Source organism: Squalius cephalus, assembly GCF_949319135.1.
Source record: "Squalius cephalus genome assembly, chromosome: 22".
Classification (NCBI taxonomy): domain Eukaryota; kingdom Metazoa; phylum Chordata; class Actinopteri; order Cypriniformes; family Leuciscidae; genus Squalius; species Squalius cephalus.
The window spans coordinates 27,072,068-27,360,425 of NC_137143.1; the positions used below are offsets into that span (position 1 = coordinate 27,072,068).

Below are 288,358 nucleotides of genomic sequence, written 5' to 3' on the forward strand. Positions count from 1 at the left end.
AACCAACAACCTTTTTTCTTTTTCTTTTTGACCCCCCCCCCCAAAAAAAAACAGTAAAACTGCACATTTTAGAGAGGCCTTTTATTATGGCCAGCCTAAGGCACACCTGTGCAATAATCATGCTGTCTAATCAGCATCTTGATATGCCACACCTGTGAGGTGGATGGATTATCTCGGCAAAGGAGAAGTGCTCACTAACACAGATTTAGACAGATTTTTGAACAATATTTGAGAGAAATAGTCCTTTTGTGTACATAGAAGAAGTCTTCGATTTTTGAGTTCATCTCATGAAAAATGGGGGCAAAAACAAAAGTGTTGCGTTTATAATTTTGGGATTTGCAAAGTGTGGAACAAAGTCACCAAAAAGATTTCAATTAGTTTTTAGAACTTCTAAACACATTTCTGTCAAATGCCTTCCAGTAAAGCATACTACCCTCACAAAATTGTGTCACTCCCTCCAGCTTCTTACAACTGTGCAGTTGCGTCATGAGACATCGACCCTCACTGTATCCCAAGGGCAGATGCAGCAGAAACATCTTGTCAGTGGATCCAAGCACCTGCCAGCAATTAATGACTAATAGCTTTGGCTTACAGCATTACAGGGTTGTTTGAACTAGACAGATGAGATCTCAGATGAGATCTCTAGAGCATTGGGTCTTCAAAACAGAAAAGTTCTCATTTTGTGATCCAGAATCAGGTCCGATTTGTCCCCCAAGTGATTGAGGTCATTGTTAAGCTTCAGATGAAAGAAATTTCTGATTAAATGATGCACATCTGGGACTTTCAAATGTCAACATAGCAAGAAACTATGCCAGTATCAAGAAGAAAAGCTGAGTTTCAAAGTAGGGCCAGAAAACAACTTAAACTTTGTATGCTTTACATTCAATTCACACCCACTAGAATTGTTAACCATGCTGAATAATACAAAATTGTACAATATTTAAGGGAAAAATGTGTTTTGTATTAAATCCATATGGGACACAGCTGTTTTAGTAAATACAGGATGTGGGATCCAAATGCAGTGTAAAGTTTATTTAAATAAAACAAGAGAAGTATATTCAGAGGCCCGTTTCAGAAAGAAAGTTAAGTGAAAACTCTGAGTATGTTAACCCTGAAATGAGGAAAATCTGAGTTTTTTCCGTTTCAGAATGGGAGGAATGTAAAACCTGAGAAAGCAGGGTAAGTCAAGTCCGTTTCTGAAAGAGAGGTAACATATACTCAGAGTCAGTTACCATGGTAACTTACTCTGTGACCTTAACCTGGAGCAGGTTTTCTCCCTCTTTTTAAAGTTTAAGTGATGTTTAAATACTTCATTCCTTATGTAATAACTTTGGCTTTTTATCTCATAATTTTGACTTTTTGTCATAATTTCAACTTTTAATGTCAGTGACTTTTTTTGTTATAATTGTTTTGTCATAATTTTGACTTTTATATCATATTTATCACTTTTTATCTCATAATTATTGACTTTGTATGTCAAAATTATGACTTAGTATTCGATCATTTTGACTTTCTATGTCATAATTATGATTTAAATCATGATATTATTTCTTATGTGGCAAAAATTGGCTTCCATACTCTTGCATCAAGTGTCATTACTGTTAAAAAAATTGCTAAGGAAAAAACAAATCTAAAACTAGATCAGACAACAGAATAAGTCATGGGTTCGATTCAGAGGGAATGCATGAGCTGATAAAAAGTATGAAATGCAATGTAAGTTGCTCTGGACAAAAACAACTGTCGAATGTGATTAAAATGAGGGCCCTAATGTTAGTTGTCTTACACAGATGCTACACTTGACATGGGGGTGGTTAGCTCACTTTCATCTGCTGACTTTTTGATTGTACTGTTCATTGAATCAATCCGCCCCAATTGATCTGTGGAACTTTTGCACGTAAACGTCCTCCTCTTCCAGTCATTCCATTCTTTTACACCCCTCATCTGCCCTTCTTGCCTTTATTCCGCAGGCGGTTGTGGGTGTCACGCCTGTTTGAGTGTGACTCCTATTTTGCAGTAATGAAAGCAACATGTGCTTCTAACTTTAGCTGCTCATGATACCCAGATGTTGGTTTTGGAGAGCAGAGGTAGGCCCCCAGCTTCTCAGTGTCACATTGCTAAAGAGTCATGGAAGAATATGAAGCTTCTATTAGTCTGATCTGTGTTTTTAGACCACTGGACTCTGTTTTATATCAGTTAGCAAGCACATCAAAGATTACAAAAAGTGTCTTTACTGTACTTGGTATAGAAGGTATTTGTTCCACAGTAGAATATGTGGAACAGCTGTTATAATGTTAAACACATACTACCATACACATGTCTACCATAACAACAGAGTCTTAGCAGCTAATGTTCCATTTTGCCATACGCTAACTGGTTAAACGTGGTATCTAATATAGTTTTAAAATGTAAGTTCAACAGCTCTGCATGACCGTCATCTGTTCTATTTAATGGGTGAAATGTATACACCATCAGGTCAGTAAGTGTCACATTGTAGTACTCCAAGTCTGTGTGTTTTACGAGAGAATAAAAAAGAGCTGTGGCCTAAAATGACTTTTCTGCCAGACCAGACAGGCTTAGTGGCTTTAATAGTGACCTGCATGACCTTTAAATGGCCAGTAGGGGTCAGCTGAGATCACGGGTGGATACCTGGAGCATATGCGGTCATAAAAAAGAAAGGTTTTAATTGGTGGTGGTGGACATTAGACTAGCTTTTGGTTCTTAATGCACACCTGGTCACAATTCAGGGATCACAGTTACTATTTAAGTATTCTACTTGTAACACAAAAACGTATTTTAAAAAAATGAAAGAAAACCTAGACTTACATGGAAGAAGGGAGCCATAACCAGAATATCATAGAGATTTGGAGGTGGGTACTTTTTAATAAAATAAATAAATAAAATGCTAAATTCTAGAAAAATACACAATATTTATTATAATATTTATTGTAATAAAAATGTATGATAAAATTATAATATTATATAGTTTTACATTTCAATTTAAATAAATCAAATAAAAACTTGCTGATTCATTGATGTAATAATATTTATTATAATAAAAATATGTTAAAATTATAATATTAAGCTATACTAAAATTATAATATTCTATATTCTATAATAAAAAATATAGAAATATGTATAATCAAATATGTATTATAATATTTATTTTAATAAAAAAAATACTAAAAGTATATCAAATTATACTAAAATGATCATATTAAATATTCTATAATTTAAAAATTATAATTTAATAAATCAAATAAAAATATAAAATAACTGACTGATTCTTTGATGGATGATAAAACATATATATGTAATAAAATTATAATAATAAAAAATAACTTTCATATTCTTTTAAACCTTTTACAGGTTTTACTATAATAAATAAATAATTAAATAATAATATAAATGTTTATATCATTTAACATTTATAATGAAATAAAAAAATACACTAGCTTGCTGCAAAACACATGTATAAAGCATAAAGGGCTTATATTATTTATTAATATCACTCTAGTCCACCATGACCCCTTTCTTTTTAAAGCGCCCCATGGGGTGCTATGAAATGTATACTTCACTGTTGCACATTTCCCCCATTCAGCTCACGTTATTTACAGTCTAGACCTTTCATATAGCCTACATTAATATCTTGCAGAGACAATCCATATAAGTATAGCTTGCTGTAGCATCTCAGTGATACAGCTTGAAAATTGCTAAATCTCTCGGTAAGCACTTGTCTTATTTACTTACCGAACCCCTATGAAGGATGTGGGGTGTGTGTCTGTGCGTGTTTATACAGACCTCCATATGTGTGGGAAGCTTTACTCCACTCGAATAAAATGTGGTTTCAGCTGCGTCAGTGCAGCGGGGCACTACCAATCAGGCACAAACCTCTTCAATCAAAACCACCCCTCTTAAAATTCCTCTCATTCCTGCTTCTTAAGACCTAATAATGTTGAAATTAAATGGATTTGGAACACTGGCACATCTGCGAGTGTTTATGTGCAACAAATCTCGTCATACACAAATATACACTTGCGTGCGCTCTCATTCACATGTAAACGCTGACATGAGCTACTGCACGGAAAGGTTGTCTATATGCACAATAGACTCAAACGTTAGCTAGCCTGGAGACATGCACGCATGCATGTAATCACACAATTGCTTTGGCAATCTTCCTACATGTTCCACAGGGGCTCCGGACTGTCATAGCCGTTCATCTGGCCTCTATCAGAGCCCGGCCTGACAACTTAATCTCAGTCATTCATTCTCACAGATCAAAGCAACACGCTGCAATTTAAATCTATTACCTGTGTATAAAGACATTCACATGTTGTGACACTCTCTCACACACATACACAAACACACGCGCAAATGTTTGCGAGATGCATATACAAAAACACACATGCTCACAAAGATATTTTATTCTTCATTCTGACTTCACACAATAACATTTATGACATAGTTATGACTTTTTTTATCTAATAATTTTGACTTTTTATCTTATAATTTTGACATATCATCATTTATTTATTTTTTCTCTGGTGGAAATGGACTTTCATAGTTTTGCAACAAGTGTCAATGTTAAAAATTTGGTGTAGAAACAATTTTCACTCAAAAATAGTTAGTAAGTTTCACAAATAATTACTCACCAACCAGTAAGTAACACATTGAATTAAACATGAATTAAACAAGACTGAAACAGTGCTTTCTTGAAAAATTTACTCTTTTATAAAATCTTTTTTTTTTTTTTTTTTGAACTTTGAAAAATAATTTTTCATGGGTTCAATTTGACTTTAAAGAGGCTAAGGCTTAAAAAAACATGCACACAACCAACATGACACAAAGCAGATTCTGTCTATTAAAATTCCTCTTTCAACCTCAATGAATACAACTGTGGGATACACACAGATGTTCTGATGTGCCTAATTTCAAACATCCCTTATTACAAAGTGTTTTTAATTATCCGGTACTAGTGCTGGAGAAACAATCATCTAAGCTAAGTGCTTGAACGTGCCAAATTCTCTTAGCCATCTTGGATCTGATGGTCGTTGGTCGGATGATTGAAATTGCTGTAATGAATATGGTATCTGTCATTTATGGCAGGGTTGCCATGATTACATTAACATACGGTGGGAAACAACAACCTATGATTCACCTTTGACCTTTATACTGACATGTGCACTACACAAATAAGCCTGCAACCTTAGCCGGTATGCAGGAACGGCGACAATGGCTGTTGGCAATGAGAAAATGGAAAGGCTGTATTTTTAATGGATGTCAATGGAGGAGAGGCTTCACTATCGAAAATGTTCTTTCTTTCATAGCATCTGAACGCCAACTATGTGTCATTATTTATTTCAAGGTGGGAATGGTTGTATCTAATTCCAGGCATAGACCATCTCTTCCTGTTTTTGGCATGCACTCAGCCAGTGGATATAAGGTGTGCTACACTGATAGCCTAAGGGTCATCCAGTAGACCAGACATCCCCGACACGCTTACAAAATGCAAGCTAGACACTGAAGTTGCTGTTTTATCCCCAATTTGTAATGGCCACAAAAAAGACCATGGGAACAGCCAGAGGAACCCCACACACTTAACTTTTGAATTATGCAATGACATCTGGTTAGATTTGACCATGTATGAAGTCAGCAAAAACAGCAAGTGGGATATTAGAACGAGGTTTCTCTGTCTGCACAATATCAATTATGTATCAGAACGCTGCTGACAAACATAAGAGAAAATAATTAAGTTGAATGTTTTCAGCTGTAATTTTCTCCTCCATTAAACTGCAAGACTTAAAACACAAGTTTAAAGGCAGACACACAATATATGATGTCAAATCATGCTTTGATTCTGTCAGAATAGTTAAATCAGCCCTTAAATCAAACCTTCTTAAAAAGAACAGATTCATCCATGTTTCACATCTGCAAGTAATAAATATTAATAGCTCACAGCTAATTCACCATCAATAGGATTAACGTGATCCCCAATAAAGATAGTTATTGCTCATGCAGTCTGCAGGGCGACAGAAAGGCCCACAGCCGGAATAATATGAGGTTTGGAGATGAAGGTCTGCTTTCTGAGCTTTTTTATGACCTGGAGTGCAGCCAGCCGCTGTAGTGACTGTCAGGAAGGGGAATGAAAGCATGAAGAGATATACTGTATGTAGGATATGAGAATGGGGGAGGAAAATTAATATAGAGCAGATATATAGGAATGGAAGATGTAAAATTAAACTCAAAGATGAGAGGATTCAAAAAGCAAGAATTAATGTGCAGTGAGTGTTCATGCATGTTTAAATGATGTTTTATTAACAAAGTTCGGGAGGAGCACGTTCAAATAATCAAGCAATCAATCAATCAACTCATCAAACAATTACCATGTCTACCCTATCAGCATGAGAGGAAGCATATATATATATTCACTCTGTCAACTCACCTAACTTCCTTGACAGTTTTCAGCATTTGACCTCGCCCTACCTTCCTATCATTTCCGAAATGAGCTCTCCAGTCCAATGAAGAATCTTTCGTCCTTCAGGAATCTTTGCCGCAATCCTCTGGTGTTATCTCGCGGGCGTCAGGCCAAACAAACGGGTCCTCACCACCATGGGCGAAACATCCGCGATCTCCTTCCGCGCATTGCTCTAAACCGGACCATTCAATAATTCCTGCAATAGAGAAATGGACTATAAGGCCCGCCGAGCACCACGCTCGCGTCTCGGGCAATGCCGCCCTCTTCACACGAACAAACGGGTCTTCCTCCAAGACCAGGCCGCCGCAGCAGGCCCTCAGTAAGCCGCGCCGCAGATTCAGTCCCGGCCGGCCAGCTCACACTCTAGACCCACTGGCTCGACTCCGTGAGTGCTCAGCTCAAAACCTTCTCATTTTTGTCCCTGGTTAAATTTCGCATCGCTTCAGTAGAGTCTCAAGCACAGTTATGCCATCTGGATATTCATTTTGATCGGGGGAATACACGTTTTAAACGGTTTCTGTTCAAATTATTTGACGTCATTAACGCGCTGCTTCCTTGTGGCTTAAACTATCACGTACAAACAGTAGCTCGCACATTAGATTGCAAGCACACAGAATCATTAAGAACCTATCGTTAACGTTGTCTTGCAAATTATCTACAAAATCGCTTCGAAACTTCGTTATAGCACAGCTGTATTTTATTTTAAAGTAATTTAAAACCACAGCTTCACCATTGAAAAAAAAAAAAAAAAAAAAAAAAAAAAAAAAAAACAATCTGATTAAGAACGAACAAAATCGGCAGGTAATGTGACCCATAGAAATGAAGAGAAATTTTTAGATAAAATACACACAAGCAGTGTGTTTCCACGGCAAAGTTTGAAGTCCTTAGTGATTTTAAAACACAATTGGATAAATTCAAGGCGCAAAATTTTATGAAAGCTCTTTGTCTTTTACAATAAGTGAGTCTATTTTGAACTTGACTAAATAAATGAACCAGCAACAGATAAAGGAACAAACGATCATCTAAATCAGATTGTACTTTGCTGTTTGATTATCAAACAACAACTACAGTATCAAATCGATGCGTTATCAAATCAGGTTATAAACCATTTAGGCTTCTAATGTATTCATTCAAAATAAATAAAATAAAAATAATTTAGCAATCGATCTCTCAGCCCCACACGGTTCTGGTGAGCTTTGGATTCCAGTCACCCAGGATAAACCATGGGTCTAGCCATATCCATTGAATTCTGGGCATTAACTTGGATACAGTTAATTTCCAGGCTGCACTGCACTGCAAAGGATATTTCTGGTTTCATCCACCTTCTCAGACATTTTAAACTGTCCTAAACGCGAACTACTATCTTCGCTCGGCCACTTAAACTTCAGATGTGCATAATCCTGCAAGGCTGCCCTCTAAACTCTAAACCTACAAGCTCACCATATCCACCTTTCCCGTAGGATCCCATTTGCTTCTCACATTGCCACAGCAGTGTCATCTCCTCCGCTCCCACAGCAGCTCCGTCTCTGCCGTTCCTCTGGTTAAACTTCTTCACTGTCACAGCAGTCCATTCTGCTCCCACTGGAGTCCAGTTTCTCTGGCTAACATTGATTTCACTGCCGCAGCAGTGATGTCTCCTCACGCTCCTGCAGGAGCTCAGTTTCTCTAGCTAATGTTCTCCACTGCCGCAGCAGTGATGTGACCATTGGCTCCCGCAGGAGCTTAGTTTCTGTCTAACCTTCCTTAAATAATTGAATGGCCTGTCCTTTTTCTATAAAAAATCTGATTTCTCTCCCTGTGGATATCCAACTGTACACCGACGCAGCTCCCTCTATCGGTTTCGGGGGATTCTACCAAAGCCGTTGGTTCAAGTTTACATGGCCCGCCCAGCTGTTAGACTCACCGCAGTCATTAACATCCTCAGCGCTGTTCGAGTTGTATCCTTTAGTGGAAGCAGCTTTCCTGTGGGGTAAAGAATGGTCCTCTAACAGCATCATAGTACACTGCAACAACGAAGCATCCGTGCATTGCATCAATAAGGCCGCTCAAATTTCCCCTGCAGTAATGCCTCTCCTAAGATGCCTCATTTGGATTGCAGCCTGCGATCAGTTCATCATAACTGCAAAACATGTTCCCGGGTCACGTTTTGCTTTCCAGAAATTCAGGTTGCTGGCACCAGACACGGACCCATTCCCAACCTCAGTACCTCACTTCAGAGCTGATATCCACATTAACCACCCATTGAAACCACTTCTTGACGCCTCTCTTAATTCCATTCTTCAAGCCGTTTCACCCAGCACCCTACAATCCTACTTAACCGCATGGAAGCTTTATAAGTCTTTCCACTTCCCATACAACCTGCCTTTTCCCAATTTCTCTGCTCGCCATCACTTCATTCATATCCTATCTCAACAGCATCAAGAACTGCAATGCTCTTCTAGCTGGACCTCCATCATGTGCAACTAAACATCTACAAAGGATTCAGAACGCTGCAGCTCGTCTTGTCTTCAACGAGCCCAAAGGGCCCACGTCACTCCTCTGTTCATCTCTCTGCACTGGCTACCTCTCGCATCAAGTTCAAGGCATTGACGCTTGCTCACAGATCTATCACAGGCTCAGCTCCCTCCTACTTTTACTCACTCCTACAAGCCTACATCCCTACCAGAAGCCTACGGTCGATCAACGAGGGACGTCTCGTGGTTCCATCACAGAGAGACACAAAATCACTTTCCAGAACATTATCATTCACAGTTCCATGCTGGTGGAATGCTCTCCCCACCCTCATCCGGAATGCAGAATCCCTGGCTACATTCAAAGACAAATGAAAACCCATCTCTTCCATGAGCAATTAACCTCATAACCCAACCTACTCGCCCAGATGCCAGACAACCAATAACGTTAGACATACTTACTATATGCATCTCCACCCTCCGCCAAGGCTACCACTCTACCAACACTGCCCGCACACTGGACGCAATGTTCATAGTGGCTTTTTTCAGTTTCCTCAGATGCTCAGAACTCACCATCACTTCCAGCTTTAACCCAAAAGTCCACCCCACAATCACAGATCTATCAGTGCTAGACAATGAAACCATCTCCTACTCCATAAAGCAAAGTAAGACAGATCAAATTTTGCTCCATTCAGGCATCCCAGAAGACCACTTTTCCAGCCATTCATTTTGCATAGGTGCAGCAACAGCTGCCCCAAAAAAAAAAAAAAAAAAAAAAAAAGGCCTCTCTCAGCAGCAGATCCAAGCACTTGGCCACTGGTCAGCGGAGGCTTTCGAGTTACATCTGCTCAAATCGCTTCCATATCAAAGAAGCCCAACGAACCCTCATTAATTCTTTGACAACTTCTCATACACCCAACCCTACAGACCACCACTCCTGCAGGAGCCACGTTCCCCATCCTAACTCGCTTTACTGCAACAGCAGTGCTATTTTCCGCTCCAGCAGGAGCTCAGATCTCTGTCCCACTCACCTTTTGGATCACAGTTTGAAAGCAAGTTGTTTCCAACACCACAACAGCAGCATCATCTCTTTCAACAGGAGCCCATTCTCCACCCAACTGGCTCATCGGACAGTTAAAAGCAAGTCAACCAAGTCTACTACAGCTAACCTACTCCACTCCCGCAGAAGTTCCGTCACTCCATCCAAACTTGCTCTACTGCCGCAGCAGACTCCGCTCCCGCAGCCAGCTCCGTTACTCCGTCCAAAATAGATTGGATATTTAAGAAAGCAAGTTTGGTCCACTGCCGCAGCAGTGTCATCTAGTCCGCTCCCGCAGCCAGCTCCGTTACTCCATCCAAAATAGTTTGGATATTTAAGAAAGCAAGTTTGGTCCACTGCCGCAGCAGTGTCAGCTACTCCGCTCCCTCTGGAACTTCGTTACTCCATCCAAACTTGCTCCACTGCCGCAGCAGTGTCATCTACTCCGCTCCTGCAGGAGCTCAGTTCTATATCCAAAATTGTTTTGGATATTTAAAAGCAAGCTTTGGTCCACTGCCACAGCAGTGTCAGCTACTCCGCTCCCGCAGGAGCTCCGTTACTCCATCCAAACTTGCTCCACTGCCGCAGCAGTGTCATCTACTCCGCTCCTGCAGGAGCTCAGTTCTATATCCAAAATTGTTTTGGATATTTAAAAGCAAGCTTTGGTCCACTGCCACAGCAGTGTCAGCTACTCCGCTCCCGCAGGAGCTCCGTTACTCCGTCCAAACTTGCTCCACTGCCGCAGCAGTGTCATCTACTCCGCTCCTGCAGGAGCTCAGTTCTATGTCCAAAATTGTTTTGGATATTTAAAAGCAAGTTGAAAGCAAGTTTGGTCCACTGCCGCAGCAGTGTCATCTACTCCGCTCCCTCAGGAGCTCTGTTACTCCGTCCAAACTTGCTCCACTGCGGCAGCAGTGTCATCTACTCCACTCCACCAGGAGCTCAGTTCTATGTCCAAATTGTTTTGGATATTTAAAAGCAAGTTGAAAAGCAAGTTTGGTCCACTGCCGCAGCAGTGTCATCTACTCCGCTCCCGCAGGAGCTCCGTTTCTCCATCCAACTCGCTTTCACTGCCGCAGCAGTGTTTCCTCTTCCGTTCCCACAAGTACTCAATTCTCCATCCTTCTGCATCAGATAGTTGGAAAGCAAGTCGAAATCAAGTTTGATCCACTGCCGCAGCAGTGTCATCTCCTCCGCTCCTGCAGGAACTAATTCTCATCACACTTGCTCCATCACACTGCAGCGGTTATACCATTCTCTTCCGCAAAAGTACATTACGTACCATCCCTAGCCTACTACCGGAGAGGCACAACCATCCAACGTCATGACAACCAACTCCCATCCGATGTTACAAGAAGCCTTCCAGCGACTAACCCTTTCCCACTTCTGATACCTTAAGCTTTGCACTCTGCAAGTTTTTGGGGGGTCATCAACATCAACATCATTCTGGTGGCTGTCCGGCATTTATTTGCAGCTTTTGGGGGGAGTACTCTGGGTTCGGGCCAAATACCGAGCCCGGAGCCCTCTCCTCGGACAGCACGCCAAATACGCATTTATTCTATCTGACTTATTTGTAAGTGTGAACTCGTGAAATGATGTTTTATTAACAAAGTTCGGGAGGAGCACGTTCAAATAATCAAGCAATCAATCAATCAACTCATCAAACAATTACCATGTCTACCCTATCAGCATGAGAGGAAGCATATATATATATTCACTCTGTCAACTCACCTAACTTCCTTGACAGTTTTCAGCATCCCTCCACCACCCCGACTCCTCACTCTTGGCTTGTTCTTTCACAGCCAGGAATACGGGGGGAGTACTCTGGGTTCGGGCCAAATACCGAGCCCGGAGCCCTCTCCTCGGACAGCACGCCAAATACGCATTTATTCTATCTGACTTATTTGTAAGTGTGAACTCGTGAAACTCCACCAGCAGTCTAGACACAACTACTCATTCTATATTATTTAAAACACATATGTAAAATTGAATGTATAAACATTAAACAAAATTAAATGAAAGGGATAGTTCATCCAAACATGAAAATGTTGTCATTAATTACTCCCTCATGTCGTTCCAAACATATAAGACTTTCGTTCATCTTCGGAACACAAATTAAGATCTTTTTGAAGAAATCTGAAATCTCTTTATGAACTTTTTGAAGTGATTTACGTAGCTGTCAACTGAGGGGAAAATACTCTCAGATTTCATCAAAAAGATCTTAATTTGCGTTTAGAAGATGAACAAAAGTCTTACGGTTTTGGAACTATGGGGTGTGAGTAAATGATGACAGAATTTTCATTTTTGGGTGATCTAACCCAACAAAATGGAACTTTTTTAAAAATTATTATTTTTATTTAAATGATCGAGACATCTTCAATTCTTCATCCAAAACGTGTTTTTGTCTTACCCTGACTCACTATGGTAAGCCTATTATAAGTGTTACTATTTTAGTCCTATCGGGATTGTTTTCCCTGGAAATTGCGTACACTGTTTACATCCGTAAACAGAGAAAAGTTGTTCCGGCTACTTTGACGCATGTATGGTGTGGGAGTAGCATTAGTTAGTTATCATCACAACGAGCTAGAAAGTTTGACATGGAGCAGCTAAATCTTGAGCATCCGGGGAATCGCCCGTTATAAAAAACACAGAACAGAGGAAAGTCTGTTGGCAAAAAGAGAATGCAACAGAGCTTGTAATAAAACGAGAGTAAAGGGTCATATTCATCCGCAGTCATGCAGAGCTGAAGCACAACCAAAATAATGTTCTTCCGCAAAATGCATGCAGTTTTGTTTTTTAACTGCTAGAAACCCAAAAGTAAGTGTACCTTTAAATTAAAATTTGCATATTTTTTCTTTGTCTTTCTAATTTTTATTCAATACTAAAAAGGCTATGTTTATTTGTTTTAGTTGCCTATTGCTTCCAATTGATCCCTTCTGCAATAACTGAACATGATGTGTTGGGAAATTTATTTTCAATTACATTTGAACAGATTTGGTGTTTATGTGTGTTAGGTGGGATTTTTTTTTTTTTTTTTTTTTTTTCATTCATTTATTTATTCATGTAGACAGCTGAAGGTGACTCTAAGGGCTTAAGTTCAAAAGAACCAAGCATAGATGCTAGAGGACTTGCTGTAATTTGCACATATTGTAAACAGCTTTTACGTAACTAACTACAATTAAACTTTGCCTCAAAATGCTCTACCATAAAACCAAAGACTTAATTTGAACGTATTTTGTGTAAATGCATGTATGGCTTTGAAATACATTTCCCCCATTAGCACAATACATTCCCTTTCAGCTGGCATGACTCTTTATTTTCAATTTATGAATACATATGCCCATTAACCTCTGATGTAGCCTGTATGTTGTGGAAAACATAATAAGATCATTGTATTTTTTTCCAAATAATTTGTGAACAACAGTTTTATTGGTTTTTACAACAATGATGTAGAAAATTTAATTGAGGCTTAATGAGTTTTTATTTTTGTCTTTGAGAATTTTTATGTATAGTTTATGAGTGTAAAGTGAACCCAACATCTGTTTTAATGTAAACTGGGGAAGAAACAGGCAGGACAAGTTGGCAAAGTGACACATTCAGCCATGATGACACCACTAGGGGGATTTTTATCCTTTGTTCATGGTGAAACTCTTGAAAGGAAAGGTTAACTGATATTTTACATTTTCACTATAACTCCATGAATATTTAATGGGAGAATATAATTTGTTACTAGACTGTGCCATCTGATTATGTCAAAGGCTGAAGGTTATCCTGATCTTTAACCAAATTCATTTCCATTACGTTTGCGTCTTAACACTCAAAGCTCAAACTCTGAAACGGTTCAGTTCTGTGAACTACATGTAATATTTTGTTAAAATATACATAACCTCCTCCTTTAAATGCATAAATGTCAGTTGTTTTATGTGCATGAGTTATGATTTCATTAACCACAATGCAGACATAAACATTCATAGTGCTGTATCTCTTCATGTCACATCCTTCTATAGTAGTCCACATATATATTTTTATATGTATTTAAATTTTCCTTGAATGAAACATCAAAGTGCCCACACTACTATAGTTCAAAACCAGGAGGAAAAGGCAGATAAAGTAACATCTCTCACCCCATTAAGGAGAGCAGGTTTTGGTGATGGCATATATATATAGCGTTTCTGGAATTCTCCATGTGGCTGGATCACATTAACTTTGCTCTCCAGCCTCAGGAATCTTTCATACTCCAACCTTCAGAATCACCAAGCAAAAGACCCAGAAAAAAACGTGAAAAAGAAATATATCAAAAGTTTCAGCAAATGAATTTTCGCTGTATGGAAAAGATAGGTGTGGACTAAGGGTGAGTATACTGTCATCATTTTCATTTCTGGTTAAACTATATCCCTTTCCTTTTCTGTTATCATTTGGTATCACAGAAAAGCCCAGGATGCCTCTTTCCGATATAGGACGTTCAATGGCATGAATCACAAAGGTACTGAGAAAACATGTCTGGGACAGTGAACAAAAATGTCATCAAGATCACTTGTTTGAAGTAGGCAGGGAACTGCACTAGTGGTTAGCGTTCCACAGTGGGGCAGTAGAGTGCTCCTTTTCAACCCGTTCAATGCTTCAGATTCAGGCCAGTGGATCACAGTCATTCATCTGTGCTCTTGGGAAGCTGGAACAACGCTGCCCATTACGCAGAGACGCGACACACTGCTATTACCAAAGTGATCTGCGTGTCAGTTTTACCTTCAGTTTGAAAGGACTGTCATGTCCGAACACAGAAAAGACAACAGTTCACTCGTCATCTGATTGCGCAAAAACAACAATATTAAAGGAATGAGCCGCTTGCCGTTTGAACAGGTGCATCCCAGATCACCACCACCATCAGAAAAGTTTTTCTACTGACTCACTGTGGAAATGGATTACCCGCGGCTGGTTTTCATACAACTTTTCATGCAAACTCTGTTTCCAAACGGACAGTGAAGGGGATCTCTCCAAACTCAATTGACCATGCACTGGGACATGCATCTTCTAACTATGGATAACTAACCTGCCTTTACACACACTGCTAAACATGAAACCCCTTTGGAATCCTCAGTTTGTGATGGTGATATTGAAGTGCGCAATGGTCTTGTTTCCTGGATTCCTGCAGGGCTTCACAGGTGAGTGAAAGAAATCTGGTGGAACATATGTTCTATCTATCTATCTATCTATCTATCTATCTATCTATCTATCCATCTATCCATCTATCCATCTATCCATCTATCCATCTATCCATCTATCCATCTATCCATCTATCTATCTATCTATCTATCTATCTATCTATCTATCTATCTATCTATCTATCTATCTATCTATCAGCCTATCTTTTTCTTGTCTGTCCTTAAACTTTGATTAATATATTTTATTTTCATATATATTCATACTTGAATATACATGAGCCACTGATTAAGGATTATATAATGATGTGTACATTTAAATTTTAAATGATTTTAAACAGATGTCGAAAGAGAATTATGATAAACTTACCAAATATTGCTTTTTCATTTCGTGGGAAGAAAGATCCATTAAATTAACTAGACTTCTCCTTGTAATAATTATCAAATTGTCAGATGTATAAACTTAGTGTGGTTTTCATTTGTATGCATTTAGTGTTTATTTAAAGCTTAAGCTGTGTAATATTTCATATTTTCATGACATGATAACATCCATTTTTATACTGACACTTTTAAGGTATTCTTATTTATAACTTTCTTAAATGATATTAAACTTTTCTTTCACTTTTCTTGTCACGCCTAACTATTGTTGCAGTGCTGCAATCTTTGCAGGAGAAATGGCACAGCTTTTGTGAAAGCCCAACTGTGAGGTTCATTAAAGGCTCAGGTTGTCAAACATTGGTTTGTGACATGCCAGAACCTGACTGTAGTGTTTACAGAAGTTCAGTGTTCAAAAATGGTGCATTTCAGTTCATCAAGATGAAAGTTTGCAATGCATGATTCAGTTGTGAATGGATGTGCAATGCATGTTGTCTCTTTTACACAGAGTCCAGATGTGTTGGTCGTGCTTGCAGCCCTCCTATGGGTAACTTGGCCAGTGGCAGGACCCTTCTCACGCTGACTAGCTGCTGCACTAATAGCTCTTCCTGCCTGCCAAACCAGCCACGCTGTCTAGCAGAGCTTCATCCTCCTGCCCTCATGGCTGATGACCCGTTTATTCATCCAGATACCTGGTGGGGCTCAGCGGCGGCCACTGGAGAACAGGAAGAAATCCGTCTTGACTTGGAGACACGGTTCTGCATGAGTCACGTTGTGATGTTGTTCCGTTCTCCACGTCCTGCTGCTATGAGGTTGGAAAGCTCACAGGACTTCGGCCAGACCTGGGTGACACTAAAGCTGTTTGCCAGGAACTGCACTGAGATGTTCGGGCTTCCTGATGATGTAAGTCAAGCAGGAGCTGTCTGCACTTCCAGATATTCCAACGCGGTCCCGTGCAGCCGAGGAGAGGTGAGGAAGGAAATAAGGTCTCCAAAGCACCACAAAACATCATTTTTAAATGCTTCAGCAGGTTTAAATGTGAAGGATTTTCAATGCTTAGGTCAGCTCTTCAAAACTCTTTACACAGTGAGCACAAAAGCAGTTTACATGGGCAAAACTGTGGAAAATGTTCAATTGCTTTGGCACAAAATGCATTCAGTGACTACTTTTTTTCAAATTAAAAGTAACACCTCCAAAACTGTACCTACAGGCCAATTTGTACATGTTTACATACTCTTTTCAAAACTTAAGTTCAAATTCTAACATAATACAATACTGAATATGATCGCAATTTGCTATATTTCTGCAGTCATACCATATTTAAATATATTCTAAATCTAAAAAAGGAAATACTATGAAAAATATTAGATGTAGACGAACATCTACACAGGTGTTAGTCTTTCAATTTCATTGCTATCTATACCAAAGGGGACAACTTGGGAATAATTTTGGACTGTAATGTAAACTAGAACAATGTAACACACACTGCAGTGAATTTAGTAGAAGAGAGGTGTCATTCTTGTTTTGTAAAGATATTTTACTAAAGAAATCATTGTGTAATGTTTAGGTCATTGTTTTATGAGTGACAACCTTTGCTAGTTATGAAAGAATGAGTTGATTCGAGACGTGTGATATGTTTTGGTAGTTTTAGTGCATTTTGAATGTAAAATTAACTGCTGTGCCAAGCTGAAAGTTGGTAAGAAGAACTGTGTGAAGAGTTTAGAAAAAGTGACCTAAGTACTGAGAAATGCTAGATAGTAAAAATAAAAAAAACCTGTAACAATATAAATGTTATTCTTACGTTTACTTAAAACAAAATCATTAAACATTTCACAGCAAAAAGACATATGTACCATGACCTGAAGACAGACATTTTTAAACACTAAAAGCCCTTTTACTTGCTAAAAAGTATATACCTTCAATAAGACGTCAAAAGGCATGTAGTAGATTGTGTACAACAGCTTTTTCAGTAAAGTTTTGATTATGTTAATATTTTAGAGGCCTATATCAAATATGATAGGCTTTATAAGGTTAACCAGCATTTAAACCAAATATTCCCCCATTCGAGTACAACTATGGTGAATTTAAATCTCAGTTCTGTCTGATGCTTTTTGAAATATGACAATGCATCATCATTTGTTTCTAATTCTTTTATAGATCATATTCCGATCCATAGGATTGGGAAGTGGGATTGTCGATCCCTACAGTCCTGAGGCGCTATCCCGTCTGACAGTAACTAACTTACGAATACAGCTTTTAAAATCTCAACAGTGTCCCGTCTCGAAGGGGCAGCGGAGCGTCCCGCCCTTTTTACCCACAATTCACAGCAGGATGCTGACTTCTCCCACACCCAGTTCTGATCCCCTGGATTCAAGCCCATTTGCTGTGTACTCTCTTTTGGCTAAAGGGACGTGTTTGTGTCATGGCCATGCTGAACATTGCCTTCTTGAAAATGAAGGACAGGACAGCCTGCAACCCAGTAATGTGGTAAGTGTGTCTGTTTTGGTAGTGAATTTTGGGACAAAGAACATCGCACCCACTTTTCATGGTGGGGTTGATATAAGCATGTTATGGGCATGAGGTATGGGCCCTAAATGGGTTTTTTCCATTGGTTCCATGTCGGCCCTACCTGAATTTGTCTTTGTAGGGCCCATATCTCAAGCTAATATCGTTCTTACATTCGCCCCACCATGAAATATTGTCTGGATGCATACTTGAGGGTGTATGCGCACTCACCCGGTAGTTAGGAGAATAGGAAGTGGCCTGTTAAATGTATTTTTATAAGGTTTTGTGGGGCTTGAATGGGCAGCAACTGAAAGTGATTCATTTCTCTGGAGCGCAGGTGTCTGGCAAGTGTGTGTGTACCCACCACACAGCGGGCGATCACTGCGAGAGGTGTGCCCCGCTCTACAACGACCAGCCCTGGAGAGCAGCCAATGGAAGCAGCGGGGAGAGCAACCCATGCCAGAGTGAGTGCATTTACTGTACCGGCTGATTTAGCCTTAAATTCCTTTAATCCTTGAAAATGGAAAGGAAATTGTGCTATGAAAGGTCTTTTTTTTAATATATTTTTTCTAGGGCTGTCAAATGATTAATCGCGATTAATCGCATCCAAAATAAAAGTTTGTGTTTACATAATATATGTGTGTGTATGGAGTATAATTATTTTCTATATATAAATACACACACATGCATATATATTTAAGAACAATGTGTTATTTATATATACAATATTTATATATAATATAAATTATATATAATATAAATATATATACATGCAAATATTTCTTAAATATATACATGCATGTGTGTGTATTTATATATAGAAAATAATTATACACCGTACACACATATATTATGTAAAAATATTACTATTGAGAATTATTATTATTATTTTTATTTGCTTAAATAAGAGTTTAGAAGGGATTTTCATTTGATAATTGAAATGTCAAGGATTGTGTCTCAGGTCTTGGATGATTCTTTCTTCAATAATGCCTCTTTCTCTCCCTCTAACGTTTTCTCGTTGCTCTCGTTCTCTGTGTCTCAAGAGTGTGAATGTCACGGCCACGCAGAGAGCTGCCACTTCTCCCAGCGAGTGTGGCTGTCCACAGGGGGCAGTAGTGGGGGCGTCTGCGACAACTGCCAGCATAACACTGCGGGCCGCCGGTGCCAGCGCTGTCGCCCTGGATACCACCGCCACCCTGCCAGACCCCTCAACTCCCCGCATGCTTGCACACGTAAGACAGTTAGAGAGAAGAGAAGGAACAAACAGACAGAACAAAGGGTTCTGCACTCAAATAATTAGTTTTAATTGAAATCAAATTTGACTTTGTATATTTTTATTAATGCACATTCCTCTTATGGTCTTATTTTGTAAGAAAAAAAGAGAAATTTGTAATCTTTAATCAATGATAACTTGCTCTTCCTCTGAAATGACTTTTCATTAACACTTTATAATAAGGTGTCATTTGTTAAAGGTACACTATGAAACTTTTGACCCTCTAGCGGTTAAAAAACATAACTGCATGCAATTTGTTAATCGAATTGCAATTTTTTTGGTTGTGCTTCAGTTCTTTGCAGATGAATATGATTATCCAACTGCTCATAAAGCATACACTACTGGGCTTAAGAGATACAACCAGTTTATATGGAAAGGATTAGCTGACTAGCTGAAGACGTTACTGTAGCTTTACCCATTAATAGACACAGTGCTTCCTTGAAAAACAATTCCAGCACAGCGCTACAACAACCATAATGAACTGAGCCTTCACAATAGATAATGCTTTACAGTGAACTCTGTTAGAGCTACATATGGTAATATATCTGTTCAATAAAATACCTTACTCACCTGCCATCTCTGAAAAACAAGCCAATGTTGATTCTTGTTTTATTACGAGCTCTATCGCGTTCTCTTTTTGCAAGCAGAAGCTCCTCTGTTCAGCGGGTTTTTTTTAAACGGGCGGATTCTCAGAGGTTTGAGATTTAGCTGCTCCATGTCATACTTTCTCGCTTGTTGCGACAACTAACCTATGCCACTCAGTAGCTCAGTACAAAAAAAAAAAAAAAAAGTCCTTTAAAAAAAATAAACAACCATTAACAATTCACAAAAAAACAAAAGAACACCTTTTTTTCCCCAAAAATGGTTATCTTTGCAATCACTTAGTCTTTCATTGCCTCCTAGTGGCGACGGTATGACACAGACCACTAAAGTGACTCTAAAGCAGTAGAACGAGCTAGTGAACGAAAAGTTGATTAACATTCTTTTCTGTGGCAGGATGCTGGTGTGACCCAGTTGGTTCGGTGCCAATATATTTTGGCGACGAGACTCCATGGTGCCATCCTAGAAGTGGACAGTGCCACTGTAAACCTGGTGCGGGGGGCACCACCTGCAGCCACTGTCTAACAGGGTACTGGGGCTTTGGAGAGGAGGGCTGCAAACCTTGTGTGTGCCCCTCGACCTGTGACCCCATCACAGGGCATTGCCTAGACAGGTCAGGCTTATGCATACACAAACTAAATTTTCAATTCTTTCTGTTCTAAATTATAACAAGTCTTACTTATTTGTGATTTGAAATCACAACATTGAGCATTAAGAATCTCAAAACCCAAAATCTCAATCTCAAAACCAAGTAGAATTTCAATTGTATATCTGCGGGGAATTGTCAAGTATCATAGATTTTTGTTATCATATCATTTTCCTTTAACAGCAAAGGCAGTGTGAAGCTTTACAATGTACCAATTGGTGGGAAAATTCCCGAACTGTCCCACTTTAAACCTCAAGAGGACGAGAGGGTGTGGCCTAAAGAACTTGCTATCTCTGCACTGTACTATACAGGTGAGCTGACTACAGTAACAAAACACTGTTGTGAAACATGGTAAACCACAGCAGGAAATGTGACTTCAAGATGTGGCTTTTCAAAAACGTGGTTCATTCAAATGTAAGGCTGAAATGGTTATGTATTGCAATGTAAATGGGTGAATCTCACAAACTTATCTAGAAAATGTCCATATTTCATCCAAAAATCTAAATAAAACTGTACTTAAGGAAAATGAAGCATATTTTAGCATTATTAAGATTCTTTTTTTCATTGTGGCATTATGTTTATAACAATATTCTAGTTATCATACTGCAAAATGAATGAATGAATTAATTAATTTTAAAAATTCTTTATGTAACGCAAAATGATTATACAGTACCATTCAGAGAAGTCTCTTATGCTCACCAAGGCTGCATATGTCATGTTGTGAAATAATTTTAAATAACTCTTTTCTATTTTAATGTATTTTGTGCTGCTTAATATTTTTGTGGAAACCGTGATACATTTTTACAGAATTCCTTAATGAATAGAAAGTTCAAAATAACAGCATTTATTTGAAACAGAAATCTTTTGTAACATTATAATGGTATTGTATATATTATATTATTTGACATATATTATTTAAATGATCATGTTAATCATGGTAGAATTTGTTTTTGTTATTACTTTCGTTAATTTCTATTAACAAAACAAATTCTGTTATAGTCATTATTTTTACTCCAATAGAGTAAAAATAAAAAGTTGAATTATCATAAAACAATTGTGCTTGTTAAATCTTGTTAAATCTTAAATGGTCCTAAAATAGGCTTCGTTTCATCTGTGGAAAATATCATTTCTTTGAGCTGAGCGTGTTTTTGTGAGGATAAATATGTCAATATGTACAGAACTTGTGACATATTAAATGTGAATTCTCCGCAGGGAAGTGCAGCTGTAGAGAAAAGAAGCTGAAAAGTGTGGCTGATCTTTGCAAGATAAAATATGCATACGGTGAGGCTTTTTCATGATATTAAATAATTCGATTAATCAATTCTGATGGCATTTGCTGTCTAAACAGACATTTGAATCTAATGAGTGAACTGACTGTTTGTGTTGGCCGTAGTGATCAAAGCCAGTGTGCTGTCAGCTCATGATAAAGGCACACACGCTGTTGTCTTGGTGAAGGTGAGGAAGGTCTTCCGTTCTGGAAAACTGCCCCTCTCCCAGGGCACACACAGTCTGTACCCACTCTCTTGGACCAGCCGTGGCTGCACCTGTCCCATCCTCAACCCAGGTACACCAAATGTACTGTTATCTGGGCCACAGCTTGGGTTCAGTCAAGTTTGCCATTAGAATAGTCACTGTTTTGTCTCCATCTTTAGGTGGGAACTATCTGCTGGCAGGTCCTGAGGAAGTGGACTCAGGGAGGCTACTGGTCACCATGCAGAGTCTGGTAGTCCCTTGGACCCCTATCCTGGGCTTTCAGGTCACAGAAGCACTGCATCAGGGTTGCCTATGAGCACAACTTTACCCAAATGTACAGTTGCACAACATCATGGAAGTTTGTTTCCGACACAGAATAAAAAAGGTAATTGTGACACATCTCACAATTCTGACTATTTTCCATCAGAATTCCAACTCTCGTTTTGAAATTCTGATTTTATAACTCGCGATTGCTATTTTATGATTCTCAATTTTGAGAAAAAAGTCAGAATTGTGAGAAATAAACTTTTTCCTCTCAATTCAGAGTTTATTACGACTTTCACAATTGCAAGTTTATACAGTATCTCACAAATCTGAATTTTAGCTCACAATTGTGAGTTTATCTCCCACAATTAAGAGAAAAAGTCAGAATTGTGAGATATAAACTCGCAATTGCGCATTAAATTCAGAATCTGGAAATAAAGTCGCAATTACCTCTTTTTTCTTTTTTCTGGCGGTAACAAGCTTCCATACATCACTGCCCAAACTTGAAAGCCCTCACTTGAAATGATGCCATTGTACCAAAGCAGGCAGCTAGATACTTAATGTACCATGACCACCGGATGCAACTGAAATAGAATGTGGGTAATTACCAGAAGCAAGATTCATGAAGCAGTCGCATGGCAAAGTGTACTTAATAGTCAGTTAAAATAAATATAATTGTCATACAGAACAAGTTGGTCAAGGCTCTTCAAAAACAACTGTTCATTTTGGTGTCTGTCTTGTGGACATGAATATCATAAATGCATTAACTCAGAACATGGATATGGCATTCATGAGCCTGATTGGACTGTTTTTGTACTTATTTCTCTGTGATTATTAGATTATGGTCATTAAAGGACACTGTAAACTAGTTTCTTGAATATAAGAATGGACAAATGATAAATATGAGCCAGTGGATCCATAGGCTCACAAGGACTGCAGGGCATTTTTGTGATTAATTCATTCACACTTTTGTATTTTATTAGCTTCTTTGCTTACAACATTTCAGTTTCAAAAATACATTTAAACATTTCACAATTGAAAAACAAAAGGTATGATGGACTGATTCAAATTCTTCCAGTGCTTATGCATGATTTGGCTCTGTATCTTATTAAATCATTTTACAGAAACATATACATCACAGATGAAAAGATGAGATTTATTGTTTAATCAAAACAAGAATTATCACATTAAGGCTTTGAATGACAAATTTCAATCCAAGCACAGTCGCTCTTGGTGACAAAACAGACAGATTCGTAAATGTCACTAAGTAACACTTTACATTAAGGTCTCATTTGTTAACAGTTAATTACTCGAACAATTACCAATATATTTTTTACAGCATTTATTAACCTTTGTTCAGTTCACAGTGCTAACAGATACAACTTTTGATTTTAATAATGTAAATGTTGAGATTAACATTAACCAAGATTAATAAATGCTGTAGAAGTATTGTACATTGTTATTAGTTCATGCTAACTAATGTAGTTAACTAATGTTCACAAATTAAACCTTATTGTGAAGTTTTATGACACTGATTGAATGCATCAATAAGCCACACGAGTTTAAACATATTTTAAGGTTACAAAAAGGATCTGATATCAGAACAATTCTTAAACACTGTTTAATGTTAGCAATAGCATGTGTTGAGAACGGATCTAGAATTATCCCTCGATGTTAGATACTCAATTTAAACAAAACCTACTAGTTTCTGGAACAACAGATATTTGCACGTTCTTACAGAACAGAATATCTTAATTTTGATGTTGATGTTTCCCCATTATAATTGTTTTAACGTCAAAATTCTGTATCATCGGTTGACAGGTGAGTTTACTCACTCACGCCCTCTACTGTTTGTACTTGCAACTTTAGGCTACACGCTTTCAAACCTCAACAACAAAACATTTCTTCATCATAAAATTGTTTAATCATGTTCAACAACAAAAATCAGCACAGGAAATGTATATAGGACTCATTATTTTTTCATCCGAAAACTACATAGTCGTCAAAGTACAACCACCAAACGACCTTTGATCTTTAGTAGTACACAAGTCAAACTAGCTGAGCTTTGGTTGTGGAGCAAATAATAACCAGAAAATACAAAGCTGGATGATTCATAGGGGGTCATACTCACCATATAATCCCCAAAACTCACTATTTATAGGTCCCTCAAGTGCATGTTAATGTCATTTGAATATTTTAATCAAAAAACCTGAAGTTTAAGGGCTTCCCCCATCTCTGTGCATCATGCATCCAGGTGGAGAGCATCGTAGTTATCCAGTGGCGTATTTAGATGTGATCTCTGCATACACGAAAGTGGAGCTGTCTCTGCTGTGAGGTGCGGTGGGAATGTAGCCAGGATAATATTAGCTAGCAGCTGGGTTTTCTGTGGCTGCTGGTGCAGAATCAGGAGAGGATGTAGGGAGAGAGTCAGTGGAAGTGGATTCGCTGGGTATAGTATCAGCCCCACCAGAGGGGGCGCTGTCATTGTCATCTTCCTGGGGGTAGAGCTCGGGGTATTTCTGCATACACTCCTGCATACCCCGGAAGTTTTCCACACAATCGGACCCCTTCATCTCCTCTTTGCTATAGTGGAAACAAGAAAAGGCTTCCTTGAACTGCTGTCCACAAGGGCCACTGGCCATACCGCCCAGACACGGGCAGTTCCAGTTTATGTCACCATTAGGTAGAATAAGGCCTGTAGGGTCAAATGAAATGAGTGTCAAATTAGTATTCTGGAGGTAAGACATTATCATATTTAGGCTAAACTATGCAAAATGGTAATTATTATTTTGTATTTTCTAAGTAAATCAAACTTACCGTGATCTTCATACGGATCATTAGGGTCATCTTCGATTAGCTCAGCGTTACTGGGTGCTTCATGATCCTCTTTGGTGACAAATATGATGCGATCTTTACCTATTGTGAGAAAAGAACGAAATTACACACAATGATAAAATTAGAAGAATATTTTCTATTTAAAAACATACTGCTAATTGACTTCTATACCAGTGTTATTAACTTAAAACACATTTTTTTGTGATTAAAAAAATACATACACATATACAATGAATTTCCTGAAAGGGATGAATAAAGTATTCATCATCTTACACACACACTAAAAATGAGAAAAGCACATGACAACTAAAATGAAAATGAAAAGATAAAATAAGTAAATTCTAAATATTAATAAATACTATAATAGTACACACATTATATATTTATATGTGCACTGTAAACATCCCCTCTAATTCCTTACAGTCATGATCAAACATCACAGACACATTGGACTGCAAATTCTGAGTAATCAAAATATTACACTTTATAAAATGATCCACAAACAGTTAAACACAATCTGTACACATGGAATAAATGAACCACTGAAGCACACATACTGTCATGAACTGAGTGAAGAACATTACATCTCCTCTTGTTTATAAATCGATGTGCCAATGTGTGATATTGTGTGTTGAAGTTCATATTGTTAAAATATTTATATCACTCTGTTCATAATGAAAAAAAAATAGCCATTATGTATAACCATAAAAATAACCATAACCATTAAATTAACAAATAACCATTTGGTGTACTTTAAGTTATGATGACCTTGCAGGCAGCTGGTATATGTAAGTTAGGGTGACACAACACACAACGTTAGTCATTCAGTCATCATAGCCTCAAGTTCATCAATAATTCCACCAGTAATACTTCACCAAACTTGTACACACATAATATAGGATAGTTTAGCACGACACATTGGAACACATCTGAAAAGATTACTTGCAGCCGATCAATATTTAAATAACTCATTGATATTAAGCATGGCTGGGGAGAGTGACTTTTGCTGGCATGAGCACTAGCCGCACAGCTAAACAGTAAAACATGGGTATAAAATGGGTTTAAACAGTCCAGTTTAGTTCAATCATACCTTCCTGTTTGCAGTACGACATATCTGCTGACAGACCCGTCTGATTGCCGTTTATCCGATCAATGAAACTCAAACACCGGTACAATGATCAATCCACACGCTTGTTACATCAACCCCAGCATGGAGGCAGGCAGCGAGCTACAGTAACCACGTGACGCCACAGCCGGATTGTGTCAAAGTAAAAGTCATCATGACATTTCAAAATAAAGGTGAAGGAAATAACGCTTCCCTTGACGAGGGAGTAATATTAAATTGTTAATTTTCAAATGCATTATATCATATGTACAGATTATATTGTTTTATCATTGTACAATATAATTATTTGATAATCAATTCCGAGAAAATAATTAAATAAACACAAACTGCTGTTTACTTTATTCAATTAATTTAAAAAAGAAATCCCCCCCCCCCCAAAAAAAAATTAATAAAATACGACTGTCCCTCAGTTATGTTGTGGTATAATTTTCACCAAAGTCAAAACTTTTTTTTTTTCAAAAGTTTGGGTATCTGTTGTGTACCAAGGGGGCAACATTGTCACTGAAGAGCATGCCTGAAATGGTGTATGAAGAAGACGAAGGAAAAGCGAGGTAAAGGTCACTTGTCAACTGGATATCTTTCTTGTGAGTCATTTAAAATCAAGTTTTATTTGTTAAATTAAGAAAATATTGTGTCTTTGTGTTTTTAGGACAAATATACTGCTAGCTATGACTGTATGACATTAATAGCAAGAGAAAGGAGTAGGCCGTTTTATATTTAAAAAAAAACAAAAAAACGTGGAAATACCATTTATTCGTGACCTTCACAGGGGGGGGAATTATTAATGTATTCTTTTGGACATTGTAGTAACCATGTAGTGACCAACTAACCATGTGAGAGTGTGAAAAGTGTGTGGGAGTTTATTTGGTCCCTGAGTTCAAGAAAGAACTCAGTTTAAGAAACAACTAAATCTGTCAAATGATTGTTTGGTTTTAAGACAGCAATAATAATAGTAAAAATAATAAATAAAAATGTACTTTTCTGCTGTTTTTGTGTGCCGGCTGCCCAGATTCTTCTTTATTACCTTGGGAATCCCAGTCTCAGGAGACTGAGCAGTTGCAGCTATTTTACTGTCATGCCCTCAGACTCCACTGACAGCTTGTCAGGAAACAGTGTGCAGTCTGTGTTTGACTAATTAACTGAGGTACCTGAGGTGAACTAGATCCCTGTGTTTTTCAGATGGCATACCTCATTACAGAGGACAGGGATGAGTGCTAACATACTGAGGAAAACAAACATTTTTATTGGTATATCTTGTGTGTGTGTGTATGTACATTGCCGTTAAAAAGTTTGGGATCGGTAAGATCTTTAAAAGAAGTCTCTTATGCTCACCAAGGCTGCATTTATTTGATTTAAAAAAAAAATGGTAGTGTATAATGTTTCAAAAGCTCTCTATTTCAAATAAATGCTGTTATTTTGAACTTTCTATTCATCAAAGAATCAAAAAACTGTTTTCAACATTGATAATAATATATTGATAAAAAGAAACGTTTCTTGAGCAGCAAGTCAATATATTAGAATGATTTCTGAAGAATCATGTGACACTGAAGACTGGAGTAATGATGCTGAAAATTCAGCTTTGCATCACGGGAATAAATTACATTTAAAAATATATTAAAATAGAAACAGTTTTTTTTTTTTTTTATCAAATAAATGCAGCCTTGGTGAGCATAAATTACCTATTTTGTAAAACATAAAAAATCGTAACAATCCTAAACTTTTGAACGACACACACACACACACACGCACGCACGCACGCACACACACACACACACACACACATGTCTGGTTCACTATCTTTGTGGGGACTCTCCATAGACGTAATGGTTTTTATAGCGTACAAACTGTATATTCTGTCCCCTTACACTAACCCGACCCCTAAACCTACCCATCACAGGAAACATTCTGCATTTTTACTTTCTCAAAACAACTCATCCTGTGTGATTTATAAGCCTTTTGAAAAGTGGGGACCGCTGGCTGGTCCCCACAATGTAGGTGATCTCAGGTTTTACTATTCTTATGGGGACATTTGGTCCCCACAATGTAATATAAACAAGGGCACACATACACACACACACACACACACACACACACACACACACACACACACACACACACACACATAGTTTATAATAAATACTTTGAATATTCCATAAAAATATACCATAAACATACCACAAGGTGGCAGCATCTCTTTTAAGCACAGTTTTGTAGCTTGGTGACAGTGTTTCTTTAGTAGAGAAACATCCACATTCTTATCCCGGATAAAGCATACTGAAAACACCTTCCATGCACTTTATGCACCTTCTCCCTTGCCTTTTATTCAATGTATTTTGGAGTTTGCCCTCTGGTGGCAGCTGTCAGTATTCTTGGGGTTGTGTACAGTATGTGTGGGTGACCTTCAGTCACTTTTTTGTCTAGAGCCTTGAAGATGTTGAGATGTAGGGCTGCTACATTGAATCTGCATGGGGGAGGATATTATGTCACACCAATCATCTTTACAGGCTCTCTTATCATTGAGTGCTGCTGGTGGGTGTGGTGTGACCTGTGAATGACGCAGCTTCTGTTAACCTTGAAAAATGTTCATGTCAGGGAACTGTATCGATCTACCTATGAGATAGAGAGCAGCTGGAAGGATTAGTTCACAACACAAATTTAAATATCATTTGAAATTATCAATGAAATATAATGTAATCAATGAAATATAATTTAAATAGGCTATAATAAGTATGTATATATATATATATATATATATATAATCCACACACACACACACACACACACACACACACAAACAAACACGTATATATGTCTGTGGTCACTGTATGCCACTATTATGGAAAATAGCAACATAAAAGTTCTTCAGAACATCTAATTTTGTGCTACACGGAAAATTAAAATGACGTGGGTTTGGAACGGCATCAGAAGTTTTCATTTTCATTTTTGGCTGAACTATTCCTTTAAAACTTTTTTTGTGAGTCTGTGTGGCCGGCTTAGCTATAATTGTTCTCTGTCTGATCAAATAAAGGAGCTTTTAGGATATGATGAATATGAGAGATAATTATAGCGTTCTAATGCTAGAAATCCCTTGCTTTCGTTTACAAAACAGCTATATTGTGAGTGTAAAATAAATAGAGCATTCTTGAATTTATTGAAGCCGTAGGCGGTCTGTTGCTCGTTGACTGGCTATCCGAAAGCTTATATAATTGCTTCAGTCTGGGCATAGCATGTTGGTTTTACTTGTGTTCGAGTCGCTGAACAAACAACCTCTTTTTGTTATTTGCTATGTGTGGGTGCAGGCTGTGTGTAGATGTTAATTCATAAAAACGTTCAAATCATGTAATATTAAATTCAATCTAAGGCAGATTTTCACAGATTGGTGGGTGGCTGCCTGGCAATCTCACACTTTGCCTTTCTTCATACAGCCTGAATCAGACGTTGCCTCATGCACTGTCTGTTTGTTCTTCTTCATGATCTGTCCACAGTGTCATCCAAACCCTGACGGGCAGAGAACCAGCGTAAACCAGGTCGTTGTGGATGGACAATTGTGTTTGTCACAAGAGAAAAAATTCCCTACTGTTTTTGCATTGATTAATGCTCTGTTGTTTTTGGGGAAATGCATTAAAATTCACTATAGACTCTTAAAAATAAAGGCCCGTTCACATCAAGAACGATAACAATAAAGAGAACTATGGACGATGTCGTTCTGTTTATTCTAAGCGCGTGCTTGTCTGTCACTTTAAAAGGCTTGAGCTCGTTACAGCAGGATGGATTGTGATTGGCTGTCAGTGTTTTCCTTTATCAGCTGGATAAAATCGTTCTGAAAGGGATTCCAACGAAATCGTTTCTCTGTGCCTTACACTGTGGTGTGAACTCTGCTATTCTTTAATATTGAGAACGATTTTTAGAACTATATCTTTATCGTTATCTTTATAGTTGTTGTCCTTGGTGTGAACGGGCCTTAAAGGGATAGTTCAGCCAAAAATGAAAATTAGCCCATGATTTACGCACCCTTAAGTCATCCTAGGTGTATATGACATTCTTATTTCAGATGAATACAAGCTGAGTTGTATACAAAAATGCCCTGGCTCTTCCAAGCTTTATGATGGCAGTGAATGGATGTTTCTGTTTTGAAGTCCATCAAAGTGCATCTATCCATCATAAAAGTGCTCCACACGGCTCCGGGGGGTTAATAAAGGCCTTCTGAAGCAAAGCAATGAGTTTGTGTAAGAAAAATATTGGTAACACTTTAGAATACTGTTCCTTCATTAATGAATAACTACACAGGAACAAATGAGTAATGCATTAGTAACACTCTAGTAACTACTATTAACTAACAAGAAACTCTGATTAACGAATTAGTAAGTAATAGCGCTCAGTCGGATGTGGTAGACTCTCTCTGCTCACGCATGTAAATGGGTTATTACGAATGTTTCAGAAACCCAAATAGTGACCTTAACCCGACCATAACCCGGATATTGACAGCTTGTAAACGTAGTCACTGTAAGCTTTTAAGGCTTTTGTAAGGTTTTGGATAGTAATGACTCAAGTGTTACTACATCTTTCTAAAGGAACTACTAATTATTTGGATCAGTATTCTAAAGTGAAGATCATGGGAACACACTAGTAATGACTAAAGTGTTACCAAATCCATTGGAAGGAATTGCTATTCAAAATCAATGACTTCAGTCAATATTAGGTAGTTATCATGTTTTTCACTTTAGAATACTGATCCAAATAATTAGTAGTTCCTTTAGAATGATGTAGTAATACTTGAGTCATTACTAGTGGGTTACCATTACCTTTTATTATAAATTATGCATTATGCATGTTAATTATGAACCTGTAGATAGTAGTTCTCTGGGAGGTATGAAAAAAATAGTAGTTCTTGATTAGCTAATAATGAACTACTACATTCATCTGAGCGCTATTACTTACTAATTTGTTAATCAGAGTTTCTTGTTAGTTAATAGTAGTTACTAGAATGTTAATAATTCGTTACTCGTTTGTTCCTGTGTAATTATTCATTAATGAAGGAACAGTATTCTAAAGTGTTACCAAAATATTAATATTTAACACGTTACAAAGTAAAATTCTAGCTTCTAGCCAAACGGCCATACGCAGTCTTGCGCCTGAAAGCGCAACTTGTGTAACTTGTGACGTCGGAAGTAGAGTAGTGCGTCATGGCGTTGCGTAAATATCTGCAGTACGTCGCTTAAGTGGAATCCTTATGTTTGTTTACCCGAAAGCTATTATTTTACTTTGTAACGTGTTAAAAATGGATATTTTTAAATATGGACCAGGTCTGAAAATGACTTTAATACCCTGTAGAGGTTGATTTTGGCAGGGCCTTTATTTTCATTATCTTGCCCACTGAAATTTTACCACAGTTACGAATATAATTATGAAGTCTCCTTTTCCGTAACCTTTACAAGAAAAATGAAATTGCTGGGTCTTGCCAACAGATTAGTCTGGGCTTGGAAGCCTATCAATTTTCTTTATATTTTTTTAAGCCAACCCAGGCCTTCATTCGATCTATTCTTAAAGTAGTTTCAGTAGTAGCAGTTTTTATGCTTTCAGAGGCTGTTGAGGAATTTATTAAAAATGAACCTGAAACAAATAACTCAGGGAATCAATGCACCCCATGACCTGTATTCAGTTCTCTCTCGTCTTGAAGCAGCATGGGGTCAGCTAATATTTTATAGATTACACCCGAGTCGTAGCGCCTGTGGCATTCCATGTTCTTTCCTTCAGTCTGCACCAATAGTCTGATGGAAGTCTGAAAGAGAAAATATTCTGTTTATTCCTAAAAGCAGGACATAATGCTGTGACAAATCCAAAAGATATCCAGGTGGCAGACATAAATATTAGCAGAGACCACTAGCCATTATCTAGAGTTATTGATTGTGGTTTTGTGGCTTTACAACAACTGCCTGTTCTCATTGTGTTTATGATGAATGGTTAAAACATTTCTCCACAACAGCCTATTTGAGAGTAAAATGTGATCGTAAATAACACTTTTAGGCTGTACTTTTGACATGATAAATGCAAGAACACTTGATTAATAGTCTGTTTTGTGACATTTTATCTATAGCACACCGTTTACTCTCACATACCAATTATCTAATCCTCGTTCTGTCCTCAAGCATCATAATTTTCTCTGTGCTAAGCTGCATCTGGCAACTGATGACATCTTTGTCAGGAAGACACGTCTGTCATAACCTGATAAATCATTCACATCTTTCTAGACTTCACAGCTGCCTAAGCTTTGATGAAATCAGCGTCACAGGTCAACTTCAGATAACCTCTTTTTGGCTCCTTCTCTCATTGGTTGGTAACAGTTGTGAGTTTTGGTCCAGTTTGTCCCTATTACTTAAATGTGCCATTATATTTAGGCCTGGGTGGTTCATAATTCATGTTTTGTGGTTCAAATCTGCACTGCCTAAATTTTCAGGGAGAAAAAAAAAGAATAAAGTGTGTCTAACATGCAGACAAGGAATAAATAAAATGTGAAATGTGGGTCAGACAATCAAACATTAAACTAAAAAGAAGATATTTTGAAAAATGTTGGTAACCAGACAGTTGATGGTAGCCACTGACTTCCATAGTAGGAAAATAAAATACTGTGGAAGTCAGTGACTACCGTCAACTGTCTGCTAGGTGGTTGCAATGGTGTTTTGGGTGGTTGCTATGATGTAGCTATGTGGATACTATCATAGTTCCAGGGCCTTTGCTATGTGTGATATGTGTTACTGTGGTGTTCTGGGTGGTTGCTAGGGTATTGCTATGGTGTTCTGGGTGGTTCCAAAACTTTGCTCTGTGGTTGCTAGGGTGTTGCTATGGTGTTTGCTATCGTAGTTCCAGGGCTTGGCTATGTGATTGTTATTGTGATTCCATGGCTTTTTATGTGGTTGCAGTGGTGTTTTGGGTGATTGCTAGGGTGTTACTATGTGGTAGCTATGGTGTTCTGGGTGGTTGCTAGGGTGTTGCTGTGTGGTTGCTATCATAATACCAGGGCTTTTCTATGTAAATGTTATTGAGGTTCCAGGGCTTTGCAATGTGGTTGATATTGTGGTTCCAGGGTTTTGCTAATGTTTGTGGTTACTATGGTTTTCTGTATGGTTGCTATGATGTTCTGTGGGTGGATACTAGGGTGTTGCTATGTGGTTGCTATGGTGTTCTGGGTGGTTTCTAGGTTGTTGCTATCATAGTTCCAGGGCTTTGCTATGTGTTTGTTATTGTGGTTTCAGTGTTTTGCTATGCGGTTGCTATGGTGTTTTTGGTGGTTGCTAGGGTGTTGCTATGGGGTTCTGGGTGGTTCCAGGGCTTTGCTATGTGGTTGCTATGGTGTTATGATTACAAACAAATAACACACTTCATCAAAGTTGATGGTTTGAGTTAACATTCATGTATGTCACACAAATGCAGAGTGACTTAAGTTATGAGCAATAGTAGTAATGATTCTTGCCTTAGCAAACACCACTAATAATAATTGATAATGAACATAATAATAAAGTGTGATCCAGACTTGAAAAAAAACGATCCAATAGAGTTTGAATAACAGTTAACATTTAAGTTTAATGACACAGAAGAATGAGCTGAATTCTGAGTTTTATTTCCCTCTCCCACTTACAAACTAGACAGCCATCAGTCCAAGACAAAGAGGAACGCTGAGCTCATCAAACTTTGTGTTAGTGCTGTTCACCTCTAGCCTGAGAACCGGCTGATTCATTCTCATAGAATGGAAAGGTTAAGGTCTTTTTAAGGGGAACAGTTCTCAAATGAATGTATGCCAATGTCCCTCTGAGGCCACCAAATCCCTTGAGAAAGTGGGACACTGTTGTGGAACAGAGATAGTCACATGAAGGCATTTGATCCTCACCGCTTCCAAAGAGATTGATTTACCAGAAAGCGATCATTAGTTACAATGGGTTGCAAGCAGAGACTTCACTACTGGACACCTGTATCTCTTTCAGGGATCCCTGAATATTTGACAACAGATGAAAAAAGCATCACATTAGTTTATTCTTTTCATTTTTATAATCTTAATGAAATCTAAACAAAATGTTTGTTACTTTTACTTCATGTCTGTCATAGCTTTAAGGCTGTTGGTCAAATAATACTAAAAAAAGGACTAGCACTTCAATGTGTTCCACCCCAATTTCTGTTTCAGTATGTCAGCTCAGGAAAAGCCATGCACCTTTAACACTCGCACTTACCTTTGGCCTAATTGAAATCGCTTGGACTGGTTTAATTTATTGTGCAAGACAAATCTAGACACACTACACAGACATACTTCTCACTTCCCCTCCCCGTTGACCCTTTGGAACAGTCTGTCCCCGAGTGGCTCGGTTCTGTAGTTTTAGTGCCCTGGCTTCAGTTCAGTGGGAACTTGAAGAGGATTTGGATTTCTCAGCAGAGGGTGTTGAGCCACCGGGGTTCACTGTAACTTTCTCTGTCTGTGTTCTGTGTGTTCTGACCCAGGAAAGTAGTGTTTTGTGCGTTACCATTAAACAACGAAAAGTGTACATTTTGATTATAGACTGACCTCATTCCACCATTGCTTTAAAATAGGGCATTTTGGATAATAACATGCATGGTTAATTGGGGTGCACTTACAGTGTTGGTGAAGGCTTTTACATGAAAAAATGTAAATATACACTAACATTCAATGGTTTGGGGTCAGTAAGATTTTTTTATGTATTTGAAAGAAATCTCTTGTGCTCACCAAGGCTAGATTGATTTGATATAGGCTCTTTTGTGGTTATATGTGTAATGTGGGTTGTTACTGTATGTGTTAGCATATCTGTTTGAAATCGGTAAGTTGCAAAACTAAAAGTCTGGAAGTTCTGATATAGTGTAAAGGTATATTTCACCCAAAAATGAAAATTCTGTCATTAATTACTCACCCTCATATCGTTCCAAACCCGTAAGACTTTCGTTCATCTTCTGAACACAAGTGAAGATCTTTTTGATGAAATCTGAGAGCTTTCTGTCCATTTTTCTCCATTAATAGCTCCGCAACTATCACTTTGACGCTACAAAAAGTTCATAAAGAGATCATAAAACGAACTCATTTGATTTTTCTGAAGAGACTCGATCCCTATTTAGCGATTCAATTTAGGTTTTTATTCACATGTAAACATTGATCAGCGGACATAAACAGTAGCTCAACCGAATCTGCTTGACGCGCGAGAACAAACCTCATTGGTTCCTGCTGAAGCTCAAACTTGCTGCGTAACACAAGAATGAACCTCATTGGTTATCGCATGTCAAGCAAACATGCTTGAGCTTCCATTTACCACAACTGATGTGTGCGTTGATGAATGCTAATGTGAATGAAAGCCTAAATTCAATCGGTGCATCATATAAAGCGATCGAGACTCTTCAGAAATGTGGTGGGACAGAAAGCAATGTATGTGGAGGGACAGAAAGCTCTCAGATTTCATCAAAAAGATCTTCATTTGTGTTCCGAAGATGAACGATCTCTTAAAGGTTTGGAACGACATGAGGGTGAGTAATTAATGATAGAATTTCCATTTGATGGTGAACTATCCCTTTAAACTCTTTTATTTCAGAAGATCAAGGAAAATTTTATGATCCATTTAAACATTCCATTTCTGTGCATGAGTTTATTGGTGTTTGATTTGTTTTGGCTTCGTTTGCATGTCCCCAATAACCCTGAAACAGATGAGACGCAAAGAAAAAATGTAATACTGTATGTAAAATGCCATGTAGGAGTGATTCAAGCCGATAGTTCATCTCATACGGCTCTTGCAGCTGTCTAAATGGACAACATCTGAACCCAATAAACTCTATAAAGCGCAGACACAGACTTCATTTGTGGAAGATAACTTTTTTATTATTTTTTTAATCAGGTTTTACCTGTGGGACTCTGTGGGGTTGCATTTTATCCACCTTAGCTAAATAAACCAACTGTGAATTGACTTTTTCCTTAGATCTTGCATCTCACTAGACAGCTACGTTTTGGAGACTTGAGGCTGTTTGCCCTAAAACGACTTGACCTGATTTTTCCTCAGTAACCAAATCCACTGGATAAACTCCAGGCTTAGCATTCATTTTGTGTAAATGGAATTTTTTTATATTAAATATATCAGATCACCATAACAGGATGTTCATTTGTGTACAATTGGAGTATTATAGTTCAGAGACCAATTGTTTTCACCTGCATTTGTTGCTACAATCACAGTGTTTGAACAAAACAAAAAAGTCTGAATTGAAAGGAAAACAAATGTTTTTACATGAGCGCACAGGGTAATTACAAAGCTTTTATATAACCTCTCATTTCAGAAATACTATTTTGGGTATAGAAAAACAAAAAAGTGCTTTGAGCTTTGGACAAACTGATGAGACGGGCAATTTGTCATGCCGATACTTGTTTTCAAAACACTGAGGTTACTATTGCTCATGTTTCCCACAGTTTTACTCCTTCAGATTCTTGATTCTCCCACTAAACTTTCCCCACATGTGATGCTATGACTCTGGCTGGAAAAGCCTCTTTTGTATAGCTTTCTCAGTGGGAGTAACTCTGGGTTTTGGTTGTTTTAGGTCTGTCTAAGAGGCAGTTTGTGATTTTTGGCTCTCACATTCTTCTCATCTGTGTGCGTGATATTTGGCTGAAATAGTCATCGTACGCTTTTAGACAACTTATTTTTTTATTGCATCTGATTGTAATGTATCAAACCAAGTGGCATTTTTTTCTGAGCTTACTTTCTGAGCCATTTATGCAATTATTTCTAACTAGCACATGAACGTGATCCTCTCATGTTTGACAACCAGAAACTGCATCTCCGAATACTTTTGAATCTTTATTTGAATGGTAATCTGAATGGTATAGCTATTGTTTTATCATTTAAAACAGGGTTCACCAATCTCGGTCCTGGAGGGCCGCTGTCCTGCAGAGTTTAGCTCCAACCCCAATTAAACACACCTGAACCAGCTAATCAAGGTCTCACTAGGCATACTAGAACTTTCAAACAGGTGTGTTGGAGCTGGTTGGAGCTAAACTCTGCAGGACAGCGGCCCTCCAGGACCGAGATTGGTGAACCCTGATTTAAAACTTATTTTCTGTGAACTATGTGAAATGTGTCATTCTTTTTAAATAAAATTAAAAATTGTAATATTTTGTTATATAATGCAATGACATTTTGACATGGGCCCAAATACTTTTTAGGGCTGATAAATATCACAGTAAACATTTTTATCTGTCTGTGTGACGTTTGGTTAGTGTAACCACAAAAGACGATATGGATTTGTGCGAGGTGCACCGTTGCTGAACTGAAGGCCTGAAACAGAATCAATCACCTGACAGCTCCTGAACTTCTGTTCAGAATATCTCTAGCACTTGAATATGGTTAAAAGAAAAAATGTGTGTGTATATATATATATATATATTAGGGCTGGGTATTGACACAAATTTCACAATTTGATTCAATTCTGATTCACAAGCTTGCAATTCGATTCGATTCCGATTCGATTCAATATTGATTATTTTGAATATCAGGTACAATACATGGCAAATTTTCTCAAGGAAAACAAATCTCTTAAAGGGATAGTTCACTTTGAAATTAAATTTTGGTATGTTTTAGCTTACCTCAAGGGCATCCAAGATGTAGGTGTCTTTTTTCCGCAGTACTTTCAATTTTGATATTTTTAGGTCAAACCGTTCTTGTCTGACAGTCATATCATGCAGGTCTGTGGTCACTGTCTCAAAGAGCATGCACAGAGTCCAAATTAAAACAATTCCCCATCGTCCAAATTAATGCATAGATATATATACACTAGATTCCACCTCGTTCCAATGAACTGCCGTAGCCAAGGTGGAATCTATTGTATATATCTATGCACCAGTCTGCGCACACGTCACACAATCGGAAGCGCCTGCGCCTTCAGATCACTTGGACGTGGCTGTGTACAAAAGGTAAAAACGATATAAATACTGTTCGTTTTCTCACACAAACCGCTCGTTTCGTGTCTTAGGCCATCAATGTGTACTTACGATGGGGAATTGTTTAATTTGGACGATGGGGAATTGTTTTAATTTGGACTTTAATTTGGAAATTGAAAGTACTGCGGAAAAAAAGACACCTACATCTTGGATGCCCTTGAGGTAAGCTAAAACATACCAAAATTTAATTTCAAAGTGAACTATCCCTTTAACTAATGCTGTAAACTATGGGAGTCAGTTGTAGCCTACAAGCTTCATTAGCCTACTATAATATTGAAGCTAAAAATTAACTGATTTGTATCCAAACACTTAAATGATATACATATATATAAAAAATATATAATTACAATCAAATAACGTTCCCTTTGCGCAGTTTGCACACTAATTTATAAATATGTACATTTAGTTTATTGCTTTTCAAAATTTGTTCTAGACATCTAATAGCCTTGATTCTTGTAAATTATTTCTGAATGGCTTTGAACAAATTGTATAGTGGGTGGTGTATTTCTCCTCACTGAGGTCATATTTACCATAGAATGAACTATGTCACCTTCACCTCACTGAACTTCTATTTACAGCAGTGTCAACATCAGCAGGTTCATTTCACAAGCACCTTCACTTTTGTTGTTTCGTACAATTCCAACCGTCCCTGGTTTAAATATAGTATGTTTTATGTCTCTGTTTATGTTGTTAGACTGCCGTAATCTTTCAAATCTGGACTTGTTCAGGTTTTCATTTGTGCTTCACTTTCAATCGAATTCCATCCGCACTCTCTGGCCCCCCCGGGGTCTCCTCATCATGTCCGAGGCCTAATGGAGGTGCACCTGGCCTGCTTGCGGAATTCCGCACACGGGGTGGAACAATGCTCAGCGGTTCTTTGTTCCCAGTGGAGCATCCGAGCACCGCGGCGCGGGCCGTGTGAAGACCTGAGGGGGGAGCGAGGGGGTTTGAGTGGGTGGGCGGGGGGGTCTGCTCTCTGAACTTACTCTGTGAAAGTGATCTCTGACCTTTGATATCCAGAGAAGAACAACAAACATGACGTTCGTGGTATGACAGATGTCTAATGTTGATAAACCGTTCAAAGACTGATTGTGCTGCTGCTGTACATGGAATTATGCAATGTTTAGAAATGCTGCACCTTCTTTTGTCTCATTTCTTCGCACTAGATCTGAGAGCTTTTATAGTCTCTCATGTTCTGTGTGTATTATAGTAACCTAAAATAACGTGTGAACGGTTTGCTATTAAAATTTACACATTTTTTATAGTTATTTACTGTTATTTGAGCTATTGAGCTACAACTATTGTTTTAAAAATGACAAATGCATATATATATGAATATATTTACTGTTATTTGTTACATATACCTGTTATTTGTTTGCGTAAAAATGACAAAATGTGTGTGTGTGTGTGTGTGTGTGTGTGTATACACACTATATACTTTTTTTTCCTCATTAACATTAATTTGAATTAATTTTTTCTGTGAAATACAAAAGATGTTATTTTGAAAATATCTCTTATTTTTGTAAAATGAAAGTCAATGGGGTCCACTGGATGATTGAAAAAAATCTTATATTGAATTCTGTAGAAGAAATTAAGTCGTGCAGGTTTGGAATGACATGAAGCTCCCTTGTCAAAATGCAGCGACTATAATTTCTGCATTAACATAATATTATACTAAAAATACAAAATGCTAATGACATTTATTGCCATGATGACCTCCTGGCCAATTTAGATTTGCTGTATAATATGCATTGCATTCATGTCTCTCTTAATTTTAAGGCATAATGCCAGAGATCCAAATAAAGTTGTCACTGTCAGACATGATTAGTGTTTTCTGTAGTGTTTGGTAGTAAAGCCGGCTTCTGTGCAACAAGCCACATGGCAAGTGTATTTCCATAACTACAGTATGAAAGAATAGTCTAGTTGAAAATCTCTGCAATATTATAACCTACACGTAAAACAGTAACCCGGCCATATGGCCACATAATCCTGATGTTTATGATGGTTTCTGATTAAAATAACAATCACAGAGTAGACATTCGGTTTCATTTCATTGTTCAACAAACTGAGCATGAGGTTATGCAATCTAAAAGATGTGATTAAAAATCTGTATTATACATTGTAACGGTTTCCGAGAGGTTTTTCTCTCTCCAGAACAGTGTAAAAAAGGCCCTCCGCCATCAGAACTCATGTTGCCATCAGAAAAACATGACCTTGATTGAGTTTGATCGTTGTGTGCAACAACAGGAGTAGCACAACATGTTCAATGGAGTTAATTATCTGTGCTGGAATCTCCTCATTAGGGGTGCTGGGCCAGGCCAGAGCAATGACGTTACTGTACGTCCCTACTGGACGTACTGGATGTTCCGATCCCTTAGACATTTCTGTTAACCAGTGGCGTGACTCTTTTTGATGCAATCGTCAACAAGGTAAAAATTTAAGGAAAAAAGTAAGGCTAAATTGGAGGAATAAATACAGTACGTCCAGTAGGTTCTGATCCGTTAGACATTTCCATTAACCCTGAAAAGAGTCACGCCACTGGTTAACGGAAATGTGTGACGGATCGGAATTTACATGAGTAGTTTTGTGGGTGGGATATGTAGCCTACTTGTGTCTAAATGAATTATCTCACTCTGTCAGTGGCCTGGCCCTGTTGAAAACATGAATCAGAGAGAGAGAGAGAGAGAGAGAGAGAGAGAGAGAGAGAGAGAGAGAGAGAGAGAGAGAGAGAGTGAGAGAGAGAGAGAGAGAGAGAGAGAGAGAGAGAGAGAGAGAGAGAGAGAGAGAGAGAGAGAGAGAGAGAGAGAGAGAGAGAGAGAGAGAGAGAGAGAGAGAGAGAGAGAGAGAGAGAGAGAGGCCTATGGTGCTTCCACATTTGAACAAGTGAAAAAACATTAAAACTTACAACAGAATCATTTTAATCTCTTTGGAAACTCTTATTTAACAAATAATTTATTTTAAGACCTGATTTTACTATAGGATTCTAAGGCATTTGTATTTAATGGGATAGAAGTTTTTTTTTTTTTTTTTTTTTTATCAGAAAACTGAATCAAATTAATGAAATTCCTTTGGAATCTTCCATCTCTGGCTGAATTTGAAATGGGATACTAGGCTAGCACAAAAAAAAAGTTCAGTGGGGTTCTAGAACTCTAGGGTTCTTGACTCAATTAAAAAAAAAAAAAAAAAATCACCGCAAAAAAGCTTCTATATAACTATAAGGATAATTTTTTTTTAATGATTGCATAATACTTTCATGGTTAACAGGTTATTTCTAAGTTTCTACTGATAAAGTATGTTTATGACCTGTTTAATTCATAAAATTTAATAAAAATACAACATTTTATTAAAACAAATTAATTAAAACTAAATCCATAAAATTATCCCATTATGGGAGCCCCTATATAGTATATAATAAATGTGTATATAAACTTCAAAGTACATATTGAAACGTTAAACGTCCCCTCATAAAAGGGTGAATATGAATTCCCATAATTCCTAGTAGTGAGGTTGTTTGGGATATCAGTATTTCGGTCTCTGGCTGTGCAGAGATACCCAGTGGCCCCATAAACTTTCCCCCAAAGGCTGTCCGGAGATCCTCACTGCTGTGCTACATGCGTGATCTGCATGCAGCTGTACTGACGCACCTGGGACCAGTACAGCAGGGCACAGTGGTCGGGATATGCCTTTGCCTTTAAGATCCAGCTCCCCATAGCCACAGCACTGTGTGACATCCACACTCAATATTAAACCGGTCTTTGAAGTCATCGAATTGTTGGGGATTTGTCGTTATTGTATATCCTTGCTATGCGGCCACATGCCGGATGTATGGCTTGAGTCTATTTCCTTTATGTATCGGGCCATACATTGCACGCATGCTGTTGCCCCTTCTATAGTCCCTCTAAAACATGCAAACATGCAGAGTTAGGTGCTGCTTACCTCTCCAATAGCTTGCAGGCTTAATGGATCCCATAATGATCTGTATCTCAATCCAAATTAAGCACAGTTTTTCCTAATAAACAGAATGCTCTTGGCAATAGAAAATTCGAGCCAGATTTATAAAAACAACAACAAAAAAGAAAGAGGCATTTTCTGTACATCTCATCCAACTCATTGCAGGACGAATTTTGTGGCAAACACATTCAGAGATTTTTTCAGATTATATAGAGAGTATGAACGTTGATATGAAATTATTAAAATTATGTTGGCCTAACATAATGTTAATCCCATTTATAACTGAAAATACAGTGAAGTTTTGCCAAAACAGAGATATTCTAGCAAACGTATAATGATCATATTTATGTATTTTAATGATATTTAATAAAACGTGGCATATGCAGCGAAACAGGTGCAGTTTTTCTTTTCTACAATCTTTCAACCATGTTATAGATAGATAGATAGAATTCAGCTGCAGCATTAGCATGATGATAAACGGATCATGTCTCTTTTCTTGCGTCCATCAACACTCCATCAGCAGCACAGCAAGCGATAAGTCGTAAATATCATACACAACGTATTATTGAATTATGACGTTTCCCCTCCATTATACCTAGTCGACCAATCAAATGTGAGCGGCGCCCCACAATCTGAACCATAGACTGTAAAAAAAGATGTGAACGGAGTACGGACCCAATATTCAGCGCACGCGCCTACAGGCTACTCGGCTACTTTGATTAGAACGACAGCGTTGCGTCCAGTGTGTGACGAAAATTCAATGGAGTGATTTGATTGGTCGCGGCTGGGTCTAGACAATCGGAGGCGGGGAACTGAAGAGTCGTTACAGCCCACTTTAAAACCCCGTCAAAACCGACTCACGGGCTCCAAGTCAATGAGAATAACGGCAGTAATTCATAACGGACGGTCCTCCCATCCCCGTCCTCAAGTTTTGTGGTGTTGTATGTTTTATCTGAGGTAACGTTAACCTACGGGGAGAGCTTCATCTGAAGGACATTTCTCAATAATCTGCCATCACAGAAAATCTGTCCGGTAAGACTGAACGTTTGTAATATTGTGATTATTGTTCATCATACAATAACGTTACATCTCTCATAGACACGACACATGGTGTCGTTTTCCATATTTTTTTGTCCGTTGTGACCCACATTTTAGTCGTAGTCTTTTAACAATGACATTACTATTCCTCACTGGATATATGTAAAACTATTGACCGATGAACACCTTGATGTTTTTCTAAATATAATAATTTGTCATACGTCCGTTAATTCTTTGTGTGGGTTATTTGAATATCAGTGTGTGAATACTTTATGTCGCCTAGAAACAGAAGAAACTTTCCTGTTTGGTAATGGCTGTCTCAAATTCTGGTGCGGTTCCCACCAAGACAGCATTTTTGGCATCCTATGTGCGCGTGCAGATGTCAAAACTGAATCATAATTAGGTGAACTTAGCGAGTGCTTAAAGAGGAAGGCGTCTGTGAAGCCCACTCTGCACGCGCCCGAGTAACCAAAAAAAATGTTGTTTAGTTAGGAAGCCCACTACGGTTTGAGACATAGCCTATGGCAAATTATGATGTCAAGGTGTAACTGTTTGCTTGTTGTATGAAAGAAAGAAAGAAAGAAAAAGTCTCATTAAATATTATATGATATTTTTTTAGGCAATTTTTTTTGTTTCTTTGGTAAAATCTTTAATATAAATGATCTAAAATATATAGAACCAACAGAAAAATAAACTTGTGTAACACCAAAAACAACTGAAGGAAAACTAAGACCATAACCCTGAAGAACAGTGAAATAGCTTGCATTGGCCACATGCAATAACATAAAGCATCTATTCATGGTGGTATCGTTTTAAAGTAACATTTAAAATGTGTAATAATAGAAATGAGGATGATGATTTCTCCTATACACATACATATTTACGTGTCAAGGACAGTAGATTGTTAAAAAGCAGACTTTTTTTTTTTGCCATTTTTATGAAAATACACTTTTTTTCAGCTCAAATAAAAAACTGATCTTCCTGACTTAAAATATTATGTTTAATTATATTATATTATGTTATTAGTCAAGGTGCAAGGAAATTTCTTACTTTACACCACTTTTTTTTTTTTTTTTTTTACACAAGTTAATAAATAAATATATACAGATATATATATATATTTTTTAGAAGATAGTATAAATGCTTTTTGTGGACACAAAGATTACCTTTCTAAGTTGCTTTGTGTTTATAACTTGCCTTTCATCAGGTTTTTTTTAGGCTTCATGTTTAGACTTAAATGTTATGGCTTCAGTAGGGTTATCGGGATATGACTGCACTTGTGTTCCTGTGTGCACCTGTGCCTTAGTGAAGCATCAGCCCAGAGCGTCTGGGTAACAGATGAGACCCAGCAGAACTGACCTAGGTGAAGCTGAGATATTCAGTATCATGAGTTCACTCTATAGAGCACGTCAGGTGGTTGAGGTGGCAGAGTAAAGCACAGAAGGTGCTGTGCTCTAACCAGTGATTAGGTGAGGAAGAGTGAAAACACGATTTCCCTGTCTCTCTTTCTCTTCCTTTCTTTTTATCCGATACACAGGGGCTGTTAGACAGAGCATAATAATCACATCTTGACTTCAAAAGAATTGATTTCTTTCTAATCCTCTCACTTTTAACCGTACATCCTCTTAGATGTCTCAGGCTTGTTCTCCTTCAACATGTTATCTGAAGTGGCATTTCACAGGTCAAGATAACAGGTGAATACATGAAATGTGCGCATTGATATTACTCTTATTATTATTTTATGCCCTTTGAAATTCACTGAAATCTCATTGGGACATGCCCTTAGGACATTTGACAAAATAATTAAGTTTAGAGTTGTTTAAAAGGTGGTTCAATAGAGAATGCCTCAACAAAGGTTATTTATTCTTATCCTAAGGCATTTTGGGGTCATGGCTATTTTTTATTTGATTCAGAATTCGATTTCAGTGTGATGTTCAGTCACACAGGATGGGTGGCCCGATCTGAACTATGTTAGCTTTAGTAGATTAGTCTGATGTTTGTCTGTTTGGGATATCATTTTTTAATTCCTCATAAATGAAAGCAAACATGAAATATTTTCTTAATATGCATGAAATGTGAATTACACTGTGCTGCAAGAGAGTTTGAATCTGTAAAGAAGCATAGCTTCATGACTCAAGGTGACTTTGTTCTTTTTTTCATTTATTGATAGACATAATTTTGGGCCGATCATTTATTTGAAACTTACAGAACTCTTTATGTGTGTTAAAAATGGATGCATGTGCGCTGTTCCTGTAATTGCTGGATTGAATAACACAAGCCAAAGAAAAATAGAGGACGGTATTTATCACAGATACAGCGCAGCTGGTCCGCTATCACTGGTTCTGTTGAAAGCACTTCACATCCCAAGCAGATTGTGTGTGTTGATGTGACAGCTCTCAGTAGGGTCAATTGTGTGCTTGAAGTGGGATGAAAACACAGAAAGGACCTCCATTACTCCACAGTATAAGGCGTCTATTGTATGAAGCCCCACTTATGGATATTTATGTTTTGTTTTTTAATTAGTGGTTGTAAATTATTGAGTAGGGAAGACCGGGCGGGGAGTGACACGTGGTGAGTTGTAACACAACCTGTTTAACCAATTAGATATGTGCTACACGGTGACATCACTATCATACTTGACCACTGACCAACACCATCCTGAAGTAGCAGAAGTTGTAAAACTCTTCATTTGTAAAATGATTGATCCACTTTTAAAATATCTTCTATATGTTTAATATTTTGAATTAAAATGTTTGGTGGATGGCATAACAATTATTTTGAACAAGTAAATTCTTAAATACCACTAAATCCATGCACACAATTTAAAATGTGCGTGCATGGGGTAAGTTTTAACAACAGCCCTTGACTCTGATTTACACAGTTTATGGATTAAGTACTGTAGTAGATTCCAGACAAAAACAGACAAATATAAGTTTGATACACAAAAACACACAGTTACACATTTAAACAAAATTAAAATAAAATAAAATAACAAAATGTGTGCACTCCCTAAGATGTCTTACTGGTGTATTTTGTGTAATGGTCCAGTTTGCATGAATCTGATTAAATGTGTTGGAAAAGGTCGTGTCTGTGTCATATTGTGCATGTAATTTGTCCAATTTTATGTTTCATCTCCATCTTTGGCAGTTGTGTTTCAGCATTGCTTGCAAACTGGCCATTGAGGTTTGCTTGTAGATCAGTATCGACACTTTAGTGTTGGCAGAGCATCATTGTCATCCAGCAGCAGTTTTTGGAGTCTAGCCAATCTCATTAGCTGGATTACTGGTTGTTAATGCATTGATACTGAGTACATGATTCATATTTCACAGGAAACCTATAGTTCCAATGCCATTTTTGATCTATTGAATTTGAATCGTCTGGCCATGTTCAAAATAGCGGCTATGGATAGTTTTGGCATCAAGTTGCATGTGTAGTAATGCTTTCGACCACTAGGGATGGGTATCGTTTGAATTTTAGCGATTCTGAATCTGATTCTTATCGATTGAAGTTTCGATTACAATAAGGTAAAAAAAAAAAAAAAAGTCAAACATTTAGATATCAAACTATTTATTCTGTGTCTTTTTGCAAAACATTTTGCAAAGTCCATAGATATCGCCAGCAGTTCATACGGCCTTTAAAACTTTGTCTGACAAGCAGATGCAATGAGACCTGTTTTCCTGTTTGTTCATGTGACGTTCGGCATAAAGCCTATGTACTGTTACACGTGTTTTCTTTTTCAACTGTTCACGTTCACAATTTTCTGTGTATTTGTCCGTTCAAGTGCAAGAAGACGTGAAAAAGAACTCAATTCAGTATTTGCACACTATATGTGTGCGCAGCGCAGAAAACAGCGTGCTGTTTGTCAATATGAATTACTTAAAATTGTGTAATAAATCTAAGTACAAGTTCAGAGTTATGTACTGTAAATATCATACAGAGATTGATAAGAGAACAGCAGCGTGATGTCAAATGTCGTGTTATAGGCCTACACTGTTTCTGTCAGACTTCGCAGCATTTAAACGATAGAATGAGGATGTTTGTGTGAAAATGTGTCATACAATACACCGAAAGGAAAATATAAATTAAAAAAAGTATAAATGACAGAAATTTCATTTTTCGTAAACTATCCCTTCAACCCTATAAAGTTTACTTTATCATATTTGATACGCAAAAATCTAAGGTCTCTAAATGATCAGCATGATCAAAACTTTGCTGAAAAACCATGTTGTACACAATCTACTACATTCCTTCTGACGTCTGATTGACAGTTTATACTATTTTAGCAAGTAAAAAGCCTTTTACTATAATTTTAAAAACATCCAACTTCAGGTCTTGTACACATGTCTTTTTGCTGTGAAATTTTTACTGATTTGTATTAAGTAAATGTAAGAATATCTTTTACATTGTTAGTAATATTTCAAGATTAACAGACACTTACTGGACTGAGGCCACTTAGGTTTTCTTAATTATACATATTTTTTTTAAAAGAAAGATCATGTTAAAATGTGAGTATTATGATACATCAGGCTTTTTAGGAACATTTATTTGTACATCTCTTAGTCATCTTTGCATTGAATATCAAATGTTTTGCTCCCACAATAAAAAGCTTTAACCAAAAAAGCATTAAAATATCATCTTACTAAGACATTATTGGGAGATATTGTAACGTGCTCGGTTGTAGCAATGACTCGCAAGACGAAGGAATATAAAGGAACACACTTTAATGGAAATTTTCACAGGAAACATGTAGAGAGCAACCAAACATCAATGAACATATGTAGACCGACAGCCAGAAGGAAACTAATGGTACGTTTACGCGTCAACGATATGCTTAAAACGGAGAAGTGTTTCCTTTGAGTTCCCCATTCACACGGATCCGCGAAAACGACTAAAAACGCTGTATTCTGCTGCCAGGCCATTAGATGGCGATGAAACATATAGACTGAACACGTAATACGCATGTAAATGACGTCATCATCTTCAGATATTTGTGTTTTTGTTGTTTACACAGAGACCGTTTTCAAAAACTTGCACTTTGAAACCCGTTTTCAAAACTTTGCATTTTCAGACACCCAAAACGCCGTTATCGTGTAAACAAACGGCTAAAACGCATAAAAAGTTGTTACATTTTTAATTGAAAACGGTGTCGTGTAAACAGCCCCTAAGGGTATTTAAACACTGGGACTAATGGGATAATTAACAAGACAACAGGTGGGAATAATGAACTAGAACACAGCAAAACTAGGTCACAGGGTACCAGACATGCGCACACTGTACGAATATACAGAGTTTCCTGCTGTTTGCGCATAATAACTATTCTCCTACCTTGGTTCTTTATTTGTTTTAAACAGCAGACTTAAAGGTCCCATTTTTCCTGTGTTTTTGAAGCTTTGATTGTGTTTACAGTGTGCAATATAACATGTGTTCATGTTTCGCGTGTAAAAAAACACAGTATTTTTCACACAATTTACTTATCTGTATACCGCTCTTTTCACTGTCCTAAGAACGGGCTGATGACTTCCTTGTTCTATGAAGTCCCTCCTTCAGAAATACGTAACGAGTTCTGATTGTGCCAGCGGTTCCTGTGTTGTGATTCGACAGCAGCTTAGCGCACGTTGCCCGGAAAGGTCACGCCTCTTACCATAACGTGGAGATGCATGCGCTCAGTGTTATTGTAAACATGTCTTTAATATTACCTTATTAATTTGAGCCGGAATCAGACCCGGAGAACATAGATGAAGAGGATCGATTAGAACCTGTTCAAGCACGACTTTTGCAGGATGTTTCACAATGGTAAGCTGTTTATTTAGTAGTTGTCATACTTTTACGTTTGGCTGTTACCTTGAATTGGTTAAATTGTAATGTTAAATGTTACAAACTGTTATAAAAGCTTGTGGTATATGGCTTTGTCCGTCTGTCGAATTAACAATGGTGTTGTTGAATTTTTAAAATAAGTGCATTGTTTATTCCTACCTTAGTTACACGTGAGCACGAGTTTTGATTAGTAATATGTTTTATAGGTGTACATGTGGTAACTGTGACAAAATGCCAACGGAGGTTGAAAACATCTGCTGCAAAGAAATACAAAAAGTACTGTAACACCTCCTAATTAAATCATTTTTTGTTGTGTATAGTTCTTTTGAAACACACTCTACAAACGCAACTCTTCCTCTTCTCCATGGGAGCGCAACAAGACCACGCCCCCTTTTTTGTGTATTCCTGTGGGCGGAGGTTAGTCAAAAAAACGTTCTAGTGACGTCATTAAAGCAGGAAGTAGAGGGATGTAGTCCAAACCGGCCGTTCGCTGTAGGCTTTGAAAGGGGACTTCTGTTAAATAAAATGTCTTGCTTTGGCATTGAACTTTGAGCTTTATAATTTTACAGGTATTATTTATGCTCTAACAGCAACATTACACACTGACTAAAGTTTGAAAAATGGGATCACGAAGAACAGGACCTTTAATATTTATCCATTTCTGGTCATAATTTGGAGACAATGAGCATATGAACCGTTGTGCTGTGCTGCTTATATTTAAGCTGCTTAAATAGCAGTGCTGCGTGATAAGCAGTGCTGTGCTGCTTATCACGCAGTAAAAATGCCCCTTCCCGTGCCTGAAAGCGTTGTCTGTGGATGAGAATCCGAAACAAGGACTGGTGGGACGTTGACGAATTTTAGAATGACGGGACACTCATTCATTGCAACAGATCATTGCAGATGTGCAGTTTCGGTTTTCAATACGATCAATGTTTACATGTTCTCTCGATCGGATTAGAAAAGGAATAAACCACCCCTTTCAATCCGATTGAAATTTCGTTTACATGAAGGCTCAATCGGATTACTAACGGATTATTTGGTTGCATGTAAACGTAGCCATTGAAAATGCATGCTTTTAATTCACTGATTTGATAAAGGATTTGACTGAATGTGACTCCAATTACAATACCGTTAATTCTCGCCAAGAATGCAACAAGTCAATGAAACATTATCTCTCTCTACTCAGCCAATAGTGTTATTGTTAAAGAGGAAATGAATGCCTAGTATCCTTTGTCTTAAGAGCTTGAAAGTGATTAGGGGTCTCTTGATGTCTTTACCTGAACTTTGGCTTCTGATTGGTTGCCCGGGTTCATCAGAGGTGTCAGCAGCAGTATATAGATTTGCCATCTGGTCACGGTGACATCCCCTCACGATGTTCTGCTCTCACCACGTGACTCAGGAGAAGAACATCGGGGAAGACAGGAGAGGGTGTCCCTTTGTTTAGGACTGGTGTGTGGACACTGGCACAGAATGGCTTTTGATGGGCCGACCTGAAACGATATGCCCTATTTGGACCACTGTTATGCTCTTCTATTGTTGCAGATGACATGCCAACATGTGGAGGCTTCCCTCATCTGCTGAGCGCCTGACCGATCCAACACTGCCTCAGTGTTCTCCACTACGCTCTGAATCACACAATAACTTCCTAACAGAGAAACATGCCCCTACACACCGGAAATGGCAGTTGTGTGGAGAGAGTGAAAACAAATACGGTCACTGAACCAAGAGAACTCAAGTAGAGTAAGGTACATTCTTATTGAAGATGTACTGTAGCATTTTTTCAGTGAGCAGGATATAATTACTCTAGAACTTGATTGTTCTAGATATGGGGCTCAGAGTGAGTACTTTTACATGCTATTACTCTCTCAATTCTTATAGCTAATATGGTTACAGGTGCCTCTTGGTTTTTTTTTTTATATATATTATTTTTTAATGCAATGGAAATCATATTTTTAATTTTTTTTTATTTTTAAATAATGATTAATAACCTGACATTCTTTGTAACCAGGCCCGGAGTGGGTAATCGGGAGAATCGGGAGTATTCCCGGTGGGCCGCTTCACTTTTGGGCCGGGCGAGGATTTTTTTTTTTTTTTTTTTTTTTTTTTTTTTACATTTCAATGTCACATTAGTTACATTAGGATACACACGCTCCGCATTCTGCCACCACAGCGCGCAACTCAGCATGGGTTGTACCATGTGAGGGAGTTCTCCCCTCCCCTCCTATAGAAATGGTTGGGTCCATAGCCCGTCTTTTCAAAACGTTTTCTCAGGGAGGCTACCGCGGCTCCGCCGGCGCCTACTGATAGCTGGGCCGGCCGTAACGGTACGCGTCAGGGAGGATGGATGGGAGGAAGAGGCCAGGAGGTATGCAGCTTTGTTTCCGCCACAGAATAAAACATTTTAAAAGATAATTGCGACTTTTTATCTCGAGTTTACATCTCGCAATTCTGACTTTTTTTCTCAGAATTGCGAGATTTAAAGTCAGAATTGCCTGAAATAAAGTCGCAATTGCGTGTTAAAAAGTCAGAATTGTGAGATATAAAGTCAGAATTGCCTGAAATAAAGTTGCAATTGCGTGTTATAAAGAATTGTGAGATATAGAGTCAGAATTGCGTGATATAAAGTCGCAATTGCTTCTTATAAAGTCAGAATTGCAAGATATAAAATCAGAACTGCCTGAAATAAAGTCGCAATTGCTTATAAAGTCAGAACTGCAGATATAGAGTCAGAATTGTGTGATATAAAGTCATAAAACGTGTTATAAAGTCAGAATTGCGAAATATAAAGTCAGAATTGTGTGATATAAAGTCGCAATTGCTTATAAAGTCAGAACTGCCAGATATAGAGTCAGAATTGTGTGATATAAAATCATAAAACGTGTTATAAAGTCAGAATTGCAAATTATAAAGTCAGAATTGTGTGAAATAAAGTCGCAATTGCTTATAAAGTCAGAACTGCAAGATATAAAGTCAGAATTGTGTGATATAAAGTAGCAATTGCGTGTTATAAAGTCAGAATTGCGAAATATAAAGTCAGAATTGCGAAATATAACGTCAGAATTGTGTGAAAAAGTTGCAGTTGCTTCTTATGCTTCTTGTAAAGTCTAAGTGAATTATTATTTAACCTTTACATTATTTGTTAACCCATGGTATTAATACTAACTACACAATAGTACGAGCTGAACTGTTGCTTCATTTATCCAATTTTAAAAAAGTGCTAATTTGGAATTCCACCATGGAAAAAGTGGGCCGGTCTTGGGCCTGAAACTCCCGGGCTGAAAAGTGGCCCCACTCCGGCCCTGTTTGTAACTTTGTAAACATTTTTAAGTAGTGAAATTAGTAACTTGCAAAACAGTCTTAAAAGCCAACATGAAAAGAATTGTGATAAAATCGTGGATCGTGATCCTGTCTGAAAAAAAATGTGATATGATCATGTCGACCACCCTTAGGTACACATGTTGTCACTAATAGCGCCTCTGTGGCCCTTTCCGACCGAACACAGCGGGAACCATCACCCGAATATTAGTTCCGCCCGGACTCTTTTCTCACACGGACCCAGTACTTTTCCGTCTCAGCTGTGGCTCATCATCCAATTAGTTATTGCCTTTATAAGGCACAGACTTTCTCTTGTTCATTGCGAAGTCTTATCGTTCCCTATGGTCGTAATTCTGAGCGTTTATCTCTGTGTTGGATTTTCTGTGTATGACTCTGGACTGTGTACCCCGTTGACGATTCCTGCTACCTGCCATTGCGACCATTGCCTGTCTATTGAACTGTGTCCCGGATTACCTACGTTGGTCCTGTTTTCTGGTGATTATTCCTGCCTGTTGACGATTCTTAATAAAGCCTTGCAGATGGATTCGAATGTCTCTGACTCCGTGTTACACATGTGTAATAAATGTGAAAGGAAGGTTTTTTTTTTTTTGGTTCTTCTTGGTTACACCAAATGTTTCTACACATGTTTTTCATTTATTAACATTTTTTAGAAAATGGTACAAACACGGTTTGGGCTGACATCACCTTTTTAAGAACTTGTTGCCTACTGTTATTTAAAAAAATATATTTTTAAATATTTTTTTAGTTTTTTATAACTAGCTTAGTAATATCACCTCCCTCAGCAAACTTATTATTTATTTTCATATATATGAAATTCTTATTTTTTAAATTCTTATAGTCCACTTTATGCACTATCCAGATCTTATCATGTTAGGGTCAGCTACCCATAATGCAACATGTGAATGATTCTCGATTTCTTTTCCAACTGTTTTTTCTTCTTTCTTTTTTTTTCAGTGATTTATCAGCTTCAGTGCAGTCAGGCAGTAGCATCTAATCACTGTGTTTGTGTCTTCATGCCATCATCTTATACAATCAGGATTAATGTGACAGCTTGCCAGCTCATCACTTTTTCTTTCTTTTGTGGCATTTATTTATTTATTTATTTATTTACAGCTTAGTAAAGTAATGAGATCTCTCATGCTAGTCACACTTTTTAATCTGTCCTTTCTCGCTGGATAATGTTTGTTTCTTCACACAACGTTTTCATCCAAAACTTGCATTCACACTGTATCTCAGGATTGACACATTTAGTAACTATTAATGGATAAGAAAAGTGTGAAACAAGAGATGATTGGCTACTGAAGACAAAGAGCTATAGTGGGACAATTTCACAGTATTTTTCTTAATTCTGTTTTAGAATATCAATTTGTTCAAAATCGTTCTTTTTAGTAAACTCTGTGTACACAAACAATGTTCTCAGTGCTGGAGTTCATGTGTAGAGCCCCTGGTGATACTTTTAGCAAAGTTTCATGTTGTATCGAGCCTCCTTAGTGTTTTAAAAATAGTGATTTTGATGCTATCATAAAAGTGCCCCATTCACTCCCATTCACAAGGCATTTTAACCTAAAACGAAAATACGGTCAAACTAAACAGAGGCATTTCCATTCTAAGTTACCCTTTAAAGGTGCCCTAGAATTTGAAATTGAATTTATCTTGGCATAGTTAAATAACAAGTTCAGTACATGGACATGACATACAGTGAGTCTCAAACACCATTGTTTTCTCCTTCTTATTTAAATCTCGTTTTCGAAAAACACCCCTGAAAAATAGGCGAATCTCCACATAACACCGACTGTGACGCAACAGTCAGGATCATTAATATGTACGCCTCCAAAAATTTGCATATGCCAGCCCATGTTCAATGGCAGGCGGAACTGCGCAGCCGAATCATCGTCCGAATCGTTTTTCTTCGAGAGACATCATGGCTTGCAAACGAGCGAAGCATGGCAGTTACTCAGTGTTTGGATGTACAAATGAACACAAAGGTATTTTTTTAGTTCTTTCATCCGAGCCTCTGAAGAACCAGTGGGTTATGTGAATTTCTGATGTGTAATTGTTCAAGTTCAGACAGATAATCTTTCTCTCAAAGTCGTTCAATACTGTTTATGCATCAGTAAATCAAGCCAGTGACTAAACGATCAATTTCACGTCGTTTCTCTTGGTAGGATGAAAATAATCTTACTTAAACTGTGATTAATATACAGATAGCGATCAAAGAAGAGTCCCTTTACAGTCGCCCAAGCTGTCAATCACACAGCGCGAGTTTATCTGGACACTTGCCAAAACTCGTTATGAAATCAATGACGCTGTTACACTGCACAACGAAGCTCTTATTGTACGTACATCATGTTTGCATTGGTGAAATCTTTAGTGAGAGTGCAGAAACTGCATTGCAATGATACGATCTTCATTCACGTAATCAACAGGCTTACACTGAAGTCTCACAGCAGCCAATCACAGCAGTGGGCGTTTACACTGAAGTCTCACACAGACACGCCCCTTCAAACAGAGTGTTCAAATCAGAGGCTAAAATCAGGCTAGAAAAAATGCCTTTTATTTCTAAATTATAACAAATTTTGATCTAAAAAACATACTAACATTATAAGGGCACCCCAGGAAACATTCTAAAATAATAAAATAATCCATGCAATGGCACCTTTAAAAGGCAGTATCCCAACTGAATTTAAACCTCATAATTAACAGACTGTAAACTTTATTCATATGCTATCAAAATAAACTATAAGAGGAATATAAAAATATAAACAAATGAAGACTTTTAAAAAAGTTTTTTGATATCATTAAAAAAATAGAGATTTGACCTTTTAATTTCTATCTTTTCACTGACACAGATGTGCTGTGGTTTAATGATAATATGAATAAAGGAGCATAATCACTGTAATGGAACATATATCACATAATTTAAACAGATGATTTGATTTACTACTACATCTTGTTTCCATGGCATGTCAATGTGAGCCCTATATTCAATGTGGATCAAGCCATTTTAGGTCTACACTGATCTGTGCTTTACCTGTGCTTGGTTTGTGCACGTGTGATGTTAACTCCACTACCTGTGGCGATCTCAGTGTGGGAACCTGAGCAGCCCCGACAGGATGTGGAGCACAGGCCTATAAATAAATCACATTTGCAATGAGTCACTCTCCACGCTGCCTCCGGGGAAAGAGACACAGAAAGCGTTGGGGGTGGAAAGAGGGAGTGAAGGAGAGTAGGGGAGGGACAAAGAGGCCAGGCAAAGCTCATCATATATGATGGGCAATGCCTGATGCCTGTGACGTCTCCAAACCCCTCCACTGTGGCAGATGAGAAAAAAACAACAACTCTTCATCAGGATCTGACAGCTTCATTCTGAGCCTGAAGCCTCTTTTTGAGATGAGAGTGAGAGAATTTGCCTGGATGAAAGAGATTTGCTAAATCTCCCTTTTAGGAAGCTGCTCTCGAAGCATGTGACGTACCTCCATATGACGATCGTCCTCTCCCATACGAGATGCACCTGCCTGCATTTTTTTCTTCATTTGCATCATTTAATAATAGTATGGCCCATACTATTTTTTTTTTATTTAACACTACCCACAAATTTTGGATTTAGTGCTGTTTTTTATTTCTATTTAAAAATGCTGTTCTTTTGAACTTTCGATTCATCAAAGAACATTGAAAAATATTTTCCGTAAAAATATTAAGACATTGATATAAGAAGAATTGTTTCACCAAAATCAGCATATTAGAATGATTTCTGAAGGATCATGTGACACTGAAGACTGACACTGGAGTAATGATGCTGAAAAGTCAGCTTTGCCATCACAGGAGTCAATTACATTTGAAAATATATTAACATAGAAAACATTTATTTTAAATTGTAATGATATTTCACAATATTACCGTTTTTACTGTATTTTTGATCAGATAAATGCAGCCTTGGTGAGAATAAGAGACTCCTTTCAAAACACCCCAAACTTTTGATATGTAGTGTGTATATATTCATGTAATTTAGGAGAAAAGTTAAGGGTTGACATTTGACATTTAAATTGGTGTGTTTGGTATTAATCTCTGTCACACAGATCTCACTAATCACAAATCCTCTCTAGATGGAGGGGGAAAAGAGGAGGGAAGTGCAGTACAGATGAAGACAAGCACTAGATTGTGATAATCTTTAGAATGATGAAAAAGTGATGACAAAGGACACTTGAGCAACAGCACCAGTTCACTCTGATGTTTCACTTTGATGTTTTTGATTTGTGATGCAGTTTCACATCCAGTATCATACTGTTCAGATTGATGTTCACTTGTAGACTCTTTGTGAGGGCTGGCCAAGAGAAAAACTGACATTGCAAAATTTTGTTTTCAAATGTTTTGAATAGCTATAGAAGGAATAAATCATTCTTGAATGATTGGGCTGATTTTGTTGGGAAGTGCTTTGTGCGAACCATCCTTTTAGTGTTGTACGATTTGGGAAAGACTAGAAAACTTAGATGTTCACACTTGGGTATATTCTTTACAAGACCCAACGTAAACCGGGTTCACACTGTACGATTTTGGCCACAATTTGGCCATTTGAGACAAATGTTGAGAATCCTAAAAGATTCCTTGAATTCTAGGCAAAAATCTGAAGTCTTTGATCGTTAGTTTTACGTTCACCGACAGCTGATTAATGACCGCAACGATCAACCTTTTTACCTCCGATGAAATTCAGAAGAAACAATAGTTGCGCACAACCTTTTGATGCAACCAGTGAGACAACAAACCACCACTTGCTCTACACACAGTCTTCATTTTTTTCTTTTCTTTTCAAGACAAGCCATGATCAAAATTAACCCTAGAGATTGTTTTTGTCTGCTAGCCACCATTTCAATCCCTCATGTAAATGCAGCTCACAGTCTGATTTCTTACAGTGGGGATCATGTTCAGAATTTTGCATTGGAAAACAAGGTGTTTTTATCATGGCAGTCAGAAAATATATTTTCAGCCTTGACACACTTGTTTATGTCTTGTTTATGTATCCGGTCCTTGCACAGTTGACTGTTATCCATCCACTTCAAAAGCAACCTTGACAGAACGTCTGCTCTTTACATCACAGGATGCACAGTTTGATGCTAGCGCTATACATCTCTGCTTGTCACATGACTGATTGTGAATGTTCTGTGCTATTTTTGACCGCAAATGTAGAGTCTGGTGTTTATCCTGCAGTCAGGCGGGCATGTGATCCAGTTTTAATCCAGTTTAGCCCATGTGTGACGGCTTTGAAAAATCCAACAGATTCTGCACTTGTGTGAATAAGTGTTGGATTGTGGCATATGACTCAATGAAAACATTGCTGTATTAGCTGCTCATCTAAAGTGGGAGAGAATTGTCATTGTCAATCTCTTAGTCTGTTTAATCTCCACCATTTCTCTTGTGGAGGGAAGTTGTGATTATACCAACCTACAGAGATAATTCACTCGAAATAAACATTCTGTCATCATTTACTCACTCTTATGTCGTTGATCCCAAACCTGTATAATATTTTCTTCAGTGGAATTAGGCAGGATGTTTGCTGCGGTTTTTAATAGAATGAAAATGAATTGAGACTGTCAAGCTCCAAAAATGAGCACCTAAAAGTTAAAAAATTGTTTATTATGTTCCCTTTCAGCACAACTCTAATTTACTTTTTTACGAGCATATGGAGCATCAAGGTGTGGAAAACGTGTGCTCGGGGATTCTTAAAATATTACTTCTTTTGTGTTTTCTCGCTGAAGAAAATCATTTGGGTTTAAAATGACATGATGATGAGTAAATGATGACATAATTGTACATAATTTACATAATCACACACACACACACACACACACACACACGTGTGTTATACACATATATTTATATGTGTTTTATATATTTCTAATAGTGTTTTTTCCATATAATTTATCAAATGCTTTTTTTTGGGGAGAATATACTTTGTGTTTTTAATGGCGTTCTGCAAGGGAAGAGTGCCTTCAATTTCTCAAATATATAAAGCTAAAGACAAATCTCCCATAATGTTGCTTTATTAATAACCTGAATCATTTTTCTTGGAATATGATGAATTTGACGGAATATCCTACATAATCTGAGATTATAATCCAGATGGTAGGCCGGACAGAGGGTTGTTCACAGCAGTTCCAAATCCTTCATTGGTTAATTAAAGACCTGGGGCTTTTGACTGAGCAATTAGCCTGGATATTACAGTGCAGGTTTAATGAAGTGAATAGCAGAGGTGTGTGAGTGTGTGCCAGGTATACAGAGCTGGTATGTCTGTAAGTAATCTGACAGCAGGGATCATTTAAAAGAGCAGAACACCAAACCACGTATACAGCTCACTCACATCTGAAAGCTGAGGGCAAAAATTCCAGTGCTGTGTGTAAACCCCTGGAACGAGTGACGTCCCGATATAGCTTTGCCCACGTCACTGATGCTGTGGAGTTGCATCAGCTGTGTTGTGGGGGTGCGAGATTTCTCTGTCTGCATCTGGCTTTCTTTTACATTTTTCTCACCTCATCTAATTTTATCTTTCATTTAATTTTTGTAAATAAGATTCTGTGGTTTTTTGACAGAGAGATGATTATGCTCACGTTGCTTGGGTAAGTTTAAGCCTGTTTCACCCTAGAAAATCATGTGGTGCTCACATTAAACACTGTCCTAATGTACCCAAGACAGATGTACTGCATTTATGTGTTATTAGTATTAAACTTAGGTGCAAAACTTACTTTACTAATCAAACAATTTGTAATAGTGGTGTTAAAATCCTAGAGACCTCGACTACCATTCAAATATTATTGCTTTTACTATAATTTTTATCCAATAAATGCAGACTTCAGAAAGAGACATCTTTCAAAACCATTAAAGTCATGGGTGTGCTCTTTTGACATAGACTAGTAAGCAGCCACATAGCGACCTTCCAGAACACCCTAGCAACCACCTAGAAATGGCCTAGCAACCACTATTTTTAACCTCTTTCTCCACCATTTGCTGTAATCCATTCTTAGTCGATTTCTTCCTCTTGCACTCACGTTTTTGTTGGTGTTGAATCCCGTGACAGAGAGGGATGAATCAGTCTTAATAGCAGTAATTTATGGACACTTTAAACACATTCGTAGGCTGTTTTTAATGAACATTGATGTGTCGTTGCAGCACTTCTAATAAGTGCTTTTCACAGACACCGTGCTAAATCAGCTCCTGACAACACCAATCATGTCGCAACAAATTCATGCTCTTTAGCATGTGACTGCTTGATGTCATGCAGACATAATGAGTACAAATTAGCATGTCCACTCCTCTTTTTGAGTACGTGGGACATTGTTACATAAGCAGGGAGGCAATGTTACGACTCTTTGGAAGCGTGTGTCTGTACTAGCGGGTTTAGTCTAGATGAGCAATTGAAAGCAGGCTGCATAGAGTATTTAATCCATGAATAAACTTCTCATTATTCAAGAAACTTAAGCTATGACCTAGTTGGCAAAGCAGTTTCATCCCCAGTGTGTTTAGGAGTTGCCAGACGTCGGCGTAGAATGAAAACAAATTCTGTTTGTGTTTTTCAGACCCGGTTGAAAGTCGTCACATATTCTGGCGCAGAGCGAACGCCGCAGCTATTATGTGTTTAAATATGCAACAACGGGACCTGTTGCAGTTAGCTCAATTGACTCCGCCCAAAGCCTTGAACTCCTCCGGCCAATCACTTGTAACCACTGTCTGTCTGATTAGTGGAGTGCATGAAGGACAGACTGGTTCTCCATTCAGCATCTTGGCACAAACCTCTGCCCCCATCATAGGTCCGCTTCCCATTCCCAAATTTAAGGTTCACCATTTTTTTTCAGTTTGGGGGTCCGTTGAATTACCTTTTCAGCCCTTCGAGTGCCCTGGCGAGTTTGAGCCAAGGAGGCCCCACTGGTATAATGACGCTTGGCACAATCACCCTTCTGTTCCTCCAGCCCTGTTCCCAGGAAACAGCACAGCATGCACAATTGCGTACCGTGCTTTGCTGCCCAACCACATTTCTCTCGCCGTGGCTGCGTAGCAAGCCGGGTAACGTGGCATCTCACTGGATAACTGGAGATTATCTTCTCAGAGTTCAGTTCACACCGATTCGTTTTCTGCTTGGTTATTAATTCACATTTCCAGGGCGTAGCGGGGAAGTGCGAGGGGGAAGAAGGGAGAAAAGGAGCTGGGGGAACTTGAGGTAATGCCAGCCCAGAGTTTTAAGCATGAAGAGAGCATGACTGTTATGTTAAGCTTCTCCTAATTAAAAGCAAAGGAATGGGAAGAAAGAAAAAAAAAGCGAGATGAATAGACAAAGAGGGCCAGAACTGGTTCTGAGCTGGTCATAGCTGGTTCTGCTGGCTTTCATTGCTTTCCTCTATGGGCCCACTGGTTTGGAGTGTAGGTTCCCTCCCCTACTCTTTCCCCCTACTTCTGTTTATGCTTTGTAGCTAATGTGATACTAGGGCTCTGTCCTTTCAGACCAGGATTGGGAATACCAGGGGGCCAAATGGGAGCCTGGAGACACATGTCAGCTTGTGCTTTCAAGACTCAGCACCCCAACAGGTCCATCATAAACAGCCACAGGGAGTCAGGCACCAAAGAAGACAGGAAGAGACCACAAAAACAGCTATAGAGACATCAGGAGCCGTATAGTGAAAGGAGAGAAGCGAGAACAACACCTCAGTAGAGTCAGGAAAGTGACGACTTATTCAGTTTTACGGTAACGGTGCAAAAGGTTACCGACTGTTTTGCAAAGTTAATTTGGCAGTGGCAGAGATTTGATGGAGCTGTTTTGTCATGCAAGAAGGAAAAAAAAAAACATGAGAGAAATACAGAGAACCAAAGTAATAGAGGAAGTTCTGTCTGTCCATAAGGCCTATTAAAGCCTTTTTAAAGACCCCCTGTGGTGAAAATCAAGATTTGAATGTTTTTTATATTTCTATGTGGTGTTACTAATATGCTTAAAGACGTGCAAAGTCATAAGTCAACACCATTGCTGAGTATTTTCTCCTTAAAACTGCAAAAATGTCACAAACTACCTTGTAACCAATCATGTCGACGTGCCGGCAGGCTTTAGTATATTTTATTTACTATGCTGCGAAGCAGGGGAGTCTCAAGAGAAGCCAGCTATCCCGATTTTTATATTTAGCAACATAGCGGGTGAATTATGTATATTACGATGTTATGATGAACTATTTGCCTTTCTCCACTGATGTTCTAAATTGTTCAAAGTGTTTCTAGGAATACTGATTTTCTGTTTCACCCCTAGTGGCAACGCTGAGAAGAATGCAACTAATCCTTGAGCTTAAAGTCAGCATGAAATTCAAATTGACATTTCTTATTTTTTTTCAAAGAATATTGCGGTGTTTATTATAAATAATTTATCTATGTACATCATAAATTGTTTTAATTCATGTGCCTTCATAATCTTTAATAAAAAATGTTAACTTCTTCCCCTCGCAACGACATTTCTTCTCTGATGACGTGAGGACGGGACAATAACCTCTCCATTACCAGCAGCAACCTGTCACTCACATGAGATCGTAGCAATTAGCAAACAACCGCAATCCACTGATCCAATCAATTACTGATCGACAAAATCAAGTGCTGGCTTACATTTTTTTTCTCATTTGAGAAGTTGTTTCCCTTGGATATATTATATGTTACAATAGAGGGAAAAATGATCTCAATGTCCGTTTCATGCAGACTTTAAATTCTCAAACATTTCGGAAAGCATCAGCATGTGAAATTGAGTTTGTGTAGACTTACCTATGAGTGTGATTCGGGCCTTGAGGATCACGTTACTATCCTATTTCAATGCCTTACATAATACGTACCTTCACTGCTCCATTTTAGAGAGATGAACACATCTCCTTTAAGCTAGGATTAACATATACTGTTTTTTTTTACATCCTTCTCTTATAGGGAAACAAGGGACAGACACAGTTTCTCTATAGATCTGTCTCTCTCACACACGCACACTTGAAGACCGAGAATAATCGTTCTGAAAGCATGGAGCCTGCCGAGATGAACACTATCCCCAATGGGAAGGGGCACGAAGCTGGTGAGGAGACAACTGTGACTGCAATAAAAAGCCAATCAGAAGATGCTGCTCAGTAAGTATGCGCTCAAGGGTGCACTATAATGTCTGTCTAGTTCAGGATGATTTATTGTCAGTCATACAATGTGTTCAGTTTTAGTAATACAGTTTCGGTTGGTTTAATGGATTATGGATTATGGAATAAAATGTGTTTATGGGGTGCCTTATATTAGTGCATATATCCAGTATTTATGAACATTAGTGTGTGTTTTTGCAGTATCATCCAGTCATGTCATCCTAATAAGGTGAAGCTTGTCTGTCATCACAGTCCTAAATGTCACTGAACAGCACAGTTCAGACATCACTGGGCACATTCAGTAGCACTGATGTTATGCTCTTTCTCTATAACTATGTTCAAAGCTCCAATGTGTTTGTGATTGTGTAGATGTTTATGTGTAGATGTTTATGCAATGTATATACTAATGTATATAGGTGTTTCTTAAACTACAGGAACTTTTTATGTGACGACTTTAGATTTCTTCTAAGACCCAGACATTCAATCTACAAACTACTGAAAAACAACTAGTGATGCACTGAAATTATTCCAAAATCGATAAAAATATTTTGTTGCTGAATAAAAAGCAGATTCGGAGGGTCAAAATCATTGAGCTAAACGGTGACGTTTAATCAGCACTTCTCCGATGGCACGTTTTGAACAGGTAGATGTGAGCTGTGTGGATGGTAGGTCTGGATTGACAATATCGATTTTTCATTTTTAATGGATCTTCATTTTAATGAACTGATTATTTTATTTTTTTAGTCTATGCTGTTTTGAGTTGACGCATGAACAAAACTTCACTGAACATTATTTTTTAGCGTGCCTATCATCCAATACATTTTTGGTATATAAAAAAAATGGTGCATCACTATTAACTGATCTACAGATTAAAATACTTACTTTTATTGACAGTTTTTTGTTTACATAAAGCAAATCTGTCCCTCAGTTGTGGCATTGTTTCAAATACAGCTACATTTTTTGCCACTAATAAAGTTGCATTAGTTAATGTACTTGTTCACAAAGAAGAGCATGCCTGAGATGGTAAATCAAGGTAAACATCACTTGTAAAAAGAAGGTTTCACAATTGTGTCATTTCCAGTTAAGTTGTAATTGTGTCAGATTATGAAAAATGTGTGAAAAAATAATTTAATTGTGTGCATTTAAGATACATAAAATGCTATGAAATCTGCCTATTAAATGAAAATTTTATATCATAAATGTTTCAAAAATGCATCAAAAATAATTTCCACCACTGAATGTTGTCAAATGCAAAACATAGTAGTGTGAGATATGGTGGAACTTAAATGGTTTGTTTTAGAAAAAAATGACAGAACACATTGCTAGTAGTAATAAATGATTAGTGACAATGCAAAAAGTGTCTTTTAAGGTAATACTTTTTTTCTCCACATGGCCAAAAGGGCCCATAGTTGAAGAAACACCTATATATAATTTTATATGCAAAATAAAATCACCCTGCATGTAGAAGAACTGCCTACCTTCACCCTAAGGAAATGAAAAGTTTCTCAGCTAGACATCACTTCCCCCTAACTGGCCACATACCTTCATCAGTGTGTTTAACTAAGGATGTGTTCATCAATGATTTCCTTGTCTCTTGTGCTTTCGTGGATGCGGCTCCTACTCTGCTCCTTAGGGAACTTGTACCAAATAGCACAGAAAATGTCAGGTACGTCATGGAGAGAGCAGAACTGTTGCAGACAAAAGTTTTTTTTTTTTTTTTGTCTGCTGCTACAAATCATGCATCTATAATTAAAGCACCCACCCTCAGTTACTGTTTTGGTGGTGTTAACCCTATCTGTTGATGCACTGCCAAACAAGGCAATCCCTCATGGCTGTTGTATGTGTTTTTAGTACTGACAGAACTCCAGGTAATGCAGAGGCAACCCTGCCAGAAAGCTCAGAGTTCCTGTCCAATGTAGATGACAAAAAAAACCCTCGCTTCACGGATGTAAGTTGAACTTTTGGTAAGATTTCATGTATAGCAATATGTGACGGTGTGTATCCTTCAGATGAGACCATAATGTTGTGAAGTTTTTCAAATTTGAATGTGTGGATTAACTGCTCTGTTTTTCTTCTTGCTTAGTTTGAGGGAAAGACTTCTTTTGGGATGTCTGTCTTCAACTTGGGAAACGCCATCATGGGAAGTGGAATTCTGGGATTAGCGTATGCAATGGCTAACACGGGCATTGTCCTCTTTATGTAAGTTACAGTTTTAGGTCAAACTCTGTGTTCAGATTTTTGGGGTAATTCCTTAAAGTGCTTTTTTTAAAGGTTCCTTGTTTTGTTTTGGGGGTCTTTTACAATTGGTTTACATGCATCCAAGGTCAAAAAACACTTTAAATCTCTCATAATATTCTTTGCAGAATCGCCCCTTTTCTCACAGTGTCCGAAACGGTTCTGTAAAGGATTCAGCTTTTCTAAACCCCTCCTTTCTGAGAGTCTGCTCTGCTCTGATTGGTCAGATGGCCCAGTCTGTTGTGATTTCCAGTAAGACTGGAATGACTGATGACTCTGAAAAAGCATAATAGGGGGGCACTTTAATGGAGAACAGATAATTCATTTTGAGCTAGAATTAATATGATCATTGTGCATTTGATACATCATAAATCACTTTGTGGGGAATAAAGTCATAATAAATTATCCTTTATTATTGTTAAGTTTTTTTTTATACTATTAAAAATAAAGGTTCCTAAAGGAGTTTTTCACAGCGATGCAGTAGAAGAGAGCTTTACTGAAAAGTTCCTCAAAAGACACATTTTCTAAGTGTAAAAAACATAACTTAAAGAACATTTTTCCACTATAAAAAAAAACTTTTGTGCACTGGAAACGTTCCATGAATGTTTAATGTTCTTCATGGAAACATAGATGACAATAAAGATTTCCATTTCAAATAAATTATGTTCTTTTGAACTTTCTATCAAAGAATCCTGACAATTTTGTATCACTGCACAAAAATATTAAGTAGTACAACTGTTTTCAGTATTGATAATAATAAGAAATGTTTCTTGCACACCAAATCAGATATTAGAATGAAGACACTAAAGACTGGAGTCATGTGACACTAAAGACTGGAGTAATGATGCGGAAAATTCAGCTTTGCCAGCACAGAAATAATTCAATTTTAAGTATTAAAATTAGGGCTGTCAAACGATTAATCGCGATTAATCGCATCCAAAATAAAAGTTTGTTTTTACATAATACATGTGTGTGTACGGTGTATAATTATTTTCTATATATAAATACACACACATGCATGTATATATTTAAGAAATATTTGCATGTATATACTGTGTATATATATTTATATTATATATAATTTATATATAGAAAATAATTATACTCCGTACACAGACATAAATTATGTAAACACAAACTTTTATTTTGGATGCAATTAATCGCGATTAATCGTTTGACAGCCCTAATTAAAATAGAAAGAAATTATTTCAAATTGTAATTATATTTCACAATATTACTGTTTTAATGTATTTTTGATCAAATAAATGCAGCCTTGTTGAGCTCAAGAGATTTCTTTCAAGGCCATAAAAACTTACCGACCCCAAGCATTTGAACAGTTCTCGTAAGTCGATGGGATTTTCTATAGAAGTTATTAGGTATAATGTTATGGACATGTAAGAGGCTATAGGTTTAGACTCTTATGAGGCAGTGGAAGCAGATATTTAACACTTTATAGTTCCTGGATCACTCTTGAACATTCGCTAACAATAGTTCATGTAATATAAACATAATGTTCAAGCTCATTGGCTAATCTCTTTAGCTTTTCATAGGGTTTTTCTCAAATCTTGCTTCGGTTCTTATGCAGTGTAAACATCACAGCTTCCCTAAAGTTTGTTAGTTGTCATGATCTGGGTTAAGTCCCGTTCTCTGCACTGGTTCCCCTGCTTTATTAATCCTCCAGTAAAGCAGCCTTTATTAGTAAAGTCAGATTGCCGGAGAGATTTGTGTCCTGACTGACCTTCAGTATAGAGCTGAGCGGGCTGCACCAGGAAACTTATGTTGCACGGGAGTTCCACATTCACTCCAGGCACGCTACATTACTTTTGTTAACAAAGAGAATGATCTAATGATCTGTGCTACTTAACATGGGCTGTGCATGCTTTATGAAAACCAGTCTGGCCTTTTAATCTGGGTTAAGCAATGTACAGAGGATTTATTTTCTTTTTTCTGAAAGGGCTTTGGGTTTGAGCTGTTTGGTGTGACTGGGGTTCTGTGATATTTGGCACACTTAAACTTTCCGTACTCTTGATTTCTGTGTGTGTGGTACCTGTCTGATCTGAGAACTGTGTTTCTCCAGTGTGATTGTGGCTTTAGGCTACACATAAATCAATCTCAGACACAATTTAATTAAACGGCACTAATATTCCTTTCAGCAATACTGCAGCTCTTGTGGATGAATTCATAAGGTTTATGGGAGTTAATATAGACCTTGCTATGGAGATATCTGTGTAGAGTCTCATACTGTAATACATTGTCGTTAGGTGTATATAGAGGAAGGACAGATTCTGAAATGTTTATGTTGGGTTTTGCCTGTATGAGTTGTGGTTTGACTTAAGGCTTGATTTTTCTCTGTCACTTTGAATCTTGGCAGCAGTTCCCTAGAGGCGAGAGTAGGTCCACATCTCCCAGAAATGCACAACATCACAAAACACAGAATATCCAGCATCACATAACACAGTGTGTGGAGTTCCTTTCCTTCTTTTCTTCTAGATATGAGTGACTCATGCTCAGATTTTTCTCCTGAGAAAAAGAGCATAGTAAATTTGTCTCCTCTGGAGTTTCGCAAAAGATTTCATCATATTATCATCAGAAACCAAGTCAGAGATTTCAGTATATTAATTAATTTCTTGTGTGATAACATAAGACCATCCACTTTACTTTTATAGTTCTATTTTTTAAATATGATCTCAATATCTAATTTGCTTCTTTTTTTATTTTTATTTTATTTTAGGAGAAACATTTAGGACTATGTTATTACATAAATGAAACGTAAAGTCCTTCACGGGTCTTGTTTGGTAAACCTCTCCCGCAGTATTTAACAGAACACCCGACCCGTTATTCGACAGCAGCACTAATTTAATTCCGTATCCGACCCGACCCGCTTGACATAAAGACCGTGACCCGAACTGCACCCGCATTAAATCTACATCAGGTAGACAAAAAATATTTATTTTCTTATGTAACACAAGCAATCAAACTAAAATTATGTTTTTAAGAAAAATAGACACACAGCCCAACATGTTAATAATTAAATGTAAAAAATTTGAGAATGTGCATCCGTCGTGTAAACAATACAAAACTTTTGCTACATCATGTGAACAATCTGCCCATACAGGGTATTGCAGGCTATTTTTAACACATCTATGCACACTTGTTTAAATCATACCATAGGCTATACAGACACTTAGAGGTCTCTGTACATTAAAAAAACATATAGCCAAATATGAGCCTTTACTGTCATATAATATCAGTGATATTTTAGCAGATTCACTCTGCATTTAAATGCGGTTGTCTCCTGAAACTCTGCGGTGTATATGTGCAGCATGAAAGATAAAACTTTTATTGAAATTGCGAATAGATTATATACAGAAAGAAATTAAGCGCTCCCTTAATGACTGAAGCTGTCAATCACTTGAGTTGCAGTGCAAACGCTGTGCTCAACGCTGCAAATCGTGTTGTAATTAGAAAGCAAATAAGCACGGGACCATTTGAAAGCAGCCGCCTATCAGTGGGTACCGAATTGAGTCGAAATAGTATTGGCTATTAGACCCTCAGTCTAACCATGCCTATTGATTCCCAACCCGCACCCGCAAATGACCACGTAAATATTATTCCACATGTTACATCAAATATTAGCGGTTATGATTTAATGTTTCTGGAATAAAAGACATGTTCATGAGAGACAGTGGGAGCAAGAATTGTGTCATACGAAGTAGTTATGGGGTCAAAAAAAATCATATCTGATATGATCATTTGCTGTAGGACCATGCTGGATTAAATGTTCATATATTCTTTCTCCATTAAAATATTTTTTAATAGCCTCAGTGACACAGCGCTGCTGGAGTCTCAATTAACAGTGCTTGGATTTCATCCACTTCTTCCTCCATTTGCTGAAGAGGTGTTTTTACATTGATTGAAAAACTGATGAAGCCACTTGGATGAAAGTTCTTCAATAAATGGAGAAACACGTACAGATGCTCCAAAGTAAATTGTGTAATTTGTCTTCAGGTTCTAATAAGGCGTTCTAGCAAAGTATCACTCGAAACCGGTCTCAATCTCAGATTTATAACTCTCTTGTGGTGAGCTCACTGACAAAAAAATCAAGGTGATAAAATCACCTAATATGGCAGATAGGTAGAGAGAAATGCTGATTATCAATACATTTCATTCTGTGCTGAAATTAATCAACAGAAAATGTTAATTTAATAATAAAAAAAATGATATGATCATTTTATATTAATATATGTTTTAACTACACTAATGTTCAAAACTTTGGGGCCAGTAAGATTTTTATTTTTGAAAGTAATTCATATTTTTAATTTATCTATCAAGGACCCATTAAATTGATCAAAACTGACAGTAATTACTTTTATAATGTTATAAAATATTTCTATTTCAAAATAAACACTGTTCTTTTCTATTTATCAAAGAATCCAGAAAAAAAATGTATCCCGGTTTTCATTATTCCATTTATTTTATTATCCATTGATAATGATAAGAAATGTTTCTTAAGCACATTATTATAATTATATACTGTTATTAGCATATTAGAATGATTTCTGAAGGATCATGTGACACTGAAGACTGGAAATTAATTTTTGCATAACAGGAATAAATAATAAACGGAGCAATTCGAAGATTTCAATTCTAATTACATTTTAAACTATATTAAAATAGAAAACGGTTATTTAAAAAAATATATATATGTTGGTGTTTTTAGGGTATTTTTGATCAAATAAATGCAGCCTGGGCAGGCAAAAGGAACTTTTTCAAAAACAAATTGTACCAACCCCAAACTTTTGAACGTTATATTGTATATAAATATTAACATAGATTTGAGATATTTTCAATAAACATAAGAATACATAGAAGTCACAAATATTGTAGATAGATAGATAGATAGATAGATAGATTCCATTCTTCTGTGCACATAATAGGCTAAATTAAGAAGTTTTTTGCATCTTTTGGAGCTTGGATAATATCAAATATTTCATCACAATCAGCTGCTAAAGAAGTTGATTAGATGCTGAACTGATTGCATGCTGTCTTCATTCAAGCCAGCTGCATCTATTAACACACTGCAGCTGGTGAACAAATCACACGTTCTGTCTCAGTTTCAGCAGAATTTTCAAAGCTTTTTAATCTCGTAATGCTCCCTACTCCTGCGTAATTTGTTATTAAACGCGAGCGATTAGCTATACCAATTGTTCTCTACTTATATATGACTGGAATGTTAGTCAGAGATGGGAGTTTTGATGCTGAATATCTGTTTCAGAGCTCGTGTGAGTCAAGGCAACAGCGTTTTCAGCAGAACTGCACTCGTTGACTTCTGCAGTTCAGCCACGTCATTTGGAAAAAAGAAGGACAAGGGAAAACGTGAGAAAGTGCAGGGTTGAAACTGAGTGCTTGGCAGAGAGTGGTTAGGCCTGGTCCGTAGAGATGCCAAGACATTCTGGAACTAGGAAAAGGGACTAAACAGGGCATTTTTATGCAAGAAAAAGAGTCAGTAGAGCGTGTTTCAGTTTCACAGCTTGAGATGTTTGTCCAGATGTTGACAGCTGGAGGGTGCCGTTGCATTTATGGGCTATCTTGCCTGTGATTACGCTGTCTAGTATTTTTCCACCTTATTGAGGCTAGAACCTCTTTTCAAGTCTTAGCATTAGGCCTGTAACTATTTAATGTTCTATATTCTATATATTAATATTCATAAATGTAACATATTTATAAATGATTTAGATATACAATGAAAATTGTTTAATTATTCAATTAAAAATTAAAAATATGTGACATGCTGTCAAGAATTTATATACAGTTCTATCTATCTATCTATATTGATATCTATCTATCTATCTATCTATCTATCTATCTATCTATCTATCTATCTATCTATCTATCTATCTATCTATCTATCTATCTATCTGTCTATCTGTCTGTCTGTCTGTCTGTCTGTCTGTCTATCTATCTGTATATTGTCACTGATATGTTTAATTTCTTGTATATACAATATTTGTGATTTGAGTTGGATTACCACATGTATGGTTTGATCCTACTACCTTTCAGTTGAACACAGAATGTTTTTGAACCATTGGTCATTTAAGTATTATATAAATATAACACATAGTCACAACGGGTCATGAAAGTGACATTTGGGTCCAATTGCATTTATTTAATCTTTTCTGTCTTTCAGAATTCTTCTCACTGCTGTTGCTGGTCTGTCTTCGTACTCCATTCACCTGCTGCTAAAATCTTCAGGCATTGTGGGTGAGTATTTCATTACACTGACCTGAGACCAGTTTAAACTCTCTTCTCTAGTTAAGATGGTTAAATGGAAAACTGTTCCTGAGTTAAAATGAAGAGCCGGTTTAGATAGAGGCGTTAACTGATGTGACATTGGTTTCTCTGTTGGCTCAGTGACCATCTGCCTCATTGCTCTGTGAGAGATTTTAATTGGCAAGAATATTTCTGGTGTGCATTAGGCTAAAAATAGCCAAGCGTCTGCTGTGCTTGATCAATTGTGGCTGTCATTGTCAATGCTATATCAACTATATGCCCATGGTTACATTGATGCCCCAAACCCATGTCAATCACATGGTTACCTTGAAAACTGACAAACCTTACAAATACCATGATATACATATTACTTGGTGATAGTGTAAGGTTTTGTCCAAGGATGACGAATAGAAAATCCAAAAGGGTACTACTACTAATAACAAAAAGGTATTTATTTAAACAAAACAAACACAGGTTATCCAAAGATGAGTAAGTAATATGACAGCATGCGCATAACAACACGACAATACCCAACAATGAACTGAAAATCAAGAGGAACTTAAATATACAATCATAACAAACTCCAAGACTAACAGGTGTGATCGTTAAATGAATAAAATGAATATCCATCGCAATTAATGAATGGCAGGAAACTAGAACAAAAGAAACGGACGACTGAAGAGAAACAAACTGAAAGTCTATGAAAATTAAACTAAACACAAACAAAACATGACAGATATTTATTATTATTATTATTACTAATATATACGTTTTTAAATGTATTAGTATATTAAAATAAATTCATATACAATGATTATTATTGTTATTATTTGAGGTGGGAGATTAATGTTTTTTACTATATAGTTGTATATTAATAGCAATCGGGCGATGTGTGAATTTAATTTCTTTTTGATTTGTTGTCAGGCATTAGAGCTTATGAACAACTGGGCTTCCGAGCCTTCGGCACACCAGGCAAGATGGCTGCCGGCATTGCAATCACCCTGCAGAACATTGGAGGTGAGACGTTGACAAAAGTTACGTCTCGGGAGACACAATGTACTGCTTTGTGACCCTGTCAAGGACACAGCACAGTTCTGCAGAGAAAGTGACTGGACGTAGATAGATAGCATTGTCATTCATTTCTCATTTACAGTCCAGGGGCCTCATTTATAAAGCTTGCGTACGCACAAAACGGGGCTGAAAACATGCGTATGCCAGTTCCTGCGCAAAAGGTGGGATTTATAAAGAAAAACTTGACGGGAAAATTTGCGCACCTGCACGCAAACTCTGACCCATGCGTACGAACGTTTTGGAGATGGAGCACTTTGGCGACACCGATGGTGAGCTGGAGTTAAATGTATTTTTGGTCACTTTTATACAGAAAATCTAAAGAAAATTAAACATATACAGAAAGATTATACAAATACAATTTCAATCACCAAGCCTGTCACTTGAAGCAAATATCCATTCCTTCTTAAATGTCCGCGCCAGCGAGCGTGTTGAGCCGTTTAGTGAAACTGACGCAAATAACAGTTTAAATAAATAAAATACTTCTGATATAAACATTTATATTAAATATGCCATTCAAATTAATGGAGTTAAACACTTAAACATAAAATCATTACTGAAGTTACAACATTTTTTTAAATTCAATCATTAGAAATATTTGTTGTGGATGCGATTGTTTTTGAACACTTTTCCTGTGGCGTGCTTTAATGTTTTAACCACAGAGATAATTGCTTATCATGATAATACCAGATTGTCTGAGAAAATAGTTTCGTGCAAATAATGCCCAAGGCCTATCTGTTTCCATTAAAAATATAAATCAATTAAAAATACAATTCGGCAAGTGGAAAAGATTGAGAAAAACTTTCTCTGAAATGTATTTTACACTATTTGATTTATGTAGGCTATTCAAAAACAAGGCAAGGATAGACAACTACTTGATTTGTATTAATGTAATGTTTCTTGTACCGTTTATATAATTTGCATATGATTATTCATCCACGTGATAACCTTTAAGTTATCACGTGGATGAATAATCATATGCAAATGATATGTAGATGAGGATCTGCATAGTAAAACTAGGCGTTGTAAGCTCCATATATGGTTATTTCGGGTGGAGACGCATGTGCGCACAATCTTCCGCTGACTGGGATTTATAAAGTGAATTCTGCGCAGGTTCTGGCGTACGCACGGTTTTATAAGTCTGAATATTTTTTTGCGTACACCATTTTTGTCTTTCGGGCGCACGTACACTTTTAGTAAGGTTCCTACGCACAGTTTTATAAATGAGGCCCCAGGTCATCGCTTTGTTATTTTTTTATTCCTTCAATCTCATTGTAACCTTTCCTCCCTTTCCTTCATGTTGTCCTCATTTTCGAAAGCTGTAGCCTATTTCAACTATATATTATTATGATGGTCCATCTGCTAGGGCACACCGATTATTTTCAGCATAATTTTTTCTTAAAATGTTTATAGCAGTATCCTGCCTATTGTATAACATTATCATTTCTTCTTTTTTTATGTATTTTTCGTTTAATATTGCTTTGCATTTCCGTCAATAGTTTTTAGAGATCTTTGTCATTTTAACTGTGATTTGATCTACAGTAGTGGAAAAAGACCCTGAGCTGGTTGCTGTTTGGTGCATGTTTATAGTAACTAAATATAGAACTGATTCTCTTCTTTACTGTGACATTTGCTTCCAGGATAATAACCACAATCCCCTGGAGTAGACAAATACGTCCTGGATTAGGGTGTTTACTGTATGTGTGTGTTTGTGTATGAATCTCACTCTCTCTTTCTCTCCTCTCATAGCCATGTCCAGCTACTTGTACATAGTGAAGTACGAGTTTCCACTGGTTATCCAGGCTTTTCTCAAGGTGGACAGTACATCAGGGTGAGTACACATGTCTGTGTGTGTTTAAAGTTGTTTTTTAGTTCTCAGAAAGCAACACAAATACATCTTGTTTTTTTCCCCACTGTTTATTGGCCACATCAGGACTCTAGATTACCACGCGACCCGTTTCAAGCATGTTAGGGTATCAGCACACGGAAGCACTGGCTAGAAAGTCAAATGAAACATGAGATCTGTTTAATGTCTCTAATTGTAGACAAAAGGGGAAACCAAAAGTAGTTTCCTGCTTCAAATGTTTCTCCTAAGAAAAAGACCCAGTAACTTATCCAAAGATTCAAAAAAGGTCTTACAGTCTCAACAATGTCTCAAACTGTGTATGTGTTTAAAAGTCAGATATTTCAAGACAAGAGATCAGACTTTTCTTTATTTTATAACCCTATACACTTGTCATCGATGGTTCAATAAAGACCTTTTAACATCCATGAACCTTTCCACTTTATAGTGGAAAAAAGTTCTTTATATGATTAAAATGTTCTTCAAACTAAGAAAAAAAGAGAGGTTCTTTTAAGAACTTTTCACTGAAAGGTTCTCTGGGAAAACCTGCTTTTGGATTCTTAATTTTTAAGAGGCCATATTATGCCTTTTACAATGTTGATATTGTTTTAAGAGATGATGCAAAATATATATATTTAAAGAGTGTACTGTATGCCAACAATTCTCATTTGTGTCTGTTTTTTTTTAATATTTAGCTATTTTATTACGAACACCTTAGATAAAGTTGACAACACGACAGCAAAAACGTCATAAAAAATAAAAAAAAATGTCCTTTGGAATAAGATAGTAAGAGAAAGAATGAAAGAAACCAGTGTGTGGGAAGGTCTACACTAAAGGCCAAAAGGAAAAGTGTTGTTCATTAGTCGAGTCTGTAAAAGCTCCTCTTTCAATGGCATTTCTTTTGCTTTTTGTCAAATACCAGCCTGTCATTGTGGACATGAGGCCGTTAACACTAGCAACCACATCAGTTTTGACCCTCGTAATGATTACTGCCAATTTGTGAATGTGTGTGAGCTGCGCAGTTTCTGTCAGATCAATAGGTCCCTTAGGATTTTTGAGTCACATAGTTAAATCCTTTGGCATAATTGTGTGTGTGTGTGTGTAAGAGAAGAACTGTGATAGATGGACTAGATTTGGTGAGAACAGGTTTGTATGCATGTATGCATGTGAAGGTCAGATCTTTCCTGACTAACACTCACTTGCCCAGCCAAGGAAATGTGTGTGTATGAGTGTGTGACGGTCGGTGACGCAAGCCGGCTGCAGATGCGATGACTGGAGTTCGGCCTGACAGAAGGCCTGTGCACACACTCTGGAGGACACCTCAAAAACTCCACGGAAACGACCTTTGGATGCCTCATTTGAATTCCTCACCTCTCCAGGCGAGCGAGGAGGATCACAGCGCTGTAAACAGTGACTATTCTTTTCAGTTTTAGCTGGCAGTGCACATGAATTTAAGTGCATGACATTTTTTTGTAAATTAAAACTAGCAGGAAAGTGTTATGAAAGGACCTTAGTCATTGCATACATATTTCATTTGACACAAATGAAAACAAGGGTGAGAATAGACAGTCCGTTAAGTAGGATGTACTTATGTGTATCTTGGTGTCACTCGTTATCCCAGCAAGACAAACTAGGTCAAAAAACTTAGTTATATGCACAACCTTTATTTTTTTTATTTTTTTTAAAGAAGTCTGTTATGCTCACCTATGCTGTTCAAAATTACAGTTAAAACAATAATATTGTGAAATATTATTACAATTTAAAATATTTTCTATTTTAATATATTTTAAAATGTGATTTATTCCTGTGATGGTAAAGCTGAATTTTCCTCAGTCATTACTGTCACATGATCCTTCAGAAATTATTCCAATATGCTGATTTGATGCTCAAGAAACATTTCATATTATTATTAATGTTGAAAACAGTTGATATTTTTGTGTAAACCTTAATAAACAAAATGTAGTATTTTTTTGATGAATGGAAAGTATAGAAATCTTTTGTAACATTACACTGTAAAAAAATGATCAGTTGACTTAACTTAAAAAAGTGAGGAAACCCATTGCCTTAAAATTATTAAGTTAAGTCAACTGATCACTTTTTACAATGTTTTTACTGTCACTTAAGATCAATTTAATGCATCCTTGCTGAATAAAAAAAATCGTATTCTCACCCTAAAATGTATAATGGTATATGGTGTAGAAAGAAATGTAATCAAATTAGATGCTGAAATAAATTAGCTTCTTTTCATCCAAGCAAATTAGTCAACATGATGCTGGAACGGTTAGATATTCAAGTCAGAGATTGCAACACATTTTTAACAGTAGTTTGGTTCTGAAATGTGAATGATAGCAATGCAGATACAATATGGAAATCTGTTGCATTTGTGAAAGTGGCTATTTTCTTCTTTTCCTGTCTTGCTATTTGGAAATACCACGATTTGTACACTGTATTTTAATTCACTTTGGCTAATGTGCCCCATTCATTCTACACCCAGACATGTCCTCATCCAGACTAGACATGGAGGGGTGGGTGGGGAGAAAACTGTTGAGAGGAAGTAACTCACAGTTTGTTCAGACGAGTGTTGGCATGCCTTTCAATCGCTGACTCACACTATTGCTCATGTGAAACATCACACACACACACACACACACACACATGGATCCTAAGCCAATCAGTACAAGAGTCAAGCACCATCACCTCCAATGTAGCTCGACCTCTCGAGATAACTTTGTTTTAGCGCTGTTGACCAGCTCTCAGCTCTTAATGTACCTGGTACCATTCACCTCATTGAGATTGCAACGTCTCCACTTGATAAAATTCACGGCCCATCGAACATCCTTGGCTTTATAGAGTCGCTCTATTGTCTTAAATCAAGCTGAATTTCCGGGCAGGGTACAGGCCGTCCATGAGAAGTCTCTCAGTCTTTGTCGTTCAAAGCTTCTTTGAGAGATGCCATGATTTTGGTCTTAATGACGGGCAGAATAACAAGATTAGTAGCTTTAGGGATGAGGTAGAGAGGGAGAGGATTTCCCCTCTAAATTGGCCTGGGATAGTCGGAGCACAAGGTTCCGGATCTAAATAGCAGCTCAGTCACACATCACAACACATTTAAAAGAAAGGGCACTGGTCACACCCCAAAATAAACACCACCTCCCTGTCCTGGTGTGGTCCAGTAATGTGATTTATGCACTTTAGTTTAAGCCATTTAAAGAACATACTGCAGTAAGCACTCTTTTACTGTAATAGCATGGAAATGTAATGCATTAGGTTCATAAGAGAACTGCTGTGCATTTGCAAATGCACAAGGGGAATGTTAAATGGGTCAATATTTATTATGAATGGCCACTTGAAGCCATACAAATTTTATTACAATTTATTGGTGTTGGTCTGAAACCACTTTAAACATAGTAAAATCACACAGCATTGATGTGTTTATAAAACCACAGTAATAGCTATATGATTTAAAAAATGGATTCAGTGGATAAATGCATGGGCGTCAGACGGGGGTCCTCCCCCAGAAAAATGTTACTGGAGTAAATGCCATTTCCTGTATTCTGGTGCCTTTTAGGCTACGTCTACATTAATCCGGAGCTCTCCGTCCACACTAGCGTTTTCAGGCGTTTTCGGACGTTTCAGTGTAGATGAGAAACTTTTTAAAAACGCCTGAAAACGCTAAATTCACCTTTACTGCGCAAGCGTAAAACCCCACAAAAGATCACTGACATGATTCAGATGGAAAAATAAATAATGAAGTTATCGCGCAATTCTTCTGACAGGATAATTTTATTTAGTAAAATATCCCAGCATTCACTGATGCGGTCCAGGTCGCACGCAGTCACCATAGGTTTGGTCTAAAACGCTAAAACTGCTCTCATGTATTGCCACAGGACAGCAAATGTGAGTAAATTCTGTCATCTTTGCAGGACTGTGATATGAAGAGTGTGCAATGTAGAATATTTTTAGCAACAGTGTGAAAGTGAATAGCACATAACAGGCACAATACTGGTATGAACATGAATATCTATTGGTACAATATGCGTCACATGACTAAATTTACGTCATCGTTTTTAAACACCACCGGTTTCTCAGTCCACACTACAACGCGAAAACGGCGTTTTCAAATGTATCCGCTTTGGAGTGCGTCTTCAAAAAGCGTAGTTTTCATTAATAAAAACGCCGTCTCAGTGTGGACGGAAGGCCAAAACGGAGAGAAAAATATACGTTTTCAAACGAAAACGTATTAGTGTGGACATGGCCTTAATTAAACAAGTAAATTAAACTCTGCTTCATCTCAGGCAGTTCTTTGCCTCCACGTTGTGCATTCAATTGTTTAATGCACAGCTATCCGTAGATTATCCCGCTTATACCATGGTCATTTGCCAGCATTGACAACTTAAAGTTGTTATTGATGTTTGCAGCACAAAATTTGACTGGAAGGGTAAAACTGGCGGTTATTTTTGTCAGTTACGACTCGTTGAGAAATATAATGTAGCAATTTAGTAGCAAAGCTATTTTATTACTTAAAGTTGCGGGGCAGCGTTGATAAGTTTCTGTGCTCCTGTTTCTGTGTGCGCAACACGATCTCTGCCCTCTGTGTGTGAGTGACGTATGTGTGTGCGCGCTTCAATGAAAACAGTGCATTAATATAGAACGGTGATTAAACTGACTTGGAACTACCTGGACTCTGAATGAACCAAGTGGAATGGATTTGAGGGGTAGCAGAGTGGAAGTCAAGGCTTTAGTTTAAACGCGGAATGGAGTTTATTTTATTAGGGCATTCCTCAAGTGGAATGGATTTGACTGACGGCGCTCTGAAAAGTGAACAGACATATGCGCTGAATTAGAGACGGTAAAAGTGAGTGGGTCCAATATCATTGGTCTTAAAAAGCGAGTGGGTCTTGCTCCACCCATATACAGTACAATGGTTCCAACACCCATGGAGAAATGTATCAGTATTAATAATTAAATTTAACAATTCTTGCATAAAATAAGCTAGTTCCTTAGCCTAATTGACTTATCCAATTGAATTTTAGTGCCAGAATCAATATTGAACTGGCTTCAATGAAACTGACAATATTGAGGTTGACAGTCTTAAAACAATAGTTTGAATTCAGAATTATTTATAGAATTATAGTATTTATCATTTTTTTTCCAGTTTTCATTTTAATATTTGTTAAAGTTTTGAGTAATTTGTTTTTGCTAATATTTTTATTTAGCTTTAATTTTTAATTTATTTAAGTTTTAGGTTTAGTCATTTTAGTATTTCAACTTGAACTTTAAGTTTAAGTTTTTTATTTTATTTTTATTTAAGCTTTATTTAAATTAATGAAAACAGTTTTTAAGTTTAGTTTACATTAATAACACTGGTAAGAATGATATCCGACCCACATTTTTATCTGACATAAACTTAAAATATAATATAATTTTGATTTATGTAATAAATCAAATAAAAAAGATACAGATGGAAATGAAAAGCTCTGTGACTGTCACAACTTCTATCAGTGGGAAAGAAAATCTAAACATGGTATAAATCTTTATATTTATTGCTGTAACATTCCATTGTCAATGAGGTAAAATGACAGTCCTTATTGTCTTTTTTATTATTTTTAAGGAAATGTGAATTCACAAGAAGTTATCAAGTTTGGAAGAAAGTTAACTGTGATCCATATTATAATTCTTTTTTTGTGTTTGCCTTTCTTCTTTGATTTGTTTGACAGGGAGTGGTATGTAAACGGAAACTACCTGGTCGTCATTGTATCATGCAGTGTCATCTTGCCGCTAGCTTTAATGAAGCAGCTTGGTAAGTTTTCTCAAACTTTTAATTCTAATGTCTGATTGCACACACCCCTTGTTCTGCTCACAACTTCCTTTCTGCACAACCACATAATGTACAATGCTTATATTCCTGTTTTATTTAATTGTAAAAGTATTGAATCTTAATAAAGGGTTAGATGTGATCTGCTCAGACTGCTCATAGAAGTGTTGTGGGTAAATGCTGTATATGATCACTGGCTCTCCTCCATCATCACACTGTGTGTTTCAGGGTACCTGGGCTACACCAGCGGTTTCTCTCTCAGTTGTATGGTCTTCTTCCTTATTTCGGTATGTTTGCTGACCTTGTCAAAAAAAAAAATTCACCTAAAATGAAAATTTGGTTTTTTTTGCTTCTCATCTCATCCCTCTATTTTTTTATCATTATTAAAAAAATTCTCTGGGCATTTTGCATCATACAACAGTTAGTTATGGTCTTTGATATTATTATAAGATATAATATTATAATTTATATATTTGATATATTATAATTTATATATTATTATAAATAATATTATTTATATTATATAATAGTATTTTATTAATTTATGAATTTGTGTTATTTTTATATTTTAATTTTAAATTACATTCTTAGTAATTTTGTTATGTGGTTTTGTCATTTGTATTAGTTTTTTGGTTTTGAAAAATGTCAATTTAGTTAGCTTTCATTTATTTTTATTTCAATTTTATTTTCATTGATTTAAGTTCTTCAGCTTAACTTATTCAACTTAACGTAACTTTATTTTATGTTGGTTAGTTACCAAGGCAACATTTCTAATTTTTGTTTAAGTTTTTTTAAGTTTAAGTTTTTCTAATGTAATGTATTTTATTTGAATTTTTTTTATTATTTATTATTATGATTTTTTTTAATGGAAATTATTCTCTTTTATTATTTCAATTAACAAAAACAAATTTTAATAGTTTTAGATTTATTTTTAGTTAACAACAACAACAACTGCCTTGAATTTGATTTGTCGAGTAGCGTTCTGAAAGTCCTGATACACAATCCAACAAAACTGACTTTTCACTGTTTTCACTGCCTCCGGTGTCATTCACTTCCAGTTATTTTTAGCTGTACTTTTTGTACAGCTTGTTATGCTGCTTGATATTTCAAACTGATATGTCTTACTATTTTATTTTAATATTAATTATAAACTATGAAGGTAATATGATGCCATAAAGAATCGCATGCGCAGGGTAAGATTTGTGAAAGTATACATAACATTGCAAGCGTAAAAAAAAAAAGCGTAAAAAAGCGCATTTTACTGTTATTCGTCCAATTCATGTGTTGTGAAACTGCAGTTTCATGCTAACACAAAATAAATATGATCTGTATTCTTCTGACTTCCATTTTTGCGCGCTTACACATTTTTTTTTCGCACAAATACGGCCAAAAGCACTGTCAGCCTGTAAACAGCAATTTGCAAGCGAAAACAACAGAGTCAGGAACTGTAAAACAGATTGATCGCGCAAATGTCTAAATGGGCTTGAAATTAAGTATGAATGTCACTATGTCAGTCAACCTTAGTCAGCATAATGGTGCACAGCTGATTAAGCAACCTTTATTTATTTATTTATTTATTTATTTAACATGTATGTGCACATTAAAAGTACCATTTCGGCAACGAGAACTATGCTGAGCCAAATGAAGATAAAGATGTGTTCAGGCGACTGGCGTGTTTATTGAACCAATCAGATAAGAGTAAAACAAGAGTCAGCGAGAAGCTCATTTGATTGGCTACATAATGAAGGTGGACCCGCCCTCCTCTTCGCACTTGCAAAACTCAGTGAGAGAGAGAATCGTGCCAAAACTGTAAGTGCAGCTAAAAGAAAGATGCAACTGTAAAAATCAGGTTATTTCAGGAACTTTTTTGCTCCATGTACACAACAAGTCATTTAGACATTTGCAACAGTTTATTTTTTTACACAAAGGTTGGTTTTACGTGATAAATCTGTTTTGTAGTTCCTGACTCTGTTGTTTTCACTTGCAAATTGCTGTTCACAGGCTTGCAGTGCTTTTGGCTGTATTTGTGCAAAAAAAAAAACTTGACAAAAGTGTAAGCATGGAAAAATGGAAGACAGAAGAATACAGATCATATTTATTTTGCGTAGCATGAAGCTGCAGTTTCACAATATATGAATTACACTTAAGAATAACAGTAAAATGCTGCAAACATTTTTTTCTTACACTTGAAAGGCGATTTATGAATCTTCTCTTGCACATGCACATTTTATTTACGCTTGCAATCTTATGTACACGATTACAAATCCTACCCTGCGCATGCGATTTTTTTATGGCATCATATTACCTTCATAATAAACACACTGGTTTGTAGCACAAACAGTTTTACCCTTTAATGTACTTTGATATTCTTCTTATTTCCCTATAGCGTCTAATGAATTTATAAGTCTTGCACATTCACAGAAAACAGCTTACTGTACTTCCATGTTGAAAAATAAGGTGGATAAGTCAGCTTTTTTGTTCGCTCCAGACAGACTCTCAGTCTGTGTTTTAGATGTTACATCGATACGTCAGTAGACAAAAAGTCTTTCTTTTTGAGTGAGTCATTAAACAATTCATTCCGTCCATTTGAATCGATTCGTTCAATACACTGATTCATTTGAAACTCCACTACTATGTGTTGCTCGGAGACGCACTATGTTTAATTCTATTAAGCTTAGTTTGGAACTGTTTTCATTGGCAGATCAAAAAAAAGACAAATTATCTGGCTATATTGTGTCTAAAATATAAGTTACTCACTATTTACTACTAACAACATGTGCAAGTAAATGATGAGTGTAATTTTCATTTTTGGGTGAACTATCCCTTTAAATCTGTTTCATTCAGATGCCATGTGCTGCTTAGTATTCTCATCATGAAGCAGTACTCTGCTATTTTGACATTTCTTCTTGAATAATGTGCTGAGGGCATGAAAATTTATATTTAATCTTGATACAGTTCCAATTAGCAGTTTATAAATCTTATAGTAAGCTGGGGGATTTTATGATGTGCTCATCTTTTCCACCAGCAGAATGAGTGTGTGATGTTGTGTGAGAGTGTTTAGTATTTTTAGAGTGGGGTTGTGTTCAGTGCACCTCACTGACCTAGTTTCGGAGGGGAGCTTTAATCTGTGCACACGGCTCTCTCTCTCTCTCTCTCTCTCTGTCCTCATGCTAGTGTGTGTGTGTGGCATTGGCTGTGCCACATCTTCACACTGGATTCATGAAACCGTCTGGTCTTTACACCATGGTCCTGTCTGAATACGATAACATTGCCTCTCTCTTCTTCACTCGATTCATCATCCCTGCTGTGATCTGAACAAGCACCAAATGACATAATCGCGCCAGAGCCACCCCAATATTCTCTCGCTCTCATTCGACTGGTCATGTGACACAGATGAATAACATTACAGTATAAAGCAGTGTACCTTTCAGGATTAAAGGGGTCATATCATGAGAAACCATGCGAAACCAAGCTAAAATGTAATAGAACAATATGATTTATGAATATGTAACTTGTAAATGTCATTTTCAGAACTCAAAACACCATCTTTTGAAACTAAGCAGTAAACACAATTCATCGTTGGATTTCTGGCATCGGAAAAACAAATAAATCAGCCAATGACAACCCACAATTACATGTCAACATGTTTTAAGTCTGAACCCTGTAAAGCCTGATATATGTCTAATACATTTTGTTTAATGGAGCAGTTTATTGAAACCTTTAGACAAAATTACAAAAAAATTGCATATGTATAATATTTGATACATCAGGCGTTTGTGGCTTATATAGTATGATATAGGTCAATATGGAGCTCATACTTGGGGAGGGAAAAAAACTTGAGCACAAATGTGCAATTTGGTGCAGTTACTGATATTTATATGTCCAAAAAAGTAAGATAAAATTTAAATATCAATGAGATCAATGTCAATGAGATCTTTATTACAGTATAGATGCTTACATAAAATCCATTTAAATATCAGTTGTCACTTTATATCTCCCAATAATGTCTTTGATACTCTAAAATGATTTTTCTAAAAACGTTTACGTTCATTTTATAAAAATCAGATTTCACAGCAAAAAGACACGTGAGCCACGACCTGAAAAGGGACGTTTTTAAAATTATACTAAAAGCCCTTTTACTTGCTATAAAAGCATGCAAATGCAATCCATAGCTGAACAAAATGTCCTGGCTAATTATAAGGGACAGAAAGCGGGTTTGAAATGGTCATGAAAAACATTATAACTTATGATAAGTGGACCCTAAGGGAATAATGATTAAAAGATATGAACCCTTAAAAACTCACTGTGAGATTAGCACAACCTATGCAAGACTTGTTTAATTACTGAATCTCTTGTCTCCCTCCAGGTGATCTATAAGAAGTTCCAGGTGAAATGTCCTTTTGAGGACTTTACCCATAACATGACGGTGATGGGATTTAACACAAGTATCGCGTCTGACCACAGAGGAGTAGAGATGACCCCTGAGGGTGACCCTGCCTGCACCCCTCACCTCTTTAACATGAACTCGCAGGTATGTCACTGCGTAACTTACAATGCGAATGCACTGAAATCATGCTGTGACATTCATTCAAATCATGATGAGTCATGTGACATAAGACTTTAAGCGAAATCAAATGACACACACTGTAGTTCCCAATAATCCGTTGCACGACTTGTATATATGTGGGCTTATATACGCATCAGTCTGGATTTTCAGCTTATGTTATGATAATATATGAAATTATGTAGTCATTATAATATCATGTCATTATAATATATTCACATTTCTAAAGCACAGGAAGTTTGGAACCTTTGACGGGCTGTGGTTTTAAAGATTATTGCTGAGTGGTTTGCTAAATTGGGAAGATATGGAAAGAACTGGCATTTTACAACCTCTATTTTGCTCTCTAATTGCATGAAAAATGAAACCTTCCCATATGAAAATTCTGTCAATGTAGTCTTAGCTCAGTACAGGCTTTGTAAGACGTTAACCAAACAGGTCCATATTTATTCCAGTCTGTGGCCTATGGTGCTTTATTATTCATGTCTCGAGCATTAATGCATCTCCTGCACATACATAAGTGTCAACTCGCACATCGCCGTGTGCACTTTTCCCACACATGTCCTTTACTGTCAGAGTGTTACGTGTAAAAGTCTGTAGTCAGGAGTGTTAAGTTCAGTCTTTCTCGGTGTGCACAGGACTAGCATTTTTAATGAATCCAGGCCTGAACTCTGTCCAAGTCTGACTTAATCACAGCTACAATTAGCTCTCTGAAATGCTCTACAGTGTTTAATGGGCTTTAAAGTGTGGACTTTGGGTTTTATGGTTGCTGCTGTTGTATCCATGGTGACGTGACGTGGTCTGGTTTGTGTTTTTTTAATTTTTTTAGACGGCCTACACGGTTCCCATCCTGGCATTTGCGTTCGTGTGCCACCCCGAGGTGCTGCCAATTTACACGGAGCTGCGCAAGTAGGTGGCAAGATCTTTCAAAGTTCTGGAATCAGAGATGAGTCACAGTGTGCATATGGAGGCTATTGCGCTGCGCACAACTACCCATCTTCTCTGTTCGGAGAGCTGTGGTTTACCAGTCTGGAATTAGCATATTTAAACAGACATTACAGGAATATTATGGGTTCAGTACAAGTTAAGCCCAAGCGACAACACTAGTGGCATACTTTTTTCCATCATTTTCTTATAAAAAAGCAAAAATCTGGATTACAGTGAGGCACTTAGTGAAAAGGGCCAATCTGTAAAAATTAAAATACTGACTTTACTAGAAATCAAGAAATTATTTTCTTGTGGTAATCAACATTATGCCACAGTATTCCTTTAAGTACATACAAGTACATACTTGTTCAACATTCTATTATAATAGACATCAAAGTGGCAGAAATAGACCATTAGTATGAATATTTATGCTTTACGACCACTTCAGAGATTGAGACTGAAATGTGTCTGAAGTGTGTGTTGCCTATATAAACTTTATGAACTGATATTTTGAGTTGGAATGTGCTTAGTCTATCTGTGTCTTTTTTGTCACATCCTTATATTTTTCTGATTTCAGCCCCACAAAGACAAAGATGCAACACGTCTCCAACATCTCCATTGCGGTCATGTACATCATGTACCTCCTGGCTGCTCTGTTTGGATATCTGACCTTCATCGGTGAGGCCTATTACCATCATTCCCTTTACTCAAGATAGTTGAAACTGAGTACTAAAGAGTGAAAATGTGTACCGCAATGACAAAAAAGAAGTGACAATAAAAATATTAATCATATTCTAGTGGGAATTGGGGACAAGCTATATCATCAGTGAGTGTTATACAGAGTTTAGGCCCATTCTCACCAAGGATGATAACTATTAATGATAATGATAATTATATAGTTCTAAAAATCATTATAAATATAAAAGAATAGCAGAGTCCACACCACAACTATAACAATTACATCTTTTTTTTTTTGTTCTAGCTGATGAACGATAAAAACATTGACAGCCATTCAGAATCTTTCCTGCTTTAAAGAGCTTGAGCATTTAAAGCGACAGACGAAAACGGCAGTGCGCTCTTATAATAAACAGAACAATATCGTCCGTTGGTGTGGACGCTAATATAGTTATCGTTATAGTTATCTTTATAGTTATCGTTCTTGGTGTGAAGGGCCTTTATTCTGTTGACAGAAATGAAGGGAACAGAATGCATTGGACTATTTATTACCAGACAGAGTATCTTAAATTGTTTAAAAATAGTCAGAGGCATGTACACACAAACCAAAAATGTAAAAAACGCTGCAGATGGATGTAAAAACATGTCCTATGTGAATGTCCTCTAAAGGCCCGTTCACACCAAGGACGATAACTATAAAGATATTGATAAAGATATAATTCTAAAAATCGTTCTCCATATTAAAGAATAACAGAGTTCACACCACAACTATAACGATAAAGATATGAGGAACGATATCGTTGGGATCACTTTCAGAACGATTTTTTTCCAGCTGTCGAACGATAAAACACTGACAGCCAATCAGAATCCATTCTAATTTAAAGGTCTCGCGCATTTAAAATGGATCTGGATCATCTGGGCGCGCGCGTGCTTAGAATAAAAAGACCGTTATCGGTCGTTGGTGTGGACGCATATATAGTTATCTTTATCGTTATCTTTATAGTTATCGTGCTTGGTGTGAACGGGCCTTAAGAATAGCAATAGAAATGCAGATACTGTGCCAGTAAAGAGGCATTAAGCCTCTAACTGTTTCCAAGTCTCCAAAAGTTAGATAACAGAAGCCGCTGTCGACTGTATTGTAGATAACATCAGAGTTGGTTGTGCTTGGATGACTAATACAGAATGAATCAAACATCTAGGGGTAGAGGTGAAGAGCAAGGCAAAATTGTCATATGTTACAGAGCATGAAGCAGCAGGGATGGGTAGTTGCCGCAATTATTAAAGGTCATTTGGTCATCCAGGACTGCTCCCTACCTTTTTACACATCAGGAGACAACAGTGTGACTCAGATGAGATGGAGAGAGTGGAGGAGGTTTTTTTAGTTTCGTTAAGACCTGTCAAGATGGATGTGCTGAGTGGTCATTCAAGTTGAGATGTCAGAGTCTGGGTGAGATCAGTGTGACTGCAGTGGGAAAGAGGAAGAGTGTATTTTCTTATTTTAGGCACAAAATATTCACCCTCATGTTCCAGAGCTTTTGAAGTACAAGAGAAGATTGAGACCTGCTCAGCTACAGGATCAGCATGTGCTGATGTCACAGATCTAATCATCTGATTCAATAAATCTGTGTTGGATGCATTTTCATGTTGGTAAAGTGTTAGCACTCCATCTAGTGGCCATTGTGCATTAATGAAAACTATTACCAATGTGAGCTGGGAAAGAGTAGCCTGGTTAAAACCAGACCATTCTCAGTAGTAACTGAGTTATGGTCTGGCAAAGCTTCTTTAATAACTCATTTCCAAAGGGGCGTCACCAACGGACGTCGCTCAAATGCCTCTGGGTGCAATTGGATAGACCTAAAACCAATCAGAGCGATCGGCATCGTGTAAAGCCATATGCTGCGTCCCAATTCAAGTTACACTACGCCATAAAAGTATGTACTCTTTGAGAAGAAAATGTATTTACTTTTGAATGTGTAGCAAAAAAGTAGGCAAGCTTTGGGACATACTACTTCGTCATCTTTATCGGACGGATCTGTCGCGTGCAACCTGTCATGTAAACTGCCCTGTCAATCATCTTGTCACAGTTAAAATCCTCTATTAAATCTAATTTAATTTCCTACCGTTTCGGAGAGAAATGTAGTAGCACGTTCATCTGTCAGTGGGTCTTTCATGGAGACTGTCCTCATGTGTTTGCAATTTGAATATAATAATGCATTTAAAAGTTGGTGCGCTTCACCAACGGAGTGGACTTCGCTTAAATGCCTCTGGGCGCAATTGGATAGACCTAAAACCAATCAGAGCGATCGTCATCGTGGAAAGCCCGCCTCAACGTTTCTGATTGGTGCCGCGATTTCGACGGCATGGAAATGGGCTTGAATGAGCTCTTTGCCAGACTACTTGCAGAGCAAATCTAAATTTGCCGGAAGTTGTCTGGGTTTTCCCAGGCTAGGGAAAGAGTGCAGTGGTTCTCAAACTGTGGTCAGTAGGTCTGAGAGTTGATTTAGTGATTAAAACAATTATATACAAAACCATTAAAAAATTTAGGGTTGTTATGATTTTTTTTGTTGAAAAAAGTCTCATACTCACCAAGGCTGCATTTTTTTCAATCAAAAATACTGTAAAATTGTAATATTGTGTTACAATTTAAAATAACTGTTTTAATATATTTTATAATCGAATGTATTCCTGTGATGATAAAGCTGAATTCTCAGCATCATTACCCCAGTCGTCAGTGTCACATGATTGCTGCCAGAGAAACATTTCAATATTTTTGTGGAAACCGTAATACATTTTCCCCAGCATTTATTTAAAAAAATATTTGTACAATCTCAAAGTCTTTTGATCAATTTAATGTATGCTTGCTGAATATAGTATTATTATATAAATGTAACTATTAATTTCTGTCAAAAAAAGAAGCTTTCTGACATACTGAAAATATATAAAATAATTTTAGATGGCAAAAATCCCTAGATTGAATAAATCAACTAATTACTCAACAAATAATGAATTAACTCATTGTATTAATATTCATTTGTGATTAAATGTTTCTGTTTTTTAATTCAGTAAGTGATTCAATTCATTCAAAAGTTCTTAGCTAGCAAATATTTGGCTCATTTAGGTTCAATACCTAAAAGTAGCAGTCTATTGAATCTCAGTATTTATTAAAGGAATAGTTCAAAATGAAAATTCTGTCATCATTTACTCACCCTCAAGTTGTTTCAAACCTGTATGAATTTCTTTCTTCTGCTGAACACAAAGGAAGATATTACGAAGAATGTCGGTAACCAGACAGCTGATGGGCCCCAATGACCATAGTACTTAAACAACTGTCTGGTTACCGACATTCTTCGTAATATCTTCCTTTGTGTTCAGCAGAAGAAAGAAATTCATACAGGTTTGAAATAACTTGAGGGTGAGTAAATGATGACAGAATTTTCATTTTGAAGTTTTTTAGTTTTTAGTCCACAAAGTTTGTTTTACTTTTGAAATGGTCCGCCACCTGAAAAAGTTTGAGAACTATTGATCTAAAGCAGCATAATTTGAATTATTGTTGAATAAACCTTTTTTTAATTTTTCTGTTTAAATACAAATGATTTTATTTGTGTGTAGATAAGGTGGAAGCCGAGCTGTTGCACACCTACAGTCGAATTGACCCGTATGACACACTCATCCTGTGCGTTCGTCTAGCTGTGCTGACTGCCGTCACACTCACTGTACCCATCGTGCTGTTTCCTGTGAGTATTACACACTTACACACACACAAACTTTACCATTTTAAATAAACTTCATCTTATCCAGTTACAACTTTGTTGAGGAGTCAGGATTGGATGACAGGCAGTATTTCAGTATGCTTTGTTATTTCATGTCTTTTCTCAGGTAAGGAGAGCAATTCAGCAGCTGTTCTTCGCAAATAAAACCTTCTGGTGGCCACGTCACATTGCCATAGCTGTCTGCCTCCTCACCCTCATCAACTTACTGGTCATCTTCGCCCCAAACATCCTGGGCATCTTCGGGATCATCGGTAGGTTTGGTGCTCTCGGCTATTGAGTGATGTTGGATTCTCGATGGATTCTTTCATTCTTTTGAAGTTCCATTAGTGTGAAAAGAGCGTGAGAGCAGCGTACTTTTCCATGGCAACCTCAAGGACCTCACATTCGCTTTCATCAGCACATGCATTAAAGTTTCAGACTATAATACTGTACGCACAGTGCCAGTCGTGCATAAATCCCCACCAGCATTATTAATCGCCTTTGGAATGTGTATATAATTATCAACAAAGTCCCATTATGCTTTCCATTTATTACAGTACATGATAGTTTCTCCTGATCTCATACTTAACTCGTTAACACCAATTGTTTCTCCACTTCATGTGAGTTTTACCTACCTCAGAGAAGAATGGACACTATTGTTCTATAAGGGCCCGACCACCCTATAACCTGAGAAATCTCCTTAAATGACTGATACTTATGTAACTTGAACTGCTTTAACTAAAGAATTTCTGACACAGTTATGACTTATTCCTGAGGGATGAATCATGTTAGTGAAGGTTTAGGTTTACATTTAGTAAGTAAGTGTCTACATGTGTTTATTTGTTCCACAGGTGCCACGTCCGCGCCGTGCCTCATCTTTATATTTCCTGCTGTGTTTTACATCCGCATTGTTCCAGAGGAAGATGAACCCATGCGCTCACCGCCGAAAATCCTTGTAAGTACTTGCACACATACTGTATTCGGTTTCCTCCCATTCATCCACAGTGGGATCTGGTTTCTTGCCTCTCTTAGGAATGTAGATGCTTTGAAACCTTTCACACTTTTAGACTGAGATTCTCTGAAAACAAATCATTCTAAGTGCTTTGTAAATCCCTCGGGTAAATCTTTGGTGTGACCCAAACTATTGAAAACTAGTGAACTAGTTCACCTCAAGTTACAGCAAACTGCAGGAATCTGGAGAAGTTCCTGGAGAAATTCTAAGAAATGTCCAGGTTATTTTATGTCCAGCCTTTTTTAGGGCCATTAAGAATTATATATATTTTTTGCATTGTGAGATAGTTTTTCATTACAATCAAGCACATTTCCCCCCTCATTTCTCATTGTTGTGTTTTTTTGTTTTATTTAAAAAAAGTATGCACATTTTTATTTATGGAAACACAAATGAGTCAATGCTTGTCCCTTGTGATTTCTTGCTCTGCACATAAAGAGAGAAAAATTTCTGATAAACTTTTAAATACATCATTAACAAGTTTGTTCAGTTCGGGTCCATAAAGAAGAATTTTTGTAGAATGCGATTGTCACTCGCGTAAATGATTGAACTGTGTCTGTACAGAACAGGATTAAGCCCTAAAAGATGAATGACTAGTGAAAGTGGCACAATACAAAAGAAAATCTTAATGTTCTAAAAATTAGCTTTGTTTGTATGCTAAACAAAATATATATTTTATTTTATTTATGTCTAATTAGTTTAGACATTTCTTCAGAATATGCACCCAATCAAATTTTTCAATTGCATATTTAGATTACATCGCAGTGTTAATAATCTTGCCTCTCTTCTTTTTTTATAGGCTGCTTGCTTTGCCATTTTAGGAGTCTTATTTATGATAATGAGCCTGAGCTTCATCATCATTGATTGGACGTCAGGGAACAGCAAAGGAAACAGTGGTCATTAGACCACATCCTCTAATGGTTTATGCTTTTTCATTTTATTTCCGGGTCAGTAGTTGGGGAGGATGCAGAATCTCTCACTAGATCAGTCAGTGATCAGTCACTAGATTCCTAGATTTCAATCAATGCATTATTTGGCCTTGTGACCTGCATGTGCTGTAAATGGGGTGTTGACCCATCTCAGGCCGGCATTAATTCCATTTAAAGTCATGAAAGGGCATGGAAATATTCATTTTAAAGCTTGATATGTGGGGAGAAGATGACAAGAACTAGAAAATCAAAAGCCCATAATAGTCAGTATGTGCCATAGTAACAGCACATGCAGTATGCAGGGTTTGCAAACAAAAGGGATTTTGCATTCTAACCAAACGGACTCATCAGCTGGTCCAACCTCCCATCCATCCCTCAATATCATGACCTTTCACCTTTACCCCTCGGCCACATTCACAAGAGATTAGAATCACAGTAAGTGCTCAGTTCTGATGGGAGGATTGGTGGTTATTAAAGTGTTTATTTGATCATATCTCATTTTAGATATAGCAATACTCTGTGCAATAGCTGTGCGATATCTGACACTGAAGGCTGTTGAGAGGCAACACACGACCTCGTCCAGAATCCAGACTTGATTTGGCTGCAGTCTATTACACAATTTCAAATTTATGCAAATTGTACGTATAGAACAGATGTACATGTCACATTTTTATATGGATTTATAATGTTTATCCTTTCTACAATATTTAGAGATAAATCTATTAGCAGGTATATGAGCATACATATATATATGATATAGAAAATAGAAGAGTATTCCAATTCATCTGGTCCTCTCAAGGATATCTATCACATCCCTTTACAATATTTAACTGTTCAGCTTAAATGCCATCTTTAAAAGATTCAGATCTAAATAATTACGGTGAAAGGCACGTTTTGAATATTTTAATAAATACTGCTGGTTGCAATGGGAAAGCACAGATTGGAAAGCAGTTAATCGTAGGGTCAGTTTGTAATGGTCTCATGAGTCCTACTGACAGACTGATTCGAAAGACTCTCTGGATTTATAAGCAGAGAAAACCAAAAAAGAAAAAGAAAAAAAACATTCACAGGGTCTTCTCCTTGATTGGAGAAACAAATATTGTGCATTGGTGCACATAAACGTTTTAGTTCCAGGGCAAATGGCGTACGTGTGGTAAATGTTGCTCAGTGGAAAGCTGATCGTATTAAAATGTTGCTTCTAGTTATGCTAGTAACCGAACCAGACGGATGATTTCGGAGGGTCATTTGGCGATTATTGAAACCTTAAACTGTAGCACTTTCATTTGAAGCACAACTTCCGCTCAATCTCTTGACCTAGTGACCCAGTTACGACTTATGACATAATCATAGATTAATAATATATTTTGTAGACAGATATATGAACAAAGCATATGTACTACTAACTGTAAATTGTTTGAAGGAAAAAAAAAAGAAAAAGTAATGTGTGGATGTTTAACATGGTACATCATGAATATTTTAATCTTTGTAATTGAAACTCGTCATCCTAAAATACTATAAATCAAGCACTTACTGGCCCATAATGATCTAAGTGGTAACACTGTGGTGTTTTATTGTGTGTGAATGTGTGCGTTCTCTCCTCTTTATGCTTACGGAGAAAGAATATTTCAGTCAGTGAATGTACTGTAATGGACTGTCTAAATGAGATGTGCATTTAAATTGTGGTACTTTTTAATTCATTTTGTCTGTTTAATTAATGTTTAATGGATAGGCCAGCCACACATATAAATAAATCATCATATCTGTGAACCAGTATCAGCATAATTACATATCTTGATATCTTCTTTCAGTGTTTAAATGTCTCTGGTGCTGCATCAAGGGCCTGTCTGACAGCAAAGGCACTGTAATATATTCCAAATTACAATCTGTACTTCTTTTTCCAGGTTGTTAAAAACAAAAACAAAAAAACATCCTTGTTTATCATGGCCAGATGCTTAATTTCCCTCTTTGTGGTTTTTTGGATATACAAAGAGAAATTAGTGATAAATATGTGTATGATTTCTGAAGTGCATCAGTGAAATAACCCATTGAGATCATGGTTAATTTTTGGTAAAGAAGCCTTTATTTGTGTGTTTTGGTGATGGTCTGTAGTGGTTTAATGCCTCACACACCAATGTGGTTTCTCAAGCACAAAAGTGTCCCATTGTTTTAGCAGTGTATGTTAATGTGTGTTTACAAGCCTGAGAACTAAATGTGCCAGTTGTTAAAGAATTGCCAGTATCTGTCCTTATCTAATGGCTCAAAATGATTCCTGATTGCTGAAGATGAGTTTGAAACAAAGGATCATTTCCCTCCAAAATCATATATATATATAAATAGAGAGAGAGAGAGAGAGAGAGAGAGAGAGAGAATTTCTTCTGAATTTGGAGTGAAATTTCATAGTGTAACATTGATTTCATGATGATGCTGAGTATTTGACTCCTCTCTGATGTATCCACTTCATAAATGATTGATTTAATGATGAAGGTAGTTAACCAGTTAGATCTTATTAACTTACTATCATATAGCACAAAGTAGAAATGTTTAGCATCGATGATGAATCATGCATACATACTTTTCCCTTTAGAAGTACAATCCGTGATTGCTGCAACTATAACATTAGCAGCGGTGCAGCAGAAACTGCCCTGACCAACAAGATCCCCCATAATGCTGTGCTTCCATCCCCAGACTTTCACACGCACCGCTTTTGTAGCTTCCGAGCTGACGCCTGGGCTGACGGCAGCACTTTTTAAGCACCTGCAGATTGTATGATCTCCAAATCTGCAATGGTTCACAAAGTAGCAGAAGGGGGAAGCATTTAATTGTCTTTTTAGCAGTTGTGTACTTGTGTCCAGTCAGCGTGATGTTTCCCTTGTGATGTAATGAAAGTGTCATCTGTTTGTAACAGTTTATATGAATTCATTACTTACATGGCAGCATTTATAAATAATGTACATAAATGTAAACCCTTTATATTATAAGCACATCTATAGTTTATATATTGTAAATAGTCAGATGATGTTTAGTCGATGATTAAAACGTAATAATTTTTAAAAATGCTTTTTAAAAAGCCAGTTTATGTCTTTATTTTCTTTATTCTCAGTATCGAGTACATTGCTGGCATTTAATGTACTGTAAACAATGTTAAAATAAAAAAAGAATAAATAATATTCATTCTTTCTTGGTTCAGTCTTCACAGGTGTGTTTCTTATACTCATGTGAGTGTTTATATGATGTCTCTGTGGCTCATTGAACGTGTACAATATGAATAAATGCTCTTTTGTTTAGCAGATCTATATCTAAAACAACCTACATACACTAATTGGAGGTTGAGTCACAGTTCTCTGAAAGCAGATCTGACATCTCAAGTTCCTGGGATCAAACCTGCAGATTTTTTTTCTTCCACCGCCACTCTTTTGTCTCTTTTCCTTCTTGCTGATTGTCCTCTGTTGATGTCAAAACAGAATCTTGCCTTGAAGCAGCAGTTTCCTGAAAACGTTCACACAACTCTCATGTGAGAAAATGGGCAGTACATTTGTTACAAAAACCCATCCAATCTGACACAGAATTTCAAAAAGATAGTTCGTTTTAATGTGTAATGTAATCACCTCAATAGTTTTGATCTAATTAGCCTATTCCAATTTTGTTTCCAAAAGCTGTTTACCTAAATGTGCTAACTGAATCCATAAAGACACCAAGAAAATTTAATTTGGTAATTTTCCCACAAGGAAATGATGCCATTGTACTTTTAACTGTTTTGTTTACATGCTGAAGTTTAGCCGTAACACAAGCTAGGAGAAGCTAACATTAGCTTGGAGGAGAAACGAGCAGTTTCAGCTTTAAAACTCAACAATCAAATAATCAATCGATCAATAATATACTTTAACGTTTTAATTAAAGAAATGACTTTGATAATTAGATGTTGGGCTGGTGTACAATACAGTGTCAATTTATATAATTTCAGACACATGAGGGCGGTATGAAACACAGAGACGGCTCTATCTCTCTGTCGAGATGCTGTTTGCTTTAGCCAAACGATGGAAACACACTCCATATGGAAAAATCAGTGCGAGCATTTACTTCGAAAAGGTTTCATCTCCTGCCTAAGCACAAATCATACAGAACACATACTGCAATCAGTGCGTCAATATTGACATAGTCTCAACAAAAGAGATTTCTTACAGAGGCTTTAAAGAATGTCAATTGTTATTGAACGGCAAACAAGAGAAAGCCAGCTACCATAGCCTACCCATCACACAGGCACTTTTGTCAAAAGAAACATCCAATAAATAGTTACTCGTAAATAATAATTTTGCTTATTTATTTAAAATTTGCACATTTGGCAGATGCCTTTATCCAAGCAGCTTAGCATATACTTTATCAGTTCATTTATTCCCTGAATCAAACCCCAGCTTTGGCATTGCTAGCACCATGCTCTACTGCTTGAGCTAAATAAATAAACAAACAAATACAATTATTATTTACATTTACGCTTTTGGCAGATGCTATTATCCTAACTTTGCATAAACTTGATCAGTTCATGTATTTAATAAATAAATACCACATTTAAAAAGAAAGTTTAAAAGAATGAAAAATCATTTCAATTTTGGTTTGGTTAATATATTTCTGACTTTCTGACGGATTTAAAATCCACGCCATTGAATGAAATATGAATAGGCTATTCAATGTTTTTTTTTTCCTTCAAGTTATTCAAGTTCATTTGAATGTAAACTGGCCTCTGTAAAAATATTTTTCAAAGCTGTTATTGTTATTGTAGTACATTTTACAAGAAAATGCTATTTCAGTCTTTATTCTGCAAGAACCAATGAGGTTCATTCTCGTGTTACGCAGCACGTTTGAGCTTCTGCAAGAACCAATGAGGTTCATTCTCATTTTACGCAGCACGTTTGAGCTTCTGCACAATGAGGTTTGTTCTCCCACATCAAGCAGATTTGGTTCAGCTTCTGTTTATGTTTGCTGACCAATGTTTATATGTTAAATAATAAAAGCCTATCCATTCATCATATAAAGTGATCAAGTCTCTTCAGAAAATTTGGACTAAACCGCTCAGTTCATATGGGTTAGTTTTACAATCTCTTTATGGACCTTTTTAAGCATCAAAGTGGAAGTTTTCATAGCTGTCAATGGAAGGACAGAAAGCTTTCCGTTCATCAAAAAGATCTTCATTTGTGTTCAGAAGATGAACGAAAGTCTGACAGGTTTGTAACGACATGAAGGTGAATAATTAATGACAGAATTTTCATTTTTGGGTGAACTATCCTTTTAATTGTGAAATTTACAAGCTGATTTTTCAGTGTACTACGGGAAAACTACATTTCCCATGAGCACCCGCGGTGGGCGTATCCGCGAGGGGCTGGCTGGCAGTGCGCGAGGAACCCAACAGTTCTAAACTGTCTTCTGCTGTGTGGCAGAGAGCAACTTCTCAGCAGACTGGGGTGTGGCGGCTTTGAAAACACTGAAAGAAATCAGAGACCGTTCAACGTTAGCTGTCTAACGGCGCATATTATTCAAAACCATCGGCAGTCACTGAAAGGACTAACCGAGGAAAACACCGGGATTTTTGCATTTTCTGATTCATTCAGTTTCGCCGAGTTGTCTCATCGATCCGCTTGCTTTTTTTATACATGAGCACAAGGGGTTGATCTCAACTTTCTCTGCTAACTTTTTTTTTTTTTTTTGGATATGTGGATGTAAGTTTTTTTCCCCCTCCCTATTCGCGTGATGTAAAACTCCAGCGTCTGGCTAACGTTACTTGGTTTCTCCTGGGAGCCTTAAACGTCTAATTCCAGGTGGTGTTCTGATCTCAGTTAAATATATCCATTTAAATCTTTCTCCCAACCCCCCAGACGTCTTTTGAAAGATTATTCGGGCGCATAAAAACATCAGTTTTGGATCTACTAGTGTCTTAAGGACATTTCCTTTCCCTGGCAGTTATTTTTTTTTCAAAGCCAAAAGAGGAAGTTGGTCACGGAAGACTATTAAAAAAAAAAAAAAAACATACAGTCGCTTTAAAAGGGTAATACCTTTTATTTTTTTCACCTAAATCTATACTCATAAATCCGTAGCCCTGAAGCGCGCATTCGGAACCATGGGCTGTACCGTGAGCCAGGAAGATAAAGCCGCGGCCGAGCGATCCAAAATGATTGACAGGAATCTGCGCGAGGACGGCGAGAAAGCCGCCAAAGAAGTGAAGCTGCTGCTGTTGGGTGAGTGAATAATCACAGATAACGGTCAGCGACTCGTTGCTGTAACATCACATTTTAAGCACTTTGCCATATTAGTAAGTGGCAATGAGATTCAAGAACTTATTTTAAACGTGTTTGAGACAGAAAGGGAGATATTCTTGCAGAGTTTAAGGGCAGGTTTCTAGGTAATGTGTGTGTGTGTGTGTGTGTGTGTGTGAGGTTTCCTCCTCAGGTGTGGCCTGCAAGAAACTGTCAACGGATTTGAAGAAAATGTAAACTACGATAGAGCAAGCGTTTACCTGTTTAGCCATTTAAATGTTACATTCTTGTATAATTCTTGTATTTAAGTTATTATTGTTTTTTATTTTCTTTAACCGAAATTATGACATGAGGCATGTACAAAATTTGAGGCAAACTTGTCATTTGAAAAGCTTAAGTTAGTTACCTAAGAAACTGTGATGAAGAAATGATCACGTTCGTTTTTGGCACTCAACAAAAAAATTGGCATTATTTCCTCACAAAATTACTCTACCAGTTAAAAGTGTATACACACACCTACTCTTTTTGTAGTTATGATTATCTCCCAAACTTTAGAGTAATAGTAAAAGGCATCAAAACGATTTACTCACCCTTGAGCCACCCTAGGTGTATATCAATTTCTTATTTCAGCCAAACACAATCAGAGATATATTAAAAATATCCTGGCTCTTCTAAGCTTTATAATGGGAGTGAATGGTAACTTGGATTTTGAAGCCCTAAAAAGCATAATCATAAATGTAATCCATACGGTTCCAGGGGGGTTAATAAAGGCCTTCTGAAGCAAAGCAATGCGTTTTCGTAAGAAAAATATCCATATTTATAGATTACAGGATTGTGTTTGACTGAAAAAAGAAAGTCATATACACCTAGGATAGCTTGAGAGTGAGTAAATTATGGTATAACTATACTAACCCTTTAAATGCCACAAATTTTTCAATATCTGACCCAAATCATCCATTGTAAGGATGAAATTTAGATCAAAAAGTTGTAAAAGACCATGAGAAACAAATTCACTGTAGTGTTTCCACATTTCTTTGACTGGTAGTGTATGTATGAAAGTTTCTCAATCACAGAAAAACATAAGTACGTCAAAGATTTGGAAACTGGTTGTTTCAGTGTGACTGAGGGGAGAGGTTGAGGGAATGTTTTGACAGTGCCTGTGATCACTCTCAACATCCCTTGTGGTGCAGCATGGCCACACACACTCACACTCAGCATGCACTTTGGCCTGGTCCGAACTGTGTTTTGACAGAAATGCAGGAATTCTGTGGGGGGATGTTTTTGGAAGGCTTCAAGCCCAAACAGAAGCCTGGAACATGCACCCTGAACCAAAGAAAGTGTTGAAAGTACATTTTTGGCAGGGGTTGTGTGTTGTACTGCTTTGCGTGTTTGCTAAGGACTCTTGCTGGGAAATGAAATACTTGGTGTGGAGCTTTTTATTGTATGTTCTAAAGCCTTTTGAATTTTACTTTATGAACTCAGAAAATTGCTTTGGCATACCACTGCGTTGACTTAAAAAATATATGCGAGGGAGACAACGTTGTGAACAGCAGTCATTTTGTACGTTTTCTTCTCTCTCACATTTCATATGTCAAACAAAACCTGTTAGTTATCTTTCATGATGGTGTTTGTCTCTCAAACACAAGCAAGTTGGATTTCAAACACTAGTGTCCAAAATTAACTCTTTAGTGGAGGGTGAATTTAAAAAGCACGAAATACGAATATTTCTTACAGGCATTAAGCTTGCCAATTGTCTGAATCATTTTAGTGTATTTTTATCCCATCAAAAATTTTGTTATTCCTTTCATATGTATGATAAACACTTCCAGCATCATACACAAGATGAGCCATTTTCCATGCCAGTCACAAAAACCTGAAAACTCATTTTGATTCTGCTCCTTAATTTTGTTTTGTTTTGTATCTTTATGTGAGAAATATTCCTCAAATGTGCTATGGAGAATCTTTAGGTATCATAGAAATGTATGATGGTAACGTTCCCGCTGAGTTTTTCCAATTCAACTTTTAATTTGAGTAATAAATTTAGACCCTAATTTTAAGCTTTCTATTCTAGTTTTCTTGTCAGTCTGCAGGACACCTACCTACCTACTCCGTTAAGTAACCATGAACGATCCTAATAATGTTTCCCTTGTCAGTTACAACATTTAATTGTAGTTCTCAGTGGGCTGTGTTTTAATAGCAGATCTGGAGAGTAAACACTAGGTTAGGGATTTGAGTCACTGTCTGACTCTGAGGAGGTTTAAATGACGCACATATAGACAAGTCACTTCCCACTTTTATAAGTAACGAGTTACAACATTGAACAGAATTTTACATACTAGGTTTTTAGGGCACACATACAATCTTATTCCCTAGAATCACCACCAGTTTCTCAAAATGATTGCGTTTTAATCCCAAAACTACTTCTAATGCCAGGAAAAGACCTCTGGTTTGGAAAAGTTGGTTGAGTTTGGAAAAGACGTGGTCAGTCTCTCACGGGCCGATGTCTCAACCTCTGTTCCACCCCTCTGGTCTTTCCAAAGTCAAACTTTTGGTTCAGAGGGGAGTGTTGCATGGCTTGGATGAATGATGGACTATTTTTAGCTTGAGGCAGATGTAGGGAAAAGTTGTATTTCCAGGCTCCCTGAGCTCTGAGTTTAGGCTTTTAACTTTGAACGTCTTTCTGAAACTCCGTTAACAATAAAATTGTGCAGACTTTTCTTTGTTTTTGTTCCTCTTAATTCCAGGAATGATTCTTTAGCTGGGCTTACCCTTTAAGTTTTCTGAACTTTGATCAAATTTAATCTTTCACAGCAATGTTGTTTTCGTCAATGATGACGATAACGAAATGATTTCGTTGACGCACCTTTTTTTTATGACGATAACGCGACGATGACTAGCTAAAAATGGCTCTAAGGTGACTAAAACATGACGAGACGTTTTCGAGTTTTCGTTGACGAGACGAGACGGAACGAAAATGATTATAAGTCTGACATTCACAATGCATGTCATTTCTGCCTATTTTGCGTGAAATCTGTCTGTTTTTAGCTAAAAAAGTATCAGCAATGCTGCCACTTCCTATCCTTGTTTTGGGTACGCCCACCACCCGGCTGCCGCCATGCCGCGCACCAGATTCCACACAACAACAACACACCTGCGGCTGCGGCTGCAGCGAGTCACTCACCACACATCTTCGATATGAGGCGCCGGACTGGACAAAAGCGAAACGAACTGCGCGAGCGAGCGAAAGTGCGCGAGAGAGACCGAAAGTGCGCGAGAGAGACCGAGTGTGTCTGCGCACGAGAGAAACCGAGTGTACGCGAGAGAGACCGAGTGGGTCTGCGCGCGAGAGAGAGTTTAGTAGGCTAATTGGCACAAAGTAATATAGAATTATATATAACTTAGATTATAACATAAATTATAACATAAATTATTATTTAACTAATTATAGCCTATAATAAAGCCACAATTGCCAAAGTAAGAATGCTTGTATTCCTGATTTTTTTTGGAGTAAAACAGTGATTCCACTGTTACCCCTTTATCTGTGTGTAATTTTGTAGTAGCTCAAAGTTTTTTGCGGTTTAAACTGTAAACCATTCCTTTATTACTGTGATTACTGGTGAAAATAGCCAATGTGCTGAAATTTTTGAAGAGCATCAATTCATGGAAAAAATATAACTTGAAATATGGGGATAAAAGGTTTCTGCCCAATGCGACAATGAAGTACAGCTTGGCAGCACTGCATCTCCATCATTGAGAAAGTCTAGTTTATTATGCAAAGGTTTTAAGGTTAACTGTTGTTTTATGAATTGCAACACTTGCTACAACCTGTCAAACCTAAGCCCATTTCCAATACTTTTTAACCTAAATTAATTTGTTAAAGACTACTTTTTTTTTTTTTTTTTTTTACTAAAATTGACTAAAACTTGACTAAAACCTTTTTGCGTTTTCGTCGACTAAAACTTGACTAAAACTATCAAGTTTATAAGTGACTAAAATGTGACTATAACTAAAATGCATTTTCGTCCAAAAGACTAAAACTAAGACTAAAACTAAAAGGGCTGCCAAAAACAACACTGTTTCACAGTGAATTCCAGCACATGGCTCTGTTTATTTATTTTAGACCTGTATTGTTCTAACTGCCTTTGTTTTCCTCTTTTACTGGCTGAGGGAAATATTCATTTGTGCCATTGCACTCATCATCCTTGATGCACAGACAAGTCTGAACATCTCCAGACCTTTGCTTGCAGCATGAGTGTACAAGAAATTTGTACTTTCGTTCTTATTGGGTTAAATGCATGAAAAGTCATGTAAAAGGAGTAATGTTTCATGTTTAAATTAATTTGTTGAATTATTTCTGGAGTCACTGCGCTGTAATTTTACTCTTGTCAAATTGCAAAAGAACATAGTCAAGCATGCTTTTGCATCTGTGATGCTTCCCTGATCCCATTTAATAGGTTTGAACAGAACCTGTTTAACTGATGCATGCTTTCGCCTCTTTGCTTTAGCCACCGGGCTTAATAGCGTTGATGGTGATAAATAGAGCGAGGATAACTCCCAGAACACAATCGCTCATCCTGTGTGCTGTTTTGTTTTCACACTCTTACTGTACTGACATATAAATGCCGACAGGCTTTTGGCAAAAGGCCCCAAAACAAACAAACAGACACAAAAACCCATTAAGCCCTTTTGGGCTGGAAAGATGACTGCAAACTGGAACTGTTACTGTCTCCTGTCAGCATGGCTGTAATGGTCCTTCACCACATGGAAATCACGCTGTGCATTTACACACCTTATTTGCCTTCAATGTTGATCGCTTAGTGGAAAAAGCCGGCCGGTCTGTTTAAGGTTCCGCTGTCACGGGTCTAAAGGCAGGTTAAATGCATCTGGCCCCAGATGATTATGCTTATAATTAGTTGCAAGAATGAGCTGATTTATTATGTTTGGTGGTGTATAGTTATAATGTAGGTTTGAAGGCCTCCACTGTATGATTATAGTAATAGCAGGCTGGGTGGATATGTGTGTGTGTGATCTCTTGTACTGCTACTGACAAGGCTGTGTCTGGTTCTTATTCTGCATTTTTAGTAATGGAGATGGAATGCCCTGCTTTTCCTCTGGGCAGAAGATATTGTGAGGGGTATTGGGTTTTGTTTATATTTACTTTGGTCTCTAGCATTTGCGTTCATGGTTTATATCTGTCTTTTGGCAGGTCTCTTCTCTGGTCTGCTGATAGGGTGACCTGATGATTATGATTAAAAAAAAATCATGACACATAGGGGGCGTGGCCTGGTCAGTAGAGCGCACACTCTTCTGGCAGCAGACCTGATTTTGAATCCTGCCTGGTGTGATTCAAGCTAAAGAACAGAAAGTAAATTTAAAGAAACATCATTTTTAGAAAATGGCTTGATAGATCTGATCTTTGGACGTTGCAGTGAGTTGATACGCATGACGAAATTAAAGTTTTGTTGTTCTGAAATCATCTTAAGATTTTTTCATCAAAGATTGAGTAGCTTGTTATAATAAAATTTGTGCAAATATGCACATGCACACCAAGCAACAGATGTAGTTCTTTGGGTATTTTATGTACAGTAAGTAGGCTTTCATGTATTTTATCCAGGTCTGATATTTAATATTTATTGGTCTGGTCACTATCCACCAAAGACATGGAAGGACCACAGTTAGCTCAAATCACTAGATTGAACTTAGACTCAAAACAAACCATTTACAGAATTTGGAAAACTTTCCCTAACTTTTGTGCTCTTGTTAATTTTGGGTTTGGAAGTAGTTGATTATTAAGCTATTCTAATGTGAAAAATGGCCTTATAATGCCCTTCTCGCCAGTTTGCATGCTCTGATGAGCAGTGCATATCAGACTGATGAAATCAAACTGCATCTGTCCTCAAAAGATTTTTTATGTCAGGCAAGCTCAATGGTCCGTCACAATGTTCTCAAGTATTTCCTCAAAGCAAGGTCAGAATGCTCATTGAGTCCTTTGGCTCCAGAATTGTTTTTGCTCCGACACAGTGGCTATGTTTACATGCACAACTTTTGTCTCAATCGGACTGAATTCATTCCAATTGATGAATCTGAATGTAGTGTTTACATGAACGCTAAACATGCGATCAGGTTGATGTGCACGTTTATATGTCAAAAATTCAAATAGGAATAGATTTTTTGACATGCGCACACTCCACGAATATACAGTTTGCACATAATAACAATTCTCCTACATTGGTTCTTTATTTGTTTTAAACAGCAGACTTAATATTTATCCATTTCTGGTCATAATTTGGAGCATAATGAGCATATGAACTGTTGTGCCGTGTCGTCTGTGGATGAGAATCCGAAACAAGGTCTGGTGGGACGTTGTCCAGCTCCACTTCACAGATGATTTTAGAATGACGTATTTATGTGACACTTTATTCAACAGGAAGAGCAGCCCGTTCCACACGTCATACGTCATTACGCTATTTCTACGTCATTGCATATGCGCAGTTTCGGTTTTCAGTCCGATCAATTGTTTACATGTTCTCTGGATCGGATTAGAAAAGGAATAAACCACCCCTTTCAATCCGATAGAAATTTCTTTTTGATCGATTAAGGTGTTTACATGATGGCTTTTCAGTCCGATTGAGCCGTCAATCTGATTACTAATGGATTATTTGGTTGCATGTAAACGTAGCCATTGTTTTTGCTGCTTTTGCATTATTTTTGCTTTCAAAATAATCCTTTCAGTAACCTGGCTAGAGGACCAGCGCATTGTTGAACTTATTCAACATTAACTGTGGGGCAGTGAAGTATGACACTTACTTAGAAAGTCTTCTGGATTCCTAGAAGTTGCTTGTTGGTGAGGTCAAGGGTTGTTTAATAGGCTATATTCCATAAAAAGTGGCTTAACTTTTTAAGTGATCCGTTTCGTACCAAAGTATAAACAGTGTATCTTCACAGAAAAACCTTGACCAGTTTTCTATCACTAAGATATAGTGATATATGAGTTAAAGGGGCTTTCATCAGTGTTTTTACTTGGCGCTTGTGAATGTATAATTAATCTGTTAGTCTATGCTTATGCATATACCTCGATATGCTTTAAATAGTTTTTGCTTTCTATCAGTTTGATTAATCTCAGCCACTAAATTACTGAATCTCATAGTGGTTATTAAAATTTGCAAGTGCAAAAAGGGTAACTGCTCTTTTTCTCTGTAGGCTAATCTGCTGAATGCTTCATGGGATTTTATCATGCATTAACAGCTTTTATCATTTGTAACAGCTTTGTATGAAGATCAGACTGAAATTAAATGTATTCACTGAAAGTCTTCCTTTCCGCCCTAGCTCTCAAATCTCACTCACATTTGAGTCCAGTCCATTCAAATATAGCGGCAAGTTTGACATCAGTGACTATAAAATAGCCTTTGCTTTCTAAAGAAAATTAGTTTAATGGTAATATGGCATTGGTGTCAAACTTTATTTGCTGCTATATTTAAATGGACTCAAAGTGAGATTTCAGAGTCATTGACATCAAACCAAAGATGTACTATATATTGTAATAATTAGATCATTGTTGCATAAATGAATACATGAATATTAGCTACCTTCATGGTTTGTATTATCTTAGAACTTTAGATTTTTGAAATATGGACATTACTTTGACACAGTCACCTCTGATAACAGATCACTCTAAATTGTAATGTAGAAACATGCAGTTTCTGTGAAGCTGCTTTGAAATAGGCCTATGTATTGTGAAAAATTGAATTGAAACCTGGTGAACCATCTTGACATGCTCTATTTGAATGGATGTGATCACAAATGGCATGAGAGTGCGTAAGCAATGACAGAATTTGTGGTGTTTTGTAGAAAAACACTCAGGAATAGATGTTGATCAAACCCATTGTGTGCATGTAGCCTATCATCTGTGTGTTCAGATTTTATTCCCTCACGAGTCACGCCCCAAAACCAGACACATTCTTTTCACATCCATGATGGAAAACAATAGTGTTGATGATAATGACAAGTTTTACAGACAAGCAGTCTCTCGCAAACCCAACTTTCCTTTCTGACCTTTTCTGTTCTCCTCTGAACCGATTTGATTAAAGTCTTTCTATTTGGTCTTTAGCAGCTTTCCTTGTAGGGTTTGAGAAGTGAAAACTGTCCCTCGTTGGATAATAATGTCCATCTGGCTCCATTTTACACCAGGACCAGAGCTTGCTCGCTTTGCTCACCTCTAAGTGGGAACACAGCACTCTGTCACACTGCTGTAAGAGCAAAGAGAACGTTGGCATAGATGTGCGAGGTGCCCGGAAATTAGGAGTTGGATCATGGACACTGGCCCGGCCATCTGTTTGTGTGGGACAAGGTGGTGTTGATGACATTGTGCAGACCTGCTCTTTGCTGGTTTGCTGACATGAAAAATGGCAAATGGTTGTGCAGCATATTTTACTATCCTTTGAATGCATGAAGTTAAAGCTGCATAAGATGGAACTTGTTGTATATGTGATGGAATATATTGTATTTTTATTGTATATATTGTAATATGGAATATATTGTATTTTTAAACAGACCAGATACGTGCCTGCCATTCTGTAAACGAACGTCTGCATGAGTGCATCACTGAGCGCTTCAGAGAAAACTCTCTTTGTTTACTTCAATCTGACCCATAAGAACCAGTAACGACATGCAGCTATTGTAAACGGCGATGACTGAGAAAGCACATGGTGGAAAAAGCGACTTATCTAAAGTCTTTACCGGAGGTTACTGAAATGCACTGAACAGAAGTTCATAACCTCTAACGTCATCAGGAAGGTGAAAGGTCATCTCTATAGTGGGTTTACATTTGTTTTACCTCGGGAAATGGCCGACAGATTGCATTTCATCTTATGTATCCAACTTAATTTATTCATTGAACATTGGGGTTATGATGTGTATAACTAAGGTAGGCTGCTCATGTGCCTTGTGGCAGAAACCTCTCATTCGTGGATTGTTACGCTGACAAGATGTCTCCTTGGGCTAGAACAAACATGATCTTTACAGAAGCATGAGCAGGGGTGATTATTATCTTGTGGATCTGGAGTAATAGCCTATATTGTATTTGTAACATGAAATGAAAATTGACACCATTTACTTACTAAAATACATGTATTTAGCCTTATTATAAATGAATCATCAGGCCATAGAGAAAACATCTTACTCTACTTGCCATCAAAACAATGGATAAAATCAAGCTGCTATATATATACTACCATTTAAAAAAAAATAAAAAAAGAAGTATTTTATGCTCACCAAGACTGCATTTATTTGATAAAATAAGTAATATTGTGATTTTTTTTTTTCTATTTGGTATAACTGTTATCTAACTGTCATTACTCCAGTCTTCAGTGTCACATGACATGATCATTCAAATATACTGATTTGGTGCTCAAGAAACATTTCTTATTATCATTGCTGAAAACAGTTGTGCTGCTTAATTTTTTGTGATTTAATTTTTTTTTTTTGATGAATAGAAAGTTTAAAAGAACAGCATGTATTTGAAATTATTTTTTGTAACAATTTACGTCTTTACTGTCACTTTTGATCAGTTCAATGCAACACATCCCTGAAACAAAATCTTTAAAAAATGTTTACTTTTCCCAAAACTCATTTTCTCATTAGGCTATATATCCTTTTTTATCCAGAAATACATTGCATTACAGAAGTAAAATAGGTTGCGAATGTAATTTCATGTTGACTTCAAGCTATTTTCCCTCATATTTGATGTTGCTGCCTTTTCTAAAAGTCAGACTGTAAAATCACAAGACTGATTGACGTCTACATTTTTCAGTTTATTGAAAGAACAAGTTTTAATTTAATTTAAAAGTCAATCTAATACCGGAGATTTGATAAAGTAGCCTGTGATCTTTCATTTCTAATACTGAATTGGGATGGCAAAGTATGAGATCATTTGATGTTTGCTTTTGTGCCAATTTCCATTAAATGTTAACATCAACATACATTGAACTACACTTAAAGGGGGGGGTACAATGGTGTTTCATGTAGCCTATTCAGAGTTGTTTAAGTCAAGTATATTTGTATAGCGCTTTTCACAATACAGATTGTATCAAAGCAGCTTTACAGTATTAAATTAAAATAATACAACAAGGTTTGTTTCTAGTGGAATTTATTGATTGATAAAATAAAATTAAATATCCCCAAAATATCCCCAGTGTTTACAGTGTTAAAGAGATGGATTCTCATGCTAAACATGGCCAAAGTTTAAAAAAAATATTTTGGACGAATAACAGAGAATTTCTGTGCCGAAAATCTTACTTCCGTGCTGGTTTCTTTCGATCGTGGATCTAATGACGTAGACGAGAGTGGAACTCCTTATATGAGCATTTCTCTCGGAAAAGCGCGCCCGCGCACATGCCCGACCAGAGGAGAGCGAGACCGCGCACATCAACGCGCTGCCTTCAACAGTCAATCATCGGCAGCGCTGCATAGGTTTTATAAACAAGGTCCAGCTTAAGGGTGGAGCAGTCCCAACAATAAAGGTTCACGGTCGTGCGTTGGAACCGCAGGCGGTGAGTAAAACTGCTTCAAATGCCTGTGTGTTGTTAGCTATCGGCGCTCCGCCCACACGGCATGCCTCCAGCCACTCGTTTTTTTCCGGAAAGACTCGATACAGCCTATCTTTCTTTTATAAATATAATAAAACTAAAGACTTTTTAGAGAAATGAAGGATGCAATACTACTCTATAGGTACTCAAGATTAACATGAGATTGACTGAAACTGAGTGTTTCACCCCCCCTTTAAACCACGTTTCCACCGAAATTACCCGGAACAATTTGTGCCATGAACTTTTTTTCCTCAGACCTGTTGCTAGCCGCATTTCCACCATGGTCTAAAGTACCGTGAAGATTAGGCAAATAGTCTGGTGACGTAGGACTGCGCGCGACTTTACAGTTCCCACTGGATTTCATCTTCTGAATTTAAGCTTAATAAAGCCTGAACCTCGTTGTCGGTACATCGGTCGTATTTTTTAAACTCCATTGTTGATTCGAATAGCAGGTCGACTGTTACTGCAGGCACCGCAACAGATAGTGGTTGAATAAAATGATGCGTGGAGTCAACCAATCAAAATGCGGCATGAACTCAACCAATCAGCATGTTCAGTGCCCAAGTCCCACCCCTGAAAGTTCACGAACTTTGAAAAAGTACTACCTCGCGAGTAGGTACTTTCGGAGGGGGAATTATTTACCCGGAACTTCATTTAGACCCTGGTTCCTGCAGTGTAAACGAGTACCACCCCAAAGTTCCTAGTTCCTGGGGAAAGTTCCTGCGGTGGAAATGCGGCTATAGAAGCTTGTTAGGAACTGCTCTGTTTATTACATCTTGTAATTAGCCACAGATTCTCTTATTTTCGTAAGAGGCAGGTTTGTTAAACCTTGACAAGAGAGTGAGACGGTGAGGTGATGCAGCACAGATCTTTGTTCTTGGGACTGTGGGGCATGAAGAGATGGTGCCAGCCGCTTGGGAGAAGAAAGATCAGCCAACTCTGTCTCAGAGGTGCAGGGTGGAGGGAGTGAAAATGAAAAACACCGAAACTCCCATTTCCTTTTTAGTCTATTGCTCGTTCATGCTGGCCCACTATTCTCTGTGTCTGTTTGCAGTGCAATGCACAAAAGCAAAACGTTCATTAGGGAAAACACTTATGCTGTAGTCTTCAACGAATGCTCTCCCTCATTCCTGTGTTAGCATACACTCTAGAATGACTAGTCTAGAGGCTTATCTAGATTTTTTTTATTCTATTTTGCGTACTTTTGTCCTATTCTGTCACTGTCTTTATGTAAACACTCCCTAAGCACGTGACGAATCTGTTTATGAATATGACCAGCATAATAACACAGGGCTATGTAAGGCTGACAAACACCTACCAGCTAGTCGATTATGAAATGTAGTTTTGCACATCCCTACTTTAGATGTATTTTGTGGCCACTGGCGTTCTGGTTTAGCATTGTGGTGGGATCCAGTTTCCAGGTCCATGCTGTGCCTGATTTCTTTTACACATTCAGTCCTCTCCCCATAGCTGATGTTCAGCCTTAATTGGTATAATGTCTTCCTTTCACTTTTGATTTAATGGCTGCTCAACAGGCACAACTTCTGCTTGTGCCTCTCGCTTGGCCCTTTTCCCTGATTTGGTCAATTCAGCTGTTCAAGTCACATTGATTTTAATTATCATGGGGAGTCTGGAGAATGTAAATGTCCACAAGGGCAACTAACAGTAGCCCGGGCTTCCAAAATGGTTATTTTTGGTGGCATGGCAAAGTCAACGTTTGTTGTATTTATGTTATGCTGTTATACTACACAAAACCAGCAGCCATATATATATATATATATATATATGTGAGTGTGAGTGTGAGTGTGAGTGTGAGTGTGAGTGTGAGTGTGAGTGTGAGTGTGAGAGAGAGTGAGTGAGTGAGTGAGTGTCTTTATGGCATTCTCAACCACAGAAGCTGTTACTTTGCTGTCTCTCAATCCCTGTTTTAAAAAGCTGGTGCTGGAGGAATGATGTCCTTTCCTGCTCTGTCCCCCAAACCACTTCCTCTTTTGGCTTGTCTCAGTCAATGCTGAGACTGAGGTTGGTGCTATCCCTTTGTTCATTTGCCACAGGAAGCTTACACGCCCATCCTGTTTTAGTAATTCAGGGGCAAATTGTCAAGCTCTTCCTTGCAAGTGGCCCGATTTTGAGTAAAACCCCCCACAATTTAAAGCCATTATGACAAATCCACAGCAAAAATCATCAATTATTTGAACAAGTTTTTGAACACTCACTTACCATCTAGATCATTTACCATAAAGCATTGACCATAGCTTGGTAACTTGCCATGTAATTAGATCCAGATTAAGGCTCTCACGGTTCCTCACGTTTCGACCAGTGGATATGAGCAGCTCTGTACACAGGAAATGCTGCTTCACACAAACTCAGTCTCTGCATGTGCTGTTTGTTTGGGTTTCCAATAATGTGCATTTCGGGAATGCATTTAAAGTCTGACGCGCTTTGTGTTTCAAAGCGTAGTGTTGCACTGCTATCATTTACATGCATGGAGCGCGTCTCAGAAGCTCGGTTAACAAACTCCATCTCTGCATATGCTGTAAGTTTCGGTTGCTTATGACGTTCATCTGGGAATGCAACGTGCACCATTTCCAATATTCATCGTACGTCATCGTAATAAAAGTTTAAACATTCACTCTGAGTTTGCATGTTTTGATGTCCACATGTTCTTTTTTTTTTTTTTTTTTTTTAATTACATTGGCTGTAGCATTTCTATTGTAAAGTGGCCAAATATTAAAGATTAAATTCAGTGTTGTTTGGCCAATTTCAAACAAGGATTTGATCATGCTGTAAAGTTTAACAACAATCACCAGGCCTATATTCAGATTATTCTGTCTTCACTTTGTAGTGAGGTAATGTTTATCCAATAGAGCTAGATATTGGCAACTTCTTCACAATGCAATGATCCTTATTATGCAAATGTGACGATTTACCACACGTTAATTGAAAGTCGGCCAAATGCCAAGAGAGACTTGACGTGTCCGCAAAAAAAGAGTGAAACTGCGTTAACAGTTTCAATCTCTATCGTGTGCCTCGTTTCACTTGTCATGTTTTAGAGTTTGAGCTTAATAATTTCATATAGAAGGAAGATGTCTCAATGGTGTATACTTCTTAAAATAAGGTTAATGATGTGTTCATGGACTACAGCTTTGTTTGAACTCTACTCAGTCATATATTCATGCTCTGGTATAAGATGATGGTTTTGCAAGCAGACAAGAAAAGAGGAAGTACATTTATTATGTGACTGTCATGTGCAGTCTTTTTTGCATGTGAAAAACCTTTCACTTCCATCATGTTTCTCGTATCTGAATACACACACACACAAAATCAAGTAGTGTTAATAATAGTATGCCAAGATTAGGGTCGTTTCTGACACATCTGTAATCATAACTGTGATTGTAACTGTCTTTTGGCTCTGTGATGGAGCTCTGCTGACGTACTGCTCGCGTAGATCCGTTCTGCCAGAGGATTAGATGAGCTTCAGGAAGCCTTTCATAAAAGCTGGCAATTCTGTGTCTCTACAGCTGATAAGATGGAGCGGGCAGGGCATGGTGCCCGGAAATGCCCTATAGAACCGTTGCACACACATTTACATGTGCCACGCTGCACTCCCGGGAATTGTGATGTGCTACAAATGTGCAGTCCCTGCTTCTGCTCTCATGCGAGAGTCTCAGCAGAAGCTGGAAGATGTTTGTGTGTGTGTGTGTGTGTGTGTGTGTGTGTGTCGGTTGTAAGTCATAAACACTCTTGACCTTTTCTGGACTTTCCCAAACATCCATGTGATTATCTGAGATGAATCTGAGCTGGTCATTGGCAAATAACATTAGCTATAAACACTCTGAGCCTTATTGTTGTTAATTAGTTTGATAAGCTATGTTATTACTGTTGCTCATAGTTGGGGTTAGTGATTTGTCCAATTTAAAGTATTGCATAACCCAAACTGATTGTGCTACGAACTTGAATGATATCTCAAAGCATATGGCTTGTTTAGGAAAGGTTTGCAATTACTTTCCTTAAACACAATTAGATGGACAAAAACATGTATTCATTTTATATTTGTTTTATTTTAAGTTATTTTAGTACATATTTTTTCGGTTACCGTCTATTTTATTTCAAGGAACAGAATGTTTTTAGACATTAATAACCTTGCATTGTAGTTTTACACTGGCAAGCATGACTCACATTTTCTTAAGTAAATGTAGAAATAGTTGCCACTAGGGATGTGACTGACCAGTTAACCAACGTGCGACAACACTGGTAATACCCGTATCACTGGGGGGAGGACGTTGAAGTTTTTCCCTCTTTTTCACCTCGCTTTTAAATTGCTCATGGCACGGAGCTGAGCGAGCCTTTTCAGTTCATTCCGCTCAACTTTCATAGGAATTAACTAAAAACGTTCGCTCTGCTCCGCGCCAGTGAACACGCACCGTTATGAATGCCTGTGTGGCCGTGCACATTTTACTTTTCGGGGGTAGCATTTACTTGAATGGTGGGTTCATTATTCTTAATAAAAAAACACAACAACAAAACAATACAATGACAAACTCGTTTGTATTAAACATAGAACTTTTATTAACAAAATAAATAAGCACGGCTTTATTAACAAAACGAATTTCTGAACTGATTACGAAGAACTGATTCCTGCTGCTTTTTTGGCTCTCTTGTTTGGCTCTCGCTGCATTGAGCAGACGCGTTCAGTTTTTAATTGTAGTGTCTGTTCTCTAACTGAACTAAATTATTTTTATTAGGCTACTATAAAAAATCAAAACAACGGTGGGGAGCGTAGCCGCAGTGGGCAAGTGATGTAACCAGTGTTGCGGCTGAACACAGTGTAACACCAACTATCGCAGCAAGCCTAGTTGCTACTATTGTTGCTTGCATAATCCACTTTAATTATGCGGTGGAATTTAAAATTCATTCTTGATAATGATACAGCTGTCATGATTCCAATCCAAGCATGTGAAATGAACGTAGAACTCGCTCTTTAACAAGGATGATTGAAAGACTCGCTTTTAAAAGTGCTCTTGGATTGGTATGAATGCTGCTATAACAGCCACTGTAGTGCCCGACCTGGGGTAATTAAGCATTGAATGTGAAATTAAGTGTACACCACTGATCTGCTCTGTCTGGGTGGGAGAGCTTGCGTATATATCCGTCCCGACATTTATTTTCAAGATGCTGGAATAGAATTGGCTTTTTCCACAATTAGCCTGTGTCTTCTCTGTCATACCTGTCCTCTTTTAACCCAAGGCATGAGGAAACAGCCAATCATTTTACTGGGGAAAACACCGTTTGAAGACCTGACTTGCAATCCCGCCTCAGGCCTCTTAACCAGTTCAGAATGCTGAGAAGGCACTTCATTGACATTTTTCCCAAAACGGTCACTCCAAAATGATGTATAACGAAGAAGTTGCATTAGAGAGGTTGCAGTTATACCTTATTTGTTTCAAAATTGCACCACTTCCTGCTTTCAACTTCCTGCTTTAATCCAAGACGTGTGGCAGGTGCAACATCAGTCTGACTCACACTGCTACAAGTTCTGACGGTCAATTTTTTTTTTCAAGATAACCCAATGTTTTTTCAGTATGTGTGTAGGTGGTGGATAGTGTGCATGTACGGAGCCACAGCTGCCTGAATCTGTGCCCTCTTATCTCGGACAACCACGGCTGTCATCAGTCTGCTGCTGAGAGGATGATTAGAAGTTGGATTAAGTAAGACCTTCATCTCAATGAAGAAAAAAAATCCCTCGATGTTTGATTAGACAGGGACTCATGAGGAAGGATGATAAAACAGCGCTAAGTACTTATAACAAATGACTCATGCAGGGGAATGAATTGCAAAATTTGGAAAGTTTGAGAATGGAGTGATTTGAGTCTTCTTTTTGACTGCCGCTTATAGATGGACTTATCTCATCATAATAAGGCCGTTTTCACAGAGCATTTTTTGTGGACTAGATTCGAGATTGGCATATCAGGTTGTTTTTTTTATATCGATATTTGAAATAAGTTGATATTTAATTGTGCATGCTTGTTTCCCCTATTTTTACATGAAGATTACCTTTGCCGTTAATATTTAAACAATAATAATTTAATAATTTAATTGATACTATTATATAGCCTATTTAATTAGATTTAATAAAAATATCTAATAATTTAATAACACTGTTAAATGTAATCTTAAGCAAATCTTAAAACTAATCCATTTTTCATGCTACACATTGTAATGCTGTGATGCCTATTGATTTGAGTTTTGTTTTGAATTTATTTACACAATTTTTTTTTAACGGATTATCTGTATTATCCAGACTTTTAATATGGGTGCATCCCTATGCAGCAGTTCAGAGCCAAATAATATAATGTAAAAAAGAGACCCATAGGGGGCTCTGGTTCTGACTAAGCAATCGAAACAAGTGTTGAAACGTGTGTTGTTTGTTTGGCCCTAACTGATCCTTGAAGTCTTTCATGCATGATTTAGGAAGATAGTGAGACCTGGGTTTTACTGGGAAGGGAAAGCGTGTAGTAAAACAGAAAATAGGAGGGATTTCAGTCAGTCAAGAGAGGAATGGCAGGAGAGTGTGTTTGGGGTTTGGAAAGGGTGCAGAATGCAGCTGGGGCTGGCCTGCAGTACTGAGGGCTTTGTGATTTGTAATTATGTCGTTCTCCGCAGGCCTGTAGTTTTGTGCCCTGCCACAGAAAGACTCTTTGTGGGGCAGCATAACGTGAGCAGACTGTGAAAAACCTCAGAGAGAGAGAGAGGAATACGTTTACAGCCCTCAAAGATCCACCCACATAATGAAAGAGAAAGTGAGTGAAAGGTAATTCAGTGGAGAGCTTCCCCCTCAAGTTTTTACGACCATTTCAACCCGGTTGTGTGACTCTTCAACCTTAACATTTTGATCTTGTTTCATGCTCTTCAGTTCCCGTGAATTCTGCCATTCTGCCACACAATATTTATGACATTGTTTATAAAGGTTTTCCTAAGTATAGTGCCTCTTAGTTATCCTGTACCTTTGAACAGTCGGTGTCAGGGCTGTTTCCCCACCACTGGGCTAATCATTAGCTTGGGGCAGCTGTGTTTCACACCACTCCTGTAGCAGGAGATGGGACACTGAGATCAATAATGGCAGGATACACAGCTACCTGATTGTGAGAAGTGTCTATAGAGAAGAAAGTGGTTAGAAGGGAAAAATATAGTGTATATAAAACCATTTTTGGGGGTTTCTAAATGCTTTGATTAAGTTGACAAACACTGTGACAGTGAGCCACAATTATAGAGTTGCATACATTTAAAGTAAGAGAATCTCATCACGGAAAGCATCTTGAAGGAATAGTTCAGTTCGCTTATTCCTTTAGGATCTTGCATCCATTGAATTCCAAGCCTTGAGTGCAAAGGTTCTTTAAACATGAAAGAAATGCAGGAAACAGTGAGCAAGGGCAAGAAAACCATGTGATTACACACAGTACGTAAGAGGAGAGCTGTATATGTTCCAGAGGGAAAACTTGTTGGGGCTGTCTGGAATAAAAGACCCATTTTATAGTCGGCACGAGCGCTGGAAACCTGAGCTATTCAAGGTTAAAGTGTTGTGATTCCAACTACACGAGACACTATGAGTGCCAAAATTCAGCCATTAACATGACCCAGTGCCCCATTCTTTTTCTCATCCACACTCACAGATGTAAGTTGCGTATATTTCTTAAATGACAATCAAATAATCAGATTGCAAAACAGTCAGGTTCCGGAAGTAAATATCCCATTCATTTTCTCCATAACGGGACTGATTTTCAACAGTAATTTATAAACTTTTAAAGACAGACCTACTAAGAGCTACAATGTTGTTAATTTGTTGTATGTTGTTGAAGCCATCAGTTTTCTTTATTTCAACTTATTTTTAAATAATCAAGTTTTATCAGTGGAATTCTTGTTGAAAAACTAAATGAATTCTTCTACATTAATAATGAAAAACCCATGATTCTGCAAAGAAATCTCCAACAATCAGAGAATCGTGACTAGAAAATCCCGCTAAAAGATCACTTTAGTGCCTTCCCGATCCCATTAAGCGCTGCGAATGACGTAGAGTCAATCTCTACACTCTCAAACTACTGAAATATTTATGTGCATGTTTTGCAATAAACTGAAAATATTTTGCTTCTGTATCTATTATCAACATTTTTAAATCAATAGTTTTATATTTTTCTGTCATTTTTAGTTTCGATTGTCATTCGCAATGCTTCATGACATTGTAGTCCTGTAACGGTCCGATTTTCAATACTTTTTTGCTTCAAATCAAAGTTTGTAATGTTTTGATTCACCTTGTGGCTGGTTAGTTTGGTTCATGGCTTATAATTCTTTAACAAAGATGTTTTTAAAAGCCCTATGAGAAAAAAACGAATGGGAGAAATACTTCCAGAACAAAGGCCATTGAAAAGTGGCCGAGCACTCTTGTACTCTAAAGGGTTTTTTAGATGGAGGTTTCTAGGTGGTTGCTTAGTCCTCTGTTCCCTCATACATATTTGTCATCTGTCGCTGTATTACTGTAATTTATTTGATACCCTTGTACAACTTTGCCACCCTGAATGACACCCCCCTACACCCCACCCCCCTTAAGCTCCTTTTAGTCTTTCCCTTTGAAGACTGGAATCTCAATCTGGCTCACACACAGAGACTCACACCTCAAATTCACAGAACTCCCTCCTGAAATGACTTTTCCTTGCTTTGCTTTAGTAACCATGGATACTGCTACTGGAAAGCCGGCTTGAAGGGCCTGTCGATACAGAACTTCCATGAAGTGAAATTAATGAACAGCTGGAAATTTAGAGATTGCTTATGTTAATAAAACGTGCTTCTGATTCAGAAAACATGGCTTTTTATTTTATTTTATTTTTTTACTTCAACTGTCAAAGTCATTATCATCTGTAAGTTATGCTGTGAATTCTTCAGGATGTTAATAGGAAGCTACATTGCAAGGGAATTCTGCTGTCATCATTTTCTCTATCCCTTAGGTCATAGAGGTAGTGGCCTGACCATATTTCCTGTCACTTTTTTGCTTATTTTGATGCAGTTTTTGTGATGTTGCATGTACACCCTCAGTATGAATGCTATTTTCTATGGAGGACTAGGAGTGCCAGTAAAGCAACTTTAAATGTCTATTTGTCCATTTGAAAAGTGATGTACACATTTTCATTTAATTTTTACATTTATTATTTAATAAATTGATAATTGTTTCCTTCATTTTATGTGGCACTCTAGTCCTAGTTGAGATTCTGTTACTAACCCAAGTGCAATGATTATAAAACTTGCTTGTATGCAATATATTCACATTCTTAAAAGTCCCTTTGCAAGAATGCCTCTGTAAAAGCAATAAATATGTATTTTCCTGTAGCGTTTTGAGCATTCTTGGAGTGAAGGGCTGAGGAGACTGTTTTATTTTCAGCATTGCCTTGTTTAAATTACAGAAATCTGGGCGCTTTGCCTCAAACTCCTTGAAACAATGGAAAGTCGAATGTCTGTCTGTTTCTCTTCGTCGTCTTCACTCTTTGTCCTTCAGTCAGGCGCTCTCAGGTTGCTCAATGTTTTGCTTGAGGTTGAGTAAAGGTGGCCGTCCACATTAATCATGGCACTGTGCTTGAGGCAATCGCTTCTCTGAAGTGAGTTTGCCAAAGCTGACTGAAAGATGTGGTCCAATTGTATTCTGTAAGAGCAGAGAAAGCAGCCATGACCTATGTTCAAGTTTTCTGTTGAGTCAGGGGTGCTTAAAACGCCAACTTGTGTTGCAATGAGGTACAATAGGGTGCAGAGGTGACCGTTTTTATGGTTATCTGTGGAAAGTGCTGTGGAAACACTAATGTAGGGCGGATATTCTGTGCTACGCTAACTGGCATCCAGAACAGGAAGGGTTGGGGCGGAACCTTCACGCTAGCTTCCTGTTAGGCAGGAAGTATCTTTGAGTAGTGACACGGTTTCCCCCTAGCAGTGATCCAAAGCAAATAGCTCTCCAAAAGCATCAACTATGATGAATGAATAACAGACACCAAACCACATGCTCAGTATTTTCCCCTATCCTTTCAGAGAACTCTGTTGGCTAACTGTGGAAAGATAGTTCCTTCTTTTAGTTTATACCCCAAGAAGATTTGTCTTCTGCCTTTCAAACACATTGTAATTTATTGTATAATAAGACTATGCAGCCCTCCAAAAAGTTTAACACAAAACCAACACTGTGCCTGATGGAAAAACAACCTGAATCTCACTTCAATTTTTGAGGAACTTTACTGCAAAGTCATGACACCATCTTTCACCCTGAAAAGCGGCAATGAAACATGCAAGTCTGGAGTTTTGGCTCTGTATAAATCAGTGTTGCACTTGTCGACAGGAAGTGATTTAGTTTTGCAATGTTTTAGGAAGTCTGCAAGATTTGGAAATCATATTTGGAAACATTAGGACCAGAATGGAGAAAAATGATCATAAAAAGTGCATGGGATTGAAACTTAATGGAAATTATATATAATAAAGTGGTTTGCTTCATTGGAATTCATTGCCAAATAGTCGTGAGAGGAATATTTATATTTATTTTAGTATTTTGGTTAGGACCTTGGTTATACTCTTCCTTTAATGACTACAGAAACATTTATCACTGAGGCTCAGGCCAAAGTGTCGTCTCTCAGATGTAATTAAAGATGGAAAAGTCATTGTTTTTGTTTTGCGGATCTTTTTCTGCACTCTCTAATTTATTAACTATTCTATAATTCTGGAAATTGTCTTCCTTTCATTGAGCTTGTTTCGTCCAATTAATAAATGTGCAATTTGTTGAGGAGGGCCGTGTGAAGATGGATAGGGTGGCATTTAAAAGCGCTTTGCTGGTCACAGTGTATGACTCTGTAAAGGTTATCAATGTCTGTAGCTGACCCTCATGATGGAAGAGGACAACGCAAAGGAGTCTTTTGTCATTGATGCCAATTTCCTGTTGACTCGGCCGGAGAGGGATTTGAAGTTTGCAAGTAGGAGAATTTGCGTATTGCAGCCTTCCCTTTCTTCTCTTCCTAAAATTAAAAATACTTCTTTTAAAATAATTTTCTGGTAGGCTTGTGATCTTGTCTCCTAAGTGGAGAGTTTACACAAAGATGAAGGCGTCATTACTCACTCTGTTGTTCCAAACATGTAGGCTATGTCTTTATTTCTACTGTGGAGCACTGAAGATCTTTAATAAAAGGTCTTTTCTTTTTCTTTTTTTCCATGCAGTGAGTCAACGGGGTCCAGTTCACTGTTATTTTAGTATTATTTAAATATGATTATAATATTTATTATTAGTTTGATTCAACTTTTATTTTTAAAACTTAAATTATGGGTTATACTTTATTTTAAGCAACTACATATACTTACTATAGGGTTAGAGTAGGATTAGGATTTGGTTGAGGGTTAGTTGCATGTAATTATGCATAATTTAATGTTATTACTATGGTAAGCACATGTAACATATGTAACAAGGACACTATAAAATAAAGTTTTACCAAATTATGTTATGGTCTTCTGTCATACTATTCATTTAACTATTTATTTTTCTATTTTTTTATTTTAGCACTTCAAATTAAACTTGTATCATTTATTTGCCAAGGCAACATAGTTTAAGTTTAAGATTTTCATCTAATATTTTTTTATTTTATTTCACCTTTATTTCAGTTCAGTTAGCCTAGATATTCGATTTTTTTTAAATAGTTTAGTTACTATTAACAACACTGGTCCAATGGTGTTTGACTCATTGTGTGGATATAAAGAGTCAAATCATAATTCAAAATATCTTCTTTTGTGTTCCACAGAAGAAAGTAACATTGTGTCTACAGTTTACGCGACAAAGCAAACGCTCCATTTGTTCTTTGTGTCAGAAATAGCACGAGTGCTTGGAATACATCCAAAACAGAACTGGCATAAGTTTACTGTTGGGGATTTGTCGTGTCGTGCCGAATTGCGCCGCATCCATTGTAGATAGCGTCACTGATTATAATGGCTTCTGTTGTCTTTTGTCATTTCGAGCAGCTTGCGTCCAGTGAAGACACTTAAGTCGTCATACAGGTCGGATGTTCTTTGACTCAATCTTAACTTCACTTCATCTCCCGCTCACTTTGAAACGCACCTCTTCCTCTTCCTGTGCGGACTTTCCTCAATCCATATCGTAGATCTTTAATGCTAAGTCACTTCAGTTTTTTTGTTGCTCAACAAGCTCGATGTCCTCCATCACTCTTATATCATGTCAGAGATTTAACTTGATAGCTCAGTAAATGACCGTATCCATCCCTCTGTTTGTTGTGCCCTCAGACAAAGGCACGTAGATGTGTTTTCACAACGAAGGAGGACAGCGATAGCGATCGTACAATGCAGTAACCGCTGAAGACTGTGAGACCCTGAGAACTTATCTGCAATCTCGACTCATTGTGCATATTATATTTCACATGCAGGGCATCTTTCTCAAGGAATGGAACTCCATTGCTGATCATGTTGTTAACACATAATTTATGCTACATCAAGGTTGGTTGGAAATGACACTTTTGTGATGCCACTTGGCCACTGTCAGATAAGAGTTTCACTAAATTCATCAGAGGATGCATCAGAGTTTATGCATCAAGCTTCATTAATTTAGCTTTTGACGTATGTTTTAAAATGTAATTGTTACTGTAATTGTTTTTGTACACATGACTCGGGCAGGGCAAGCTAGGCCAAGCTGCAGTGTTTGTTTCCATGAAACCGCAATGACGTTTGTTTTAAAAGCAAACAGGCCTGTTTAGGCGGGTGAAAGAGAGGGAGAAAGGCAGAAAATTGAAGTGCAAAGCATGGAGTGCTGGAAAAAAGGGAGTTTGCAATAATACAGCCATTCACTAAAGTGTTGACTGCGGCCAGCTGTTTGCACATTCAGCGAGGTGAAACTCTTTCAGACTTCAAGCAGTGTTGTGTTTTGTGGAGTTTTTGAACCACTTTGTGCCTTTTTTGCAAGCTGTTATTTCACTGCACAAGAAACAAGACCACACAATCCTTCCCAGACGCATTCTTTGTATTATTAATAGCCCGTGTATGATGTAATTTACAGCTGTGCTTCTTTTTAATAGAGGTTGCTTGCAACCAAAATCTGTTTTACATTTCTGTAGCATGACAGAACTTCTAAAGAATGATTGCAAGAGAGATAGTTTAACCTATGAGACCAAGTTTGTTTTTTGTACCCCCCCCCACCCCCCAATAATTTCTCTTTCTTTATTTTTTTCCATCCATCCATCTCCCTTGTTTCTCAAGAGTCCAGTAATCAGCTGGATTTGAGAGACAGGGAGAAACCTTGAAAGGAAACAGAATAAATAAAAGAAGAGGAAAGAAAATAAAGCAGTAGCAGGGTTGAGGGCCGTGTGAGGTTCAGGGGAAGGTGGTCTCGAACAGTGCCATCTCTGTTAGAGCAGCGGGAGGAAATCTCTCCGTATTCCTGTTGCATACTGCCTGCCCTCTCCACCAAACCATTCAGCAGGTGCTGCTGCATCTGAGCAGATCATCACTGATCTGAGCTCAGTTATATCGTTTTGTTTCATAGCAGGAAGTAGCAGTTCCAAGATTAAGGGTGCATGTGCCACTAAATATATATGTGGCTTGAAAGTAGGCATGGGCCGGTTACCGGTTTCAGTAACTAAAATTTCTGTTATACCTTTCCTGTGGTATGGGCTGTTTTTTTATGTCTTGTCAAAGACGGAAAGTGCAGGAATCCCTCAGGGTAAGAGTAACACGACCCCTCCCTCTGTAGTTGGTGTGAGCAGTCAGTCACCAAGTATTCAGGTAAATACAGTCAGTTTTGGAACGTAAATAGTTGAGAGAAAACGCATGTGATGTAACAGTATATTGGATCTGTGCATAAACTCTTATAGTGACAGCAGCCTAATAAACCAGCTGCGGTCTGTCATGTTAATCAAAGAACAAAAGACAAAGAGACTGAATAACTTTTGTAACTTTAATTGTAAGCATTTAATTAAAAGCATTAATCTGTATTTAATTTATTTTTACAATGAAAACAATCCAGTGTTATTTTACATTTGATTACTTTCATTTCAGTAGTTTTTCTTACCTGAATATACTACTATTAGACCCACCTGAAAAAATTAAAGCCATGTTTATTTAATTTGTCTCTTTATTTTATTGTATTCATTTGTGCTATCGTTTGCAATTTGTTTTTGTTCTTATTTTAGAATCCAATTATTTAATTTATTTAACCCGACATACATGTTTACTACTGATCCAAATATTCTGTATGTTGCTAGAGCATTTTAGAGCTGTAATCGCGATACCATGAAATCATGATATTTTTGCTTTGGTTATCATAACGTCAAAATCCCATAACGTCCCATGACTACTTGAAAGTCTTGGGAATGTAGTGATTTTGAAGACTGTAGGCCAGCAGCCATATCACCCTGTAGCCTAAGACTGGTTGCCCACTGAAGCTAAGCAGGGTTGAGCCTGGTCAGTACCTGGATGGGAGACCTCCTGGGAAAACTACGTTACTGCTGGAAGAGGTGTTAGTGAGGCCAGCAGGGGGCGCTCACCCTGTGGTTTGTGTGGGTCCTAACGCCCCAGTATAGTGACGGGGACCCCATACGTCAAAGAGCATCGTCCTTTGGATGAGATGTTAAACCGAGGCCCTGACTCTCTGTGGTCACAAAAAATCAAAGGATGTCTTTCAAAGAGTAGTGGTGTAACCCCAGTCTCCTAGCCAAATTTGCCCAGTGGCCTCTGTCCATCATGGCCTCCTAATCATCCCCATAGATATACTGATAGGCTTCATCACTCTCTGCCTCCTCTCCACCAATAAGCTGGTGTGTGGTGGGCGTTCTGGCTTTTTATTCTATTGAGTTTTATCACATCTAAAGGTACTTTTATGCAGTTAAAGTAATTGGCTGAGCCTCTCATGGTGGTAAGAGAAGACGTCAAATGGATAATTAAATGTATAAATGCAGTACCGAATAGTACGTGACATTAGATTGCTCAGCCACAGATGAGAGTTGATTTTGGATGGGTAAAACCATCAGTTTTCCCTTAAGGCTCCATCATTTTTATTTTATTATCTTATTGTATTGTAGGATGGCTGATCAATCAAATATCAATCGTATAGTGCCGCCTCTAGCATCAGTGACTACCTTTCATGATCATTGTGTATGAGTCCTTGCTTTGTCTCGCTGTTCTTGAAAAATTAAATCCTCCTGGTACAATCCAGCTTTTGTTTTCAGGACTGTACATTTCTCTTCAACCCCCTAGACCCGATTCACATGCTATCCATCCTAAATAGTATTATTAAAATAGAAGTAGTAATAGTAATTGAATGTGGTTCATTTGAACTGTGACAAGATAATTGACAGGGCAGTTCAAACAGTGACAGGATGCATGTAACTAAGCGAGAGAGCGTCCGTTAAAGACGCAATTATGGCGTGGTATGTCCCAAATCTTGCCTACTATTCTGCTACACACTCAAAGTATGTACTTTTTCTACACAAAAAGGGACATACTTTTAGGGCATAGTATAAGTAGGCGAATTGGGACGCCACGCTGGTCTAAAACAGGTTTCTGAAAAACTAATAAATCTCTTCTTCAGGGGTGGCTTATCTCACTCCCTTCATGGCCTGAGGGATCCTATGATGGATAATGATCCTGATTTGTCAGTGCTCTTGGCTTCTGAACACGGCCCAAACAACGGCTTTCAAAGCCGGTGGGAGAAAAGGTCTTTCAGTTGGCTTGTCATGGTAGGGTCGCTCACAGGTTACGCCTGGTCTTAACTTATAAGCCGGATTTAATATCATGAGCCTTTTAGCTATACTTTTAAAGGTAGATGGTGTATTAGTTGCCATGTGATATGGCATCTGAGTCAAAGCTTAGTCTATATTTAAAAGTTAATAAATGTAATGATGCCTCAAGAGTACGCCACAAGGAATAAATGAACACCGTAGGTCTGGCATAAGACCTTTAGCCCTTATATAAATATTTTAACTGTAACCACACCTCTTTCCTCCTGTTCTCTTTACATTTCCTGTTTTTTGTGAATTTTGCTGGGTAGTAATTACAATAGCAATGCAAATGGGACTAAACTTCCTGTATAAGTCCTGTGGTCAGACATGTTTTCTTTCTGAGAATCCTGCTCTAATCTAAAACCGTTAGTCCAGCAAAGCATCAATACATGTTTACCATTCTCACTAAGGAAATTAAAACTTGAATGACAGGAACAATCAAGAAATATTGACGGGCTGGCCTTTGCTTGTTTGTCACAACATATTGTTCCTGTAAGGCTGCAAACTTGCGTGTGCTTCTGGGAACGTGGCAAATTAGGCTGTTTTGAGAAGCTAGCTTGATGCTATTTGAGATACCAACATTTCTCCTCAAAGCCCCTGGTTCCCAGTACCCATCGAGTAGACATTTGAGAGACGGTAGACCTGTTCCCAAATCATTGCTTTCCAATTTTCAGTGTGACGCAGGAGCCATTAGCGTGGATTTCTAGGCAGAATGTTTTCAAAAGCATCACTGAGGACTGGGCCTAATGCGTAACTCGTCTGTCAATATTGAGCTGGTTGTTTAAACCTGAGGCATAAATAATTAATCATATGAGGCAGATAACAGGTGCTGGAGTTTTTAAATTGCTCATGGTTGCATTGCATTTGAAACGGGATGTCTGAAATTGTAGCGTATGGATGTTTCAATAGCGGCTGCTGTTAACTAGAAGGTGGGTTGGCAGATGGCCTAGGTAGGCGGTAGTTAGTTTAGTGACTAATTTGGAACTTGGGTAGAATACAAATTGCGGTCACATGGGACACTACACTCATTATGTATTGCAATTAATTATCATTTTTATATTTATAATAAACATTTCTCTCATTTTGTTGCATTAGAAGATTATTGTGTAGAAAGTGTACCTGCTGGAAGACCGTTAATTCCTTCAGATGCTTGTACTTTTGCTTTTAAACGCATCGTGTTTGGCGACAGGACAAATTACATTAATGAATTTAAAGCTTGATTTCTGGAGCAGTTACACTTCATATTCGATGTGAGAGGTGAAAACCGATGCAGTAGTGTTATGATATTTTAAGTATCAATGTTTAATTATAGTAATAATTTAGTTTTTAAAGTTTGTGTTTTAATCTTATTTTAATTATCTGCATTAGTTTGGCACAAATACACAATTAATTCAGATTGACTGTGGATCAATGTTGGACTTCACAGCATTGCAGAGGAAAACAAGTTTGATATGATTCATGGTACTTCCAAGTGATTTCATGTGAAGTCAATCTTGGTGCTTTTTCATTAATGAAATATGCTGTGCTTCAATATTTTGCAACACACATTGTGTATTGCGTTAACATCAGTCACAAGCTTATAACACAGATTGCTGATATTAATCACTTTTCAGTTGACCTACATTTGTGAAAACGGAACATTGATCTTATGTTTTGTTTTGTTTTGGAAAGATGGCCTTTAACATTGATTCAACACATTAATATATTCCGTCCATCAGTGTAATTTTGATATTACTTGCATAGTTGCTTGAATAGCTCTTGATAAATGTAGATCAGACTAGGGCTGGGTACCGAGTTCGATACTTTTTAGGTACCGACCGAATTGCCTCGATACTATCGAGTATCGAAAAATGACAAATTGATCGGTACCAGATTTCGATACCTAAGGGGTTAACTCGTCAATGTCAGTGCTCAAACAAATACATATGAAATGCACAACGACACACACAAAGTCGCTCACGCACATACACGCAAACTCTACACACACGAGACGCGTGGAACTCTCTGCGCACATACTCATATGAGACGCGCGCGCACGCACAAACTCTCCACGCGCATACTTATACGAGACGCGAACACACACACAAAACTCGCGCACATACGCACATACATCAATGAGATCGCGCATCAATGAGATGCGAGCACACACACACAAACTCTCCGCGCACATATTCATGAGACGCGAGCACACACACATAATACCTTAAAGATGTGGAAAAGTCGATCAAAAGTGTGGGTACATTTCTCCAGGCTCGATACCAACAGCGCGCGATGCAGTATTTGCGGTAAAATAATTGCTGCAAAGACCGGTACCACGACAAATATGATGAAGACCTTGACTGTGCACGGCCACTGAGTAAAAATAATAGCAGAAAGTTGCTTCGCCTTCGACTGGTAAATGAAGAAATACCTTGTTGATCACTCTGACAGTGTTTATATTGCAATAATGACCTACTGAATGTACACAGCCGTTCAAAAATGTGTTGGTTAGTCAGAATTTTTTTTTCAGTAAGGATGCATTAAAGTTATCAAAAGTGACATTAAAACGTGTAATGTTACAAAATATTTCGTTTTTAAATAAATGCTTTTCTTTTGAATTTTTTATTCATCAAAGAATCATGAATTTTTTTTATCATAGTTTCCAAAATATTAAGCAGCAAACTGTTTTCATATTTCTGAAGGATCATGTGACACTGAAGTAATGATTTAAAAAATTCAGCTTTGACATCACAGGAATACATTACATTTTGAAATATATTCAAATAAGATTTTAAATTGTAATACTATTTCACAATATTACAAGTTTTACTGTATTTTCTATTAAAAAAAAATCAGCTTTGGTGAGCATGAGCTCTTTATAAAACATTTTTTGTTCCTTTGTGCACTGGCTAAGGAGCATGAGTCAAACTGAAAAAATAAAACCAAAGTTTTTCTGAGGTAATGTGTTATGTAATCTTGCTAAAATGGATTTCATAAAATTGGTATTGAAAAAAAGTATCGTTCAAAACTGAGTTATCGAAATTGGCACCAGATCGAAAGATTTTGAACAATACCCAGCCCTAGATCAGACAAAACCCTCCTTTCCACTTTGACCTAATCTCACCTTTAAATAATTGAGAGAAATATACCAGTTTCCTCAGAAACACACCTGAACCTTTGCTCTTTCATCTTTAATCCAGCTTCCTGCTTCCACACATCTGTGCCATGTTACATCCAATGCTGCATGGTTTAATATACCATCATTTTTTTTTTTTTTGGTAGCTGCTAACTTAAATAGAAGAAAGGTGTAAGTACTAACAAGTGACTGTCGATAAAAATGTGTTATTAGCATCCTTTTTTAAGGGACATTGAATTTGCATGAGTAGAAAACTGGCTATTGAGAAAAAGACACAGTATTAACTCAAGTTTACAAAGGACTTGTTCTTACCTGAAAATCAAAAAATGAAAAGTACTCATGAAATTTTTGTCAGGATTTGGCCTTCAGTATATTATAGTTGTATGACAGTTTGTCTTCAGGAAATTGAATGTGTTTCCCTACAGTGCCCAGGCCTTGTGAGTGACTGGCCACCATCCATCTGTATCTTAACTCTGACAAGCCTCAGCCTGCTCTTAGGGTCTGGAGATCATCAGCTTTGAGCCACACATTTCTTTTGAACTTTGATTTCATTTGAAGAGATGAAAAGCTGATATTTCACCCCTGCTTTGCTCCCTGTTTCAGATGTAAAAGAGCAGCATTGGTACTTTTCTACAAAGAGAATTGGACCAAAGGTTAGAGGCAACAGTGCCTAATTTCTTCTCCCCCGTAGCTGGAAGATGATATGGGGTCGTTTGTCGGTCGTAGTTTTATATGATGAAAGCTACCAGGTTGGCTTTGGAACAGGTTCAGTTGAATGTCACTTTTGAATAAAATTGGCTCCAATCGGGATCATTAAGGGCATTTTGGTTTGTGTGTGGCTGTCTGGAGTCTTCCTCTCTTCTCTTTGGGCTTCAAGGCAACCTAGAGCGTTAGACAGACTTCTTCCTTTGAAGGCCTTTCTGCCAGAATTAATTATCAAGCATGTCGCTTGGGTGTGCCGTCCATTGCGCAAGTGTGTGAATGAACAGGCATCTGTCAACACACCTCCTCGGTTGCTTTCTTCCTCGCCTCTGCCAAAACAGCACAATAGCAAGTCTGGCGTGCTACACTTTATGTGAAAAATGTTCCTTCTATCTCCTCTTAAGCGTCTGTCTCCGTCTGTGGTGCCTTTGTTTACAAAATCCACAATTTTTTGGTCTAACTTTGAGCTGAACCAATTTTAGGGCTGTTCATTGTTGAAGGGCATATCTGTGCCCCCTGCCAAGCATTAATGATATTTTAGTAATGCATTGCCTGGCAGTGGGTAGTGGCGTGGCTTTATTAAAGTCTGATCTGTGCCTAGAGGAGGAATCAAACACAGGACTGTCAGAGTGCTGGAGACTTCACAAATGTGGCTGTGTAATAAAAGCTAGAATTAATATGAGTATGTCATTGAATTCTCTAAGAAATATCTAATTTTGTCACCTTTTACAGACTCTGGATTGTCAAATGGATACGTATTGTACTCTCACTGATAAGATCATCTTTGGAAGTGCCCATTGTAGAAACCTGATACCTTGTAGATAGGGGTGGGGGCGGTATGACCAAAATTCTGTTTCACGGTATGACTAATTTTATTTCACGGTAACGATATATTTCACGATATAGTTATTTATATCTGTAGTTATTCTCGAAAAATCGACAAAAAGGGCTTTGTATAATAAATAAACCCAAATATTTTAGAAATGAAAAGTACTTCACTTTGTTTGAATTTTCTTTTTCTTTCATTTGGTAAATTATTTCTTTGGTAAACTTTTTAATAGCTAAATATAGTAAACAAAACACTCTCATCAACTTTTAGATGAACTGCCCCCAACTGTTTGATATTAAATACAACTCATAGGTGCAATTCAACTTTAAATTAAGTGTTGTCTGAATAATTTTTCAATCTCATGTTATTGCTTACTTAAACAATCAGTTTATAATATCTGAATATTTTATATTGAACTATTCTATCTATTCATAATAAATTAGTTACTTCATTTTAATTTGGTAGGATATTAGTAGATACTAGTTATGTTTAAATGTTTTCCTGGTACATTTTTGCCATGTCTGCTTTTAAAGGGCTTGTTTTGTTCTTTTTGTGATATCTGGCAACCCGTCACCTAAAGCTTTAATCAAGAGAGGTTCAGAAGTGTCAAGTTCATCAAGTTCATAAGTAACTAGAGAACAGCAGTATGAAAACCGAACAGCAGCTACTGTTAGTGTTGACTAAGTAGTGTCAATTATACACACCTTGTAACTGCATCATTATTTTGCATAGCTCGGTGAACACCGACACACCGCGCTCCCTCTCAGTGTGTGCGCACCAAGCGGCAACCTCCCCGTCTCTCTCTTGAAACCAACACGGAAGTGAGTTAAACTGTAATTCGTTGACTGGCCGCTTGAGGCTGTTGTCAGAAGTGAGTCAAATCTGTATCTCCCCCATGTTAAAATGACCAACTTTACAGCAGAAAAAAACGTGTTTAAAGCCTGGTGTCTGTATGTGGATTTGGTCTATACAGCTAATTTTGCCCTTCATAACAACTGTGAGGGGGGTGAATTATTTTATAACTCGTCCGTTTAGTTGATTAATATTTAAATTTAAGGGTGTGGCCAAGCCACTTGAGTGACAGATGGATTGCCGCTGTCAGTGCTAGCCGTTTGTCTGCTGTTACTAGCCGTCACTTCACCTCAGCAATGTTAGCTGCTGAACTTGCCATCTCTGCAGTGTTTGTGCTTTTTTTTCGGGATTATCATTTCATACAATTTTAATACTTGGGTAACGTTACAAAGCTCACGTCTTTGGATTACGTCGTTATCGTTCGAGAGAACAACCAGCGCTGTATTTCAGTTGTTTTCCTCTGTGAACATGCACTAATGGATGTCTGACAATTTCGTTGCTTTTTGGGGTTTTCAAATTTAAAACGTCAATAAATGCTCGTTCGTTCTGCTCCCATGGAACAGATGGATTATAATATGCTTACCGGTATGTAGGTTACCGTCAGATGAAATCATGCGGGCGTCGGTGCTTTCTCCGTCCGTGAATGAGCGCGGATTTTCTAGCGCATTTACTTGCACTTCAAAGGCAATATATCTATGGTTTAACGGTTAAACCATAACCCATTTGAGAGACGGCAACATCAGAATTTAAAATGGACTGAATAAGCTCTCTACGAACTTGAGCGATGCCGCGCTGACGGACCATGAAAGAGTGACGGACATGTATGCACATAAATCACTGTCACACACAAACACTCTCGAAGTAATACACAGTCTCACTTGTAGCCATGTCTTTTAACTATTATAATATTTCGAAGGGCAAAAATAGGAACGTTTAATTGGCTTTACATCATCAGCTAACTCGATCACGTCGAGCTAGGTGATTTCAGATAGCCAGGCCAGGCTCCTCAGCAGCTCCACTCACGCCCCGCCTGTTTGTCCATTTTCTGTTATCCGGGAGTGACGCAAAGCCAAGATGGCGACGGCCGGCTCCGCCCACTTTAGGCTTCAAAAATGCTCTTCAGAAACCTACGGGTGACGTCACGGACACTACGTCCATATTTTTTTACAGTCTATGGTGCGCACACGCGCGTGTCTTTTGCATCAGTAAAATGCGATCGGTTAACGTAATTTGAGTGACAAGTTGTAATCATGCAAAGCAAGATTTTATCAGCTGGTTCAGTGGCCAATTGTTTGGAGTTAGAAATATATAACTCGCACTGCATATTTAGTAATTTTGCCTCAGATACAGGATTATACATTCGCTTTAACAAGCAGGGTGTTCATTACCACGGCAACCGCTCGCGTGTCATGCTGAATGCGAGTTTCGTGTTTAAAAAGTAACTATACATAAGAGACAGAAAGATGCAGATAACTATACATTATTTAAGGTTATTTCTATTCGTTACGATATTGATATATGAACTGTTGTTGTCAAGTAAGCTTCATGCTTTCCCCGTTGCGATCGTGCACTCCTCTAAACTGTAGCCTACGGGTGCTGCACTGCTCTAGTTTACTGCTGCGCCTTTCCCCCCGAAAATATCACGTTAACAACAACCCTTTAGAAAATGTTATTCCTTTGTTGGATCCTCTTCATCTGCTTTCTCCATGTTTCTTTGACAAATCTCACTAGTGTCTCAGTCTCACGCACACTGCATGCGAGTTAACCACGCCCACTTATTTACATGTCGCGGTATACACGAAATGAAAAAATCTGTTACGGTTGACATTTTCTACCGCGGTAGCGATATATACCATCATACCGCCCAGCCCTACTTGTAGAAATTGGGCATGGGTCACAATGGTCAAATAGTCAAAAAGGTTTTATTATTTTATACATATATTGCCAATTGCTAACCTGTTCTTTGTATCTCTGTTTTTCTTGCCTAACATCAGTACCAGCCAGATTTGCAGGATGAAAATCAGACTCCCTTTTTCTCATTCTCTTTCCTTCTCTTGTTCTGTCTCTCCCGCATTTCTTTTTTTCTTACGTATGCTTTGTCGAAATTATCCATAATTTATATGTGTGTGTTCAGGAAGCCAGCTCCCTAATGGAGGTATGCATAATGTATTCGTCATGCTTTTATTGGAGCCTCTGGTGGCCCATTCCGAAATTGAGGCGAGTACTGCGTCTGTTCCATGATATACTAAAGTCTGGGAATAACCATGGATTCCACAATTTGACATATCAATATCTTTGAATCATGATATGATGAATATTGTGAAACAAGGTTGTCCCCCCCCCCCCCAATGCTCTTTTAAGTCTCACAAATCTTCTTTCATAATGTGATCAATCAATGTCAAAATTCATAATTATCATAAAAATAACATTTTTGCAAAGCCAGAAATAAAAATTAAATGCACTACCATTCAAAAGTTTGGGGCCAATAAGATTTTTTTTTACATTTGAAAGAAGCCTCTTCTCACCGAGGCTGCATTTATTTGATTAAAAATACAGTAAAAACAGTAATATTGTCAAATATTACAATTTAAAATGACTTCTTTCACTTTGAATATATTTTAAGTATAATTAGCGTTGTGCTATATCACGATTTTAGAACGTGAAATATTAAAATGTCTCAACGTGTAAACCCAAAGCGCGTCTTGCGCACATTAAAAGCCTGTCATACAGCGATAGTACTGTGAGAACCAATTGCGGTTAAACTGTCTAATACACTCACACAAGGTTTTCATAAACAGTTGTTTATATCTTAAGTGAATGTAAACAGGTGGCATGAGTGTCAGTGTGATATGCATGTGTATCAGTATATTAGATCTGTGCATTAGGTCTTAAAGTGATAGCAGCCTAATATTCCTGCTGCCGTCTGTTGCAGGAATATTGTAATGTAATATCTGTAATGTCAAACTACAAAGTAAGTTTAGTAGCTTTAATAAGAAACAATGTATATTTAATTCATACACTGTAAAAAAATTCTAACCTCCCCAACTCAAAATGTTTTGACTCAATGTTTTTACCTAAACTAAAAATGTATATTGGTAAATTTATATTAGTAAAACAACTTTACTGTATTGTCTATTCCCCGTTGCCCCCCCCCCCCCCCAAAAAAATAAAAAAGTATTACATCATTATATATTAAACACTCAAGCCATTCTGCCAGTTTATTTAATAATATAATAGTTTAATACATTTTATTAAATCTACAACAGTATTTTGAAAATACCTTAAAATGGTAAATACATTGAAATTTTCTGCACAGTAGACCTTAAAAATCATGCATTTAAATTCAGGATTCTAATAAGATACACAAAGCTGATGAATTGCACCTTACATTAACAAAATCACAATTATTTGAAAAAACATCAATTATCTGCAAAAACATCAAAAAATACCATAAAATGTAAGTAACTGGGGAGTGTACTCACCCAGCGTTTAGAGAAACTTCACTTACATTTTAGTATTTAGGAACTTAGAGTTCATGAAACATTAAACATCTACAAATATTTGCTAAAGTGCAAAAACGCCATAAAATGCAAGTAACTGGAGAGGGTTACTTCAAATGTTCAGTGTAACTTCACTTGAATTTTTGTATTCTCACAAGAGGTACTTTGTGCTCATGAAACTGCATCTTAACAATTTATAAACATTAATCACCTAAAACATTTACAAGTGTTTTGTAAGACTGCAAAAGTCACACACACACACACACACACACAAAAAAAGGAGAAATGGGAAGTACTTCAGGGTTACTTCACTCGGTGTTTAGTGTAATTTCATGTGAATTTAAGTATTCTCACAGGAGGTACTTTGACCTCATGATGTCCTCTTAAATGGTGAAGAAATGCTGATTGAGAGCAGATTGAGAGCCTTAAAATCACAGTTGTCACAAGAAAATGTGACATTCTCCTTAATGCCAGTCTTTGGATGTACCCCTCCACAGATGTGTTTTTAAAGCCCCAATTCTTTTGAAAATACAAAAACATTCTGGGTGTAAACAGTGAAAGGAAGTTGCATTAACTTGACCAATGGCCAATTCTGTATTGCTTGAAAGGGATGTCTTGGTGACGTGATGAAAACTTGCAGAAGCGGCACTGCATGGACTTCTTATGCTGAAAGCCTGCAAAATAAATAAATGACAAAGCCTCCTTGCATCAAATAGCTGGCGACAAGTGACAGAACAGAAGTTTTTTACATAACACTGCCAAATTTAATTAATTTATGTCTTTAAATCACATGCAGCAATATTTTTAACCTTCAAACATCTTAATGAATTTTAAATTCATGAGGATGTCTAGTGGCGCATCCTGGCAGTAACACTCTGGGCAGCAAAATGAAGTCTTGCATATTCATGTAAAATAACTTACTTCTGCATTGATAATAAGGTGGATACATTAGTGGATTACAGCAAACAAATTTGGCCCCCGTTCATTAAATTCTTTAAATTAGTCAATTAATTAATAATGTCAATGTAATATCATCAAATAATACTAAGTTTTGAAGTTGATTTTTGGTTGAAAAGAAAGTTCTAAAGAACAGCTTTTATTATTTTAAACAATGTGAAAGTCTTTACTATCACATTTGCTCAATAAAATTATTGATTTTAATTTGTATTAATAATTCATGTATGTAATATAAATAAATGAATAAGTAAATATACATATGACATGCACAGTTTATGAAAGAGTTTTGCTGTAATGTATTGATTAGCTTTACATCACCAGTAGCTTGTATACATCCACTATTCAGTGTCAAAGGACGTCCAGCTGTACAGATTTTCATATTAAGCTTTGTTTCAGCATCTTTCTGTTCTGAAGTGGATGTCTGGTTTCCCCCTCTAAAACAATAGCAGCTTAAGTGTCAGGAAGTACCTTAAGTGTCTTTTCATGTTCCTGCCTTTCTTGTCTCATAAAAGCAAGACATTCTGAGTGTGTATGTTGATGTCTATAGTTGGTGTATTCTATGTGTGTGTGCATGACATTGTTTATAACTATATTGTCTCCGGACAGTCACATGCTCTAATTCGTTTGTCTGCTGTTTGTTGCAACTGTGGAATTAAAGAGGATTTTCTGTTTGTAGAGTTAATCAAAGCACTCTTCTTAATCTGTGCGTCAGCCCGATCTCAGATGGAAGAAACCGTCTCCTCGGAAAAGAGTTCACATTGCTAATTGATTTTTAGATGCTTAAAACATCAGCCGTGCACATACTGTTCTTTCTCTGTCTCTCTCTTGAATAAATGCACGCACACTCTCAAACTGGCCCATCGCCAGGTTCTGCTCAGTCAGATCTGCAGCAAGATTGTGCCGAACGCTCAGACTCTCCTCACGCATACACTTTATTTCTAGCTAATTCATCCCGGCCGGGACTGTAAAACTCTGGGATGAGAGTCTGTGAAAATAGGATGGGCTGGTTTTGAAAAGTCACATGACTATAAGAACTACTTTTGAAACTGAGATCTGCATACTCAGAAGAGAGACCTAAAACATTTTTTCTACACTGATCTGACACCTATGCCTATTCTAACGTCAAGTCTTTCTGACCCCTCTGCCAGTGCACGGGATGCAGTCTCCAACCTTTTACTGTCATTTACGTATCGATCAGCACAAACAGCACTGCTGCTTATATGGTTGCTAAGCGGATGAGAGCTGACACTGAGGGTAGTGTCGCGTAACCAGCCTTTTAACAGGAACAACTGATCAACCAACATATAAAGTGACAGTTTGACAACCACAGTTTTTTTTTTCTTTCTTTTTATAGGCCATTTACGGGCCATCCATCCAATTTTTTATATAATCTCAGTATGATTTTGAAATTTCATTGCAACTATGGTAGTTTTTAATTTTATGCTTTATTTGTAGTTTCTGAATGTTTTTACCCGTATTACTTTTCATACCCAATACCATAGTTTTGAGGAAGCACTTTCTTTTTGATGCAGTGAACACTCTGAACTAGGGGTGTGCACGAATATTTGATCTGTAATTATTATTCTTACATAAAAAAATAAAATACTATTTGAATTTTACTACGTTGCTTTGCTGGCTGAAAATGCAGTGAATCCATGATTAATCCCAATATCTAACTCGCAGTTATAATTAAATGCAATTGGTGGCGCTGTGCGGCATGTTTGTTAACTTAAGTTGTTTTTATGTGATCACATAATTTCGTCCGAAGTTTGGAATTAGGCTACTTAGATGAAAATTATCTTACTAAATAATCTTACAAAATGGAATTACTTTTGATCAAATTAATTAATGAATCTGAGTTATCATAATATCACCACCACAATGAGAAATCACATGAAATCCAAACAGCAGTCGAATGAGGAAAGACAGCTGTCCATCACTGCATACACGACAGGTAAGCGCAGCTGTACCCCGACTGATGCTTTTGTTCTTTATATTTTTTGTTTACTCATATTGTTTAATCTTTTCATCTTAAAGAAAACCTTATTGTAAGCTTGTTGTGTATATTGCCTAATCATAAGCTTGTTCAGAAATGGTGCCTTAAACTTAACTTAAACTTAAAAAATAAAAAAAATTCGTTAACCGTCATTTAAATAAACGAATATTTGAATATTCGATTTTTATGAGCCCGAATATTCGAATGCAATGTTTTTGAAAAATGTCTGAATGATTTGTGGGCATGTGGCTGAGCCTTTAGGTAACAAAAGTGGGAGGAGAACACAGCATGTGCTTGTTTGTGATAGAGTTTCGTTGTCAGTAAGTTTTGCTCCTCGCTGATGGATATAAAGCTTTTAGATGCGTCTGATGTGTTTTTGTATGTGATAAGAGGGTTTCTTAGATGAGTTCGACTGGAGAGCTCAGGGGAGATCTGCCGTCTGCCAGGAGACTTCAAGGCCTCTGGGCTACTGCTTGCTTGCTTTGAGACTGACACACACACACATAAACACAAACACAATGCTCCGTCCTTCTGCTGCCTGCCTAGATTAATGAGACCAGTGTCATGCTTTGCCCAGACAAACACACATACACACTTATTCACAAGGGCCCAAAGGCAGGTGTTTAATAGATATTACTCCGCGCGTAACCTCTAACCAAGCACTTTATTTACATCAACACGCCTCTCAGTGGACCTGTTAGAGTCATTAGACACACTGCGGTTCTTTAATTAAACATCTCATGGGCTGGAAGAAAATGCAGATGTTCCAGCTGGAGAATAATCTGATTTTTTCAGTTCTCTTTAGTGTTTATCCCTCATTATTTTGATTTGATTGTCAAGGGCACATGTGATGTGGGTTTCTGAAAGTGCATGTGGTGAAGTGTACACATGGTCACAGGTCATGAGAATGACCGTCATGCTTCTAAATGAAACCGATCTAAGGTCATTGCTGTTGTGTAACTCGCACACATGGTAGTTCGAGCTTTTCTTTCTTTAGTTGTCTCTTGAAGTCTGTGTGAGGCCTCAGTTTGAACTCCTACCTCACTGCTCATGCTAGACACTGCCTGGGGTCTTATTGATTTCTCGCTGATTTATCGACTTGAGCTTTAGTACTGTATTTTTAACAAATTTGTGTTGAGCAAACCATTAACTCCCATTCAGCTTTGGCCAAATAACTTGTTTTGCACCATTTTTTGCTATGGGCATGATACCTCAAATCATGTGGTTTGTTTGAGGAGAGGTATGCTAGCCTATTACTTTTCTAAGTACCTACAATTTTCACCTTGTGGACACGCACATAAAAATTCTTTCATTGAAGGCTTGCATAGACTTTCATGGAAGGAGGAACATGAGACCAGAATCTGTCTTAGTGTTTCTTTAACAAAGACAGCCTCATTATGCTAGTGTTTTCATGTAGCAGCCATTTCTTCTTGATTTCTCTATGGCATCTCCATCCAGCGGTGTAAGCTGTATTCTTAGTAAATGAGTCTTGAAAAGATGCCATGTGTTTTCATCTCTTTGTCTCTCTCTTGTGTTACCTCTGTGTGCTTGAAGAATGGAAAATGAATTCATCCATCATCTTTTCTTTAAATGTCAAACTTCTGGACATTGATTTTACATTCTGGATGAATCTCTGAATTATTAAGAATAATAAAATGACATTTTAGTTCTACTTTCCGAGTATGAATTATCATATGCAGTAAAAGACAACAATACTCAAGCACTGTAAAAGGTTTTGCCACTAACTCAACTGTCTGGCTTCTCTCCTGTACATGATTTATGAGCTTCTACAACTTTTGATCTCCTAAATGAACTCCTTTCCACAAATTGATCATAGAAATAAAAACGGTATATGAATAAAAATGAATAGCACAGTTTTCTCAAAGCCAATAATCAAAGTACTCTCTCAATATTCAAAGTGCAATTAGAGACCAAATTTTTCTTCAAGCATGATACCGAGCTAAGAGATGTTTACAACTACACAGCCCAGCCTAAGATAGCTTTCATATTGGCAGATATGCGCATGCATCAGACAGCCGCTTTCAAAATGTGGTTTATTGAAATCGTGTTTGAAATCGAAAGTAAGACGCGTTCGCATTCAAACTAGATTTCTATATGCTGAGTGCTCATTCTACAAGATAAGACTTTTTACAGATGCTTAGGCCTCTGCCATGGTCTTGTCAGTTATTTCATCATTTACTCTCGTCACGTGATCAGTGAACTCTGATTCCTGCTGCACTACGTACAAATCTGCAGCTTGTGTTGGATGGAATTGAAGCAACCGTTATCCAAATTAATTAAATGGTTTTTATTTCTATAAATAGCAAAACCACATTGGAGGTGTAATGTAAATGTAGCGGTGCCATATTCTATCCCAATTTCACCCTCACACTCAATATCGTGAGACAGCTTTTCACCTCGACTAGAAATTTCATCACATTTTAATCTCGTCACACCTCTAATCAATAATTATTATTTCTTCCTTGGGAAATTTGTTCAGTGTTTGGACCTCCTGCATCCTGGCTCTGTTCGACCACAGACGTGGAAGTGCTAGAGGCAGGAGGGACTCTTGGCAATATCTCTCTTTCTCTCTCTCTCTCTGTGTCCTTATGGGATTTGGAGGAAATGCTTTCTGCTCAGACCCTTTGTTCCGTTATTCCCTAAACTAGGACCTGCTTCCTCCCCACCCACATCTAACCTTAACTGTTTAACCGTCTCACCACAAAGAATCAAAACACGTCATCTTTTGGTATATCTCTGCTCTGGGAAAAAAATTAATTTCGGCTCTTCCCCACAAGGGTGAATCTCAAGAAACCGATCAAGAACAAAAGAGGCATTATTAAAAAATACATTTTGTATGAATAAAATAAAGCTTATTTTTAGGACTATTGGGATATATTTATTGATGTATATATTTGACAGTTTTTATTACATTTTTCTCGTTACTGTAAAAAGAATTAAAAAAACTCATTCTCTGTACTAATATGAAAAGGTTATAGAAATGTTAACGTTTATACATCATGTATTTGTTTTACTGAATTTAATTTTAGCAGCTTTTCATTTAAAAATAATGATTTTCATTATTACAGTATTAAGAATTTAGTTTTAATTGCCCTAAAAATATAATTTGAATGAGTAATTTGGTGAATTTAATGATTTTGTTAATTATTAAAATTCAATTATTCTGTTGATTTTGTAGTCAAGTATGACCTGGTCATTTCTTCATGAGATTCACCCTCTAACCATTGCAGGTATTATAATATTTGTGGTCATGGCAGCTTTGGCGAGATGCCACAGGCTAAACTTCTTCATTCCTGTGGTTTTGACATCGCTTGGTCATGTAAGGTAATACTGTTCACCTCACAAACAGAAAACGAGACTGGAGAAAGTCAGTCAGTACAAAAGCCTGTAGAAAAAACAATTGGAATATTAAAACATCACACCATCTGAACAGCTTGTCATATCAGACCAGACCAGACTGGTTGGTGCAGCCCAAGATAGCCAAGACCGACCGCAGGCTTGGAATAAAGAACCAACCACCCTAAATTATAGATCAACTCAATGGCGATTATCTCAGTCTCATGAAAACAGCCCGATTAGGAGTTCATTACTGCTGCTGCTGAGCTTGTAAAATCTGACACAGCACTTTGTTGAACTTTCAGAGCTGTACTTTTTAAAGGACCCAAACTGATTGATGCAGCTGTGGACTAGAGGCTGTTAACGCCTCTGTTTGATGGCAATCACGATAAGCCTAATAGTGCAGTGGGCTCATGCAAGCACTATTATATTTTGTCCATGTTTGCTGCTTCATTTCTGTTTGAATGAAGAGTTTTGCGGTGGTGATGGAGGCCTGGGGTGTTGAGGCTCTAAGAGGGGTGTGTGTGTGTTTGTGAGGCTGGTTCAGCTGTAATTGTTGTGACCTAAATGATGGTAAACAGTGGCATTGCTGTCCACACAACCAGAGCCACATTGACACTGGCCTCTTTGTCCTTCTCTTTCCACCCCCTCCGATATACATACACACACACACACACACACACACACATACGGGCCATTTGTAGCTCCATAAGGGCTATAGGGAGCAGGATGGCCCCAAGCAGACTGGACTGGCATGGATTTCCCTCCCTGGGTGGAAACTGTAAGAAACAGGGGACTCTGGGACAATGGCTACGTGACTCTCTTTGGCATCTTAGGAGCCAAGCGTGGAAAGAGTCTTTTGTTTCTAGTCTGCGTTTTCCAACGTGTTACATCATACTTCCACTAATACACACGTGTGAGATGTTGTGGAAGCTGTTTAGATGTGATTTAGGTGCACGCTAATGTGGTTTCCAGAGCTCCTTAGTTATTTTTCCTTCTGGATTTCCTTTCTTTGGGGGCTTTCACACTGGACACGAAGTCTTTGTTTTTCAGAACAGCTCTGTCATTGCCGATTCATTATCCAGTGGTTGTTTTAGCGATGAAACAGCGAGTCATTTTTAGTAAGACATTGTTCAGTTGCCATTACTCTTCTCAGTACTCAGTAGCCAGTCTCTGTTAAAAAACAGCATTTATTTGAAATAGGTCTTACTGTCTTTTTGTTAAAAAAAATCGACTTGAACAGTATTATATATTGACAAGTATCAGTAACAATTTTCAAAATTCCAATGTTTGAGTGCTATATATTTTTACCCTTATTATCCTACTTAAGAGTATTATGTTCTATGCAACATATTCACATCAAACTCCACTGAAATCAGCCGCATGTGTAGAAGATTCCAATTTAGTCTCTATTTAAGGGTGCTGTCTTCCTTCTAAGTAGCACACTAGGTTTTTGACAGAGCTAGTGTGTGTTACCGTTGACCAGCAGGTGCAGCCGTTTTGAAGGTGTCTCACCCACAGACCAATAAAAGCTTGTTTACTGAACACACAAATTTCCCACTACGTCACCAAAGAATGGTGTTTGTTGGAGTTTCAGGTATTACAAATGTGTGTAATAGGCTGTGAAACCACCAAACAAATGTGCGACACATTTGAACTTTTGTCTCAGTCTTGTTAAGAACAACATTTCCTAACTCTATTGATATGACCACTGGGCAATAAACCAACCTTGGGGAAAAATTAACGCTATCAAATAAGCAGGCAAATAAATTTTTCAGACAGCCCAATAAACAGCTGACAGTTTTATCCATTTAGTAGATATAAACGGGGGCATAAAAACAATCAGACTCGCCCATCTGCGGGGCATCATCAGTCTGCGGTCTAGTCTCCGGTGCATTGATCAGGGTGAACCACACCAGAAGTGTTTGACTGGTTTCAGAACAGCTCTGTCATTGCCGATTCATTATCCAGCGGGTTGTTTTAGCAGGCGTGTAACATTTCAGATGGCCCAAGAGACACTTCAATGATGTTCAGCTCTTATTAAACCATCGCTTCATTAGTCCAAAGTATTCGGTTTGTGAGCGTGTATGTGCATTTGTCAGTGTGTTCTTATATTTTGTCAAATATTTTTTTTTTGATAATCACAGGCCTCCTACATTGAAACGGTTAACTAACATCGAGTGCAAGCAGTGTTGTTTTTGTGAGAGCAGTGAGACTTTTTGTTCATTTAACATGCTCAGAGAAACCTAATGGAAATGGCTTGTTTTGTGTTTCAGCTCTCAAGCTTTTAGTTCAGTCATTCAAGTCTTGTTTAATGGATCCTCAGACTACAAAGGGAACTGCATGTGACTTCAATATGGTAAAAGTAAAATGTGGCTAATTGGCATTTAATTGTTGAGGGCAAGTTGGCCTCCTGCGGAATGACATGCTATAATTTTATATATTTTTTTAATAATATTATTTTCCAGAGCACGTGCACAGTCCATTGCACCACAGCTCTGACACATTCATATTTATTAAAACCTAATTTCTTGATGCTTGTTTATTTGGAAAAAAAAGCTCATGGACAGGTTTTTTAACTACCCATGTATATTTAATTTTTTTTAATGTATTTTGTATAAAGGCTCCCTTCAGATTATTAGTCCAGCATTGTTATTAGTCTAGTACCAGAGAGCAGAAGAGTGAGATGAATTTATTAAGTGAACAGTCAGAGAGATCACGCTCTGCTTGTGAAGGCCTGGAGATTCCCAGAATTTGAGCAGAAAGGAGCTAATGCCTAGCAACCGTGCCACAAAGAGCGGAGAACTGTGAGCTTCTAGAGCATTCAATGCAAAAACCCAAAGGACGAATGAAGTAAGAGCGAGAGAGCAAGAACTTAAGTCTGTTTGATCACACACATGATCTTAGCATTTTAAATAAGTAAATTACTTGCTTATGAAGTTGAGAGCTGCAGCTGAGAGACCGTAAAACTGGTTAGGCGAAGACCAACCTAAAAAAATAAGACGAGCAGAGTGGACAGACGGAGGACCTGGGTCGCAGCTGCAGCAACAAAACCAAATTATTCTTGTCTTCACTGTGAACCTGTGTGCCTCAGACCATAATAGCCATAAAAACTCAGCCGGACACACTGGCCCCAGATCAGTAGACACCTGAGCTCACTGGCACATTGCTGTACTGTATTGGTGCACCTCTCATTAGCGTAGCTCATGCTGTCATTCACACGCCCACGCTTTCCCTCAGATCCGAGGTACCGCAACCATGTGATGCGTTGAGGTGTTTGAACAGCATAAACAACACCTGATACCAGGCCATTTGCGCACATCTGGAGGTCTTGAGTCAACATGAAATGGCCAATATTTTTGGTAGAGTTTTATTATTATTATTATTTTTATTATTAATTTATTTAATTGTGCCTCTCATTTCCTCTCTTTTTGCATCTTTGTTTTCATCTGATTCTCACTTAAAGTTCAACTTTAAAAGCACTAATAATTTGATAATTGTTTTATGCTGTACATTATGATGTTGTGATGCCTGAATTCACTTGTAGCCTTTAAAATAATAGATTTTTGCTTTTTGATTAATTTAGTTATTTAAAAATATATATTTTTTAATCATTTATTGGAATCACCTAAATGTGAAATTATTTTCGTGCATCCCTGAAAAATGCAAATCCCGCTGTTTTTTCCTGATAATTATTTTAAAGTTATGTTGATACTGATCAATTGTGGATATTAATCTTCTTTACCACTTTGGATTTGTTATTATTATTATTATTATTATTATTATTATTATTATTATTATTAAGGAGAAACTACTGCAAGTGAATATTCTGGCCAAGATGTGCATATTGCTTTGGATGTTAGCTCATAAAGTGAAAACAGGTTTGGTTTAAATGATGGTGTGCATGAAAATCCAGGCCATATAATAAATACTTTTAGAAACAGGATAAACACTATTACTGTCCCAGTGGAATCGCTGGTAATGTTTAAAATGACCCTACAAAGGATCTATAACCATAATTGGACAAATCGGAGAGATGTAGCATGCTTCAGTTTGTAGCTCATTTAAGATCCTTTAAAAGAGAGTTTTGCAGGTAATCCATCACACAACTTCTGTTCGGTTGAGTGTTGCTCATGCAATGACCTTTGTCTTTTGTTATGGCTTAAAACATATTCCGTGGAAGTGTCGCCAATGTTTTATTCACAGACAATAACTAAAACATACACGGCCACATCCTGCAGGTGCGCAACACTAGTTGTATGAATACTAATACACAATAGATGGGGTGATTCATACAGGCATTAATTTTCCCATGTGGGCCATCCCGTCTCCTGTCTGTCCTCTAAGGGATTGAGCACAATAGGAGTTCACAGCTTGCGTTTGTGTTCGATTTGTTTGTTAAAACTTTTTAAATATACATGATTAAATACTCATCAAAAGTCAGAGGAAGAAAGTAGGATTTTTTTTTTTTTGAAAAAAGTTAACGAGAATCATAACTATTTAGATAATTATAACTATATCCATCCACACCAATGCATGATCACTGCAGTTGGCATGTATAATAAATAAAGTCATGTTGTCTGCCTCTTTAAATGCTTGAGCTCTGTAAGCCATGGATTCTGATTGGTTGTCTGTTGTTATTTGTCGATATCATTCCTGATGTCATTATCGTTACAGCTGTGGTGTGATGTTCCCTATTGTTATAGAATTAGAACAATTATTAAATCTTTATAGTTATTGTTATAGTAGGGACCTATCTAAAATATTACTATTATACAGTAGGATATCTACAGGGAATATCACAATTTCTGTTGTGCATCAGATTGTTTGGAATCATTTGAATTCTCTCCTGTAATGCGATCTCATGAGTAATACAGCACTGTGATTGGACTGAAAGAGTTCATTCTCATGTATTTGTACATGTATATCTCGTATAATTCGTAGAAAGGCTCAGAAACTGATAAGTACTCTCCACTCCATCACCAAGTCACAACTCCGAAACCAATAGCTTAAATTTTGTGACGCTGGTTCAATTTTGCTTTTTAAACCAGAAAAGTGGTTTCAAAAAACAACAAAAATAATCAACGTAATGAGTGATGTGATATTATATTCAGTGATGTGCAAAACTGTACATATATGTGATAAAAAAAAAAACATTTTAGGGTTACATGACCCTTCAATGCTAACATTCTAAACGTGCAGTAGCAGCAAAAATCTTTCAAATGAAAGCCACAAACTGACGCATGACTAAAGTTTGAACGGCTGCTGTCTCCGTAAGGTGTGAGAGATCTGATTTTGCATTTTTTAGGTGTTGACACCAGCTGCTCAAGTGTGAAGTTGTCTCTTCACATAAAAAAAGTGGGCGTGAGAGTGTGGCATGTTGGCAGGTGTGCTAACACCAGGATTTTGAACTCTGTATCTTTTGAGATCTTACAACACACTAGTGATGAGTCACGATTTTCGAATATTCGATTATAAATGTCATGTATAGCAAGGGGACATTTTAATTGTTTATTAATAAACTAGCATTTTTTGTGTCAATGTTGGACTTGGCTGCAAAGAAGTTGACGATGCTGACTCGCCATCTTTGCAGTAGTGAACGCGCCTATAGGAGAAATGCACATTTCATTCGGATTACATAAGCAGAGAGTAGTCTGTTTATTTTCGTTTTGAATTGTTTTGTTTAAAAGTAGGCCTAGAGATTTCAAACTTTCTGCATATTTCTACGCTGAGTTTCGGTTCATTCATGAGACGTGCTCCAGTTCACGTGCAGTGCAAGTTATCGCGCCGGCGCCTCCATGTCCTGATTATAGTGTCTGCTATATTTGCTTCTTATTAAATCCAGGCAAATGGTTGATGAAACATTGATTAAAATTAAGATACAATCTATACAAAACGAAATTCACTTTAAAGAAAGGCTTTCTACAAAACAAAATTGAAGTGGTCGAAATCATGTCTGACCCACTCCATCCAGATACATTGCTTATCTTATGATCCTATCTCTCATGCTGTTCACTTTTCATATAATCAACATAGATGAAATAAAAAAAAACTAACATTTATATTATTTAAACATAAATATGATACTAAATATGTTTTCTTTAATGGATACAACACATAGGCCTACAGTAGTCTACAGAGAAATTTAATGTTGGAGTGGGATTTGAGTGAACACTGTTTTACCGGTGAGCATGTGGGGGAGGGGTGTGAATTTTTTTTTTTTGAATAATTCCCAGCGATCTTCGAATATTATTTTTGCTTGAAATGCCCATCCCTACCACTCACACTCATCTCTTTATTATCTTCTGATACTTTTTCATTGGAGTTTGAGGGCAGCATTTTATGGTTTCTGCTCAGTTTAGAGCGTAAGCTGGGTTTAGAGTTGTGTAAGAGGGTCTCAGACTGACGGCCGGGGGCAGCGCTCTATCTCGGAGCTGCATGTCATGTGACACAAACATGTTTCCCTGAGTGCAAATGTGCCAGTCTGCATCTGATGCGTCGGTCTGACGTGTGCATGTTTGTTTTTGAGATGTTAATAGGTGCTTGTCGGAGCTTTTTGATTCTTGTCAATCTTGTGTATGGCCGTTATGTTTTGTGTGTTTATTTAATGTTCAAATGAGGGAGTTAGATGCCAAATGAGTAGCATGCCCCCACAGGCCTGTGGAAATTACATTGATAAGACCTCGTTTCCTGTTTGTGAAGCACTCAGACATCTCCATTAAAGGCCAAACTTGATAAACACCAGGTCTGGCAGAGAATGGAATGCTGAAGATCGACAGCTAAGTCAGCAAGACTTGAGTTACTGAAAGTATAGACTGCGCACACACACACGCACACACACACTGCAGGGTGGGCATTAGCACTAAGACTCTGACTAGACGGAGGAAAAAACATTGACTGTGTGCTTGCTTTCCTGTCTGAAGATGAAATGAGTGCATGAGTGTGTTTTTTAACCCCGTTTGTTTTGTGTTTCTCTCACAGGTGCTGGAGAATCGGGGAAGAGCACCATCGTAAAACAGATGAAGTGAGTGAATCGACAATTTTCTCTCCACTCTTTCAGACAGTTGTTAATGCTGGTGTGGATGATATGAGAGGGAGCAGCTGCAACTCTACAATTAGAAAATGTTGAAAAAGAAAATAACTCAAATACGCACACACATTCGTTCACATGGCACATTGGGAGGTTTTTTTTTGCCCCTGATAAATGAACTCAACGTGCACATACTCATACACAAACCCCTGAGATCCAAGTCTAGTTTAGATTCATTCATTTCATTTTCACAGCTTCAATGAATCAGTTCTAAGGCCGCTAGCTAGTCAATTGAATAAAAAAGAAAATAAATTCAACATACATCACCAGAGAGAACTCTGTTGTTTAACTGAAGGATTGAGTTGTGACTTTTTTTTTTTTGTTTGTTTTTTGTGTTTTTTTTTTAAATGCAGGCATGGATGAATCACTAACAGTAAGATCAATAACATGCCTTTTGAGAATATATGGGGTGAATTTCTTTTTCATGCCGACTTTAATTAGTGCAAATTGTTCAGCAAGTTTATTTCACCATAACAGAAAAGCAATCATGGAAGACAGTTTACATAAATTCTTGCTCTGGCACCCCTTGTGACAATAATAATAATACATGTGTTTGCCTTGTTGGCGTACTTGAGAAGAGTGTTTTCAGGTCTTACAAATAGATGGTATGTCTCAAAACCGAGCAAGTTGCCTACCTAGATAGAATTTTTTAACATTAGGATTGTTGCAACCATAACACTAAAGGCTAAAAATGCTGTTAACTTGCATGTCATCTTAGCTCACGCTCCCATAAACAGCTGTGGATGTGGGAGTGTGTGTGTAGTCAGGCCCCTGGAAGCAGATAATACTGTTTATCTGACCTTGACCTCTGCTGCTCTTCTTGCGCCTCTGTTTCCCAAAGTAGTTTTACACTAATCACTCTGATGGAAAATGTTTACTACTCCATCTCATTACTGAATGCACCCCGACACACACGCACTTATAATAGCAACATTTATTCTGTTATAATAGAATTACATTATTAAAAAATTACTCTAGAAACTAGTTGTGCTTAGTTATACCCGAGAGAATCCCCTCAGGTGATTTGTATGCCATCTGATTGCCAAGAGTGACAGAGTGAACTGGCTCGCTTGCATCTCCATGAGCCAGAGCTGACTATATTAGCTTCATATTTTTGTGTAAACCATGATGCATTTTTTTCAGAATTATTTTATAAATAGAAATTTCAAAAGAACAGCATTTATTTTGAATAGTTTCTTTTTTGTAACACATTTTTACTGTCACTTTTTATAAAATGAATGTGTTCATTATATATAATGTATAACGTCACATCAAAACAATGATGGCTAAATATCCTGTACAACACTGATCGATTGACCGTCTGGGTGTCCGTTTTGCAGGATTATCCATGAGGATGGCTACTCGGAGGAAGAGTGCAAGCAGTATCGAGCGGTGGTCTACAGTAACACCATCCAGTCCATCATGGCCATCATTAAAGCCATGAGCAACCTCAAGATTGAATATGACGACAGTGGCAGAGCGGTGAGTACACACAGCATTACCTCAGCAAATAAATCACACACACACACACCCTGAGATAGATCTGAGCCTGTGTGTAACACTGTACAGAGGCCCACCAGCCTCAGATGATCCTTTTGTAACATTCTCAATGTCTAAACTGCCACTTTTAATCAATTTAATGCATCCTTTCTGAATAAAAGTATTAACTTCTTTAAAGAAAAAAAAAATATTTTAACGGTATTGAACGAGCCTGAGAATTTTCAAATGCAACTTGTTTTTTCTGTTAGAATGATGAAACTTGTGCACTGACCTGCAAAAATTGCATAAAGCCAGGCAATCAGATTACACATAGTGATTCCAGCCACCTCTTGTCCTCCTCGTTGTGTGAAATCCATTAGATGCTCACATGAACAGTACACTGGCCACATGAGAATAAGACAAAGAAAACTAAAGCTTATTCTTTCTGTTCTGTGTCCTGTAAAAGACAACAGATCAAACATTGCACAATAAATCTTTTATTCTGCTAAGCACCGATTCTCAAAACTTGCAAAGTGTAAGGGAAAAAGAGAATGAGCAAGTGAGAGTGTTACAGTAGCTTGCTATCTAGGATGTCTAGAGAACAGCCTGAAGGCAGCAGTATGTTCAGTGCATCTGATCCACCTGAGGCTTTGGAGAAACACTGATCTCTATCAGCACAGATTTATCCTCACTATATCTTAGAATCACTGATAGTCTAGATTTACGGTCATTCACTGAATCTACAGGGTTAACTGTCTGAATGTAAGGAAGTAGGATGAAGGAGTCTCGAGACAGCATCTTAAAAAAGCAGCACTCATGATGCAGAAAATGAAGTGAGGAATATGGCTTCTTAAAAACAATACAGATTTTTTCTTTTTTTTTGTAGCAGCAGTGTGTAGTTTAATTAGACGGGTGAAGGGAGAGATGGATTGTGTTTCCGCTCTGGGATTAGAGCTGTGAAGTGCTGTGAGAGAAGCTAACAACATCTCTCCATCACGTTTAATTAGTAAGAGAGGGAGATCTGTTGGAGAAATTCCTCAAGTGTGAATCTTTCTTTCTTGTTTATGGTGTGTTTGAGGGATGTGCTAAACTATGTATTTTATAGTCGATAAGTCAGTGGGTTGTCTGAACGACTAGTTGATTAGTCTGTTAAGGAAACCCTGTAAGCTAGTTCAAGCTAATTTTCCATAGACTGGAGCGAGACACCCTAGACTTCTCTCGAGTTATTGCCATCTTTTTTGGTGCTCTTTAATGTGGCGTGAAAAATTGCATGAAGCGCAGTTGAACCAATCATCTCTTCCGCTTTACTACTACAGCACGAACTAAAGATGAATGAACATCAGAAGGTATGTTAAAAAAAAGATACAGTACAACTGAATTTACCGTAATCTCATATAGTCGCTCAATCACTGTTCCAACTTAAAAAAAAAAAGGCATCAATAAACGGCTTGTAAACAATGTCACATAACATCACATTTACCTCATGAAAGCCATTTAATGTCCAAAAACTCATTAGTCAGCTAGAAAAGCTAGAAGATCTTGTCTAGCTTGTTCAGGTGTGTTTGACTTGTAGTGGCCCTCCAGGACCGGATTTGAGGAACCTTGGTTTACTGCATTAATTAAGAGATTATTTTTTCTTAGAGTAAATTTTCCATGTACTGTACCTGATAGGCCCCAAATAAATCAATATATAGAATTGAATCTAATCAGAATTGAATCCAATTGCTATCTTGTAAAAACCAAATTGAATTGAATTGTGAAATTTGTCAATACCCAGCCCTAGTAAATGTTTTTATTTACTTGAAGCAAATGTTGTCTTTTCCCGTTATTTTCTTGTCAGAGTGCACTAGAATGCTTTGTTTACATTTCTTCTGGGTGAGGATGCCCCCAGGCCTTGTTTACACCTGGTATTAAGATGCTTTTTTGGTATTAAGATGCCTGTTTACGATCGGATCTCAAGTTGATGAGGCAGACATTTAATCCATCTCTTTTGTCCGCTTTCAACCACTTCTGTCCTGACTTCTTCGAGGGGAGGGTCGCTGGGCGGATAAATCTTTGGGGGTTTTTTCAGATGTTTCGATCTAATGGATAAACTAACAGTTCTCTGTAACAATTTTGGTACCATAGCAAAAATCTCTGTATTTAAACATGTCAAAAAAAAAAAAAATGTTAATGATTAATGCTAGTAATAATTATAAGTAAATAATACATTAAAACATTAGCATTGTAGCCTAGCTATTAGTCTCCATGAATAACTGCAAGATTTAAAGCACAGATATCTTTTGACATATATATATATATATATATATATATATATATATATATATTGTCCCAGTGTTTTCCGTGTCTCAAAGCAGTTCAGTTAACAGTAAAAGCTGCTCCACGTGAACTCATCTTTGCATCCGCTTTGAGTTTGGGTCGCTCATAATGAGCATTTGGGAAAGCAACATGTGCCAACCATCTTCCCGAACTTGTAATAAGAAGCACTTATAAACTGACTGTTTGCTTCCTGCGGTTCTCTGCCAAAATAATTGATGATATATGGTTTGAAAATGAAGAATTTAAAGAGCCATAAATATATGTATTATAATTTTACAGTTTTACTGTAATATAAAATTTTTATTTATTGCAATTTAAATCTGTTTTTATCAGAAAAAAAAAAACATTTTCCCTGAATCGTGCAGCCCTGCTGTTTATAGATTTGAGTGATTTCTGACAGGTACTAGAGATCCAATGTATTCCAAAAAAACAAAGAAAAAAAACAAGATAATCTAAATACTCTAGTGGACCTTACAAATCATCCCTCCCTATGTTGGATTTGACTCTGTTACTACTTAACTTTAAAAACACAGAGAATGCAGCGCTGTGCGTAAGACAGGAAGTGAAACGTTGGCCAGTGTACCTTTTAAACCATATGAGTGAGTGCATGTGTTAACCATATGTCACAGTTTGAGCAGTGTGCTTTAGACACGTGGAAAACAGCATCCCTTGGGGCTGATCGCTGTAACTCCTCATTTTTTTCTCTCTCTCTTTTGCTCTCTTCTCTTGAGGCTGTAAATCTTTTAAAAGGCCTGTAACCATTCTGTCCTCTCTCTATTCATATCTATTGGCTTTTTTCCCCACCACCTAGTAAAAGAACTTATAGTATTCCTGTTGTGAAATAGATATTCAAGCATTCCTTGAATTTACAAGCTACTTAACTTCTGAATTGTGAAACACTGTGCTTTTTCACCTTTACAGTGTCTGTAATCTACAGTAGCACACAGTTTAAGAATTCATCACGTTCCCTAGAAGTGCAGGGTCGGTTGTGTCACACGTCTCTCAGCCCATCACTTCTGCTCATGGCTCCCATGTTCCGCCCCAGGGCTGACTTCCTGTGACCTAGTTCATCTCTATGATGGGAGGGGTTTTGGCAAGAGACAGATATGTAGGTAGACGGTTATTTTTGTAGTTCTGAGAGAACCGTTGAGGAAAACGTGTGGGAGACAGACAGGAAGGCAGGCTGCAAGACACTCGTTAAATGGATAGAGACTCAGACATGATTGTAGAACCCCCCCCCCCCCCCAAAAGCACATATACACACATGCACACACGGCAAAAACGTCTCTCCTTCCAGAATGCCACCATGCAACTGGTCTGTCCTCATGATAATGGTTGTCTAGGAAAAGCAAATATCCGATATTTTTTAAACAATATTTATTTCTACCGAAATCTCTTTTTTACCGTAAGAACATAGAGTTGTGAGAAAATAGAAACTGTCAGATCTGCGTCATGTGCGTCAGGTCTTAAAGTGAAACTCCGGTCAATTTTAACATTGAGCTCATTTTTTTGTCAATTTGGAGTGCTGTCAATACAGAGAACAACGACAAAAATCGGTGTTGCCTACACCGTGTTATCCTCTTTTAAAAATTTGCACCCTGTTGACTTCAATGGGGCAATATTTAAACCTGCTTTTAGCCTCTTAACATCCTTGATGTGTCATTACAAGTGCACAGGTCATGTGAGTGATTCCTTCGGAGTGAACGCGGGTCAATCTGACTGCAGTAGATGTGAAAGAAATGGATAAAAATGATGTTATTTAAGCCAGCGCAAATACCTGTATTTACATCCTGTTTTCGGTTTAAGTCCAAAGTAGTCGATTGCCGAGTTCACGCGCGTGATCATAGGTAACTAAACCTATGCGCGTGAACTCGACAATCGACTACTTTGGACTTCAACCGAAAACAGGATGTAAATACAGGTATTTGCGCCATTTAAGTCAACAGGGTGCAAATTTGAAAAAGAGGATAACACGGTGTAGGCAACACCGATTTTTGTCGTTGTTCTCTGTATTGACAGCACTCCAAATTGACAAAAAAATGAGCTCAATGTTAAAATTGACCAGAGTTCTCCTTTAATGTGAAGATTGTTTAAGTTCACTTAAATTAAAATTGTTATATACTTCATAAAGCCTATTAAATGTTAAAATTGATAGCTTTCAATTATACTGGAATGTTGAATGGCTATAATTAATGGTTAAAATTGAGCAAAAAAATCTATGTAATCGAGACATCATTATTGTTATTGGTATCAGTGATACTGGACTGCATTTATAGTGCTTTGTTAAAAGATGCCATTAAACAAATATTTAAAATATACCATCTTTGTTGTTTCTACATTACTTTGGAGATTCAGTGTGAAATTCAGTGTGAGATTCACACATATATATGTGTGTGTATGTGTGTGCTAGTTTATGTATATTGGTGTGTTAATGTGCATTAGTTTTAAGGCAAATATTTATTTGTTTGTTTTATAGGATGATGCCCGTCAGTTGTTTGCCCTGTCCGGGGCGGCGGAGGAACAGGGCATTCTGCCTGACGACCTGGCAAATGTCATCACCAGACTGTGGGCTGATGGAGGGGTACAGAGCTGCTTCACCCGCGCCAGAGAGTACCAGCTCAACGACTCCGCTGCATAGTGAGTTCTCTCTCCGTTATTGGTCACAAAAGATAATGACCTATGACCATTCGTCAATATTCATGGCAAACAAATATCATAGCACATAATGCTCAGCCTGTCAGATGATAAATATGCATTTACAGATGGAACAGGGTGGTGCACTATAGCATTGTGGGTATTTTTCTTGGAATATAAACGTATTCAAATATTCACAAGTTTTATATAGACACCAAAACCACTCTGCTATTGGTCAAAATTAATATAAGTGTATTTTTTTAATGAACGGCTAAACTAAAACTGACACCTACCCAAGAGTCTCTTTAAATTCAAAATGGATAGAAAGATGAAATTGTGTGATGAGAGTGGGTAGGATCAGATCGATACGTCAAAGCAAGCAGAAACTCTGGCATTAACAGTTAACGGTCCGTTGAGAAACCAATTGCTGTTAAATGGAGGGTTGGCCTGGGTCAGGATTTCCAAGAATTTTCCCATGCTTGATACACTCAGAATCAATCGGGGTAGGCGGAGCGTTCCCTCACTGGGGGATCACAGTCGATTTGGCCTTGAATTAGAAAATTAATCATGATGTCATTTGTTGGTGGGAAAAGAGATTGCGGAAGGATAGAGGGAGTTCTAATCTTAGTTTTCATAATATTTAGTTGTGTTTGCTAGGTTCAGCAGATGTTTATGTGAGAGGTTTTACAGCCTGTGTGTGGGTGGGTGGAGAGAAGTGTGGTTTTACAGAGGCAGCCACTCCTTCCCCACCCTCAGAACAGAGGCTAAAAGGTCTGTCAAAAAGAAAACCTCTTTTTAGAGAGATGCAGTCTATAGAAATCATAATTAGCTTATGTTAAAAGCAATAAATAAAAATAGAAACCCTCCACATACACACTAGCATTCAAAGGTTTGGAATCAGTACTTTTAGCAAGGATGCATTAAATTGATCAAAAGTGACAGTAAAGACTTCATAAAAGAATATAGATTTTTTTTTTAATCAGTTGTCACAAACTGTTTTCAACATTGATAATGCGATATTAAATATACACACAGAGTTTTGGCATTATGTATAGAAAATCTGTCATTATTGCTAAATGAACCCTGACAGGATACTCTCATACTGTAAATGAACCCTGACTTCTCATTTTATGTGAGAAGAAAGAGATTGCAGAGTGACATGAGACAATTGGATGACACTGGGCGATGGCTCAGAATCAGAATTCAAATTTATCCCAGAAGTGTCTAATTGAGTATAGGCTGGCACTTTGTGAAGACGATCCATCTTTGTTAGAAACCTGCCAAAGTTAGAAGTTAGAAGCACACAGTTCTCTAGAAAACCAATGTATGCTATAGCGTTAAGATTAACTGGAATTGGAACATATTTTTCTTCCCTGAAATCTTCCCAGCCTCTGAACCAGAGCCAGACATCCAGCACAGCTCCTGTTCCAGTAAAAAAAAAAAAAAACAAGACAAACTTCCTGTGCATCAATGAAAAGACCATATTTTTTTTGTCTGTTTGCACAGATCTTGCCAACACACTTACTGTGTTCAGATTCAGAATAACAGTACCAGTAGTGCCTACATCAGTAAATAGCATGCACTGAATCCCATCAGATGTTTTATACTGGTGTATTATTTTAAACAGCTACTGTATTAAGTGCCTAGCGTTGGTGTATTGTTCTCATTAGATCCACAGCTACAGTGTCAGACTGCACTCTTGGCTTTGATAAACTCTAGCTGCGTTTATCAGAGACATGACTTTAATTCCCTGAACCTTAAATGATAGCATGTGGTCATTAATCTCTCTCTACACACAGTCAGCACACCCCTTTGTCCTGCACCCTACAGGCCAGATCTTTCATTGCATAAATCACAGCACACCATGTACTTAAGTGTGAATAATAGAATAAATAAGTCTTCAAGAGAGCCCTCCTTCAAAACAAAGCTCACTCAAGCCGAAATGTTAAACTAAATGTCTTTTTTTCAGTGTTTTGGGAGAGGTAGGGGTTGGGGGGTTTGATTTAGGTAAGAACTACAAAGGCAGCTCTAAGCCATGCTTTGTGAAGAGGGATTATCAGCACTTTTCAATTTGATTTAGGTTGTGCTTGATTGTTTTAATGCCTGAGGATTCCAGTGGAGTGCGAGTGTCTGCGGGGATCCACACAATATTGAGAGACCGCTCTCAGGACTGATAAATGTTTAACATCTGCTATATCGAACAGCCTCCACCAATCCTGTTTACACCTGGTATTAAAATGCGTTTTTATCGATCGGTCAATGCTGCTCTCCGTATGTTTTTCCATCATCTCCAGGCGCATTCATATGTAAATAGCGCAAGCTTATTTTGTGCATTAGATTGAAAGATCTGAAAAAACGCATACATTTACCTGCCCATAGACCCTCGAAGAAATCAGGACAGAAGTGGATTAAAACACCAGGTGTAAACGGGTATTTGTCTCCCTCGTCTACTTGTTATCCGATCGACCAAAACGCATCTTAATACCAGGTGTAAACGGGGCCTAAGAAAGAACGAAAACAACTTGGAGGAACTTATGGTCTTTGTGATATTGAAAACCTGAATTCTTGGTTCGTCTTTGAACCGTACATTTGAGCTGTGGTGGGATTGTACGGCATTAGGTGGAGCAATAACATTCAGTGTTTCTGGCAGGAGTTCTTGCCTACGCAGCTTATCCAAGCTGTGTTACTGTGAGTCTTTATCAGCCTTAGATTGGCAGCTGAATGAAGATCTGCATTGTCACTCTCGCAGCCTCCGAGACTTAGGCGGTTCGTCTGCTCTCTGTGTGCAATCGTCTGATCAGATTTCCAAACAGTGTTTTGTGTAAGAACATCTACAAGGCCTATTCAAACCCATGCTGAACCTGAGAGACAGAAGTGTACAATACTTTGCATTATATAAACCTAAAAAATATTTGACTTGTGTATATTTAGAGGTGCTTGGGTGTCTGGAAAATTTGTGCAGTCAAAGTTAACTAGTTAACTTCAGGTGTAAAATATTCTTAAGGAATAATTGACGACAGGCCGTTGAATAATTCGAAAATTAATGCACACCAGAGGTGGTAATGCGTCCGCAACGTGAATTCTCCATTGCTAATTCAAAAACGTAATTTTAGAGCTAGTAACTGAGGGTTCAGCCAGTGATAGACTAATGCAGTTAGAGTTAGAGAGAGAGAGACGTGTGAATGAACTGAATGAGTCTGTTCGTCTCTCAACAGTGTTCAGCTGCAGTGTCTCTACTAATAGCGAAACTAAGTTTATCTGCTCCAAGAACAGCACCGTTATGTCCTCGGTAGTGAGAGATGTCATGTAGCTTTTAGGTTGCTAAATATTTTACTGAAAAAAATCGTCGCACTGATAACACTTTTCTGTGCGAGTGTGTGTCCATACTGTATGTGTGCGTTTGAGTGGAGAGCGGGAGAAAGAGAGTATGTGCATTCCGTACATAATAAAATGTAATTTTGTGGCAAAAACATGGAAATAATTTGTCATTTTTATCCTAGTTTGTATTATATTTGCTTTGTCAGTGTGGGTTATGGTTCTTTTGCTGTTGTAGGCTGTAGGGAACTTTGAAATAACTGAAATCATTTGGCGAAGTGATGTGGGACTTTAATGCGGTCAAGACCTGCCTGGAACTACTTTAGCCGTGCGTTTCCCTGAAATAAATAGAACATTAGTCAACCAATTCAAGCATTCAACAGCCCTGTAGTATAATACTATATATGTGGCCGTTACACCTCGGGTACACACACACACACACACACACACACATATATATATATATACAGTGGTGGCCAAAATTATTAGAATGGTAAGTTTTTTTTAAATGTTTTAAAAGAAGTCTCTTCTGCTCACCAAGGTTTCATTTATTTGTTCCAAAATACAGCAAAAACAGTAATATTGTGAAATATGTTTACAATTTAAAATAACTGTTTTCTATTTCAATATATATTAAAATGCAATTTATTTCTGTGTTGGTAAAGCTGAATTTTCAGCATCGTTACTCCAGTCTTCAGTGTCACATGATCCTTCAGAAATCATTCTAATATGCTGATTTGATGCTCAAGAAACATTTATTATTATTATCAATGGTGAAAACAGTTGTGTACAATTTTTTTACAGGATTATTTTATTAATAGAAAGTTCAAAAGAACAGTGTTTATCTGAAATAGAAAGCTTTTGTAACATCATCACTACCGTTCAAACGTTTGGGGTCAGTTTTTTTTTTTTTTTTTTTTTTTTGGAAAGAAATGAAAAATAATAATAATTTTATTCAGCAAGGATGCATTCAATTGATCAAAAGTGACAGTATAGACATGTGTTATGTTGTAAAAGCTTTCTATTTCAGATAAATGCTGTTCTTTTGAACTTTCTATTCATCAAAGAACCCTGAAAAGAAATTGTACACAACTGCTTTCAACATTGATGATTAATAATAAGAAACGTTTCTTGAGCAGCAAATCGGCATATTAGAATGATTTCTGAAGGATCATGTGACACTGAAGACTGCAGTAATGATGCTGAAAATTCAGCTTTGATCACAGGAATAAATTACATTTTAAAATATATTCAAATAGAAAACAGTTATTTTAAATTGTAAATTGTATTTCACAATATTACTGTTTTTGCAGTATTTTGGATCAAATAAATGAAGCCTTGGTAAGCAGAAGAGACTTCTTTTAAAACATAAAAAATCTTACCGTGCTAATAATTTTGGCCACCACTCTATATAGTCATTTTATACAGTGGTGAACATTGAAAGGGTCTAGTTAGAAGGAAATGCTATTATTTAAAAAAGCAAATTGTTACATGTACCATCCTGTGTGTGTTTTGCAGTTATCTGAATGACATGGAGAGGATAGCCAAAGCAGACTACATCCCAACCCAGCAGGACGTGCTGAGGACCAGAGTGAAGACCACTGGCATCGTAGAGACACATTTCACCTTCAAAGACCTACACTTCAAGTGAGAAACCTCTATGCACATGAATGTCTCTTTCGCTCTGATTTTAACAGATTTTTTTATTCACACTCTCTATTAGCCGCGCTAACGTGTGTTCACACACATTCGCACTTCAAACAACTCATCTGCCATATCGAAACAGCCTCCACTATTTCCGTTAGCTGGCAACACCCTCTTTAACCCTCAATGGCATCAAGGAATTAATTCCATGCCATCCATGTGTTCTGGCCTGAGGTTTTGGGATTAATTTCTCTTAAAACTGTTGAGGGCGTTTGGTTTTAGGAGTTTATGGGATTTAGCAAGGCTGGGATGATTCTCTTTGAATGAGTCGGCTTTAATCTACAGAAGAAATGTCAGCCCGACCTTTAGAAAGATCAAACACAAGCCAGCTGTCCAAGATGGTCTATTACTTTATTTAATGACTTGTAAATCATATTACGTATCTTGTGTAAAAAAAAAAGCCACACAAGAGGGAGGATGATTATGGAATTTCCTAGAAATGCCAATGACGTCTTTTCCAGGTCCACACGGTTAAAGAGACAAATGTGTGACTGACAAAAATAAATGACTCCTGCAACTGACTGGAAGTCCCAGCTCTTCCATCCTCCCTCCCAGTCTCATCCATTCTGCTTTCAACCCCTCCATTACCATAGAAACAAAGCCCAGACTCAAATGTCAACAAATGCCAGTGACACATGTGAACCGTCCGGACCTAAAGAAGAGGAAACGACATGATAAACCTCTCTAAGGGCATCAGAACACTGAGTCGGCAACCTCAATATTCTGCTGCCAAAACATTGAAAATTTCCCACAAATTTCCAGTAGATAAAAACAAGCTCTGGGAACATATGGTTTGTGGAAACTAGATGTGACCTACAATGAGGAATATTGTCATCATTTACTTGCCCTCGGGTCATTTCTATTTTGTCAAACAACATCATAAAACATAATAAGAACAGTCCATACCACGTGTACCTTATTTCAAGTCTATTAAGCCAATACAATAACTAATGCTATTGGTTAAGACATGGTTGGAGGAGCTTTATGGTATGTTTTGATTGTTTATGAATGAAATTCAGAAAATGATGACAAAACTATTCCTTTAGGACAGTATGACATATTGAACAGTCTCTATTACTTTTGCGTCAAATTAAAATAATCTGTCTGCTTATTTGGATGATTGTATGTTCTGTCTTGCTTTGTTGGTTGTTCAAGGCATTTTTGTCATTGATTACTTGTACATTTGTCTGTATATACTGCTGGCCATTTATGTGTCTCCTCTCTCTCTCCATAGGATGTTTGATGTCGGCGGCCAGCGTTCAGAGAGAAAGAAGTGGATCCACTGTTTCGAAGGTGTGACGGCCATTATCTTCTGTGTAGCCATGAGTGCGTACGACCTGGTGCTGGCTGAGGATGAAGAAATGGTGAGATCCTCTTAGCTTTTTCCCCAGAGCAGTTTATAATTCATGAAACTATTAAGAATCAAAGAGGCTGCACTTCTGCACAATTTGTTTTGTTAGTCAAGGTTTAATTTAGTTCTACGTGACCATGTTTCACCTTCTGTATTGTTAGAATTAAATACGCTGCTTTTCAAAAGTTTGGGTTTGGTAAGATTTTTTTTTTAATCAAAGGTAGTCAAAACAGTAATATTGAAAAATATTATTCCTGATTGCAAATCATAACTCCAGTCGTCAGTGTCACATGATCCTTCAGAAATCATTCTAATATGCTGGTTTGCTTCTCAAGAAACATTTCTTATTAATATCAATGTTGAAAACTGCTTAATATTTTTGTGAATACATGGTTTTTCATGATTCTTTGATGAATAGAAACTTCAAAAGAACAGCTTTTTTTTTTTATTAGAAATTTTAGTAAAATTATAAATGTATTTACTATCACTTTTGATCAATTTAATACACAAGTACTAATTTCTTTCTTTAAAAAAAATAAATAAAAAAATCTCTCTGACCCAAGCTTTGGAACGGTAGTGTAGTTGCGTCATATTGTTCAGGCTTTCATTCATCAATACAGGCCTGAATAATGAACCGGTTCTTAATTCCACCACAGAATCGAATGCACGAGAGCATGAAGCTCTTCGACAGCATCTGCAACAACAAGTGGTTCACCGAGACCTCCATCATTCTCTTCCTCAACAAGAAAGATCTGTTTGAGCAGAAGATCATACACAGCCCCTTGACCATCTGCTTCCCTGAGTATGCAGGTACTATAAAACAGACAACTTCCCAATAAATCATCTAAATCAAGTGCACAAGTGCTCCAGAAGTGCTTTTGAGTGCTTCACTTCAATAAAATGCAAGCTCATTGCTTTACCTATGCATTAAAGAAAACATGAAATCAATACAGACCTTTTTAGTTTCTTAATAATTGTACCTGGTCTTTTTGGGCGATACAAATAAAATACATTAATCATATTAAATTGTTAATATTAATTTATTATCATTTATATTAGATTATTGTAGCATTAATATCAATAATGCATATTAATAATCGGATACAAAAAAAAGTAGTCGCATTTATGGAGGGACAGAAGCTCTCTGATTTCATCAAAAAGATTTGTGTTCAGAAGATAAGTCTTACGGGTTTGGAACGACATGAAGGTGAATGATTAATGACCGAATTTTCATTTTTTGGGTGAACTATCCCTTCAACCAATCATTGCCTACTTTTCACGATCCAATCAAATGCTGAGAAATCTGTCCTACATTATTTCAGGCTGAATGTTCGTTTCCACACTGAAATGCATCACATTACAGAAGTTAAAATGTGTTGCTAATGTCATATTCATGTTGTCTTTGAAGCATGCACATATTCCATGTGAAAAACAGACCAATCCGAACCAGTTTAATTCAGGCATTTCCAGTCTTTGTGAGGCTGTTCACTTCAAGTGCTCATCAAGGTGTTTATTCAAATGAGGTCCACTTTGGGTGTCCATCAATGTTGATATCCAAAAGGCCAGCAATTCATTATATCCCATGCGGAGTAGTGCATGCGACATCGATCTAAAAGCAAACGGCTTTATTGATATCCATCAATTGGAAGAGATCATGTGTCATTTTAATGATCAAAGTGGGAATCATCGTGTGTATTTTTCGATTTCATGTTGTTTTCCAATTTTTCTGGCTCCCTGTCTTTCACTTATTTTCTGTCTTTCCGTCTCCATCCTTCCCTGCTGTTTTCTCATTGTGCTTTGTATTTCCCCTCTCGACAAGGTGCTAACAACTACGACGACGCCGCCGAGTACATCCGCACCAAGTTTGAGGACCTGAACAAGAAGAAAGAAACCAAGGAGATTTACCCTCACTTCACCTGTGCCACAGACACCAAGAACGTGCAGTTCGTTTTCGACGCCGTCACCGACGTCATCATCAAAAACAACCTGAAGGATTGTGGGCTCTTCTAGAGCATAAAAACAGGAAGGTTATTCGAGGTAAGAAGAAATGCACAAAAACCAGTGTCCGGTCTAGTTGTACTACTTTGCTTGGCATTCTAACTTATTTCTCTTCCTCTTTTAGATTACTTGAACAGTTTTGATGACCAGAGGAAGCAGGGGTGGAATACGTCCCGGGCAAATGCTCTGGCCAACCACGACGACTGATAGCTCAGAGGAGCCCGACACAATTTCAATGATTGCCAACAACCTTAGCCTCTGACCTCCCTCCCTCTGGACACCGTCCCATCATTGTGTTTGACATTTAATATCTGTATTAATAACTCCTTGGGCTATGACACAAATCGCCAACTGTTGTATTATCCATTGTCCATTTGTCTTGTTTATTTTCTGTCCTTTTGTTCATTTTTTTTTTTTTCTTCCCCTGAGTAATAGCAGAGGCAACAAAATGTTTTATATGATACTTTCATTTAACTCTAGGGAATATGATGTGCAAATTTTATTGAACTTTTAATTGCATAATGCTTATTTTTTAAACAACCAGCAGGCATTGGATATAGAGTATGATTGAAAAAGGAAAGCGCTTTTTTTATGATGTTTACATGACGTCCTTGTTGATAGCAAATGGAAAGTTTCCCTGCATGATAGAAGATAGCAAATATATCAATACAAGTAATCAGTTCACATCAGCGTAACATTCCTTTTTAAAATTAAATAAAAAAAATTACAAAAACAACAAAAAACTATAAAAAAGCACAAAAAAAAGCTTCACAAATGGAGAAAGAACTGCTAAAATGTAACTGATATTTAAAGTATGTACGTAACAGTATCTAACAATCTTTTTTCTTCTTTTCTATCTTCTCATTCCTCTTTCTAGCATTCTGTTTGTGCCTTGACTTCCGTTTACAATGGACTTTATTTTCTCTCCCAGTTGTCCTACTGTACGTAAACATTTCTGCACCAGAAATTTCACACCATGTAAGAATAAATAGTGATTAATAATGGAAATCTAATTGAGAAAAAGGGTAGTGGTTTTTTTTTTGTTCCCTTTTTTTTTGGTAAAGAATAAAGTTCTTTTGAAAGTCCTATATAATGATTTAATTTAAATAAAAGTTCATTCACTAGATGAAGCTCTGCCAGTTGTGGTTTTTATTTCAAGTGTACATTTTGTGGAGGTTAATAAGTTCACTTCAGTGGCTGAATGAATAATTAATTTAATATCCAATCGCAGTAATTAAATACACATTTAAGGACTTGCTGTAGGGCATCAACTGGAACATTTTCTAATTTTAGTATATTATGCTTTAGCTGAAATTGGCTAACCATTACCTGGAGAGGTCTGTAAGAACATTAACTAACTTAATTATTTAAGAACATTAAGATTAATTTCTAAGATCAGACAGCTGGAAGATAATGCTCGTTGCTGAATTAAACAAGTATCTGCGTCCTGTTACTGTCGAAAGACAGAAAATCTCAGGTTAATTAATCACCGTGTTCGGAACATATGCTTCTCAAAATTATAATTACACTCATCTGGAAACGTCTCACACACTGTAATCTAACCTGGGTCTTGAGCTTTTCCATTAAACCTCTACAAATGAATGGAAAATATGGTTTTAAGATCTTAACTAAATTAGTGTTTGGAGAGTGAAATAAAAGTCGGTGACAGGCTTCAGCTCACCATTACGCCCCTTGTATGCTGTCTTTTAAGAGCTGACACTGTCATCTAGCGGCTGTTTTTTGAAATGGCACCATATAACTTACTTAGCCTATTATCAATCTTTTTAACAATTAAATCTACATAATCTCGCTTCTCATAAACAGATTTGACCCACCTTGTCGTTCTGATCTAATGCTGATGGATTCTCAGTTCATTCAGCGTTAGTGTGAGTATTGAAAAGATCACAAATAAACAAGAAAAAGTGAGAAACAACAAACCTGAGAAACCCATTTCTCAAATTAATTTCCAGCTCACCTGCCATTCAATAGAAGTTCAGTGAAATCTTATGTTCGACAAACTGGTGTACTGTGTACACCAAAGAATGAACGACACTTGTAACTTATATTAAAAGTAAAACTAGCATACTAAGTAAAAAAAAAACACTCAAATAATTTCCAAAATAAAATGTTCAGTGGTTTAGTAAATTATTTCCCTTACAAAAAGTAAAGCTAGAAAGCGTTTTTATGCGTTCCAATGCGATGAATTAATTTGTGTGTGTGTGTGTGTGTGTGTGTGTGTGTATGAGCGACACCGATGCTGACGGTTGCGAATCGCTCGTTCAGCTCCACGCGCGTGCGCGCCGCATTTTGCGCCATTTTATTTTATTTTTTATTTTTATGTAAAATTGCGCGACATATGATTTTTTTATTGTGTGTGAACTGGTGACTGATGTAGAAATACTAATGGTAATAGTATTTTGACAGAAACTGTAATTACAATAAATGATTGTACGGAACATAATGTTTTTTTAAATAATTTGTATGTATGTAGGCTATATGGTAGGCCTACTGTTGAGCTGTGTAAGGTGCTCCCACACCCCACACCCTGCTTTTAATAATTTAAATTTTTTTAAATTTTTAATTAGAATCTTGAATCGCTACACAGCCAGGTGTTGTCGCGTTGTATGTGTACAGCAGCAGCAGAGCTCCTGTGATGGAAAACAACCACAAACCAGGGCTGTGAATCCCAGAAACACTCAACACGCTCTTGTCTGAGAATACAGACACAAACAGGTACATGCATCTGTAGGAATAGTGAGTGTCTATTATTAGAAAAAAACTCATCTGTAGGCTGATAGGAAATGCTCACTGTGGTGGTGGTTGTAGCCTACTTGCTGTGGGTTTAGTGGTGACCATTTCAGTGCTATATTTCCCATCAGGCACCTGAATGGTGACCTCAAACATGGTGTCATCAGACACATTCTGGCATGTAGGAGAAGAGTTTTTTTTTTTTTAGATGTCAGGCTCAAACCATTCATGTGGAAACGGTCCACGATGGCACCTTTGACAACAACATGGTGCTGTTGTTGAGTGTGATCATTTAGGCCTATGTATAATGGTGGATAGTTGATGTTCAGCTTTGACTGTTGAATTCATAGTAATGATTGTGATGATAACATTGGTGATTGTGCAGCAGAGGGTGACAATGGGAACTCCAGCCGCCATGGTGGAGAAGATAATGGATTTATATGAGAATAGGTCACAGACTGGAGAGTTATCGTTTACATTCTGCACTAAAAGAGAAAGAATAATGTGAACGTCTGCATCACTTCTCTGAAAAGATAGTGGCTCTCAACTGGTTGGTCGTGACAATGCTACTACAGTAAATGCAATGCAATATTCTGCAGCAAAAAAGGCATTAACATTTAAAACAAAATATTTTTTTCTTTCAAATTGCGTATTATGCCACAAGTTCCTCTGTCACTTAACAATTTGGCTAATACATAGGCAAGTGTGTGTTTTAGTATTCAGTATTCAGCTGGTAAATCACACTTTTGCTGTGATTGTCCAGTTCTGTAGCCAAATACAGCTGTCCAACAGATTGAAAAAGCTGGGCAATGTGATTATTGTGGAGGGTAATTGAAATAATCATTTAAAATTACATTTTGAGCATAATGGACCATTTATGAGAATTTAAGTAGGGATGATCCATATGATCTCACCTCCGACTTGATCAATGGTGAAACCTGAGTCTCCTCCTGAGATGGCCAGTCGGAGGGAGTTAAAGGGCCAGTCTCCATCGACTGCATTCATCACTGACACGACTGGCGTCTTCAGGGACGGGCAGCACCGACGGACCCACAATCTGAGGGTCAAACTCATTTACTGGGGTGACTGTGATCAGGATCTGGATTTCGGCTGGAGAGAAAATGGGACTGGAATCACTTTTGACTGCAGTTCATACAGATTTGAAATGCATTTTAGTTCTTAAACTTACATGGGTGAATTCAAAATGTCAATTATTTTGTTAGTTTGTCAGGGAATTTATTCCCAGAGCTGGTGGCACTTGATTACAATTTATTTATATTCATTTGGTGTCATATTTGTACATCTTAGATACATAGATATTTAGTTAATTTCATCTGAAAATGTAATATATATGTATATGAAGAGTTCAGATGCAAAACCCTCTAAGTGCCATCTGAAATTTTCTTCTAGGATGATCATTTTTATAAAGCTTGTATATTTAAGTTAAGTAATTTCACTTAAATGACAATTAAAAGGTAATTTGCAGGTAATTTCATAGGTAAGTGAAATTATTGAACAATTATTGAATTATTATACAAACTTGATAAAAATGATCATTCTAGAAGAAAATCTCAGATGGCACTTCTGAATATATATATATATATATATATATATATATATATATATATATATATATATATATATATATATATATTATAATTATTTATGAGCTTTGTGACTTGTTAGAGCAGGGTTAAAGCCAATGACTACCATCAACTGTTTGAATCCCAACATTTTTCAAAATATCTTCTTTTGTATTCAACAGAAGAAATAAATTCATACAGGTTTGGAACAACATGAGGGTGAGTAAATGATGACAACATTTTCATTTTTGGATGAACTATCCCTTTAACATCAGAAGATTTTATGCATAGAATATTCTGGTTGCTAAAATCTGTATCAGATCTGTACCAGAATAAATCAACATACTGTCTTACCAAAGACTTAGTAGCCACAATGTGTATTAAAAATGCACTGCTGAATTATTAGATTTTGATACCTGTCAGATTACTGTATTCAATACATTTGCTCATGTTCAGGTGACCTGGATGGTGAAGATGTCGGTGGGATTGATGACGGGATCCTCAAACACAGCAGCTGATGGTGTGACAGAGAGGATCTGAAACTCCAGCAGGACGGCTCTGAGAACAGTGCTCTCCAACACATCCACCCACGCAGGCAGGTGAACGCAAGCCTTGAACAGATCACAGATCAGTCATTAAACCTGTCATAGCCACTTCTTCTTGCAAAATGACTCAGTGAGGTCATCTAAGTGATTGTAAAAGTGTAATTATAGTTTTTACATGTGGATGTACTGTCCCTGCAGTACATGCTTCATGGTTTGAGTTTTACAGCTGTGGTGACGGTTGTACTGGGAGTAGTTGTAGCTCTCACTGAGAGTAGAACAAATTTATACAAAGAAAATTTTACAATCTGGAAGCATGTGCATTTTGTTTCACTGTTAAAAAAGTTGTTGCTTATAGGGGGAAAAAATCCTATAGCCTGTTAAAGTACACTTAGCATACGTAAAGGAACACAAAATATTGAATCATTTCTAGAACTTTAATGGGATTCTGTAATATTATAGGCCTATTAAATCCACAATACATTAATATAAGTCCATATAGTAAAAACCTAAAGAAAGTAATTAAATAAATAAACGTAATTGTTCTATTTCCAGTAATTGTTTTGGCAGCTTTTAAAATGTAATTTTGCATATTAGAAAGTCTTTGCATATTAGAAAGTCTAAATATTGCAAATATTGCTGGTAATATTTAATTAATGGTACACTGGTAGAACTTACCTATATACAGGGAATTCTGTGACAGGACACAACACACATTTGCTGTCCATATTTTTCTATTTAGAAAGTGCAGGTAAAGTTTAGATGAACTTCTCTCTTTATGCACTTGGAGATTGGTAAATGTTATTTTTACACTCCCTTGGTTGCTTGGAAGTCTGAATTACTTACTTAAAATTAGTTTAAGGGTCAGTCTGGTCTTGCTAAACTTTGTCCTTATTTTTATATAGATGGAAAGCAAACTGATTGTAGACCTGTAGGTTACTGTTGTTATGAACACTAACTTTAAGCAGCATGTGTTGGGTTATTTCTGTTCGGCAAATGGAGAAACAAATCTTGAAGACATGCCCGGGTTGCTGATCTGACTTATAGTAAACTTGTGCATTTAAGTTTAACGCTTCAGGAAGATCACTTTAACAACCAGGATCAAGTGGCCATTTATAACACAATGGGTGGATTCACAGGTTTAGGCAATTGTCCACACTTTTTCCTATATGTAAACTAGTTGGCACATTTCAGCTTTGCATCACAAAAGGATCAACATTATTGTAAAGCAATGTTTTTGTGTGCAAGCCTAATCATCCAAACACTTCTAATCTCTGACCTAATGTGTCACAGATTAGGTTGGGAGAAAAATAAAGAATGGAAACATGAATGGGAAGATTCTACTCTAATTACAATAAACACCTTGACAGTGGTTCTGTTCGCTCATCAACCCCATGTGGCTTTGTGGGAATTTCGTTGAATTAGTTGAGAAAATAATATTTTCGCAGAGCTAGGCTAAGTTTATTTTCTGAAAATGCAAAAAAAAAAAAAAAAAAAAAAAAAATTGGACGATGCTGCGTTTTCTCCGACCGCCAGAGAGCGCTGCTCAACACGCCGTGAATCTCACTTACTCTTACTCTTCTGAATGTCGTATGGACAGACATTCACACATTACACATTACATACATTTCAGTTATGCTGATAACAGCAGGGTAAGTGGATTTGAGATGTGTCTGCGTACATCTTTAACATATTTAAAGATGCGAAAATGGGATTCTCAAATGAGCAACTTTGGGCGAAGACATTAATGTCTCCTGGCAGCCTATTTTTTTACAGTCTATGGTTCGTATATTAAAGCTGACGATGGTTTTCTTATTATTCAACATTGCTGCTAAACGGTATAGATATTTTTTAAAGCTTAAATTTGTCTTTTATGTTAAAATGAACAAGGTATTTATTAACAAATTGTATTGTGCACCCATCAACAGCACGACATTTTAAGTTTGCCACTTCAACAATGCTTGTTTCCTTGCCTTTCGTACCAAGAATAGCAGTAAAATTGAAAGTACGTAAAATAAATATCTTACGTGCTTATTTTTAAATAAAACAATTATGCAGATAGATAGCTAGAAAGAAAGTCTTGTGTTGGATATTTTCTGTGTTTTGTTTTTTTGGCATCACTGAATATTCTCATAATTTGAGCGAGGGTGGAAACGAGCGCTCAGATTTCAGGCGAGCTCTGATTGGCTCCAGCTGCGATAATTTGATTGGTTTGCGCCGCGATGCTGCGCTGTGATTGGCTGAGACGCGCATGCTAGAATGACACAGACGTACATTATATGAGCTTGTCTGCAGTGAGGGGCTCATGATCTGGAGTTTGAGTCACAACAGCCACATCTGCACTGCCTGGATTGTACTGATTTTGTGCTTCACAACAAATGTAAGTGCAAGACTTAGTTCTACATTTTTTTTACCTGATAAAAGTTACTTCTGTTTTCCTAATTATTAAAATGCAAAATCATTATTGCTTTATTTAACTTTTTTTGCTTTATTTTACTTTTGCAAAGCATGATGTTTCATAAAACATTTTTCTATTTCAGGAGTATTTAAAGCTACTGGATTTTTGATTGCCATCATTCCAGAATCATGGTAAGCATGCCTCTAAATCATCACCTCTCCACACTCGTTGGACTTTGTCTTGTTAATTACAATAGATTGTTTACTCTGTAGAACTACACTGATTGGTCATCACTTTACATTATGTGCAGCAAAGGATTAGTTATTGTGAAGTAATGTCCGTTGCTGAAATTTTAGCATATGGAATGACATCTGGACCACATGCCAATCTGTGCATATAAACAATGCCAGTCACTCGACCCCGTCTGCATGCTATTATTGCTGCGTTCACATGGTATACACACTGAGTTTCTGAGCTGTTTTGTCAATTTATATACAGATTTCAGCAAATATGTTATAAAAACAAGATCTGTATCTGCCCAAAAAGCCAGAAAAGTTTCCCAAAGAGGGAAGATGTTGGTGTTGGCACTCACAGTTTGGAAAATACTCATGCATTGGAGTATTTAAGACAGATGAAACAGAATTAGGCACTTGCATTATTGTGCTGGTTTTGTTTGTGATGAGTTATTAGAAATTAATATGCATTTGTGTGACATCAAACATGGCAGTAGTAGCATTTATTGGTTAAGTTAGGAACTGCGATTTGTTGTCAATAGAGAACCTTTTGAGACTGTTAATCTCAGACTTACAGTATGTGGTCATATTTCTATTTTCCATATTTTATTTTACTGTCTATGAATAAAAGATGTAGCTTCACTCTTGAAAGCAAGTATTTTGTATTGAAATTGCAATTTACTCATTTCATCCATTTCAAATGAGGAAGCTATTGCTCTTCCATTTCTTGATTATGATTTGTGTGTATGTTTGTGTGCATGTTTCTGACAGCATGGATGGAAGGTGTGGTAATTACTCTATTGAAAAGATATATTTCAGGTGTGGCTAGTAACAGGTTTATTCTAACTGATTGGTAGTAGTCATCCATCCATTTTGATAGCTGGGCGTGAGTGTGTCCACACCATGTGCATTCATCGGTTGTTCAGTTTCCCTCTATCTAGAATAGAGTGGTTTTTCAGCTCCTCCAGATAAATAGAGCCATGCCCTCTAACAGTGCAAGTCCAAGCCTGTTTAAGTCAATCAGAGGAAAACAAAACCAAAAGGAGGGTGACCCAAATCTTTTATCTTCTGATTGTAGCTTGGGCTTTATTCAAATATAAGTATGTTCATGCATTTCAAATTTTTTGCACTGTTTCTTACTGTTTCTTTCTGTCTCTTTGCAGTTGTGTCTACAGGAATCTAGTGACTGTCTGCGGGAACAGATGCGTTATATGATGCGATCCCTGCAGGATCTAAAGCATTTGCGGCGGAGCTGCGCAGCGCCCCCTGTCGGACCTCCAGTGAGGTTGCGTGCATGCAAGCAGCTGATAGCCCAACGAGAACGGCGAGCACGCTTGAGGATCAGCGATGCCAGTGAGGCGAGCAGTTACGACTCTGCCTGCTGTCTGTCCAGCTCTCTGGAGGAGGAGGACACCGCCGGCGACCCATCGGCTGTTAGCTCACCGAGCAGCGAGCGGAGTCTGGAGTTTGATTCGGGTTACTCTGAGGCCTCCTGGCAGGATGAAGGAGTGGTGTTACGGCGCGCCAAAAACATCCGCGTATCTTCGTCTGCGTGTCTTCGCACCAACCAGGCGGCCAACTCCAGAGTACGTCCGAAGTCAACTTCCGATGCTTGCTTGGAAAGTTGGACGGCGTTCGAGACCGCAAGTGACCCGGATGACTGGACTACGTCACTACTCACCCGCGGGCGTAACCGGCAGCCGCTAGTGCTGGGAGACAACAGCTTCGCTGATCTCATTCAGAACTGGATGGACTTACCGGAATGTCCGGAACAGACGGAACAAAAGCACAGTTCTGGACGCAGTTTCGCTAAAGACTTCATGGTAAATGTCAAACGGAGGATAGCCGGGATTTCGCGGAGTGCTGATGGGCGAAGAAAGTCGTCAGATGGTACAAAGCTGAGCAAATCAATTATGGCTCCCAAACGACTTTCTTGCCAAGTTGACGTACAACACAAAATGCCATTCTTCTATAAATCTCACACAGGTCTGAACGAACTGGACACAGATTTCTTCAAGTTTACAGCACTCATGAAATCTGGAAGCAGAATGCCCATTGTCTGTAATGACATTATTGGGTACATATGACTACAGAACTGGACAATATCTAAATGGACAATATCTCCAGGAGAGACTAATTATTATTTTTTATAATAAGCTTTCGAAATGCTATGTAAAATGCACAAAAATAAAAAAAATTACAAAGTCATACTGGTCATTGCATTGCTCTTGGTGGCGGCCTCAATGAGCTCGATGAATGAAAGGAAATTCATGCAGCTAACAGGATTTTCTGTTCGCTCAGCCTGTCATTATCGCAAAAAAAAAAAGAAAAGAAACAGACAGGGTCCAGACATGAAGACAAGGGGGCTTATTTTACCCTGAAGGGGTTTATTTTGTGATAATGACCGGATGTGATAACCGGTGATAATGTACATTATCAAGTTTATACCTGTATTTACACATACAAACAGTACAATGTTTTTTTTTTAAAGAAATAAATACTTATATTCAGCAAGGACACATTACATTGATCAAAAGTGACAGTAAAGACATTTATAAAGATTTCTATTTCAATTAAATGCTGTTCTTTTAAACTTTCCAGTCATCAAGTAATCTTAGTTACTTATTTAATCTTATACAAAAATGTATCAAGGTTTCCGCAAAAATATTACACAGCCCAACTGTTTTCAACATTTATAATATTTAGGCTAATAAGAAATGTCTTGAGCAGCAAATCAGCATATTAGACTGATTTCTGAAGGATCATGTGACACTGAAGACTGGAGTAATGATGCTGAAAATTCAGCTTTGATCACAGGAATTAATTATATTTCAAAGTATATTAAAATAGAATATATATATTGATGCAAGCAGGACAAAAAAGGTTATTTTATTATATTTCAAAACATGTTTTTGAATGTGCAGTGTCTGTACTTGTTCAGTTATAACCTTTAACCAGTTTTTGTTATTGTGAACAGCTGAAATTATTTTTAGCAACTTACAGCAGTGGACAGGAACGCAGTGTTCCTTGGACTACAACTTCTTGCTTTTTGGCGTCTCTGGAGTGGAAAAAAGCAGAAAGATCTTTAGTAATGGCAGAGAGGCTGTATCAACACATATCTCAGGTGGCCCCAGCAGCTTGTGTTAAATGAGGTAACCCTGCTTGTGTCCCTTCACGACCCAATAGGGAAAAATCTGCAGCAGCTGGTTAGAGGGTGAAGACGTTGACTTCAGCTTCATTAAGCTTTAGAGTGCCTCAGTTATCAGACTAATGCCTCCTGCAACACCGCAACTTGTGCCAGCTCATATGGATACGTCTCCTTAAAGACTTATTAATCATTTTTGGTTTGTTTGAAAGACTTGCAGTCACAGATGGTGACCGCAGAGTCATAAAAGAAAATAAAACTCCTATACTGAAGGCTGTTCTCACCGTATGATGTCAGAGTTATTATTTTTGAGATAATACCAGGAATTAATGACAAATGCGTTGCAGCCTGCTATATTTCTGTTTTAAGTGTTACAGTTAAGATCACAACTGACCACGTAAGGTGAGAGAGAGAGAAATACTAAGTACAGTATCAGTATGTTGTTTATCTCTGCCTTTTTGTGGAAAAAGTGAATTATTGCGGCAGTGAAATCAGGCCTTATCCTTTAACAGTCTTAAGTTACCATGCTTATATAAAAAACTATATTTAAGGGGTTTTCTTTTTCCATTGAGGTTACATGGAACAGATGGACAGAGTTTCTGGTGTACAAGTGGAAACAGGGAATTGCACTTAGAGCTTAGTGGAATACATAACGGCCAACAAATTCCTTGCCAGAGGTTTTAAGAATATCCAGGAGCCTCGTGCTTCACTCCTTGGAGAGAATTTTTGCAATGTGACTTCAAAATACATCCAAAATGATTTAAATAACTTATGGAGAAGAACAAAAGATTCATAGAGCCAGGTCAACTTGAATATATCATTTTTCTACATAGAAAAAGGGTGCGTGTGTGTGTGTGTGTGTGCATATATAATGTTATTTATAGATTGTGATAAGTTAGTGCTAACCTTTCCTCCTATAGCCTATGTATTTATAATTTATATTATTATTTTATTTGTGGTCTAATATTTATAGTAAACAAATTTCTTAGTTTTGTGCAGTGTTCAAAAAGTTCACCTTTCCTTTCCTTTCCTTTCCTTTCCTTTCCTTTCCTTTCCTTTCCTTTCCTTTCCTTTCCTTTCCTTTCCTTTCCTTTCCTTTCCTTTCCTTTCCTTCTCTGTCATAGTTTGTAGATGTGTGTATTTGTAGTGTTAAAGGCCCCAAAAATGATCTACGTAAATATGCAATCACTTGTAACTACACAAGCTCATTTTCACTTGTTGTTTTCCCAAAACGAGCAATTCATAAATCACTGCATGCAAGCATTGCAGTTTCAACATTGCCATTAGGCGTGGAAGCTTATTTCCGCCATGGAACAACAAATGTAATTGCGACATTTTATCTCACAATTCTGACTTTTTTCTCACAATTGTGAGTTTACATCTCTTAATTCTTTTTTTTCTTAGAATTGCGTGATATAAAGTTGCAATTGCGTGTTATAAAGTCAGAATTGTGTGATGTAAAGTCGCAGTTTCAAGATATAAACCCACAGTTCTGACTTTATATCACGCAATTGTGAATTTTAAAGTCAGAATTGTGAAATATAACAATTTAAAAATTTGTAAAAAATTGCGAGTCATAGTCAGAATTGCGAGATATAAAGTTGAAACTTTAAATGTTTATAGCTAACTACCCGAATTATAGCACATCTGGTTCAATGGCACAGACATTTGAATGTATCACTATTTTCACCTTGAGGACTGAGGTTTGTTACTGCCAGAGTAAAGTTAAGTAAAGTTTCGCGTAGCCAGACATTCAGACTGACTGCAGAAGGTCTGGACTCCATCACAGCTGGCCAAGATCTGACCGACATGTAAAGCAAACAACCACAGTTCGTTTTGTTCAGCTTCATGTTTGTAAAATGTAGAATTCAACTAATAAGATGATGACTTTGAGACTTCTGAAGTGTTTTCAATTTTGTCAATTTTCAAAGTGTCCGTGGGTGTGACGTCTGAGGCTGAGACTTAGTTTAGTAACTATGTACAACTGTACTGTATACACTTGCAATGCATTCGTCAGGCATTTGCGTACTCTGTGCTTGTTTGTAGCCTAAGTCTGACAGATTCTTATGTTTTCACAAAATGTATTTATGAAAATGTATTTAGACTGATCTGTTGAGCTGTTCTCAATGCAATGTTCTCAATGCTGGAGTTCATGTGAAGAGCCCCTGGTGATACTTCGAGCAAAGTTTCATGTTGTGTCGAGCCTTCTTAGTGTTTTAAAAATAGCGATTTTTGATGCTATCATAGAAGTGCCCCAAGCACTCCCATTCAAAAGGCAGTTTGACCGAAAATGAAAATACGGTCAAACTTAAAAGTGGCGTTTCCATTCTAATTATGCTTTTAAACGAAAGTTTGCCTCGGGTAGATTAACAAAAAGACCCTAGATTGCATTTCAGCGAGAGTTACCCTTTAAGATTCCTCACATGCATGGAAGCTCTATTGGTGGTGTTTGCCTCCTGTGTTTTAAAAGCTCTAGTGCAAAAGCAAGCGTTGAATGTGTGCCAGCTTTTACAGAGTGTAAGTGTGTGTGGAGTGTGTTAATTGAAGTAAATGTGTAAGTGTGTGAAGGGGCCAGATGTCAGTGACTTCAAACATTGAACAAGTCAACTCAGACCAGATGCACAGAGGCAGAATCATCACCGCTGTCTGTGTTGGCAAACACTGTTGAGAAGCTCCCAGTTCTTTTCAAATACATCTGAAAGTAACAACAGCACACGACTGCCACCATCACTGTGTGTTTACCACGATGACTGACTGTGTCCCCGTCACCCTAACCCTTCCGAAACTGCTATTGATATATTGATATTCCACAGTCTTTGGACAAAATTTGGACATTTTTCAGTGTATAAACAACCGTTGAATTCTCAATGCTGGTTGAGAGAGGTTGTTAAACACATTGTGAACATCTACAATGGAAATGTGGGCTGACTCTGGTGGTCATATATCTTACAATAGAGTCTGAATTGAGATAGTGGACAAGATGTGCCTCATTCAACAGCAGCCAATCAGCCAAGCATTTCGGCAACATCTGATGACACAGAGATGTCACTTTTAGACCGATGTCCAAGCGTTAACGCCTGTGTCAATGGGGCAGTTGACCTCCAATGGTAAACACCCTGCTTGTCTGTTTAATAGGTTTAAGAACTAGATAAGTAAGAGGAAATCCCTGTTCTATTTATGTAGTGGGTGTTTTTCCACAATTCCTTTGAAACTGGAAAAATAAGCCTCAAGACTGTAGTGATGCACCCAGGAAATGACATCGAACCGTTGGAACGTTTCAAAGAACGTGACTGGTGAATTAGGTTGAATTAAAAGCAAGGAAGGAAACGTGTCCGGACTCGCCAACTAATGCTTGTTGTCTGTGTATGCGTCGGCTGCTATTCATGAAAAGAAAACTATCCTATTTTTTTTTTGTGCGTGTCTTTTCTGTTCATACACCCCCACTCGCCCCTCTCATTAAAAGCGGAGTTCACCTCCTAAATTAGGATCCTGGTCCATAATAGTCAGTCAACCAGCCGCTAATGGCCTGGCAATGTCAGGAAAATGTTAATGCACACATTAGTGCTTTGTGTGTGTGTGTGTGTGCAGATGTGTACATTACTGCTTCTACATGTTCTTCACTGGCTAATTAGACATCAGTGCATTTGGGCTCACTCGAATTATACATTTATATATAAAAGCTTTTAAAACACACACACACACACACACACACACACACACACACACACACACACACACATGATGTGAGCTACATTTTTAAAAGAGAATGCACTATATTAATACACTGCCATTTGAGAGCAGTAATGCAGCTCTTTGGTGAATTGAAATGTGTGCAGACAGACTGTCTTAGACAAAATGTGTGCATGCTGCCTTTTATATTCACATTTTACTTTGAGATATCATAAAATTGGGCAAAATGATGCAACCTTTAATGATTTAATTTGTGGAGGGCTAAATTGGTGTCACATGGCCCGAAACCTTTAGCTGAACATGTTTCATTGCACTGTGGTAAATAGCACATAAATGAGCAGCGATGTAATGCGGCAACCACAAATGGGCATTGAAAACAGGATCTGTACTTATTTTTTTACTTAGTCTTTGTTCTGGTCCGGCCCTGTCAATAGAGGATAAACGCACGGCAAGGCATCAGCGGGTTTTCGAACCCAGGTGAATGTGATGAATGCCCATCTCTCTGCAGGTCCTCTGGGTAAACATAGTGGATTCTGGGTAAACAAGAATCAGTCAGGGTGAAGACCAAAGCTGTCACAGAGGTCAATCCCTCCCCTCCTTTTGAGAGAACTACCTTCAGCAGAGAAAATAACTTTTATTTGCTGCTGACAAGATTTGAACAAAGCTGTAATTGCAACACTTGAATATTGAGGGCAAAATTGTCCTTTTGTGGACATTAAGTTATGTACAACACTCACATTGATCATATTTAAACACAGTAACAGTTACAATAAAAAAAATGCTCTGTTTGATGTCAACACAACCCTTATGCTGCTCCATATATCTATGTAGATTGATTTGAAGTCTCATCTGTAACCTAACGTTGAAGTTCATGGGGAAAAAACAGGCCTGAAGGCCGAACCGAAAGCATATCCCACGAGGCTTTGCAGTTCTCATGGTCATGAGGGAGGCCAAACATGGCCTTCAGGGTCACAGGCCATTTCCCTCTGCTTGCCAAACATGATCTTTCACAGGCCAATAATAAATTGTTAAACACAAAGACAGACTCTGCTATGAAGTTGTAATACTCAGAAACCGTGGTTTATTTTTCTTACCTTTGAGAATGTAAATCTGGGTCATGGTTGGTCAGCAGGGTTAACTGTGTGAATGTTGCTTTGTTTTAATTCAGTTTCAGTTCAAACGGAATCAGAGAATAACAAAACAAGACATTACAATGTATTAAAAGCCAATAAAAAGATGTACGTTTTAAGACTAGATTTGAATGCAGATAAAGTAGAAGGCTGTTCCATAAAGTGGGAGAAGCCACAGATAAAGCTCTATTACCACGACACTTTAAGCGAGTTCTTGGAATTTGTAGCAAGTTTTGATCTTCAGACTTTAGGCTATGAGGGATTATAGGGGTGGAGTAAATTAAACAGATTGCTCTGCATTTTATTATGTAAAGATTTATAGACAAGTAATAGGATTTTAAACTCGAGCAGTTTGAGACTTTGATATACCATAATAGTTTGCAACTTCCAGAGACTTTTTGGACAGAAACGGCTTAATTTTAGCAAGCAAACGGAGATGACAGAAACTAAGCAAGCTAATATGTTTATTAAACTTGAGTTAATTAACTCCACACCCAAATTCCTCACAGAAGGAGAAACCAAAGGTTGTAGATATCCAAGATCGATCTTGTTACTTCCCGGAGAAACAGATTCACAATCATGAACGCAAAAGGGTGCTGTTTCAGATCAGTCTCTCTCCCAGACTATAAGTAAGATCATTGTTAAAGACTTAAGGGTCGTTCACACCAAGAAGGATACATATAGTTTTAATAGTCTAATCTCTAATTATGAGAATTAGGAAGTTCACACCACAGCTGTAACGATAACGACGCAGACGAACAACACTAAAAAGTGAATAGTTGGATCAACTTTAAAAAATTACTTCAATTGGTAACACCTAAAGAAATTAAGTTTTCTCAACTTAAATTATCATGTTTTATCATGAAAAACGTGATAATTTAAGTTGAGAGAACTTAATTTCTTTAGGTGAATATTTTTAGAATCATTTTCATCATCATCATCTGGTGAACAATAAAAACTAAAGTCAGACAACTTAACTGCAGCGCACGCTTAGAATAAACAGAATGTTATCATGCGTTGGTGTGAATGCTAATAGTTATCATTATAGTCATTATAGTTATCTTTATAGTTATTGTTCTTCGTGTGAACAGGCCTCAATGATAACTACATCTATATAGTTTTAATAATCATTCTAATTCTATGAGAATAGGGAGGTTTACACCACAGCTATAATGATAACGACACAGAATCGATATCATTACAACCGTTTTCAGAAATGAAAGCTGATGAAAGATAAAAACATTTACAGCCAATCAGAACTCACTAAACGACAAAAGTGCAGCTCACTTTTATAATCAACAGAACGTTATCGTTGTAGTTATCTTTATAGGTATTGTTCTTTAGTGTGTGTAAAGTTTTAACTATCCGTCCTGGTTTTATAATGTATTTTGGATTTTTATTTTTTTTTATATTTGGTGAATCATCAACTTAGGCTATTAATATGCCTTTTGAGAGCAAATGTCGGCAATAAAATGTCGCTACTCATCTCTGCTGTATTGAACGGAAGATGTATTGTGAGATAACTCGCAATTTCAAGAAAAAAGTCAGAATTGCGAGTTTTTATGTTGTATTCAGAACGTTTCATAACATAATTAAAACATTCAGCAAATAATGATAAGGACATTTCGATATTTGTTATCCCAAGAACATTTTCTCTCAACATTACTAGAGCATTCAGGTACAAATTACATCATAAGGACGTACAATGAATATTATGAAAACATTCAGCAAATAAAAATAACATTATAAGGATGTTCCGAGAATGTTATTATTAGAACGTTTTCTCTCAACATTACGAGAACGTATATATTAACTATTAATAACATTATAAGAACGTTTTGTCAAGATTTACATAACTTTTTAAGAACGTTGTTGAAAATCTTGAGAACGTTCCCTGTTAGCTAGGATATTGGTACCAAAAGTGTACATATTAGAACCTTTTTAAAGGGTACCGTCCCAGTTACAGCTTTTGTACCATTTTTTTCTGAGTGTACCATATATCTCATTCGCAGATTCTTCGTACGGAGGTCAGTTGCTGGACAGTCATATGATTACTTTACAACATTAAGGTTGAAAATCTTATCTGTGGTGGCTGAGGCAGACAAAGTCTCTTATATTTCCTGTGGTGTCACAATAAAGACAGATGATCGTCCAGTGCCAAAAGTTAAGTAGAGAGAAAGGGGTTTTTCTTCAGAAAGAGAAGAACACAGGATAAGATATATGAAGAATTAGTACAGAAGTCAGCTCATTGCTGTTGCTTTTCTTTCTGATTGTCAATTATTATTTATTTACTTTCACTTATGCTTCTCTTCAAATCAGAATGTGAACTCTGCTTATTTTTTTACAATTGTGCAAGAGAGCAAATCTGTGGAAATATGTGTGTGAGTAACAGAAACCCTCAGGCTGTTCCTCATTACAGATCCAGAATCCTTGGAGTCACGTTCGCTGCATCAGTATCAGGCATGATCTGAATTTGCTGCGGTTTAGTGGAAAAAGGGGGAAGAAAAAAGACAACTTTGGCCCACACAGATGCATATACACACCTAATTTAGGAAGAATGGAAAAAACACACGCTCACACCTGGACACAGTTCAGTTCCTGTTACTTCTTTCATTGGGTTTCATTGTTGTTTATAAGTTTCATAAATGTACTTAAAGTCATTCTGGCTTTTGATACATACAACCATAAAATTGAACGAAGCTATTATAAATGCATATTGTAAACATACACAAATCATTTTTTTAGTTAGTTTCTTGTCAGATGTTAATTCTGTTATTGTCTATATTACTATTAGAAGGAAAATTTACAAATGAGATCCCTTTAAAGTCACAATGTAACTGAAGTAATGTGACAGATCTTTCTTCGGTATGTACATCCAAGTGAAAGTGACTATCAAAAAGAAAAGAAAAAACGTTCAATCGGTTATTGATTGAATGGAGGTTGAAAGTGAGCATGCAGTCAGCTGTAAGAAAGAGGCAGTGTTTAAGCAGAGGCAGTGAAGCATCACTGGAAGATCAAGTTATCACATTTTGGTTACAAATTACAAAGTCAATAAAGAGAAACAGATGGATGAATCGTTCACGATAAGATCAGTAACATGCGTTTAGAAAATAGATACATTTCCATTTTGTGCCGACTAGTATCTCAATTCTCGATTTTTCTCCTCAGTGAGATTCTCAGATGTTTCTCTTGAGTAAAAGAAGAAAAATTATATTTAGAGTAAGATGTGGTTTGCTTGAACTGGGTATACAAATTGTGAGCATATAGTTGCTGGCACTGAGAGCTTTTCTCTGATGCAAGAAAAGCCAGTAAATATCGCCAAAGTGAACTGAGCTGTGTCACATGTGCTTTAGTGAGATTGTGTTTGTTTGAACGTTTATGCCTCTTTACAGCCACAATAAGCAGAAGGTGCCACTGTGGACACATAGAGGGAATACTCCACATTCCTCCATGTCTTTGCTATAAAGATCCGACTGTATATGTGTGTGCTTGTCCTGAAAAGCAGAACAAACACCTTTAGATTCCTGACAGATTCTTTCACATTTTGGCTGACTGTTGTGTTTGCTCAAACAACAACGCATATCACATATTTTACTTGGGCTTTTATGTAGGGCACAATTGGGGCGGGGGGGTGTGGGGGGTTTGTGATTTAATTTTTCTGCTAAAATGCAAGGGTTTCTGTGCTGGTTTGTAAGGGTGCACAATTTGTCCAAAATTCCGGAAAACCACACGTAGCACTTAAAGCCTCTCTTTTGTTGATAAATGCTTATCATTGCAAGTTTTGGTAGATAGTTGGCGCATGTTGCGTTCCCAAATACAGGTTAAAGTAAGCCAAACTCAGAGTGTCACGAGTGTGGGTTGCGTATATAAATCGCACAACACAGGAGTAGATACACAAACAGTATTTAATACAATAATCCAACAGATAACATGTCATAGAGATTTAGGAGATAACACAACCACTTAACATAGACGAGAAAGGACAAAGAACTGAACAAAACAGGCAGTATATATACACAGCCTAAATGAGGGAGCTAAACAGGCACAGCTGAACAGAAAGATTACCTAATGAGTTACCCAGGAAACAAACTACGAACACAGGCAGGCTTAACAGGATCTAAACAGAACAAACACGTTACTCAGAGTAGATGCAGAGATTTACTGTGAACACCAGTGGATAATGAGCTGCTCATGTATAAGAACACAGTGCCACGTTTCGCTCTGAAACATGCAGAGCATATGAAGAGTTCAGATGCAAAAGCCTCTAAGTGCCATCTGAAATGTTCTTCTAGAATGATCATTTTTATCAGGCTCGTATATTTAAGTTCAATAATTTCACTTAAATGGCAATGCAAATGACCTATTAATTGTCATTTAAGTGAAATTACTTAACTTAAATATACAAGCTTTATAAAAATGATCATTCTAGAAGAAAATTTCAGATGGCACTTAGAGGCTTTTGCATCTGAACTCTTCATATATTTATTTAATTAAATTACAGCCATTGGGATTTAATAATTACACAAAGCGATTTCATTTTCTTTTTGATTAATTTTGGAACCCTACTTTCATGCATATTTCACCAAGGGAACGTTTACACGACAACAATTGTACTAAAAATGGAAATGTTTTTCCTTTGCGTTTTTCAGACGACAACTTGTGAAAATGATCCCGCGCAAAATGATTAAAAATGCTGTATTATGTTGACCGGCCAGTAGTTGGCGATGTCAGTTTGTAAAGAAACACTACGTGCTGAATACGCATGCGCATGACATCACCTTTTCAAAAATGATTTTTTTTTTGTCGTTTACACAGAAACAATAACAATATCATTTTTAAAAACTTTCACTTTGAAACCCTTTTTAAAAAGTTTGCTTTTACAGGCCCCCAAAACGCCATTGTCATGTAAATGAACAGCTTAAAACATACAAAAGTTTTTGTTTTTAGTTGAAAAAGGTGTCATGTAAGTGGCCCGTTAATCAACACCTCTAAAGTCTGCTGAATTGTGTGTTCTAGAGCTTGTGATGATGTTCAACACAGATTATCAACATTATATAACAAAAAATGACATTCAAAGCCATCTCTAGTAAATCTGTCATTTTTTAAAGCACGACAGATGGAAAGGACAAAAAAACTGTGAAGTGCCTAATGACATCTTGTCCCATTTCCCCTTCCCATTTCATCATTCATAGGAATCATCAGCATATGAATGCCAGTCAGTCAGCGCACGAGTAGGACTTGACGCGTTAAGCTTTCCACTTGCGTAATATGCTTTAATCACATTCATTCATATTCATCTGGACCTGAAGAATCAAGAGGTCTTATGAACAACCACGGACGCCACAATGTGGGCCATGACCTCTACTGACCCACAATGCCTTTCATTAGCAGAGAATCAGCCTGGCTGATGTCTGAAACACAGGAAATGGTTTGGAATGGAGGAGTGGATGTTCTTCTGGCCTTGCTACAGTTGGAATGGGATTTATAGTGATAAGGACACACACACACACTCTCTTTATTTCTTGCTCTCTCTCTCTCTCTCTCTCTCTCTCTCTCTCTCTCTCTCTCTCTCTCTCTCTTTCTCTCTCTCTCACACACACACAAAGCCGGTTCTGTTGAGCTCTGTGGCTGGCTGCAGGGGTGTAAAGTGCAGATGAACAGTGATCGGCCGCCGGTGGCGACCATGATGTCACCCTGTGTGTCCACATAAAGACTAGCTTTGGGAGACGGGAAGCTGAGGTCAGAGTCCCGACCCTGATGCGGAGCGTCTCTGTGGCCGACAGTAGAATAGACATGTCAAGCGGTGGCCCACACTGATGCATAGAAGAGACTGACTCAGTATGTTACTGCCTGAATGAGAGAAAGAATTGGGTGAATATTTGTGTCTTCTTAAAGAGTCTTCCTGTGTGTCTGAATATTCCATTCAAATTTGAAGCTCTAGTATCTGTCACAGTATCTGTGACACTAATAATTTAATCTTTAGCAAATCTCTGATTTGATACTGTACCTTGTTATGTTGTAGCATTTAAAATGACAGATTTTAGTTTTTAGTTTATTATTATTGTTTTTAAAGGGGGGGGGGGGTGAAATGCTCATTTTCACTCAATCTCTTGTTAATCTTGAGTACCTATAGAGTAGTATTGCATCCTTCATATCTCCAAAAAGTCTTTAGTTTTATTATATTTATAAAAGAAAGATAGGCTGTACCGAGTCTTTCCGGAAAAAAACGAGCGGGTGGAGGCGCGCCGTGTGGGCGAAGCTAAAGCTGTGCTAACGCGCCGAGCTAACAACACACAGAGACATTTGAAGCAGTTTTACTCACCGCCCGGTTCCAACGCACGACCGCGAACCTTTATCATTGTGACTGCTCGATCCTTAAGCATTAGATGATCTGCAAATCCGTCGATCTGGGCTTTGTTTATAAAACAAGCATCTTCGAAATGCAGGGAACAAACAAAAACACTTGCACAACTCCGTTGATGCTCTGTAAAAATAAACTCCATCCACTGGTCCCTTAATGCTGTTTTTTTTGGTAATCTGTGCAGGGTTGTCTTGCCCTGGCAACCAAAAACACACTTTGGTGACATTTCGCTCTCTCGCTCTGGTCAGTGAATGTCTCTGCTCTGGTCTACGAGTGCGCGCGCGCCCGCGCCCTCCCGAGAGAAGTGACCTTAGGACCCATATAAGGAAATTCCGCCACATCTGACGTCACACATGCCCATACTCGAAAAAAACTTTCCGAAACTTGTGACAAACCGGAAGGAGTATTTTTGGAACAAAAATACTCCTTCAAACATACAACTTAATTTTTGAAACTTTGTCCATGTTTAGCATGGGAATCCAACTCTTTAACAGTGTAAAAAACTCAGTATGCATGAAATAGCATTTCACCCCCCCTTTAAAGTCCGCGTGAACCGGAAGTTGCAAACGACTTTTCTCCAGTGTTGTGACATATTTCCCAGTGAAAAGGAATATTGAACGGACGGCAGGACGGCATTGAAATTTACTCTAGCGCTCCTCCTCTCCATCTCTCGCTCATCTCGTGCTGCGTTCCAGTCCAAAATTGTCATGCCCTTCACTCGCTAACTTCCCTTCATCTCGTTGACTCGGATGTACGTCATTGCGAGTGCCCACTACTGGCGGAAACTGCAATGGGCTGAACTGGAACGTCCTAAGCCCTTCATCACTTGGAATCAGCTGTGGAGTTGATTTATTATTTACATTTTTTTCCCTTTAAGAATTTGTTTAATGCAGCATCCAAATGTTTATAGGTGTGTTTGGGTTGTTTTAAATAAAAATAAAAATAATTAATATATCAGAGATTTGTCTGTGTGGTGGTGATTAGACGAGATATGCGGTGACGTCACAATCGTATTGCATTGTGGGACATATAGGTGCATTAAGTGTACATTTGAAGCGGACTCGCTCCCTCGGTCAAAATCGAGGGAACGAGGGTCTGTCCATACAAGTGCGTGTCTAAAAGTGGACTGGAATGCAGCATCGGACTAACGGTTTGAGGGGAGTGGTTAAGCGTTTCCCAAACCAAGCCGTCAAACCTACGTCATCAGAGAAGGAACGCCATTCCAGACCGGAAGCAACTTTTCAGACTTTGATTAAAGATTACGACGGCAAACTTTTTTTTTCTGTGTATTAACTTGCACGGATTAATTGTTCACCACAAGACTAGTAATATGCGCTAACAAAGTAAATAGGGTCAATTTTGATTTCAGTTGGACTTTAAGACAAAATAGTATAGAATATTAGCCATTTATCAGTTACCGGCCATAACATCGTTACTGAAGAAAATGAAAAATAATTATAGGCTAATTGCTCATTTTACAGCCAGAATAATTTCTACAAAAATCATGTTTACAGTGATGCACTTTTTGTGTATTGTCAATGAACGAGGCACTGGATTGCACTTAATGTTAAAGTATGTTTTAACAAAAAGATGTGAAAGTAAAGAGTAGGCTGTATCAAAAGTATCAGAATATTGAAAGTAGAGCCACAAGACTTGTGCTAACAATGTGCAATTTTATATCCAACATTTCCAACTCTTGATATTTCATTCATATTAATATTATTTCAAAGTGCACGGATATAAGAAAGCAACTTTTTACATACAAGAAAAATTCACCCATAGCAAATATCTGTCTTTTTTAGCCAGCAAAAGCCATACTGTTCCATTGTAAGTGTATTACTGTAAACCTTTTTTGCCTGTTTTCACAAACGAGACAGGCTGAAATAATTGAGTCCGGAGCATTCCTTTAAGTATCTCCTAATTGCTTAAGTGCATTTGTATTTCCCCCTTACTTATGCAAACAAGATCTGCTTTTTCTGTGAACACTCAAGGGTATTAAATGACCAGACCAGACGTGACGGTTTGATTTTTGCCCTCTCACAACAACACCATTGCGGCAATTCTCATTAAGATAAACACATGATCATTGCTAAGCCTGCGCGATGATGTAATACTGTATTGATGCTCTCTTTGGGTTAAGCTCAATAGCTCTTGTATAAGAGCTGTCTGCTTGTCTGTATGGGCGGCAATGGCCGGAGAGGAAGTCAGCGGGCAGTCTCGTAGCCTAGAGAGAGAAGGAGAAAAGGGGAAAAAAGAGGGAGAGAGGGTGTTGGGAAGGGTCACATGGCAGCCGCACTAACCATATGACCTCGGTGTGGATAATGCTTTTTCACAACCAAAGCATTCACATTCCTTCTCTCTTGCTCCATTACATTTTTACGTGACATTTGGCATTATAGCTACAATGGTACGGTAAATCATACATAAATTCTACTATCTATCTATCTATCTATCTATCTATCTATCTATCTATCTATCTATCTATCTATCTATCTATCTATCTATCTATCTATCAAACTGTTTTTATTTGAATTGATGTCTCAATAAAATCAGTTGGCACGTGACCTATTCTATCTTAAATATCTTACCCTAACAGCAAACATTTCCAGCAGTAACACTTTAGCTTCTTGATTGATGTTGTCATCCAGGCGTATCGCTTATAATTGCTGGGGTTGAAATGCTTTCAAAAACTTTGGCTTTCTGCACCAAATTAAGCTCTGGTGTAGCTACGCCTTTGCTGATTAACAACAGCTTTTCTTGAAAATCTTGAAAACGGTCAGGATAATAAATTAGCAACGATGTCCTCCTCACTAACATTACTTGCGTTTTCCATAGTGAATAGCGCTTGCTATTTTATCAGCGTCCCCCCCCCCCCCCCCCCGATCACATTCCCCACAGCGGACGGAACTTGTCATAAACTTAGGGTACGTTTACACGACAGCAATGTACTAAAACTGAAAAGATTTTCCTTTGCTTTTTTCACGTGCAGACAACAACGTTGTCAAAATGATCGCCGTTCACACAGATCCACAAAAACGACTAAAAACGCTGTATTCTGCTGCCAGGCCAGTAGTTGGCGATGTCACTTTGTAAAGAAACACTACACGCATATAGACCGAAACAAGTGATATGCATGCGCATGACAGCACCGTTTTTGTAGTTTACACAGAGGCAATGATGGTATTATTGTCAAAAACATGCACTTTGAAACCTGATTTCATTTGCTATTGCTTGGCCCTCTGTAATTTCATAGCTGGATCACCAATCACAGAACTGAAAGCGTTAAGTGTAAAAATTCTATTATGGAGAAAATGGGCATCTACACAACACACCACAAACTGAATTTGAAGGGTTTATTTCCTTAAAAAGATTTAGATATTTATTGTAAATTTATGAATTCCAAAAATAACTTTAGAACTGATGACTTTATTTTAAAAGTTTTTTACTTTTTAAACTATTATTTAAAAGTGTTTTATTTTTTTAAAACACTTTTTAAAAAAGCCCGATGGTTCCCCTCTGATATGGTGTTTATTCTCGGTGGGCTGAGAGGGTTTGAAGGATAGATAGTGAGTGTGTGCGGCCCGTTTTCTTACACCTGGACATCTACGGTCTCAAACTCGCCTGTCAAACCATTATACACACACATGAGAAATTGGCCTAACAACTGAGTTAAACATTAAACTGTGCACACAAGCACCACTGCCAAAAACGTGCACATTCACATATATGTGGTGAAGCAGAGAAACCGAATGTGTGATTTAGTTCTGTTCCTAGTCAGCTTGTCTATTCAGCTTCTAAAGCAGCATGAGTTCAGAAGATGAAAGTGAAGAATGGAAGATCATAAGTGACTGATTTGGTATGCTCTACATAGGCGGCAACTTTTGTAACTATTTGTAAACAGTTGATTCCAATAGAAGACAATAATCACAAAAATGCATTTTATGCCTACTTTTTGTATCAATACATTGCAATAATGAATAGATTATAAACTTTATTGACTGTAAATGTTACTAATAGCAATTTCACCAACTTTTATCTCATTTCTGTCTAATTGTACAACATCTAGGGCAGATGTTTTTCTTGAAAGACTCTGATTCAGTTGTTTATTATTTTCTTTTTAATGCTGTCAGTCACATTGACTAGAATTTCAAGTGCTGCAGCTTAAGTCAAAACCAACGGATAATTAAAGCACAACTGGTTTGGTAAGAGAGAATCAATGATACGGGTAAAGCTTTTACAATGATACCATTTTTAATGAACTGCTCCCAGAAATACTCTTTTATAATATTTTTTAATTAAATATCACACAAATCATTAGTATAAAATTTCAAATTAAAATGAGCATAAAATTACCATTGTCCTTTCTGGAAAAATGAAAGTATCCCCCTCTCTTTCTTCGCTACCCTTTTATAGTCTCTTAACGCAACAAGGAGAAACCAGTTGAAACTGATTGTGAAAAATGAGAATCACACATTCACAATCTCCCAGTTGGACTCTGCAGTCATGTGGGGGATTGTCTTATTGTGTCCCTGAATTGCTATTATCTAACATAGCATCATTTGATCACATTATTTAAAAGAGAGATATTAAGTTATCTAATCTGTTTAAGGGTTAATTTGTCCTACAGATACCACACAGTATCCTCTGTGTTTAGCTGCGTTGATCCTTTTCCGTGAATCTGTTTGGGTGTATTCTTGACGGGAAGGACTCATTTTAGGTCTAGCATTAGCATGTAAACCCAGTTATCTCAAACCCGTCTACAAAGGCAATGTCACACGTGATGAAGTACAGTCACGCTATGACATTTGACTATATGTTTTAACGATGTAACGGTGGAGTGTGTGAAATGAGTTGAGTCAGCGAGTTAGTGACAGTGGCAGTGCCGCTACGGGGCACAAAGGATCGTGGGATCGACTGTTGTGGAGATACCTGCAGAACCAGCTACACATGCAAACAAGGAGGAAAACATTTACAAAAATAGCATCCAGAATTTCCACTATTAACTGTATGGGTGTGATATGTTTAATATTTTCTGAAGAAAATGTGAATGGTGCTTGACCATGCAAAACTCACTGCTGTAATGCTAGAGTTAGCCAGGCTTTCCCAATATTTTCTATGAAATTGCTAAGTTGTCTTGAGTGGTTTCTTGGCCATTTCTAAGGGGTTCTGAGTAGGGATGTGCAAGACTAGTCGACTAAACGATACTGCTGCTGCTTAAACTTACAAGGAAGATAACATTACAGTGGAAAAAGCAATTTTATATATATTTAATAATTGATAAATATGTGTGTGTGTATACGGAATGTGTATATACAGTCATGGTCAAAAGTTTACATATACCTTGCGGCATCTGCAAGATGCTAATTATGTTAACAAAATAAGAGGGATCATACAAAAAAGATTAATTTTATTTACATCAAACATGTTTACTTATAGTCCACAAGACAAAATAAAAGTTTTACTTATAAAAATGACCCCGTTCAAAAGTTTACATTCATTTGATTGACTTACGTATCATTACCTGTTTAGTTTTGTGATGGTTGTACTTGAGTCACTTGTTTGTCCTGAATAGTTCAACTGCCAAATCTTCTTCAGAAAAAAATCCTCAAATTCTTATGCAAATTATTTGGTTTTCCAGCATTTTATTTACATATTTGAACCCTTTCCAGCAGTGACTGCATGATTTTGAGATTTTCACATTGACGACAACTGAGGGACTCGTATGCAACTATTACAAAAGGTGAAAACATTCTGTGATGCTCCAGAAAGAAAACACGATGAATTAAACATTTGAACGGGATGATTTTTTTAAGAGTTGTGGATCATCCAGGTAACAACACCGAGTATTAAGAAACAAGTGTATGTAAACAGGGTCATTTTTTATAAATTCAACTTTTAATTTGTCTTGTGGACTATGTAAACATATTTCAGGACAGTACTAAATAATAAATAAAATTTTTAATAACGCATAACAAATCACACATAATGCATTTTGTATGATCCCTCTTATTTTGTTAAAATGTAAGTATATTGTAAAGGGCAATTCACACAGCACAGAAAAATGCCAACAAACATGCTTGCTGGGTTTTGTTGGATCAGTGTGTTACCCCTGTTGGCTTTGGTTAGGGTTTGTTTTCACCCGACTGAACATGTTCAATGTTTGTCGGTGTCTGCTGTGGCATTGTGAACCTGACGGTTATTTTTCATAAAATTCTAAGGCCAAATTGTTTGTTGGCGTTAGTCTGTGCGGTGTGAATTGGCCTTAATAGGTATTTTGGAATTGGTAGTTTTCTAGTTTTGTGCTCAAAACCTGTGAATGTGAAAGAAACCAGAGGCCAAGAAATATAATGGTTTTTTTAATGCATTTGCAGGATGTGAGATGAGGTCATGTCACTGATGACCATTCCCTTCTTTTCATTAGCCTCGTGGGTAGCCGCAGGGCAGACAGCATCAATAGCTACTAACATCTGACAGCACAGACTGACCACTGTCTGCCTAATTACCCTGACCCGAGATCTGACCCCGCACTGCCCCTGCCGAGCGCCCATCAGCCATTACTGCCCGCTGTACGACACCAAACACAAATACTGCCCTGAGCTTTCACTGTGCCCTTCACTCTCATGATTTTTCATATCAGCATTCAAGACTAAGAATTCTTTTATGATTTCATATGTATAATTGCACGAGGTGATACAGTTTTTAAAAAGCTCTCCTAGACTTGTTTTACTAAATTGTAAATTCACTTTTAAAGTCCCCATGTGGTGAAAATCAAGCTTTTAATGTTGTTTATATGTCTATGTGGTGTTTTCTAATATGCTTTAAGACAAACTATGTTCAAATTCATAAGTCAGCACCATTGCTGAGTATTTTCTCCTTAAAACTGCAGTGAACCAAAGACCGTCTTAAAAATGCAGTTTGAGACAGCACAAACTATCTGTAACCAATCAGGTGAACGTGTGATCATCAAAGAGTGGATGTCTGAGCTTGTGTGGGTGAGTGGAGGCGGGGCTCATTTGCATTTTCATAGCACCGCGTATACTAAATTAGGCAAGGGTGTAGAGTTACATTCAAGCTATTTTAAGGCATGAAGAATTTTTTTTTCAAGGAAAAAACATTTAAAATATGGGATTTTGGTGATCAAAGATGAGTTTTAAGGGAAATTAACACAATAGACAAACAATTGTTTTTATAGCTGGTACAAACATAAAATATGTTCCACCTATTTGGCATTAGACAAAATAGTTCAGCGAAGTTAGTTGACCATCATCACCTGAGAATCACATGTGGATTTCACATATTCGTGGATGGTGATTTTTACCTTTACAGAGTACATAAATAAAAAAAAATGTTCACAACTTGCCAGTCATGTACTAAGAATATAATCATGCTAAAAACAAAAACATTATTGAAGTAGTATCTTTACATTTATGCTGTATGGTAACTTTCTCATTCCTGAGAATTATCATTCAGGTCAACCGATGCATGATTTGAAGTGAACGTCTCAGACAGACATCGTGATGAGTAACCGCTTTTTAAAGCATTGTTGACTGAGAGGTTCTTGGCTTGGATTTCAGGAAATTTTACGATCTGCCCTGTTGATTAATGTGTTACTCACTATTGATCACAGAAACGAGAGTGATGCAAACAAATGCTTTCCCAAAACCCTTAACTTAAGTATTAAACTTTGACGTGTAACTCATCTTGCACAATTATAAGTGTGTGCCGGACGTGTTGATTGGATTTGGCTATACCTTGTTCCCCAGTGACCTAAACAAGATGGGACAAGTGTTTCTGCAGGATTGATGAATGATGAATTTTTGCTCATTTATATTCAGCACATGCAATGTCAGCCTAATTGAAGATATGCTTTACCAAAACATGCACGTAAAATGTTTTGTATGATATTTTATTAGTATTTAATCTTTACTAATCATTGTCAGTCCAGCATCTTTGCTCATTATATTGTTGCTGCAGTTTCTCTCACAATATATTGACAAAGACTGAACTAAATTGTTTTAACTCAAGGCTACATGTATTGCTGATTATTTTATCCAATTTACTAAACAGCATAATTTACCACAATATGAATAATCTGTCATTTATTCACCAATCAACTCACAATGGGATCATTGATCTGGTGTGCATTCAAGCATTTTTGAATATATGCAATGAGATTTGAGAGTTTGTGGTGAATGATTTTCAGTGAATGAAAATGTGTTTTTGAACAATAGCAGGATGAATCATATGGACCACTTTTATGGTGTTTTTTTGGGGGGCCTTTTTGGACCAAAAAAAGGTCACTGTATGCTTTTGATATACACAAGAGCTGTCAACATTATGCTGAACTTAGAAAGAAAAGAAAGAGGGTGAGTAAATAATGACTCTTTTTATGTTTTTAGCTGAACAAACCCTTTAAAACTGAGGATGATTTCAGCATAGAACATGCATCATTAGAAGACTATACAAATTAGGATGCTTTCTATGAGAATTCACCAACGCATTATGAGGTTTTCCATGAGAATCAATCTTCAAACCAGTGAGGAAGAGATAGTTCAGCACAAAACAGTCTTGAGTGTCCCTCGCCAATGCGATCATATAAGTGCCAGGTTTCTTTGTAATCCACTTCCTCACACTCATTTTATTAAGCATCTGGGCAAGGGGGTGGTGGGGTGGTGGGGTGGTGGGTGGCGCAATGGATAAGACACATGCCTTTGGTGTGAGAGACCCGGGTTCGAATCCACTGTGAGACACCAATGTGTCCCTGAGCAAGACACTTAACCCCTAGTTGCTCCAGAGGCGTGCGACCTCTGACATATATATAGCAATTGTAAGTCGCTTTGGATAAAAGCGTCAGCTAAATGAATAAATGTAAATGTAAATGTAAATGGGCAGCCAGTGGCCCCGATTAAAGAGAAACAGAGTCCCTTTTAAAGAAAAGGAGTGAGTCTTTAATGTGGAATGCTGAGAAGTCACACAAAGTCGTATTACTATTACCCGAACCAGGCCCTGAAGGCATCCGTCCACATTACCGCTCTTTAAAAGTGCTGCATGAAGGATGTTGTGCACAAATAGATGCTCTCTTCTCACACTAAACACATTAGCATTTAGATGGCGGTCATGCGGATAGCATTTTCCCCTCTTTTTCCATTCTTTTCTTTTCTTTTTATGCTCTCTTGTGAACAGAAGGGCTTTGATGGCCAAAACTAAAACATTCTTTGTCAATTATGACATTAATGTATGTCACGTTGTGCTTTATTTATTTCAGCATCACGTCAACACACAAATAATCAGCCTTGTCTGCTTTAAGTTTCCTTGATGAATTCACTTTTGATCATTTTGTTTTTTATGTTTATGTCAGTGTTATTATGAACATCTGGTAGACTGTTGTCTGTAACGGTTTCAGGATTGGAGCCTTTTTACTAGTTCTGATGACAGATCTGAATAATAAAGACTTTTTGATGTTATGCTACAGGAAATGGGGCTCACTTTTGACCTCTGACCCAGGGAATAGTGCAGGGCCCCAGTCTGGTTTTGGAGTGTGTGTGTGTGTGTGTGTGGGAAGGATGTGTATGACTATAACTTTGCCAGTGAACTGCATCCAAAAGCTAGGCAGCATTATTATGATTTTAGCAAATATGATCATAATTATGCCGTCTTCAAAGATGCCTTCTTTTAGCTACAGTAAGTTCATTGTATCTGCATTGCAAATATCCTTCATGAGGAAAGTATTCCCAGAATGCATTGTGGGGGGAAAAAATCATCCAATAGCAGAAAGTATTTATAAAAAATAATTAAATAATAATTATAAAATTCATAATAATTATGATAAATATACTATAAAGGTAACTATGTTTTTTTAAATTATTATTATTTATTTTTTTATTGGAGAGTCTATTGTGTTAGCAACATGTTAACATCAAACTCTGGATTCAGCTGAGACACAATGACAGACAGAGAAACTGACTTATGAATAATGGCGGTTCCCTTTTGGGACACAGCAGATGTCAACTTTATTTTTGGCATTTAACTCCGTCTGCTGGGTCAGACTGAACCGAAAAGGACCAGCTGTTTTGAATCTTGGCTCGGTCTGATGGTCAGTGTAGGCTGTGCTGAAGAGATCGTAATTACAGGGCGGATGTATTTCAATAAGTTGAGTGGGAGCTGGTTCACAGCATTGTGTTGCACCTCAGATCTGGAATAAGAGATTTACGAGAGATTAGATACTTATGGCCTTAACTGGGTGGTATAATGCCCTTTTCACAAGCTGTAAAATAAGTCTCTGATGTCCCCAGAGTGTGTATGTGAAGTTTTAGCTCAAAATACCCCACAGATATTTTTATATAGCATGTTAAAGTTGTCACTTTTTGAGGGTGAGCAAAAATGCACCGTTTTGTGTCTGTTCCTTTAAATGCAAATGAGCTTCTGCTCCCGGCACAGAGGGCGGAGCTTCAAGAGATCGTGTCCTTTTACCTCACACAGACATGCACTGAAAATTTCAAAAACGTTTAGCCTTTTGTGTTGATGGAGAGACTCAAGAAGAAGTGGCAACATGTAGAAGCAAATATCTCCCTTTGCTTTGAACTTTGAGCGTTGTAACTGCAGATGTTGTTTATGCTCAAACAGCAACATTACACACTAACTAAAGTTAGAAAAGTGAAATAATAATCAACCACCCCTTTAAAGTATTTTACTATCATATCACAGACTTTTTTTATAGGTTATATTTTTCTCTAGTAAGTTTACGTTTTAGGTCAGATGAAGATTCTGACTTTATTCAATTCTGACTTTATTTCACGCAATTGCGACTTTATTTCACGCAATTCTGACTTTATATCTCCCAATTCTGAGAAATAAAGTCAGAATTGCGAGATGTAAACGCAATTGTGAGATAAAAAGTCACAATTATCTTTTAAAATGTTTTATTTTGTGGCGGAAACAAGCTTCCATAGCTGACAGTATTGTTTCTATGTCTCGTTCACCTTGATTAAGAGAAGAGCTGTAAATCTGAGCAGGCCAGCTAACCTCAGTCCCTGCTGGGTTAAGTGCAATCACGCACCAATTTACACCAAATCCCCAGTGTGCTCGCCTCTCCTGCTGTCCTCATATCCAGTTACATCGACATCAGTTCTCACACCTGACCACACAACACCCAATCTACACGCCAGGAATGCTTTGCATATGTATATATATACTTCTATTGTGTTTAAAAAAATTGGGGATATTTCGTATTTATTCCTGTGATGCAAAGCTGAATTTTCAGCATTATTATAAAAGTAAATGAATAAAAATATCAATAATAAAAAAAAATCTTACTGATACCAAACTTTTGGGTATTATATGTAAGGGATAATGTATAGGGAGGCGGTTGTTATAGCGAATAACAACCCCGACAGGCTGAACGGGACCCCGACGCGAAGCGGAGGGGTCTTGAATCAGCCTGAAGGGGTTGTTATTCGCTATAACAACCGCCTCCCTATACATTATCCCACTTATTACATGGCTACCTACAAAATAAATAATTTGACACAAAATTTGTCTCACTAGGCATACTAGAAACTTTCAAACAGGTGTGTTAGAGCTGGTTGGAGCTAAACTCTGCAGGACAGCGGCCCTCCAGGACCGAGATTGGTGAACCCTGTATTAGATAGATGCATTCATATAGAATTCAGTTGATGCTAGAAGTTTGTTTGAAAAGAGTAGAAATAATGATGTTTATGTATTTTGTTCTGAAGTGAGCGTCCACATCAGGATTAGAGGAGTGCAAGCAGTATGATGTGGTTTCCTTCTCTGACTCTATAGGAGATTATGTGCATGGCTCTGAAGTATAGAGAGCTGTTTTCAACCATCTGGACCTCCAGCAAGAACGTCAGTGTCATATATAATGAGGGCGAACACACACACACACACACACACACACACACACACACGCATACACACACACACACACACGCATGCACCCCACAAACCATTCACAGCAAAAAACACCAATTAAACTGTAGAAATAACAATCAGTTTGACAGCTGAGAGGAAGAGATTGAAAAGCCACATATGAGATTCACATGGCTCCATTCTTTTCTTCTGCACCCTTGTGTTTACTCGTTACCCACAAAGAAGGCAATATCCGAAATACTTGTCCTTGTGGGGGTATAGGGTTAGGAGATAGAATAAACAGTTTGTACTAACAAATCATTATGTCTATGGAATGTCCCCATAAATAAAAAAATAAAAAAACGTGTGTGTGTGTGAGAGTAAGAGTGTGTATGTGTGTATGTTTATGGATGCACATGTCTTAGAGCTTTTGATCAGACTGCTGTGAAAAGAAAGAGAAGCACAGGTCTCAATTAACACTCTCTTGGGACTTTAGGCCGCTTAATTACAGCCACATGCCACCCTACACACACACACACACTCCATCTATCTTTCCATCGTTCTATCCATCAGTCTATCATTCATCATTAGTCATTCATTCATCATTTTGTTTCAATGCTTATTATACCCAGATACAACAGGTTTAATGTAAAAGTTTCCCACCACATCTGTGTTAATAATGCAGCTTCTGTGGCTGTTAGATCCTCTCTTATTATGCATATTAGTCGCTCATCTCAACTGACTAAGAGCAGAGAACATTTGCAGCAGTGGTTTGTTTGAGAATACACTATGAGCTTTTCACCGTCTTGCTTTAACACATTGTCACAAGCTATTCCAAGAGAAACTGCCTCTTTAAACTCTGTCAAAGCGCCTGTTTATTCTCTGGATCACTTGGTGTACAAATATAGGCAAAATGTGAGGAACAGAATGATATACTGCGGCCTGTGCTTCCAGCAGTCTGTTACAGAAACAACCCTGCTGCTTTTGCCAAAACTGCAGAGCGTCCCGGCGCGGCGCGGCTCCGCTGAGGAGATCCAGATTGAGTGCGAGCGAATTCAACCTGTAATTTCACCCCTGTATGCGCTGTGCATGCGTGACACTCAAATAGATCTTTCTTTTCTTGATTTCATGGGCGTTTCCATCGACACAACCACACACATTTTCTGTTTCGGACCGAGATAGGTGCGGCCCTTGATTGACTGCACAACGGACCACAGTGGGTTCAGTTTTAGTCATACTGCATCTTTTGCCACATCATTTATGCCAACTCATTCATGTGTCTTTTTCGCAAAAAGTCATAACCAGTCAGATTGCAACAGTATTTACAATGTGTTTTGAATAAGGCTATCCATGTAATGTTAATCATATATAAATATAATAAATTATTATAATGTCCGTAATATATATACATATCCCCTACCATCTGAGCTATTGACCAACAATATAAAAATAATAATAATGGTAGATGTATATAATTTAATTGTAAATGTAAATGTGTTATTGTTATCAATATATGCTGTTCTTTTGAACTTTCTATTCATCAAAGAATCCTGAACAAAAATTGTACACAACTGTTTTCAACATTGAATAATAATAATGAATGTTTTAATGAGTATGAAATCATCATATTAGAATGATTTCTGAAGGATCATGTGACACCGAAGACTGGAGTAATGATGCTGAAAATTCAGCTTTGATCACAGGAATAAATTACATTTTAAAATATATAAAAATAGAAAATTTTAAATTGTGATAATATTTAACAATATTACTGTTTTTTGTATTTTTAATCAAATAAATGCAGCCTTGGTGAGCAGAAGAGACTTCTTTTAAAAACATGAATAATCTTACCGATCCAAAACTTTGACTGGTAGTGTATATATATATAAATTACATTTTAAAACTTAAATAGTGTGATTACATTTAAAAAAATTATTATATATATATATAGGCTATATATATATATATATATATATATATATATGATAATTTTTTTAAATGTAATCACATTATTTAAGTTTTAAAATGTAATTTATTTTACATACTTTCTAAATAGAGTCTACATAAAGAATTTTTTTACTATCTAATCCACTGAACCCCAAAAAATAAATAGAAGAAAATAATAGTGAATATTTTTAAAAATCCATATATTGAATCTATTGATAGCTGCAGTTTTCAAATTATATGTTGTTTTGGGTCAATCGCAGGCCATGTGTTTTCATGTGAGACATGTTGGCGGCAATCTTAGTCTCCCTTATTTGTGTGGAACCTGATCATTTAGGACGCAGCCTCCCCATAGATTCCCAAGTGCCCGCCTCGGCTAACCCTCAGCCCTGCTGGGTTGCTATAGGAAACCTCCGCCTGGCTGCCAGCACCTGCCCAGGTAAAGTTAAGGGCTTACCTCACCGTCCAAGAGAACAAAAAGCTTTGAAGACGGCAGGCTGTGACATGCACTGGCGCAGAAGAATCTGCTCAAAGAAAATAAAAGGCGATGAAAATTCGCGGATGTGAAACAAAATACATTGACAAGAAAGGTGAAATAGACCGGAGTTAACTTGCTTAGATAAACAAAGAAATGAAGATTAGCCTTGAACGCCAAAATGCACTGGCCGTGGGGACCAATATTCAAAAGACAGTTCAATTGCTTTAATGATTGGGTGTACTGTGTCTAGATGCTTTCAGACTTACAGGCATGTCAGAATGACTCGGAAAGGAAACTTTAATCTTTTGACTTTGTCCTTTTTAAACTAATTGCACCTCCACAAGTTACTGCACAGAGCTTTTTCTTCTAGCGGAGCTCAGTTGACAAATCTTTCCATGGGCTTAATTGAATTTTTCCAGACGTCTTTAACACTGTTCAAGCATTTGTCTGACAAAAGCCATGAATTACACAAATAAGTGTATTGAAAAACTGAAAGTTTGATTGGAATTCTGTGAGATTTGTGAATACTGATTTGCTGTGGATCATTTGTGGAGTTTCTAAATGATAAATTAAACTGTGTCCTTCCTGTAGGATTATGTTTTACAGAGAATATAATGAGTAATATGTGGTAATAAATCAGGGCCATCTCAAGCATGGGGCGTGTGCGTCCCAGTGCAAGTTAGAGAAAGCGGGGCCCTCCTAGGTCAGTCAGTTCGCGACCCCAAAGTGCGGGTCCCAGTTGCACCGCCCCAAAGAACGCCCTGGTAAAAATCATTCTCCAGCCAGTCGGGTGATGTTGCTTTTTAACATGCATTATGTAGCACAATGAAAGGTAGATGTTGTTGATTTAAACCCAGAACATTTTCAAATTTAATGCTTGAATGCTCATGATGTTATAAATACCTAAAGGCTCCAGGAATGACCTATCTTCCCAACTGACTTCACTTTTGGGAGTGAAACTGTGCTCAGTTTGAAATATCTGTTAGCCTCCCATGTAGACTTGCCACATTCTTACAAAAGGGAAAAGATCAACAAGGCATCCCTAGCGCTACAGTAATGTACACAGGACAGCCCAGGGGTCCTGCCTCAGTGTGGGGGGTCTCACACTGGCACACTTCCTCCGACCCCAGGGTCATCTCCATGACAACACACGTATACGGCTCCCATAGGGAACGCTACTGGATTGAATTCGGATGATCTGTGGTGCTGTCTGGTGGTATTGATTTTGTAGTTTAATTATTTTATTTTTAAGTATTTTATTTCGAAGTAGCTTATAATCCATCCATCCATCCATCCATCCATCCATCCATCCATCCATCCATCCATCCATCCATCCATCCATCCATCAAACTGTTTTTATTTAAATTGATGTCTTTGTAATAATGCATGTAAAACAATAATGCAGATGACACTACAAAACTGAGAGAAAGACACGTGCTTCTACGACCTTATGAAAAACAAAATAAACTACTCTGAATGGGTTAGAAATGCTGGCAGTCAGTGTTCGTGAATCCAAATAAATATCATGCTCCGTAAGCAAATATCCCATGACAAAGAAGACATCATAAAACGGAACCGAAGTTATCCCCTCAGCGCTGGATGAGGTACGGGACTGTTATACAATCAAGCCACAGATCCTCCTGGTCAGCAGGTTATATAACTATAACAATCCTCAGCTAATGTAACCACCCTGACAAACATACATACACACACTTCATTCGAACATAATCAGCTGTATTTTTATGGTGTGTGTGTGTGTGCTTGAAGTTTCAGGCGTTCTCCAGCGCAGCAGGACGGGGATGTTTGGGTTGACGCCAGGGTCAGTTGGCTCTGCTTTGACAGTTTTATATATACCCAATAGATGGCTGGCTACATTCACTGGAAGGTTTCATATCTTCACTCCCACCGGTATGGCTTTCTCTTGATTCTGAACCGGCTGTATTATTTACGTTTGCCGAGCTGATGAGACTCAGCCTGCGTGGGCGGCCCGTGGCTCCTTTCATGATTGGGTGTCTCCCGTATTTGGCTCTCCTTTGTGTTTATATTTGAAAATCTTGCCCTGAAACAGGAGCTGACTGAAAGAGGAAGATTCAGAGATGGAGTTGATATTTCTAACTGATAAAAAGTGAAAGGAAAAGGAAGTGAAAAGACAAAGTGGATGAGTTTGTAAACCCCCTTTTCCTCCCCTCTCTTCTCTCTCTCTCTCTCTCTCTCTCTCTCTCTCTTTAGCGATTAGCACAGAAGTCTAGATCACAGGCACCGACGGGAGAGCAAATCTGTTTCCAATATGACTTCTTCCTGTGAAGGCAGGAAATGGCCCTTCACTCTCAAAAGCCCCAACAAAGCCTCCCTGTCTTCTGCACGAGCTCTGGAAACTGCTTCTCTGGCGTTCCTAAGGTCAGTTTCCCCACAGGAAGCCACATTAGAGCTGCCGAGGCCTGGGGTGAAGCCGTACCCGCCCGCCTTCAAAGGTCACGGAGTCACTGAAAAAATCTGACGCCCGTCAGCAACATGTGGAGCTGACCTGACCCCAAACTCAATATGATAATGATATTTTCTTAGGCAAAAATATATGGGCTTTTTCAGGCCTGAGCTGCACACCTTTATATCAAGCGTATCAGAAATCAACAGACAAATATCTGAGCTTGAGTTTTGGGTTTCCACATTCACAGAAAACTCTGAATGTTTCACTCATTCCAGATCCCTTGATAAATATGCAGGAAGGATTGTGATTGGCAAAGCAGATGTGTTTGATGGCACAGAGTTTTCCTTGAGGAGCCATGAGATAAGAAGTTGATCTCACATTCTGGATTCATAAACGGCTTGTTATTTCCTACTGGCCAGCACCATATGTGCTTTATTAGTAGTAGTAGTATTTTTTAAGGTAAGCACAAATTAGGGATGTACTAATATTAAAATTACAGGTAAGCTAAATTCCATATTTCATATATTTCCAATAATCGATAAATGGCAGATATTAGTCTATACTTTTTTTTTTTGTACTTTGAATAAAAAAAATAACTCTTCAAACCAAACCGAATTGTTAGAAATACTAAAAGTAAATTTAAGCATAAAAACAAATTAATGTACATTATGAAATTAGATATTTATTTAGAGATTTGCTAAAAGTCTGTTATTAAATTATAATTGTTTGTAAGCTTCTTGACTTGAGCCAGAAATGACAACTTGGCAACCACCTGGAAATTTTATTTTATTTTATTTTAATAAAAATATAACAGTGTTACTAAATTATATATAAACCTAGTTGTTAACCGAATGTTATAAGCATCCTAACATTCAGACGTCAACTTTTACATGCCCAAGTAGATTACATGCTCAGATTTTCATCAAAAAAAAAAAAAGAAAAAAAGACTGCCTTCTAACCTCAAATGGCTATTCACTTGGCATACTATAATATGTTGTACAAGCACAAGACACAATGCAATGACACCCTATACAGAGGACATTGTAGGACTCATTTCACAAATATTAGCATACGTACATTATACGTAGATTATGTAAAGTGTCATTGGGCTGGGTAGACAGTCCTAGAACAGAATGTACACTGTTACTATTACTGTTGTCAGATGTCCTTTTTTCTTTTTGCACGACTAATATAAATATATTTGGATGAATGCCATGTACTCGTGTTTGATGAATGTTTGTTTCTTTATCAAAGCAGTGTGCATCATAAACCAGTTGCCAGATATTTTGCATCCATTATCCATCCATATCATTGCAGTAATGGATTTTTTCTGTTCTTCTAAAAGTAAACTTATTCTTATTATCATTGCTCAGCGTTTTATTTTCTTATACAGCTTATGATTTTATAAATGAATGCTCTCTCTATCTTTATCTGTCTCTCCAGGTGATTAACCATGTGGTCAAACCATCTAACGACTGACATCCTCCATCCCTGAATAGTAAGAAGTCTCACCTCCTGCAGTTTGATTAGCTTCTTTTATATGTTTGACACTGTTAAAATGCATGCAAACATTCCAACTGCATGTTTTCTCCCAGCATGATGGCCATTAGTGTCTCAGTAGAAACTGTCCATGGTGAAAACAAAGAGAGAGTTTGCCAAACACTATATGGAGATATGAGGAGCATTTTGGAGTGTGTCTGGGTCAATGACAAATAAGGTTACCTGAGATGATAAAAACCTATATTAAAACCTTTAAAGATTTCTGGGATGTGGTGGAACGGGAGATTCTCATCATAGCAGCGACAAATCTGCTGCAACTGCATGATGCTATCATGAAAATATGAACCAATATCTCTGTGGAATGTTTCCAGCACCTTGCTGAATCTATGCCATGAAGAATTAATGCTGTTCTAAAGGCAAAAGGAGGTCCAGCAAGGTCTAGCAAGGTCAAGAAGACCCGGTACTAGCAAGGTCTACCTTATATAAAGTGGCTGGTGAGTGTATATATATATACACTCACCTAAAGGATTATTAGGAACACCTGTTCAATTTCTCATTAATGCAATTATCTAATCAACCAATCACATGGCAGTTGCTTCAATGCATTTAGGGGTGTGGTCCTGGTCAAGACAATCTCCTGAACTCCAAACTGAATGTCAGAATGGGAAAGAAAGGTGATTTAAGCAATTTTGAGCGTGGCATGGTTGTTGGTGCCAGACGGGCCGGTCTGAGTATTTCACAATCTGCTCAGTTACTGGGATTTTCACGCACAACCATTTCTAGGGTTTACAAAGAATGGTGTGAAAAGGGAAAAACATCCAGTATGCAGCAGTCCTGTGGGCGAAAATGCCTTGTTGATGCTAGAGGTCAGAGGAGAATGGGCCGACTGATTCAAGCTGATAGAAGAGCAACTTTGACTGAAATAACCACTCGTTACAACCGAGGTATGCAGCAAAGCATTTGTGAAGCCACAACACGCACAACCTTGAGGCGGATGGGCTACAACAGCAGAAGACCCCACCGGTTACCACTCATCTCCACTACAAATAGGAAAAAGAGGCTACAATTTGCACGACCTCACCAAAATTGGACAGTTGAAGACTGGAAAAATGTTGCCTGGTCTGATGAGTCTCGATTTCTGTTGAGACATTCAGATGGTAGAGTCAGAATTTGGCGTAAACAGAATGAGAACATGGATCCATCATGCCTTGTTACCACTGTGCAGGCTGGTGGTGGTGATGTAATGCTGTGGGGGATGTTTTCTTGGCACACTTTAGGCCCCTTAGTGCCAATTGGGCATCGTTTAAATGCCACGGCCTACCTGAGCATTGTTTCTGACCATTTCCATCCCTTTATGACCACCATGTACCCATCCTCTGATGGCTACTTCCAGCAGGATAATGCACCATGTCACAAAGCTCGAATCATTTCAAATTGGTTTCTTGAACATGACAATGAGTTCACTGTACTAAAATGGCCCCCACAGTCACCAGATCTCAACCCAATTGAGCATCTTTGGGATGTGGTGGAACGGGAGCTTCGTGCCCTGGATGTGCATCCCACAAATCTCCATCAACTGCAAGATGCTATCCTATCAATATGGGCCAACATTTCTAAAGAATGCTTTCAGCACCTTGTTGAATCAATGCCACGTAGAATTAAGGCAGTTCTGAAGGCGAAAGGGGGTCAAACACAGTATTAGTATGGTGTTCCTAATAATCCTTGCCTTCAGAACTGCCTTAATTCTACGTGGCATTGATTCAACAAGGTGCTGAAAGCATTCTTTAGAAATGTTGGCCCATATTGATAGGATAGCATCTTGCATCTTGCACTTGCAGTCACGAAGCTCCCGTTCCACCACATCCCAAAGATGCTCTATTGGGTTGAGATCTGGTGACTGTGGGGGCCATTTTAGTACAGTGAACTAATTGTCATGTTCAAGAAACCAATTTGAAATGATTCGAGCTTTGTGACATGGTCGACAGAAATTTGTCGACAGAAATCGAGACTCATCAGACCAGGCAACATTTTTCCAGTCTTCAACTGTCCAATTTTGGTGAGCTTGTGCAAATTGTAGCCTCTTTTTCCTATTTGTAGTGGAGATGAGTGGTACCCGGTGGGGTCTTCTGCTGTTGTAGCCCATCCGCCTCAAGGTTGTGCGTGTTGTGGCTTCACAAATGCTTTGCTGCATACCTCGGTTGTAACGAGTGGTTATTTCAGTCAAAGTTGCTCTTCTATCAGCTTGAATCAGTCGGCCCATTCTCCTCTGACCTCTAGCATCAACAAGGCATTTTCGCCCACAGGACTGCCGCATACTGGATGTTTTTCCCTTTTCACACCATTCTTTGTAAACCCTAGAAATGGTTGTGCGTGAAAATCCCAGTAACTGAGCAGATTGTGAAATACTCAGACCGGCCCGTCTGGCACCAACAACCATGCCATGCTCAAAATTGCTTAAATCACCTTTCTTTCCCATTCTGACATTCAGTTTGGAGTTCAGGAGATTGTCTTGACCAGGACCACACCCCTAAATGCATTGAAGCAACTGCCATGTGATTGGTTGATTAGATAATTGCATTAATGAGAAATTGAACAGGTGTTCCTAATAATCCTTTAGGTGAGTGTATATATATATATATATATATATTTATATACACACATATATATGCTTCAATCATATTCAGGATGCTTTCTTTGAGATCTTTATGAGATGTATTTTTTTTAATAACTTTATAGATCTGGCCAAAATTGTGCATCACATCATTGACTCATCTGCATGTACATATGAACCAACCCATTCGTTCTGGGCAGCACAAAGTGGACATCACGACAAGGTCTGTGTATTCTCAGAAACACTCTCACACACACCCTGTGCTCCAAGGTGATATGAAAATGTAAATGCAGTGTAATTAAATATGTGTTTGCACGGTGCTACTTATGTGTAATTGTACTAGTGTGCATGCATGAATGTGTATTTGTGACCACAGAAAAACCCTCTCTGGAAGGTCTCAAGGTCTTTTAGGGTAGGTGAGCTGTAGATCGTGCTGAATGTGTGTGTGTGTGTGTGTGTGTGTGTGTGTGTGTGTGTGTGTGTGTGTGTGTGTGTGTGTGTGTGTGTGTGTGTGTGTGTGTGTGTGTGTGTGTGTGTGTGTGTGTGTGTGTGTGTGTGTGTGTGTGTGTTAGCACGTTAGTGAAGGTTGCTGGTGCAGATCAGGTAGCTCACATGTAATCTGAGAACCCAATTAGTGTGCTCCAGGACCGTGCCAAATGCCCTGTTTCTCTCTGCCTCATTAGGCAAACACACCACTATGACCATTTACAATTCGCCTAGAACATCTGAAGGCTGTTTTTAGATCTAGTAAACAGTTTGTGAAAAAGCAGCATTTTGCAATTTCAGCATTGTCAAACTTCACTCTCGCAAAATGCAAAGCACAAACATTGTCTCTCAGAGAATACTTCAGTTTGGTGTTGGGGTATTTGGATTTACATTAAACATATGTTCACTTCCTGTCCTTCATTTCTGCCATCTGTGTAGTAGCTCAGGTACACCAGACTCACACAAAGGAAGCACCATGAATTACCGCTATAGGGTAACTAAATACAGGGGCAGACTAAATCCCATCTGGCCCTTAATTCTCCTACCTGAGACCTTTCATCAGTGGGGTGTTTTTCCTTTCAACTGAAGTCATTGATTTTATGGTCATGACTTATTATTAATGATTATGTAATATTAAAGATGTTGTCAGATTTTGGATGCAAAATTAGCACGTAGCAACACATGGGGGGGGGGGGGGGGGGGGGGTCAGTAATATTAAAAATAATAATAATAAAAAAAAAATTCCAGCAAGGATCATTAGTGACAGTAAAGAGTTTTATATTACAAAAATATGAAGCAGCACAACTGTTTTCAACACTGATAATAATAATAAATGTTTCTTGAGCATCAAATCAGCATATAGAAGGAAATCTGAAGGATCATGTGACACTGAAGGCTGGAGTAATGATGTTGAAAATTCAGCTTTACCATCACAGGAATAAATTACATTTTAAAATATATAAAAATAGAATAGTTATATTAAATTACAATACAATATTTTATAATATTACTCTTTTTTTCTGTATTTAACAGCCTTTTTGAGCATAAAAGACTTCATTCATGAGTTATATCTCATCTAATTTGATTGACCAATTAGGGTGGTGTTTCATTTCTGACACGCACTGTCAGCAGTAGACCAATCACAACAGACTGGGCCATCTGACCAATCAGAGCAGAGTAGGCTCTCAGAACGGAGGGGTTTAGAGAGACTGAATCCTTTATCGAACCATTTCAGACACTGTGAGAAAAGAGGTAATGCTGCAATGTATATTATAAGAAAACTAAAGTGTTTTTTGACCTTGGATGGATGTAAACCTATTGTAGGAGACATCCAAAACAAAAACAGAAATCTTTAAAATAGCAGAATAGGGGCATTTTAAAATCAGTGTGTAGAAGCCGGTTTTCACAGAAGCTAGACTGCTTTATGAGAGCACAATAGAGAGGATTACACTATCAGCACGACCTTCACATGAAAGCTAATATAATCTCTCCCCCTCCTCTCTATCATGAACACTCGTCCACCCTCATAAGAGCTGCATTCATAATTCTCACATCAACTGAAGCACTAGTTACTCACATGTAAATCTGTCATTTACTGTAAATCTGTTTTAGATATTAGACTAAGCTTGGCTTCTCACATTATCACAGGCTTGGTGTCTAGAGTGTCGCTTGAAGATGCTGTAATTCATCCCAGATGAGTGTCGGTCAAAGCGACTGCCACTGGTTCAGGGGTCACAAGGGGTCACAGAGAGGGGTTACGATTGCCTGAGGGGGCCAGAGGTGACGGCAGCCCTGAAACAAGGCCACTTCAGTTACTCCCCGCTCAATGATCACTTCGACAAGGAGCTTTGAGTGTTTGACAAGTTTAACCGATAACCGCCTGTGTCTGATTCTAGATCTGATACTCATCAAAGCATTTTTATCAGACCTTCAACCACACTTTTACCATTAACTGGTTGCAGCATCCGTGAGAGAGAACTGTGTTTAATTAAAATGCAGTCCTGAAAGGGAAAGTTTTAACTTCTGTCATTATTTACTCACTCTCATGTCATTCCAAACATTTATGCTGTGGAACATAAAAAGAGTTTAAGAGATGCTTAAGAGTTTAAGATGTTGATGCTATGCTTTTCCATCAAATGGAGGTGAATGGTGACCAAAACCCACTATACAAGTTTTGCACTATATACCAATAGCTTTGTGTGAGTAAAGACTGAAATTTAAGTCATAAATTTAAATGCAATAATAAATTATGACGGAATTCGATTTTTTGGGGGTGAACTATTCCTTTAACCATGTCAAATCCATCTATATACATTAGCATGATATTTTTAATAATAAACACACTCGCTTGCGATAGACCATGAACCGTCAATTTTGATCTTTAGCTTACAAAACAGCTCTGGAATTTAAGGGAAATGGGGTGTTTTTCGTGAGAGGCCCAGCTACAACTTCTGGAGGAACTTTCTGCCCCTCAAGCATGGCTCTGAGCCCGGACTCGCTCCTCTGACAAAATCTATTATGTCAGCGTGTGGTTGCATTCAGTGTAGGGTGAACAGAGACATGTGTAGTTAAATGTGTTGAGTGTGAAGAGTGCTTTAGTTAGGTTGGTGCATGTGTGTGTGTGTGTGTGTTCTTGGTGGGGAGAAAGTGAAACATGTACACTACTGTTCAAAAGTTTGAGGATTTTATTTTAAATTAATACTTTTATTTAGCAATAATGGTACATTAAATTGATGAAAAGCAACAGTAAAGACATTTATTGTGTTACTAAAAATTACTAGTTCAAAAAAATGCTGTTCTCTTTTGTATTCTTTATTAATCAATGGATGCTGAAAAAATGGTTTTCATAAAAGTATTAAGCAGCACAACTGTTTTCAACATTGATAATAATAAGAAATGTTTCTTGAGCACCAAATCATTATATTAGAATGATTTTTTTTAAGGATCATGTGAACTATTTTGTAGGATTCATTGGCTGTCCACAAACAATGTCCCGCCTCAAACACTGTAGTTGTAGCTGAGGCCTGGAAGAGTTTGGTTCATGTTGTTGACATGTCAAGAAGACAAATCCACTTCGCACACACTTCAAAAGGTTGAGGACTCGGACTTGAATTGATGCGGTAAATCTGACGCCATCGTTATTGTTCGTATCGTTGTGTATACAAGTGCTGAGGAAGCCTGAAATCAGATATGGTAATTGAGGTTTGGTTTCCGACACGCGTTGTAAGCGGTAGACCAATCACAACAGACTGGGCCATCTGGCCAATCAGAGCGGAGTAGGCTCCCGGAAAGGAGGGGTTTAGAGAGAGTCAATCCTTTATTGAACCATTTCAGACACTGTGAGAAAAGAGGTGATGCTGCAATGTGTATATTATGAGAGATTTAAAGTGTTTTGTGACCTTGGATGGATGTAAACCTGTTGTAGGAGACATCCAAAACTGAAGACTAGAGTAATAATGCTGAAAATTCAGCTTTGCCAACACAGGAATACATTTTAAAATAGAAAACATTTATTTTATTATATTATATTTATTTATTACAATTATATTACATTACTGTTTTACTGATTTTTTTATTAAATAAAAGGTTCATAAGACTTCCTTCAGTTATAAAACAGACTAAACTTTTGATAGGTTGTGTCGTTTACATAAATATTACATACATAAATATGGTGAGAATAAATAGTCATGTGCATATAAATAAAAAGAATATGAAAATAAAATAAAAATGGTAATAAATAAATGTTTTTTTTTTTTTTAAAAATGCTAAACTAAGTGAGAAGATAATTAAATTGCATGAGGAAAGGCCCTAGTAAGCAAATGGAAATTGAAAAGGTTGCTTGCAGACATTTTTGGAGAGAGTTCCCCTGCTCGGGTGTGTGTGAAGTTAAAGTTAGTGTGTATGATGAATGTAAAGTGTGTTTGGCTGGTATGAAGATGTGAGACTGGGGACAGTCTGATGAATGAGCTTTGGACCAGAATGACATGTGGAAACCAGATGGTGGAAGAGAGAGAGAGAAAAACTATGAGATGAGGAGTGAGGAACAAATAGAAGAATGAAAAAGAAAATTGCTTATGACAATAATGGCGGCAAGACCATCATCATAAAAGTTTGGAAAGAAACATCAAACTAGATTATTACATTTTTTGCAAAAAGAATGAACTTGTGTTGTTTGCTTTGCACAACATGCTTCCAAGTTACTAGGGCATTCTGGGTGGTCACCAAGGGGTTGCTATGGTGTTCTAAAGGCTTCTTGAATATTAATATGCAGATGCTAGGGGATTCTGGGTGGTCACCAAAGTGTTGCAATGGTGGCTTGAGGGTGAGTAAATTATGGGATCCTTTTCCTTTTTGGGTGAACTAACCATTTAAGGTGTTCTGGTACATTGCTAGGGCATTCTGGGTCGTCACCAGGGTGTTGCTATGTGGTTGCTAGGGTGTCTTGGGATGGTTGCTACAGTTTTTTAGGTGCTGCTAGTGCATTGCTATGTAGTTCATTAGGTGTTCTGAGTGGTTTTAATACATGATTATGGAGTTGCTAGGTCATTGGTTGGTATGATGTTCTTCGGAGTGGTTTTAGCATGTTGTTATGCAGTTGCTAGGGCATTCTTGGGGGGGGGGGGGGATTTGCTATGTGGTTACTAGGGTGTTTTGGGTGGTTGCTATGCCATTAATAGGTTATGAGATGGAGGTTCTGGGTGGATGTGCACTAGTCCAAGCAAAAAGAGCCTTTGTCGAACCTTAGTGATATTCTCTCATTTTATACTGCATATTTCTCATAAGGGGTTTTCAAGTATGAGTATAACAAATGTAAAAACATATTGGTCCAGTTTGCAACTCATTGTGAACTGTATATAGACAAAATATGCTTTTGTTTACGCAAATGAGCAACATGCTTTTATTTGAGTGATGTGTGTGTGTGTGTGTGTGTGTGTTCGCCTTGAGTCTGTTTATGCGCGCTCTTACTGGAGGACTGCCCGGCCTTCACATGTCTGCCAGAGGGGTGTGTGAGGGAGTTAGGTCAAGCACACACTCACACACACTTACACACACATAGATTATAACTTCCCTCCACCTGGCTTGGCTGTTTGTGAAAAGATCCACTGCGGTAAACTCTTGGGTTTGGTCTTTGGATGAATGTTAGGTTAGGACTATAGTAATGCTGGGTTTTCTCCAGAACTGTCTGACCTTGAGGTCTGGTACCCATCAGACGGCGGAAACAGAGAGCCACTTTAAAACATGCAGGAAACAAGGTCTGGACCTTAAACACTCAAACTCACACTCGTAGCTCCCTCCCCATGAGGACCACTAGCCAAGACCCCAGCCGACAGAGCTGACAGACTGTCTCACATCTCTCTAAAGCTACGCTCACACACTTCGCCATACATTCGCTCGGCTTGTTCTCCTCACTATAATCTCTTTCCAACTAAAATCACTCTTCATTGAGGGCTTGAAGATTTATATGAGCAGAGCACAATCCGTCTGTAACCCAAGGACTGAAGTCTACCCAAGATCCTCTGTCTTTCTTTGCTTTCTCTCGCTCGGACATGTAGATAATGACCAAATACAAATGAGCATCCATTCATCTCTGCAAGGCAGAGGAAGCCGCTTTATTCATTACCCTTCCAGCTGAGCTCTGCGGATGTCGTCACAATCCCTCTCTGAGAGAGATAATGAGCCGCCTGCGTGTGTTTACTCTCTGATTAATCACACTAATTATTTTAGCGGGGCCTTTTTCAGCGTGCCAGAATATCTGTTGATACCTCAAACTCGTTTTTCACTTCTATGTGGAAGAGAAAACAGTGAGTGTTTAGTGTGGCGGCAGCAGGGAGTTGAACTTGGATTTATGATTGTTATGAAGGTGTTAGTTACACTGAGAAGAAGGTAGCGCAGAGGGAAATGCTGTTGCTCATTCATAGCACAAGACGTTTCATCTAAGTTTCTCTTAAAATGACATTGAAGATATTAAAATATACTGTAGATATGAGACAATGGTTGACATGCTGTAAGTTTAAAGAGCTAAAAAATGATTGATTGTGTATAATATAGCTCAGATTATTTGTAGGGCTGTCAAACGATTAATCGCGATTAATCGCATCCAAAATAAAAGTTTGTGTTTACATAATATATGTGTGTGTATGGAATATAATTATTTTCTATATATAAATACACACACATGCATATATATTTAAGAAAAATGTGTTATTTATATATAAAATATTTATATATAATATAAATATATATACACAGTATATACATGCACTGTAAAAAATTTCTAACCCTCCCAAATCAAAAATTTCAAGTGACCGATAACATCTAATTTTTTCACTTGGCCCAAGTGAAATTCTGTAAATTATCAAATTAAATTTACAGAATTTCACTTGGGCCAATTGAAAAATTTAGATGTTATCGGTCACTTGAAATTTTTGATTTGGGAGGGTTAGAAATTTTTTACAGTGTGCAAATATTTCTTAAATATATACATGCATGTGTGTGTATTCATATATAGAAAATAATTATACACCGTACACACACATATATTATGTAAAAACAAACTTTTATTTTGGATGCGATTAATCGCGATTAATCGTTTGACAGCCCTAATTATTTGATTTGAGGAGAATCTGAGGAGAAATGTTTGAGCTTATATTGAAATTTCCGACTTTCGATTGCAGACTTTGGAATCTTGTCAAGCCTGACGGCAGTTTGAGAGATTTTTTAAGGTCTTCTGATATTACTAAGTATAGTCTGATTCTAAAACAGGACGAAAAACAGTGTGTGACAAAAGAAGTATGTCCGAATTCACAGTACTCAGAAAAGAGTTGGCAAAAAGAACCCGGATAACCTACATTCACACACTCATACTATATAGAACATACTTTTTTTAAGCAGCCATGAATAATTACTTATTCAAAATAAGCACCTATTCGATTTCAGACGCAGCCCCAGTGTATAGTTCGATTCCTGAATGAATGACTCCCATGAGTTTGTTCGTTTTAGTCCATTAGAATCATACTTTGCACCCAGTAATCTGATTCTTGAATGAATGACTCTTATGTGTTATTAGATTTCAATTGTATATGCTCCAAAAAGACAAAATGCGCAAACACATTTTGCATTTCTTTTTCCCCCAAAATATTTATCCTTAAAAGTAGCATTTAAAATAACCTTTAATGAACTGGAATCATTAATACGAATCTGAACCTGAATTACTGTCTTGTTTTTCTCTTTCTTTCTTTCTTTCTTTTGTGTTCTTTGTGTAATTTTTTCCACTGTGGCAGGGAGTGTTGCACAGCTCCATTAATTTTCTTTTGAAAATGTAAGAATTTAGTTAATATGGACATTTTGGATATGATTGATTCAAACTGCATAATTATATGGGCAATTTCCGTGGGTCATTTTGAGGTTACATGCCCAGCTAAGAGGGGCAAAGTCAAAGGGTTCTCTCGACAACTCTCAAGTTCACAGATAAGCACTTAGGATGAAGCCTGTGGCAGAATTAAAGCATGTGGCTCGCGTACTGCAGATAGAAAGGTGGAAGACATGGGTGGGTGGTTTCTCTTCAACATGTTCAGACAGTTCCACTGAAACTGACGCACCACAGCGAGTTTAGTCAGCTCTTCTGCTCTCTGTGACACACACACACACACACACACACACACACACACACACACACACACACACACACACACACACACACACACACACACACACACACACACACACACACACACACACACACACACACACAGGGCAGTGCCAAAAGTCATTGAAGACAATTTATGGCTGCAAGGCAGGTGTGCACAACAACACACACACACTGATACTCACATAGTTTTCTTTCCTCACCTGTCTTTTCTGGCCTGAGTGGGCAGAAGGTGTTTGTGTGTGCCTGTGTGTGTGTGCCTTTGAATTGCCTTTGGCTACAGATTTTACTATTACAGGGGCACACACAGGCATAAAACTAACAAACAGATTTCACCAGTAATTTAAAGCAATAGTGCGTTAAAAAAATAGCCTGTTGGTTTTTCTTTCTTCCGTGAACCAGACAAAATAGATTATATATAGTTATTATATATAAAAACAATTGTAAATGTTAGTAAAGACAGGTAAAACTCCAAAAACTTCTGTTTTTAAGCCATTTACTTGCAGTTAAAAATAGTTTTCGGTATTTGAAATAAAGCTGAAATACAATAAAAGATACATATTAAATATTAAACTTAAGGAAATAAAATAACAAAAATATGTTTGAGTATTAAAATGATTAAAATGGAAATGAAAATAATGCGAAATAGAAATATTTAGAAAAAAACTTCAAACACGTACATAGCAAACTTAAAATAAAAAGTGAAAATTCAAAACAATAGTATATAAATAATACTAAAAGAACTGTTATTTTTCTCTTGCATTTTTATAAAAACCTAGAATTAACTAAATTAGAAATATAAAAGTCATGCTAATTTGTAATGACATGAGAGAAAATTGTTCATTTTTGTGTGAACTTAGCCCTCTGTCTCATTCAAGTGACTAAACAATACACAAATTTCAGTTCTTCTTCCATATCATTTTTTCCCTCCATTGAAAGCCTTTAACTAGACTTGATGTCACTTGAAATATCTTGCTGAAAGCGACCTGTAAGCAAACGAGAGCAGTATCATGTTCATAGAGCGGCCACAGACTTATTTAATCGTGACTGAAATATTCTCGACATGAGGTCACTCTCTTTTGCGTGTGTGTTTGAGTGTGTATAAAGGATTTGGTGAAGTGACTTCTAGAGCCAGAGGGATATTTGCAGGCTTTCGTCGTTTGTTTTGGGAAATCCAACACCTCTGGAATCTGTTCATTGGCTGGCTACCTGCACAGGTACTGAGGTCAGTGATGCGTGATCCAAACCAACACCTCCGCTCTGAAATCATGCACTCCGTCATCTCTCGCTCCGGCTGCTCATCCCCAGATCTGCGTCTCAGCTTCAGTGTGGGGAAAAACAGCAGAGCTCGGAACAATAGGACCGCCACTCAAACCAGTCTCCTGCTGGAGGGAGTGTGTGTGTGTGATGCTTCTCAGAATGGAGAGGCTGTGGTGTCATCTCACCGCAGGGTGAAGACCGTATTCAAGGGGTTCTTCAGAAATGTGTGTGTGATATTTTACTGGACGCCCCCACCTCTCACCTCGCATGCTTTATTCTGTTATTATATTCATTTTCCAAGTACTTAATGAGAAAAAAACACATCTTTGAGAGCTCCAACAGTTGTGCACAGTAATGGATTTGAAGAGAGAAGAAAGAGAGAAAGAGAAAGAAATCTTTTTTTCTTCTTTTTTTTAAAAAGAGAAGGCAACATATTGTGAGTGATTGGAAAAGAAAGAGAAACTGAGGGTCATTAACCTTTTCCTGTTCATCAGCTATTTATTTGTCACGTCAGGTGAATCTTTGGCTTTTTGTGATAATGCATACTCAATGCACATTATACACTGAATATGGATTTAATTATATTTATATATAAAAAAGATTCTTAAATAAGCATGTGAAACAGTACATGTTATACAATGGCAAAAATATACACTAACATTCAAAAGTTTGTGACGAGGAATATTATTTTTGAAACACTGTAAAAATTATTTTCATGATTTGTTATCACAACTGTCAAATCAGCTTAGATAGTTAATGTGGTCCAGATAACAATATTTTGAGTTTCCGTTGATTAAATCAATCTTCATCATTGTATCAACCCAACAATATATTTTTTACAGCGGAGGAATGAATACTAGCAAGGATGCAATAAATTGAGCAAAAGTGACAGTGAAGACTTAAAATAATGTATCATGTTTTTCACAAAAAAATTAAGCAGCACAACTGTTTTCCACATTGATAAAAATAAGAAATGTTTCTTGAGCAGCAAATCATCATATTAGAATGATTTCTGAAGGATCATGTGACGCTGAAGACTGGAGTAATGATGTTGAACATTCAGCTTTGATCACAGGAATAAATTACTAAATATAAATTAGAAAACAGTTAATATGTCACAATATTACTGATTTTTATATCAAATAAATGCAGCCTTTTTAAACATGAGATACTTTACATTAAAAAAAAAAAACATAAAAAATAAAAAAATAAATAAAAAAAACTTTTAATGGTGAACATAATACATAGCTACTGCAGAAATATGTAAGAGCTACATGGTTGTATGCAATTCTGAACATACCCTTTGTCAATATCTGAGGAACCTCATTACCTCATTTCCTAATAGCCCAACACCTCCACACTAGCCAGACTCAGAGGAGTGACGCTCCACATAATGACACAAACATGGATAGCCAGACTGGTTTTAATCACATTTTGTATGTGTACAGGTATGAGTCACATGATTTCCTGCAAACCTTTGTCTCCTGTTTTACTTTACAGAAAAGTGTCTGTAATGTCACGGAGCGGACAGGCTCAGACACGGATCAGGTCAGGTGAGAGGTGGAGTGGCACAACAACCCAAAAGGCCAGTTTGATCAGCTGGAGACCAGTAACCGCCGGCGTGTTGCGTTGTGTTGGTAGGGAGGGTCAACCTGTTTTCTCATAAACCGCTTCACTGATTTATTAACCTGTTTAGATTCATTTAGCTTAATTCAATGTGTCGGCTAGCAATTTCATCAAAGAAATGTAATGAATTCTAACTTCTGATTACTATTATGATTGGCATCATGATGATAAGCATCAAAACAGCTATTGAAAATCACATCAGGCCTTTATAAAGCATGATACAATTATAATCTGATCATTAATGAGTCCTTTGTGATGAAATGTTCACATTATCTTTGGTCCTTTTTGGAATCTAGCTGTTTTATGGTCTTTTTATTGTATTCTTTGTTTTGACCTTTTCACAGATCAGTTAGAGATCAGTTAAATAAACATAGCACTGTCTCAGGTAAAGGTCAAAGAATTAAAGAAACTGTCATCCATTCTCCAGACGAACCGTCCTCAGCAGTGGATGAGTCACGGTCCGCCCATGACCCCTGACATTTAATAGTCAATACACTGATCTGAAACCAGCTTAGCTGATCCTTTGGAATCACACAGGCTGTTCCTGGGTCAGAGCGTAAGGCAACTATCTGAGTGTGACATTTACAGTAGAGCCATCCAAACACAACACCACAATTGGTACATACTTTATGTGAAAATGTACAAGCATTCATGGCTTCCGGTCTCTATAGGACACTTAAAGCTCTCAACTTTCTAATCTTTTATTTTACCATAACTTCAGATTTGCATACATTATTATTGCAATCTTAGTCATGATCCAATATATTTCATTCAGCTTTATTAAGATTTATTTAGTATATTCCATAACATATTATATTTAGTTGTACAGACAACAGTATATTTCATAGGTGGTCATGGCTGGTATCTTTACATTGTATTTATTGTCACATAACACAGATTTAATTTCACATTACATGACATATTTCTTAGGATATTTTATTTCTCTTGTGTCCTTATGATTTATTCTGCAGCCTCAAAACTAAATTGTCCGTCTGGGATTAATAAAGTTATCGTTTTGGATCCCTCCTAATTATCAGTAATGAAAATAAAGTATAAATACAGAAAACATAAGACAAGAAGGGTAGATCTTCCCTCTGCGTCCACACCAAACCCAACACTTCTCTATTAATGAATGTGTCCAACTCTGTGCATGAGTGTGATGCTGGTCTCTTCATTTGAGAAAATACAGTGGCTCAATGGGAGTCTTTCCTGTTTATGGCTCGTCCTTTTTAATAGAGTTGATTCTTTCTTCCCATGATAAAATTAAACTTTGACACAGGATGTGAGTTTCTGAATGATGTCTGGAGACTGGACCATCCATGAATAGCAGCAGTCAGATTTTCACAGTCTTTTTTTCTGTTTTGTTCCTTTCTTCCTGTCACCCCCAGAGGTTTTATCTCACGAGAAAGTCCAGTTTATTATTTTTTTTAAAACAGACGCACTGGAATATTAATGTAGAGACTTTCTGAACAAAGAAAAACACTCTTGATATAGTTCTATAATTATATAATTCATCCTAGAGGATAGTGTTATGTTTCAGATATGAGTGTCTGTTGTGCATTTACATCAATCTGCTTTTACTTTTAATTATGAAGCAATTTGTTTTAAGATGCCGTCATAATCATCATATACTGCCCCCTAAAGGGCACTTGCTGTCAGGCTTTATTATTCAGTTTGCCTTGAATATCAGTTTAATCCGAGGTGTGTAGGTTTGTGGGGCTTCCATGAAAATGTGCAAAAACATAACATATGTAAAAAGATATTTGTAGCAGAAGTAATGATCTGCTTATTTATTATTGTCCCTATACGTCTCCACATACGTACCCAGACATCCTCTCTGTGACCATGATCATGGTGACTTTTGCACAATATTCCTTTGACTGTTTCGTCAGCCAAACATAGGCTGAACTCAGAATAGCATATTAGCTTACAATTTCTGCCATATAAAAATATCGCAGATATAGAGTTCTGCAGTGTTGTCATCGTAGCCTATTATTGTGGGCCAACATGGAAGTTAGCATCACCCTGATTCCATCGACAAAAAGACATTCGTATTTTCCAACTGGCTTTTGGATTATTGCAGAAAATGTGATCTGTGACCAACAAAAGTTTACACATTTTGTTCATCATGATAATCTTCACAAATGAACACAACATTAATGAATTTTGAGGCCTAAATACAATCGCCAGAAGTAGCTGAATTTAGGCTATAAATTAACTACAATGGTCGAACGACTTCAGTGTCACCATTATTAAGCTTCCGAGAACTCTTTAAATTTTTATTTAAAATCTGCAAGTTGGAAGGTTTGAATTAGAATAGTTTGCAAAAGCACGATAAGTTTTCCTGCTCGCCGTGATGACCTTTAATATCCCAGATAAACCACAAATGTGGTTATGATTTGGTGGTGACTTTGCTGAATTCAAAATTCAGTAAGAACTCGACTCAAATTCAAAACCGACTCAAATAGAGATCTCGTTTTCAACAATTTTGGCAGTATTCTACACAAAATAACACAACGCATTAAACCTGATGCCTAAACTCCCACCAAGTCAGTTGCAACGAAAGTAGTAAATAGTGTGCATGCTTATTATAATACGTAATCTGCAGGCAGCGCAAAAAGGCTTTGAGGCTTTTTCCATTGAGTTGATCAGTGAGTCTTCGGCAAGAACCGTCATACAGTCAGATAATATCAAAGACCATTTTCTTCTTAAGAAAATGAAAATGTTCTTAAGGCAATATTTGAGAAATTCTTAAGAATTTCTGTACTTCTTCCTTAAGGTCGTCATGAAACGGAAGTTGCGATAGTCTTTTCTTTCCTATCAGAGAAAAGAAGGGATGTCGCTGCAAGAGGGAGGGGGAAGTTATTTTGATTAAAGATTAGATTTAAAAAATAATAATAATAATGTGCACGGATAAATCATTTATAATAAATACTGCAATATTTTGATTTCATGGTGACTTTAAGAAGATTTTCGTAAATCCGGTCCCAGGACAGATTAATGTAAAAGTGCACATGCCTACCCACACATGTATACTTGAATATGATGCAGTTTTAGCTGGGAGGAGCAAAAATCGAAACCTGTTATTTAAGATGGGAAATTATGAGCATTTCTCACTTGCTTATAACACTTGTCAAGCGTCCCCCGCTGGAGTTTGGGTGATAAAGCATTTGTGCAAAGATCTCAACACAAACCTACATGATCTATGATTAGTTTCCAGATCTGTATAGACATAAAATAGAGGAAATGGAGGCCCAGCGGAGCCCCTCTCCTGCTTTAGCTCTGCCCACTCGCTTTAGTTCACATGCCGTTCCCCCACTGGCTCTGTGTAAACACTCCAGGATCTGCTTTAAAACAGCCCAGAGGAGCAGAACGACCAAATCAGCCACAGATGTTTATACTGCCGCCCAGCTGCTGCCCTGAACAGGAAGTGGCCATGGCCAGAGCAACTTAACTCATCGCTAAATGTGGCTGTAAATATTTTCTGTTTGGGGAACATGAGAAAAGCCACACTAATTTCTTCTCAACCCTTTTTCTTGTAGGAAGTTCAAGGCACTAGGAGGAGAGCGAGAGGTCAGTTCGGCTTAGTAATGTTCTGTGGGACTTTCATGCGCAGCTTCCTGTCAGTTCTGCTTTCCCATGAGCCTCATGGTCCATAAAAAGACCTCGTATCTTATCTTCCATGGCTTCATTAACCTAATGAAAACAATTACGGACCACGAGTCGGCACAGATGGTTCTTATAAAGCGAGTGCACTGATCTGACGGGAACACCTTCTGAGAAACGTTCGGAGAAATCTGAGAAAGGAAGTTTTGGAGGGAGACAAAACCTTTCACGTCTACACATATAACCTATCAAGTCCAAAACCGTGTCCTGAAGTATTTTGGTGCCTCAGACAAGATATATTTCCTATGATACCGAGATCTATTACATTGACCTTTGGATTTCCAGATAGGAACAGAACGATTTTTTTTTTTTTTTTTTCTTCTCCAATACGACATTAAAGCTTTAGTTGAGGAAATCATCTCTCGTTAATTTAGCTGATTCCACTATTAATTTAAAAACTATTTAATTTCAATACACACAAAATATTTGTATTTCTGATCACCGTCTTAACATTTGAAAAATTCCATCTTTCTTAAGCTCATATTCAGCCACTTAAATGTAATTAACACAATTTTTTTTGTTGCTAAAATGCAGTCAATATGTTAACATGCTAACTGTGGCGTTGTGGCTCTTCAGGTGGCCTGTGCCTAGTAACGACCCTGACCATCTCATTCCAAAAGCCTATTAGTAGACCGCACGGCTATTTGAGCGGGACAAGTAGAGATTTGCTCATACCTCTCAATAGGAAAAACAATCTTCCCAATAAGAACAAAGACATAGACACTAAGACATAGGTGAAAATTGCTTGAAAACATCACTCAGTGCTCCATTGGTGTACCTCAGAGAGAATTATGGGTACTCGGGTAGCACCGGGAGGCTGTGGAGAGATAATAACCTCTACGACACAATTACCTGCTCCATGAGAGGCTTTCAAGATCAGTAATCATCCCATCAAAACCAGATTCCCTTTGTGTTCGCTGAATAAATCCCTGGCTCCTCAACCTGATGGAAGCCTTCCAGAGTATGAACAGCATTCAGCAGGTCGTCCACACGCCTCATAAAGGGAAAATATGGGACAAAATTGAAACTGAAAGGACCTGATGCACAAGAGGCTTACAGGCGTGTAATGATGTTGAAGTGCCAGAACTGATGATAAGATCAAAATGATTCTCCACAGGACGTCAGAAGACCTTTACGGTGATCTGTAAGTTCTGGCTTTAGATTAGATTACAAGAGATTACAAATAGATGGGTTTTGTGGTGTCTGCACTTCAGTGTTAAGATGCTCAAGGAATTCTAGTCTTTTTGAAATAGGATTGAAATAATTCATGAAATTCATGGAAGGATGTGCCAACTGGAAGTAGACAAATTGGATATAGTTGTTCGTAGTATTGACAACAGCTAAAAATCACGTCAAATATGCAATTTTCTTTTCTCATCAATAGATAATTTGGATGTTTGCATGATGTATTTTGTGGGCGGAGCCTATCTGGTGGCAGAAAATGACAGTTCTGCTGTAGAAGGCTATGGAAGCTACTTGACAAAATTGTAAACAAGGTTATTTTGAGATTATATCTCCCAGTTCTGACTTTTTTCATGCAATTTCGAGTTTATATCTCACAAGTGTTTTCTATTTTAATATATAATTAATCCAAAGCTACATTTTCATCTTTCTAATATGCTGATTTTGTGCTTAAGAAACATTTCTTATTAATGTTGAAAACAGTATATTTGTGGAAATCATGATATGCTTGTCCCAGGTCCAGTGTTTTCAATTGCTTGATTATTGAAAAAAAGAAAAAGAAAAAAAAAAAGCAGTCAAATACACAACCCTTTAGCGCCACCTGCTGCCTGCACATGTGAAGACTTGCACTCCACTAGGGCATTGTTCCATTTTCAGCAGGTTTTTGTCTGGCTTATACAATATTTTGGTGTTTGGATATATTACAAGGCACCTTTTAAGAATTTCCAGAATTCTGATAGGGATTACAGTGGAGATGTAAATATTATTTAAAAAACTATAGTTTATTGTTTCAAATAATACTCATCTATTCAGAGACAAGAAGAAAATCTCAAAGAACAAATACAGAAACTTCTATAGACCAAAGGAAAAAAATCAATATAGAAAATGGACACAACTTCTGATCTAAAGACACTGAACGACAGAAATGCAGCCCTGTTAAATTTTGATGGTGAGCAAAGTCAAAGTAATAAATAAAACTTTTCTATCTCATGACGAGTTCATTCCAGCGTAATATGAGGTGCCCACTACCCAGTGGGACGATTCAGTCTGTACAAGGAAGAGCTTAAAAACAAACACAGACAAACATACAGAAGAGCTCAGAGTGGCCATTGAGGTTTCCACAAACACTGTTTAGCACTGGACTTCTTCATTTTCAGTCTCTGCTAAAAATGTCCGGAAGTAAGTGGCATCAAGTGTTCTCTGTTTATCACCAGATCACTGCAGATGAAAATCCCCCTGAAACTGGTCAGATGCACAGTAAAACTGTTCTTAGCGATGGCCCAATAGAGCCACTTCTCTTATTGAATTTGCTGTAAATAGTTGCTTCCCATATTGCATTTTCTTGGCAGGCATCAAATGTTAGATGTTTTATTCCAAGAAACCATCCAGAGTGGTCAAGCTGGAGGTGGGCTTGCTTGTAACGGGTCTGGAAACCTTCTTCCTCTTGGGCTTCATGGCGAGGGGTCGAATCTCAGATAGAGGAGACTGGTGCACATACTATAATTAAGGAAATCTTATGAACAAAAGCAATAACTCAAATCATTATTACTAGCATTAGTAGCAATATAACTATTTTCATGGGATAAGGATACAGGTTGGATAAATTTGGCTCTTCCTCCAAGTCCATCATAGCCAGATCTGACCTGGAATAAAAAGCAAGATACATGAAGGCAAACTGCACAAACACAACAAAACAAAACCAAATATACATTAACATTTAAAGGTTGGAGTCAGTCAGATTTATAATAAACAATTCATGGTTTCCAACCAAATATCAAGCAGCACAACTGATTTCAACATTGATAATAATAAGAAATGTTTCTTGAGCAGCAAATCATCATATTAGAATGATTTCTGAAGGATCATGTGACACTGAAGACTGGAGTAATGATGCTGAACATTCAGCTTTGCATCACAGGAATAATTTTTTTAGATATATTAAAATAAAAACTAATTATTTAAAATTGTAATAATATTTCACAATATTACTGTTCTTACTGTATTCATGGTGAGCATAAAAACTACATGAATGGTTTTGGAGAATAAGTTAGAAAAACGTATATGTCTCTCACAGTGCCAAATTTGCACGGGTCCAGCATGCTCCCAAACGCGTTCTTTCTGAAGAGCAGCGAGTTCCTTAACATGGGCCCCATGACATCCTCTTCTTTAACACGACCATTCTAGGAGCAAAAACACACACATGCAAATATTACACCCTCCATCTAATCCAATGTCACATTCTTCAACACCAAGACAGCGTGCTTGAACACATACACTACGTCCGTGTGCATTTTCCATGTTGTTGGATAAGGGTCTGTGGAAAAATGAAAACAAAAGGATATCACTAAAAATCTGATGAACAGTAACTAAACAGTACAGCGCAGAATGAAAACTCACGCCGAAGGGTCCAGACGAATCTTCTTAGACGGGACCTGAACGGGTTTCTTCTCCACCTGTTCAGGTGTGTTGATGTCAAAGGTCAGGTTCAGGTCAATTTCCTGAGAGTCTGTCATCGGACCATGACCAGGAGGCTTCAGCTCCAGAGGAGCAGGGCTGGAAATGCAGGAATAAACATCTCTTTCAGCAGATCTATCAAATCAATCTCAAAGTAGATGATCTACCAAAGAGAGGATTTAGTTCAAATAAAAGTCATTTCTGACCTTTCAAACACCAGTCTGCTGATGGCCTCATTGGTGCGAGTTGGAGTGCTTAACGTCCGCTGAAGAATTTCCACCTTCTTCTTCAGGCTCTGCAAAACATCAGATATCAAACCAGGAGTTTAGAAACACAGCTGTAAGAGTGTGCATCTTGTCAAAGTATTTCCATACTTATTATAAATGCATTTTTCCAGAACAGTAAGATTTCTCAGTTCATCTTTCCCTTGAATTTCATTTGCATTTGAATTATGTAACTTTTAACCTTAAAACACACCAAACTGGAAAAACAATCAATATAAGCTATAAGGGTGTTTGCATATATTTTATAAAACAAAATTGTGATTTTCTAACAGTGATCTCTTTGTCTGCGTTGGACAGGTCATTCTGAAGTGCCTTCATGTCCTCCTTTATCCTGTTTGTCTCTTTAGTGGCTTTCTGCAACTGCAGTGAAAAAAAAAGTATAAATAAGTGATCATATACATAAATGAATGCTAAAGAAAAGTATAAAAACAATCAATAAGCAATTATACATTTTAAAATCATATTTCTTTAATGTATAGTTTCACAGAAAAGTAACCTTGCTGTTAGAAGAGAGCAGTTCCCTTTTTAGCTTCTCACACATTTCATTTGTTGATTTCTTGCTTTCTTTCAGGTTTTCATACTCCCTAAGGACAAACACAATAAGTCTGAGCAAGTCCTAGTAAATGTATAGTTGAAGAAGCACAACTGGTGTTTTGAGGAAGTATTGATGGTTTGGGAAGTAAAACTACTTAAGTTCTAGGTTTAAAACTACACAACTGCACTAAATATACAGCGGTGAGAATGTGTGGATTTGCTGGAAGTAAAACTTACTTTTTAAGTGAGATGCAGTATATGGAGAGCTGTTCAACTGCAGACTGACCAACACCCATATCAGTGATCATAGCCTCCACCTCTGACCTTTGACCCTGTAGGACCACATCTAAACTAAAGGACAGAAACATATGCAATATTTATTTAATAAAATAAGAATAAAGCTCAGTAAATATTTATTATACATATAACTTGCATCAAAACCTCAATAGACCATTTGGGAATTTGCAAACAGTGATGAAGCGTTTTTTGGTCGGTTCCTACCGAGTTTATATCTCACAATTCTGAGAAGAAAAATCATATTTGTGAGATATAAACTCAATATTCAGATCCCCCCCCAATAGATCTATTGTTTACATCACATTCATGCTTTAATTGTAGACTAATAATCTACTAATCATCAGTCCAGTATGTACGTATGATGACTTGCAATCATAAACGTCATCATTTTGCTTCAAAGTGCGTCGTCGACGACAGGATTCTATAAAAATGAAGAACATCTTTTTTTGCATTCTGATTCTGACATCCAAAGGCACAACGAGACATTTTTTACCTTATTCAGTGGATTTCATCCATGTTTAATGACCACAATGCGCACGCGACTGCAGTGACGTAGCTGTGACATTTACCATTACCATAATGGTCACACTCAAAAATCAAAAGGTTAATATATTTATTGATTATATGGGCAGATGGACACAAGGCCTTCTTTAGTTTGTCACAATGGAAAGGTTTGTGTCTATCTCTCCATGTGATCAATAAAAATAATTACCTTTGATCTTTGAGTGCAAATCACTATTGAGGTGTTCATAAAAATACACTGAATTATTGATGCTGGAAAAAACACAATCATTCACTCGTTGTCTATTTCTCTATAACTCTCTTACACACGTTAAACTATAGGTTTTTAAAAATTTAGATGCCACAGACCCAATGCTAAAATTTAAAAGGCATCTATCTTTAATAAATACCCAATTTATAAACAGAAAAATATTATAAATTATAAATATAAAATTAATTTCCATTAAGATACATTAATTATATACATTTACTTCTCACTATAGTAATGTTAAATGTATTATTTATTTATTTGTTTATTTAACTTTAATTTTTGTTTGTTTATTTATATTAATCAATCGTTGTTTATTCATTTTAATCTAATTTAATCTATTTATTAGAATAATAACTACCTATTTTTTTTATTTTAATCACATTTTTTATTCATTTATATTAATCTACTTTTTTTTAATTTTTTTACAGTTTTTCTCTAGACTTTTTCACAGACCCCTGCATTAAAAAACGAAATGTTGTGTCTTACGAGACACATGACTTGTACCTCTCATAGGTCTTCATTTTGACTCTGAGTCGCTTGGCTTCCTCCTTGGCGGCCTGTCCATCATTTTTCTGACTCTCCAAGAAATTCATCTGTTTCTGAGAGTTTCATATGCAACAAAAAGACCAGCATTAAATTAGTGCAGAAAGCATGGCAGACTAATACACAAGTTTTCCACTGAAACAAACGTACCCGGAGGACAGAACACAGCATCTCTTTGTCTCCGATTTCCTTCCGGACTCTATCCAGGTCCTTCTTCTGCTTCTCAATTGTGTCTTTTAGAGTGTCCACTGACTTCTGCTTGTCCCTCCATTCTTTCTCTGGAATGTACAACACATGCAAACATACAAATATGAATGGATGGATGGATGCACCAATCAATAACTTGAGGAAATGATTTCCGTCTTACCTTTTACAGACAACACTGCTTTCATGCGATCAAGCTCATTCTGAAATCGGAACAATAAAACAAGACAATTTTATCAATATACGTTGTTAAACTCTGAGCACTGAATAAATTCAACAGCATGCTTTATCACCTGTAAACTTTCGGGGTCCACTGGCGTCCCATCATCCTCTGGGGCTATGTCAAAGAACAGCTTGTTGATAATGTGTCGTGTGCTGACCTTAAACAGAAAGAGTCAGGGTTACATTTCAGTCCAGAAATTCATTTAATCGTATAGAAGAATTAGTCAGTTCGCAGATCAAGCCAAAGGTTTACCTGTTTCCTGCATTGTGGACAGGTTTTGCTTGGGGCCGACTGAAACCACTGGAGAAGACTTTGTTGAAAGGAAAATAAACATGGAAAGTCATGGAAACATTATTCATGGTTTAATTATTCAAACATTGACATTTCTAACTATTTGAATGTACATGCATTAATACTCTGTTTAAATTTCCCACACCTTCTGACTGATGAATTTTCATAACTTTATCAGCTTTTTTTCTTTTTATTATAGTTTTATTAGAGACTGCATAAAGAGCAATTTAAACCAATTAAATATTGTTCAGAATAACTAGGACAAAAATATTTAAATTCACTATAGAAATGTACATGACTTTTCCATGGCATTGAGGATCTTGTGTTAAGCAATACGTAATGTTATAATAATTGTTGATATTATTAATAAATATATACAAGTCTCACCAATAAAAACAAACATGCAGTAGAATGAAAAAGGAGACACTTACCAGACATAGTGAAAAGTGTGACCACAGTGAATTGCAGCCACATCTTTGGAATTATCAAAAAAATCCGAGCAGATGGTGCAGTATGCACGAATGGGCATCGTTGATCTAAAATATTAGACAAAACTTGATGGAACGTTTTGTGTTTTGTTATTTACTGATGTGTTGCGTAATACCTTGTGCTACAGGTTTATTCCTTCATGTGCTGTATTTACTCACCCAGATGACGCTGAGACGGTTGAAAGGCCTTATTCACACGAATTTGCTCAATTAAACGCCATAACCATGATTAAATGGTCTGTTTTTGGTTAAGTTTTGAGCTCCCGATTACAGCAAAGCAGCGCGCTTAGTTCAAACGTAATGACTCCTCCTCTTTGATCGCGTCATCAACACACGACTCCGAACGGCCTGAGAAATTTACAGAAATCCGTTAATATCAAACCGTTAAAGAAAAAGCCAAGCGAGATTTATATGGTTTGCGTGTAAAGTTAAATCTGACATAAAACCGTGTACATTGTATTGAGCAAAGTAACAATACTTAAACAAAACTACAAGTTCCCGAATTAACAACTACATTTCCCATAGTTCATCTCTTTTCTTGTGTTGCCTGTTCTGTGACAGGCGGAGTTGATTTTTGACCTCAACTTACACTGATTTGGATAAAGACCGTTTAAGGTACAGTTGCGATAAATGGTGTTATTAGGAGTCTAAACTGTGTGGACAACATTTGTTAGACGTAATTAAATTGAAGTTGGCGCAGAAGAAAATGTCTTGTTGTGAAATTCAACAGTTTTTAGAGGTTTAGCTCAGTGGCTAGTGCGTTAGCCTGTGCTAGTGGATTTATGCACAAATGAGAAAAATCACAAATCAGGTGCATGAATATCTCAAGACTGGCATTAACATACAATATGTTTTACAGCTTTAAACCGAGGAGCTTTTTAATACGTTACGTTGAATTTTAATTAAAATTGTATAATACTAGAATTATGATAAAAACAATAACAACAACAATAGGCTTATTATTATTATTATTGTTGATATTAGAAGTATAAACAGTCTGAATTACTGTGATGTAAATATATGCTAATATTTCTTTCATAATTACCAGCAACACATTATTATTAATATTAACGTTACAGATAAGCATAGATTTTCCTAACAGTTGTTCAGAGTTCTCAAACACATATAACTTTCACTCAAAAAAATGAAAATTATGCCATTTTTCTTGCGTTGTTGGTCACTATGACCCAATGTCAGAAGTTAACTTTTTTAAATTGAGGAATTTACTCATTTCTAGTTCCTCTTTTAATGTGTCTATCTGTAATTTCACTTCCAGACACTGATGGAAACTCTTTCAATTGTACTGTTGGCCCTTCAGAGCTGTAGGGATCCTGCACTGAATCGCTCCTGGCACTGACTGGCACTACAGGACACCGCGTCTTCTCCTATGCCTGATGCCAGGATGGCGGCAGACGTCCACAATAAGGGTGTATCCTGGGAGGTTAAAAATGGCAACTTGGCGCCATCAGATCGATTCCGGCAGGACCGGTCGGACAGTCCGACCCCCGGCCTGGTGGAGGGGACCGAGCCAGGTTAGTTTCACAGTTCACACTTTGTTCATCTTAGAAAGATTTCTTGTCTCCAAAGTTTTTATGATGCTGTAACAAAGTAGCTAATGAGACCTATATGGTTCTTAAGCCTACATGTTGGTCCTTTATAAACAAACCACACCTTTTTTCTTTGTCATGCATATCCTCATAATATCCCATTGTATTTCTTGTAGTGAGTGATCAAATAACCCAGATGTCGTCATGTGATAGATGACTAGAATCTTAGAACTAGTTTAGTCATGTAAATGATTCTTTACAGAAGTTGAAGTTTATCACAACAATATATCATAATGCTTTGAAGTCTTCAAAGAAGTCTTCCGGCTGTTTCCTTAAACTGGAAAGTAAAAGAGTGCCTGTGTTAAATAACAGTGGCTACTTGGCTTTGTGGGAATTCTTGATCCTAAATGAGTTAAAAGTAGTTTTTAATACATTTAGTTGATGCATGTACAGAAGCACCTCAATCTCATTGACTGTGTCCAGTCTCACTCTTAACCAGCAACCAGCAAGAGAGGGCTTGATGCTTGCTTTTTTCACAAGAAGCACTTGTTCTTAATTTAAAAAATGTAGGAGTACATAAAGAACTTTAGGGGCGCAATGAAAATGTAGAGATGCAAAGCTAAATTTTCTGCATTATTTCTCCAATCTTCAGTGTCACATGATCTTTCATAAATCAAACTAATATGCTGATTTGGAGTTCAAGTTGTGAACAGTTGTGCTACTTAATATTTTTGTCAGAACCATGATAATTTTTTTTAATGATTCTTTGATGAATCGAAAGTTCAAGAGAACAGCATTTATTTGAAATAGAAATCTTTTGTAATATTATACATGTCTTTACTGTCACTTTTACTCCAAATCTTTTTTATTGGTTTTCAGTGACAGTACAGAATAAGACATCGTAAACAGTAGACAGTAAGATATTGTCCATTATTAATCCCTTACATGATCTCCCCCCCCCTCCCATCCAGTAGCTAAAGAAGAAAAAAAAGGGACAAGGAAACAACATAAATATAAATTGAAAAAAAAATTACTGTCACTTTTGATCAATTATAATGCATCCTTGCTGAAAAAATCTTACTGACCCCAAACCTTTGAATGTTATATGATACAATTTTATGACAACAAGGTGAGAAGTACAGAAAATCGTAAATTAACTCTTAATTTCCATGTTATTTTACTCAAAATGCACAGAAAAATACTTATTTTTCTTGATTTTTTTATTATCCATTGTGAACACTGTGATTTACATTAATGATACCTCAAATCATATAGCTTGTTGAACAGAGGTGTGCTATTACTTTTCTAAGCAATGTGTCTCTTCTTGACAGGTGCCGGACAGGAGGGCGCCATGTTTGTTCACGCCCAGTCTTTTGAGGACCTGACTGCTGACGGTGAGTCTAACACTGATGATAAATCTGCAGAGGTGGGCGACGCTCAAGAAGCGGCTCTGGAAGGAGGTGAGGAGGAGGCACAGGAGGAAAACTTAGAGGCTGAACAGGAGGAGGTGGGCAAAGAGGAGGTGCAGAGCAGGAAAAAGGCAAAAGAGGAGGATGTGACAAGCGAAACGTGGCGGAGTCACAGGAAGCATGTGTTTGTCTTGAGTGAGGCTGGGAAACCCATCTACACACGCTACGGCACAGAGGAGGCGCTCTCCAGCATCATGGGAGTCATGATGTTACTCATGTCTATTGTAGAAGATAAGAAGAATATCATACGCTCCATCCATGCAGGTAGGAAATATCCAGAAAGGAAACAAAAAGGAAAATAGCTGATATTGATATATGTGCACTACTATTCAAAAGTTTTGGTTCAGTAAGATTTACTAAAAAAGATTTACACATTTATTCAGTAAGGATGCCTACAGTATATTGTGTTAAAAAAAACATTTGAAATATAATCTGTTCTTTTGAACTTTCTGTTAGAATCCTGAAAAATACATAACACAGTTTCCATATATAGATTGTTAATAAAAATAAAAAATGTTTCTTGAGCATTAGATCAGCATATATGAATGATTTCTGAAGGATCATGTGACACTGAAGACTAGACACTGAAGAGTATTGATGCTGAAATTTTTTTCAGCTTTTATGACAGCTTTTTTATCTTTTCCATCACAGGAATAAATTATATTTCGAAATATATAAAAAATAGAAAACAGTTTTTTCTAATTAAAATTATACAGTATTTACTGTATTTAATCAAATAAATGCAGCCTTAATGAAAAAAATCTTTCCAGAACTTGAGAATGGTTGTGTATACTTGTGAGTTTTATATTGTGTTTTAAATAAATTATCAAAATTTTTGCCCTACAATCAATATAGCTTAGACATTTTTGCGTAAACATCTCTTTCAGATGGCTACAGGGTGGTATTCCTGCGGAAGAGCCCTCTCATCCTGGTGGGCGTCTTTCGTACAAGCTGCTCCGACCGGGAATTGACGCGAGAGCTTCATTACATCTATTACCAGATTGTTAGCCTGCTCACCCTCACGCAGCTGAACCACGTTTTCCAGCACCGGCAGAGCTACGACCTGCGGCGCCTGCTGTCCGGCTCAGAGCACCTCACCGACAACCTGCTGCGGCTCCTGGACCAAGACCCGGGCCTGCTGCTGAGCGCCGTGATGTGCCTGCCTTTGGCCAGCTCGGCCCGGGACATGGTCTCCTCCAGCTTGCAGGCTGCGAAAGCCAAGAACCTGGTATTCTCCATCCTGCTAGCAGGAAACAGGTTGGTGACACTGGTGCGCAAAAAGGACCAGTTCCTGCACCACATGGACCTGCACTTGCTCTTCAACTTGGTCGGCTCTTCGTCGTCCTTCCGTGCAGGCGAGGGGTGGACGCCCATATGTCTGCCCAAATTTAACCCGGCTGGATTTTTCCATGCACATATTTCTTACCTGGAACCAGCCTCTGATCTGTGTCTGATCCTGGTATCCACCGATCGAGAGGATTTCTTTAACCTCTCCGACTGCAAGAAGCGGTTTCTGGAGCGTTTACGCAGACGCAATACATATCAATCCTTACAGGAAGCGCTGAACATGCCAAGTTATCCTGTCTCACAGGTCGGCATACCTGAGCTGCGACACTTTGTGTACAAATCTAAAAGCTCTGGGCTCTATACAAGGTAAGAGTTTAGTGATGATCATGAAAAGACAATAAATGATAGATGGATGGATGGATGGACAGGCATTGGAGCTTGATATTCATTGTTTTCACCTGCCTTTTATCTAACTTCCTGTTTTCCTGTCAGCCCTGACCTTCCAGCACCATACCAGGGAGAAGAGGAGAAAGAAAGGCTGATGGGATTGTACCAGCAACTGCACAGCTGCCTGCATAACCCCACACGCCTCCTACGCTACATTTATCGCTGTGCAGACACTGAAAACCTTTATGCCTTGGTGAGTCTGCTGTAAAGTGCATTAGATGGATACCTTTCAGAGATTTTGTTATGTGTATGCATTCTTGAGTAGGTATCTAGTTAAAGGCATAGTTCACCCAAAAATGAAATTGAATTTCTGTCGCCATTTACTCACCCTCAAGTTGTTCCGAGCCTAAATTCAATTTGTTCATCAAATAAAGCGATCGCGTCTCTTCAGAAAATTTGAGCTAAATTGCTCAATTAATTTTGATTAGTTTTACGATCTCTTTATACATTTTTGAAGCCTCAGAGTGGTAGTTGCGTAGCTGTCAATGGAGGAACTGATAGCTCTCAGATTTAACAGATCTTCATTTGTGTTCAGAAGATGAACGAAAGTCGTACGGGTTTGGAACGACATGAGGGCGAGTAATTAATGACAGAATTTTCATTTTTGGGTGAACTGTTCCTTTCAGTTTTTGCTGCTTTCTACCTTTCTTACATTGTCAAACCTCAACTCTCTATAGGTAACAAGTGGCTTCGAGCTCTACCTCTGCTTCAGTCCTTTGGGAACAAAGAGCCTTGCTGTATCTGCTGTCAACAAACTCCTAAAGTGGATCAGGAAGGAGGAGGATCGTCTGTTCATACTCAGTCCCTTAACATACTGAGCCAGTTCAGGTAGCTCTCAACACCTGTAACACTAGTGAACGTCTGACTTCAGGCTGCTGGAAGAGCAGCACCTGTGAGCCTACGAGAATGCATGAATATGCAAAAGGATGCTGTCAGATATTAAGGGCGTGATTGCTATTTTGAGGGCTACTCACACTGGTGAACTGCAGTCAGTGGAAACAGGGAAGTTTGAAACTGAGTAAAAAAAGGTGGGAAAAGTTTTGTGAAAGTAATGCTGTATTAACAAATAATTGCTTTTAAATGTGGCCCTGTAACCAGCAGCAAAACATCGAAGGCAGTAGAACTAAACAATCTAATAAATGCTTACACTGTCTGTACGCTGCTAGAAACTGAACATCTAGGCCTTCGCTATATATATATACAGATATATAATAGACCTGTCACTGTTTCAACCTAACATCTATAGTTTTAAATGAGCCAAGTTAACAAGTATTACTGATTGCATTAATAGATTATTGAGCTGTGGCCTTCATATTTCTTTATATTCATGAGAAGATAAACAAGGTTTTTTTTTATGTGTTACGTTTGGGTGACATTCAAATATGTGTGATGTAGAGGAACTGAAAGTATAGCTAACCAAACTGACTAGCATTTTATTTAAAAGACATGACTGACTAGGTGCAAGCATTGCAAAAACCTGAAGCATGGCTCGATTTAAAGAGGAATCCACTCCATCTCAATTGGTTTATATAAAGATTTCCATTTCTCTGGTTCAAATGTTTCAGTGACTGACAATGTGTTGCTACTGAGCACCTCTTGAAAACTATATCTAAGGACCAATTGAATCAGAGATAGTAACTTTTTATATTATGATTTTCTTTTGTTTCATAGGTGCACTTGAATTTTAATTTGTTACTAATGCTTTAATTTGAATTAATAGTGTAAGTGACACTGTGTGTCATTAGGGATTCTAATGCACTCAAGTTATCAATGTGTGGTCTGGTTATTCTAGTCCTATGGGAAATAATGAGATAAATGATGTAGATGTTAATATATGCCAGAGAAAAGTAATTTGTACATCTGGTATTTCAAAATTATTTGTGGTGGTGGTGGCACTCATGCTTATACTTTCCGTCTAAAGCAATTTTGACACATGCTTCCAAGTTGAAAACAATCTTAAAAAATTAAATGCATTTACAGAAGACATACATTTTGCCATATGTTTACTTTATTGTTTGGCTCTCTTTCATTCATCAAATGAAAAATTACATGATGCTGTTGTGTTTTAGGATATAGAAATGACAGCTTTAGTCATGTCGGATCCAGACATTTATTCTCCTTATAGTTTTTATTTATGAATATAAAATAGCAATAATTAGCAAATTAATAGTAATCAATACAAATAATCAAAGAATTACATGTTGATTTAATATTTGTGTTAAGTTTTATTTGTGTCATTAAAAGCTATAAAAGCGTATTTGTGTCTTGTACACTACTGTTCAAAAGTTTGGGGTCAATAAGATTTTTGAAAGAAGTCTTTCTCACCAAAGCTGGATTTATTTAATTAAAAATACAGTAACAATTGTTTTGTGAAATATAATTACTATTTTAATATATTTTAAAATCTAATTTATTTCTGTGATGCAAAGCTGAATTTTCAGCATTACTCCAGTCACATGAACCTTCAGAAATTATTCTAATTATGCTTGCGTATTTGGTAATAAGAAAAAATTCTTATTATTATCAATGTTGACATTTTTAGATGATGATGAATAAAAAGTTCAAAAGAACAGCATTTATTTGAAATAGAAATCTTTTGTAACATTAAAAAAATCTTTACTTTCACTTTTGATCAATTTAATGAACACTTGTTGAATAGAAGTATTCATTTCCTTTAAAAAAAAACTAAAAACTGAACTTTAAAACTTTTCCTCAGGTATGTGTCTAGAGACAAAGGATTACTGATTCTTACAGTATAAATAGATATTTGGTTACTCTGTTTGTGAATAAACTCACGCTATTCTTGATGTGACTGGAAAGATGATAGATGGAAAATACACATGAAATGCAAAAGTATGCAAATCAGTATTAGTGACAAAAGCAGAAATGAAAATATGTTGATGTTCAAGAAAAGTTAGGATGGTTGCAGTTAATGTATTTGTGTGTTTCTAAGAAGTAATTCATACAGGTTTGGAACAACATGGGGGTGAACATGATGAATTTGTGTGAACAAATGGGTCTCCTCTGCTGTCAAGATATCATATCTTGCGGTTAATAAATAATTCTAAAAAGGAAAAAAGGGATGAATACAGGTTTGAAACAACTTGAGGGTGAGTTAATGATGATATAATTTTCATTTTGAAGTGAACTATTCCTTTAACAACTGACAGTCTTTTTTCAAAGGTGAAGAAAAACTTTTTATATCCACATATGTAAACATGACATTTGCATTCAACTGTAGATTGTAGAGAAGAATGCAGCATGCAAATAAAAAACCCTGAATGATTTGAATTTGTGGGAAAACACAACAAACATACAAACATGAACTTTACAGATTCAGGTATAGTATGTAAAATAAAGGGGAAATAGTTGATGTCAAGAAAGTAAAATCACATTTATTTTTGGTTGGTCTTACTGAATCATTGTCATCAAGTTGTATTTACGATTTTAGACTTTACTTTTTAACAAAGACAAAAGCAAATTATTTGATATATTACTTATTTCAATTATTTCAATTAAATATATATTTATTTTGAAATGGTAATAACTGGTCAGTGTTACTAAATCATTGTCAATAAGGTTAATATATGCTAACAGAATTTACTTACAGTTTTTATTTATTTGAGAATTGACATTTATCCACTCTCAAAATAATGAAAAGACATATCTTAGTCTCATAGTTCATAATTGTTATTTTTGAGATATATTTGTGTGTTGTTATTCTGAGATAAAACATTTATAAATACAACATTTTTAGACATCTCCATCTGTAAAATTAGAGTCGTGAAATACATTAACATGTACAGTATTTGTGTTATTTCTTTTTATGAAAAGAAATAGTACTTTATGTACTTCTGCATTCAGATTTACAAATGATGAATGGTATATTTTGCAAACCAGTTTTCATGTATATTTAGTTAGAATACATTCTTTCTTTTATTATATTTACATTATTTACTGTATAATATCCAGTAGTGTCATGAGGACATGTATTCTGCTTAATATATGAAACCTACATTGTGTATCACGTAATCATGTTTAGGTTATGCAAAGGAATGGCATGATGTAAATCTAACACAAACCCCACCTCTGTAAATCCAGTATATAATATTCCCGCACTGTCCATCTGACACCCTTTATGTGGATCATGGCACTGCAAATCATCTCCGTTGTTCTTTTCACTGTGTTTTTCTCAGAAGGTACGTCATACAGGATTTATTTCCATGTGTCCATCCATTTATTTTATAGCTTTGCTGATAAATAAACATTTGTTACATTTTTGTGAGTCTTTTGCAGACATTTATTTCATTGTTTTAAAAAAATCACATTTAGAAATGTTTTAAAAGGCTTTATATGCACGATATGAATGTCCCTCATTATCTTCTCATTGTCTTCCAGCACTGACACTGATGTGTTTCAACTGTACTGACACTAACATTACAGCTGGAGCATGCACACAAACTGCTAACTGTTCTTCAAGTTCACAGTGCAGTTCCTTGATGACCACATACAGTAAGAATAACATGATTATGAAACATGCATTTGGTAAGGAATATGTTATTGACTGGGTTTGCTAGTGAATCTTCATTATTTTTAATGTTGTTGATTGTAGATGTTAGCCAGTACTTTAATGAGAAGAGTTGCGCTGCTGCCTCGTGTGCTAATTTGAGCATAAATGTTGGATTGTTCGGGATGTCCTCCAAATGCTGTTCTTCAGATAACTGCAACAATGCTACAGGTACTATAAACATGTGAATGTAAAGGAAACAACACTGTGATGTTTCCAATTATTCAAATTTTCCATACATTACATTTTTTGAAAAGGTTTGTTTTATATTAATTTTACATTTATTCCTAACATTTCTACAACATACCATGGTACTGTGATCTTTTAGTTGCTAGTATGATTTGAATCAATGCGTAACAATGCGTCATTGTCATTGTTTACTCACTCTTATTTTGTTCAAACCTGTATGATTTTCTGTCTTCCATGTAATACAAAATGAGACATTTTAAAGAATATACTTGTCATTTTTCAATACATTTGCAATGTATAGAAGTTTCAAACTTCAAAAACGGCACAGAATCACCATAAAAGTGTCCCATACATATGTTATGTCATTATTGACTGATAATCTTTATTTCTAGTACGTCATTGATTGGAAATGAAGCATTCTGACTGCTTTTATGAACTGGATCACCTGAATCAGGGAAAAGATCTCTCAAAATAATGATTTATTTCTGAATAATATGTTCTTTTTTCAGAGAGTTACTGTTTAAATAAGTACGTTCATCATATATAGATTCATAAGATGTGAATATATAAGCACAAGCCCTATGGATCACTTTTATGATGCTTGTGATGATTCGTGTCTTCAGATACATCTTCAGATTCAAATAACGCATTGAGCTGCTACACCTGCCTTGGCACAAACTGCACAATCACACTGAAATGTAAAGGTGTCGAGGACCAGTGCTTCACTGCAGAAGGTGATTCATGGACATTTGCTTATTAAAATGTAATCTACTATGTAAAGACAGAGTTGCTGTTTCCTAATGTGAATGAATAACAGTTCTTGTTTACCACCAAGATTCATTTCTGCTGAAAGCTTTCTACAAATCCCTTTCCTCTTATCTTTTTTCCTCAGTTGAATCAAGTGGCACATTCAAAGGATGCGCAAGCAAAAACTTATGTGATAACAGTACACTATTGAACAGTACACTATTGAACAGTGCACTACCCCGACTGCTACTCAAGTCTTCTTCATGTTGTGGAACAAACCTGTGTAATAATAATACTGTCTATGGTAATAATGCCCAGAAGATGACACAGAGACCTGTGCTTCTGCTTGTACCAATACTTTCCCTCCTTTTTTACATCTTAGATCTTTTTTAGGAGGTTTTCTTATCCTTGTCAGCATGTGGATGCTCGTCTTTGAAAATGTAAAGCTTGCATTTTAAGCTTTTCATGTAAAATAACCATTAAATAACCGACACTGCAATGTTGATATATAATGAATGTCAAGTCCCTTTATCATATAACATAATATAATAATGAATATGATATAATATAATAGTTTTGGTAGTAAATACATACATAGCCTAACTAACTATAGGCTATATTTTTTTTTTTTTCCTATGAAACAAAATAATAATAATAAAAATGGTACCTTTGGACAATTAAACTTATGTAAGCCTAATATTTTGATAAAATCAGATCAACTAAAGCTAAACTAAAATTAGTACAAACATCAAGGAAATAGAAATGTTGATATTTGTAAATAATGGCGGCAAATTGAATAGCGCAAACCTTATAGTAAGTCACCTTGCATGATTAATTTAAATACTTTCCTCACATAAATTTTGCATCTGAAAGGAAAACTACTACAAATGCATAGTATGCAATATGGTCAGCCGCAAAAATAACAATGTTTACGCCTTTTTTCACTTTATTAAATCCTGACAGGAGTTTTTTTTAATGCCAAAAGAGGGTTTGCGAAATGCCAAAGCCAGGTGGAAAAGCCGTAGGGCCTATTAAATGTATTAAAAATTTACTTAAATATTTTTTTATTACAAATACAAATATACTATAATGCATTTTTGCTTTTTGCTTCAAAATGCTTTCACATGGGAACTGTTAGTAAATCTGGAATTTTGTCTAATCCTTTAAAAAAAAGATTCTCTTGAAAATGATTTAAAGTGTGACCTAGTGTAAGATTCACACCAGCAATTTAACTCTGGATTTATAATTTAAGATCAAGTTTGGTACTGTCAAGACACTAGGCTATGTAGATTAGATTACAATAATGTTTGTAAAACTTAAGAGGTTGCTCCGATAAACCTCACTCAACAATAATTCATGGTCATATTGTTTTTTAATAAATTACTGATTACAGTGAACGCGGTGTGTCTGTTTATTTGATAACTTTGTTAACCATTTCAAGGCAAAGTTTGAACTAAAGATAATGGCGTTTATCTAAGTTTGGCCTTTGAGATTTGTAACTTTACTGTCTATGGCTTGTAGCTACTGCTCAGTTGTGTTCTCACAACCACCACTGACTGACTAGGCCTATTTGGACGTTGTGTGCGAGATTAATTTATTCTATTCAACAAAGGAGTGACATTGCCCTACTATGGCAAAGGATTGTCTTATTAATATTAATTAGATCACGTGACTAGAAGGTTACAGTAACGTCTGCATGGCGTAAATAATATTAATGAGCAATCCGTCACCATAACAGTTCATTCCGTTTTATTCCTGGGCGGAGCCTAACAGCTCCAGTCAGTGGCGCTCGTGCTTCAAACGAAACGAGCAGTCGCCCACAACACCAAGACAGCTCTCTAATCATGTATTTCTAAAGTTTCTTACCTGGTTTGATGCATAAACGAAAGTCATTATATTCTAGTAATGTATTTGGAAAGTTGTTACCTTTCTTTCATTGTTTTCACTCGTGGAAGTGTTAACACGTTTAGAGTTGGAAATGCAGTTATTGATCTGTCTTGAGATCTGTTCTTCGCTGGTTTATCATCATCATCATCATCACTAACAGGTTAGTGTGTTCTTATTGCCTGTTTATCTTTAAAAAAATGATTGAAATATAATTAAAAATAAATAAATATCATTACTTATTTACAAGATTACTTTTTTGTCTTGTAAAAAGTAATTGTAAGTATTCGATCATGTCTTTTGTTCCTTGTAGCTACTTTGTAGGCGGCCCCTATCTTGCATCATTACATTATAAAATCTATCAGTTGCAATACCTGAAAAAAGCAGATTAAAAACATAAAACATTGTTCTCGTCTACATTATATATATATATATATATATATAAAAAAATCGAACACAACATGTCAATTGTCATTATGCTAATAACGATTGACGATTTCCGAGGCTCAATCTCTGACTAATATTAAACGTCAAGCCAACTTTATCTCTGTTGAAATTTTGTCACTAATAATTATAAGGATTTATAAATGGTAAGAAGAGTATTAGATTCATAGGTACAGAGCATCACAGATATGTTTTGTTAATTTATTAATAAACTAACGAATAAGCATTAAAATGCTTGATCAGGCGATCTCTTGTCAGACACAAATTGAATCATCTTTTCATGAATATCCTTATTAACATCCTTACTATGAATATCCTTGCTACAAATAAATCAAATATTTCAGATATTGTACAACCTTGGGGACTCTGCGCTTTTTTATTTTACTTTATTTAAAAAAAAATGTAGTCAATGCAAATTTTACTGAGACGGACTGTTTTACATAGCACATCACAGTGGGGCAGTCATGCAAGCCTGGATCCAAGTTATTGAATATATACATGTATATATAGTTGTTTGTAGTTTTACACAAGGATCTCTTAAAAGTTGATAAGCCTGCCTATTCAGATTTCTGTCCTAACTATGCGTCGTTATATGGTGATTATTTGCATTTAGTTTTCAAAAGAGACATGTGATCCATTTTTGGGTCACTACCCTCTGGTCCAGATCTGTGTTAAAGAAACGCATACTCCTTTCCATTGTTTATTCTAAAGATCAATAAATTCTATACATGTAATGCATTCTGTGCCACGGTGAAAATGCTGTGGCACGATTTTGAAAAGTAATTAGTTCATTTGTTACTTTAAAAGGCGCTTGACTGAAAACCGGAACAGTCCATTTGCAACTTTTGCTCAAAAAAGCACGTCTAGGTTGTGACAAGAATGTCAATTAGAGAGGCCCCCAGTGTAGAAAATGGTGATGAGCTCTGTTAATAAATAACTCAGAGGAAAACCAAGAAATATTACATAGAACATTCTGTTATCTCAGAGTTGTACAAAATATCTATTTTTACCTTTAATGACTTTCTCTCTTGCAGAGATGCTGGCACAGAATGACATGAATGCGCAAAACCTCGGTTGGTGTTTATAGACTTACTGATGTCAGAATTATTTGCGGTCATTGAAATCTTTCCCTCCATTACAATAAGACATTGTTTATGTCATTTTATTATAATTTAGATTCTGAAACCTTTATTTTAAGATAGTAGGATCACTTATTAATTAGTATTACTTGCTATTATCCATGAGGTTAGGGTTAGATGACAAAATGATGACAGAATTATAATTTTTGTCTGGGCTATTGATTAACCATTTTAAATAAAGCTTCTTTTGCGTTTGTTCTGTTCTCAGGGCTTCCTGTTTTCAGGATGTCTTCTCTGATAGATGCCTGCTGGAGGTAACCGAAACACTACAGCCATTTTTTTCACCCTGGAGTGGACATGGTCCATTGGGCCACTCATCTGGTGACATGTGTCTGGATACAGGCTATAATGTCTTCTGCATTAGACACTTGTCCCCCAACGGCCCCAATCGCTGTGGACTTCTCGGTGCCGTACCCCATGACTTACTTTCAGACCCGCAATCCCATCCAGAACATAGTTACCAACTCCCTTTTCCAAGAGGTCTATGTGGCCTCTCAGAACGTCATCGAGGCAGTGAACATCACTCTAGGGAAACTGTGGGAACTCCGTACGGGACCGGTGGCCAGTCCGGAGTGTGAGATATGCAATTTGTGTGATATCGCAAGAGATCCCTTCCATGAGGACACAGACAATGAGGTGTTGCTCCTAGACACGTTCCTAATGTACTTGTACTCATGTGGAAGCTCCCAGTATGGAGTTTGCTATTTCCATCAACTCCATGAAAATGGAAAGCCTCCCGGGCCTTCAAAGTGTTTATTCCGGAAGAAGTTCAACTCTCCGCAGTTCTGTCCGGATTGCATCGCTAGTCCTTTGGGAACTAAAGTCTCCATGGTGGAAGAGGGTCAAACGGTTTACTTCTTTGTCGCGGCAACAGTGAACAGCAGCGTGACTCAAAAATACGGTCGCATGTCCATTTCCGTACGCCGACCAGTTGCAACCGAGGATGGTTTTTACACCGACGTCAGAGGGTTGACGGTTTTGCCTGCTCTATGGCAGACATACAGCATTGAGTACATCTACAGCTTCTACACGCAGGACTTTGTCTACTTCTTGTCTGTCCAGCGAGAGAGAACCGACTTGGACACTTCGCCCTTTCAAACAAGACTAGGCCGTCTACCACGCCACGAGTGGGAGATGCGACGGTATCGTGAGATTGTTTTAGAATGTCGCTTTGAACCCAAACGGAGACGGAGAAGCAACGTCAGCGAACCTTTCAAAGACGTGGTCTACAACGTGGTTCAAGCGGCCCACTTTGGGAAGGCTGGACGGGAGCTCGCCGATGAGCTGGGTGCTGAAGAAGAGGATGATATCTTATATGGTGTGTTCGCTGTAACTGATGACTCGGGTGTTCCTGAAGATGACTCGGCACTTTGTGCATTTCCGATGGATACGGTAAACACAGCAATAGATGACGGAGTGGAGGACTGTTGCAAGTCGGGACCAGAGCAGCTTTCCAGAGGCCTTTGCCATTTTCAGCCCTGTGAGAGCTGCCCACACGAGGTTGGTGCATTTCAGCTTATTTATTTGCCCATTTGTTTTTGTTCACAACAATCTACTGTAAATTCTGTACGATTCTGAACCAGTTTTATGGAAAGCATCCACGACATACTGTTGATTACCACAGAAAACAGTCTATGACTTCTAAAGGAAAAATGCAGTTAAGCACCACAAATGAACATGTAAATGCCACACGGGTTTACTTTACGTGTTTTGAAGAATTGGCTGGTGGACTGCATTTCTTGTCCAACATAACTTTCCATATGTTGGCTTTAATTGTTTCCGTCTTCAGTCTGTTCCCATTACACTCTCTCATTTCGCATGTTATTGTTTTACATTGAGACCTGCGACGCTTTCTAAGTGGGCAATGTCGTACCTTGCCACCTTAAGAAAAGCCTAAAGGTATTTTAATTGGCTTGCTTCTTTCTTTTTTGTTATTTTGTTGTAAAATGGTTTGAGTGACCACAGTCTGGGTCATAAGTCACTTGCTTGTATGTTCTGTCTCACGTCTTTGTGTTTGTTAGGATTTCAACTTCTATAGAGAGTAAAAATGGCACTGAATGCACTACACTCAAAAAACAATAACTGTGTGGTTTGATTGAAGAAACCATGTAAAAATTCTTTGTAACTATTTACACTGAGGCTCAGAGATGCAATCTTTTTTTCAAGCACTTATAAAGTGTTGCACTTATACACATGCACACAAAATGCAAAAACATTTTTTGTTAATGCAGGAATTAAAAGCAACTATTGTAATCCAATATAATTCTTGGGAAAAACACAGTTGCAAAGCCATTTGGCACCCGCTGGACAGTTGGTTCAGACCGATAGTATTAGTCAAAGATAGTTAAAGGGATAGTTCACCCAAAAATGAAAATTCTGTCATCATTTACTCACCCTCAAGTTGTTTCAAACCTGTAAGAATTTCTTTTTTCTGCTGAACACAAAAGAAGATATTTTGAAAAATGTCTGTAACCAAACAGTTGATGGACCCCATTGACTTCCATAGTATTTTTTTTTCTTTTGTGTTCAGCAGAAAAAAGAAATTCTTACAGGTTTGAAACAACTTGAGGGTGAGTAAATGATGACAGAATTTTCATTTTTGGGTGAACTATCCCTTTAAAAGGTTTATGAGGTTGATATTGCATTAATAGTCACTGTTTTTTTTTGGAGGCTGTGCTTTTTCTGAGTCTGATCGTCTGAGACATTACTCATGACTTGGAAATGATTTAAAACTTGAATCAGACTTGCAAAACAATGACCTGCTTGGCCTGCTGGCAAAATAACACTTTAAAACCCCCAGTTTTTAAGTTTTTGGTGCTTCCATCATTTTGAGTTTCATCATGCCTTTTAAGACAAGATTCTTAAGTAGACTGTGCTTTGCTTTGTGTGTGAGTGTGTGTTCAAATCATATTTTATTCTTTTTCCGTTATGTATATTTCATATTCAGGCCTGCAATAGCTCTATTTCTCCTAGACTATCTAGCATCTTTAAATAACTTATTGAAATCTAATGTTCCTGCTCTGTATCACAGCAGGATTCTTAGAAAACAATCTCAGCCACTTACAGGAGATGCTAGCTTCATTTTCTTTCATTATAGAAAGCATTAAAAGTCTGATTTTCCGTTTTGTGGAAGGTTTTGGAACATTAAAAAAATGTGAATGGAAAAAATGCACTTGTAAGGCAAAGTGTTTAGAGGAACATTTTTGGGCATGCGGCATAGAACACTTTTAGGCTCCACTGAGGGTATCAGAGAAACTTGAAATTAGGGAGGAGGACATTGAGTTCATGATTATGGTATGTGGTCTAAAACTAGCATGAGGTTGTCTACTTGGTATGTGAAACACTCTTTTCTAAGCCATTTTTGCAATTACTTTTAACCAGTGTCAGATGATTTTTAGTGGATATATGAAGTCAGTCAAGGGTTTCCTCTTGGTTTGATATATCTAATGCAGTGACACTGGATTCATTTTTTCATGTCTGAATTCTTTTTGCGGGCACTGCATATTTGCAAGAACTTATTTGTATCATACCTAAGTTTCTTAAATTTCTCTGTATATGCCCATAATGCTAATGTACATTTGAAATGAGTTAGAAGCAGCATAAATGTGTGGCAAGTGTTTTAAAATATGTGAAGATCATTCTTTCAGTGTCCAGATGAGAACTGCCTACTTTTACGCAATCCAAATTTCCCTGTAATGTGTGGGAGAATGTCTCAGAAATCTCAGGGTGTGATTGCGAGTTTGGTGCTATAAAAACACAGTTTACAGATGGTATGTGTATATGAGTGTGTGTTAGTGTAGTTAAAAGAAGCGTTTATCCATTGTGGTCAATGTTTATGGGAAATGAGTGGAAAAAGTAGAAAATTACAGTGTAATTTTTGAGATTTCAATGAGAGACACAGATTACTCATTTTGTTAAAAAGGATGATTTAGCATTTTGAACAGGTAAAAATGTTTTTTTTTTTTTTTTTTTTTTTAACATCATCTGCATAGAGCTAGTTTAGTTTGTGGTAAATCAGTCTACATCGTAAAATATTTAGATTAGAGTGTTTCCAAACTGGGAATGCATTAGTGAGAATTGTGCTGTCTTTGTGACCCCCCCCCCCCCCCCAAAAAAAAAACAAAAAAAACAAAACTGCACACTTTAATTAAATAGTAAGTCAGTCACAGCCACTTATTTCATAGTTATGTAGGACACAGTTTTTTGGTAGATCAGGGGTTGTGTGATTGTGTGGTTAATGTCTACACAATGTATGCCAAACAATACAGGAAAGTCTTCAGAGAGCCACATGTACGAGCTCACCATAGTTTACAGCAGAGCAGAATACCATGATAGTATTCACCAGAGCACCACAGTACTGAGGCGCAGAGAAATTTGAGTCTGAGTTTGTTTGTGTTATGGTTGGAAATATTGTGGTAAGATTCTATTGGGGGCCTAGTTTACTGGAATATCCAATTTTTTATTTAAAATATTCCTCGCAAAACATTGTCATACAACTGCCATTTTATCTGTGAAAGCATTACATTTAATCATTTAGCAGATGCTTTTATCTAAAGCGACTTAAAACGTGTTAAAACACGACAGACACTAAAGCGTGTCTGTCTTTCTGTATGCATGCATGTATGTCTGTCTGTCTGTCTCTCTGTATGTCTGTCTCTCTGTATGTCTGTCTGTCTGTATGTATATATGTCTGTATGTCTGTCATTGTTCTATCTGTCTCTCTGTCGTTCATTTTTCTATCTATCTGTAGGCCTCTCTATCGTTCATTTTTCTATCTGTCTCTATCGTTCATCGTTTTGTCTATCTGTCTGTCTTTTTTAATTTTGTATTTACTATATTTTTATTTTTAACTTTTAAAAAAAAACTTTTTATTTTATTTACTTTGTATTGACCTATTTAAAAAATATATATATATTTATAAAATTTTTCTTCATTTTTTGAACATCCCAAATGTTATTTTCATGTTATGTTCATTCTAGTTATTTATTTACAAACATACAAATAACTTTTGTGTGTGGGTAAATGACTGACTTTAGAAAATGAATGAAAGTGTTTGTGAAAATGTCGAACTTTTGGATGTTGTACCACGGAGCATCTATTATAAAGACAGACAAACAGATATCTGTAATACAGCAGTGCAACTCTGTTTGTTTTCTTGCATATGTGTGATCAGAGCATGGAGCACAATATGACCTGCAGAGATCAGCCCACCCTGGTGTCTCAGCCGTACTACAGAGTAGACCTCTTCAACAGACAGATGAGAGGCGTTCTGCTCACTTCTATACTGGTCACCAGCATCGAGAACAAGACAGTGGCTCATATAGGCACATCAGATGGGAGACTCCTGCAGGTGTGGATCAGAAAGAAGACAGTTGCTAGCTATGCCGGTTTGATTTATCATTACATCAACCTCTTTTCTTTTCACTCCACAGCTTGTCTTGAGAAGGTCCAGCCCTGTCATCTTTGCGAATTACTCCCTTGTAGAGAACCAGAAGGTGTCGTCTACCGCAGCGGTTCTCTCCCCAGACCATCTACTGTTTGTTGTTGGAGATAAGGTATGATCCAGATAAAGTTCCAACCATGATTTCACATGCAAGAAATATTCCAAGTGGACATGGCCAAGTTTCCAGAAGGCTTTATTCCTTCTTTGGGCTAATAAAAGTTCTATATTCATAACTGGCAGATGATTCAGGTGCCTCAGAGAGGTCCAGGTTGCCGACACTTCCTCACATGTGCCATGTGCCTGACTGCACCAAAGTTCATGGGGTGTGGCTGGTGCTCGGGTCAGTGCACATGGGCTTCTGAGTGCAGGGGATACTGGGGAAATGAGTCATGTCCGCCCGGCATCACAGAGGTGAGATATGATGTGAGAATTAATCGTACGGTCTACAACAAGACTGTAGATGTAAAGAATGGATACATTTATATAGATAAATGTGTATACATGCACTGCCCGCAAAAAAAAGTTGCTCTTTGGATTTATTATTGGATCATAATTGCTGTAATTGTAATGTTTCTAGCATGTTACTTGTTTGGCAACTGTTCTTTTAACCCTAATTGATGGAGTGTGTAGCTTTTCATTTCTTAAACAACCTTGTAGGAACTAGGAAGACACATCATGGCCATATTCAATATTTGCATAATTTTTTGGCCAAGGTCTTGTATTGTCAATGCAAGAGTCAAGCACTTTGTAAAGTCTCCTCCAGCACATCCCAAAGACTTTCAATGAATTTAAGGTCTGGACTCAGAGGTGCCAATTCATGTGTGAAAATGATTCTTCATGCTCCCTCCCAACCATTCTTTCACAGTTTGAGCCTGATGAATCTTGACATTGTCATCCTGGAATATGGCCATGATGTTTCTTCCTACAAGATTGTTTAAGAAATCAAAGCTACACACTCCATCAATTAGAACTGTTGCCAAACATATAACATGCTAGAAACATAATAATCACGGCAATAGTGATCCAATCATGGACTCTAAAGCATTTGCTTATTTAAATCCAAACAGTGACTTTTTTGGCCGGTTGTGTATACATGTGCTTAAATATGTTTACCCACAGGGTAATAGAAAGCATTTAGCAAATAAAACATGAATGGAAATGTTCTGTGCTCAGTTTTTCCCCAAGACAGCGCCCCCTGATGGTCAGAGTGAGATGACTCTGTGCGGATGGGAGTTCCAGTCGCCCCTGCGACCCGCCATCACGACCAGAACCCATGAGGTGAAGCTGGGTGAGACCGCCTGTTTGGTCCAGCCTCACAAAAGCAACAACACACAGTAAGTATTCCTGATTTCCTCTTCTTACAGATGATGAATAACAATAAAAGTGGATTTTTTTTGGTCAAACTTTGGTGGCAGTATTTATTTTTTAAAGGGGACCTATTATGCAAAATTCACTTTTGTATGGTGTTTGGACATAAATGTGTGTTGGCAGTGTGTGTACACAACCACCCTACAGTGATAAAAATCCACTCACTCCTTTTTTTTTAATCTCCATAAATCAAAAGCAGTCTCTCCAAACGACCCGTTTTCAGAATGTGGCTTTAGTGACATCACTAAAGCCACAGGCCCCGCCCCCGAGTGTTGACTGACACTGCCGTTATAACTTAGACCCGCCCTGATCGAGTTCACTGCGAGTTGTACACATCAGCCATAGCTGCAGCAATGCACTCACGAGAAGCGTTGAAGCATCTCCCAAGTGTTGAAGGTGTTGTAGCTGGATGTATTCATTCATATAGCTCTCTCTATTTACTCTTGAAATCTGCTGGCCACTGAAGACGAGGTGGATTCATTTTGTTTTCAAAGAAAATCCTCCCTCAACTCTACAGAAATTTATGTAAGTTACTAGGGATGCACCGATCCACATTTTTTCACTTCCGATCCGATCCCGATACCTGAATTTGGATATCGGCCGATACCGATACTATTCCGATACCAGAGCTGTGTTTGCTTTAATATTATTATTATCATTATTGTTTATTTTATATGATGCTGAAATAAACTTCTCTCAACAAGCAAGTAATGATATGTTATATATAGTACATGTACGTATGTATGCATGCATGTATGTCCCAAAAGGCAACTTGAGGTAAGTATAAGGTCAGAAAAGGAGGTCAGAAAAACAGGAAATTAACAGGAAAAATCCCATTCTGAAAAGAAATATGCAATTGGGGTTTCAAATTGATTGTCATGATGTCAATATTTATTACATTCCCAAAATGTCAAATACTTGCGTCTTGAAATATAAGAAAAGTGCAAGTGTAACGTTAACGTTAAACATCTTACACACACACACTATCTGAAGGGTGATCCTCGCTCCGATGCAGTAAATGCTCGATCAACGTCAGCATCGTGCAAACAAACAAGCGGATTTTGCCTCAGATGCGCGTCAATTTCGTTTCAAACTTTTGCTTTTTACGCACGTCAATTTTTCTCTGGACGCGCGAATGGATTCAAAATAGACGCGGTAAACGCGAATTTGACGCGCTATTCGCATTTGGTGTGAAAGCACAGTAACGTGGTGCTTTTTTAAATGTTTGATTGCGTTCGTTGTGTTGTACGACGCGAGGGAGCTTCAAAAGACTCTGAATTACAGCTTTGCAAACATTACATTTTGCTGTCTTGCTCTGCGGTGTTTCCAGTTTGAAGTATTTCCACACAGCAGACGTTGTTGGCTAGCCGCAAACTGCGGAATGGATTTCCTGAGCGGGGGCGTGTCTCATAACCCTGCGTCTCATTGAGCCGCGCCTCCGTTCTGGAAATCCATTCCACAGTTTGCAGCCAGCTAACAGACTAGCCAGCGGGAATCACTTTTGGAGTCATTTCAGCAGACGTTAAAGCGAGCGCAGACATGACTCATGGATATCGGATATCTCCGCAGGTTGGATCGGGAAAATCCGATACGTGAATTACGCTGGTATCGGGTCCCGATACCGATACTGGATCGGATCGGCCCCATCCCTATAAGTTACTTATGCACTTCGTATACTGTTTACTCAGCTCTAACAGTGATTTTCTGAAGAAAAACTGATGCTTCATCTTTTGTGTGACATACAGTAAACTTTATTAAACTCATCAGTATATTTTGTGTCATCATTCAGACAATTAGATCGTCAGACGGAGTCCTACAGCAGGCTTGCATTAAAAGTGTATACAAGCAATGCCAAATAGGTTATAATCGTAATTAAACTAAACTATACCTTTTCCAACTCCGTACAGCATATTCTCTGACTCTGTAGGCATTTTTATGGTCGAAATGAACACCATTACTGTGACTGTCTGTTTTATTATTATCATCTTTACTGTTCTCTGGCTCTGATCGCGGCTGGTTAGGCTCCGCCCCCTGTCCCGTGAACCAGCAGCTCATTAGCATTTAAAGGAGAAGCACTAAAACAGTGCGTTTTTCACAGACCCAAAAAATGATGATTTAAACGTGCTGTAAATAAAATTCTGTTGGGTATTTTGAGCTAAAACTTCACATACACACTCTGGGGACATCAGAGAATTATTTTACATCTTGTGAAAAGGGGCATAATAGGTCCCCTTTAAAGAAATGAATGCTTTATTCAGCAAGAATGCATTAAATACGTGCACAGTTTTTTGTGTAAATTTACACTTTGTTGAAAGATATTATTTTCAAATAAATGCTGTTCTTTCTAACTTGCTATAAATCAAAGAATCCTGAAAAATGTTGTTTTGTTTCCACCAAAATATCAAGAAGAACAACTGTTTTCAACATTGATAATAATAATAATAAATGTTTCTTGAGCTAAAATCTGCATTTAGAATGATTTCTGAAGAATCTTGTGACACTGAAGACTGTTGTTATGATACTGAAAATGAATAATTTTTCACTGTTTTTCTATATTCTATATTTTTTTAATTAAATAAATGTAGCCTAGGTCAAAAGTTCATTAAACAGTTTTACTAACCCCAAACTTAATATATAAATTATATAAAACCTTTGTCAAATTAACTCAATCTTAACTGCACAATGAATAAATAGTGTTGAAAAAGTCATTAGGCTGTCAGGCTTCATTTTCACATAAATATTTGCAAATACATTTTGTATGCTCATGGAAAGTAGAAAGATTTTTGGTTAAATTTGAAGTCGAGTGTTTAAGTCATGTAACTGGTCATTTTTCTGCCCAGCTTATTGTGTAAGATCCGCTCTGGGGCATCAGAACCACTTTTTAAACCAGTGAATGTCACAGCAAAAGTGCACGAGGGCCGAGTGGAGGGCCGTTACTCTATTGAAGGAAGTGCAGAGATGCCTGGATTCACCTTTGTGGTAATTAGTTCATTCGTTACACAAGCAAAACATTCATTTGCTTGTCAACTTGATTTTTTTAAGAATAGTCATTAGCAAGTGTGTTGACAATAGATTACCTTTGATCAACATCCTTTTTCACCAGGTTCCAAACATCACTGAGGTTCAACCTGACTATGGGCCGGTGGACGGAGGAACCCTCATCACCATCACAGGTCCTTATCTGGACTCTGGCAAGAACAGGAAAGTTACGCTTGATGGCGAAACATGTCCAATCCGAAGGTGTGTGTGTATCCATTATATCAGTCTTCAACTGGTGGCCTGAAGACGCACTGCCATTTATATCAAATACATTTTTGTTTGAATATGCCTAAAGCACAATTTATTATATTAAAATAATGTACACTAACTTTCAAAAATGTTATATATATTTTTATGTCTTTGAAATAAGTCTCATTTGCTCATGAAGGCTGCATTTATTTAATCAAAAATACAGTAAAAAGAGTATTATTGTCAAACATTATTCAAATTTAAAATAACAGTATTATTATAAATCTTGAAAACAGTTGTGCTGCTTAATATTTTTGTGAAAATATTTTTGTGTTTCAGGATTCTTTGATGAGTAGAAAGTTCAAAAGAACAGCATTTATTATACTTTTACGTCACTTTTGATCAATTTAATGTGTCCTTGCTGAATAGAAATTAATGACCCCAAACTTTTGAATGGTATTACTTGTATATGATATATTACAGTAATGATTAATTGAATTGTTTTGCAAAATGTGTGAAATATATCCTAAAGTATGTAAATGCATGTTATTGTTGGCCAGGTCTAAAATGCACAGTTTCATACAATACGTAATGATGTTCATGCTTCAGTGTATCTGTGGCCAGAGGAAACCTGTCCTCCATCGTATGTGTCTCTCAGCCTGTGACGGAGGTGAAGGACGTGGTGCTCCGTGTCTACATCGATAAGTCACGTGTTGTGACCACTAACGTCTTCCGCTACAAAAAGACCCCTGAGATTCTTGCGGTGCTGCCCGATTGCAGCTTTGACAGGTACTGTAGATGCAGGAAGTTATAAGTTGTTTATTGGCAACTGAGAAAAGCTTTCAGAAAAAAAGATGGATTGTCTAACATTTTATCTTGCTGAATTGCAGTGGGTCGAGAATCGTCATTGAAGGCCGAAATCTGGACTCTGTCTACAAAACTGTTGTCTACTTTAAACCCAAAGAAAGCCACCTCAAGCCGGTTTCCACTGTATGAACTGTAAACTTTTGCTCTTGAGATATTTTATACTGCTGATCTTTTACCTTGTTTATTTAAAGGGGTCATATATCATGAGGAATATTGCTTAATAGTTTAAAATTAAAATGTATTGTATTATTCTGTAACTTTCAGAACTCAAAAAGTTCAAAAAGATGAATTGAAGCTACTGTAGGATGGAAAAACGGTCAATTCTAAAATCCTTAAGAACATTAAATATCTAGTTCAGTCATGAAATTCTAGACTAGAGGACGCGGGCTTATAGGTCCTTTGCATGCAGTAAACTCTAAATATAAATAAAATAAATTAATAATAAATTTATAAATGATTATATTATTATAATAAATTTTAAAAAATGTTTAAAAATGTATGAAATTACCTCTTTAAAGCTACAAGTATAAGTGTCCAGCTCTCTTTATTTATTTTCTGTTTAAAGATTATATATGTAGTTGGGTGATTCTATCTACTCTGTTTAGGGTGTGTTCACACTTGTAGTTTGGTTTTCTTGGTTCCTTTGGTCCAGACCAAAAAAGAAAATGACACATTTAGTCCTGGTTCACTCTGTGTTCACACTGTCACAAAAAATCTCACCAGAGTTTGTTTTAATCGAACCAAACCTGCCAAGTGTGAACACACCCTTAGTGACCACAACAACAATGCATAGATTTTGGTGGTTTCGGAGCATGCAAGACTTTCATAATGTTGTCTCGGTTCTTCCACCGAGAGCTGCGATTATAAATGAAAGATTAAAGTGTTTTAAATCTTTACGTTTGCAGTGTTTTAGTGTTTTCAGATTGCAGCATCATAGCGAACAGATATATGTTTGTGGGCACATGGCACAACCTGACATTCGCCTTGTTTTACATTTGTTCCGTACTGTTGTTTTCTGAAGGAGTGCAGGGGTAAAGCAAAACCCACCCGAATGGAGTGCGTCACCCCCGTCTTCCATCGAGATGAGACTGAAGAGGGCGAGCTCTCGTTTGACATGGACGGAGTGCTTGGCCTGTGGAAACAAGACTTCTCCTACCACCCCTATGGCAGACCCATCCCATTTGAGACTGAAGGTCACATACTGAGACTCTACCCTGGGTTTGATGAAGTGTCCTTGCATGTATGTAGAGACTTCCATTATTAAATCACATTATTCCATTGCTGCTCTGACTTTTTTTCACTCTCAATCATTTTTCAATGAATGCCTTGATAATGTTTTGCCATTAATGTAAATGAGACCACATTTAAAAACCTGGAAATAAAGGATTTTAGAATTTTGAACATTTTAAAAGCTAAATCATATTTAAAGATTTCACTAGTAATATCTTTCACTATAAAGACACTGTATGTGACTATACAACTTTTTTTTTCTTATGACGCAGCATCAGAAGTTGAACCTTGTGAGTTCTTGCATGTCAATCACGATGACGGTTGGAGACGCTGACTGTGGTGCCAAAGTTCTAGATAATGAGATCACATGCAGGATCCCTAATAATATCACTATTCCCAGTGAGGGTTTACCTGTGAAGGTGAGTGCTTGAAAGTATGTGTAGATCTATAAATGCAGTAATTTTACCTTGTCTTTAGCCAAATCACCTTGATTGCCATTAGTTGCATAATACAACCTTACTCTGACATCAGTATTTTCTCATGCCAGGTAACAGTTAATGGGTACACACATAATGTTGGCACTGTAATCTTGGTCAGTAACCACTATATGGTGGGTATTGTGCTTGGCATACTGGCAGCTCTGGTCACGGGTGCGGTTATGGCCTTCATTGTGCTGAAACATCTGAGGAAGCAGAAAAAAGGTGAGCACATTTCACATTTTCCGTTCATTTAAGTAGGGGTGTAACGATACCCTCATGTCACGATTCAATACATATCACAATACTGAACTCACGATACGATATTATTGCGATACTCCAAGACATATGATAAAAGGTTAACAAAAAAATGTACTGTTTATTAAACTGATAAATTTGATATTACATTGTGTGTATAAATGAATATTCTTGGACTTGGTGCTGGAAACCCAAAGCACAGGACAATAGAGACACCAGAATAAAAATATTCATGATTCTGAAGCTGAAAATACAGAGTTATATTAGACGAATATGTTTCTCTGTCACTGACTAGATACATTTAAAATAATGTAGGCCACTTTTTTACACAGATATTCCCCTATTGCATTGTTGTACATTATATTCAACATTATATATAATATTTTAATGTAGACACTAAAACTCTGAAAACTTAAATTTTTCCTCACATAGTAATTTTTATTTTGGGTGAACTATTCACGATACATATTGTCACTATTCACGATACATATTGTTGCATTTTTGTATTGCGATATATTGTGACACGATATATTGTTACACCCCTACATTTAAGCAATGCCAAGTCTTATTTTGCGGTTATCAGTCATTTTTCAGTTACACATCTTAGCAAGCACAGTTAAGACTATCGATTTTATCAATACTTTTTTTTTTTTTAAATCCACAGCTTCGCTGGCAGAAAGTCGTCTGTCTTATTTTTCCCACAGTCGTTCGCGTAATAATAGTGTGGATTTATGTCCCTTAGGAGACTACAGACGTGGTGAGACGACACCTTCACATCAGCAACCAATTAAAAAAAGATCATAATGATCGATCACTGAATTACCAGCGTTCTCATATTTTTTTTTATTGAAATATTTTTCAATATAAGTTTTAGATATATAATTGAATGGTTTCTACTAGAGATGGGGGAACAGTTCTGGTTCGGTTCTGATTCTAATTCCATATAATTCCAATAAATGGAACCAAACATTATATATCATAATATATGATTTAATAAATAACACATAACTAAAATAAAGTATGTGTCCTACTAAGAGCACAAACCTAATTTCTGTTCACATGAAATATTAGGTCTACACATTTACTTGAAGGCTAAAAATATTTCAGAAGCACTTCCATTTTTCTTTGCTCCTTGTAGAACTGCCCGTCACAACCATCATTGCACCCGCTGGGGTCGTGGCGTTCCCCGGCCTGGCCTACACAGGCACCCTGGACACAACCCTGACCCCTCTCATGCCCCCAGAGAAGATCTCCATCACCAGTTTCCGCCCTGAGCTTCTGGAGGAGGTGAAGGATGTGCTGATCCCAGCTTCCATGCTCAAGGTTCACCACCACCAGATCATCGGAAAGGGTATGCTTATATATCAAATATGCTGAATGCTGCTAATAAGTTCAATATATTTGCGTTAGAAAGTTTGGGGTCGATAATATTTTTGAAATGTTTTGAAAGTCTTATATGCTCTTCAAGGCTGTATTTATTTGATCAAAAATACAGTAAAAACAGAAATATTGTGAAATATTTTTATAGTTTTAAATCTATCTATTTTAATGCATTTTAGAATGTAATCTATTCATGTGATGCAAAGATGAATTTTCAGCATCATTTCTCCAGTCTTCAGTGTCCCTTGATCCTTCAGAAAGCATTCTAATATGCTTATTATGCTGATTTTATTTTTGTGGAAACCGTTATACATTATTTTTCAAGATGCTTTGATAAATAGAAAGTTCAAAAGAACAGCATTTATTTGAAATAGAAATCTTTTGAAACGTTGTGAATGTCTTCACTATCACTTTTTTTTTTTACGTAAAAATATAACTGACCCTAAACTCCAGGGTTTAGAACATGATATTGCTTCATTTCTCAAAAAATGCAATTACTGAAAAAAGGAATAAGGTCATATTTTGAACGTGAAGATTAATAAACATGCTTTTTTTTCATAGGACACTTTGGCACAGTTTACCATGGTTACCTCACTGACCACAACAACAGAGAAATCCATTGTGCTGTGAAATCTCTCAACAGTAAGAAACTCCCCAATGGCTCATAAAGATACTCCTGAAAATCTGAACTGCACTCTTGGGATGACCTACCTGATGAAAAACATTTATTTCTCACAATAAGCTGCCTTTAAAATTGGCTTGCTGTTTGCCGTGTTCCTGTTGCTTAAACCAAGGTCATGGGTTTGAAACCCTGGAAATGCAACAACTAAGTAAACGTCTAGCGTACCTTGAACGCAATGCAAGTTCCTTTGGATAAAAGTGTCTGCCAAATTCATAAATACTTTATGAAAAAATTATTTTCATTTAAAAATATTCAAAACATTTGTTTTCAAACAACATCCTGGATCTAAGATCATTTTTAGAAGACTGATCTCTAAATGTAAATTGACTTAATATATCATATAAATGCTTGCATCACAACTGTTTTTTTTTTCTTTTCTCTCTGGTAGGAATAACAGATGTGGAAGAAGTGGAGCAGTTTCTGAAAGAGGGCATTCTAATGAAGGGATTTCATCACAGTAATGTTCTCTCTCTTCTGGGTATCCTGCTTCCTGAAGAGGGACTTCCCTTGGTGGTCTTACCTTACATGAAACACGGAGACTTGCGTCACTTCATTCGCTGTGAGAAGAGGGTCAGTTGCTAGAACGTGAACTCAGACACATCAAATATGTTATGTATTTTGCCTTTCACCGTTGCCTTGCGCAACAGGTTTGTATTTGGGGATGGATTTCACAACATGACCTCCTGCACTGCTCATAACCTTTATAGAAGTTCCAGGAAGTGATGTTGCCAAAAATTATACAAACTCACTGTGTCTGTTTTACTTATTTATTTGGGTCTTATATAGTCTTGTTGTCTTATCCTAGAGTCCCACAGTTAAGGATTTGATTGGCTTCGGGCTCCAGGTTGCTAAAGGAATGGAGTATCTGGCACAAAAGAAATTCGTACACCGCGATCTAGCGGCACGCAATTGCATGTGAGTTTTGCACGCACAAAGATTATGAATTATGGCCCTGATATACTTTAAGCGAAATCAACGAACAAACTGATGTGACGTAATTTCGGACAAAATCAGGCCCAAACAAAGTTTGTTTGGAGCTTTCGGGAGTTTGAAACTTGCCAAACAAATGTTCAATAAAAGTTCACTTCGACTTGCAAATACCTTCAAACTACTATTGGTCCGTTTTGATTAAAGGGTCAGTTCACCCAAAAATTGTAATTATCCCATAATTTACTCACCCTCAAGCCATCCTAGGTGTACATGACTTTCTTCTTTCAGCCAAACACAATTGGAGTTATATAAAATAATCCTGGCTCTTCCAAGCTTTATAATGGGAGTGAATGGTACCAATTTTTTGAAGCCCAAAAAAGTGCATCCATCCATCATAAAAGTAATCCATACGGCTCCAGGGGGTTAATAAAGGCCTTCTGAAGTGAAAAATATCCATAATTATAACTTTATAAACTGTAAGCACTAGCTTTGCATTATTTGCATTCTTATCTTTGCTTTATTTTAATTCGCCTATACCAACTATTATGTATGTAAATGCACAGTGAAGTTCAAAGTGCAACTGTGAATTTGGTACCGACTCATCCAATGTTCTCTCAAGGCTTGATGAATCCTACACCGTAAAGGTAGCAGACTTCGGAATGGCTCGAGATGTGCTTGAGAAGGAGTACTACAGTGTCCAGGATCACAGGAAAGCCAAATTACCAGTTAAATGGATGGCCATTGAGAGCCTGCAGACGCAGAAGTTCACGACCAAGTCAGATGTGGTGAGATATGAAAATGAAATATGCTTATGTTTAACTACTGTATTACAGTAAGTATTAATTATACACTGTTTCTTCTTAACTTTTTATTCTGTCTTTGACTGCAGTGGTCTTTTGGGGTTCTGATGTGGGAGATGCTCACACGAGGAGCCAGCCCGTACCCTGAAGTTGACCCATATGATGTCACACATTACCTCTTAAAGGGACGACGGCTACCTCAGCCACAGTATTGTCCAGGTCCCTTGTAAGTTTCTCTATTTTTCTACAGGATGCACTTCTACTCCAACTTACTTTTCTTAGTCGATCGATAATGTTGGTGTATAGTAGAAAGTTTGGCTTACACAGGCTGGTTTTTATTCTGCAGTTGTTTTCCATTCTTCCATTTGTTTTTAGACATTGCTCCACAAGAGTGACATGGCCTTTTGGAATTTCAATGGTTTTAAGTAGCTGTCAGTCCGTTTAGTGTTTTTCCACCATTTGAGGTTCAGAGGGTTTAGAGCTTACTCAGTATTCAGAGCGGTGGAAAAGGTCAATCGAAAGGTTATTGTGAATGTCCCTTCAATTATCCATCACCTCAAGCACTACACTCATAGAGTTAATCATCATTCACTTTCAGACAGAAAGTGACACTGCAAAACATTGTAAACCTTGAGAAATTTCCAGCAATCACTAACCCAACTTTTAGCTTTTAGCCAGAGTTGAACTGGCTAAAATATGGATACTGGATTTCCAGTAAAAAATACTGGAAAATATGTCTGGGAATATTCTAAAAGAGTTCCATGATAACAAAATACGTTTTTTCCCCCCGTTTTTTTCTCTCTTAAGTTTTAGATATTTAAAACAAAACAAAAGTATTAACTTTGTTTTTCTTGGACATAGTTACAGAAGCCCCATATACACACACAACAGTTACTTCTGGTTCTCTAATCTGATTGACTGAGAGCCTTTTCCAGTCATAAATTATATTGAACAACAGAACTACATTGTAAAGGGCAGAGTTGGAAACACTGAGTCACTAACCATTCCTTAAATTATGACAGAGTGTTGTAACAGGATGTGGAAACATGACGGGTGGTGAAGTTCAGCCATGGAAACTGTGATTGTGTTTGACTCAAGATCATATGGGGTTACTATGATGTCAGATGCCTAATTTGCAAATATAGTATGACAAAGCCGGTCACTTTTCAATTGAGGTGAGCCATTTGAGAGATGACTGACCCTCACCTCTCTATCTGCAGGTTTGCCATTATGCTACAGTGTTGGGACCCCGACCCTGAGAAGAGACCAACCTTCTCCACACTGGTGTCCGCTGTAATGAGTATCCTTTCCAGCCTGGAGGGGGAACACTACATCAGCCTGAAGGTCACATACGTAAATCTGGACCAGCCCCGGCCCTACCCCGCTCTAACAGACTCTGCCGATGAATATGATTCGTCAGATGCAGATGATGCAGGCTCAGTCTCTAGCTGATTGGCTAACTGGTTTGATACTCACTAAAAAGGGAGTCTTTTTCACGGCCTTGCTGACAAGGCAGTAGGTGTGTTCGACTTGAAGTGGTGCTGCGCAGACTGATCGGTGTATGACATCAAAGTACCGCAAGAGCGATTCGAAAGCATACGAACACACTACACACCTAACGACTGTGCTTTAAAGAGGACTTATTATGCTTTTTTCTTTAGTGTGTAATGTTGCTGTTTGAGCATGAAAAAGGTCTGCAAAGTTACAAAGCACAAAGTCCACTATAAAGGGAGTTCTTCTCTATATCAGTAAGCACTGTTTTTGAACTCCCTGAAACACCTCGATTGTAGTCTTGAGTTTTCTTCTGGTAACATACATGTCACAATATCCCTAATTTATAATCATAATTCCCGACCAAAGGCATACACAAAAAAAAAATGTGCAGTTGCATTAGTAGTGTGTTGAAACTTGCGGTTATGGTAAGAGTTGTGACATTTACGAAACACGCCCGAAGCAGTTGACCAATCACACTGGCCCAGCTGACCAATCAGCACATTGTTCTTTTAGTAAGGAGGGGCTACATAGAGACAGGAACTAAACAGAGCGTTACTGACAGACTGGGAAGAGAGGTGCTGCAACAATGTCAAAAATAAAGTTATTTTTAAACATTTAAGTATGCAAACCTATTCTAATAGACCCCAAAAACAAAATCAAGACTTTGTAAAAGCGAATAATGTGGCCTCTTTAAATAGCATGCTAGAATACTACTTAAACAGTACTATTTTAACAGTATCCATACTGGTGCATGGTATATGGATTTAATAGGGGCTTTTGCACTCAGTTATAGGAACTAGCCACCATGGTGGTCCCCCGGGAACTGCCGAGAAACTCTGTCACTTGCGTCCTGCCGTTCTGGTTGTTGTGTGGGATTTTTATTTTGACAACGCTGAGAACGTCTTCCTTAGTTTATATTAGATAAGTAAACAGTAGAAAGAAAGTAAACAGTATACGAAAAAAGTATTATAGCATTTGGCTTGTGGTTGATGCCCAATGTCGCTGTCTGAGCAGAAATACATAATCATGTTTCGCATGTTCCCTTCAAAGTCGCGTTGAATTTCCTCCTTAGCTTAAAGGTGGAGAAGTGCCTGGATTTCGGCGGTATTTCCATATTATTGGAGTAAATATATAGGCTATGAACTGTGTGTGTTTACATAGCTTTTTAAAAATGGCGGGTACCGGTGTTTCACATGTGTTCGACCAGTCGACGTACACTTACGTCACTGGTAGTTCCTTTTGTGCTAGGTTATGCTGCCTCCATGTGCTATCAGAATCATCATAAATATGGGTTTCCTAGTTAAAAATTGGACATGAATGTCCTCTCAAGTCATATTTACCTCTGGGAATCTTGGGGATAATTTTGATACCCAAGTTCCCTAGTTGGGCGGGCAATAAACTTTAAACATGGCCGAGGGGAGACGATTGCTGCTGTGACTGCTATTCTTTATTAGTTTTTCACAACAGCTACATCGCCTTGTCTTGTCATTTAAAGTAATGCATATTTACATATATGAATAATCATTTAAAGCGTATTGTACAGCGAAAATACCCTGTGTTTGAGCGAAATTCCAGAATCGCCAGCAGGCTGACTATCTGGATAGCGCGGTGAATGTTTGTATAGTTGTGAATATTGGACGCTAAATTATAATTTTGGCTTTTATAAGATTTTCCCAATAAAATGTAGAATAAAGAATAAACCGTCCTCAATGATTCCTGTTCTGTTCGCAAACAAAGCACTTGAATGCGACGAGCTTCACGACTTCAGAAGTGGGAAGTAGTACATTTCCGACAACACGTGAAGGCAGCATTCAACCCTAGTCTGAAGTAGGAGCTAATTTAGTCCCCCCAAAAGTCATTCCTATAACTAAAATCGTTCCCTGTGCGAACACGCCAAAAAGCGGGTACTTCCACCAATAGTTATAGGAACTATGAAAACATTCCTCTGGTGCGAAAGCCCCTATTAGGCTTTTATAATTAAACATTTTATAATGTAGCCTGTGCATGGAAGAGTTGGATGACCTAATACAAAGTTCTGTAATGAACCTCTAGATGGTGCAGACTTTCAGTCATATCATTCTCTATAGGGCACAGCTGATTGGTTCCTGCTGTATCTGCAGCCAATGAGCTTGCGTGCTCAACCTTCAAATACTTGGTTAGCATTTGTCTTAGCAGTGCAGCACACTTTCAGAAACCCTCCACCTTCCCCAGCTCCACCTGTCTAGATCTGCTACGGGTAATTCATGTACGCTATATTGTACAGCAGCAGCATGTCTTATATACTCACAGCAGCGTGTCATGTATGTATTGGCAGTGGCAAGTCCTGCACTTGCTCTGCAACAGTAGCATAGCAGATCTATTCCGCCAAGACCAAATATATCAACATCCTCATACCCATTACCATGCCAAACGCTCTGAGAGTTGTCATGACAGAACTACATTTATAAAAATGTGCAGTATACCAATGCAATCAAACTAAGTTACATTTATGTGTAGTTCATATCATATGATGTTATATTTAGCATATAACGCTCGCCATAGAGTCAAAATACTGTATGAAACCTGTATGTTAGTATACTTCTGGCCTTGTACTGTATGTGCAGGATTGTTAATGAAGCTTTTGAAGTGATTAACTTTGAAATCAAGTCAGCAGTGACAGGAACAGCACTTAACACATTTGTTTCACACTCAAGCACTGTCCTCATTAGAATTCATTTCAGTTGTAGAGGATGTATATTTTATTTATGAAACAACTACATTTTTATGTGAATAATTTTCAGTATTTTCCTATGTATATATAGGCCTATATCTGCACCACTTCATTTTAAAGATAGGTTGTAATCAGTGAGCCTTAACTTGGTGTTTGGTTTGTGATTATATCAGATGCTTGTACAGAGAAGGGATTGAGTGCACAATGTTTGGGATGAGTCAGCACTGAAAGGTGTTGAACTGAATATATCACCGTGCTGCAGTTATAGAGCCTGTAGAAACGAGTGAGAATTTGACATCTACGATGCACATCTCTAAATAAAATCCAATTTTGCCAAAGGTGCCAGGGTTTAGTGTATACTTGAATTATCTTGGGTAATACTTTTTTTTTTTTTTAAAGAACTTATTAAATAATTATTGGCATCATTAGCATCTGGAAATGACGAACAAAACCAAAATGCTTTTTATACATTGTATTAAAAAAGGTTTTGTACTGATATAATGAGAAGGGATCCATACATTGTACAGTTTTTTTTTTGGAGTAAACTATGACCCCAAATATAACCGGCATTATATGTGTCTTTGCATTTTAAAGTGGGGTAGAAAAAAGTATTTTAAAATCATAAAAGGGAACACACTGTGCCTTTGAGCTTGTGCTATAAGAGAACACTAGGGGTCAGTAAAAACCTTTTCGTGATGGAGCAAATATTAAATGGGATGCGCTTTTCTCAGTTTGCAGCAAAATGCACAAAACAAAAAACAAATCATGATTCCCTCATATAATTATGCAGTTTAAAGTCCAATAATCATTTTCAAAGCAATGTGATTATTTTTTTTATTTTTTTTTTTTGAAAGAAGAGTGTGTGTCTTTCAATATCACTGTATGGTAGTTTTACTATTATGATTCCTTGTCACTGTGTGTTATATTCTGTTATGCATATCCTTTATTCACTTTTAATGCACAGACTATAAAACCTGCAACACTGAGTTGACTGTACAATTGCAAAATTTGTTGGCCGACAGTGTCAGACAGAAGCATGAAGAGAATAAAAAGAGAGATCCAAGTTGACAAAAGCCACAAAGAAGAACTCAAGGTTCAGAGGTAGTAAGTCTCATTCCAACAACAGAAGCCAATACAAATAAAACAGAGAGGGAAACAAACATCATAACGTTGTTTTTCCCTCCCATGTCCCTCGCTCACTTCCTCTGTTACAAGATAAAAGAACCAAAGTAAATTCCCAGAAGATGCAGCCTTTGATTGTGAGCTCATATCTGCACCAGTGTCAAAAGTGTGTGTGTGTGTGAGGGAGAGAGAGAGAAAGAAAATTTCCTACTGGGTGAGATGAATAGTGAGCTGTAGACACAAGCTGCTCTCGCCGCATAGTCACAACCTGCAGCCTTGAACCCTTTCATCATGTTCTAACAGCTCGGATTTAGATCAACACATACTCTCACTCTCTCTCTCTCTCTCTCTCTCTCTCTCTCTCTCTCTCTCTCTCTCTCTCTCTCTCTCTCTCTCTCTCTCTCTCTCTCTCTCTCTCTCTCTCTCTCTCTCTCTCTCTCTCTCTCTCTCTCTCTCTCTCTCTCTCTCTCTCTCTCTCTCTCTCTCTCTCTCACACACACACACTTCACACTCACTCACTCTCTCACACACACACGTTGTGTTTTCATGCTTTATGGGGACATTCCATAGACATAATGATGATTTTTATAGTGTACAAACTGTCCCCACAGTGACATGGAAATGCCCCATAATGTAGGGTTTACAAGAATCACACACACACACACACATGGTTTCAATGTTTTATGGGGATTTTCCATAGACATAATTTTTATAGTTTAAACTGTATATTCTATCCCCTAACCCTAAAGCTACCCATCACTGACAGAACTTTCTGCATTTTTATGTTTAAAAAATAATTTATGATTTATGAGCTGTTTCCACGAGAACCAAAAAAATGTCGCCACAAGGTTAGAAATAACTGGTATTACCTTGTGGGGATACCATTTGGCCCCCATAACGTAGGGAATACCAGGACATGTCACATGGCTTTGATGATGCACAATACATTGAAATCAAATCTGATCAGCTGGCGTGATAGATTTATGCTGCTGGTATTAGAAAGAGAGATCAATGAGGCTGGTGAGTCAAAAATAAATTTAGTTTAGGTTGTTGTGTCCAAGACAGAGACAGCTCTAGAGCAAACTTTGAAAGACAGGAGGAGAGAACTAAAGACGTTCCGGCATGTGTGTGAGTTTGAAAACACGTCCAGGTTTGGGTTATCATCCGTAGGGATCTGTTCCAGGAGTGTTGCTCTGAATCACTCATTACTGAGCTCCAAAACAAAAGTTCTATAGGTGCTGGGAGAAGTAAAGGCTGAAAAAACCTGCTGGAAAATCACTCTGCTGGAGCTTCTGTCAGCGCCTCAAAAAAAAAAAAAAAAAAAAAATCTTTCCAGTAGATGCATCCTGCATGTTTAATGGAAGCTTTCCATAATTTAGATTATTTTTCGTATATAGGAGATAGGAAGGAAATATATGCATCAGGACATTTGATAGGTTTATTTATATTAACACAACTGTAGACGAGACTCGACAAACTAAAGGTTAACACACATGAACTTATACCTTGTCTGTGAAACCGGGTGTCATTTTTAAAAAAATTGGTTTGCCAGAACGTTATCTAAAGTTCTGAGAACATTCCCTGTTAGCTGGGATGGTAGTACACTATTTTGAACATCAATAACTGCAGAATGTTCCTCAACCAATCTCAAATGCATCAACCAATCACATGCTCTTTCACTTATTTGACCTGACAAAAAGGAAGTTAAATTGAATTCACTTGACTGATATCTAAAATTGATATTTGTGATGGCGTCCTCAAATTAGGAGTCTAGTGATGATTCAGAAACAGACTGGTAGCAGTTATTGTATTTGCAATGCATGAAGAAACGAACAATCTGATTGTTAAGCCCTGTTGTGTGAGGTTGATTGGCATCACCTCCCAAAGCACGTCTACAGAGAATCTCATGTGAATATACATGCATTTGAATTGCAGAAATAAACTTGTTATTCTCAAGCCTAAAATAATCATTTTACCAAGCCTTTCTTCCATCCAAAACCAAATAGAGAAGACAATTGGCAAGAATTCTGGACATTACATGTACATTTGGTAGACAACCACCAACCAGCAATATGACTAATGAAGCTTGTCATGACCACTGAATATTACATGAACACATTCATGGAACACAATCTAATCGGCAAAATCAATCTCAATGAATATTTAGTTGCAAGTGGTGAAGTTATTTATTCACATGGGTATTATACCGTATATTATTCTTAATGCAGAGGCATTAGAAAAACCTCAAATATCTTTGGAGCATTATGTAGATCTGGCACTTGCTTCCATCAGTTTAAATATGGTAAATCCTGCGTCTGTAAGCTTTTGGCTGGCTCTCATTGCTAGATGAAATGAGACATTAGAACTCATCACCGTCTCAGATTAATCAGTATCTAGAAGGGCATTAGCACCTCTCTTAGCGTGTGCCGAAGAGCGGGAGTGACAGGAAATCATTGTCTTGGCCAGTCTGCTCAATCTGAGAGTCAGTGGATGGAGTCTCTCGAGGTTACTGAGGGTTGTGTTGGAATAGGAGAATTCATTTCTATGTGTGTTTGTGTGGGTGTTGATAACATAGAAATGTGAAATATCACAGGTACTCCCGCTATCATCGGTGCAGTTAAGTTCTGTTCAGATCAGACCTGTTAGGATCAGTTGGTTGGCTTCAACAAATATAAAAAGGAAAGAATTGTTTTGTGATACTATACAGCAAGTGAACAATACACCAAAGTCTTTGAATTACACTCACTGTTTTCCACTCATACAATCATACAAATCAGTTTGTTATTTTTGTCCTTCCTAAAGAACAGTGAGTGCAGTTATTAGAAACTAAAATTATTTTGGTACTTGAAATAAAATAGGAATGCACGATATATCGGCCACCATGTACATATCGGCCGATGTTAATTTGAAATTTTATCGTTATCGGCCCAATAAGAAAATTTTGCCGATATATTAAAGCTGGTAAATAACAGATTATTTCCTTCAGCTGAGACACTTCAGATGCGCATTGTTTGCCATGAGGGTTTTGAATTGTTTAAAATATGATTGGAATCACTTCAAAAAAGGAACATACAGAAACATGCACAGCACAAGTCTGTCATAAAGTCTACATGAAATTATAATGAGAACTGTGCTTGAGACATGGCTTTTAATGGTGAGACTGAATTTAGATGTATCGACCAATATATCGGTCATCGGTATCGGCCAAAGATTTTTTTTATATTGTGTTAAATAGCATCCCTAATACAATATAAATATTAGATGAAAAACTTAAACTTAAAAAACTTAAATGAAAATTAAATATGTTGCCTTGGCAACTAACTGAAATAAATATTATTGGTGAAGTACTAAAACTACTAAAACTGAAAAAAAGCTTATTCAGAATATCAGTATAATAAAACAAACTGTTATAGAATAAGCTTTATTAACCAAGTATTATGGTTGAGCTTGCATAGCCTACACAGATAACAATAAAAGAAAGAAAAAATGAAATAAGACTGCTTTTTAAAGCAGGACATAAGCCAAGGGCATACAGCATAACCACCTGGCTCCAGTTACTTGATGAAAAAGTTGTTTTTCTGGCTTGAGATTTATGCAATCTGTCCAATATTTAACAACTTAGAAAGGTTAAAAGCATTGGGTTTTCACCCTTTGTAAATGACAGCAGCTGATAAACTTCTTCTGACCATTACAAAACTTTCAAACGTCAACACTTCTGGAGTTTTAAAGGTTTTGTTTGCAGCACAAAAACATTGTTTGCACACATCATTTAGCTAATGACATCTGACAAGCAAATGTTCTCTAACTTAAAGGCATTTCATATTTTTAATAGTGTTAGCTAATACCCTTGCATGAGACAAATACCTAATACTTGTATCCAAAAATATCAGAACCAGAAGCATTCCATGTTACTTTATGGTATATCACAGTTCAGACGTGCTATACAGAAATTAAAGAGGTCATGACATGAGAAATCAAATTTGCCTTGATCTTTTGACATAGCCTACCATTAGACACAACTTTGTACCAATTAAGTTTCATAGCTTAAAATGCCCTCCTCAGTCCTCATTATAAACAAAACATTTAATCAAGCTAAAAAAACAGCTCGTTTGAATATGGTGGGTTTCTGTGACATTACACAAGCAAATATATTTGCAAATGTCTGCCTCCAAAGCAAGACGTCGACAAATAGGTATAGACCTTATGCGCCAGAGAAACGAGGGCGCCGCCATGTTTAGAATATTGTCTTTTAACTTCCGTTTTTGCGGTCGCTCTGTATATTTCTAATATGGCATTGCTGTCCATGAGTAATTAGCTTTTGAAGTGGATTTACTAAATGTAAAGTTAACGAAAGTTATCATGAGGGCTGTAATGTTTAAAGCAGATGACTTAACAAATGTCAGTCGACCGGGAAGATTTTAAAACGAGCCGTTCATTAATAAACACGCAAAATCGCTGTGAAAATCAAAAGACAACGAGCGCAGCGCTGAAAAGGGGCGGGGCTATACAAGGTCTATACATCATAAGCCCCCGCCCAATGGCGTTCAGGCTGACTCGTTGCTCACGTCAAAAGCAAATTGAACCCATTATAATCACTGACGCTGTCTACACTGGATACAGTTTGCTGACTCCACGTGCTTGAGTGTGCCAACAACAGGACAAATGGAAGAGTAATTGAAGCATATTTGCAATTTACGCGTCCTGTTTAAACAGCCCATTTGCTCATTTCTTTGGATACTTCAGAAAGATAACCAGCGTCATGGAACAAGTGGATGGTTTATTTTTAATGCCGTCATGCCTCGCGTCAGAGGATTATATGTTTGTTCGGAGAATTTGATGGCAGGAGGCACAGTGTAATGGAGAGTTCACAAAGAAACTTTTGCTGACAGATGAAGCAATCAGCTGTATCTGATTCTGACAGCAGCTGCATCACAAACTGGTAAATTATTACATAATGCTTTGTCTGTAAATGACGGTTTTATATGGATAATGCTTTTAAAACACTAACGTGCAATAGTGAGTGAGTTGATACTGTTTCTTAAGCAATGACAGCCAATCATAACAGTGGCCGTTTACTGACAAGCCTTAAAGGAGCCGCGCCTTAAAGGTCCCGTTCTTCGTGATCCCATGTTTCAAACTTTAGTTAGTGTGTAATGTTGTTGTTAGAGTATAAATAATATCTGTAAAATTATAAAGCTCAAAGTTCAATGCCAAGCAAGATATTTTATTTAACAGAAGTTGACTACATCGAACGGCCCGTTTGGACTACATCCCTCTACTTCCTTCTTTAATGACGTCACTAGAACCGTTTTTTGACTAACCTCCGCCCACAGGAATGCTCCCTCAACTCTACCGTATTTCGTTTATGTACTTGCGCACTTCTAATAACTTACTGTGTTTACTCAGCTCTTACGGTGATTTTCTGAAGTAAAACTGACGCTTCATCTTTTGTGTGATGTACAATAAACTTTATTAAACTCATCAGTATATGTTTGATCATCATTCAGACAGCAGACTTGTAGGCTATTAATAAATAATGGATACATACAAGCAGATGACAAATACGTTATAATAACCGTAATTAAACTACTAAACTATACCTGTTTCATCTCTATACAGCACTCTGACTCTGTAGGCATTATTGTCCGACTCGAAATGAACACCGTTACTGAGAGTTTCTGATATTATCATCATTCCGTGAGATGAAATTGTCCTGAGAGACTGTGCGCGAGCTCATGAAGCTCCGCCCCCTGGGCCGTGCAGCAGCAGCTTATTTGCATTTAAAGGGCACACACTAAAACAGCGCGTTTTTCTGAGCCCCAAAAAATTACTATTTAAAAAATGATCTGTTGAGTATTTTGAGCTGAAACTTCACATACACACTCTGGGGACATCAGAGACTTATTTTACATCTTGTGAAAAGGGGCATAATACGGGACCTTTAAAAAAAGGATAATTTCTGTCAGAGAGTAAGAAGGAAGGTTGAAAATGATCGTTGTTCCACATACTGTATATGACTTATTTTCTTCCACAGAACAAAAATTGAAAACTCCATATGGAATTACAATGAACAGAACAGGGGATAAGAAAAAATAGATGCAACTGCTCCATAAAAATATCTTAAAATTATTCCATAAAGCTTGTACACTATATAATCACAAATATTTTTTTTGTTTGAACTATTTACTTAATAAACACACCTAAATCAAATCCAAAAATGCTTTTTCTTCCAAAAAGGTTCATACAGATCTAAACAAGCCCCTCTCAAGCTACACAATCTCATAAAAACACATTATGCATGTGATTATGTGTAGAGTGATGTTTACTGTGTGCTCCAATCATCCTGAAATAAGTCAGTGTTGTTCCCTCACTCAAACAGACCATGCTGTTTTTAAGCCCTCATAACCAATGTTCTCTCTCGACCCCACTGACAGCCTATGACTGCTGGGAAAACAGCAGCGCTACTCTTGCCTATGTGATGGGTTTGCTGCAATATCACACCAACAAGTTCGCTCTTCACATTCACATCCATATTTAATATGGGGAGCTGGCTGCACTACCACCTGTCAAGTACCCCTCACACACGCACACACACATACACCTGACCCCTGTGGGTTTGCAGAGGGAGATAAGGGCTCTTGTGGGCATCAAACTGAAGCTGGGAGAGTTGCATGGGTACTATTGGTTCTGGATCAGTCAAGAATTATATTATATAAACCTGTGCTTCTGATGAGCACAAATACTTCTATGCATAAGTTCAATAATGACGTCAATGCTTTTTGATAATATACTCTATTTCTAATAACGTAGGTAAAAAAAAATCTGTTCCCCTTCAAAAACACAATCTCACATAGTTTATCTTTTACCTCCGAAATTCAATTACATATCAGATGCTGGAGAGAAAATGTTTTGATTGAAGAGGTCTCTTATGAGCAGTGGAGGAAAGAGAGAGAATATAAACTCTAAGAGTTTATTTTACCAATATTTTGCTGCATTGTGTCTAGTTTTGCACACTTAATGCAACACACTGAACCTCTGTATTATTCTATAATGCAACACACTGAACATTCTCAGAACATTCTGGCAAGGTTCTCTCAACATTATGAACAAACTTTCTTATTCGTTCAAAGTTAGCTGGTCTTTAATATTGTTCTCAAAAGATCAGCACAAAAAAGTTATTTATACAGTACATCTTTCATAGATGCTTTAGTTGTACTTTTTGTCTAATTTACAGTAATTAAAGTAACGTTTGCATAATGTTTGCAAAATGATAAAATGGACCGTTCCCTTAATGTTTTCTCTAACGTTCACATAACCAAGAAGAAAACATTTTTAAAACATTTAAAAAACTGGATGTTTTGTACATCACATGCAGGGAAAAATATGTTTGTTGTGGCCACAAATTAACAATTAGTTCCTACAACATATACGTCAGCACCTTTTACTAATTCGTTACCTCATTTTAAGTAAATTGTGCGCACGATACAATAATTCACTCTCTTGATTTACTAAACTTTGGCCACATTGTAATGATTCATTCCCTTGTTTTGTTATTCCCGAATTAGTTCAACGTAGGCCACGATTCAACTAAGGGTACGTTTGCATGATGTACTACTCAGTTTTTAAACAGTCTGCACTTTATTTGAGGAATAAAATGAGAGAATAAACAGGCACATGACGCATCATTAGCTAGCCTCATCATACTCATCATTAAGTGTTTAAGCTGCCATTGGTGATGCATGGTACCATCAGCTTTCAAATTATCTTGCTGCTGATTTATATAAAATTGTTAATTATTCAAGCTCGAACACGGTTGTTAAATCTAAAGATAATCCAACACATTTTGCATTTGAATGCCTGAAGCTGTCTAACATCGACGGGTTGTAACTTCAGAGACACAGCACTTTGTAAATCAATGGTTATTGACTAGCATGTTGGAAGATCACTGCAGGATCTCTTTTCAACGAGGCTCTGTAAAACTGTAGCCGAGTCATTCCTACTATGCAGCACATTTTCATGTTCTGATAATACATGTCGTAATTGTGACGTCTGTTCTGGGTTTGAATTTAGTTTGAATCGTGATCTTGTTTGATTTGTGTTTGGCGCATCAGCTTCATAGTTCAGTAGTCGGAGCACTGATCAGGGAGTCGGCCATTTTAAGTGCTGTCTCAATCGCAAAATCCTTCCAGAGCACTGAAACGTTCGCTCCTTCAAAAGTCACACAATTCACTGTAAAAAATGTTTTTTTTCTGTTAGGTTCCATGCTGTTGATAATAATGTTTTGTTACCATTGTGTAAAATTCCCTGAGCTCTACTAAAACATATTTGTGTGGTTTATTTGACAGTTTTACGATCTCTTTATGAACTTTTTGAAGCGTCAAAGTTGCATAAACTGGCAATGGAGGCACAGACAGTTTTTATGTCAACTAGTCATTCATGTAGGTGATTTTGAAAAAATATGCATATTTGCACACCACTAGCAGGATCTCAGATAATCTACTTCCTGAAAGTGAGCAGTTTACCATTCCTTCGGCAAACTGCAAAAACAGGAAAATGTCATGGTGTTCTGATTAGCCGTATGTCATGCAAACAAAAGTGCTGCTTTCTCATATGCCATCCTGTGCTTTGACATTACCTTCCCCTTCTATTCGTTTAACAGTAATGCCAAGAGGATAAGGTACTGTCAGTGCGAGTATGAGTCTTGTTGTTCCGCTAGTTACTCTGGTCGCTCATTAGAAGTCTGTTGAGTCATGCATATAATGATATATTTTGAAAAATCACTCGCATTCATATCGCAGCCTTGAACCCAAATCCCTGTAGGTTTGTTGAACAATAACTTGGAAATGTAGCTCATAATCTCTCTACGTCTTGCTGACATGAGGAAAATGATGTTATATAATGTGTTAACAAAGCGAAATACTAAAATATGCAAGACACAAAGTGGGGAATTCATCAAGAATGAATGATGCTGATGATAGCGTTGTTAATTGTTCGTATTGTCAGCGTTATTTTAGCAAATGATTCACTAAAGGTATTATGCAAATTAGGTAGTGGCGCAAACACCCCAACAATTTAATTTGCAGGGCAGTTTTGAGTGCTAGTTTGTAGGATGCAGTCGACTCAGGAAACATTTAAGGCAAGTTTTGACGTGTTTTTCTTGAATAGTCCTTTAACATTGATACAGACTCCAAACAGCAACTGAATTGAATTGCAGAATGCTATCCTTTGATTTTTTGTGAGTGATGGTATTTGGCCTTTTTTAAATTGTGAACTCATTAAATCAACACTGTTAATCGCGTAATGGAGAGCATATTTGTAAGCCATTCACACTTATTCTCTTCATGCAGCATTGTTATGAAATTAATAATCAGAGGAAATTGTTGTAGAAGTGTTGAGTTTTGGCCTGAATTCAGGGTTCACCTCAGGGCAGATCCTACAGGTTTTCCTCTGCCAAGTTTAAAATAGAAGCAAAAAATGTTAAAAGCAGTGCTAAAGTTATCAGTAAATGAAACTGCAGCTATGTGTGCGTGTATGGAATATTTAAAAGGTCAGTCGAAGACTGCAATGTTTTTTTTTTTTTTTTTTTTTTTGGAAAAGGATGTTTCAAAATCCAGATTTCATCACTGAAAATAAACTGATGTGAGTTGAAAATATATCTTGGCTGTCACACTGGCTCTAACTGTCATATCAGATTAAAACACCAGATCTCATCTGAGCTTGAATATTCCTTCGCCTTTCTGAAAATCCCCTCTAGTGTCTGTCACCCTCCCCGTATATAAACCCTTGAAATGTGACTAACTGTCTTCAGTCCTCTTGCTTTGGTTGAAGTCATTACAAAGTGCCCTTGGTCGCCCCCCTCTGATTTATTTGGTTTGTTATACTGCCAGTTCAGAGCCTGGCTTGTGGGAATGTGGCACTTACTAAAAGGAATCCTCTATAAACAAAGTCAGTCTATGAAAATGCATTTTGGGTAGTACTTTTAGTAAGAAAAGCTTTTATTAAAATGTATTGCTGTTGCTATGATCTACTGTGTTTACACGGGCATTTTTTAAAAGAATGAATAATTCATCGTAAAATCTGTACATGAAGGCTTTTGCCGTCTGTTATATCAAAGGACAGAGGTACAGGTATTTTTCACAATAAGTAATAAATCAGCTACAGTTTTTTTCCGAAGTCATTTAATTAATAATAATAATAATAATGATAATAATTTGTTACATTTATATTGGTACTCAAAGCACTTTACATGGAAGGGGGAATACATGTGTGTGTGTGTGTGTGTGTGTGTTTGTGTATATGTATGCATTTATGTATGTATAAATGACACGTCCAAAGATTTTTAAATACAATTTAATTTTGCACACAACGTTTTAAATATTTTTTTGTTTTATAATATTTCATGATATAAATGTTTTTAATGGTTGTACATTAGATGGATATTTACATTTTTGAAAAACAATAATTAATAATTATAATTTATTATTGTGCCTTCATGCAAATAATTAAAGAAATGTTTTATGTTGAAAGCTACTTTTACAATATATTTTACAATATATGTTGTTTATCTTAACAACCCCTGATCTTTTGAAGATCATTTAGTCATTTAGACTTGGTTTTTTTTTATCATCTACTTTTTACATTATATTTAAATTACATATTTTTTCCTTGGATAAATTATAATTTTATTCATAACATTTTTAAATGAAATGAAATTAATTTTAATTAAAAAATATTTTTTATATTATTCCTTGTGTTTTATACATTTTATGTTTCATTATACAAAGATTTTTTAAAGGTTATCCATTAGATGGATGTTTACATTTTTACATCAGACATAATAAAGATATGTCTTATGTTATATTTAACAATATGTTGCTTATTCAAAAAAACCTGATAATTCAATAATTATAGTTTATTGTTCAGTTTTTTTTAAATAGAATAATTGCACACCAAGGTTAATTGTTGACTACTATATTTGAAGTCATATATTTTGTTGTATTTTGCAGAGGCTTTTGCTTTTGTCATAGCAGATATTGAAAGCGCAGTGATCATGCTGTGCCACTGAAGAAATGCACCTCCAGCAGACGTCAACACTCATGTGTGTGCTACCTGTGTAATCCGCATAATCGGATAGAACGAGCCCAGAGGCACTCAAAGTGCCAACACAGTATGTAGATTCATACAACACAATGACACAAACACATGCCATACAGGGCCACACAGCAGAATACATTGTCTTCATCACATCTGACCCAGTTTCTCATAAGGTTCATGAGCATTATGCATGGAACACTTCTTATTCACATTTTATGATGAACTGAAGCCATACTCCTGCTGCGGCTGATAGGAATCGGAATTTATTCAGAATGGAGGGTGTTGTTGTCGAAATCCATGAGGCAGTCATGGACTCATAAGAAATCCAGTGTGACATTCACATGGAGAGCTGCTGTAACCCATCATGTCTTCTAGATAGACACCATCATGCTGTATTTTTCTCTTTCTTTTCTGTCTCTATTTGATTGCACACCTCCCAGAACTGGGATTATGCGGTAAACAGTGTTTTCGAGGTTGTAACATTGTTACAGTTTTACACATGGTCAGTGAAATTGTACTGTATGTCTAAGAAGGAATCTGATCATGTGTATATACAGGTGCTGGTCATAAAATTAGAATATCATCAAAAAGTTGATTTATTTCAGTAATTCCATTAAAAAAGTGAAACTTGTATATTATATAGACTCATTACATGCAAAGTGAGATATCTCAAGCCTTTATTTGTTATAATTTTGATGATTATGGCTTACAGCTTGTGAAAACCACAAAATCAAAATCTCAGAAAATTAGAATATTACATGAAATCACACAGTAATTACACAGTGATACCATGGTCATTGAACCAGGTTTTGGTTATTTTGGCAGTGTGGGCCAGTGCAAATCCCGCTGGAAAATGAAGTCAGCATCTCCATAAAGCTTGTCTGCTGAAGGAAGCATGAAGTGCTCTGGAAATGTCCTGGTAGACGGCTGCGTTGAGTGGACAGCACAGTGGACCAACACCAGCCGATGACATGGCTCCCCAAACCAACACAGACTGTGGGAACTTCACACTGGACTTCAAGCATCTTGGATTGTGTGCCTCTCCATTCTTCCTCCAGACTCTGGGACCTTGGTCTCCAAATGAGATGCAAAATTTGCTCTCATCAGAAAAGAGGACTTTGGTCCACTGTGCTTTATTAAATCCAGAGTCAACGCAGCCGTCGACCAGGACATTTTCAGAGCACTTCATGCTTCCTTCATTTTCCAGCAGGATTTGCACCGGCCCACACTGCCAAAAGAACCAAAACCTGGTTCAATGACCATGATATTATTGTGTAATTACTGTGTGATTTCATGTAATATTCTAATTTTCTGAGATTTTGATTTTGTGGTTTTCATAAGCTGTAAGCCATAATCATCAAAATGATAACAAATAAAGGCTTGAGATATCTCACTTTGCATGTAATGAGTCTATATACAAGTTTCACTTTTTTAACGGAATTACTGAAATAAATCAACTTTTTGATGATATTCTAATTTTATGACCAGCACCTGTATATATATATATATATAGTGCTTTATACAATACTGATTGTTTATTGTTTCAAAGCAGCTTCACGAAAAATAACACTTCATGTTGTAAAAAGATCAGTTATTATACAAATTCAGTTTAAGCTGTAAAGAAGCTCTACTGAAGATAATAGTGTCATTACTCAGCTCAATTTAGTTCAATGTAGTTTAAACTGAGTTCAATTACTGTCAATGTTGCAACGTTCATCAATTATGAAACAAGTTTAATTCAGCTACATACTACCACTATTTGAAGGTACTAATATGGACCTTTTAGGGGTAAATACGGTATAAATTAGTCCCTTTAACAGCAGTGCCATAGTGAGAAGCTGTTGTACACATAAAGGTAAAATGTCTTGTCTGGTTTCTTGTTTAGAAACTTCTGTAAAAGTGGAGATTTCACTGTCAGCAACATGATGCTTCTATTGATGGAACAAATGTATTGCTGCCACCACCTTTTCCAATTACACAGAATAACATCAGAAATTACTCTCCATTTGAAATATGGCCCAAAATTTGAGGCTTGTAAAGCCATTAGCCTGCAGTGCAGACAGCCATTTTATACTTAGCTACAGCTATCCACACCCATACAGAGACAGAGTGCTTGTTTAAATCGATGATGGAGTCTTCTCACCCGTCAAAGAACTATTAAAAATGAAATGGTGATCATTATTTTTGAGCTATATGGTCTGCTTCTCAGAGCTGAATGTTCAATCCAATATTGAGTTACACTGTGGTGAAGCCGTCTAATGCTGGAAACTTCAGCTGGCTCAGACGGAAAGTTTGTGATGTAAAAGTTTTTATTCGATGAGTGATCTGGAGAGGAGCCGAGTGAAAACGAACAAGGGCTGGAGGAAGACAGAGTGAAGTTAGACAAAAAAGGTCACTAAAACAGCAGTGGCATCTGGAAGCTAATAGCTAAATGTGTAACTCAGACCGCCCACAGTATAATTACAAACACTGTAAACACCAAAATAACCCAACGAAGTGCTTACTCTTGACACTGTGCCTTGACCCCACTCACCACAGCAAGAGCCCAAAGCACTTTAGAGGAAGTTTTGTTGTTGTTCTGGTGTTTACTTCTGAGAAAACAATTTCTCCACATTGCGATATTCAATATTTCTGACACTGCTTAAGAACTTTAATTTATGTTACAGTGGAACAAATGTAGTGTTGAGTAAGCTTAGCTTTTTGGTGTAAATGAAATGCTGCATCATAGCTGTGAAACTTATAATGTGTACATACCTGTGCAGTGTAGCTTATACATATAGTATACACTGTTTCAATCAGCTCCTTTGTTCAGTAGTACGAGCACTGATCAGGGAGACGGCCATTTTAAGCGCTGTCTCAATTGCAAAATCCTTGCAGTGCACTGAAACGTTCGCTCCCTAAAAAGTCCCACAATGCACCATAAAAACCAGGTGCTCACTATGTTTCCTTAACTGAGGTTTTGAAGCACAAAACATAAGTTGCAAAAGCCAACTCAATACACACCATGACACGCGATAGATGTTTAAAAATACAAACCGTTATTTAATTATATTTCAGCATGAAAATGCATCGCTAGACAGGTATTGAACGTAATTTATAACTCAAATTTATAATTAGGCATAATTTACAAATTAAATGTTAATGATATACTGATTAATGACCTCGGGAGCTGATTGAGACGTACCCAACTGATAAGAAATCTGGCTTTTTTGGATCATGCTAACCAGCTAAACCTTGACTTTTGGTATTACCTATATTGTGTAGCTGCCATAGAAAGTATAAGAAGTGGACAGAGCCATCTCATTGGAACTCAATTGAGACAAGTGAAGCCCATTTTTAGTGATTTTTTAGGACTTCCGTTCCTGACGCGCAGACTCAAACAGAGCTTGACGACGTAGATGTGACGTGAGCAACCCGTCTGTCTTCTAGTGGCTGTGGCATGAGAAATCTGAATCATTCCCTTCCGAAACTTGCAGAGACGGAGAGTGTGAGTAGGAGGTGTCCATGAGCTAGGAGCAGGAGAAACTTTTGCTATGGATTCTGATTATTTATTTTGTAATTTTGCCTCCACGTCTCCCCGATTGCCCGCGAGCTTCTCCTCCCGTCCATACGGTAATCTCTCTACTGTGCGACAGAGAGTCGCGTGGTTATGACGCAATCGTTAGCCTACTTTTACAAAAACTGCTTCTACGGGGCCATAACATAAGCTACAAGGTAATGGAGCATTTTATACATTGTCGTGTTTCTTTAGAAATAAATAATGGACAAATGGAGTCTTCAAATGCCTCAGATGTAAAGTTAATCGCTGTCAAAGTGACGCCAAAATGAATGGGAGTCAATGGAATGCTAACAGCAGGTGAAGTTCTGCTACAAGATGGTGGCACGCGGCCGGCTTCAACTTCCGGTCGACTTCCTTCCCGCTTGGTAGCTGCCCATGTGGCGTTATCAAGATGGCCGCCGAGTGAACTGACTTACCTGTGCTGCGTTCCAGTCCACTTTTAGACACGCACTTGCGAACTTCCCTAAGCACTTCCCCTCGGGGGAATCCCTGCCGCCATTTTGAAGTGCGTTCCACTTCGTGAAGTGGACGAGGGAAGTTTATATGGACAGACCCTCGTTCCCTTGATTTTGACCGAGGGATCGAGTCTGCTTCAAATGTACACTTCAGGCACCTATATGTCCCACAATGCAACACGATTGTGACGTCACCGCATATCTCACACAGACAACTCTATGATATATTAATTATATTTTTTTAAATTTAAAACAACCCAAACACACCTATAAACATTTGGATGCTGCATTAAACAAATTCTTAAAGGGAAAAACATGTAAATAATAAATCAACTCCACAGCTGATTCCAAGTGATCAAGGGCTTAGGACGTTCCAGTTCAGCCCATTGCAGTTTCCGCCAGTAGTGGGCACTCGCAATGACGTACATCCGAGTGAACGAGACGAAGGGAAGTTAGCGAGTGAAGGGCATGACAATTTTGAACTGGAACGCAGCACTGAAAGGGACTCAGTTCAGTCAAATCCTGCCACATTTTGAGTTTAAACTGAGAGAGTCCACATGTGATAGCCATGATAGACTGAGATCCAGGAAATCTATGTTTGCGATACAGTGTCCTTCCTCTCTTGATGATCGGAGTGTTTGCTTGTAATTGGATTTTGGATGGAAGCTGTCCTCTAGGCATGAGAAATGTAGGTCGAGCACAAAAATCTCACCCTGTTGAGGAGAGGTGAGCTAATGGAGCGATTCTGGGTGCTTGACAGGATTTGAACCGGTTCTGTTTACACCTTCTCTCTGGCTTGACTGTGTTGAGAATGCAAAGCTAATAAGAGACAAGATTATAAAACCCCTCTGACCATTACTACTTACATAAACATATCTCAAACACTTCTACACAGTTCTACAGTTGCATTAGAATGGCATTGTTATACCCAGAGGAAGATTTTTATTACTCAGAGGCTCACAGCTCGGCAGACTTAATGGAGTTCTCAGTTACGCATCATTTAAGTATCAAATTTGTCTCAGATGATTCTCCTAAAATCCCTTTAGATGAAATAAAATAGATAACATTGTTAACATAAAGTAATCAGATTGAACATAGCTCATATAATTTGATCAAAAAGAATTTGAAGAGAAATGATTGATTTCTGACTTTTGATGGCAGTCTTTTTGTGTGTGTGTGTGCAAAATCTCACTGATGTCTAGGATAAAATCTCATCTTTTTTAAATTAAAATATATATAACAGAAATATATTGACTTGATTTGTTGGACAAAAGTCAGAAAAAAGCTTTATCATTCATCATTTTTCCAAGAAATAATAATAATAAAGGATCATGCCAAAAATACTTAAATTGTGTATGAGTAAACAAATAAATAAATGAAGGAATGTGATTAAAATTGCATTTGTGCAGTTTTAATGGCTTTCATTTAATTTTCATACAGTTTAGAGGCGAATATGATAGCAGTGATATTTTAGTATTATTGATATTTCAGTTAATGTTGATATTTTGAACTGTATTTCCTCATACTTTAAGTTTATTTAAAGCTTTAGTAAGTTTGAGTGTTTTTGTCATTTTTAATACTGTATGTCTATATCATTTTTATTCATTATAATTTATTAGTTTTAGTTTATTATACTTTGAAGTTAAACTAATCCAAAATGAGAAATGTTGCCTAGGCAACTAGCTGAAATAAAATAAGTGTATTTTATTTTATAAGTGTGTTTCAAGTAACAAAATGTAATGAAACGTCATGTATGGTTTTAGTTAACGACAATAACCCCAAATTGAAAGCATGCACAAATGTTGTTTACTGCATTAGATCTCTTGTTGATTTCCAGAAATAGCAGTTGACGTACGATTCATAGCAACATCTATTTAGAGAACTACAAAATCTGTCTGGTTTCATGTTCAGGGACAATAGAAAATTCCAAATGTTCCATATGTGATTTCTTGCCGTGGACAGAAGGAGCTGCAGCTGTGCTTTTCAGAGTGTTTCCGTGGAGATGGCACTGAGGATCAGTACAGTAGAAGCGTTTGTGATTACGTAAATGTGTCTCACCGATCCAACCTCCACTCTCTGCTATCGCTACGTTTGTTTCTTCCCTAGCATGGCCTTATTGTCGTGATCCTGTTGCCTAGGTAACAGATTTTTTGACAATGAGGATGTGTAGGTTGCCAGAGGCAAAGCCAGAATTTTGGTTTATAGATTAACGGGTCTGCGTTTGCTTTACACACGCGTTTGTTGCTTTCTGACTGACTTTTATTAAAATGGAATTATTCACAGCTACGAAAAATCTCTCTCCTTCTCAAGCTGTCTTTATTTTGCTGCCATAGATCATAAAACTGGAATAGTGATTGTGAAACACTTCCAAACCAGACCAAATGGCCTTGCTTGTGCTTTTTTGAAGGATGTAGATGTAGTGAATAATGGATTCAGTTCAATATGAAGTGTGTATTGAACAGTCTGAACTCCAGGCATAAGTGCACCATTTTTCCCTCTGAAATGTTTATATTACATAAGATTTGTTGGGTCATGAAGGTTACTTTTTTATTTTTTATTCAGGAATAGAACAAATACATAAAGGGTAGATGGAGGCACTATAAGGAGGCGTGATGCTCTCACTGGATTTATGTGTTGAATGGTGCGGTCAGAGCGATATAATAGGCATTGGCAAACAGTGAGTCTAGTCTGTGAACTCGAGAGAGTGAGAATTCTCTCAGAACATGATCCAATGAAATGTCCAAAGTAACAGCATGAATATGCAAAACACGTACGGGGCTACAGGTTTGCTTTGATATTCCAGAAGTACAAGATCAGCAGAAACATTATGAAGTTTTACATTAATAAAGTTTTAGGATGATTTCGCAACTTCCAAACTGACTGTTAGTGTAAGTGAAGAGGTTTGCAATTGGAGGTTAGCATTAAAGTGCGCCTATGATGTTTTTCTGAATATTACCTTTCATGCAGTGTGTGATGTAGATGTTTGTGAATGTAAAAGGTCTGCAAAATTTTAACTAAGCATTGTCTTATAAATAACGGAAATTTCCGTCACTGAGATGAAAGAGTTAACTCTTTCCGTGAAAGATTTAAGCTGGGCTCAGACTACAGGAGTTTCGGACTGATTTATGCCCGTGAAAAAATCGTGTCTGGTCGGTTCTAATGTTCGGCCAGATTATCTGGTAATGTGAGCCGTTTACAAATCAAATCTTAAACCTCCTAAATTAGTCGTGGACAGATCGGGCCTGCCCGGACAATATCAAACATGTTTAGTATTTAGGACTTTAAATCAGGATGATTACGTCAGTACTTCCACAATAGCTAATGAGAGACAAGTCAAAGTCCCTTAGCTTTGGACAAGTCTACAAGGAGACGGAAGTAACGGAACTTTTGAAATGGCGACCGTGAAACAACGAGAAGCTGTACGGGTCCTGTGGACAACCGAGGAGGAGGAACGGCTGGTCGAAATGTGGCAACAACACAACTGCTTTTATAATGTCTCCTCATATAATTTCTACAGCAAGCTGCCGCAACACAGTGTCCATTTGAAATGAAATGTCCAAAGTTTTGTTTACATCCACTTCCCCGTGAGGTACTAAATCTGGCATTATAATCTTAAGAAAATCTTGTTGTGATAGCACACGTACGTCTGCAAGATGTCTGTTAAACATCACTTCATCTGGAAAGCATCTGCTGTTTACTAATATCTGATAGACGTCTTTAAGATGTCAGTTTTACATACATTCACATCTTAAAGACATTTTCTAAACGTCTATTTGACATCTGACAGGAAACGTCCTATAGACGTATATTGCAGATCAGCAAACACTCTAAAAAACACACCTTCCAGATGTAAACATGCACATCAAATAGACGTTTCCGTGATGTAGCCTACGTGTGCTATCAGGGCGTCATGATTTGTGCATGAAGCAACCAGATTTAACAACTGGTTAAGATTTAAATACTCCTATAATCTGAGCCCGGTTTTAATGTGTGATAATTTAAAATGACTCTCTTTAAACAAGATGGTGATCTTTTGTATGTATTTAAGAACTGGCGTACGAGTTTCCAACCTTGAGTTATTTTTTTTTTTTTTATAATATCCCTGTGGTTCACTGCCTGTAGGTTTATTTCTGTTTAATCAAGTTTGAAACATCATAAATATATGTCTCCTGTAAGACTGAAGCTGAAGATTGAACCTGTGTTTTCCAGTGAATAATAATCATATTGAAGATATTATGTTATTGGATTGGATGATAGTGATTAGACAGCCAATGGTTCCCAGTAAGGCCCGTGAATTATTCATCCCACCCCTGGGCGGGTGAATGATTCATGCAGTAGAGGGACCTACGGTTCACTCAGCAGAGGGGGGGAGGTATAATTGCGGCTTCCTGTCCAGCAGTGCTGTTTAATTAAAGATCACACATCGACCTGCACCTCCTATACCTGGGAAAATCCCCACCCTCTCTTCCTGTTAGAGAGTCTTCCTGAGAGGCTGATGATAGTGCCTTGTTAGAGGTGGAAATGTGTGGACTTTTTGGAGAACTGTTTGAAGTTAATAGTTTGAGGAAAAATGGGACCTGAGATCTTTAAGAACATAATATGGTATACCGGTACAAAAAAAGCCATTGCACCAAAATTATCATTGTTTTGCAAATTACAGTAAAACTGTAAAAAATCAAATGTTTTTTAAATTTGTAAATAAAACAACATTGGAATACCTTTCGCAAAAAAAAAAAAAAAAAAAGAAGAAAAAAATAGTTTTAAAGTCTTTTACTTCGAGTTACTTGCAGTTTCTTTGTAATTATTTTCTTGTACAAAATTTATTCATCACAGTTTGGCATTTCACCTTTCTATATTTAAAGGGATACTCCACTTTTTTTGGAAATAGGCTCATTTTACAACTCCCCCAGAGTTAAACAGTTGAGTTTTACCGTTTTCGAATCCATTCAGCCGATCTCCGGGTCTGGGGGTCCCACTTTTAGCATAGCTTAGCATAATGAATTGAACCGGACAAGACCATTAGCATCTCTCTCAAAAAAATGAACAAAGAGTTTCTATATTTTTCCTATTTAAAACTTGACTCTTCTGTAGTTACATCGTGTACTAAGACCGACGGAAAATGAAAAGTTGAGATTTTCTAGGCTGATATGACTAGGAACTATACTCTCATTCCTGCGTAATAATCAAGAAACTTTGCTGCAGTACCATGAGTCCAGCAGGCGTAATGATATGACGCAGCGCATGCCGCCTGATAATAGGCTACTGAGCTGGGAACTATTATCAGGTGCTGCGTCATATCATTACGCCTGCTTCACCCATGGTACTGCAGAAAAGTTTCTTGATTATTACGCAGGAATGAGAGTATAGTTCCTAGCCATATCAGCCTAGAAAATCTCAACTTTTAATTTTCCGTCGGTCTTAGTACACGATGTAACTACAGAAGAGTCAAGTTTTAAACAGAAAAAATATCTAAACTCTTTGTTCATTTTTTTGAGAGAGATGCTAATGGTCTTGTCCGGTTCAATTCGTTATGCTAAGCTATGCTAAAAGTGGGACCCCCAGACCCGGAGATCGGCTGAATGGATTCGAAAACGGTAAAACTGAGATCTTTAAGAACATAATATGGTATACCGGTACAAAAAAAGCCATTGCACCAAAATGATCATTGTTTTGCAAATTACAGTAAAACTGTAAAAAATCAAATGTTTTTTAAATTTGTAAATAAAACAACATTGGAATACCTTTCGCAAAAAAAAAAAAAAAAAAAAGAAGAAAAAAATAGTTTTAAAGTCTTTTACTTCGAGTTACTTGCAGTTTCTTTGTAATTATTTTCTTGTACAAAATTTATTCATCACAGTTTGGCATTTCACCTTTACAACTCCCCCAGTTTAACTCTGGGGGAGTTGTAAAATGAGCCTATTTCCAAAAAAAGTGGAGTATCCCTTTAATAAATTACTTTTATTTAGCAAGCATGCATTAAATTGATCAAAAGTGACTTTTTTTTAACTTTCTATTCATCAGAATGATTTCTGAAGGATCATGTAACACTGAAGACTGGAATAATGATGCTGAAAAGTCAGCTTTGCCATCATATTATTAAATAAAATAAAATAAATATAAAACAGTTATATTAAGTTGTAATAATATTTTACCATTTTTTACTGTATTTTTGATCAAATAAATGCAGCATTTGTGAGCTACTTCTTTCAAAAACATTTTAAAGTCCCCCTGTAGTCAATAACTGTATCTCTTAAAACTCATCTTTGATCACCAAAATTACATATTTAAATGTTTTTCCTTAAAAAAAATATTATTCCAAATGCTATGTTTGGAAAAGTGAAAACTTAAATTAATAAGCATAAGTCACACTTTATTCCTGTTTTTGAGTTATTATGCAAGTGTGTCTTTCGCAGAAAAGTTTGCCTCCAATGGATATTGTCAAATGTGCAAGATCTTTATAATAAAAAAAAGTAATAATAATAAAAAAATATATATTTTTCATGCCTTAAAATAGCTTGAATGTAACTCTACACCCTTGCCTCATTTAGTATACGTGGTTCTATGAATATGCAAATTAGCCCCGCCTCCACTCACTCACACCAGCTCAGACATCCACTCTTTGACGATCACACATTGACGTGATTGATTACAAGGTAGTTTGTGACGTCAGAAACACGTTTTTGAGACGGTCTTTGGTTCACTGCAGTTTTAAAGAGAAAATACTCGGCAATGGGGATGACTGATGAATTTGCACATGGTTTGTCTTAATGCATAAACACCACAGACATATAAACAACATTTAAAGCTTAATTTTCACCACAGTGGGACTTTAAAAACTTGTGAACGGTATAGCGGGTATATATGGACATCTATTCCGTCAAAGCATGTATCATGCCAAATCCAAAGGTTTGGTATTGAGTCAACCCTAAAACACAACAGATATAAATTAAGAGCAGCAAAGTGCAGAATACGGTAAAGTGTTATATAATCAGAGTGTCATTGGCCAAATGAGTAATCACACAGGAGGATCATTAAAATGATTGGAGAGCGGTGAAGCACTCTTTCTCATCTCTCTGATTATCAACACTCCATCCATCACTCCTCCATCCAAACCACTCCTGCTTCTTGGAGCATAGAGGACCCGTACGCATCTGCGTTTGCCGTGCCGATGGATGTGTGATGTAGTTCCCATGGTGATTTGTTTGGTGGAGATGAATGTGCTGTTCTTTCATCACTGTCATCTTCACAGGTTATAAGAGCCCTGAACTCTTGAGTTCATGCAGTAGACACTTCATTAAACAGAAATCAACTAAAGGGCCACGTTGAACCGAAGAGACGTCCTTCAGAAGATAGGATATTTTCAGTCAGCTAAGGTGAAAACCTTGACAGCAGTCCATAAATAAACTACAGGGCTGCAAAGAATTTGTACAAAGAAATGGCTACAAAGAATTCGTTCAAAGAAATTTGTTGATTCGAAAAAGGCACAAATATTTCACAAGGTCATTGTAACCGGAACTCCATGAGGTTTAGAGTTATTTTAAAATGAGTGTTAATGCGCATAAAGAAAAATAAACTATTGATTTTTTGTGGTGCTTGCCCTTGAAAATAATGCTAGGGTGTTGTTGGGGGTTGTCAGGGCATTGGTGTATGCTTGCTAGATGGTAGCTTAGGTTACTTTTACATTACAATATGATTTCTGAAAAAAAAAAGTGTTACCTTTGCATTTTTGAAAAGGTTCTCTTACAGACAACAACTTTGTCAAAACGATCACTGTTATCACGGATCTGTGAAAACGACTAAAGCCGCTGTATTATGCATGCCAGGACAGTAGTTGGCGATGTCACATTGTAAAGAAACACTATGCGCCTGTATACATGCATTCTTCTACAGTGGTGAATACAAACAATGGCGAAATCGCATACTCTTGCATACTTGTTTTGAATAAGTAATTACTTCATGGCTGCTAAAAAGTACGTTTTATATAGTATGAGTGTGTGTAGTGTGAATGTAATCTGGATGTACTACATTCGCCATGTTGTGATTATCATGTGACCTAGTTGCGTCGCTTCACTGCCATTCATAAATCCTCTCCCGTGGCCTCATAGTAAAGTGTCCATCGTATTCCCTCTTCAGAATCTCGCCAGAATCATTTAGTCATTTACTCACCCTCTTGTGTTTTAAACCCATATGACCAGTGATGATATTGTTAACTAGAACTAAAACGTTTTTGTTCATTGAAATAAAGCTGTAATGAAATAAAGTATCAATATTAGATGAAAAATTTAGGGGATGGAAGGGGATGATTTTCATTGAAGAACTGATTTATTAGCTTAAATTTTGGTCTGATCTTCACACAAGTTATCTTATGACTTGGTATAACTTTGATATATAGTATACGAGTCAAATGGATCATTTTTCGCAAAACTTTCATGGTGCATTTTTGTCATTTTAGACTTAACAGCTCCATTTTCATTTGCTTTCATTAAATGGAAAGTAGCATCCACAATAAGTGTGTATCACGAAGGAATGGTGTCATACTGATTTGGAACAACCTGCATGATGAGTAAATAATAATAATAATAATTTTCTACAAAGCACATTTAAATGAGGGTATTTCATTTATTTCTCGTCTCTGTATTCTCAACAGCCATGCTGATCTTTTGTCCTGAGATGTTTTTCACTTCCCCCACTGCTGTATTTTTCCATTGCCTCTCCATAACTATGGCAACCCTGATGAGTCGGATATATCTGTGACTATAGTAAAAAACAACAACAAACAAACAGATATTGAAAGCTGACTTTTGGCATCATAAAGATAGACCATTTCTTCATCTTTGCATTTCTCCCCGTCAATGGACAGTAAGAGAGAAAGAAAAAAGAAAGAGGTTAAAAACGCTGTACAGACTAGCAACCCACGAGTAGACGTCAACGGCACCTCACCACCTACCAGCTGCTTGTAATGCAGACAGTGTGTGTGGGAGAAGAGGGAAGCGTATATCCTTGGAAGTCTGTAGTGTACTATTCCTTCCTCTGCTTCTACACACCACTGATATATCCAAGTTCATCTACATGTTGCTCTCAGTTGGCCACGTCTTATGCGTGCTCATTACTCAGCATGAAAGAAAAAGTGCAACTCTACATAGCTGGTCATGCACATATGTTGGGATTTAAATGCTGGTCCTCAGCATGGGTTTGCACCAAGCTGGTTGATTAGCGGTGATGTGCAAAACTACATATTTTCAAGATCATAGTTGTTAGTCTAATTGATCTTAAAAGGAAGGTTAAGTCAAAAAGAAAAATCTTGCATCATTTACTTTTTTAAAGCTGTGTGCATTTCTTTCTTCTGCGGAACACAACAGAATATTAATTGAAAACCGTTTTTTTCAGGGTTCGCCTGACCTAATTTAATGCATTTCTTTACATTGAGTTCATGTCATGTGTTTTTGTGTTTGAAAACAGCTGGATGGAGTGCAACTTCACATATTTCTGCATTTTCATATATATATATATATATATATATATATATATATATATATATATATATATATATATAATTTATTTATTTTTTTGCAGTAATGCAGTGATGCATTATAAGAACCATGTTTGGTTTCCCAAAGAACCTTTCAGAAAACAGTTTGTTAGTGAAAGTTGGTGTTTTAACCTTTTGTGCAATGGAAAGTTTCATGGATGTTAACGGTTCTTCATAGAGCCATCAATGCCAATAAAGAACCTTGAGTGTAAGAAAATATGGCAGAATTATGTAATATTTTGTCAGAGTAGCACCTAATATTTTATTCTAGTTACATATGCATCATGCAATATACTTATTAGACACATTTTAAGCACGGTAATGTTTTAAAAACATTATGCTAATTGTGAATTAGCATAATATAATATTTTTTTTGTAGGCAATTTCTTTAACATATCCATATGACCATTTAGCATGTCCATGCGTCCATTCTGTTGTTTGGTGGTCTTACATGGTTTGTTGGTTTGTCAGGGCATTTTCTGATGCCTGACCGGTGCACTGTAAAAAATTCCTGTAAATTTACATGAAAATTTAACAGCAAAATGCTGTTTTCATGTAATAACTGCAAGTTACTGTTTTTTGCAGTGCATTATGGGAAAACTTTGTCGCTTCAAATTGCGTGTTGACCAGCAACAGTATGACACTGTTATTTAACAGTATAATACCATATTTTTCCATGCACATGAGTTTAGGAAGACATTTTAGTTTATCTGCATGAGGTCATTTTGCAGCTCTGCCTAGTATTATTTTATATGTAAACTACCTATTAATTTTAAATATTAAACATCCAGTGATGTTTTTGTGATTTAAGTCTGATGAAGCGACTTTGTTTTAATCCGGAAGATACCACAGGAAAGTTAGCCCATTGTACAGACTCATCACATCACATTCAAACGGGTAAGCAACTTTTATTCAACTTGCACATTTTCCTTAACTTATCCGAGTAAAAATCCGAGTGAAATTGTGTGGTTTTTTTCTTATGTGGTTAAATTTTTTACGTGAGATTCAAACCATCAATTATCTGCTGCTGTTATTTGCAACTAGTACTCTTTGATTTGATATGTAAGTTACCAAGTAGGCCTACATCAAAATATTAACATACAGTATAAATATCCAGTGAAGTGTAATTAGATGACAGGATAGCGTGTTTTAATCATGGAAAAGTAACCGAGTAAAACGATAGCATGCCTGTGAGCTCGTTAGCATGTACTCAGACTGCATTTGGTTTGTATTTGCTACCGTCATGCACAGTTTATGCAACGGAGAACGGACACATGTCCCAATCTATATTGAAGCAAAAGATAGTTGAGGTATGATCAAAATTCATAAATCTTGCGTGATTACTGTGAACGTGCATGTTCAAACCGCTGCAGAAATAGCAGCATAACAGATGGATGGAATGTCAATAATTTTCAGATTTTTCTTTTTAATTAAGACTATTTTTTTTAGGTATCTCTTCTTTACATTATGTTTACCTTGTCATTATAGATAAACTCCTGAAGGCTAACTTTGTAGAGAAGCAAGGACTCATTCTTTAAAGAACTGTAAGTTTGCCTATTGCTTGTTCTATTAACACCTGTATAGTTGTTCACCTAAAAATGGTAGTTATCTCATCATTTACTTAACCTTATGTTGTCTCTTTCTCTTGGAGGAAAAATTAAGATATGGTTGTGGAGAAATGATGTCTGTTTGCTCAAACAATGGAAGACGAATGGGGACCAGACCTTCAAGCTCCAAAAGGAACATAAAGGTACAGTACCATTAAAATAATAGTTCACCCAAAAATGAAAATTAGCCCATGATTTACTCACCATGAAGCCATCCTAGGTGTATATGACATTCTTCTTTCAGACAAATACAATCAGAGTTATATAAAAAAATGTCCTGGCTCTTCCAAGCTTTATAATGGGAGTGAATGGGCACCATTTTTTTGAAGTCCATCTATCCATCATAAAAGTGTCCCAAATGGCTCCAGGGGGGTTTATAAATGCCTTTTGAAGCAAAGCGTTGCATTATTGTAAGAAAAATGTTCATATTTAAAACTTTATCGACTAAAATAACTAGCTTCCG

General features: G+C 37.3%; 8 protein-coding genes and 2 long non-coding RNA genes across 14 annotated transcripts; 6 read left to right on the forward strand and 4 right to left on the reverse strand.

The window, feature by feature from the left end:
• The first annotated feature begins 12,459 nt into the window (after nt 1–12,459).
• On the forward strand, nt 12,460–23,105 carry LOC307150063 (netrin-4). Of its 2 annotated transcripts, XM_079856834.1 has the most exons (11): nt 12,460–12,779; nt 14,390–15,121; nt 16,002–16,462; nt 17,651–17,980; nt 18,336–18,462; nt 19,042–19,230; nt 20,268–20,484; nt 20,701–20,828; nt 21,730–21,798; nt 21,911–22,081; nt 22,170–23,105. In XM_079856834.1, exons 2-11 carry the CDS (start codon nt 15,034–15,036, stop codon nt 22,304–22,306), a joined length of 1,917 nt encoding a protein of 638 aa, XP_079712960.1. In that variant the 5' UTR covers nt 12,460–12,779; nt 14,390–15,033; the 3' UTR covers nt 22,307–23,105. The 2 variants fall into 2 exon arrangements, with proteins under 2 accessions (XP_079712960.1, XP_079712961.1); XM_079856835.1 differs by lacking the exon at nt 12,460–12,779 and having other exon boundaries at nt 13,189–15,121.
• A 102-nt stretch (nt 23,106–23,207) lies between these two features.
• chchd4a (coiled-coil-helix-coiled-coil-helix domain containing 4a) lies at nt 23,208–26,362 on the reverse strand. The gene is made up of 3 exons (XM_079856850.1): nt 26,180–26,362; nt 25,072–25,170; nt 23,208–24,949 (listed from the first exon to the last, which is right to left on the reverse strand). Exons 1-3 carry the CDS (start codon nt 26,199–26,201, stop codon nt 24,618–24,620), a joined length of 453 nt encoding a protein of 150 aa, XP_079712976.1. The 5' UTR covers nt 26,202–26,362; the 3' UTR covers nt 23,208–24,617.
• A 16,598-nt stretch (nt 26,363–42,960) lies between these two features.
• slc38a3a (solute carrier family 38 member 3a) lies at nt 42,961–91,946 on the forward strand. 2 transcript variants are annotated; one of them, XM_079856836.1, is made up of 17 exons: nt 42,961–43,166; nt 62,253–62,443; nt 64,077–64,109; nt 64,295–64,391; nt 64,527–64,642; nt 70,866–70,939; nt 71,873–71,965; nt 73,766–73,847; nt 79,577–79,659; nt 79,903–79,961; nt 84,041–84,205; nt 85,065–85,144; nt 85,740–85,840; nt 89,447–89,571; nt 89,714–89,858; nt 90,438–90,541; nt 91,395–91,946. In XM_079856836.1, exons 2-17 carry the CDS (start codon nt 62,340–62,342, stop codon nt 91,497–91,499), a joined length of 1,566 nt encoding a protein of 521 aa, XP_079712962.1. In that variant the 5' UTR covers nt 42,961–43,166; nt 62,253–62,339; the 3' UTR covers nt 91,500–91,946. The 2 variants fall into 2 exon arrangements, with proteins under 2 accessions (XP_079712962.1, XP_079712963.1); XM_079856837.1 differs by lacking the exon at nt 64,077–64,109 and having other exon boundaries at nt 42,962–43,166.
• Nucleotides 91,947–93,180: 1,234 nt separating this feature from the next.
• Nucleotides 93,181–94,700, reverse strand: LOC307150075. Its single transcript, XR_013819653.1, has 2 exons — nt 93,654–94,700; nt 93,181–93,487 (listed from the first exon to the last, which is right to left on the reverse strand). It is a non-coding gene; the product is annotated as an uncharacterized lncRNA (long non-coding RNA).
• Nucleotides 94,701–96,892: 2,192 nt separating this feature from the next.
• On the forward strand, nt 96,893–162,466 carry gnai2a (guanine nucleotide binding protein (G protein), alpha inhibiting activity polypeptide 2a). Its single transcript, XM_079856846.1, has 9 exons — nt 96,893–97,748; nt 146,424–146,466; nt 147,873–148,014; nt 152,807–152,967; nt 157,798–157,926; nt 159,218–159,347; nt 159,991–160,144; nt 161,154–161,371; nt 161,457–162,466. Exons 1-8 carry the CDS (start codon nt 97,631–97,633, stop codon nt 161,342–161,344), a joined length of 1,068 nt encoding a protein of 355 aa, XP_079712972.1. The 5' UTR covers nt 96,893–97,630; the 3' UTR covers nt 161,345–161,371; nt 161,457–162,466.
• A 5,305-nt stretch (nt 162,467–167,771) lies between these two features.
• On the forward strand, nt 167,772–171,044 carry inka1a (inka box actin regulator 1a). Of its 2 annotated transcripts, none has more exons than XM_079856848.1 (4): nt 167,772–167,857; nt 168,352–168,585; nt 168,746–168,794; nt 170,000–171,044. In XM_079856848.1, the coding sequence occupies exons 3-4, from the start codon at nt 168,792–168,794 to the stop codon at nt 170,921–170,923; spliced, it is 927 nt and encodes a 308-aa protein (XP_079712974.1). In that variant the 5' UTR covers nt 167,772–167,857; nt 168,352–168,585; nt 168,746–168,791; the 3' UTR covers nt 170,924–171,044. The 2 variants fall into 2 exon arrangements, with proteins under 2 accessions (XP_079712974.1, XP_079712975.1); XM_079856849.1 differs by lacking the exon at nt 167,772–167,857 and adding an exon at nt 168,162–168,210.
• Nucleotides 171,045–220,622: 49,578 nt separating this feature from the next.
• On the reverse strand, nt 220,623–226,256 carry traip (TRAF-interacting protein). Its single transcript, XM_079857749.1, has 16 exons — nt 226,103–226,256; nt 225,887–225,991; nt 225,417–225,474; nt 225,235–225,321; nt 225,105–225,144; nt 224,888–225,015; nt 224,699–224,793; nt 223,363–223,476; nt 223,088–223,175; nt 222,862–222,951; nt 222,514–222,602; nt 222,251–222,406; nt 222,128–222,167; nt 221,926–222,033; nt 221,446–221,496; nt 220,623–221,338 (listed from the first exon to the last, which is right to left on the reverse strand). The coding sequence occupies exons 2-16, from the start codon at nt 225,982–225,984 to the stop codon at nt 221,222–221,224; spliced, it is 1,359 nt and encodes a 452-aa protein (XP_079713875.1). The 5' UTR covers nt 225,985–225,991; nt 226,103–226,256; the 3' UTR covers nt 220,623–221,221.
• Nucleotides 226,257–226,477: 221 nt separating this feature from the next.
• Nucleotides 226,478–233,754, forward strand: mon1a (MON1 secretory trafficking family member A). The gene is made up of 6 exons (XM_079858417.1): nt 226,478–226,558; nt 227,220–227,475; nt 228,822–229,223; nt 229,847–230,612; nt 230,739–230,886; nt 231,371–233,754. Exons 2-6 carry the CDS (start codon nt 227,331–227,333, stop codon nt 231,509–231,511), a joined length of 1,602 nt encoding a protein of 533 aa, XP_079714543.1. The 5' UTR covers nt 226,478–226,558; nt 227,220–227,330; the 3' UTR covers nt 231,512–233,754.
• mst1rb (macrophage stimulating 1 receptor b) lies at nt 233,596–259,373 on the forward strand. 2 transcript variants are annotated; one of them, XM_079858416.1, is made up of 27 exons: nt 233,596–233,803; nt 234,736–234,892; nt 235,092–235,205; nt 235,306–235,431; nt 236,073–236,183; nt 236,342–238,243; nt 239,872–239,917; nt 240,006–241,163; nt 244,837–245,013; nt 245,096–245,218; nt 245,347–245,517; nt 246,280–246,440; nt 249,315–249,453; nt 249,578–249,714; nt 250,312–250,491; nt 250,593–250,692; nt 251,591–251,809; nt 252,072–252,218; nt 252,347–252,500; nt 253,198–253,290; nt 253,672–253,884; nt 254,475–254,555; nt 254,984–255,165; nt 255,401–255,510; nt 256,145–256,310; nt 256,415–256,551; nt 257,546–259,373. In XM_079858416.1, exons 8-27 carry the CDS (start codon nt 240,012–240,014, stop codon nt 257,775–257,777), a joined length of 4,074 nt encoding a protein of 1,357 aa, XP_079714542.1. In that variant the 5' UTR covers nt 233,596–233,803; nt 234,736–234,892; nt 235,092–235,205; nt 235,306–235,431; nt 236,073–236,183; nt 236,342–238,243; nt 239,872–239,917; nt 240,006–240,011; the 3' UTR covers nt 257,778–259,373. The 2 variants fall into 2 exon arrangements, with proteins under 2 accessions (XP_079714542.1, XP_079714541.1); XM_079858415.1 differs by lacking the exons at nt 233,596–233,803; nt 234,736–234,892; nt 235,092–235,205; ... (1 more) ...; nt 236,073–236,183; nt 236,342–238,243 and adding an exon at nt 239,565–239,597 and having other exon boundaries at nt 239,872–241,163.
• On the reverse strand, nt 258,583–261,571 carry LOC307150842. Its single transcript, XR_013819780.1, has 2 exons — nt 259,361–261,571; nt 258,583–259,264 (listed from the first exon to the last, which is right to left on the reverse strand). It is a non-coding gene; the product is annotated as an uncharacterized lncRNA (long non-coding RNA).
• Nucleotides 261,572–288,358: the final 26,787 nt, after the last annotated feature.

Coding starts and splice junctions, on each gene's coding strand:
- LOC307150063 (XM_079856834.1), top strand. CDS start 15,034: ATGAAACCCCTTTGGAATCCTCAGTTTGTGATGGTGATATTGAAGTGC. Junction 19,231..20,267: donor CTCCCCGCATGCTTGCACAC/GTAAGACAGTTA, acceptor TTTCTGTGGCAG/GATGCTGGTGTGACCCAGTT. Junction 21,799..21,910: donor CAAGATAAAATATGCATACG/GTGAGGCTTTTT, acceptor TGTTGGCCGTAG/TGATCAAAGCCAGTGTGCTG.
- chchd4a (XM_079856850.1), bottom strand. CDS start 26,201: ATGTCGTACTGCAAACAGGAAG. Junction 25,171..26,179: donor GTCGTACTGCAAACAGGAAG/GTATGATTGAAC, acceptor TTCTCACAATAG/GTAAAGATCGCATCATATTT. Junction 24,950..25,071: donor TGATCCGTATGAAGATCACG/GTAAGTTTGATT, acceptor TTGACCCTACAG/GCCTTATTCTACCTAATGGT.
- slc38a3a (XM_079856836.1), top strand. CDS start 62,340: ATGGAGCCTGCCGAGATGAACACTATCCCCAATGGGAAGGGGCACGAA. Junction 85,145..85,739: donor ATTTACACGGAGCTGCGCAA/GTAGGTGGCAAG, acceptor TTCTGATTTCAG/CCCCACAAAGACAAAGATGC. Junction 90,542..91,394: donor GCTCACCGCCGAAAATCCTT/GTAAGTACTTGC, acceptor CTTTTTTTATAG/GCTGCTTGCTTTGCCATTTT.
- gnai2a (XM_079856846.1), top strand. CDS start 97,631: ATGGGCTGTACCGTGAGCCAGGAAGATAAAGCCGCGGCCGAGCGATCC. Junction 159,348..159,990: donor TGGCTGAGGATGAAGAAATG/GTGAGATCCTCT, acceptor ATTCCACCACAG/AATCGAATGCACGAGAGCAT. Junction 160,145..161,153: donor CTGCTTCCCTGAGTATGCAG/GTACTATAAAAC, acceptor CCTCTCGACAAG/GTGCTAACAACTACGACGAC.
- traip (XM_079857749.1), bottom strand. CDS start 225,984: ATGCCCATTCGTGCATACTGCACCATCTGCTCGGATTTTTTTGATAAT. Junction 225,016..225,104: donor AGCAGTGTTGTCTGTAAAAG/GTAAGACGGAAA, acceptor TGTACATTCCAG/AGAAAGAATGGAGGGACAAG. Junction 224,794..224,887: donor TGCTGTGTTCTGTCCTCCGG/GTACGTTTGTTT, acceptor TGAAACTCTCAG/AAACAGATGAATTTCTTGGA.
- mon1a (XM_079858417.1), top strand. CDS start 227,331: ATGCCTGATGCCAGGATGGCGGCAGACGTCCACAATAAGGGTGTATCC. Junction 229,224..229,846: donor CATACGCTCCATCCATGCAG/GTAGGAAATATC, acceptor CATCTCTTTCAG/ATGGCTACAGGGTGGTATTC. Junction 230,887..231,370: donor CTGAAAACCTTTATGCCTTG/GTGAGTCTGCTG, acceptor AACTCTCTATAG/GTAACAAGTGGCTTCGAGCT.
- mst1rb (XM_079858415.1), top strand. CDS start 239,961: ATGGTCCATTGGGCCACTCATCTGGTGACATGTGTCTGGATACAGGCT. Junction 255,166..255,400: donor TCATTCGCTGTGAGAAGAGG/GTCAGTTGCTAG, acceptor GTCTTATCCTAG/AGTCCCACAGTTAAGGATTT. Junction 256,311..256,414: donor TCACGACCAAGTCAGATGTG/GTGAGATATGAA, acceptor CTTTGACTGCAG/TGGTCTTTTGGGGTTCTGAT.